This window comes from Oryctolagus cuniculus, chromosome 7 (assembly GCF_051225735.1).
Source record: "Oryctolagus cuniculus isolate XC-2025 breed Fujian yellow rabbit chromosome 7, ASM5122573v1, whole genome shotgun sequence".
Lineage (NCBI taxonomy): Eukaryota > Metazoa > Chordata > Mammalia > Lagomorpha > Leporidae > Oryctolagus > Oryctolagus cuniculus.
The window spans coordinates 28,982,696-29,271,053 of NC_142873.1; the positions used below are offsets into that span (position 1 = coordinate 28,982,696).

At 40.6% G+C, this 288,358-nt stretch overlaps 1 protein-coding gene and 2 long non-coding RNA genes across 5 annotated transcripts; 1 reads left to right on the forward strand and 2 right to left on the reverse strand.

The window, feature by feature from the left end:
* Window positions 1-26,441: 26,441 nt before the first annotated feature.
* LOC138850501 (uncharacterized) lies at window positions 26,442-31,255 on the reverse strand. The gene is made up of 4 exons (XR_011390315.2): window positions 31,126-31,255; window positions 30,781-30,925; window positions 29,809-29,962; window positions 26,442-27,855 (listed from the first exon to the last, which is right to left on the reverse strand). It is a non-coding gene; the product is annotated as an uncharacterized LOC138850501 (long non-coding RNA).
* Window positions 31,256-34,455: 3,200 nt separating this feature from the next.
* On the forward strand, window positions 34,456-185,895 carry PRRX1 (paired related homeobox 1). 3 transcript variants are annotated; one of them, XM_008264097.5, is made up of 5 exons: window positions 34,456-35,964; window positions 98,768-98,943; window positions 103,582-103,763; window positions 107,860-107,931; window positions 114,944-118,238. In XM_008264097.5, exons 1-4 carry the CDS (start codon window positions 35,724-35,726, stop codon window positions 107,912-107,914), a joined length of 654 nt encoding a protein of 217 aa, XP_008262319.1. In that variant the 5' UTR covers window positions 34,456-35,723; the 3' UTR covers window positions 107,915-107,931; window positions 114,944-118,238. The 3 variants fall into 3 exon arrangements, with proteins under 3 accessions (XP_008262319.1, XP_089192876.1, NP_001306509.1); XM_089336750.1 differs by lacking the exons at window positions 107,860-107,931; window positions 114,944-118,238 and adding an exon at window positions 185,672-185,895 and having other exon boundaries at window positions 35,092-35,964; NM_001319580.1 differs by lacking the exon at window positions 107,860-107,931 and having other exon boundaries at window positions 35,724-35,964; window positions 114,944-115,082.
* LOC149125386 (uncharacterized) lies at window positions 108,219-110,844 on the reverse strand. Its single transcript, XR_016210414.1, has 2 exons — window positions 109,231-110,844; window positions 108,219-109,180 (listed from the first exon to the last, which is right to left on the reverse strand). It is a non-coding gene; the product is annotated as an uncharacterized LOC149125386 (long non-coding RNA).
* Window positions 185,896-288,358: the final 102,463 nt, after the last annotated feature.

Consider the following 288,358-nt stretch of genomic DNA (forward strand, 5'->3'; position numbering starts at 1 on the left):
CAAATATTGATAGAACCAAGATTCAAATCCAAACCTGGCCTGGCTTCAGAGTGCTACTCCCTAAATTGGTTGTCCTTATACTAGTTGTTCTTCACCCCTGTATTCATATTCCTGTTGTCATTGATTCTCGTTGCTCAGAGAAATAGTCAAGAGAAAAAGGCATTGAGAATCCAGGGAGGTCTGATTAGGATCACAATGATTGGCATTGGTAGATTAGCAAGATAGGGTCAACTAGGAGTGGACAGATAATTAAATCTGGAAGTCAAAAGAGCTAAGTTTCATTACTAACTTACTGTGTAACCTAAAGCCAGTACTAATCCCTACCTCTTCCTCAAGAATAAAAATATATCCTCTATAAAATAATAAATTATTCATCTGAAGTTTGGGAAACACTATCATCAATTATCTGAAATCTCTACTAATTAAAACTTTTATTTAGCTTTATAATAAATTACATATTTGGATAGTATATTTTTCTTCATACTTATGATCAACATTAACATTCTCAGAATAAATACCAATTCAAAAATATTGTTGACATCCAAGGGAGACCAATCTGGGACTTACAAAGTTTCTAGAGGTCAATGAAAGTGACTCAACTTAGAATTAAAGCTTTATATAGGAAACATTTTCAGGATGTTCACCACTGATAATCAAATTCCTTAAGTCATTGTGATAAGTAGTTCCATTCTTACGTGTGTTCTACATATTACAGTATTCTCTTTAAGCACTAATAAGTTATCGACATATGAACATAAGTAATCTTTGCTTTTCTTTTTTCCAAAGAAACTTTTTATTTAAGAAATACAAACTTCATATATTTCATAATTACAACTTTAGGAACGTGGTGATTCTTCCCACCATATCTGGCCTCTCACCCATTCTCCCACCCCTCTCCCTCCTCCCTTTCCTATTCCCATTCTTATTTTTTACTAACCAATCTAATTTAAATATTCCTACATTGGTACTTATTCTTTTTTTCTGTTCTGGTGAGTTGTGATTCTCTGTATTTACCTGTGATCAATTTGGAAGGCAATGGTTTTCTGTGTGACTTCAATTTTCTGACAGATACAAGAAGAGTTGTTAATTTTCCATTTGTTTAGCTGTTTTTTTTCTTGTTTTGAGGGTGGGAATGACTATTTCCAGGTTCCTTACATGCTAGGACAGAGAGCTGAAGTCTAGTTTATGAAATGAAAAATTATACATACATCCTTATTGCAGTTGACGAATTGTCTTCTATGATAGTAGTGATAACTTATCTGTCCATTTGTGTCCAGAAGACATTGTTTTGAAGAGCTGAAGAAATAATATTGTAATGTTATCTATAACTTTGTGCTTTACTTCAGTTCCACTGTGTTAAATGAGTATTTTAATTTAGCAGAACCTTGTAGTTATTGTCAAGTCATAACATAGATTTTAAGGTCAGTAGCTCTTTAACAACCTAAAAAGAGTTTGGTAAAGCAAATGTGTTGGGCTGAATTTTTGTAATGCATAATGAAGCAGTTCAAGCATGTTTGCCCTTTGTGAGGAAAACAGTGTGGAAGAAATTGAGTGGTCCCTGGAAAGCTGACATCTTTTCCTCAAAAACTGTTTTCAAATTGGCATATCGTGCATCCACTGATTACAATGCAGACAAAAGCACGCAGGTTTCTGGAGGACAATTCCATTTGCAATCTATTTTTGCTCTTCTTACCACAAAACCTGGTATTTCATAGAATGGAGAATTTTCCATTGGGTCACAACGTTGTTGATGCTGTAACTAGGATGTCGGTGATATACAAGCTACATGTGCGTTCTAGAAAGCAAGATGTCAACAAGGCATTGGGACGCTCCGGAGGCTTCAGACCCTAATCTTGGGAGGTTTTTCTTGTGTTGTTTTCAGAAGATAAAGATAGTTGTTGATAAATTTTTACCAGGTTCTTCTTCCAGAAAGATAATGAAGAAACTGTGAGTCAACTCTGCATGAGACCTCACTGCAGGGTATTAGTTTTGGTTGTGACTAAATGTGTATGAAGGTATAACTGGTTTCAGAACATCTGTGCCTTAAATGTGTGCCTGGAATAAAATTTTGTGGTATTAATTTACCCTTTTCTCCTATTTTGTACCTTCTCTTCTTCATATCCAAGGTTCCAGGCCTACTCTTATGACCTCAGGAAAGGGGATACAGCACAGAGAAGGAAGAAAACATGAACCAAAGTCATACTTCCTGCTATTTACTTAAAGTCTAAGCCTTAGAGAATTGGTCAGTTGTACAGTTTTCTTTGGTAGAATGAAATAATTTTGGGAGCACTGACAAAATGGAAAATGATTTTCATTGGATTGAGCTAGTAAAGTGAAAGAATAGAGAGAGATTTGTGAGCCCCTGGAGCAGAAGAGACTTACCGCCTGATTCGACGGACACCACTGGAAATGTGCTGGGACCTCCAAGAGGAAATGACTGCACAGTGCTCAGGCAGGGAGCATCACAGGGATTCTCATCAAGAAAGTGTTCTGAGTTCCAAATATGCACAGAATCTGTAGGAATCTGTGGGTACTGAAGCGGTCATGTAGGCAGCAGATAATTCAATAGGGATCAATGTGACACAAAGATAAAAGATGCTCTCCCCTCCGTCCCCCACATCTTTACCCTAAGATCTAAGGACCGTGGTATAACCAGGATGGAGAAGTCCAGGCAGCCCCAATGCTTATATTTTCTCCCTGGGAGTCAGGAGAGGGTCTTGAAAACTGAATTAAATTGATTTGGCAGGAATCTTGCAACATTTCTTTTCAATCTTAATGTTTTAGACATTTTCACACTTTTGTTAGATAAATATCTGCTTCTTCAAAACAAGGGATACACATCTAGCATTCAAATGATTTTGCAGAAATGTTTTTCTAAGTCTCTCTTCATAGAATTTTCTATGTTCAGAAAAATAATAGACGTGAAACCCAGAAGTATTCAACAAAATTGACTTTATTGCTGCAAAAACTATTTTGTATTAAACCAAATCTAATTTAACTCCGTATAGAACTACAAGAACTCAAAAGGAATAAAAATAAACAATAGAATGATAATAAGCAAGGATCCCAGAAAGGTCAAATACTCCATTTTTGAATGATTTTATGATCCCCTAATTATGAATATGTCACAATTTGGCCTTGTTTTATATTGTTACTGCAGCATTTCTTCTGCCTGCCCAATTGGTTCTGCCCTCTTCAAACACTATTGACCCAAACATTATAGTTGCTATGGTCATCACATAAAATGCAATTAAGAATATTTTGGTTCAGGAACTATTCCAAGTTTCTGATCTTTCTGGGCACTTTGAATCCTGTCCCAATTTGGTTCTCTTAAATCCCCAGGCTCCCTTGCCTTTGGATCTTGTCTTTCTCAATTGTAGTCTACCCAACCTCAGATTATCTTAATTGTTTTGAGTTGGATTCTATCTTCCTTTACTCCCCACCCCCCCTCAAAAAGGATAGATATGTTGGAGTCATACCCAACATATCTAAGAATATGACCTTATTTGGAGAAAGGAGTAGAGTTCCTACAGAAATAATCAAATTAAAATGACTAGTGTCTAATATGACTGGAAGCTTTATAAAAAGGGAAATTTGGTCACAGAGACACACAGAGGGAAGAGGATGCAAAGCGACACAGGAAGAGGATACCCTCCTATAAGCTAAGGAGACAAGTGTTAAACCAACAGATCCTTCTCTCACAGCACTCAGAGGGAAGTAACCCTGCTCACACCTCAATCACCTCGATTCTAGCCTCTAGAGATGGCAAACAGCAAATTTCTGTTGCCTAAGCCACCTAGTTAGTGGTACTATGTTACTGCAGCCTTACCAACTTAGTACCCTGATTCTTACCTGACATCACCTTAGGATGCTCTTCATGATAATTGACCCCTGGTTTCAGGCACGGAAACCAAAAGCACAATGCCCTCACCCTGTGAAACACAGCAGCAAATCAGTCTTTTATCCCTCACTTTTCAGGAGGAAGAAACTGATAGCCACTCCCACTTTGGACTTCAAAAGCATTTTTATACCTATTTACCAGTAACAATTATAACTAATCTCTTCCAAAACAATAGTTTATGACTGAGCTTACTAGTAGATTTTATTAACAGTATGGCTCACCATATCATCCATTTATGTAAATAAAATCTTGTATGAGAAACATCTGAAGTTAGTGTTCTTATGATTGGGTAATATCAATCAAAATTACAAATGTAGTGATATTCCACAATCGAGCATTTCTACATGAATTTGAAGGTTAATTCAAGGTTGAAGTATCTGAGAAATAGCCTAAAAGTCAGACTTAACTGATAGGTGGATCAAGATAAGGATCATTCTTTAAATACATTCAAAAGATCTTTTTTTATCTAAAGGCAGAATTACATAGAGAGAGAGAGAGACAGAGACAGACAGAGAAATGTTTCATCTGCTGATGTACTCCTCAGAAGACAGTGGCTGGGGCCAGACTAAGCCAAAACCAGAAGCCAGGAACTCCATGCTTCTCCCACGTGGGTGGCGGAGTCCCAAATGCTTGGTCCATCTTCCACTGTTTTCCATTAACATTAGCAGGAAGCTAGATTGGAAGTGGAGCTGCCAGCACTTGAACCAGCTCTCATATGGGATGCAAGCAGTGGATGCATTACACTTGTCTCAAGATATGGATCTTCCTGAAACAGTCTATTCTTCTTCTTAGTGAGCAACCCGAAACATCAAATATTTTCTGTTGTATCTTTTGGGCTCCTTGGAATTTATTATATTTAGAACAAGGAGTTCCAGTTCAAGATAGATCTTGTCTACACCATACAGCAATGACATTTGCCTTTGTGAATCTGTAAAGATTAAGGATAATGATGCTGATAGGAATCAAGTCAATAAGGCATCCATCAGGCATGTCTTTTGAAGAAAGCTGACATCGTAGGTAAGACAGTCTTTGCACTGTATATATTATAATAGGCTGATTTAAGATCTTGTCAGTGTCATTTTATTTTTTAATTGACAAGTAGAAGTTACATTGTCTTTCTGTGCCTCCTCCTCAAGTTCTATCCATGCTATATAAATGACAAGATTTCCTTCTTTCTTAAGGCCAAATAATATTCCAGTGGGCAAGTGCCACATTATCTTTATCCATTCATTTGTTGATGAACTCTTAGGTTGATTCTATATCGTGCCTCTTGTGAATAAATGCTACAATGACTGTGGGAGCGCGGGTATTTTTTGGACATACTGATTTCATGTCTGTCAGATTTATACCCAACAGCAGGATTGCTGGGTCATCTTTAATCTTTAAATTTTAGAAAGATTTATTTACTTATTTACTTACTTATTTTAAGGGTAGCATTAGAGAGAGAGAGAGAGAGAGAGAGAGAGAGAGAGAGAGAGATGGAAGGAAGGAAGGAAAGGAGGGAGGGAGGGAGATCTTTAATCAGTTAGTTCACACTCCACATGGCCACAGTGGTTGGAACTGGGCCAGGCTGAAGCTAGGAGACTGGAATTCCATTCAGGTCTCCCATGGGGGTGGCAGAGGCCCTAGCACTTGGGCCATCTTCCATTGCTTTCCCAGGGCATTAGCAGGGATCTGGATCACAAGTGGAGCAGCTGGGACTCAGTGGTGCCCATATAGAATACCATCATTGTAGGGAGCATCTTAACCCACCGTGCCATAATGCTGGCCCCTATTTTTAATTTCTTGAGGAACCGCCACATTATTTACCATAATTACTACGCTAATTTGTGCTGTCATCAACTGTGTAGAGTTCCCTTTTCTCAGCCTCACTGGGATAGGTCAGTTTCCAAAAATTCGTTCCCATGAAGGCCAAGAGTGACTCCAGTTTAGAGGTGATGAACAGAGATTGTTGGTCATTTTTTTTAACTGAAACATAAATAATTAAATTTGAATTAGTAATATGAAAACTCAGAAGCCTTAAATACCCAGAATAAATAAACACTGTGCACCTGCTTCTGTAATCCTTATGTAAGTGAGGGAAGAGCTGTGGTTTAGAATGTTTTGTGGTTTCTTTGGCCTCTATTTGCCCCAAGGAAAACAAATACACAGACAGCTGTTATAGCACTTGTTTTCTGCTCCAGGAAAGGGCAAGTGTGGAATAGAAATCTCGGGTGCCTCAGACATTGCCTAAGAACTAAGAAGTGACAAACACAGCAGGTCTCTCTTAGTTCCCAGTGAGGAGGCAGTAATTTATTATAAAAGCATCTCTGCACCTGCAGTGATGGCTGTTTCATGCTCATCTGTGCACCAGAGGCTGTCCTTGCATAACCGTGAGAGTATAAAGCCAAGGAAGTAACATCACTACCGTGGGCCTGGAGAAAGCAAGCATGATGATCCCAAATCAAGCGAGGAAGCTTTCCAATCCCCCTGGGATGGGCCATTTTCCCCAAAGCTTGGTTCCTTGATGGCCTTGATGGCCAAGAGTCCCTGCAGTTCAGAAGCATTGAGCAGAGATTAAGTCAGTGCCTGTTTTAAAAATGAAATATAAACTAAAGATTCACGGATGCCAAAATCAGAACCGATATAAATCTTTTCAAAGGGCCAAACAGAAGAAATACAATAGAGGGGCTGGTGCTGTGGCATAGCTGGTAAAGCCACTGCCTTTAGTGCTGGCATCCTATATGCAAACCAGTTTGGGTTCTTGCTGCTCTGCATCACATCCAGCTCCCTGTTGGTGTGCCTGGGAAAGCAGTAGAAGACGACCCGAGTCCTTGGTCCCCCTGCATCGACATGGGAGACTCAGATGTGGCTCCTGGCTCCTGGCTTCGGATCAGCCCAGCTCGAGCCTTGTAGCCATTTGGGGAGTGAACCAGTGGATGGAAGATCTGCTTTCTCCCTCCCTCTCTGTAACTCTGTCTTCCAAATAAATAAATAAATCTTAAAAACACAAAGAGCTGCTTAAAAAATTCACAACAGAATACTTGCCTGAAGTTGGAAATATAAGTGAATTTAACCTTTATGTGACTGTCATTTCTTACTGTTTTATTGATGATATTGAAGAAGAATTGGGTGATATATACAGAATATTCCTTTGACCATTATTTTAAACAAGTCTCATTGATAAATAGAGATGAGGTGTGCTTTGAAATTTCCTCTAGAAGCTTCTTGTGTTTTCTTCCTACTATTAATTAAATAATCTTATGATCATTTTTAAAATTATTTTAATTATACATATGTATGGAGTAGAGTATGATATTCGATATATGTTTTCAATTAGAGATAATCAAATCAGATCATTAGCATTTCTATCTCTTTAAACATTAAAAAATTGATCAACCCTCAACAATTGGGGCACATTGTGACTCTCAACAAATGTGTACCCATCAAATGAAAGCAATCCATCTTTCTCCCCACTATCACTTCATGCTTGGAAACTTCAAGTTGCTCTCCTCTGCCTATTCATAAAATATACAATAGGTTTTGGGAACTGTAATCACTTGTGACTTTTAATATGAAGTAAAAATACCATGAATCATTTATATTTACTCATTTAAGGAACCAACCAAAGGCCATCATATGTTTGGATCAATACTTGGAATATGGAGATGAATAACTATCCCAACAGGTATAAGTAGTCATGTGGACTACTAAAAGCAATAGAATGAGAACTATGATTCAGAAAGGTGCAAAGTTCAAGTGGTCAGGTGTGCCAGACTTTCTAGAGGAAGTAGTAGTTGAGTCAAGTTAAAAATTTGAGTCATGTTAAAAATACAGAGCTCTGAAGTTGAGTCAAGTTAAAAATGTCCTTTTCTGGCCAGCACCATGGCTCACTTGGCTAATCCTCTACCTGCAGCACTGGCACCTTGGGTTCTAGTCCCAGTTGGGGTGCCGCGTACTAGTCCCGGTTGCTCCTCTTCCAGTCCAGCTCTCTGCTGTGGCCTGGGAGGGCAGTGGAGGATGGTCCAAGTGCTTGGGTCCCTGTACCTGCATGGGAGACCAGAAGGAAGTGCCTGGCTCCTGGTTTTGGATCGGCGCAGCACCAGCCGTAACAGCCATTAGGGGAGTGAACCCATGGAAGGAAGACCTTTCTCTCTGTCTCTGTCTCTCACTGTCTATGACTTTCTCTCTGGCTCCCTTTCTCACTGTCTAACTCTGCCTGGCAAAAAAAAAAAAATTAATTAATTTTTAAAAAATGTCCTTTTCACACATTGAGGAAAAGGGCAAATGCTGCAGAGGGAGGAAAGTGAAGCAGAGGCTGAAACGCCCGGCTGCACTCATAGAGCCGAAGTCAGCTCTTTAGAATAAGGGTGCATCCATACATTAATGTATTAAGCATGTTTCTTAGAACAGTGAACCAGAGGCACACCGTGGTGCAGAAAGATAAGCTGCCCCTTGCAGTGCCACTGTCCTACAGTGGAGTGGCTGGTTCCTATTCAGCTCCCGGCTCCTGCTTCTGAGAAGGCAGCGGATGATGGCCCATATTCTTGGGCTTCTGCAACTAATGTGGGAGACATAGATGGAGTTCCAGACTCCTGGCTTAGGCCTTGCCAAGTCTTGGCCATTTTGGGAGTGAACCAGTGGGTGATAAATTTCTTTCTCACCATCTCTCCCTCTCTCTGTGTCTGTCTTTCAAATAAACAAAATAAAATCTTAGAAAATTAGTGAGCCAATAGGTAAGATATAGAATCAACCCAGATGCCCATCAACTATCAACTGGTTAAAGAAATTATGCTATATATACACAATGGAGTACTACTCAGTTGTGAAAAAAATTAGTGAACAAGATATGTTTAGTTCATACCACATAAAACCACTTTAACAGTGATATAAGCAGATTTTCTTAAGTATTAATCAAGTAATGCAATTATGAAATAGTGTGAAGGAAAAATAAAAGTGGAGGCTGAGATAACTAATCAATCCAAAAGGGATTGATCCCAGTGGAAATAACAGGCCATCAAAGAAGGAGGTACTTTTCTCTGAAAAGAGGAGAGAACTTCCACTTTGATATGGCCTTGTCTAAATAAGGTCGGAGTTTGTGAACTCAAGAAGCTTCCATTGCCTTGGCATCTCATGACAAGAGCCTCGAGTAATTACTGACATCATAAATAAGAGTGTCAATTGTTAAATCAACAACGGGAGTCACTGTGCACTTACTCCCCATTTAGGATCTTTGTCCTTAATGTGTTGTACTATGTGAATTAATGGTAAAAACTACTACTCAAACAGTACTCTATACTTTGTGTGTCTGTGTGGATGCAATCTGTTGAAATCTTTACTTAGTATATACTAAGTCGAACTTCTATACATAAAAACAATTGAAAATGAATATTGATGAAGAGTGGGATGGGAGAGAGAGTGGGAGATGGGGTGGTTGTGGATGGGAGGGATGTTATGAGGGGAAAAGCCGCTATAATCCAAAAGTTGTACTTTGGAAATTTATATTTATTTAAAAAAAGTTTTAAAAAAGAGACTAAACCAGAATTTATTTAATTCCTTTCCTAATTAACACTTCTGCTTTCTGATGTTTCAGTCTTCAGGTGTTATTTTGCAAACATGTGTCTTTTGTTGGTATCATACTGCTGGATTTTTCCTTTGAATTTTGTGTGACCAATTCTGACTTTCAATAAATGAGTTTAATCTGTATATAATACTGTGAGTGCTGGGCCGGCGCCGTGGCTCAATAGGCTAATCCTCCACCTTGCGGCGCCGGCACACCGGGTTCTAGTCCCGGTTGGGGCACCGGATTCTGTCCCGGTTGCCCCTCTTCCAGGCCAGCTCTCTGCTATGGCCAGGGAGTGCAGTGGAGGATGGCCCAGGTGCTTGGGCCCTGCACCCCATGGGAGACCAGGAAAAGCACCTGGATCCTGGCTCCTGCCATCGGATCAGCGCGGTGCGCCGGCTGCAGCGGCGGCCATTGGAGGGTGAACCAACGGCAAAGGAAGACCTTTCTCTCTCTGTCTCTCTCTCTCACTGTCCACTCTGCCTGTCAAAAAAAAAAAAAAAAAAATACTGTGAGTGCTGATATATTTGGTTTTGTGTTCTGTATTTGTCATGTTTCTCTATATTTTCTTTTTTTCTGTTTTCCATTGACTTTTTAAATTTTCTTAATTCTTTAACTCTAGTTTCTGATTACTTTTAGATATGCTCATAAAAAATTATAAGCATTACAAATGGACAAACTGCCTTGAAGGAGTGTTGTTGAATACACGAATAGGAAATTTTTAAACAATAAATGATAAATAACAAAAATAGAAGATAAAGAAAAAAGGAATTAAATAAATATATTCAAAGTATTAATAAAAAGGTTATACAAAAAATTAAAAATATTACGAATCAATCAATAGAACAGTTGAAGTCAAATAACTCAACAGGTAGTTGAAAATACAGACTAGATGCTGCTGAAGACAGACAAAAACATTGAAAAATAGTTCTGAGACTGTAATGCAAAATACAACACAAAGAAACAGATAGAATATATGTCAGAGAAGTTACGAGACATCATGGGTGCAATCACCAATTCCAATATATGTTTAAAAAATTTTCAGCAAATGGGGCACAGAGTGAATGCAGGAAACATAATTATGTTAGAAAAATAGCTAAGAATTGAAAGGGACATGAGAAAGAATAAAATCTTGAATATGCATATAAAGCATGTCCACACTAATTCAAATAATAGGGAAATTAAGAAAACTTAAAAAAAAGAAAAAAATTAGAGAAATGAACCAGAGAAAGAGAAAGAGAGAGAGAGAGAGAGAGAGAGAGGGAGAGAAGAATTCAGAAAAGGTTAATTTTCATGAAATTTCTTTGGGAACTCCTTTCTGACTAAAAATTCCTTTTCCTTGGTTTTTGATTTGTCAGCTTAGCCTGCCAATTACCAGAGGCCTATCATAACTTTGCAAGTATTTTTAAATTCTAGTTTAATTATGATTAGGCTCATATATTTTCACAAGTTGCAACTTTTAGCTGGGGCCAGCATTGTGGTGTAGTGAATTAAACTGCTAACTGTGACACCAGCATCCCATATGGGCACTGGTTCAAGTCCTAGCTGCTCCTCTTCCAACCCAGCTCCCTGCTAATGGCCTGGGAAAGCAGTAGAGAGCGACCCAAGTACTTGGACCCCTGCCGCTCAGGTAGGAGACCCAGATGAAGCTCCTGGTTCTTGGCTTCAGCCTGGTCCAGCCTTGGCAATTGCAACCATTTGAGGAATGAACCAGTGGATGAAAGATGTCTCTCTCTCTCTCTTTCTCTCTCTCTCTGTCTCTCTCTCTCTCTCTCTGTCTCTCCCTCTCTGTCTGTAACTCTGCCTTTTGAAAATAAATAAATAAATCTTAAAAAGAAAACACCTTTAGCTACCCACTAATTGTAGTTTATTGTTCATACTTTATTTTTAAAAACAATTTCTAACTTTAATAATTTATTGTCAGATGGGGCCTTTTTTATTTGGATTTTCTCTTGCTTTCTTTTTGCCAGAAACTATAGTAATAAATGGCATCTGACTGTGTTATTCACAATTAGTTTAACTTTTTCTTTGGTCCAACAATCACAGAGCCAATTTTAATATATGTTTAAAATAAAAACGTAGTGGTCATCTGTAAACACAGTGCTACTCATTAAAACACCCTTGCTTGCCTTTGTATTGAAGGGATCCGGAAGTTTGCGTGCTCTGTAGTGCAGGGTGTGAGCGGGGCTAAGCAAGGCAATTGAGTTGAGCCATTAGACCCATAGAAGATTGCTGTGGTGAGTGGTAAAGAGACTTAGGCAATGGCGGGAAGCTGAACTCGGGTGACTAAGACTGAGAGAAACGTGCAATATTGGATGGAATAGAAATAGAGCTGAGTGAGCTAGTGAAGACCAATGGGGCCTAACTCAGCTAAGTGAAAACACAAAACAAACACACCTCCATCCGTTCTCATGAAAATGAGCCTAGGTATTGGTCCCAGGGCATACCTTGTCTCAGAAGACAGGCAATGCAGCACAGCACTTTGAGCATGGATCATATATTCAACAAAGGACTCATATCCAACCCCCCCCCCACACACACACATACAAATTAAGAGTGGGAATGTGAGAGGGAGGAGGAGGAAGATTGGAGCGGGGCGGGAGGGAGGGTGGGGGAGGGAAGTGTCACTATTTTCCTAAATCTGTAAATTTGAAATACATGAAACTTGTTTAAAATAATTTATTTTTTTTTAACTTTTATTTAATGAATATAAATTTCCAAAGTACGACTTATGGATTACAATGGCTTCCCCCCCATACCGTCCCTCCCACCCACAACCCTCCCCTTTCCCACTCCCTCTCCCCTTCCATTCACATCAAGATTCATTTTCAACTATCTTAATATACAGAAGATCATCTTAGTATACCTTAAGTAAGGATTTCAACAGTTTGCTCCCACACAGAAACATAAAGTGAAAAATAATAAATGATTTTTTTTAAATGATGATGAAATCAGATCAGACCTATTGTCATGTTTAATCCCAGTGAGAGTCAAGTTGGGAATTGATAATTTCTTTTTTTTTTTTTTTACAGAAGATCAGTTTAGTATGCATTAAGTAAAGATTTCAACAGTTTGCATCCCCATAGAAACACAAAGTGAAATACATTGTTTGAGTACTCGTTATAGCATTAAATCTCAATGCACAGCACATTAAGGACAGAGATCCTACATGAGGAGTAAGTGCACAGTGACTCCTGTTGTTGACTTTACCAATTGACACTCCTGTTTATGGCATCAGTAATCTCCCTATGCTCCAGTCATGAGTTTCCAAGGCTATGGAAGCCCTCTGAGTTCTCCGACTCTTATCTTGTTTAGACAAGGTCATAGTCAAAGTGGAGGTTCTCTCCTCCCTTCAGAGAAAGGTACCTCCTTCTTTGATGACCTGTTTTTTCCACTGGGATCTCACTCACAGAGATCTTTTGCCAGAGTGTCTTGGCTTTCCATGCCTGAAATACTCTCATGGGCTTTTCAGCCAGATCCGAATGCCTTTAGGGCTGATTCTGAGGCCAGAGTGCTATTTAGGGCATCTGCCATTCTATGAGTCTGCTGAGTATCTCACTTCCCATGTTGGATCACTCTCCCCTTTATTTATTCTATCGGTTAGTGTTAGCAGGTACTAGACTTGTTTATGTGCTCCCTTTGACTCTTAGTCCTTTCATTATGATCAATTGTGAACTGAAATTGATCACTTGGAATAGTGAGATGGCATTGGTACATGCCACCTTGATGGGATTGAATTGGAATCCCCTGGTATGTTTCTAACTCTACCATCTGGGGCAAGTCAGCTTGAGCATGTCCCAAATTATACATCTCTTCCCTCTCTTATTCCCACTCTTATGTTTAACAGGGATCACATTTCAGTTAATTTTCAACACTTAAGAATAACTGTGTATTAATTACAGAATTAAACCAGTCATATTAAGTAGAACAGACAAAAAAACTACTAAGAGGGATAATGTATTAAGTTGTTCATTAACAGTCAGGGCTATGCTGATCAAGTCACCGTTTCCCATAGTGTCCATTTCACTTCAGGAGGTTTCCTTTTTGGTGTTCAGTCAGTTGTCACTGATCAGGGAGAACATATGGTATTTGTCCCTTTGGGACTGGCTTATTTCACTCAGCATGATGTGTTCCAGATTCCTCCATTTTGTTGCAAATGACTGGATTTCGTTGTTTCTTACTGCGGTATAGTATTCTAAAGAGTACATGTCCCATAATTTCTTTATCCAGTCTACCGTTGATGGGCATTTAGGTTGGTTCCAGGTCTTAGCTATTGTGAATTGAGCTGCAATAAACATTAGGGTGCAGACCACTTTTTTGTTTGCCAATTTAAATTCCTTTGTGTAAATTCCAAGGAGTGGGATGGCTGGGTCGAACGGTAGGGTTATCTTCAGGTTTCTGAGGAATCTCCAGACTGACTTCCATAGTGGCTTGACCAGTTTGCATTCCCACCAACAGTGGGTTAGTGTCCCTTTTTCTCCACATCCTCGCCAGCATCTGTTGTTGGTAGATTTCTGCATGTGAGCCATTCTAACCGGGGTGAGGTGAAACCTCATTGTGGTTTTGATTTGCATTTCCCTGATTGCTAATGACCTTGAACATTTTTTCATGTGCCTGTTGGCCATTTGGATTTCCTCTTTTGAAAAATGTCTATTGAGGTCCTTGGCCCATCTCTTAAGTGGGTTGTTGGTTTTGTTTTTGTGGAGTTTCTTGATCTCTTTGTAGATTCTGGTTATTAACCCTTTATCTGTTGCATAGTTTGCAAATATTTTTTCCCATTCTGTCGGTTGTCTCTTCACTCTCCTGACTGTTTCTTTTGCAGTACAGAAACTTCTCAATTTGATGCAATCCCAATAGTTGATTTTGGCTTTGACTGCCTGTGCCTCCCGGGTCTTTTCCAGAAATTCTTTGCCTGTGCCAATATCTTGAAGGGTTTCTCCAATGTTCTCTAATAACTTGATGGTGTCAGGTCGTAGATTTAGGTCTTTAATCCATGTTGAGTGGATTTTTGTGTAAGGTGTAAGGTAGGGGTCTTGCTTCATGCTTCTGCACGTGGAAATCCAGTTTTCCCAGCACCATTTATTGAATAGACTGTCCTTGCTCCAGGAATTAGTTTTAGATCCTTGATCAAATATAAGTTGGCTGTAGATGTTTGGGTTGATTTCTGGTGTTTCAATTCTGTTCCATTGGTCTATCCATCTGTTTCTGTACCAGTACCATGCTGTTTTGATTACAACTGCCCTGTAGTATGTCCTGAAATCTGGTATTGTGATGCCACCGGCTTTGTTTTTGTTGTACAAGATTGCTTTAGCTATTCGAGATCTCTTGTGCCTCCATATGAATTTCAGCACCATTTTTTCCAGATCTGAGAAGAATGTCTTTGGTATCTTGATTGGGATTGCATTGAATCTATAAATTGCTTTTGGGAGAATGGACATTTTGATGATGTTGATTCTTCCAATCCATGAGCATGGAAGATTTTTCCATTTCTTGGTATCCTCTTCTATTTCTTTCTTTAAGGTTTTGTAATTTTCATCGCAGAGATCTTTAACGTCCTTGGTTAAGTTTATTCCAAGGTATTTGATTGTTTTTGTAGCTATTGTGAATGGGATTGATCTTAGAAGTTCTTCCTCAGCCATTGCATTGTCTGTGTATACAAAGGCTGTTGATTTTTGTGCATTGATTTTATACCCTGCTACTTTGCCAAACTCTTCTATGAGTTCCAATAGTCTCTTAGTAGAGTTCTTTGGGTCCCCTAAATAAAGAATCATGTCATCTGCAAAGAGGGATAGTTTGAGTTCTTCCTTCCCAATTTGTATCCCTTTAATTTCTTTTTCTTGCCTAATAGCTCTGGCTAGAACCTCCAGAACTATATTGAATAGCAGTGGTGAGAGTGGACATCCCTGTCTGGTACCAGATCTCAGTGGAAATGCTTCCAACTTTTCCCCATTCAATAGGATGTTGGCTGTGGGTTTTTCATAGATGGCTTTGATTGTATTGAGGAATGTTCCTTCCAAACCCATTTTGCTTAGAGTTTTCATCATGAAAGGGTGTTGTATTTTATCAAATGCTTTCTCTGTGTCTATTGAGATAATCATATGGTTTTTCTTCTGCAGTCTGTTTTTTTGACAGGCAGAGTGGACAGTGAGAGAGAGAGAGAGAGAAAGGTCTTCCTTTTGCCGTTGGTTCACCATCCAAGCACTTGGACCATCCTCCACTGCACTCCCTGGCCACAGCAGAGAGCTGGCCTGGAAGAGGGGCAACCGGAACAGAATCCGGCGCCCTAACCAGGACTAGAACCTTGTGTGCCAGCGCTGCAAGGTGGAGGATTAGCCTAGTGAGCCGCGGCGCCGGCCTACCATAATTTCTTTATCCAGTCTTCAGTTGATGGACATCTGGGTTGATTCCATATCTTAGCTATTGTGAATTCAGCTGTAATAAACACAGAGGTACAGTTAACTCTTTCACATGCTGATTTCTTTTGGTTTGGGTAAATTCCCAGGTTTGGGATGGCTGGGTAAGTCTACATTCAGATTTCTGAGTTATGTCCTTACTGTCTTCCACAGTGGCAGCACTAGCCTACATTCCCACATCCTTTTTCCCCACATCCTCGCCAGCATTTGTAGGATGACATTCTTTTTTTTTTTTTTTTTTTTTTTTTTTGACAGGCAGAGTGGACAGTGAGAGAGAGAGAGACAGAGAGAAAGGTCTTCCTTTTGCTGTTGGTTCACCCCCCCAATGGCCGCTGCGGCCGGCGCATCACACTGATCCGATGGCAGGAGCCAGGTGCTTCTCCTGGTCTCCCATGGGGTGCAGGGCCCAAGCACTTGGGCCATCCTCCACTGCACTCCCTGGCCACAGCAGAGAGCTGGCCTGGAAGAGGGGCAACCGGGACAGAATCCGGCGCCCCGACCGGGACTAGAACCCGGTGTGCCGGCGCCACAAGGCAGAGGATTAGCCTAGTGAGCCGCGGCACCGGCCCGACATTCATTTTTGAAATTAAGCTTTTCTTAATGTGGCCCTGCTGGATAAAGCTCTAGGAGAACACATCAATTGTAGAAATTGACAAAGAAATTATCTTTTTCAAAAATGTATTTGAGAAATACAGTGGTATTTACACAATTTTACAAATACTAGTTTGCTTTTCTCCCCTCTTTGTCAGAGACTATACTGTAGGTAAATCTAATTTTTTAATTCTCAGGGTCAGTAGGCCCTCAGCACATGTTGGATGAGTGAATGAATGTGTATCTAATACAGAAATGCCTACATAGTTGTTTTAAAATTGCGTATTTTGGGGCTGGTGCTATGGCGTAGTGGGTAAAGCCATCGTCTGCAGTGCTGGCATCCCACATGGGTGCCGGTTCGAGTCCTGGCTGCTCCACTTCCAATCCAGTGCTCTGCTGCTGCCTGGGAAAGCAGGGGAAGATGGCCCAACTCCGTGGGCCCCTGCATTCGTGTGGAAACCCAGAGGAAGGTCCTGGCTCCTGGCGTTGGATTGGTGCAGTGTCAGCCTTTGCGGCCAATTGGAGAGTGACCCCGGGAATGGAAGACCTCTCTATCTCTGCCTCTCCCTCTCTCTCTGTGTAACTCTTACTTCCAAATACATAAATAAATCTTTTTTAAAATTGCGTATTTTGTTACTTAAGCTTTGAAATAAACAGACAGGAAATGTGCAATGAAGACAGAAATCTTGCTGAGAAGTGACATTTTGGGTAAAGAGGTAAATAGCGATAAACTGCAAATACAGGAAAATCCAGCCTTCCAGGAGCTATGGTGTTGAATTCCATTTGACCCTTAATCTCAGTGCCATTACGAGCAGCAATATAGTCAATAAAGAAGGATGGACTCTTCGTTTCATGTGCAGTCGGGCTCTGTACTTACACTTTGTATTTGACCTTTAATAAAGCTCCCTTTGTTCCCGGACATGAGTACACAGGTTCAGAGTTTTCATGAGCCCTCTTGGTACAGCAGGGTGCAGTAGCCGAAATTCTTCTTCAACTTTTGTTAAGTACAGATTATTTTTCAGTTGAAGCTCTTATCTCCAGAAAGAACATATTTCACCAGCATAACCCAAAGGCAGAGTGCTAACAAGTCTTCCTTTCTGTCCAAGAACAGAATCAACAGAATCCTGCTTCCTGGCAGCTGGTGACAGTATGTATCCCCAAAGTGCCATGAGAAGATCAAGCATCTTTCAAAGGAGAGTGGGCACAAAGGTGAAAGGAGAACAGAATGCTTTCTCTGACTTAGAGAACACCTAGGCACACATTTTGTAATTATTTTTCCAAAGAAAAACAGCAAGTCTGAGTGAGGATTATACAACCTCCCTCTTTCCTCCATCCTCAGAAGGACTCATATTAAAAATTTCTAAAACACTCAATCCCCTATTTGGGGATATGGGTCTTTTGTTGAGATCAGCTGTCTCTTCCTCCTAATGATAGCTCTAGTGTTACGATTGCCAGCATAATACAAAGTGACTTAAGAGGATCAAATGAGGGTAAAGAAAAAGCTAACGGAAAGGAAACAGATTCACAAGGCTAAACTTATTATAAAACAACATTCATGGTTTCTATGAAATGGGCATTTCTTTACTTCAATAATGAATATCAACGTGATACATCATATACATGGCAAGGTAGCTGAGAAGTCATGTCTGATCGTCAGAACAAGATTCTAATCACGGCAAGGCTTCCCCTTACAACACACACACCCCTGAGGAAATTCCTTAAGCTTGATTTCCTTATCCATAAAAAGAAATAGTAAAACCTACTTTACGGGGTTATTGTGAAGATTGAATGATGTCATGGATATAAAACACTTAGCACACTGACAGTAAATACCCATCACATGATGGCAACTCTTACTATTACTATAGGTCCTTGGTAATGAAATTGAGGTCAGTATAATTCAAATTGTAGATCTGGTAGAAAACTTTCATGGCCTTATGTATTTCACACATGTGTATGTGCAAAGCTACATACCTAGAGTATAATTTCACTGAACGTAAAAAAAGCATCATTAACCTCCTGCTAAGTATTAGAAAGCAACTTGTGAAATATTTGTTGCTTGCTAGAATGATTAATATTCTGTTTCAGGAATTTTATTCACCTGCTTCTACTTACCCTTATAGAAGTACTCTGTGGTAGGGAAATGGCAAGAATGGGCCCTCCAGAACCTATGATATCTTTGAGAAATGTAATATGAGATGTTTTCAGCTTGGGAAAAAGAATGTGGGGGGAATCAACTTTTTCTTTTTTAAATAAAGTATGTGTGTATATATACATATACTGTACTCTTTCTATATGGCATTTTCCCATCAATGTTATCTTTGTGAAATTTATCCATGCTGCTGCACATAGAAGATACTACTCAATTATATAAATATACCACATTTTAAAAATCTGTTAGTACTGATACTGAATATTTGAATCATTTGCAACTTGGGTCTGCTACAAATAATACTAATAGGATATATATTTAGTATCATTTCTTTAGATGCATTTCTGTTTGACATTAATGCAGGGATAGAAAGAGTGGGTCCTAGCATATATTTCATTGTAGCAGATTGCCATTTTCCAAAGTTGCATCAATTTGTTTTCCACACAACAGTATACAAGAGTTCAAATTTACCAGAAGTGTATGAAGGTTCCAATGTATGAGAACGTTGTTCTCATTGTTCTAAATCTCTGACAACACTCTCTTTTTCATTAATCATTTTGGTGATTGTACGGTGCTTTTTAAAAAAATGATTTATTGGCCGGCGCCCCGGCTCACTAGGCTAATCCTCTGCCTTGTGGCGCCGGCACACCGGATTCTAGTCCCGGTCGGGGCGCCGGATTCTGTCCCGGTTGCCCCTCTTCCAGGCCAGCTCTCTGCTGTGGCCAGGGAGTGCAGTGGAGGATGGCCCAAGTGCTTGGGCCCTGCACCCCATGGGAGACCAGGAGAAGTACCTGGCTCCTGCCATCAGATCAGAGCAGTGTGCCAGCTGCAGTGCACTGGCTGCGGCAGCCACTGGAGGGTGAACCAATGGCAAAGGAAGACCTTTCTCTGTCTCTCTCTCTCACTGTCCACTCTGCCTGTCAAAAAAAAATTTATTTATTTATTTGAAAATCAGAGTTACAGAGAGAGAAGAAGATCGATCCACTGGTTCACTCCCCGGGTGGCTGCAATCAGGAGCCAGGAGCTTTGCTGGCCCCATAAGATGCTATTTTAGTATGGCTTTGGACTACCTAGGTTATTATGTCATTATCATATTAAAAAGAGCTTTCATTTCTTCCTTGCCAGTGTGTTCAATTTTATATTTATCTTCTTATTGCATTTCCTAAGGCCTTCAAACAATGTTGTTTACAAAAAATATTCGAAGGCATCCTTGTATTAGGGGGAAAACTGGGTATTTTATAAACAAGTATTATTTCTTTTTGATGAGTTTTCCAAAGATGCTATGTATCAGACTGAGAAAACTGCTTGCTATCTCATTTGTTGTTTATTTTTTATAAATATGGAACTTAATCAAATATGTTTACTTCATCATTTCAGATAGAAATACAATTTTGAGATAAATGTATTCTATTAAATGATGAATCACATTGATCGACTTTTTATTTTTTATATTTAACTAATTTTAATATAAAGAAAATAGACAATGTAGTTCATAGATACAATTCTAAGAATATAATGATACTTTCTTCCCTCTCTTTTCTCTCTCCCATCCCTCCCCTGTCTTTCTTTCCTTTTTCCTTGTTGAATTCTTTATTTAGTGGAGCATTTAAGCCTTTCACTATAATGTAAATTAGAAATACGTGATTTTAAAAATTTTCAAAAAAGAAAAAGAAAGAATGATCTTTTAATACTAAACCAGCCTCTCATTCCTGGAATAAATTCAATTTAGTTGTGGAACACTATGCTTTTTATGTATCTCTTGAATGAACTTATTAAATATTTGTATAGACATTTCATATGTTTACTTATTAAGGTTTACCTATAATTGTCCTTTGTTGTGATTTCCTTTCCTTATAATGTCCTAGGTTGGCTTTGTTGTGAGGATTATGCTGGCCTCATGAAACAGGTTGAGAAATGCAACCTTTTTCTTCATTCTTCACAAAAGTTTTTAAAATATTACTGCAATTTCTTCTTTAAATATTTTGAAAAATTAATTTTTCTGCCATCTGAGCCTGCAGGTCTCTGTATGAGAAGGATTACAAATCCAATTTCTATAAAAGAGGTAAAATTATTCATATTTTATAGTTATTCTGTTAATTTTGGTGAGTTGTGGTTGTCCTAGAAATCTTTTTCTTCTGAATTCAAAATTATTGCCATAAATATGTTCATAATACTCTTAAAATTTACTTAGTCTCTGCAGGTCATATGGATATCCTTTTTTACCTCAATACTGGTGATTTGTTTTTAATTTCTCTCAAAATTTCTAAGAATTTATTGATTCACTCTTTCAAAAGTATTATTTTGGGGGTCGGCATTGTGGCATAGAAGGTAAAGCTGCTGTCTACGGTGCAGGCATCCCATGTTGGCACTGGTTCGAGTCCCCCAGCTGCTCCACTTCTGATCCAGTTCCTGCTGATGTGTCTGGGAAAGCAGCAGAAGATGGCCCCAGTGCCTGGACCCCTGCACCCATGTGGGAGACCCCGAGGAAGCTCCAGGCTGCCAAGTTTGTCCTGGCCCAGTCCTGTCCATTGTAGCCATTTGGGGAGTGAAAGTATGAGTGTGAGTGTGTGTGTGTGTGTATATATAATATATATAGTATATATATACAATAACATATATACAATAATATATATGTATATATACAATATTATGTATTGTATATATATACAATATATATATACACACTCTTTCTGTATGGCATGTTCCCATCAATGTTATCTCTGTAACTGCCTTTCAAATAAACAAAGTAAATCTTTTTTAAAAATATTATTTTTATCTTTGTGGATTTTCTGTATTACACTACTTGTTTTCTATTTTGTTAATTTCAACTCTCATCTTTATTATTTCCTTTTGTCTATTTTCTTAGTGCTTAATATGCAATTTTTATGAGTTTTTTTGAGGTACATATTTGGATTACAGATTTTTATTTCTTTTGTTCCCACAAAATCTTGACTGTAAAATTCCCACTAAACATTCCTTTAACTGCATTATTTATTTTAGGTAGGTAGGGTTTTCATTGCTGTTAAGTACAAAACGTTCCTAATTTCCATTTTAATTTCTTTTTGCCCAATGCTTTATTAAATTGAAAGCTTTACTTTCAAACATTCAGTAATCTTCTGGTGGTATCTTTACTGATTTATAGCTTAGCTCCACTTGAATTCTAGCTTGATCATTTAGTTGACTAGTTTCAATGCTTTGAATAATTTTGAGACTTGTTTAAAGGCTCAGTGCATAGACATTGCCATTTTGTTTAATGTTACATATGTGCTGGGAAAAAATACATTATCTGTCATTATTGACTCCATGAATCATGAAGTGTTATTTGAGACAGCCTCTGTTTTTAATAATTTGCTTTTTTTTTTTTCTGTTATGGAGAGAGAGAGATTAAATCTCCTCTATGACTATTGTTTCAAGCATTTCTCCTCCTGATTTATTCAATTTCTGGTACTTATTTTTAGAAGGCACACTGATAGATCCTTAACACATCTAGATTGTTGTGTCTTCCTCCAGTGTTGATTTTATTTGTTGTCATAAAACATTCTTCTTATTTGTATTTTTTTTTCTTTGAGAAGTAGAGTTACAGACATAGAGAAGGAGAGATAGAAAGGTCTTCAATCCATTAAATCACTCCCCAAATGGCTGCAACAGCCAATGCCAGGAGCCAGGAGCCAGGAGCTTCTTCCAGGTTTCTCCTGTGTGTGCAGCGGCCCAAGCACTTGGGCCATCTTCTTCCCAGGCCAGGAGCAGAGAACTGGATCAGAACTGGAGCAGCCGGGACATGAACCGGCACCCATATGGGATGCCTGTGCTATAGACGGAGGTTTAGCCTATTATACCACAGCGCCAGCCCCGAAATATTTTTCTTCATCTCTAAAAATTCTTGCTTTGACACTTACCAATGCCAGTAACCTTTTTGCTAATACTTGTATAAAATGACTTTGTTGCTTATTTGCTTTCAATTTCTCTTTATCTTTTTTTTTTTTTTTTTTTTTTTTTTGGACAGGCAGAGTTAGACAATGAGAGAGAGAGAGACAGAGAGAAAGGTTTCTCTTTTTCCGATGGTTCACCCCCCAAGTGGCCGCTACGGCTGGCGCGTTGAGGCTGGTGTGCTGCTCCGATCCGAAGTCAGGAGCCAGGTGCTTCCTCCAGGTCTCCCATGCGGGTGCAGGGCCCAAGCACTTGGGCCATCCTCCACTGCACTCCCAGGCCACAGCAGAGAGCTGGACTGGAAGAGGAGCAACTGGGACAGAATCCGGTGCCCCGACCAGGACTAGAACCCCGGGCGCCGGCGCCGCAGGCAAAGAATTAGCCTAGTGAGCCACGGCGCCAGCTATCTTTTTTTTTTTTTTTTAGGAGTGTCTCTTGCAGCATCCCATATGAGCATGATATTTGTGTTTTAATTAGTGTATTTAGACATTTTATTTTCAAATAATTTGGGGCTGGAATTGTGGCACAGCAAGTAAAGCAACCATCTGCTATGCCATCATTCCATGTGAGTGCCGGTTTGTATCTCTGCTGCTCCCTTCTGTTCCAGATCCCTGCTAATGGCCTAGGTTAAGCAGCAGAAGGTAATCCAAATGTCTGGGCCCCTGCCACCCACATGGGAGGCCTATAAGAAGTTCCTGGCTACTGGATTCAGCCTGGCCCAGCCCTGGCTGGTGTGGCCATCTGAGGAGTGAACCAGCAGATGAAGGTGCTCTCTCTCTTTTTCTCTCTGTGTCTCTCCCTCTCTCTGTCTCTGTAACTCCGACTTTCAAATAAATCTTAAAAAAAAAAAATTAGTGGTGTACTTGAATGTGTCTGTCTTCTTACTGCATCTATTAATCCTGTGTCTTCCATATTGCCTTTTTTTCTTCAGCAAGTAGTTTACCAAAAAGTGTTGCATTTTCCTTTTACTACAGTTAATTATGTACATATTCGCTTTCCTCTAAATACCAATCCTAGTTATTACAATATGCATTTGTCACAGATTAGAATTCATCATAAACTAGTACTTTAAACTACTCAGTGACATAAGGACCCTGTAACACTTTGATTTGCCTCTCACTCGCCACTTATTTGAGTTGCACTTTTCCTTATATATCTCGTAAGAAAATGTCATTATTGTCTGATAGTCAATATTTATTCATACTGACCAGCATATTTTCTATTCATTTTATACTTTATCCCTTACTGTATTTCAATGTTTCCATGCAAGATCATTTAGAAACTGCCTTTAGTGCAAGTTTTTGCTGGCAGCAAATTAGCTGTGTGTCTTTGTCTGGAGCTATTTTTTTTTTTTTTTTTGACAGGCAGAGTGGACAGTGAGAGAGAGACAGAGAGAAAGGTCTTCCTTTGCCGTTGGTTCACCCTCCAATGGCCCCCACGACCGGCGCGCTGTGGCAGCACACTGCGCTGATCCGAAAGCAGGAGCCAGGTGCTTCTCCTGGTCTCCCATGGGGTGCAGGGCCCAAGCACTTGGGCCATCCTCCACTGCACTCCCTGGCCACAGCAGAGAGCTGGCCTGGAAGAGGGGCAACCGGGACAGAATCCGCCGCCCCAACTGGGACTAGAACCCGGTGTGCCGGCGCCGCAAGGCAGAGGATTAGCCTAGTGAGCCGCGGCGCCGGCCTTGGAGCTATCTTTATTTTCTTTCACAAAGGTCTTTTCCCGAGGTGTAGAACTTCAGGAGGGCAGTTGCTTCTTTTCAGCATCTGAGAATTATCCTGTGTCTGGCCTTCACTGTTTCTGCAGAGCCATCGGCCTTAGCCTTCTTTTTTACTGCATGTAAGGCAACATTTCTCTAACTATTTTTAGTATGTTCCTTGTTCTTTCTATTTATTTTCTCCTCAGTAATCTTACTATTGCGTGTAGGTATCATTTTCTTTGTGTATATTGAGGTTTTTTTTTTTTTAATAGAGCTTCTAGAATCAGTGACTGGTGCCTTTCTTTCTTGGACAAATTTCAATCCAATCCACTTTATTTAAAGTTGTCCATGTCCCCTTTCTTCTTCTTTGCTATTCAAATTACATGCGTGTCAGACTTACATGTGTACGTGTTGTCTTACATACTTCTACTGCTCTTTTCCATTCTTTTTTTTGCTCTCAATCTGGGTGTTCTTCTCTGGCCTATTTTCCAATTTATTCTCTTTTAAGTTGTGCCAAGGAGCTGGCATAGTGGTCCAATGGGAAAAGCCACTGCCTGTGACACCAGCATCCTGTATAGGTGCTGATTCGTGTCCCAGCTGCCCCATGTCTGGTCCAGCTCCCTGCTAATGGCCTGGGGGAAAGCAGCAGAAGATGGCCCAAGGGTCTGGACCCATGCTACTTATATACAAGAACCGGGATGAAGCTCCTGGTTCCTGGCTCTGTCATTGCAGCCATATGGGGAGTGAGTCAGTGGATAAAAGATCTCCTCTCTCTCTCTTTCTCTCTCTCTCTCCTTCTCTCTGTAACTCTTTTAAATAAGTAAACAAAGTCTTTTTTTTTTTAAAAAAAAGGTTATGTCAAATATCCAGTTACTACAATCTATTATGTTTTTCAGTTTTAGAAATTCCATTTATTCTTTTTTAAAAAAAGATTTTATTTATTTATTGAGAGGGAAAGTTACAGACAGAGAGAGGGAGAGTCAGAGAGAGAGGTCTTTCATCTGCTGGTTCACTCCCCAGATGGCTCAATGGCCAAAGCTGGGCCTATCCGAAGCCAGGAGCCAGAAGCTTCTTCCAGGTCTCCCAGATGGGTGCTGGGGCCCAAGCACTAGGGCCATCTTCTACTGCTTTCCCAGGCAGAGAGCTAGATTGGAAGAGGAACAGCGAGGATGTGAACCAGTGCCTATATTGGGATGCCGATACTGCCAGCAGAAGCTTAGCTATGCCATAGCGCAGGCCCCCATTTGATTCTTATAGTTTTAGTTTTCTGGTGAAATTTTCATCTTACCATTTATTATTTTATTTATGTTAATTATAATTATTACTAGATCTGCATCTATTTCCAAAATCTGAGCCATCTATTATGTTGATTATCATTTTTCTTGGTCTTGTTTCTTAATATGCTTTTTTTTTTTATCAAATGCTGGACATTTTTAGAAAATTATAATGATTCTGGATGCCACATTCCTCCAGAGAGGTTTCAACCTATCTTGAAGAACAAGAGAGGCAGATCAGCTCCAGTCACCCTGGGACAGAACGTGGCATCTGTGAGGCTCAGCACACGTATCATTTATGTTGTTAGAGCACAGTGTTCTAGGTCTCCTAACAGACCTTGGACTGCTTCTGTTGGATTCTCCTCCTTGGTAAGGCATACACTTCCATTTTAGTCTCCCTGGAGAAAGTCACAAAATATTCTGATTGGCTTTCTATTCACATTACGCTCTGCGTCTTAGCCTTCTGCCTTGTGCAGCTTCATTTGCAAGTACCCAGAGGAGAAAACTGGTGTGACCGTTGATTTTATTTGTCTCAGTTTCCCTTCTCTATAAAATTTCAGCAGTCCAAACTCCAATTTCTCTTCCTCTAATGCCAAGCGATTGCACGAATATCTGCAGGATTCTTTTTTTTTTTTCCTTAACAATTATTTTCTCAATCTCTAACTGCAGACCGAAGTCCTGCTGCTAATCCAAAGATGGAGGGGTGCATGAAGAGACTGTTTTACTTCAGAGTGTCCTTCTCTAGGATCTGATTGCTCAATTCCTGGCTGCACTGGCAGCACACTGACATTTGAAGCAAAGAGGATATAAATACACCAGGTTTTCTAGTTACTCTTAGAGGGAGCATGGCTGTTCTGTTACAAGCTATATCATAGCCCAAAGTGAAAATTCCAAATTAACTTTCATTGAGTATGTGCAATGAAGGCTTACTTCAAACATTAATGGAAAATAGAATTTAAAAATAAGTTTATTTTGGTCAAAACATTTAAATTCATGAATAGTTTCTTCTTTTTCACTTCAGAAATCACATGTTTTATTGTCAGAAAATGAGATAGGTTGCTTTGTTCACAAAGAGGGGTAGAACTACAAGAACAAATTTTGCAGAGAATGTGCTAGATACATGAATGAGTGAGTTACAATTTTACTAGATTTCAACCACTAAAGCCTGGTTACTAGGAGTAGGCATTTGTCCTGGTGGATAAGCACTACTTGGGATGTTCACAAACCACCTCAGAGTGCCAGGGTTCAAATCATGACTCTGCTCCCAGTTATAGCTTCTTGCCCATTCCGACACTGGAGGCTGTAGCAATAGCCCAAATAATTGTACCATGTTCCTCATGTGGGAGCTGTGGGTTGAGTTTCTGGTTCTTGACTTAAACTTGGCCCAAGCTCCGGCTACTGTGGGCCTTCGAGGGTATGAAATAGCAGATGAGAGATCTCTCCCCCTTCCTCCCTCTGGAACTTTTTGATAATACACATTTTTCGTGAACTTTTTGGAGACGTCATTTGTTTGCTAGATACTAAGGTAGGTAGGTCCTTACCTGTTATCTTGCATTTTTTTTTTCAGAAGTCTTTGTGCTCCTAAAGCTCAGAAGCACTAAGGATCCTGCTCAAAGCTGTTCCCAAAGACAGAGCCAAGCAATCAGCTCCCAAGGCCTCTAAAGCTGCTGCTCCTTCCATCATACTACACTCGTGGAGAGACGCCATAGACTAACTGGTAATGGTTAAAGATTAATGGTGAACTCCTAATGTGTGTCATTTGGCCCAAAATAGAACATACATTTTTAAATTTTTATATCTGAGATCTTGTGTATTAATTTTTAATGGAGACCAAGACATCAAACATGAATGAATATTAGATCACTAAGCCCTTCCAAGTTTGAAGGAAATAATTCAGACTTTTGACCTCAAACAGTAGAAGCTGCTCAAAAGAACAGGGCAGGAGAGAGGAAAAGACTGAAGGGTGAGAGGCAAAAGGAGGTTTTGTTTTATTTTTGTTTCTCACTGTGTGTGTCCAGGGGAGGTGGTTCTGGTGCTTTAAACGCGGAGCTGGATACCAGGTTCACTAAAGGCAAAGGTATGTGTTATATAAAAAAGTGAATTCTGACTTCAACTGTAGAAGCATCAAGCTTGTAATCCGAAAAGTGTTGAAATAATACATTTCTTCAGACTTTAAAAAGTCAGGTTTTCCAGTTTTACTGTGTCGATCCTTTTTTTCTTATGTGTAGTGTTGAAAGGCTAGACAAGAATGGCAGGAACAGTTGACAAGTGGAGGTAGTGACAACCACAACCGATCTTCCATACAGTTGTGTCTTTGACACTGAGTCATTTCTCTACACATTATTTCAGAGCAGTCCTGTGAGAGGGACAAGGAAAAAATGCCTCTGAAATTTTGTTACCAAGAATCACCATTTTCTGTGGAGCAAAACTTGAAATCAGGCAGATCTGGTTATGTTTTACAAGATAAGAATAGAAAAGAAAGAAAGGCAAAAGTACAAATCTAACCTAAGAAGTGTAACTAGACAATAAAAGTTGCACCCAGTTTGGTTGTATACTTATGAACGAGCACTGGTAAGAAGAGTGGAGAACTGGGAGAAGGGAGGAGGGATGCCTGTTTAGAAAATTAGAGATTTATGGAAGGATTCGGGGAGGAAAGCAGGTGGAGAAGTGAGCTGTGCTTCATTCCAGATTTATGGACACAGCAAGCCAAGGAGAGTTATCCAAAGTGGCACACCCACAGTGTATGCTATAAATAAGTACTGAAGTCAGCTGACAGATCTTACAGGTTTCCAATCAACCAGACTGATCCAGGCCCAAAGCATTTTGTACCTATCTTGTAAAATTCCACCTCACTTCTACCTGGCCTAGAAACAGAGCCCCAGGGTCCAAAAGCTGAGAAGCCTGCAGAGGCACCAAGCCAGCCTGGGACCTCAACTCACGAAGTCTTATGCAAAAGCCAAGAATCCAATGAGCATGCAGGTTCTCAAATTCTCACAGTGAGACAGAAACATTCCACTGGCCACGAGCTTCTCCTGCAAAAGGTTGGGAAGTCAGCAATGATTTCCTTGAGTGCAATGTGTGCTGCCGCTTTCCTAGAGCCATTCGCTCTTTGAATCATATGAGTCACATGCATATGTCCATCATAAAGGATTTTTCTAACACAAGGGATAGCAAGAATTGAGCCGCCCATTCGTCTGTTCAGCCCAAAAGAATCTGTAACCTGGGCTGAGTGAGCACAAGAGCGAGACCAGAGGAAGGGAAGCAGCACTTGCTGAACATTGACCATAGTTAGGGACTTTCCCTCTATTTTCATTCATGGTCTTTCCACAGCTGTGTATGGTACACATGAAACTACCCCGCTGAATACGGCCTGGGTTCTCCAGGCCAGAGAGGGCGAGGCACCTGCATATTCATATATCCCCGAAAGACATCCGACAGGCACCATGACTACTAATTGTTGCCCTGTTTATACAGTATGAAGACACTATAACACTACACCCACACGCTCACCTCCTCTGTATGACTGTATCTTCAGTTCTGATGCTACAAGCACTTTCTGATGATGCTGTGAAAGGATCAGTGCTGGCTAGGTTAAAACAGGTGGACCTGAGTGATAAGCTGAGTAAGCCGCAGGTGACATCAGAGGAAGAAAAGAATCAAGGGGAGAAGAGGTTGAGTTCAGTTTGAGATTGAGACATGTTGAATTTCTTCAACTAACATGCATGTCCAATAAAGAGATAAGATATTTTTTACTTGGTGTTTACTACATGGTAAGCACCATGCTAAGCAGATTGTATATATTCTCATTTAAATCTCACTGCTACGTGGTAGATATAATCAGTCTTGCTTGAAGGATGAATAAACCAAGTCTTAGAGAGGGAAACGGCCCAATTAGTCCTAGGTAACAGTGAGGAGGTGGCCAAGCTTGAGACTGAGGTTTTAGATTCATTGACACATAGATGGTAGTTAATCCATAAATATGTATGAGATTTGCTAAGAACAACCAATGTATTGTGAAGGACAGTGAGGATAAAGGGCACGACTCTTGCAAACATCGGTGTTTAAGGAGTGAGCAAGGGAACAGTCTACAAAGACAAAAAGAAGTGGTCAGCAAAATAGAGAAGCAGAAGATATTTCAAAAAGGAAGTGGTCAGGGCTGGCGCTGTGGTGGAGCGGGTAAGTCGCTGCCTGCAGTGCCAGCATCCCATATGGGCGCCAGTTGAGTCCTGGCTGCTCTACTTCCGATCCAGCTCTCTGCTATGGCCTGGGAAAGCAGTGGAAGATGGCCCAAGCCCTTGGGCCCCTGTACCTGTGTGGGAGACCTAAAGGAAGCTCCTGGCTCCTGGCTTCCGATCTGGGCAGCTCCAGCTGTTGCAGTCATCTGGGGGAGTGAACTAGCAAATGGAAGACCTCTCTCTCTCTGCCTCTGCCGCTCTGTAACTCCGCCTTTCAAATAAATAAATCTTTAAAAAAAAAAAAAAAGGAAAGTGGTCAACATTCTCAAATATAGCAGAGACAGTAAAATAAGGCCTAGAAGTATATACTGTATTGCTCACACACAGGTAGCTAAGGCTGTCTCCATGATGTTGACGTGCAAAGCAGTTCCAAGCCACCTGCACTAGGTTCCAGCTGAATGTGTTGGGCCCCCCAGTCTGTAGCAGAGTGGGCCCCTTACCATCTCACTACTTGGAAATGTGTTTTTAGCCCTACTTCATTTGATTATTGCAACAAAATGGAGTTAGGGGTGGGTGGAAAGCATTCACCCATGCACAGAAGGAATGTACCCAAAATGCCACTTATGATTACAAGAACCAGAGCTGGAAGGGCAAAGGAGAGTTTCTTTCAGATCTGGCACAAAGTCTCCTTCTGAAAAACATTAAAATAGGAGAACCCTGCAGAACCCATCTTGCATTTCACTCTTTTCCTCTATTTCATTGCTAATGAATATGTACTAGGTTGTCAACTATGAGCAGGAAAGCAATTCTGCTGCCACAGCATGATGTCTGCACGGGGTGATATTGTCTTCTTTATGTGTCACGGAGCATGTGACCTGTCACATGCGATTACCATGTCTGCTTATTAGCATGTCAGGGAGTGCAGCTCCTGGCTTTCTAATTCAGAAGGGAAACTGCTCAGGATGGGGGACATTCTGCTAGCCAGATGAGGCAGAGTTCTGCCAGCTTCCCGTGCCAGGGAAATCCTGGATAGTAATCAATACCAAAGCTAACTATGAATAGGACCACCCAAGGGCACGTGGCTGGGAACCAAGCCCCCTTCTTACCTTGGTCTGATGTCTTGGCAACTTTCCTTGTTAGTTCCAGTTTTGCTCCCACTTACTTGGGGAGGAATCCAAAAACAGGAGTTATCCCAGAGGGTGTGGGGCAGAAAGAATGATTGGAAAGCCACTCTCAGATGAGGGAAAGGTCCTGAGGAAAGAGAGTTCTGGTTAGCTACATCATCCAGGGCTTCAGACTTTAATAAACATTGATTGATGGATGGAAGGCAAGCACAGCCAAGAGAGGGCCTACACATGTTCAGAAGATTTTGAGTTTGAAATGCTCTCTTTCCAATGCTCCCCAAAAGGAAGTCACATGGAGAAAACAAAATAAGAGATTAAGGAACTTACAGGGGCAGCATCAGGCCATTCCGCTCTGGGGCCTTCTGAGTTCCCAGGCCAGGCCTGCCGCCTGCCTGGGAGGTGAGCGTGCGCTCTCAGCCACAGCTTCTCCTAGCCTCCTCCCAGACATCTTTCGGCCAGATGGCCGGTCTCAAATCCTGCGGGCGCTTGGCCATCCCGATTCCCCCAACCTGAGGGAGAGAACTCAGGCCCACCGGCGTCCCCCTGGTGCTCCCCTGTAGCCGGGCCTGTGACCCTAGGCGCTCTGGGAAGGAGTTCCCCGGCCAGACGCGGGGCGCCCGGGGCAAAGTATCAGCGCTGGCTCGGAGGGTGGGGTGGCCCGAGCGCCTGCTTGGCCGGCCGGCGTTTTGTCGTTGAAGGCATAAAGGCGCTCTCTGCCCTGTCTCGAATTTCCCTGTGGGGTTATCCTACCGTTTTCATTACAATCCGAGGATGGCAAAAAATTACAAATGTTGTGTATAAACATAATCAAGTGTGGATCTAATCCACTTGTGTTAATAGATAAAAAGGGCGAGGTACAGAAACCTAAACATATCCCTCGAAATCTTCCACTAAAAGAAAGGACAGAAAAGAAAAGAGAAGAGAAGAGAAGAGAAGAGAAGAGAAGAGAAGAGAAGAGAAGAGAAGAGAAGAGAAGAGAAGAGAAGAGAAGAGAAGAGAAGAGAAGAGAAGAGAAGAGAAGAGAAGAGAAGAGAAGAAGGAAAGAAAGAAAAGGAAAGGAAAAGACAGGATTTTGCCGCAGGGTGTTTGTCTCCAACATTTGCATCCCAGGGGACTTCCCACCACGTCCCCGCCGCCCACCCGGACGCCAGCGGCCCACCCGGCCTCTCGGCTTCCTGCGGTGATGTCAGGCTGGGAAGACGCCCGCGGTCCTTGCAGCTGAGGCCTGCGAGATGCCCCGAGAAGCAGCAGCCTCTCCGGGGGAGCGAGGAGTCCCCCGCCGGATTCGGAAACTGCTGGGGGCCCTGCCGCCTGCCTTGTTCTGCACCGGGAGCTGCAACGCGGTCACCCCGAGTTTCAGCTCGGAAGACTCCAAGGACACTGTGCGCCCCCCACGGTCTTCCAAAGTCATCCCCTGTGCTCGGGCGAGGTTCCGCGGCCTCAGACCCCAGCGCGCTCCCAAGGCGGCCCTGGCTGTACCAGCCCGGGGCTGTTGGCCCAGAGGTGAACTCTCAGTCCAAGAGACATTCTGGGAAGATAGTGCACGTGGAGATTTATGTGTTAGATAGAAACCTATTGGGCCGGCAAATGATTAGCAAGTGTGTCCGGTGTTTGCGTGTAGAAGCGATGAGCATCCCAGTCGGTGAGCGGACGGCTCGTTGATGTTAACGTGAATGACAAGTCGGGGGGTTCCAAGAAGTGCCCGACCCGACTGGGAGCAGAGCGGACCGAAACCACGGGGGGGAGGTGGGCTCTTTCAGGTGCCATTCCTGACCTCTCTGCCCTGTCACTCAACCTCGGTCACCAAGCAAGGCGACAGCACGTGGGGCAAGGCAACTTTCCGGCGAGGGCGGTGCCCCCTCCACCCCCTCCCCAGGCGACCGAAGTCTCCGCGTCCTGTCTGGAGCAGGCCAGCAGCCTCAGATGCCTTACTCACACCTTAGTCACCGGTCGGGGTTAGGGCCGCTAAAACGCAGCTGTGTCTGTGAGGGTGGAGAGCGCGAGGCACGGAGGGAGAGCCGAGCAGCTGCTCGGGTTTAGGGGGGAAAGTTTCGGGGCAGCAGATCCGCTGCGGCGCGGAAGGGAAGGGAGAAGCGGCTCCCCAGCCCTTGCAAGCAAACCCGTGCGGAGCCTGGCACGGGAGAGGGGGAGTGGGGAGAGGACTTGAAGTCCAGTCCAGTCCGGCGACCCCCGGCACGTGCGCCGGGCAGCGCTCCGCTCGGACCTTCGAAGGCGGCGCCGATGGCAACCCAGGCGGAAGGCGCCCCTCCACGCCACGCGCTCCCAGTGCGCGCGGGCCCACCCGCGCGCGCGCCGCCCCCACGCGCCTCGCGCTCGCCCTGGCTCAGACGCGGACAGATGTTTACGGCTTAGAGCCGGGACCGCTGGGGAGACGGAGCAACCCGCGCGGCCGGCGGCGCTGTGCTGGCGGGGCTCTAGGGCTCCCGGTAGGGGTGCGAGCGGCCCGTGGGGAGGGCGAGGGGGTGGAGAGAGGAGGGGGGAGTGGGTGGACTAATGATGAAAAAGTCTCCTCCATCCCGGCTCCTTAATTAAATGCATGGAAAGAACCGAGGCGAGCACATCTGGTTTCAATCTGCAGCCCTTTGATGGCATCAAATGTTCTTTTCCCAGATCGGGGCTGGAAGTTCTGGGCTAACTGTGGCCGTTTGGAGCCCAGAAAGCATTAACGCACACTCAGACCCTTCTTTCTCTCCAGGGCAGCCTCTCGGCTATAGGAGGGAATAATAATAATAATAAAGTCTAACAATCTGGGGAGCGAGTGTGTGTGTGTGTGTGTGTGTGTGAACATAAAACGCCACAAATAAGCACTTAATATTTTACTTGTCATATAGTAACTCACTTCTAATGAGACTATTAAAGCTGTTACCAAATTCCAACAGGTCATGAAAAAACCGCTCAGCACCTCTCTGTCCTCTGTCAAGTTAGTGCTCAGCAGATGGACGACAGCACTATCCGTAGCTTTAAATGGGTGGGTGGAGGGCTCCCTGCCCCCGCCTGTCTCCCCGCGACCGCCCGCACCCCGGCTGGACCCAGACACGCGCCGTGAGCCCATCCCCGCCGCTGCCCCTGGGCGGCCGGACCCCCGGGCTCGGCGTCGTCGCTGGGGAGAGCGACCTTGGCCACACCAAGGAGGTTACGAAATTGGCTGGGGTAAGGGGACGATTAGGATTCACTCCTGGTGTCCTTTCCACCCGCTTAATCATATGTAAATTTCCTACTGCCGCAGCCCGGGGATTCCTCGCGTCAGGGAAAGCCTGGATCGATTCTGCGTCCTCTGGATCTCCCCAGCGCGCCTTTAGCAGGCGGCAGAACCGTGGGAGAGGAGGCTGCCACGAGGCTCGCCCTGGCCATTTTATCGCATTATTTAATAGGCTGGCTCTCCGGAGCCCAACGTAGCCTTCGTGCGCCTAGTTTCTCGCCGCTGCACTCCCCTCCAAAAACTGTGAGAGCAGCAGGAGACCTTAAGGGGAGGAGAGAGCGGGAGGAAAGGGAGAAGCAAATTTGATTGTGATAGTGGTGGATTTTTTCCAACAAGTTTCCCCGCAGCTGTTATCAAAACATGCAAATGAGATTTTCCAACAGGATCTTAAACAAATCTGGAGGAGTTAATGCCGAAGCAAAATAATCAGCCCGTTTGAAGTGACTGTGGGTTTCAGTTAGTCCTCTCTGCCGGCGATACTCTTGCAGGGAAATGATAATTAGACCTTGACTTTAAAATCCGAAGGGGCTCTCCGCTCTCCTCCCTCCCTCTGCCTTCCCTCCTCCCTCGCTCCCTCCCTCTGCCTTTCTCTCCTGCTCTGATGTTGGCAAAGGGGGTTTTCTTAATCAGACTGCTTTTTGGTCGGAGGGAAAGGAGGAAGAAGGAGATTGTGGTGGAGAAAGGGGGTCTGTGAAACGTCAGGCTCGGCACAAAGGCTTTGCCACGTAATTACAGGCTCCTATTAAGTCGAGATCTGCCCTCCCAGGGGTCTCCAATTTTCTTGTATTCCCTACAAAGCCTCCTCTGCATGCCAGTTTGTGCCTTTTGAAGTGCCAGAGAGCTTCTTGATCCAACTGAGAAGGGAAAAGGAGCCCGGCTAGAAGAGGGGGCGCGGAGCAGGGAAAGGGGGGAGCCGCCGCCACCCTCCCTCGGACGCCTGAAGCCCTCGTTTTTTTATTTTTAATTTTTTTTTTTGCTCCTTACGAAAAGTAAAGTGAGAATCCTGCTCTCTAATACATCTGCAAGACATCACCCTCTCCTCCTGAAACTTTAGTCACTCCTGAGAATCCACAGGAGTGCAGAGAGGGGAACACGTTTTCTTGAAGATGTTTTAAAGCTGGAACAAGCCTTCTGTTGGTGCTTGAACTCTTGCCTGGGAATAACTTCTTTAACCTCTTTTTTTTTTCTTAAAAAAAAAAAAGAAAAGAAACAACCCCACTTTGATTCTTCTCTCCCACCCCTTCTCTCTCTTCTGTTTGCCTGACTCCCCCCACCGGCTGGCCTCCCCTTTCTTCTCTCCCTCTCATTATTATTTTTAGTGCGTGCGTGTGGACGCTTTTGGAGAGCTGGAAGGGATTTTTTTTCCTCTCACTGACTTGAACATAGGGTGGTTTTTTACTTTTATTTTTTGGTGTGGATTATCTCTTTGGACCGCGCCGGACTTGGCCTCGGGAAGCCAACCGAGGCTGCCCAAGGCTGCTCTGCTCTGCAGAAGGGGGTCCCCCGCCCTCTTTTCCACTTTTTTTTTTTTTTTTTGGCCTTCCTCTCCTTCCCTCCCTCTTCCTCTCTCTCCTCTCTCTCTCTGTCTCTCTCTCCACTCCCCCCTCTTCCATCCCCACTCGGCTCCTCTCCCCCCTCGCGCCCACAGCGTTTGGTGTTGATTCGAGCGGGAAGAGGGGGGTGGGTGGGATTGGAGGGGGAGACCATGACCTCCAGCTACGGGCACGTTCTGGAGCGGCAGCCGGCGCTGGGCGGCCGCTTGGACAGCCCCGGCAACCTCGACACCCTGCAGGCGAAAAAGAACTTCTCCGTCAGTCACCTGCTAGACCTGGAGGAAGCCGGGGACATGGTGGCGGCACAGGCGGACGAGAGCGTGGGCGAGGCGGGCCGGAGCCTGCTGGAATCGCCGGGACTCACCAGCGGCAGCGACACCCCACAGCAGGACAGTGAGTGAGGGGCGCATGCCCGCGGGGTGTGTGCCCGGAACAGAGGGCGGGGGCCCGGGTAGGGGCTGCGGGAGCCCTCAGGACCCCGAGGAGAAACTGGGCGGCGGGGGGCGAACCGGGAGAGGTGCTGGCAGTCCCCGGAGGAAGTGCCTGTTGCACGTCAGGGGAAAAGAGATGAGAAAAAAAGGGCTCGGCCGAGGGCTTGGCGGAGGTGGATGTCGGGGAGAGGCTCAGAGGCCGGGGGGCGCTCCGAAGCCCAGCAGTGCGTGGCACAGACGCTGCGCTCCGCCGTCTGCTGCCTTAACGGACCCGGCTGTGCCTTGGTCTCGGGCGAGTGCGGCTGACGGCTTGTCCCGCTGGAGGGGCTGGGGAAAGGAGGGTTCTGCCGCCGCCAACTCGGAAGCCAGCGGGTTAAAGATGCTCAGTCGGCGGGGAAGGGCTTCCCGGTCCCTGGTAGTCCAAAGCGGGCTCGCGGGGAGGGCACCGCGCAGGGGGAGCGGGACCCGCGCTGCTCGGGCTGCGCGCCCTGGCACTCGAGGGAGGCCGGGCTCGCTGGGGAGGCCGCGCGCAACTCCCAGCCCCAGCCGCGGGAGCTGCTCTCTGCCCCCTGCTGTCGCCTCCACCTGCAAAAGGCTTGGAGGCAGATTCGAAAGCTCTATTGACTGGGGACAAATTCCGCAGACGTAGGGGGACTGGCCCTTCAGTGTTCAAACGCGAGATCCTATTGCGCACTTTCCCGTGCAGGAGAGAAGTGTCCGGGGGAGCACTGGCTTCAAGGCGGTGGAGTTTCACATTGGAAGAGTTTTTGCTGTTGGTTGCTAATCTCCAGAAAAGTGCACTCTACATGGGGTAGTTCATCTACCCCATGAAAATCTCGCCTCGGGCCTTGAAAACGCGACTGCAGGTGTCCGTAGTAGATCTGCCACCTCCCTTATCACAGGTGACAGGGGCCAGACGCATGTAGATAACTCCCTCCTCTCCTCGACGTTGCAAGAGGCCGAACCTCCAGAAGTTCTAAAACGAGGGCCAATGCTTTCCATGTCTTTACTTACCCGTCGCTGTTTTGTCTTCTAATTTGGAACCCGTGGACCCAGGGGACCCAACACTATTCAGATTCTCACAAGACAATACCCATCTCAGACTCTCAGAAAACAAACATGCGAACGCGACGGGACTCAGAAACAGCTGGAAGACTGGGCCTGGGCACAGTGTGGGGGGCCCGGCAAGCCAGCTAAAGCTGGACGCTGGAGAGCCCCTGGCATGCGGGGCGCAAGCCCCCCGCCCTGCTTCCTTAAATCGAGGCCTATGTCCACTTTGGTGTTCGGTGCACTTACACATACAGAGGGCGAAACAGGCTGTCCGAGGAGATCTGGCCTTGACCTTTCCCTAGAGTCTGTGTGCAAACTCTGAGGAATCCAGTCAGTGACCCCAGGTCCTAGGTAAGGCTCACAGGCACAGACATTGAGCTGCTACCGCTGCACACGCCAGCAGTATGAGTTAAGTGTTCGGATAAACATTTTAGGTCGAACAAAATGCATCGCGAAATGCCATTTCTTTTCTTTTTTTTTTTTTTTTTAACGTTTTACTGTGGAAAACACAAAACATCCAAAACGTGCAGAGGCTAGTATTGCAAACCTCAGTTTCACCAAGTCTGCACATTTTGCCATTCCTGGTTATCCTTTACTCATTATTAATCCCAATATTTATCACTATTCAGAGAACTGGAGACACAGCCCACAACAGAGAACAGTACTGCGGGAGAAATTGCTGTGAGGAAGACCAGGCTAGGCAGGAGAATGGATACCGTGTTGTTTTTTTCCTAGGAGGCTAGAAAAACCAGGGTGAAGGCCCAGGGCCTCAGCAACCCCAGGCGGTCGGCCCAGGCCAGCCGCGGTGGGCATCGGATACTGGAGGTATGCGGACAGGGCCAGTTGTTTGGCACCAAGTGAATGCCACAAACAGAGAACTCAGGATTTGTGGTTTGTCATGGCCTTATAGTGGGTACAGAGCAGACAGGACCCAGGAAGCCGGCTGGGCAGTGCCTCTGAGCAGATTTGAGAAAGCGCACAGTGCTTGGGAGGCTGTCGGGGGCTGGTGAATCGCATCTGGAGGCTTGAGGCCTGGCGCCGCCTTGGCTGTGAGGCTGTGCCACTCACGGGCGTCCAATGGGGCACTCATAGATGCTCTCCATGAGCTGGGATTCCTGTGTCCCAGGAGAAGGGACCAAGACTCTGGGAACCCAGCGGAGGATACACCAAACCACATCTGAGTTGTCAGTGCAGAGGCCTTGTACAGAGAGAGACGCGATAAGAAACTGAGCCTCAAAGGCCAACCAGGGAGCAGACGAACTGCAGAAAGATGTCACTAGACAGCTTCGGGAGGAGACGGCCAAGACAGAGAGAAATAATGGGGACGAAGCGACCAGCTCCTGGGACTGGGGAAAGTGTCCAGGAAATTGTTGCGAATGCGCACACTCACCCAACCATCCATGCACACCCATGCTAGGCCTCACTTCCCAGGGATGGCCAGGAGGCCCATTCGTCTAACAAGTAGTTTGTTGCTTTTAGAAGCAGCGTTTTCTCCATCTCTTCCCACCCTTGGGCAGGAGAAACCTGGGTCTGATGAACCCCGTGAGAGCAGCCATCCAGGAGACTGTCCTCCCTAACTCTTGGGCTTTCACCGAGGTGTGGAGGAAGCTGTTGTGTGCTACTGGGCAGGCAAGATCCCTGGAGGCTGTAGGTCCTCCAGCCTGTGGTGGGCACCGAGGCTCCGCACGCAGCGAATCAGGAAAGAGGGGAGTCTTGTGGCAGAGGAAGGCTAGAGCAGGGATCCTGGCTGCAAGAGATTGACGGGTGGAGTAGGAATCCCAGCTCCTTGCAGCTCTCTGTAAATCTGGGAACTATAACATCTTCAAGAGATGGGGAACATTGCAAAGATGCCTTTAACTCTGCTAGCCACGTAGAACCTCAGTATCCTTGCCCTTTCCAGCTTTAGTAGGAAGTAGCAAAACAGACTCCAGGTGCACCTTGTGTAATTCTTAATTTTGCAAAATGTTCATTACAGCGGGCAGGAGAGGGGCTGAGTGTAGCAGAGAGGAGCTAGCTTGTCCCAGATGAGCGAATCCCGCTGATCCTCCTCACTCTCCTATCCTGCTTCCCTTCCTTGGTTGATATTCACCCCCACTTTTCTCTCTCTTGTCTGTCTTCTTTCTCCTTTTACTAATTGTCCCACACCAGTGAATTTCTCAAACTGCTGGCTTCAACTATCTTAGGAGTTAAAGGAGATGGTTCTTGAACACTGTGAGGATCCAGCAGTGTTGGCGGTGGATAGAGGGAGTCTGGGAGGGGATAGGGGAGTAAGTCATAAAAAGAGGCAGACCAGCTCCTAGGAGGACAGTGCATCCCTCTGTCATTTCTTAATCTGAACTTCTGCAAACTCTTAAAAAAAAAAAAAGCCCGCCTTCCACATTCCCAACCTCTAAATTAGTGAAACCAGATTGTCCTTATTAGACCTTTTGTTGGAAACACATGTAGTCATAAAAAGGTAGACGGAAAGTCAATTAGACACGCGCGCGCGCACGAACACCCTACAAGCTGGTGCTAAGCGGGCACCCGGCGCAGCTGGGCCCTGGGCAGCCGCGGGAAGCGAAGGCAGAACAGCGGCGCGGGAAATCGATTTGTCACAAAGCGAGAGGTGTATGCCGGCTGCGAGGGGCTCGCCCGCCCTTTCCACCAGCCGCATTCTCGCTGGCGCAGCTCTGTCCACTTCTCTTCGCCAGAGAAACGCCCGGGAGAGCGCCTTTTCTAGGGCGCTCCCCCGTTGGAATTCGCATCTGAGTGATATCAATCCCCCTAGAGTCTCAGCGTTTGCAAAAGCGGAGGCGCCAGAAATTTTCTTACGCGGCACCACCCTGGGACTCAAGCCCGCGCTGGCAGTCAGAACTCGAATTTGGGCCTCAATGATCTAGATTCAGGAGGGGAGCCAATATGATATATTGTTTTGGTGGTAGCCTGGAGATTTGTCTCTTTGTGGAGGCCGGAAGGTTGAAATCCAGCATCAAGAGTGGTCCGTGAGTTCCCAGAGAATAAGTGGTGAATCCCTGTTTCTTTTGCAAGCGGGGGTTGGGTGGCCTCTCTTAAAAATTTGGAGGCATTGACAGTCCAGCGACCTGCCCGCTGTACGGTGAAAGGCGACTTAGGATTTGAAGTGTTTGGGAGGGAGGTGGACACGTACCTTTCCAGGCTCCAGGATGCCAGTGCTCCCTGGGGCTCCAGACCCCCCAGTTCTGGAAGATAGTGGGTCACTGACACCACCGTGCATTTCCCAGGCGTCTCCCTCACTATTGACGCGGCGCAGCTCTGCGTTTTGGATCCGCAACCTTGCCCAGATGCGCTCAGGTCACAGCGCTCGGCCGTCGGGTCGGCGGCGCTCATACCGCTCCTTGTAGTTCGTCATTTTATATTTCACCACACGAGAGAAAATATCATCTCCAACAAGGTGTCAGTTCTCTTATGCTCCCTGCGGAAAAAAACTCGTTTAGAAGCAGCGATGCCTTCCCATTCCGCCGACGCGGATCGGCGCGGATCCGAGCTTCGGACGCCACTCCCCGTTTTTAGCTACCTCCAGGACCTTTTCCGCCGAATGACAGCAGTATATTTTCAACCACGAGGGTAGCTGAGCTTGATTTTTTATTTTAAAAAGTGTGCTTCTTTTACAATTCCCCTCCTATACTCTGTTTACCTGCTCCCCGCATCTGCCGGTCAGGCCACCAACGCAGAGCCCTAGCTCCTGGAGAACCTTCCTCCATGGCAGTAGCGTTAGGGCCACCGGTACCCGGTTGTTGCAAAAGTTTGTGCCAGAAGTGCCTATTTTCAACTGCTCCAGGAATGTGCATTAAAAAAAAAAAAAACTTAAAAATGATAGAGAAAGAACTTTTTGAAATCAGGAGTATGTTTGTAGAGGAGATAAGGCTTGCTTTGTACTTACTTTTCTTGCAGGCGATGGAAAAGTATTCTGTTTTTTTGTTTTGTTTTGTTTTGTTTTTGTAAAGCGTATCCCTCATCCCAAGAAGAAATACGCCGCAGGGCCTCAGCATCCTCTATCCTAGTAAGTTTAATCGACAGGACCTTCGGAATCTTCCTTGGAGCTAGAGAGAGACATTTACAAGAAGTTTGGATGAGGGGCCATTTGGCTGCCATACATTTACAGAACTACCTGTGTGCATACTGTAGTGACCCAACTGGGTGCTCTGTTGGTGGGTTCTGTGTTTTACTTTGGTGCTGGCTGGATCGCTACTCCCCTCATTCTGGCATCCCTTAACTTCTTTTCCCAACAAGATAAAGAGAAAGGATATGTTAACAGCATCGTTATGTATCTACAAGAATTTGGATGCTCGGTGCACGCAGGCTAACCAACACTTCACTAAAAACTGACAATCGCAAACTGTAGTAATATCGACAAACTGCCACCACCCCCTTCTCTCTAAGTACCGTTTCTTATTAAATCAGTAAATGCGGAGATGCGGAGATGCGTGGTGGAGAAGGCAGAGGAGGATCGGTCATTGGTGTTTGGGGTCCGCAAGTTTGTTTTTCGGTGTGGAAGTTCTTGAGGAAGACATCTCTATCAGGGTCTGAGTACTGGTAGACTTGTGGCATCCTCATCTGGCTGCCTTAGTGCGGCAGTCTTAAGAAAGTAGTCACAAAGATAATTATGAGTGATCGATTTTAGGCTTAAGAGTTAAAAAAAATGCTGTATTTCACTTGCGCTGGAACCACTTTACCTAATGAAAAAATATCTAAGAATTTGATTAGAGCGGTGACAGCCTCTTTAGGGTAGGGATGGGACAAAAGATAGAAATGATGGTTGATTAAGGAAATGGATGGACGAAAGTAAAGAACTGAAGTCAGAGCAAACTAATCACATTCATGAGTAACTTCTCAGAAGAGTCAAGGGGCAAACAACTCTGCTGTCCCTCATCTGAGTTCTCAAATACAAGAGTAAGATCTGAGTTATGATCAGATTACATTCTCTGAGTACCGGTGTCTTAGCCCTTCTGCATTATCAAGTCGTAAGGAAACCCTAATTCCCAAGAATTTGGGAGCTTGTTTTGATCACTGTTGGTTCCATCAGATTTCAGCCCAAAAGAAGAATAAATTTGAAATGTGCGTATTTGAATCCTCCGGATCCGTATTATGAAACGGACAAGGACAGGTCCACCTTCTCCTATTTTGTTTGTGTTTGTGCTGATATTTGCAAATGAGTGAATACAGCGAATCTGATGCAGGAATGAAGCTCGCAATGGGGGTCGAATAGCAGGGTTTTGTCTTGTTTTGTTTTAAATATCACCTTCGTTGAAAGGAGCCAGGGTGGCGGTAGGATAGGTCGAGGAAGAATTAACTCACTGAGCAATTTTAACCTTCAACATACTGTTCACAGTATCCTTGGCGTTCACGGTCTCCGTTTCGGCCCGGATAAAGACGCCAATACCCCCAGTCCACCTCCACCCTTTGGGCGGAACGCCACTGCGGCGGCGCAGTTTACCGTGGGGTGGAATGCGCCAGCGAGGTTAGCCACAGGGACTCTTCCGTGCCCTCCCGGGACAAAACAGCCCTTCAGTCTGGGGTTGGGGCCTGCCCTGCCTTTAGAAACTCTTAGACTGGGGCAGGAGAGAGACTGACGATGTCTTTACACAAGTAGCAAAACACGGAGCCTATCAGTAGCATGAAGACACTTCAGGAACTATGTGAACAAAGGCTGCACATAAGTGTTTTAAGAGAAACGTGGTGGGCCCTAGGTCCTCTCCTCCTTTGAAATGAGGGTGGTTAGGAGTCGGGTGAGCAGCCAGGGGCGGGAGGGAGTGGAACCAGAGACCTAAAGTCAGTGGTTAAGGTGGAGGTTGGAGATGCTAGAACTGGTGCCTAGGTTCTGTAGGGGAAGGAGACAGTTTGCCCAGTGGAGGTGCATATGATTTTTTTTTCTACAAAGGAACTGGAGGATTTGAAGAGAGAGGGACAGATTTGACAGAGATCCAGCTGGTGTTAGTGAAACGCAGTGAATTGGCACAGAAGTGCCCATAGTACCTGGTCAGAGAACCTGGGGCCCTGAAGTTAGGCCCTGGGGTTGGGGTCACCCTCTGTCTATAGGGAGAACAGTAACCTCTCTAAGATTTGTGTGCCTGCAATGTGGAAACCCCAAATCACATCCAATCCCCAGGTCTGACTCCTGGGCTTCACAGAGTCTCCCTTTAGGGTAGGAGTCTCAAGAGACTACAGGACACAGAAAGATAGCTTCTTAACCTCCTGTGTGCTTTTTCGGATTGTCTGCTTCCCCTCCTCTCTGACACTGGGGTCCAACATGACAAGTCAACACTAGCAGCAACAAACTGGCTGAATGAATAATTGGTCCTCTTAGCACAGGTGGTGGTTAATGTACACCTTCCAAGATAACCTGAGCTGGGTGTTTACTAGAAACAGAAGCATGAAGCCAGAACTGTGGGGGAAATTGCTTTCCCACAAGTGTTGGAGAATAACAACATTCACCCCTTTCACATAATTTCTCATCATCAGTCATGTCATGATATTTTAAAGAACCTCATGGTCCTGGAAGGTGGTGTGGTTATAAATAAGTATCAAAACAAACGGTACTCTTCAGTGCTCCAAATATAGATTGAGGAGGCCAGGTCTCTTCAAAGAGCATTCACATATACAATTTGAAGGCCAAGGGGCACAACTCAATCAGAATTTGAGCCAGGGTGTGCTAAGTTGAATCAGTTTAACTATGGGTAAAGTGTCATACCTAGCTAGCACTTCAGGTAAATGCAGAAAACTGTGTTTTCTAGTTTCCAGGTTCCTTCCTTCCATCTTTCCTTCTTTCCTTTTTAAAGATTTATTTATTTGAAAGGCAAAGGTATAAATAGGAGAGAGAGAGACAGAGACAGACAGAGAGAAAGATATTGATCTTCCATCTGCTGGTTCACTCCCTAAATGGCCCCGGTGGCCAGATGTGGGCTGATCTGAAGCGGGGAGCTTTTGTCACATCTCCCATGTGGGTGGCTGCAGCCCAAGTACCTGCGCCATCTTCTGCTGCTTTCCCAGACACATCGCCAGGGAGCTGGATCAGAAGTGCAGCAGCCAGGATTCTTACTGGTGCCCATATTGGATGCCAGCGTCACAGGTTGCGCGGCTTTACCCACTACACCACAATGCTGGCCTGGTCCCGTTTCCATGAATTTTCTGCACAGATTCAGTGCTAATGTGCAAAGGGCTTGGTATGATCAGCTTAGACCTGGTGGGTGAGGAGGGGATCAGTGTCCCAGCCTCCAGTCTTTGTATCCTATCCAGTTTCTCCTTTGCACCACTTTGGCCCCCACTGTCTGTCCAAGATCTGAGTGGTACAGAGGAAACTTGGACCTACAGGCCACACAGGCTCCCTAAATGCTGTTTTTAGAATCCACTATAAAACAGAGGACTGATAAGCTTAATATTTGTAAGGTACCAGTATCTACATGTCTTTTTCCTCTTTGCCAATTCATTTCTTAATAGTCCGGTTAGACACTTTTTAGGGAATGTGGTTATCTTTCTATTTCTTTTTCAAATAACTCATAAACATATGGCATTGAAAGTTCTAGTGGAAATATGTGTTGAATCCAATTCTTTTTACCTGCAGATTTTCATTTATCACTATTAATCCAGATTGGGAAGTAACATTAAATCATTGTGAATATTGTTACTTCCCTAAATACTGGTCAGGATTACAGCAGTCATATACTACTAGGACGGCTGCCAAGCTGCTGCCTGTGTGTGGTTAATGTGTATTAAGGGGTGGAATGAGCACCCTGTGTTCAGCTGAAGGCCTTTCTTATCTAGCATAGTAGTAGACACTTGGCCATATCTTTCCCACTTTATACTTTGCCTAGGACTCATCTGTTAGGCCCAGGATTTCAGTAACCCTCTGTACACCAGTGACTCCCAGTACATAGCTTCAGGATTCTCCATTGTTGACACTGCAGATCCATATTTGCAGTCACCTCTTTGGCATTTCCATTTGAATACCACAAGAGTACTTCAATGTCAACAATAATAAAAAGATGTAGCTTGTGAGCTCCTTTCACTCAAGATGATCCTCTTGGGATTTTCCTTGTTCTTCTATATGACAACATGTAGGTACAGAGCTCAGACATTTCAGACTTGTCTGACTTTCTTTCCTTTGTGACTCTGTCTAATCAATCTCCATTTCTCTGCAGGTTATCTTCTAAAATCAGTTGAATGTATTGCAATCTGCCAGTTCTCACCTGAAATGCCCTGCTGCTCTTCTAACCCATGAATCCCTGTTTGTCTTCCTCTGCCTTTGGTAATAGATCCTCAGAAGTCTGGCATTTGTTGAATGACTGAATAAAAAATACTAATTCTTCCTACAAACATGTTGTTTAAAAATCAAAGCTCTTCCCTTTTCTTAGATCTGCAAATCACTTTTCATTCATTTATCCATTAAGATGGAATTGTTTACCCTGCTTTTTTTTTTTTTTTTTTTTTTTTTTTTTTTTTTTTTTTTTTTTTTAATCACACTGTATAGTTCTATCCGTGCTCCAGCAGTTTGGCTGAGCACACATACAAGTTCAAGTGGGAACTGTTTTCCTACCATTCCCTCTGTGCTAGCTAGAATGGTGTATTTCTGTAAATGCCCTGGCCTTGTTTCTGTTTCTCTGACTTATTAGCTAAAATATCCTCGCTTTGTGCCTCTTTTTGCAAGCCTACCTGTGCTAGCTTCCAGGGTTCTGATGCCATCACACCTCTGATACTTAATTCCATAACACAAAAATCCCTTTCCTCCCTGCTTACTCTAAAAGCAACCAGTGCCTCCCTAATCCTGGGTACTTTCTAAACATTTTATGACCACTAAATGACGTTGAGAATTTTTTTAAGATAAGAGACTTTTGGTGGGGAGGGTGTATTCTACAGTGTGGCATAGCTGTGGTGAACTAATTAAATAGATTGATTTGTGTTTGTGTAATGTGGCTCTACTGATTTTGTGATTTCTAGCTGCTTGTAAATTTTTACATTATAAGAGTAATTCCATTAGGTTTGTAATATATACATAATTTTTAAAAATGCATTATTTTACATTAAAAATTCAAATGATAAAGTAAAAACACCCATGGTTCACCACCATGGGACACATACGGTTAATATTTTGGTGTTAAAATATTTTCTTTTTATTTATTTTTGCACCACTTTGGATTACATTTTATTAACCTTCTTGATTGCTGAACTTTCTTTAATCAAGGGAGGAATTTCTCATTTCATTTTCAAAGATCGGGTTTCCCCCCAGTGAAGAAATTACATAAACATTAGCCCACTTGCTCTCATCAAAAAAATTAAACAAACAAACATGCAAACAACACAAGCTCCCAGAGGAGGATGAGAGCTGTGGCCTTACGGATAATTCTCAACTTTCTCAAGTTCCGGCGGATCCATTTCTAGCAGCAAGTTCTTCCCAGCAGTTTCTTTTTCTTCTCTGCCTGCTCTAGCTGGGAACCCTCCACAGACATGAGCACGTGTCCTCTTTTGAGGTTGGACTAGCCTGCATGATACCTAAGGGACCTTCCTAGACCACGTTTAGAGAACCACTGCTCTCAAAGTCAGTTTTTATCTGGTTTGGTGAGGAAGACCTCACAGGACGAATGGGGGAGAAAATATTGAAGGAGACTGGGCATTTTGTATTATTATTGATCCCTTGATCTTGAATTTTTCTTTATTAAATGTCTTAAGTCTCAGACATATTTATGTAGAAAAAGGAGGAAAGCATCATTTATTTCTCTATACTTTGTAGGATGATGAGCAGGTAGGATAGTCACATATTCCAAGATATGGCAGTGTGTTTTGTCAAAGGAAAAAGCACTGATTAAAAAAAAAAAAAAAAACAGGAAAGAGAATGCATTTATCCATCCATGGAATCTAGTCTCAGAGCTCTTACTGAAAGTGATAATTACAGGAAAAATATAAATTATTATGATGATGTTTATTTAAAAATCAGTCATTCTCTGGCAAGCTGATATTAAAATACTTGCCTAATGAATATAAATATTTTATTTAGGGAAGTATTAATGAGTGATATAAAACCATATAGAACAAACTTTTTAAATGATGGATTAGTGATATCTTCATAATCTTTCTCGTCAGAAAGGGAGACGGGAGAGCGTAACTGCTGTTTTGCGGAACTGGAAAGCACGCTTGCTCAGTAATAGTTTCTGCAGTTCCCCACGTTGCCTGCCGCTCAGGGAGTAGAGAGAGAGAACCACCCAGAGAGCTCCCTGCCTATAACCAGATGTGCTGCCCGGCAGCTCTAATCCTCAAGATTGGGGGAAGACCACAGGATGAATCCTCAACACATTTAAGAAATAAAATATAATTTCGTTCATTAATCATAGAACTGAAATCTGCAGTTTTGCTAGACATATTTCAAAGACTGACTCCCTTCTGACAACAGAAACAGAAAATCCTATCTCTGCACGTTTGGTACAGTCTGTTCTTAACTTCCCTCGGGGAAGGGGACTTTTCCCAGCGTGATTGTTTTTACTCAATAGACGGACCGCTACTTAAATTGTATCTTAGCATTCACTTTTCTTAGTTAGTGAGAAGAACTGGTTTCTGACTGTTTAGGATTTTTTTTTTATTTAGTTTTATTCAGGGCTTCTTGAGCAGTTAGGAAATTCAACCTGTATTCTGTTAGGCTTTGAAGTATTATCATTTTAACTGAATTAATATATCAAAGTTTTGGCTTATTTAATTATTTTCCCCAATCATAAACTGATAACTTATCTTGTCATAAGTGGTAAAATCATTAATATACAAAAGATAAATTATGAAACTACTTCCCAAACATTAAGAACATATGCGCATTATTTTATAAAGCTAATTCTAAGTAGGTGTCTCGGGCATAATTATTTCCATTTTACAGTAAGAGAATTGAAGAATTTTAGCAGGCCACTATGAAGTGAATTGACTCTTGCTCTTCTGATGCTTTTTTAATTTTTTGATCATATTCCTCTATTTTATTGTCAGCCAAATTCTTTTACATGCATTGTTATCTAGTGAAACATTACTAGGAGTATGTGTGCTACTTAATAAGACATTGCTATACTGTACCAATCTTTTTAAATTTCTCTGATCCATATTCTTCATTGTAAGTAGATATTGGCTTCTGTACCTATTTATTTATGGGAATGTAGTAGGCTAACAGAGATTGTAAATTTGAAAATATTTGGGAGATACAGGGCTACAGGAACAGGCATTATTATAAGGGATCAAATGGAAAAGTTTCTAAATTAAATTATCAGGTAAAGATCAGAAAATAAGACTACATTTCAATAAGCTTATATTAAGCCTTCAAAAAGTGAGGAAGCTTTAATTTAGATTTAGAGACATTAGGAGTTTCCTTGTGTTTTACTCTGGATTCAGAGAATCCTATATTAAATTATGGTCCCACCATTTACTTGCTCATTGAATTTAGACAAATTCCTGAATCCCAATTTTCTCATCTATAGACCTGACATATTAATATCTATCACACAGGATCATAGCTTAATGAGATAATGTTAGTGAAGTGCCCGGTACCTACTACCCCTCCTACTGAAGGCATTCAAATATATGCTTACTCTCTTCCCATTATCCACTTCCACTACAAGCATCATTTATTCCAGAGTTGGATATGTATTCCATAGGATTGGTTAATCAATGTCCTAGTCCATTTAATGTCCATGAAATTAGAAATATTCTTATACTCCAAAAGTCACATTTTTTTCTTTGACTATTATTATTTTTTTAAGATTTATTTATTTATTTGAGAGTCATAGTTACAGACAGAGAGAAGAGAGAGGGAGAAAGGTCTTCCATCCACTGGTTCACTCCCCAAATGGCCACAATAGCTGGAGTCAGGCCAATCTGAAGCCAGCAGCCAGGAGCTTCCTCCAGGTTTCCTATGTGGGTGCAGGGCTGCAAGCACTTGGACCATCTTCTGCTGCTTTCCCAGGCCATGGCAGGAAGCTGGGTCAGAAGAGGAGCAGTCTGGACTTGAACTGTTGTCCATATGGGATGCCTGCACCACAGGTGGATGCTTAACTTACTATGCCACAGCGCCAGCCTGAAAGTCACATCCTTATGACATGTTATTTAGTGAGTGATCAAATAGGTATTCATCTTTTATTTAAGTTAGAAACTGATGCCTCCTGACTTTTAGTGACACTCATGAGGCCCAACCATGAGTACCTGGCAGACAGGAGTTTGGCTCAGAAGTTCCTGATTAGACCATCCCGTTGGAGAGCCCCTTCATCTTTCCAGCACAGAATAGTCACATAGGTCTTTCAACCATTCCCACTTGTGGACTTTATGGAAACTGAACAAGACAACTTAGCTTCTAAATTTTATGACGATTATGTGATATGTGCTTAGGATACAAGGTGTCAAGACACAAGGTATCTGTATCTCAGACTTGACATAGTAAGTTTCTAGGAGATCAACCATGTTCGTTTCTCTGTGATATTAATAGTTCTGACATAACAATACTTTGACTACTCCACTGAAATTGCCCTGGGGTTCACTTAACATTTTGTACCTAAATAATATTCACCATGTTAACTATAATCATACAAAAGATTACCACTCTTTTCCTACTTAGATGTCCTAACCAGGTGAGTAAAATAAACATTTGTTATTAGTTTGATGGGTGGCTTGTTTTAATATGCATCCATTTGAAATTTGAAAAGCCTGGAAGACGTACAGACTATATTTCTATATCATGGAGCGTTCAGGACTCTTTATATTTTGCCAAGCCATCAAACAATTAAGTCTCTCTGGCACTCTTAGCTAATAGATTAGCATGACTAACAGTTGTGGTACAGGAGAAGAAAACCAGTTACCACGGGTATATTTGGGCAACATTTAATTGCAAGGCTATTATGCTAGTGGTCTAGGGAAAGAAGCAGCTCACCATGCGCCTTACTTAAGAGAGAGGCAGCTCACCTCCTGAAGGTGCTCAGGGATGTTAGGCGAAGATTAGCAATTGTGACATAAGGAAAAGTGCTTGTGTGTGTTTGCTACAAATGTTTTCTATGCTTTATCCTATGCTGTAGGGTTTCTAATTGGGGATTTAGATAACTCTGGGTTATTGTTCTTCTTTAGAGAGTATGGAGCCCTTCTTCCTCCGGGGAAGCTTTCCTTTGGCCATTGTTGTCATCATTTTTTTTTTAAAGATTTATTTATTTTACTTGAAAGTCACAGTTGCATATACAGAGAGAAGGAGAGGCAGAGAGAGAGAGAGGGGGGCAGAGGGGGGTCTTCCATCTGCTGGTTCACTCCCCAGCTGTGCCGATCCGAAGCCAGGGGCCGGGAGCTTCTTCTGGGTCTCCCACATGGGTGTAGGGGCCCAAGGACTTGGGCCATCTTCTACTGCTTTCCCAGGCCATAGCAGAGAGCTGGATCAGAATTGGAGCAGCCGGGTCTTGAACTGGCACCCATATGGGATGCCGGCACTGCAGGCGGTGGCTTTACCCGCTATGCCACAGTGCCAGTCCTGTCACTTTTTTCTTTGATATCCCTCCCATATGCAGTTCATTTATGATGATTTAAAGAAAAAATTCATAAAGAGAGAAAAGATCATCTGATTCTTTCTATAATGTGCTTTCACTCTGATCCTTTGTACCTTCACTGTGTTGCCAGGTTCATTTGTATCAAAATAAACTGAGATGTCTTAAAAATATAGATCCAGGGCCCGCCCACACCTTGTGAATCGGAATCCACAAAACATTGCATTTCAATATCCCAGGTGATTTTTGTAGACTGTACAGCCTGATAGTAACTGATATGGAATATAGGTCCTATATTTCCTTGTGATATCCAGTGGCTCTTGTGTGTTCCATTGTTTTTTTAACTCTTCCTAAGTGTCAGTCTTATCTCCTCCATCAGATACAGACAACTTCGAAAACAAAGGCACAGATGTGGGTGTTTTACATTTTAGAGCACTTATCAGGGTACTTTTCATATCATAGGCAGCTTAATAAGCAGTTACTGAATAAATGAATCTTTGAACAAACAAGAAAGAAATAGGAATACATACAGCACTCACTAGGCTCTATGCTGAACTCTGCATAAAACCAAGAAAAACAATAGGATGCAGCTGTTGGGTGCTATGTATAAAGATTCTAAGATTAATTTTAGATGATCCTTAGCAGTTATTCTAGAAATAAATTATCTATCAAAGAAGTGGCGATCAATCATACGGTAAAAGTATTTGCAATTTAGGTTTAAGAATAAGTAAATTTTCAGTTGATAGTATGCACATTTAGGAAGTTAAGTTACATGATTTCTCGTCTGCTTTTCATACAAAGCAGTTCCTTACCTTCAGAAGGCTGATAAAACTCATTGTTCCCAATATTTTGAGAGTGTGTTAATTTATATTCTGTGGGTATGGTATGATAAAGCTAAGTTTTAATTTATCATTTTTCTCAGAAACTGACTTTTAAGAAGGCTATATTTGAAATTCAAATATAACTTTTCCAAATATACCCTGTTTATTTTTAAAAATTTTTTAAAGATTTATTTTATTTATTTGAAAATCAGAGTTACAGAGAGAGGTAGAGCCAGAGAGAGAGGGAGAGAGGTCTTCCATCCGCTGGTTCACTCTCTAAATGAATGCAATGGCCAGAGCTGAGCTGATCCAAGTCTAGGAGCCAGGAGCTTCCTCTGGGTCTCCCATGCAGGTGCAGGGGCCCAAAGACCTGGACCATCTTCTACTGCTTTCCCAGGCCATAGCAGAGAGCTAGATGGGAAGTGGAGCAGCCAGGTCTCGAACCTGTGCCCATGTGGGAAGCCGGTGCTACAGGCCATGGCTTTAACCCGCTGTACCACAGCACCGGCCCCCAAGTACACCCTGTTTAAAGATAATTAAATTTATTCTATTAATTGGGTCCCAGGATTGGCAATACTAAAGTTATATTTTAAAAATCCTCTTTTCAGGTATGTCCCAGGACTCTTGTCCTACATGAATTTTCTATGAAATATCAGGGGTTGTTCTTTCCTAATGAAGTACATGTAGTCACAGATTGCCATCCAAAGGCTGTTCTTGTTGGTCTGTCTGAAGTGACAGACCATTGAACTAATTAAAAAGGACTACAGTTAGAAAAGCAGCATGAGTGTGATTCTAGAAAGCTCAGAGGAGAACAAGAAAGCAGGGCCCTTGCAGAGATGAGAAGGGGTAAAAATCAAAGGTGAGGGTCTTTCTGGAGGCACATCTATAGCAGAGACCACTACTGAGTTCCAGGCGGCTAAGCCCATCTGGGATCCTTTGGTGACATGAACTTTGCTCTAGTGGTTTATGACATCACTGGAACCCCCTTGGTGGAATTACAACTTCATAATTCACAGTTAGCTCTTGTTTGTTTTATATTTAATCATTTGTGGAACACACTGGCAGCCTACCCAGGGGAACCATGTGGTTATGCTCCTGCAAATCTTGTTGTTGCATAATTAAGTACGTCAGAAGTAATTCACGAAGTGTCATAACATCCCATATTTCAGGCCTTGCAGATGCTGGTCTTGGTTGTGCCTGTCCTGAAAGCTATCCTGGCTGGCTCACCTACTCAACGAGTTTTCCCCTGGGGGAAACAGTTACCAAAGACAGTTGGACTTCCTGGTTTAAATACAGTTTTCTGAGTGGCAAGCACAATGCTTTCATAGAAAGATAATTTCCCATGTGAGATTGGCTTCTACAGTGAAACTGTAAAACATGGTTCTATTCGTATTAACACATGGTTTTGTAAAATGTAAGCAAGAGGGCTTTGCATTTGTCTCCGTATTCTGTGTTTGGCCCTGAAGCTCAGGAATGATTGGTCTCTCAGTGGTAGAAAGGAGTTAAAGAAAAGAAATCAAGATATACCGAACACCCAACCTGGACCCAAGTACATTTCTGGGTGTTTTTTACTAGTTAACATTGCTTAATGTTTTCAGTCATGATGAGTGGAAGGTGTTGTCACTCCAATTTACAAATAGGGCTTTGAGACTCAGAACTAGCTTAGTAACTTGTGCTAAGCCTCGAAGTCAATTACCAATAAAGCTACAACCTTCTGGCACACTGTAATTCCTTATCCTCTCAGCCTTCAATCCTGGCGAACTGGAGGGAGGTAGTTGAGTTGAATGACTTTATGGTGGCATTAATTCAGTGCAATACAGAGTTACTGAAACTGCGGTATCAGACGGTGTATTGGGGTTACCAATTTCAGAATGCAAATAATCCTTCAGAAGATGATTTATTTGCAAAGAAAACCCCCTGATAGCACTGGAGACTTTGATGTCAGCTCAGCAGACAAATTGAGGTTAATTACAGGGCTCAGTAGCCTTCAACAAAAAGGGCAGACAGTCCTAGAGGAGAAACTGGGGTGAGCCACAGAGATTTCCTGCGGGAGGGGAGTTGATTTTGACTATGGCTCTCCTCAGCAATTTGGTCTTCACCAGGCCACCCAGCCCCTGTGAGTTCTAATCTTACCAAATGAGAATCCTAGAAATACCTCTTGAAAGTCTAATAACGATTGAACCAGGCATGTAGAGATCTACCTTACCTCACAGATAGGACCAGACTCCCAATTTGCACCAGGTCTAATACCAGATTATAAAACATTGGGACAAAAAAGGAAGGGGCAGGCGAAAAATACCTGGTGATTTTCTTATTATGAATATAAATTTATTTTTTTCAAGTCAAGTCTATGATTTCATTTGAAAGAGTCAGGCATTCATTTCTAATTTTGCTGTTTGAAACTAGAAATTAATTTGCGTAATGCACTAGTCTATTAAATTCCAAGGAAGCCACTAAAGATTCCTAAGTGTGTGATATAGCAAAACCGTGGTGTCCATGGGAACAGCTAGAGGGTTGCCTCCTGGAGGGAAGTGGCTCTGTGGCTCAGTGGTGAGAAAGAAAGGATAGCCCTCCCTTTCCTACTGGTATAGGACCAATGCTGGGGAAAATGTAGAACTGGATGTATCAGTCTCTGGGCAGACTTCTCCAACGCTCTGTCGCCCTCCAGCTCCATTGTGTGAATGAGGCACTTGTGTGTGCTCTCGCCTCACCCTTTACTATGTGGTCACTTTGCATGGTTTTCTTAAGAGTGCCAGTGGGGTTTTGGTGCATTGATCATTCTGCTCCTTCCTGTAGTCTAGAAATCCCTGTGAGGAAAAAATCACCTATAACAGTAACTGAATGGGAAATAGCAGATTATCATCTGGGCAAATAATCAATAAACCTTGGCTACCTTATGTCCTCGTTTTCTGATTCGCTGATACAACAAAGCTGGAGGCCTGGATTCCAGTCTGTTTGTAGGAGAAGCCCATTCCACCTTTATCCCCTTCTTTCTCTCACTTACTTTTTCATATGTTCGGCAAATGTCTAGTGTGTGCCAGACACTACAGTAGGTTCTGGGTATATAGCAGTGAACAAAACAGATCAATTGCCTTTTCACATAAATCTTACATACTCATTGGAAACAAGTAATAAACAAGTGAATGAACAAACACCTAGACAAATAATTCAATTTATTATTAATAACATATTCTATAAAGAGAATGCAGCAGGCTTATGTGAGCAGGAGGTGATTGAAAAGGCGTTTCCACTTGGAGAGCAAAGTCAAGAATGTTCCGGGCAGAGGAATGAGTAACAAGTGCAAAGGCAGGAGCAAGCTTAGTGTGACCAGAAGGGTCAGTGTAACTGGATGGTGACCATGGCAGAGTGAGAGATGAAGTTTGAGAGGGAGATGGGGACCAGATGACAGGGACTCATCGGTCACAGGCTTATATTCTAGGTGTGGTGGCAATGGAAAACCATTTGAAAGATTTAAACTGAGGGGTTCTGTGATGTAATTTATGTCGTTAAAAGAACAGCTTGACTGCTGTAGGGGGAAGCTGGAACAAGGGGCAGTTAGGAGGTCATTGCTGCAGGCCAGGTGAGGGAGGATGTTAAAATGGCCACAGGATGTGGAGTGGAGTGGAGTGGTGGCGGTGAGCTCCTCCTGTGCTCACTCAGGGGCGCAGGAAGCTGTGGGGAGCCAGCCGAGTTTACTGGATGAAAAAGGAAAAGAGTGACATTGCCAATGAGTCTGTGCAGCCTGGCATGCAGGACTGACCCCAGGTCCTTATTTTACTTGGCCTCTTCTTTTCTCTCTATCTGTACCCAGGTTTTTTTTTTTTTTTTTCCTCAAACTTTGAGCCTTTACATGGGGGGCTCCCTTGAAGCAGAGGAGAGGGAGTGGTTACGTGCAGCGGGGTGTGAAATCGGAGCAATTTTTTCTTGAGTGCGCTGTTTGAAAAGTTAGGGCCTATAATTCAGGTACTGCCTGTAATTTTCCCAGAAAGGACGGGTTCTGTTTTAAATGCTTCCCAAGGCAGCCTCTTTGTAATTTAGCAAAACATCAGAAGGTAGCGTTGCTAAGGACTACAATTCAGATCTGTGAAGATTTGTGTAGCTGAAATCAGGAGTTCTTTCAGTTTCCTAGGTCAGAGTCCCTCCTCTTTAATGTTCTGTTTATGAATGGAGCCGAAGGTCGGAAATCAGGTGCTCCTTGTCTCCAAACAATGAAAGAGCAATGATCATTCAGATGAGCTGAAATCAGGACGTTTTTACATCCCAGTTATTTGGTAAATAAACATTTCTCATGCTCGGTTCCACACCAAGCCCTTGGGAGGACTTGGAAGACCCCTATGACATGACCTGGTCCCAAAAGAGCCGCTCATCCGGTTGGTGACTGGAGCTGATCGTGTGCCTCACATAGCTCATGCTCAGGGTAATTTACCAAGCCCAATTCCCAGGTCACTGCTCCTCCACACCTGCTCCTCCTCCCATCTCCTTCACTCAGGAGTATCCCGGGCTCCTAGATGGCTGCAGCTCCAAGTCTCAGCAGCAGACCTAGTTCCCTTGCCCACTCTCATTCCATGTTTGTGTTTCTCAGCTTTTTTGCCAGGGAAGACATTTTTTTCCTCACAGGGGCTCCTTCCCTTGTAGGTCCTCACAGGTGGACATCTCTGTGACTGTGTAGAGATCCCAGACAGGGAACTTCAAGCCTGTAAGAAACCACTAGTTGGAAAACTACCAGAAGGGACTATTGATACAGATAGATCTCAATTTGAAAGGAGATTTTGAACCCCGGATAGCTAAGCATTCAGTGGCTTGTGGCACCGGGAAGGAGAGTTGAGAGATGGTTCACTGTGTCGTCATCTTGGACCTCAGCATTCTGAGCTTCCAACACATCTCATGGCTGTTTAAAATAATCTGGCAAATGAGGAGTTATAGTTACCGTACACCTATCATTGTGTGATTGATTAAGCAGTCCATGCAGTGAAGTTATTATTTGAAAAGAATAGCTGAACTTCCTGTAAACGGAACCCTGGAGCAAGATGACAGTCATCCGACTTCCAAGTTATCATTAAGAACCTCTCGGTTTAGGCCGGCGCCGCGGCTCAATAGGCTAATCCTCTGCCTTGCGGCGCCAGCACACCGGGTTCTAGTCCCGGTCGGGGTGCCGGATTCTGTCCCGGTTGCCCCTCTTCCAGGCCAGCTCTCTGCTGTGGCCAGGGAGTGCAGTGGAGGATGGCTTACGGGCTTGAGCCCTGCACCCCATTGAGACCAGGAGAAGCACCTGGCTCCTGTCTTTGGATCAGCGTGGTGCGCTGGCCGCGGCGGCCATTGGAGGGTGAACCAACGGCAAAGGAAGACCTTTCTCTCTGTCTCTCTCTCTCACTGTCCACTCTGCCTGTCAAAAAAAAAAAAAAAAAAAAAAGAAGAACCTCTCGGTTTATTAGTTTCTTAGCATAGGAAGTTCAACCAGTATTTTTCCCCAGGCTAAAATAGTGACTTTAGCCGGGCTTACTTCAAGTTATTTGAAGTTTATCTCTTCTTTGGAGTTTTCCACTGATCTCTTCATGAATGATCTGAGAAAGGAAGCAGAGGAAATGGGTAAGAATAAGCCAGTTTACACCAGTGGTGGTGGAAGCCACCATTCTCAGGCATCTCCTGATTCAGGGGGACACAAAGGACAGCATGTGTGTGTGTGTGTGTCGGGGGGGTCAGGCCCGCACATGGGAAGTTGGTCAGAGTCCAGTCGACTCAGGCTAGGAAGTCCCGTCACAGGGAGGTTCAAGTCTGGATTCCCAGTGACTAGGGAACAACTCCGCAGGCCTCAGAAGGCTGACCCAGAGCCAGGGGATTCGTCCGCCAGTCTGCAAGATGCACTTAGAGGGAAGATGGTTTGGAAATAAAAGTGCTTTCATCCGAGCTTGAGATTTTAACAAGTATTTGTTTTGAAAGCTTGAGACGAAGAATTTGTAATCTGGAGGTAGAAAATCTAGCTCTGCACCCTGCCTCTGTTGCAGCCTGTGCTTCTCTCAGCCTCTATACCCATCTGCTAAATGGAAATGAGAATGCCTACTTGATCTTCTCTAATGGGGTGCTGAAAGGGCACAATGCATGTGGCTTGAGGTCTGATAAGCACCACTATTAAGTTCCACGTAATGAGGGAATAGCAAACCGTAGAGATTCAGAGGGTGGATTTTTCATTATCTAGCAGAGATGTGCCAAGAAATGCTTTGGGAGGAGGGACTATTTGAATGGGACTTAAGTATAATAAAACTTTTTTTTAATAAGTCAGATTATTGTGAATTTTTAAGAAGAATATAAACAGCAAGCAAGTAAATTCAATTGGGCATGTGCCTGTTCAACCCTTCATGAACCCTTCCAAGGCTGAAGGTGAGGCCTGTGGAGTTCCTTGGCAGTAACTGACATTGCTGGAGTTACAAATATAGACCCTCTGCCTCTGAGACTGTCAGTCCAGCACCTTTCACTAGCATGAAACTCACTTAAAATGATTTGAAACAACATTGCTTTCTAAAACAAACAAACAGAAAAAGACGGGTAGATTTTTAATTAAGGGTACAAAGAAAGAAGTTTCTGTTTCAGTTTTTTTTTTTTTTTTTTTTTTTTAATACAAAGTCTGGTGAGTGGATGAGTAGAGAATGACAGGTTGGAAAAATGCTGGCCTAGACAACCAAAAGCCTAAGAGAACACAAGTGGGCAGTTCTGTGTTTTGTAATCCAACTTTTCTTTAAAAGGAGCAATGGTGGCCCAGGAGAGCGGGCAAAGCGAAGGGGAGGAAGAGAAATGGGGAAGAGAATTTCTCGTTCAAATAATCCCTTGGTTTTCAGCAAGGTCAAAAGTCTGAGGGGTCTGTAGCGCCTTGGGGAGTGGGACAAGTTAAATGTGACTAGCCAAGGTCAGCAACTTCTGACCCTGAGTCCAGTTCTAGCCCTAGGGGGTAGCTGTTTGATGAGAACAGAGGAGGAGATGGCAGGAGTGGGTGACATTTCACATTGGCAGGAGACAGGCGGCTGCAGCAGCTGTGCAGTCAGTTCCATGAGGGACATTTGCAGCCACCTCTTAATTGCCTGCACATGCATTTCCCACTTCATGGATTCTTTTATAATCTGCAGTTGACACCTCCTTCTGACTTGCACACTTTAGACTTTCTTCATTTCATTTTCAGAGTCTATATTTTGAGAGTTCCGCTATCATTTGGAAACCAAGCCTAGGCAAAATTGGCTAGAAACGTAACCTCCTTTGTAAATGAAATTATATTTTCCAAGCACAAACAATTGAAAGGTTTCTTGGCAATCTTTTGTTTTGGGCACTGGAACTAACATTTGTTGAGTGCTCTGTAAATGGCTATGCCTTGCTTCTCTCTGTTAGAATAACAAGAATTGACCAGACACTTCTCTCTCCTCCCCCAAGTCATTTAAACATTCTTACTAATAGTCGCCTTTGTTTTCAGACTACTATGAGGTTAAACAAAACCATCATTAGTTATTCTTTTAAAAAAGGTCACCTTGACCATTTAGGATTTGTTTTTTAACAAGTCAGAATATTGTAAGTAAAGAGCAATTTAAACACTAAACAGGCACATCAGTAGGCTGACTTGGCCTATGATGCTGGCACCCCATTGGGAAAGGCCTGTTCAAGTCTCTGCTACTCTGCTTCCAATCCAGCTCCTTGCTAATATGCCTGGGAAGGCAGTGGATGATGGTCCAAGTGCCTGGGCCCGGGCCAACCACGTGGGAGACCTGGATAGAGTTCTTGGCCTAGCCCTGGGCATTTATGGCCAACTAGGGAGTAGATCAGAAGATAGAAGTTTCTCTTTCTCTCTTTCTCTGTCTTTCCCTCTCTCCCTTCGCTGTGCATTTTGAATACATACATAAATAAATAAATCTTATAAAAAGAAAAATTCCATATGTGAAAGCTGCATTTTAAGCAGCGAGAAAAAGTTGGCGTCACACATTACAGCCTGTTGTAAATATATTTAGGGAGCAAATCTGCTGGCAGTCATTGTTGAAACTGACAAAGACTCTTAGTGGGCAAGCCTCCTTCTGTAGCCTTTTCAAGTCAGTCTCCCTGGATTTTCAAGGATGCCCCACAACTTCTGCGAATTTTGTTCACTCATTCCTGGATTAGCTCAAGTGGAAGAACTTTGCTGTGAGGGGCACAGGACATGGATGCAGAGTGAACATGGACGTGGCATGACATCCTTTTCCAATCACTTACTTATTCTGTGAAGTTACCCTCTGAGCCTGGCTTTCCTTTGCTCTTAAGATGAGGATTATAACACATTTTTATGGTGTTTTGTGAGTATTGAATGAGACAGTGTGTCAGGGTGGTGAGCACTGGGCTTGGCATGGAGCAGCTCTTTGACAAATGGAAGTTACCTTATAAGTGCTTGGTCATTATTTCACATTTGGACAGACATTGTGGAGTCCTTTATCACTCAGCCATAAAAGCTGTGTGAATATTTCCTTGAAATATTTGTCAACATCTGGAAACAATTTAGTCTGAGGACACTTTAGGTAACTAAAGGGACTCATTCTTAAAATGAATATATAGTCTCTGAAGACTCTAAGGTCAGAGAGCAAGTGACCAAATACCTCTTCTCAGTCCAGAAAGCTTTGTGGTGAGAGAAAGGGGGGAAAGAAAGGAGAGAGAAATAGATTCTGTTTAAAGCTGAGCACCAAAAATATTTTGACTGAGAAGCAATGTGTTGCTTACTCTGTAGTTTAGGAGTCAAAGCATCTAGGCTCATCATCTATCTCTGTTTTTTTACTTCTAAATTTATTGTCTTATTTCTTGAAAAGTTTTTTTTCATACTTGAAATATCCTAGATAAAATAAGTCCTGAAATTCCTATTGACTTTGAATTTAGAAAGCAATGTAAAATAAACTTAAGGAAGCACTAACACTCAAATGCAATGTGAGTCAGGAAAATGTAATTTTATGTAGAATTAATATACATCTGGAATTTTCTGGGGGCAGAATATTAAGTTATTTGATTTTTTTCTCTATTTCCTAAACATTACTTTTATTTAACAGATCCAATTAAAAAAAGTCATTGGATACTTTATATTTGCTTTTTAAAACTTTTTCCTTGTAAAGATATAATTAACTTAGGTATGTTTCAACAGCTTCCAAACTTTTAGTTTCCCTTGAATTCAATTTCAGATTCATACTCAGGATTAACTAGACTTTAGAAATTTATTTACCAGTAAAATTTTATTTAAAAAGTGGTAACCGTAATTTATTTAGCTAAGTAAGCAATTTAAATAAACTTCCTACCATCTGCTGACTACATCATTTCGTAAAAGAAAGGACATTTTAGCAGAAAAAGAATCCACTATTTTCAAAGTAAGTGAGCATTTTAACATGAAATATCTACTATGCTATACTATTTTTCTCCATTTTTGCTGGAGAATTTGAAGATTTTATCTGTTCAGAGAACTGTTTACTGGGAATCTCTGATTGATATGTTAATTTTTGCTTTCTATACCTTGGCTATATACTTACTAATTTCATTATTGAAACTCATTGTATGATTTTTGTAGTGGTTCTAATTCAAGTAAGATCCCTGTTATTCTGTGTCTGTGTATCTTCTGGTTGGCAGTTCTGTGACAGTAGAATTGCCATCAGTGTACATGAGCAGCTGTAGGCATTTATATCCAGATGGAAGCCAATCTAAGCTGAAGTTAGATATTCGGGAATTTTTACTCAGGAATTATTAATGTGAAGCTGTACTTAGTCCATCAGCATGTCTCTTTTCCTAATACAGTGCTCTGGTTCCTCATCTCAGATTCCCCAAATTCTTGGGAATGCTAATAGGGACTTTTTTGACCGTAATTTTGAGAGGTCTAATTAAAATGTGTATTTATATGCATTTACATGTCTATGTCTCTGTAGACACCCCTCAGTAAAACTTCAACATTTTCTGATTGGACTGATGTTAACTCAGCATGACTCTGCTCAGCCTTGTGTAGTTCTTGGTACACAGGGACTCGTTAAAGAACTGGGTGACTCAATGAATGAATGAGATTCCTGGCCGTCACAGGTCAAATGGTATCTATGACAATGGTATCTATGATGACAACCTTGAGTTTACTTCGTGCAAATGATAGGGTATTGTTTATTTAGCAGGAAAGGTTTTAAAACTGAATCTATGGGGGTAAGCAATCCATGGAGCTGAAATGATTGACACAAATCACGTTATTTTGTAAAGAAGTTATTAGAAACAAGGCTGTGCTTTAAAACAGATTTGTATGATCTTTCTGTTAGTGACCAGATGTCTATGCCAAGGAGAGCATGAGTTTTTTTCTTTAAACTTTGTATATGGTCCTGACATTTCTCATTAAAAAAAAAAAAAAAATCCTGTCTTGGGTAATTCTCTAGCTTTTGGGCACCAGGTGGCGGCATGGGGTGAGTTGCAGGGTGCACAGGGCTTGGATTATGTCATAGATAAAGGGAAAATGTGTGGAGATCTGAAGAGCACACTGGTCAGATTAAATTATGTGTGTGTATGTGTGTGTGTGTGTTTAATAGACAAATAAAGGAAACTGAAGATTTAGTTACATTTTTCTAAGAAGGACTAGGTTAGCATTTCTCATCTGGATGAAACACTTTTCTCACAAATCCCATATATCACTTGGAAAATTCAGGAACAATTGGTCATCTAGCTCCTGTTAGCCACACGGATTAACATTTCATTGTATATAAGGCCCTTACTCATCACCTCCTCCCTATTCATTCAGAATTTACTGTGTACTTGCAATGGCTCATCCACTATAGTAAGTACTAGAAATACTGCCTCAGGTAAGGTTTGTTCCCTGCCCCCAGAGTTCACAGTTTGGCAGAGACAGATCTGTGAATGCTGGTGAATCAGCCGCATGTGAGGGGTTCTAGGATGGAGTCAACATAATACGAAGGCCGGGTGTAGAAGGGTCACCAGTGTTGAAGCTGTCAGTGAGTAAAGAAAACCTTGACAGGAGATGTGCATAGTGGAAGATGAGCCTGTGTGCTTCACGCAGAATAGATTGGGAGAGGGAAATCGCTATGACCATCCACTTTGCCACCATGAAGAGTTCAAGTGTATGTAGTGGACATGAGAAAAGTCTGGCTCTTAGCATTTATCCGTAGTCGTAAGCTCAGTCAGTAGCGCTCATTGGTTAGTGTACAGATTTGAAAATGTAAGAAAATGCGTGTTTGTTAGGGCTCATCTTCCTCATCCCTCTGCGTATAGGAGAGTTTCTGTGAAAAGAGTAACTGCAATATAAACTGGGTGTTACGCATGCAAATGTGTGTATTGGGTCTGCATGGATTGAAAGTGAGCTTGGAGTATGTACAGAGAGGTCCTGGAAGTGTGACTCTGGGAGCAGTATGGATAGAATACAGTTTAGACGCTATTCAGAGAGACGCAAATTTCGGAAAATAAGAGACCAAGAGAATGAGGGTGTGAAATGGTCAGATAGAGAGCGTTAGGAGAGGCTCAATGCAGGCAGAAGGTTCTGGTGGTTTTCTCCATGCACACAAAAAGGGGCTAGAGAAAATAAAGTGACGAAACGGTGCTCGACAACTGGGGGATGGATGGATGATAGCACTGATTTGGGTTTTAGCTGGCTCTGGAGACAGCAGGGTGAGCCTTTCAAATGAGGACTGCACTTAGTTCACCACTGCTTATCCAGTGCAAATCACAGACCTGGAAAATTGTTGCTCAAAAAGTATTTGTTGAATGAATAAATGAAGTAAAAACAAATGGATTGGGAGGTGGCAAGTCAACAAAAATTGGAATACAATGTTTATTAGTCAACTTAGGGATGAAATATAAAGGGATTTTTTTGAGACTTTTGATGGATTTAATCAACCAAAGTTATATAGATAATAAGAACCAGTGACTGGTGTTTTAAGCCACCATTTGTGATGTTGGCATCCCATATCAGACTGCTGGTTCAAGTCCCAGCTGCTCAGCTTTGCACACAGTTCCCTGCTAATGTGCCTGGCAAGACAGTAGATGATGGCCCAAGTGCTTGGGCCCCTGCCACACATGTGGGAGAACTGGATGGAGCTCCTGGCTTTTTCCTGGCTCAACCCCAGTCAACCTTCGTGGCCATCTGGGGAATGAACTATGGGATGGAAGATTTCTGTGTCCGTTCCCCCTCCCCCACCATTCTGCTTTTAAATAAAATAAATAGTTAAAAACAACCACATTAAAATCAATAAGAATAACCATACTTTTAAAGACTTGCCATTCAAAATTCTGACTTTACAAATTTCATTCCTCTCTCTTCCTCCCTCTCCTTTTGCTCCTCTCCCTCCCTCTTTCCTTTTCCTTTTGTTTCCCCCTCCCCCTCCCTCCTTCCCTTCCTTCTTCCCTCCCTCCTTCCTTCCCTGCCTCCCTCTGTCCTTCCACCTCCTCTTCCTCTTATATATATATATTTAAATTTAATTTATTTGACAGAGTTAGGCAGTGAGAGAGAGAGACGGAGAGAAAGGTCTTCCTTCCGTTGGTTCACCCCCCGAAATGGCCCGCTACGGCCGGCGCTGCACCGATCCGAAGCCAGGAGCCAGGTGCTTCTGCCTGGTCTCCCACGCAGGTGCAGGCGCCCAAGCTCTTGGGCCATCCTCCACTGCCTTCCTGGGCCACAGCAGAGAGCTGGACTGGAAGAGGAGCAACCGGGACTAGAACCTGGCGCCCATATGGGATGCCTGCGCTGCAGGCAGAGGATTAACTAAGTGAGCCAGGGCGCCGGCCCCTTTGTTTTTCTTTAAGGTCTATTTTTATGTTTCCCTCAGTTGCTATCTTTCTTCCCTGCCTTCTTCCACCCACACCCTCCTCAGCACTTTTTCTTAGTCTTGTGTTGTTGTGACAAAGATAGCAATGAAAACAAGTAAAATAGGAGCATGGTTCCAAGGATTTGATGTAAGTATTAAAATGTTAACCCTGTACCCTAGGTGGCTAACGAAGTATCAGTGGCAAGATTTAGGGAACTGTGGCGCCTTCTGCTGGAATGGGGAGAAGCAGTGCTCACTATGTCTGCCTTATTATAATACATATAATACTTATTCAATAAATATTTAATATAATGCACAATTATTGTGTACTTGGTACTGTGCTAAGTACTCTGAGGGAGTACTTTACAAAACCCAAGAGTTTATGAATGGGTCTAGTATCTGGAATCTCGATATACACAGAAAGAAACCTTTTTTTAAGATTTATTTATTTATTTGAAAATCAGAGTTGGAGAGAGAAGGAGAGGCAGAGAGAGATAGAGACAGACAGAGAGAGAGAGAAAGAGAAAGAGGTCTTCCATCTGCTGTTTTACTCCCCAGTTGGCCGCAATGGCCGGAGCTGTGCTGATCTGAGGCCAGGAGCCAGGAGCTTCTTCCAGGTCTCCGACACGGGAGCAGGGGCCCAAGCACTTGGGCCATCTTCCACGGCTTTCCCAGGCCACAGCAGAGAGCTGGATCGGAAGTGGAGCAGCCGGGACTTGAACTGGTGCCCATATAGGATGCCGGCACTGCAGTCAGCAGCTTTACCTGCCACACCACAGTGCCAGCCCCAGAAATAAATCTTATATCAAAGGTCCATGGAGGTTTATAGTTCCAAGAAAGAATGTGCATTTATATTAACAATTATCCAAGATCAGAAAATCTTTCCCAGTACTGACAAAAATATTTATTGGATAAGAATTCAATTTCTCATTTTTCTATAATTTCAACATTTTTGATTAAATTCTTAACTTGAAGGTTTAGGAGGAGCTTTTCTTTTTAAGATAAGAGGTGGTAATTAACAATTGAAATGGATCCAATAGAGAACCCTCATGGAAATATGTGAAGGAAATCCTAAACTAATTAATCAATTAATTCTCTATACACACACACACACACACACACACACACCCCTCTTAACTTTCTCTTCAACTGAGATTTTTGGAATATTTATATCATCGAAAAGCATTCCTTGTGCAGAAAGCCTATGACCCAAAGCTACCTAGGGAAACATTTGTAGCTGGCCTAATACTACATATATTCCAGGCAATTTTGACAGTTTATTGCTTTTCATCATCAAGCGATCCTGGAGTTTTTTCTAAATAGCCCAGCATGTTAACACCAGCATCGTGACTCAGTTCCAATGCAACTTTCAATTTATTCCACTTAGGCTTGTCCTAGCATTCTTGCCCCTCTTTCTGTGACCTGTGCTCTTTGGGAGACCGCTGTGTGTGTCGTGAATATTTGCAGAGTTCTCAGGAGACAGAAGCTTTAGAAAAGGCAAACACCATGGTTTGGTATTTAAAGCCTAATCACAGGGCTTTACCTTAGAGGAATGAGGGTGAGAAGAGATGAATTAGCATTGATAAATGACTTGCAAAATAGAACATGCAGCAGAAAGGTTCTAAGTATGCCATAAAGAGTGGAGACAGCACGCAAATGTGATTAGGGAGGTGGGGTTAGAGGGCAAATGCTGTAACGAGGGTGCACCTTGGGTCAGTCTGACGCATTCTGCTGTGATGTAATTTCCTGCACATACCAATCTCAGAAGCAGGCTGGCAGGAAACAGGATATTTGATATGGCAGTCCTGCCTCACTTATGAAGGGAACCAGAAAACAATCACTGCTCACTTTCCAGTTGGGCTGGGATTGCCCTCTTTCCATATCCCTGACCCCTCTCTAAACTCAACCATCACCCTCGTAAATAATTTGAAGGTATGTGTTGTTAGGTGAGGTTTGCTCAGCCAGGCTCTTAAAATGAAAAGTCTTAGAAATGAGAAGTTTGATAGTATGAATAGTATGATGTAAGGTGGATGGATACTGGGGTGGATGTGGCAATTTGTTACCTGCAGTGTCTTTGGAAATTGAATCAGAAGGATAGGAAACTCAGTTTTGGATGGGATTGAATTTACAAAGTGAGACAGAGGATCAAGGGAAATTCTCTGGGCAATCTAATCTGATCAGGGAGAAGGTGAGAGATGGTGGAAAGGTGATCAGTCTACAGAGCCTATAACTCAGGTGTGACTGTGCCTACAAAGTAAACTGGCTATGTGCAATAATTCTACTTTATTTACACCAATTGATCCTTAATTTCCATCTTCTTTACCTGTAAGAAGCAGGCATACTATTTTTTACCATGCAAAGATTCTTTGAAGCAGAGTCTGAGTATACTTTTTTTTAAAGATTTATTTATTTATTTATTTGAAAGTCAGAGTTACACAGAGAGAGGAGAAGCAGAGAGAGAGAGAGGTCTTCCATCCACTGGTTCACTCCCCAATTGGCCACAATGGCTGGAGCTGTGCCGACTTGAAGCCAGGAGCCAGGAGCTTCTTCCTGGTCTCCTGTGCGGGTGCAGGGGCCCAAGCACTTGGGCCATCCTCCACTGCCTTCCCAGGCCATAGCAGAGAGCTGGATCGGAAGTGCAGCAGCTGAGTCTCGATCCGGCGCCCATATGGGATGCCGGCACTTCAGGCCAGGGTGTTAACTCGTTGTGCCACAGCGCCAGCCCCGAGTCTGAGTATTCTACAATACCTGGCAGTTTTCTTGGAGAAAAGTGGCTGCCTTGAAAGACTTTATCACCAAATACTTCAGTTTCCAGGTGCAAGTGTGTCCAAACCCCAGGTGTAAATATATCCAAATTTCAGCACCATAAGGTTTCAGTTTCTCACCTGTGCTTGTTATAGGGCCTGCCAACACAGGAAACACAGCAGAAAGGTTGGATTAATTTTTAAAATGAATTTAGGAAAAAACAGGAACTTTGAATTCAGAGTTGAAAGAAAGCTTATAAGTGAACAAACCAAACCTATTCTAGGAGCTCAAATTCCTTCTCTGGTATTCCCACCAGAGAGAATCTACCCTTGCTTAAAGATTTTCACAGATAAGGAGTGTGTTGCCTCCCAGAGATGCTGTTTCCTCTGTAGGGTAGAAATTATTGTTAAAAAGTATGTATGAGTCTGTGTATGTGTGTGTGTATGCATAATCTGTGTGCTTTGCTTAGGAAAGGTAGAGAACCCATATAGATGCATTTTTTAAAATTCAAAAGCTAGAGAAATATGAGCTTATTGTAGGGAGAGTAAGATGAATCAAGATAGTCTTAAAATCTGGGAAATGTGCCCACACTATTTACCACTGTTTTAAGAAAGCGTATTTATGCTTTAGTACCAAGCACATCTTTTTATTGATTCTACTATTTTACAATGAAAGCCAAATTGTAAATAAAACTGCACTGACTTTCTTTTTTCCTTTTCCTGTAGAAACCAAAAGGCTTTCAGCCACTGGAGTCTAATGAGTAACAGCTGTGCTTGAAGTGTTCTTACAGATAAAAATCAAAAGTACGATAACATCTAAGGATTTTTTTTTTGTCCTTAAAATAACAGTCAACTTAGGAATTAAGAGGAGGTTATAGGCATTGATTCTTCCAGTTTGTTTTTCAGCCTCTTGATGTAGTGAGTTAGGAGAGTGGCAGAGTCTGACAGTACATTGGGATAGATGCTGCAGTGATCTAACCTTGCAGTTGCAAGAACTTGTGATGGTGGGAAGGGTTGGTCTTTGGAGGCCTGATTTGCAAAACGTCTGCTATTACTATGACTAAATGTAATCGCTGTGCTCTGTTGACTGTTAGAACTAGAAGGCAAAGTTCTTATTTACAAAATGAGGAAACAGAAGTGATTTGCACAAGATAGGCCACCTAGCTGCAGGCCTGGGACTGAAACTTGAACCTTTATTTCCTCCAGTGACTTTTCCATAGCTGCATTGTAGTTGTGGCCACTCAAATTAAGATGCTATGCAAGTATAAATACTACATGCCTACATATTTAATCAGTCATGGGTTTTGTTTATTCTTTTAGCAACAATGTTAAGGTCCATATCTGATGCTAGTATAATCTATTCACAATCACCTGATGGAGGGAGTAGGTACCTTTGGGTAGAAAGGTCACTATTTGTTAACACTTTGAGGTGTGATGATATTTAACAGCTCTTGTTTCCACTGTTGAGGATCAGTGCTTTTTGTTCTTTTTTCTTTCTTCATTCTATTTGTTGAACTCTTTTCTTAGTGTAGGGATAATCTTATGAGTAAAAAGTTAACTGAAAAATAGATCTTTGTAAAGAATAAAAATGAGAATAGGAGAGGGAGGAGGAAGGTGGGAACATGGGTGGGAGCATGAGTGGGAAGGCAGGTAGAGTGGAAAGAATCACTAGGTTCCTAAATCTGCATATATGAAATACATGAAATTTTTAAAATAATAATAATAAATTATTTAAATAAATTTTTTATTTTAAAATTAAATTTTAAATTTTTTAATTTATTATTATATTAAATAAATTATTTAAAAATAATAAAATTTTTAAAAAAGAAAAAAGGTCATGCTTTTATTTTAAATTAAACAAAGTTTTTAACTGACACATAAAAATTGTACATATTTATTTCAGTACCATGTATGTTTTGATACGTGTGTACATTGTATAATATTCAATCAGGGTAAACATATGTATCTCTTCAAAATTTATCATTTCTTTATGGTGAAAACATTCCAAATCCTTTTTCTCTGGCTTTTTCTTTTTCTATCTTTTGAAAGGTCATTTTTGTGTGTGTGGTGGGGAGATTATACAAGATCCTCAGGCACATTTAGATTAGAAAAATTTCCCTCTCCAGAAACAGGATCTAAAGCCTTGAGTTTCTTTTTTTAATTTCAAAATAAAAGCTGTACTTTTTTGCTTTTTCCAGTTTTTGCTTTTGTACAAGAATCCATTGTTCTTATAACTCATAAACAATGGGATCAATATTGGCTGTCTTCCTCCACAGTTCTGCAAGTCCACAAGTTCAGGCTATAGTCCCCAACATCATTTTCTGATAAATACATTACCACATTTTGATCTAAATATAGATACATCATATAATACCCATCTCAAGGAAAAGTCAAATTTTAATATGCAAATGTTTATTTATATAATACAGAAGTGGAAAAACTACAATAGGCACAGATGCCCTATACAATGACTGGCTGTGTGAAAGAGTCCTTACAAGGTTTTAGCTATCTGTGCACTTGTGTCCACCTCATCCCTTACACTGACTGTGGCTACTGACAGTCTGGGAATTGAAAGGTGCAGCCCTCAAGAAATTGTTAAATCACTAAAAAACAAAGCAAAGCAAAGCAAAAAAAAATTAGGCTCTACTGTACAAGGAAAACACTCACAAAGGTTTAATTTCAAATTTCATATCAGTAGGAAACCTATTAAAATAATTTTCTGTATATACATATGGGTATATGTATATGTTGAATTACTCATATGTCTCACATCATCAATATATGGCAAGCAGAGACATTTTGGTAAGTTACTTTTCCCATTAAACAACTACTATGTCAAAATTTAAAAATATTTTCTTAAATCATTAAAATAATTCACTATCATTTCAACAGCTTATACTGGTTTTTAAAAATTTTAACTCTTCATTACTAAATTCCCTGATCCCTATATAAATGAAAACCCAGTGTTCCTTATTACTCAGAAACTCACAGATAAAATCACATTTACTTCAAAATTCTACCAACTGGATAAACTTTATTTCGTGACTTATCAGAGAAATAGCTCTGAGTGTGTGCACCTAAATTGTTCTCACTATAATAAACAGGTGAGGAACATATCCTAAAATAGACAGGGGTAATAGTACGCTATGGCACATATAATACATGATGAATAAGTGTCTGATATAAACATTTCAGAGACACCTGAAAATGGTTTGTTCAGAAACAAACCATTGATTTGTCACCCTAATATAAATTAATATGTATCTATTTATGTACATAACATACATATAAAACAAAATTGTCTAGTGTTGACTAGCTATTTATGAGTGAGAAAATGGTTACAAACTGATTAATTAGCTTAAATTTGTACTTGACATTTCAATCTTTTTGGGATACAAACAGAAAGTCACTGCATTTACAGGCTCCATGGAGTCAGATACTCAAGCACACACTTACAAGAAAACCCTCCTCCACCTGACAGGCACTGTACAGCAAGAAGACGTGCTCTGATGCAGTTCCCACTCCATAAGCAGAACAGACAGCACTTGGCTTACTTTTAAAATAGCTTCGTGAAAGAAATATATCACATAAAGAAATGCATGTTTGCTAGAAGTCTTAAAATGCCATCAAAATGACATTCAAAGCTGCTCCCTGAGAAGAGCCTACTGAATGTCATTCCTGATTGGAAATGCCTGGTGAACAGTTCAGAACCGTGTCTGGCCAAGTCTGCATGGCGACCCGGACAGATTCCACCGCCACCTGCCGTGATCCCAGCTCACAGTCAGTCTTCTCTGTTTTGGCTGATGAGGACGACTCTCCTTTAAAACAGCAACACGCCTTACAATTATCTGTAGTTAACAGTTCCCCAGTAACCACTAGTATTCGGAAATTGAAATGCATTGATCGTTTGGAAAAGATTTCTTGCAAAAATATATAAATAAATGTAACTCCATATTCTATAAATATACTTAATGTTAATGGACCAGACCACCAAGGACAGGCTGCTCTATTTCAGAAGTGTGTGTCAGATTTATTAGAAATTGAAAAAGAAAAATTTCTGAGGGACTCAGCTGCCTTCATTAGTTGGCTTTAAAATGTGTAATAAAAATGGGAGGCAGTATCTTCTCATAAACACATGGAATCAATATGGGAAAGTAACCTGTACAACAGACAAGGTTAGAGGACACCAAGGTGTACCAGAGTAGTCACCAGAGTGTATCTTCCAGTACAAAAAGGGATGAACTCCATACACCCAGTTATAGTATATTTTAATTAAAGATGCAGCTCCGTCTTACTTCTGGCAAGAATTAATTGGTAATGGCGCTGCTTCTCGAGTTTCTTTTCATGTGACTGTATAAACTCCCAGTCAATTATATTTCCTATTGATTCAAACTCCTCCAGTCAACATAAAATCTATAGGAAGTCTCAGTGTGTTTTGTCTTACACATTTCTTTGTGTGATAACTATGAACTTGCCTCTTTTCCTTCTACTGTCCTCACCCCTCTCTTTTCTTTTGCTTTTTTAAAAAAGATTTATTCATTAAATTTGAGAGTCAGAGAAGGAGAGACACACACACAGAGAGAGAGAGAGAGAGAGGTCTTCCATCTGCTAGTTCACTCCCCAAATGGCCGCAATGTCTGGAGTTTCTTCTGGGTCTCCCATGTGGGTGCAGGGTCCATCTTCCACTGCTTTCCCAAGCCATTAGCAGAGAGCTGGATTGGAAGTGGAGCATCTAGGATCTGAACTGGCACACATATGGGATGCTGGCACTGCAGGCAGATGCTTAATCTATTACGCCTTAGCGCCAGCCACCCTTTCCCCCCTTTTCTTTTTACTTCTTGTCCTGGGTATACTGTTTTTTTCCTCTGTTCCTGGAGTCTTTGCTGGAACATCATTTGGAGTCGCAGCCCATGAGTAGAGCTACTTAGCATGATTCTTCAGGGATCATCTAGGTGTCCAGTGTGGAGAAATGCAGCGTGAGCTTGCTTGTCTCTGGAATTTGGCACTTCAGTTTCCTCTGTCTGTAGTCGTGGGCATGTCCCAACACCAGCACAGAAAGAGACAGAGATCCACACCTGCCCAAGTCACTCATTCAAGATTCAAGGTAGGCTGGGGCAGAAGAGAGAGTGACGCATGGAAAGTCCCAGGGCTATATATATATGTATACACACACACACACACACACACACACACGTGGCAGTAAGACATGCTTGTTTGTGACACAGAAAGTGGGTGTCGTCCCCACACTGCAGGAGCAGCAGTACATGGATCACTGGCGATGACCAGCAGGGCCATGTCTGCATTACACAACAGAGGTAACCCTGAATCCAAATATCCTGTTTTGTGTCTTATACTGCCTATCCCCTGTGAGACGTTCTCAGAGAGGAATGTGCCACATGTTCCAACAGTTATGAAAAGATAACATTAGGTGCAGCTGGTGGTCCAGAAAGGATGTGGTTAAGATTTGTCAGGCCATTTGAAGTGCTTTATAAGCAAAAATACCTCACCCAATGTCTCTCACAAATTCAATTTTCCAGTTAAAAAGGGGCAAAGAACACATTTTGCCATTTGTGCTGAGATTAGTATCCCTTTATTTACATGCAAATTACTTTTAAAGCTAGGAAAACCTATAAAAGTTTAAGTGTTCCACACCAGGGGCTTACACTAAGAGTCTTTGTCAAATAAAATGAATTCTCTCAGATCTGCGTTGAGCTACCTTCTTTGCCTCTAAGCACAGCCTCTCTTAGAGGAAGGAAACAGTAAAGTTCTCACAGAGAGAGAACGTTTACCACTCAGTAAAAAGCCTTGGGCCTCTGTATGAAAGCTTTAATTTAGCCCGGCTCACTCCTCCGTGAGTTAATTTAGAGCGCCAATAAAAGGAGATTATTTTTGGACTGCGAATCTGCCTGGCACGTTCTTTGAACTTAATAGAGCTAAGTAAAGCTATCCAAACTCTTGTGATTTGGGGGGAGGAGGTCATCCACACGCGATGCCCAGTGATAGCTTTTATGAACCTAAGCAGATCAAATGTGAAGGAGCATTCTCTAATCTGGAGAGATTAGCGGCCTCAGACATGAACAGAACCACTTCTGACACACATGTTCACTGGGAACGAAAGTGAGCCTGCGTGTGAGGGTGCCCGAGCGTGCGTGTGCGCCTGCGCATCGGCCTGGCACGCAGCCCTGCGCAAAGGACAACACGGTCGGGAGACGGCGCCTAGTCGGCTGTCTTGGTGTTGGCTGTGGGGCTCCACTCATTGCTGTTGGATGAACCACGTAGTCTCTCTGAACCTGTTATTTTGCTCTGAAAGTGGGAACCATGGTCTCCACTGAAAGGTTTGACCGTTATGTGTGTAAAATTTTACACATTTCTGATTATCTTAGAAGTGCATGTTTTAGCTTTGGTAGTTTTCCTTGTATTGACCTTTCCTATTATTTTCCTTATCGCAATTGTAAGAAAATCTCATCATAGGAAACCAGAGGAGAGTGTAGAAAGGAAGACAAGGGGGAAATAGGCATCGTTGCTTCACTCAGAGGTGAACACTTAACATTTTGATTAATTTCCTTCTGGATTTTTTATATAGTTAAGAATGTACCATACCTGTAACTGGGATTATTAAATATTTCAGTAAAACTGGGATTATTATACATCTGTGACACTCATCCCCCTTCCCCATCTTCATCTTCATCTTTATTAACATCATTTCCCAGGTCATCATCATTTATAGAAGACTCTATGCCAAATCATATGGAAAGGGTTTACATCTATTACTTTATTTTACTTCACTTCACTTCTGAGGTATTAATGTTTGTATACTAAGAGAAATATAACCAATAAAAACAAAAATATTGAGCAGAATATTAATATGTAAGCCTTATGACTTTAGTATTCTTCCTTTTTTAACTATTTAAAAATGTCTTTAAATCTATTTGAGAGGCAGACACACATTCACACACACAAAGAGGGGGGAGAGAGAGAGGGAGAAAAGGAGGGAAAGAGCGAGGAGCTTCCCACCCACTTGTTCATTTCTCAAATACCCCACAAAAGCCTGAGCTGGGCCAGGCCCACATGAATGTGGGCATCCAAATACTTGAATCACCACTGTTGCCTCCCAGGCCCACACATGTAGGAAGCTAGAGTCCGGAGCTAGAGATGGGAACTCAGCCATGCATGACTCCAGTGTGGTTCCTGGGCATCTTAACTGCTAGGCAAATGCCTGCCACAGTATTCTTTCATATAATTAAAAACCTCTATAAATGTGACTTTTAAATATCACTCATGCCACCTTCCCATCATCGTCTTTACCTTTATTGACATCATAACCAAGGTCAGCGTCTTCATTTGCTGAATACTGTGTGCCAAACTATGTGTAAGGGGTTTACATATATTATTTTACTTCATTCTCATGCATTATTAATGTTTACATAGTGAGACAGATACAGCCAATAAAAGCAAAAATATTGACAAGCATCTTAATCTGTAAGTCTTGTACCTCTGAGAGCAACTTAAGGAATGTTAACTGGCATCACGTGACATTAACACTGATAATAACTTCATACTTCTTTTAGTTAAAGCTAAATAAGGATGCATACATACATACATTTCTTGAGAAACCATTATATAACTATACAGCCACATGAAAAAGAAACAATTTTTTTTTTTTTTAATTTAAAGACCGGAGAACAAAGCATCTCTTTGTTTTCCTGTTCCTATGGAATGAAATCATTTAAAGGTGGGTTAGTGCTTCAGTGCAAGGTACAGAGCTTCTTCCAAGAATACATAGGCACCATTCAGGGTGGGGGAAGTTGTTTTAGAATCACAGTAGAGGCCTTCTGCTTATTAAAATCCAGTGTTTTTTCTTTCTGACCATTTGGCCTCTTGAGGCAGCTGAGGAGAATAACACCATATTATTTCTCTAGTCTTCAGAAATCAAACTTGTAATTTCCATTTTCATCAACAGAACACATTCAGAGCGGAATTGGAGTAAAACCGCTGCTAACTTGGTTTGGCCCAGGAGTCTTCAGACTGTTGCACAACCATCACCTCCTCCTACTGAGAGCTTGCCGGTCCACCAGCCTCCACTGGAGGAGGTGAAGGGAGACAGAGTTCTAGAGAGGGAAGAATCAGCTTGTGCAGGGGGAGGCGTGGGTGAGGGGGTCTCTGGAGAAGGGGGCCCTGGCTATGGCCTTTCCAGTCCTCCATCAGCAAGGCCCGTTGACTGCCAAGGCCGTTGTTATCCTGTGTGCGGCGTTCATGGTCTGTAATCCTTTGTCAGAGTAATTGACGGTGAAGTCTGCACTTTTGCAGCTAATGATAAATAGGGCTTTTAAAGGTTGTAATTTCTTGCTTAACCAATGCCAGTTGCAAATACTTTGTGCTGAGGAATAATTCCTCTCTGCCAAATAAAATACAGTGGACGTCTGTGGTGTGTTTTTCAGCTTATTGTTAGTCACAGCTTGCCTGACAGAGCACTTTCTATGTAGGAGATAAATGCTCAGGCCTCCCGACTGCCAATTTCAGTACAGAAAGGACTTTTCTTGTGGAAAAGGCATTTCTGTTTCTCCAGCAAACATTAAGGTTTTTATTTTTTATTTTCATTCTTTTACAAGGTTTGGTTCCTTGAAATGAAGATTCTTTGGGTTTTTAAATATGTCTGCCTTCTTTCTCTGTTCTATTCAGGAGCCCTGGTTTGCACATGGCTCCCTCAGATAAATGACAAGAAGGTAAGACTCTAGTCAGTCCCAGGAAACTGTATTAGAGAGAAGAGGTTCCCTAGGAGTCTGCCCGCCTTGAGACTGGAGGAGAAGCCATAGTATAAGGGGCTGGAGAATGGCAAAGAAGAGAGAAAAAGGTACCCGTTGGCTCAAGAGGACACAGGCTTGCTTAGGCCTAAATGGAGATTACTGCCTTTAAAAATACAGCAAAACAACACCAAAATAATGTTGACAAATACCAGTATACCTCAAAGTACAAATGGATGGGTTTTTAGGGTTTCTATACATATGCATATAATCATATATTGAAGTACAAGTGGAGTTAGCAACTCAAAAATACCTCTGGTCAACTTTGTAAACTAAATGAAATCCATATCTGATTTTATGATTTTGGAAGTGATTTTTAGAAATGAATCAGTTTGCTTAGAGCCCAGGAGGTTCAGTAGGTCTCAGCTGCAGTGCTGGGGATAGAGCCTTTGATGAATCGGGTTGCTGCAGGCTGCTAAGTGAGGGCTGCCTGAATCTTTAGGTTGTATATTCAGACCCTTTGGGAAGTCCTTCAGAGCCCCCTGATGCTTTAAAAAGAAAACACCCCCTTATGTCCTGAATTCTTTGCTTCCTTAGTGACTTAATATGTTTCATAGACAGAGAAATATGATCGAGAGAGTAAAAAACAGGAAACGGTAGAAAAATGGCAGAGAGATGGTGGAGATTCAGGAATCAGTGAGGCCTTGAACATCTTGACCACTGAAAGAAGGAGAGTGAACATGTCGAGCATCTATGTTTAATGCTTAGCCAAAACTAAGCTCCATGCAATTACCAGGATACTATCTGAAAGGCAAAACTGCATCTGTCACCTAGTTCCCTGCTGAAAATCCATTACTGCCCTCTTTGCACTAAAGAGTGAGATCTCAAGGCCTTGCACATCTGGTCGTGCTTTGCCTACAGCACTTCATCTTTCTGGTCTTTTCAAAGCTCCCAAATACTTGAATAAAATAACACAAGAGAATCGTGATCACGGCACTTAGCAGCACTGCATTCTTGAGAAGTCTACTCTCTGAACTTAGGACAATGACGCTTTTCCTTCTAAGGCTGCTGTGAGGAATAAATGAAGTAAAAATCCACCATTGAGAATGTGTTATACTCTCTTTTCTCACCTTGTTCTGTCCATTGCACATATTCATTTTCCACTGATCAAAATGTACACTTTTCCTGCAAAATGTGATGCAATCAATTCTTCATTTTCTTTCGTTCTTTTCTGCTGTCTCATCTGTCAAGGTATAGTTGGTCCCTCCATTGTGCCAGAACTTTACAGTATATATATCCCATTATTTAAATGAGCTCACTTTTTGAGGTTACTTGCTCACAAATCTGTTTTTTCACTAATCTGTGAGTTCTGTGTGGAGGGTAGGGACTTTTCATACTCACCAGCTGGTGATTAATCAATAAATATATGTTACATATAATAGTAAAGAATTAAGATAGGAAATCTGGATTGTGCTTAATCATTGCAACTTAATTTAAATTCCATGGTTTAAAGGCTCATATAAGCCTTGGGCAGAAACTTAGATTGATTTGTGGGTATCTGATCATTCCATCTCTACTCAGGCCAAATGCTTTTCTTGTTTTGCTCAAGAATTATAAACTCAGAAGTTATAAAATTTCCTTCCTAAAAACTACTAAGAAGTGGAAGATTTATTTGTTTATTTGAAAAGCAGAGTTTCAGAGAGAGGGAGGAGAGACAGACAGATCTTCCATTCATTGGTTCATTCCATAGATGGTTGCAACAGCCAGGGCAGGGCCAGGCCAAAGCCAAGAGCTTTTTCTGGGTCTCCCACATAGGTAGTAGGAGCCCAAGCTCTTGGGCCATCTTTTGTTGCTTTTCCCAGGCCATTAGGAGGGAACTGGATTGAAAGTGGAACAGCTAGGCAGGCACTGCGGCTCAATAGGCTAATCCTCTGCCTGCGGCGCAGGCACACCAGGTTCTAGTCCCGGTCGGGGCGCCGGATTCTGTCCCGGTTGCCCCTCTTCCAGGCCAGCTCTCTGCTGTGGCCTGGGAGTGCAGTGGAGGATGGCCCAAGTGCTTGGGCCCTGCACCCGCATGGGAGATCAGGAGAAGCACCTGGCTTCTGGCTTCAGATCAGCGCAGCAGCCACTGGGGGATGAACCAACGGAAAAAAGGAAGACCTTTCTCTCTGTCTTTTTCTCTCTCTGTCCACTCTGCCTGTCAAAAAAAAAAAAAAAAAGTGGAACAGCTAGAACACAATCTGGCACCCATGTCACAAGTGGCAACTTTACCCGCTACACCAAATGCTAGCCCCATGGAAGAACTTTTAAGAAGTATATTAAGAAGTGGGTTTGTCAGAGACCTCCACATGGAGTTGGCAGTACAGTTCGAGAGGTGTGTGTGTGAGGGAAAAGCAGATCCTTACATTTGTTACCAAATATAATTTCCATCAGAAAAGGGCTAAAAAGAAAACACCAGCGTAGTTTCTTGAGAGCACCCAACCAGTTCCTTAGATTGAGGCTTTTGCTCATGTTCAGGTAAGAAGAGATCAAGCTTTGATTTGTTTCCTTGTGTTTTCCTTTGCTGTATCATAAGAACATCCTCTGAAGAATAAACACTCAAATTTACAATTTTATTTTTATTGTCCTTAGGGAAGAGACAGTATAATATGTCTCTCCCATAAATGGAAATACTAGACTATTTCACACAACTGGGGATTCCAGAAAGCTGAGGTTGTGGCAGTTCAATGATTTATGATGTTGCTTGTAATGGATGGGTACTAGATCTGTGCAATTATCTTGTTCCCACTGGCCTTGTGCATAATCAGATTTATGCTCCCATGATTTTGAGGATTTTTAACTAGTTTATCAGGAGAAGCATAAAAATATCTTGCAGGCTGGAACTTCAGTTCTCAAAACCAAATCAGATACTCAGAATCATCTCCATGAAGAAAACACCTCTTAAGAAAAATCTATCACTTCACCATCACTTCAAAAAGTTGATCTATTTATCTACTTCAATTTTTGGGTTAAAATTATTTCCAATATAATCTACGAAATTCATATTCACATTTTAACTTCTTAGTAGTTTTTAGGAAGACAATTTTATAACCTCTAAATTCTTTCAGGATCATTGATTCTATGAATGTCAAATAAAGCATTTCAGAACTTGGGCTCTGTAGCCAAACCACTGGGCATCAGTTTTGTGCCCTTGGCCAGGCTGTTCAACTTTATAAGCCTTGATTTATTCATTTGCAATGTATAAATAAGAATATGATCTGTTATGGTAATGAAATACTAAATAATCCATGTAAAGAACTTAACAGTAATTCTTAGCAAATAAGTACTTACTACTTGTTTGTTGCTAAGAAATATTTACAGAAAACTTCCTTGGGAAATTATATTCATCCAATATCATGTTAGATTCTGATAGTATGTCAGAAAAATATGATATATTATCATTGCCTTCACAGAGTTATAATATGCATGTTGTTTTTAGAAAAATCATCTTATTTGGACCTTGTGGCAACCGATGGAGATATTTAAAAATTTTTTTCCTCATTTGATAGTTAAGGAACTGGAGTTCAGGTAGAATGAGTATTTTCTTAAAGGAGCTGATTGAAAGCTAGACCTAGCTTTCAGGGTCCTGTGTTCTAGCTGATGTCATTTCCAGTCCACATCATTGCTTACCTCTGAGTTCCGGCTTGGACTATCATACATAGAAAACCATATGAATGTATATGAAGATGTGCAAAATGGTGTGAATCACTTGCTAACTCAGAATTAACAAAAGCAGGTAATGTGGCTTAGAGCAGCTGAGAAAAGCAAATTAAAATTTATTGGAAGGTAAAAATAATGCTGTGGCTCACTAGGCTAATCCTCCACCTGCAGCGCCAGCATCCCATATGGGCGCTGGGTTCTAGTCCTGGTTGCCCCTCTTCCAGTCCAGCTCTCTTCTGTGGCCCGGGAGGTCAGTGGAGGATGGCCTAAGTGCTTGGGCACTGCACCTGCATGGGAGACCAGGAGGAAGCACCTGGCTCCTGGTTTCGGATAGGCGCAGCGCGCCGGCCGTGGCAGCCATTTGGGGAGTGAACCAACGGAAGGAAGACCTTTCTCTCTGTCTCTCTCTCTCCTGCCTGTCAAAAAAAAAAAAAAAAAAAAAAATGAACTTACCCCAACCATTTTTTTAAAAAAAGATTTATTTATTCCTTATTTGAAAGAGTTACAAAAGGAGATGGGGAGACAGAGAGAGAAGAAGAGAGAGAAGGAGATGCAATTTGTTATTTACTCTAAAAATGGCTACAATGGCCAGGTGCCAGGCAGGGCAAAACCAGGAGCCTGAAACTCCACTCAAGCCTCCCACATGGGTGACAGCAGTCCAAGCATTTGGGCCATCTTCCACTGCTTTCCCAGGTGCATTAGCAAAGATGCTGGTTCCGCAGAGGGTGGCTTAACCCACTGTACCGCAATGCCAGTTCCCACTTTGTATTCTGAAATACTACTAAAAATTGGTTTCTCCTGTTTATTAATTTAGATAAATGTGTATTTGCCTAGTTTTGCTAAAATATATTTAAATTATTAATACATATTTTGTTAAAATTATTAATACATTTTTGTAAAAAATTATCTAAAGTACCCTCTTATTATATCATAAAGATATTAGGAATATAAATGAATGATAATATGTGATTTATGGTTCCTGGAAGAAAGGTTCCATATAAATACAAGCTCTCAACTCAGAAATTATGGGCACAATTACATTGTCTCTCATGGAATTTTGTTCTTTTAAAGTGGGAAACATAGATATCTAGTTCTTTTTCTGAGGTTCAAAAATCTGTAGCTTGTGGTTAACTTTTGGCTTGAGACCACAAAAAACACACTCTGAATATTCATCATATTCATAGGTGAAGTAGAGTGCACACAATGTAATTGATTTATAGGCCATTGGTCACTATAGTCATTTTGTAGGGCTGTGTGCAAACTTGCTTTCTCAGCGGTACTGTGTTCTGAAAGGAACCTTGAGAAGAAAGGTATACTGTAGAAAGCCAGTGACACACATCTTCCTGTTTCCTGTTCTTAGCCCTCACAAACGATGATCTTGGAGCAACTTGCCTTCATGATAGTCTTTGTTGAAATAAATAAAACGGTGAGCAGATTTTCCCTGATAGAGATGTACATAGTGTGTAATACACCATATCCCAAACTTTTCCTCATCTTCAATACTAGCCCTCCAAACTAAGTCTGGGGAAAAGCTTGTTTTTCTGGATCCTCTTCTTTTGGAAGAGACATCAGCTTGGAATCTAAGTAACAGGCCTTGATTCTGTTGTTACTGGATGCTTTGTGCCATTATTTTTCCAGCCATGTCAAGAAACTGCTTTTCTGTAGGGACCCATAAAATTTACCTAGTGATTTTAGTCCTGATTTTGAAACATACACTACAAATGGCTCCAATGGAGTGCATGATGCTTGAGTTCTAGTGGGAGGTCTCAGTGTATCAACTCTCAGAGTTTAAAGGAAAAATATCCTTAGTGATTTACCGTTATTGTGCCCCACTCCTTTTTTTTTTTCTTATTTTGCCACTTCCCCTCCTTCTCCATGTTTGCATTATGCAGCAATTTAAGAGACCATTGATATTGTACTCAGTTGCGCCAACCAGAACAACTTGGCAATTGACTTCACTTGGAACATTACATGCTCTGCCTGGTTTATTTAAATTTCAAACATCTGAAATATCTATTTAAAATGTACTCTTTTTGTTTACAGCTAAGTCCAGTTGGCAGTGGTATCATATGAGCCATTGTCTGGGAGCTCCTAACAGAAACCAATATGTCAAAGTGAGTTACCAGATATAGTTAATAGTGGGCTAGGTAATGATGATAGGTCTCAGCAGGGTTAGTGGGCTATGCAGAGAACCCAAACAAGTATATCTTTCACATTGAACAGGTTGGTCCTTTCCCCTGTGAGTAAGTGGGTCTGCTTCCACTTCTTATATTTGTAATACTGTTGTTCCTTGTTCAGCTGAGATTCTCTGAATCCTTCCTTCCTTCCTTCTTTCCTCCCTTCCTCCCTCCCTCCCTCCCTCCCTCCCTCCTTCCTTCCTTCCTTTCTTCCCCTCTCTCCCTGTCCTCTCTTTTTCTCTTTAGCCATAGACGTCTTATAAGAAATTATCTCCTACACTTTTAAATATTAGATTTGAAAATTCTAGAACTTTATAAAATAGTTTTTATCTTTGCTCTCCACTCAAATGTTTGAATGCCTGCTAAAGGCAAATATTCTTTAAAAGTTATGTGAAAGAAAAGAACCATCCATGCCATGTTGAATAACCCTGATGCCCATGAAGATCATTGCTGATATTCTTTAAACCATCAGAGACATTGCATATTTGACTGTGTGTGTGTGTGTGTGTGTCCCTGGAATAACACAATATCTGGTTTCTAAACCTGAAAATAATTAGTAAATAAATATGCTATTCTTTCCCAAATACCATCTTGAGGGAGGGCACAGATTTATCTATTGTTCAATTGCTTGAAGAGAATTTTGTACTTTTATTTTATTTTTTAAAAGATATTTATTTTTATTTATCTGAAAGACCAAAGAGAGAGAGAGATACACACACACAGATCTTTCAGCTATTGATTCATTCCCCAGATGCCCACAACATCCAGGACTGGGCCAGGCTGATGCTAGAAGCCAGGAACTTCAGCCAGTCTCTCAGTAGTGTGACAGGGACCCAAGTACTGAACCGTCATCTACTACCTCCCAGGATACATTAGCAGAAAGCTGGATAAAAAGTCAAATAACCTGGACTCAATCTGGCGATTTGATATGGAATGTGGATATCCCAAGTGCAGCGTAATTCACTGCACGACAGCAACCTCCCTCTCCCACCAATGTGGAATCTGTGTTTTAAAATCAGAAGGTGTCACTAAATGCTACCTAATATCATGCCATGTTTATACTACAACAGAAAAAGAAATCTAGATTGACAGAGCTATGTGCTTAAGATCGCATGACATTTTAGGGCCTGGGGCAGGGTGAGAACTCAGGTTGTCTGATTTGTGATCTACTGGAGTTTATTCACCCTGCCCTGTTATATAAAATTGTCTTTCTCATAAATTCCTGTGAGAAATTTTTTGCCACTATTGGATGGCTGAAAATGTGGGAAAGGGTATAAATCACTATGGTGTAAATCTTGTCTGGTGCTATGACTAACTAGAGATAAGACTTGCTATTTAAGAAAATGGACTCTCACACATCATGAAGCTAACTATACTGATATCATTTATGACAACCAAGGCTTCGTGACCAAAAAAGCTCAGTGGCACTCAATATTAAGAAGACCTGGACTGTTGCTAAAATTAGATGTATCCAGGAAAGAAAATCAAATAATCCTCTGAGACAAAGAGATTTCCCCTTAAACTAATGAGTTTGTAATAAATGAAGAAGTTTAATGATGTTATCAATGTTATGAGCTCTACTGCTAGAACATAACCAAAGAGAACACAGTGAAGGAGCCCAGCAGCAATCTTCAGGACACTGGAGGATGCTAAGAAAGGAAAGAGTCCCATCTATTTATTTTACTAATTGAGAGGTAGAAAGAACTTCCACCCTAGCTTCACTCTCACAGTCCTGCAACAGCCAGGACTGGGCTGCGGCCAAAGCCAGGAGCTGGGAACACAATACAGATCTTCCATGTGAGAGACAAGACTCCAAATACTTGAACCGTCATCATTGCTTTCAACAGTTTGTGTTGGCAGGAAGCTGGAGTCTGGAGCCAGAGCCTAGAACCAAACTTCGGCACTCCAATATGGGATGCAGGCATCCTGATAGGCTAAGCACCTGCTACAGATTTCCATTTAAACAGCTCTTTCTTTGGCTAGATTAAAAAATGCACCTTCTAATACTCTAGTTTTGTCCTAATTAGTCACTACACACACACAGTTCTTCAATTTATGGTAAGCACTGGGTTTATAATATCTGATTTTCCAAAATTCCTCTCCAGTTTACTCACTTGCTTAGTATGTTTTCTGTAAAAGTCTCCAGAGTCCATAAAATGTTGAGGTTTATTCCTAAGATAGTTATTGCAAAGGTTGCTGACTTCTGAGTAAGTTAACCTCATCATTAAAACCTCACCAGATGGATGGGACTAAACAACTAGAAGCCATCAAACTCCAGGCAATACTCCAGACAACGCCCTGAGGAAATCCACGTTGTACTGAGGACTGAACCCTCAGAAGGTTGCTCTGCTGCTGTCCCTCAATGATGGCACTTTTCATCATGAAGCAGCCTGTGTGGCCATCACCCCCATTTCCATACACAGATAGGGTCCATTGTTCTAGGGGAGGGAACTTGGGCATGCAGTTGGGCTAATAGGCAGTTAGGTGAGTCCCAGGTGGAATGGGGATACGGGAAATCTCTTTAAGAGGGTGCAAAACATTTGCTTCTCCCCAAAAGCTACTTTGAGTGTGACAAAAGTGCTGACTTCCACTCCTGAGTTTCCAGTTTTAGCACAAGAATAGCAAGGAAGCAGTAGTGATTCTACCCTTCTGAGTTTTGGGCTTTCATGAGAATAGGAAGAAGAAGTTACCAAGCACACCTTTCTGATGACTTTTTATTTTACCACAAGCAAGCTAGACAGGACAGACAGGTTGACAAATCTGGTCTTTTGATGGTTTTTGTCCCCACTCTCTAAATTTGCTGCTGTTCTGTTTTTTTCTCCCTAAAATTGTGCTTAAGAGACTCGACCGGCACAGTTTCTCGGATCTGCCTCTCGGAGCCCCTCTCCTGGCTGCTTCAGGAGGAGGTTTCTGACTGACTTTGCTCACTGAAAAACAAATAGCAAAACAAAATAAAAAAAAAAAACATGCACTTTTCATAGGAATTGCCGAGGGGTAAAGAATAAATAAGAAAGCTGGAAAAATGAAATTTCTGTCAATGGTTGAGGAGTGGTTATGGAGAAGAATTAAACATGAACCTACCCCAATTTGTCCTTATTCCTGGCTCAACATATTAACATCAAAGTCCTTTCTTAAATGTGTATCTAAAGTTAGAAAAATTTTAAAATAGGGGAAACCTTAAGAAGACCTAAGAATACATGGAAGGAAGAATGCTTTTACTTGGCAATGAAAGCACATTAGAAATAGAGAGCAAGGAAGAGAATAATTCAGTTGGTAACTAAACTGTCACTGTTCTTGTCCTCAACTATCTTCCTTTTCTTGCTATTGTTTCCCTCTTAATCAATAAAACCTTTTATTAGGTCTTTATTACATCCTGGCTTCTTCTAGTTACGAGCTGTGCACTATGAATGCCTGCCAACTTTCAGATGATGGAGATTTAGAAGTGGCAGCCATGTCATGAGTCACAGTGACACATAAATTACTCACAGGTTTCCAATCCAGGCAGACAGAATCATCCATTAGCAAGGACTTCTTTAGGGCTGTTCAACAACAGGGGACATGATTCATTGGAATAAGATTATTCCACATGGATTTTAGGTATTTTGCTCAAATTTAACTTTTTTTTTCTCATGTGACCTTAGTGCATCAGCTTCCTTGTTGGTTAAAGCAGTCACATATCCCTGGAGAGGAAATCACCATATAATTAAGGTTTAGGTGTGGCTGACAGGCAGGAATGTTTCTGTATGTTGGGGAATGAATTCTCCAGGTTTTTGTCTAAGCTCCTTTGCCAGTGAAAGGGAATGATGCAGTGCTGGAAATGACTGACTAGAAGAAAATACCACCTAAAATTAAACATATAATTTTTTGGAACATAGAGACAACCCAGTACCAAACTGTGTCTTCTGAGACCTCCTTTGTCTTTGTTGGAAGAAATGTGGTCAGTAATTCCATTTGAGTCATCATTATCAAAGTTAAACATTTGTTGTTGGCTACTAACAGTTATGGGTCTCTGTTCTACATACTTTGTTCACTTGCCTTCAAGGCTTACATCCTACCTGCGGATAATAACTGATATAGCTGGATAATTACTGTTGAAAACCCATATAGAGAAAAACCCACAAAAGACCTGGATACACCTGATCCAGGAATTTACATGCTGTACATAGAATGCAGTAAGAGTGCGTCACAGAAAAATTTGTGTACCAAGACATCTAGAAACTGATTTTTGAAAGAACTCTCCATTCAGTGGATGAGTATAAGTTGACTAGTATATGCAGAAAAGACATTTTCACCAAGCACAGGTTAACATATTCATTTACTTATTCTTGAAAAGTGCTTGGGCCGGCGCTGTGGCTCACTTGGTTAATCCTCTGCCGGTGGCACGCTGGCATCCCATATGGGCTCCAGGTTCTAGTCCCGGCTGCTCCTCTTCTAGGCCAGCTCTCTGCTGTGGCCTGGGAAGGCAGTGGAGGATGGCCCAAGAGCTTGAGCCCCTGCACCCACATGGGAGACCAGGAGGAGGCACCTGGCTCCTGGCTTCAGATCAGTGCAGCGCGCTTGCCGTGGCGGCCATTTGGGGAGTGAACCAATGGAGGGAAGACCTTTCTCTCTGTCTGTCTCTCTCTCACTGTCTATAACTCTGTCAAATAAAAAAAAAAAAGTGCTTAAAATGTGCCAGAAACTAATACCAGATTAGTTTACTGGAAGATCATAATTAACAAATCAGACAAGGTGCTGCCTTCATGAAGCTACATTTGAGGCTGAGACTGTTAATATAAATAACTACAGTTTGTCACAAGTGTTATAAAGAGATGGCTAAGATGCTGGATGTAGAGTAATGAGGAAAAGATTAACCTGGTTGTTGATCAGGGCAGATCTTTGCAAAGACCTTCTGTGACAAGGTACAAGGGTACAAATGAAAGACAAGGAGACCGGTTTTGTCAATCAACAATACACGTAGAGTGGAATGAATGGAGCAACGAGTAATAGTGCAGCTGTGAAGGGGATGCTGAATAAGACAGCAAGAGACTCGTGCTGTTTTCTGACCTGACACCCACTTTGGTATTTCTGTCCTCATCCTCATCCCATTGCTGGCTTGATAGTTTGATAGCTTTCCTCCATTGTTACTTCACTTCCCAAGCACTTTGACATCCTTGTCCAAATCAATTAAAAAATCACTTGAGAACCACTACATGTAATATTTCTCTGTATTCAGAGTCCTTCTTGGTCTTGCATGTCGTAATGCTTAATAGATGTGTGTCCAAATAAATGAATAAGGTGATAGCGACAGGGTGTGTAGGGTGAAGACTAAAAATCGTCATTTTTATGGGCACCCAATTAAGGATTAGCCTAAAGTGTTTGATACAGGCAGTGTTTACAGCTGGTCTAATGCCACTGAATGCCTGGTTAGTAGGTCAAGGGTGGTAGTGAAAAAGAAAAGAATTGTGATAGCTTTTTTATTTCTCTTTAATAAAATTAGAGGTTAGAATAATCATCTTTTTAAAAGATTTATTTATTTATTTGAAAGAGTTACATAGAGGGAGGAGAGGTGGGGCGGGAGGGGGGGTTCTTCTATCTGCTGGTTCACTCCCCAGATGGTCGCAATGGCTGGAGCTGCACCAATCCAAAGCCAGGAGCCAGGAGCTTCTTCTGGGTCTCCCACACGGGTGCAAGGGCCCAAGGACTTGGGCCATCTTCTACTGGTTTTCCAGGCCATAGCAGAGAGCTGGGTCAGAAGAGGAGCAGCTGTGATTCTAACCGGCGCCCATATGGGATGTCGGCACTGCAGGCAGCAGCTTTACCCGCTATGCCATGACAATGGCCCCATAGAGTAACCATCTTTTATAAACTTTTTAAGTTATTTCTCTGGATTGTAGTTATAGCTAAACAGTTTCAATTAAAACGCAGATTCACTTGGATTTCAGTCTGTAGTTTTCTTTACAGAGTGTTTTGGGCATGGAGGAATATGTCAATCACCTAAGCTTTCCTTGGGCATGGTAATTACAGTAAAGTCCTCATCCAATATATAATCCAGCCAAAGCATTGCTTAAAACAAAAAACAAAAAACACTTCCTCTACTACCACTGAAAGAAACTAATTCAGCCACCAACTTAAACAAACAAATACTGAAAGTCCTCTGTTGGACTGGGTACTAGAAATGTAAAAACAATCCTTATAACTCTGCAATGCTGGATTTCTGAGAGCTGTTGAACCTATAATTATGCTGGTTAGGACACTGAGAGCCAACATCACAGACTTGGTCTAAATTCCTTGAGTTAGAATCTATAGCTCCTGACTCCCAGTCCAAAACTATTTCTACAATTGCTCCATAAAACCTAATTATAAGCTTTAAAGCAACACTTAAGGAAATGTATATGACTAATTCTTATAATTTGAGTCATTTAAAACCATGTGTATCATTTGCACCCTAAAGCTGTTGTCATGGACTGAATGCATCACCCCAAAATTCTTATGTATAAGCTGTAACATCCAATGAGGTACTGTTGGAAGGCAAGGTCTTTGGGAAGTAATTAGGTTTAGATGAGGTCATCAGAGTGAGGTTCCCATGATGAGATTAGTGACCTTATAAGAAGAGACCAGGGAACCAGCATTGTGGTACAGTAGTTAGGTTCCCCATTAGGTCACCAACATACTGTACTGGATTGTCAATTCAAGTTCCAGCTTCTGATTCAGCTCTGTACCAATGCACCTGGGAAGACAGCAGAAGATGGTCCAAGTCCTTGGGCTCCTTAGGTGATTGACATATCATCCATGTGGGATACCAGGATGGTGTTCTTGGCTCCTGGGTTCAGCCTGGCCCAGCTGTCACTGCTGTGGTGTGTTGGATATTACAGTAGATGGAAATTAATCTCCTTTCTATTCCCCTCCCTCCCTCCCTCTATATGTCATTCTGTCTTTCAAATAAGTTAATTTACAAAAGAAAGAGAAACTAGAGAGCTTGTCCTCTGTCTGCCATATGTGGACATAGCAAGAAGGCAGCTGTCTGTAAGTCATGAGACCTCATAAGGCACAAAATAGGCTAGAACCCAGATCCGGAGGCTTCCTAGCCTCTGCGTGGACAATCTTATGACAACCTGGAGTTGACTAAGAGAACAGCCCATTTTGCAGATAAGATAATTGAAACCCAGAGGTGTTACAGAGTGGTATTTTCCCTGCAAGCTTTAAGCCGCTATTTGCACATTGGTTTTTCTACTCTTTTTTTTTTTTTTTTTTTTTGACAGGCAGAGTGGACAGTGAGAGAGAGAGAGAGAGACAGAGAGAAAGGTCTTCCTTTTGCTGTTGGTTCACCCTCCAATGGCCGCTGCGGCCGGTGCACCGCGCTGATCCGATGGCAGGAGCCAGGTACTTCTCCTGGTCTCCCATGGGGTGCAGGGCCCAAGCACTTGGGCCATCCTCCACTGCACTCCTGGGCCACAGCAGAGAGCTGGCCTGGAAGAGGGGCAACCGGGACAGAATCCGGCGCCCCGACTGGGACTAGAACCCGGTGTGCCGGCGCTGCAAGGCGGAGGATTAGCCTAGTGAGCCGCGGCGCTGGCCGGTTTTTCTACTCTTTAAAGGGAATTTTAATTTAATTGTCGTTCAGCTAGATAGTATTTACAAGATCCAGGTTTCTCATGCAAAACCTGTTTCTGTCTTGAGATCAGTTTGGTGTCCAAGACCAGAATGACAACAGAGAGGGACTTTCATTTCCTCTTCAGACTTCTCATTTGCTGTACACAATGTTACAGAACCACCCTTGGCTCCACCTCATGCTGGGATGCAAACTATTCTCTGTTCCCTGTGACTTTCTCTGCCCCATGGCATCCTGATTTTTCACACTAAAAAGTGATCAGCAAATATAAGTTATGCTTCTGCTCTCAAGAGTTCAAAAGCCTCATTGTTGCCTTTTCATCCAAGCAGAGGAGCCGGGTCCCATTACTGCTCTCCCTCCAAGAGCTGGGCTTGCTGGTTAATCACATACATCTCCTTCACTACTGTTTGCTTCCGGTAGTGACTTTAAAGCTTGCATTTACCAGATTTTTCGCTTTAGAACACAAACAGTTATAACAACAACAACAACAAAAAGCAATTAGAAGAAATGACATGTGGTTGTTGCCTCACACGAAGATGCCAATTTCCACTGTACTGTCGTGATTGATGCTGTGCCTTGTACAAAGTGACAACAGTTTTACTACAGAGAGAAAACATCCCTCTTGAAGCGGCAAGAGCATCCACCTTGTCCAGAGCTCCACTGGTAATCCCAGTCAAATAGCCAGCAGTTTCAAAGGGACCACACACCCGGAGAACTGTAAAGTTAGGAAGATTTGAAATCTCAATCGGAATGCTCTCCTTTCCCAGAACTTTGTCTTCCTTGGCTTCTTTTTCTTGTTTTGGAATTTCCCAAAGTGTTAAGACTTTTTTTTTTAAGTCACTGAATAAATATTGAGTAATGCCACCAAACTTTTGTGAGTTTTAGACATGTGGCAACAAAATTAGTTAACCCAAATTGAATGGGCTGGGAAATAATTGAGTTTTCCTAGCCTGTCTTTAGCCCTTAGCCTTCACCCTTTTTCCCATGTTTTATTTTTTAAATAGATTTCTAGCAAGACTACTTGGTGTAGGTGCTAATGACTTACTTGTCAGAGTGATAAAACTTGCTAACTTTCTGAATGTTTCTTCTAAAAAATTTGAATATAGAAAGGCTTATTAGAAAGCCAGAAATTGACAGTAGGGAGAAAAGTGTCCCAAAAGGAGCTTTAGAGACAAACAGCTGAAAATGATTTCTTTGTGAAATATTGAAATTTTTATTGAAATTGAAATATTGAAAAATTTGAAAGGTTTTGTTCATTTTCGCAGCTTCCTCATTCTTGGTTATGCTCTCGATTCCTGACTAACAATACCCACATATTTGAAGGACTTTTTCACCTTCTCTATCTTTCTGTGAGAGAAGTCTTACTTAATACCAACAAATGCGAGCAGAAGGAAAAGGGAAGCAGCAATGCTTGTGACAGTTCTATTTCTAGGGAGGATGGCAGCAGCAGTGACAGCAGTGTAGTCCACCACCCCTCAGATCCCTGCTGCCTGCCAGCCAGTGTGCTTATTATGTGTCATACACTCTCGAGTGACCCTAGAAGTGCATAGTCTTACTCCAATTCTATTATTTTATTTTAAATATTTATTTATTTATTTGAAAGGCAGAGTTACTGAGAGACAGAGAGAGAGAGAGAGAGAGAGAGAGAGAGAAAGCGAACACGAGCGCTTCCATCTGCTGGTTCACTTCCCAAATGGCCACAATGGATCGGGCTGGGTCAGGCCAAAGCCAGGAGCCAGGAGCTTCCACCAGGTCTCTCATGTGGGTGCAGGGGCCCAAGGACTTGGGCCATCTTCTACTGCTTTCTCAGGCCATAGCAGAGAGCTGGATCAGAAGTGGAGCAGCCGGGACTCAAACTGGAGCCCATATGGGATGCTGGCTCTGCCGGTGATGGCTTTACCTGCTACGCCACAGCACCAGCCCCCTACTCTATTGTTTTGAAAGCAGAAACTGAGGGAAGTGAAGCACTTGCCTAAGTCTGCCCAGCTAATAAGGAGTGGGCTATGTGAGAGAACCACAGATTATTCAGATTCCTAAACTGGTTTATCTCCTACACTATTCCAATTTGCTACCTTTCCATTTTAAGTTAGCTGAGTCTAATATAGAGATTATTTGCCACTTTTTTTTTGGCATCCTGCAATGAATTGAAGCAAGAGTAAATCAGTGATTTATCCACAGAGAAACTGACAATAGCTAACATTCCTGAAGCTAGAAGTTCTTGTCGTTAACCAAAGAGAAGATATTCTGTTCAATATCTTAGCTCTTGAAATAGGGATTCTGGGGCCGGCGCCGTGGCTCACTAGGCTAATCCTCTGCCTGCAGCGCCGGCATCCCATATGGGTGCCAGGTTCTAGTCCCGGTTGCTCCTCTTCCAATCTAGCTCTCTCCTGTGGCCTGGGAAGGCAGTGGAGGATAGCCCAAGTGCTTGGGCGCCTGAACCCGCATGGGAGACCGGAAGGGGGCGCCTGGCTCCTGGCTTCGGATCGGCACAGCGCCGGCCGTGTCGGCCATTTGGGGGGCTGAACCAAGGGAAGGAAGACCTTTCTCTTTGTCTCTCTCTTTCACTGTCTAACTCTGCCTGTAAAAAAAAGAAAGAAAGAAAGAAAGAAAGAAAGAAAGAAAGAAAGAAAGAAAGAAAGAAAGAAAGAAAGAAAGAAAGAAAGAAAAGAAAAGAAAAGAAAAGAAATAGGGATTCTGATGTGTGACTATTTCATACCTAACTCTTAGTTCGTATTCCCTGAGCATCAATAGAGCTTCAATTAAATACAAACACAACCCTTGTACTCTGGAGTTTGAATTGGAAGTAGACTCATAGGCACCTGGAAAATGCTAGCATGAGAGAAATTATGAACATTGCCCCAGAAGAAAGCCAGAGCTCCAATATGGGACTGCATGGGAAGGTTTACTTTGTGTTGGATTTCCTTAGAGATTCTGATCTGGAATCTTTTAAGAAGAATGTCTTAAGAGAATTAAAACAGATAAGATGATATGTGTTAACATGTTCGGATCTGTAGAAATGTATTTACCCTAGACAGGTAAAAGGAAATATGTGAGGTAAAGAAGACAGAAGTAGTACAAATACATTGCAGAATCTCATATTCTTTAGTGTTTTCTGTTTCAAAGGAGGATTGACTATACTGAGAGAGCTGAACTTGGAGCTATGTCTGTTTTGAACTATTGTAGCTTTACACAGAGCCATTGATTCATCTTTTGACCACACTTTTTTAAGAGAGCATTTTATTCTCCAAAGAACATATGCTCTTTGACTGATACGTGACTAACAAAAAGCCCAGTCTATGCCAAATTCACAGCAATGTGTGCACACACACAAACACACAAACGTACACACATCTAACATCATCATACAAAGTTCAGGGTTTGGTTGTCATGTGATAATGCCTCCTAAAGTGAACAAGAGCTGCACCAGTGAGTGTTTGTATTGGCAGAAACCTGGTCACTCTTGACAGTTGCTGGGATTCAATGGTGAGAGACCTTTGAAGGCCTATACTGCTATGAAGTTGTGGGTGTGCTGCTGCTAAACGTGGTTTTGGTTATTGTGATGTGCTAAGCCTTGTGTGTATTGCAGCAGTCTTCCCAGTTAAGTCACCCGTGTGCCATTTATCAAGGCACTTATTAAAAGTATGGTGTCCTAATTTCAGTTAAAGCTAAGTGTAACCAAAGAAACGCAAATGAATGCCACAGCTGTCTTTCACTGCTTTTCATAGGCCTTGCAATAAAAGCTAAACAGTTTTTAGTGGCTTTTGCAATTATACTTCCTTTCAATTTTCCAAAGGTTACAGGGCCTGAACCACACAAATCCCATTAAAGTAAGTAGCTGTTGTGCAATATAAGTTCCTTTGAAAACATTCTTCAATGCCCATAAAATGATCAGCGGGCTGCACTTTAGATCCGCTCGCCTGCCATGTTTTCAACCAGAAGGCAGATGACAAGCTTTGATGTGGTGGTTGGTTTCTGCTACTGAAGCTGGCGTTTTATCTTCTTGCATCAGATTTCTCCCAAATTGATGTGACTCAGGCCTAGGAAACACATTTTTATTCAGATTTTATTCCTAAAATATGTTTTTACTGTGCCTTTAAATTACATCTGGCTGACCATTGATTTGGAATCTTGGAGGTTCCTCCCACAGGATGTAGAGCCAAAGAGAGTCAGGAACCCTTGGAGTTAATGGAAACTGTATGGAGAGTGCAAGGCTTTTGTGAGTGGGGGGTTGCACATACTTGCCTGGTCCTCACACTCGTGGACAGCACTTCATGCCTTCTTCTCTGCCCTCTCTCCCATGCACCTTCGACAGTCATGTGAGGAAGCCTGAATGAATTTTATGCTGGAGCCAAAGGCAGCACATTTGCTCTGCCTAACTTGTCTCTGAGTGCACACAAAGCTTCACACTCTTTGAGATATGATTCCTAGTGTTTGAATTTTGATCCACTGGAAACTTTTTTTAGCATCTCTTTCTTGTATGTATTCCTGTTTGCTTGAATTTTTCACTTATTCTTGAGCTGCTTTTCTAGTAAATGATAAAATTGAAGAACTAATTATTGCCTTTACAAATGAATCCATGGGAAGAAGTCTTTCCCATCTCTGAATATCTCCTCTAGCTGAAAAATAAACACTGCAAAATAAATTTTTTAATACTCTGCAGGTAGAATTATCCAAAGATAATGTGAATCTAAGTATTTGCTATATGCTGCAAGAAAGAATTATTGGAATTCAGAAATCACTCATCACTTTAAAACTTTGGATTAATTGCTAAATTCTAATATTATGTGACCACACCAACTCTTTCAACCTTTTATGTCATTTAATTTATTAAGGGACTCTATCTCTTTTCTTTAGGAATACCTGAATGCATTAAGGTGACAAAATATGGGTATACAAAGAATTGGATCATCATTTTGAAAAAAAGTATATATTAATACACAAGATCTATCTAGGAATTTAGCAAATGGAGAAATCAATATGGATTGGAGCTATCAGTCCTGTTTTATAGAGGACATGAGATGTGAAATTTTTTAGGAATCAGAGTTCTTACTCTGTATTGAAATGAAGTGTTGGGGCCAGTGTTCTGGTGTAGTGGGTAAAGTCACTGTGTGCAATGCTGGAATCCCATATTGGCACCAGTTTGTGCCCTGGCTGCTCCACTTCCGATCCAGCCCCTCCTGCTAATGGGCTGCGAAAAGCAGCAGAAGATGGCCCAACTGGTTGGGCACCAGAAACCACATGGGAGATCTGGAAGAAGCTCCTGGCTCCTGGCTTCTGCCTGACTCAGTCCCGGCCATTGCAGGCATCTGTGGAGTATACCAGCAGATGGAAGATCTCTGTCTCTCCCTGTCACTTTCTGTGACTCTGAATTTCAAATAAATAAGTATATAAGTAACTCTTTTAGAAAGTTAAATAAAATGTGTCATGGAGAGACGATGCAAGGTGAGGTATGCTACTGTGCTAAAGTAACCCTGTGTCTATTTAATTGATGAAACAAGGACTTATGGAAGTCATTGAAAAAAATGCAAGAATCTCTGGATCAAAATAGTTATTCAGTATGAGAAAATTTTAATTTTTTGATGGCTTATTTGGTAGGAAATATAGCATGTGATACACATTGCCTCTCTTTTTGCTTAGACTTTGTTTCTTAAAGGTAATGTGGAAAAAATCTGTCTTTCCCATGAATACTTTCTCTGGGTAGTGGTTTCTACTTTCATTTCTGATTTCTTGTTGTTTCTCTCCTGCACAGCGTAAATATTGTCATTTGAACTTACGAGTGGAATGGAGTTAGGGGTCTTGGTTTCTAGCTCTGGTTGGGAGTCTCAGACTTACATTGTGATTTTGGACAAGTCACATTTTTTTTTTTTATGTCTCATTTACTTCATCCGTAAAATAAGATGGTTGGATCAGATAATTTCTCAGCTTTGATTTCTGTCAATATTTTATGATTCATGATTCCAGTCGAGACCACACATTGTCCCTCAGGTCATTTGGCCCATTTTATTAGAAGAATGGAAATAACTACATATTTGGAATTTACCCAGATACCAATACAATTCTGAAACCCAGGAGCATCTTGGATTTGAAATACAATTTTGCCACAAACACAGTTATGTTTACTATGGCTACTCTGCAGCTTGGTGAATCTTAACCACTTCAGAATACCAAGGAATAAGACGCACTGTAATTTGCAATTGGACATCAGTATCTTTGAACATCCATAAAACTTTGGACAGCATGTGTTTCAAAATTAGCTTTCATTGTGTATCACTTTTGACAAGAAAGATGATCCTCCCGGAATGATAAAAGCACACTGCTTTCTGTGGGCTGTATTCACCCAGAGTCCAGAATCTGATCACTGTGTTTATCACAGGTCCTTCAGATGCCCTGCATATGTAAGCCTCTCCCGTGTTTACATTTCTCATGCTGCTGAAGATAATGTGCTGGACCCTGTTCTTCTGTATTCTTGGGGGAACACAGGGAGCTCATAGTTTGTGATTAGTGAGTAAAGACAGACGAAGCATGCGGCTGCTGCTTGAGCTGTCTCTGTTGCCCACCCATTGTCTCTGTCTATTAGACTTGCACTTTGAAGGACATTTGCCAGACGCAGGCTCTCTGCACCCCCTGTTATTTGTGTCTTTTCTCACCTTCAGCATGGTCTGAGCTGATGTTTTCATTTGTTAAAAACAACAAGAACTTCACTGGGAAACTTTTGCTGGAATCTTTTCAGGTCATCATAGCTATTTATTCCCTGTCATAAAGTATAATTCTCCATTTCCCCTACTCCCACGTCAGGGGAGTTAGTGGTTTACGGTGGACAGGCAGTGGAATTTGAGTGAACAGTGGAAGATTTCAAAGAACTACTGAGAGATTATGTAGCAGGTTGTAGTACTAAGAACAAAACATAAAATACTCTTGGTCTGGATCAGACTTTGGCAGTACAAGAAGAACTAGGCTTGTAAAATAGTATAAGGGATTTAGAATTTGTGGCTGTACCTGAGAAAGTGTTTTGAGGGAAGATAACAAATCATGGGATTGGCTTAGTAAGGAAATTCCTTAAATGGTTAAAAGTAATAGCCTTGAGTATGTCCAGTTGGTTTCAGTTTGGCAAAGTTTGGATTTTTCTTTTGTAGATTTTGATTTAGCAGGGGCATGAAATTCAGGTTCTGGTGCTGTCACACAGGTCTGCATGACCCAGAGAGACCTGAAAGGCCAGACACATGCAGAGGTCTTTCAAAAGTTTGTAGGAAAATGGGGTGAAAAGAGATCATTTTCCATGAATTTTTGAAGCTATTTTGTAGAACTGTAGACAGAAGTCCTAGGAGAAATAAGAGGAAGACTTCTAAACATTTAAATGGAGGGAGGATGTAGACGGAAGATGGTTGCTACAAAGCATTTGGTCCTAGGTGTTTTAAATCTAGTGTTGATATTATTGTAAACTACTTTTTTGAAATAGCTGAATAGTGGTGTAATCAGTGATGTTGGGTGAAGTATTCAAGGCCTTGATAGATCTCAGAAATTATGACTGAATTGGTCTCATTCTCAACAAGCAACTGATCTAGCATTCTTACTGAGCATGTCACAAAAATGCCATCAAAGCAGGGCTCCTCACTGATGCACTGCAAATGTGATAAACCAAAGAGGTGATTGACTGAGCAACATGAGCAGAGAGGATGGGTGTGAGCATTTTCTTGGCTGGAGGAATCTGGTTGAGATCAGCTAATTTTTTTTCTACAGAAAATTTTCTAAGGACAAGAGAAGTTTCATGTTTACTCTGAAAACAAACTCAACAAACCCTTACTATATCTAGGTGTTTTAATTATTGAGAGGAAACGCACAGTCTCCATTCTAAGCTTCAAGGACATTCCTGGTAAGGTCACATTGACAACAAAGAAAGGGTCTCTGGGCTAAAATACTTAGAGTCTTTGATTATCATTGGGATATCTGGGTTAGGAGCTCCTAGATTTGAACTATACTTTCTATCCTCACACAAACACCCTCAATTTATTATGGGAATAATATTGTAGGAAAGGTGGGTGTCATTATTCTTAGGATATAATAATTTGTGCTAGTAGTTTTGTTGAGTGTGCTGTGTGTTTATAAACAGAGATGATCAAGAGACTCTCGTGTTAGGAAGAAGGCTGAGAGCTACTTTCTGTTGAATGTGGCCCATACAGTCATCTTCCCTACCCTCACTCCAACTCCTCATAATTTTCTTTGGGTTGATTCTTTTTGGGGAGAAACTATTGGAAGTAGAAGTCCAGTTCCTTATCCTAGCGTGAGACTTGGCAAGTTGGTGCTGTAAATTTCTGAGAGCTACACAGACTGCTTTAGACTCAGGCTGATGGTTTGGTGGTGATGTTAGGATAGTTGATATTCTGCTAAGTTTCACATGTCCATCACTGTTGCCTGGGGCTGGGGGAAGGTGGTAGGACAGGAGCATACAACTCTCTGACAGCTTTGGCAAGCTGGATGATTAAGATGTCAGGACATCTTTGGGGGTAACTCAGAGAAAATCAAGGAGGATTCCTAACAGATGAAACCTTGGTGCTGTGATTCTTCCACAGTTCCTAAGACCTCAGGGCCCTAGACTCAACTGTGGGTGACACTATTTAAAGGTTCATTTGGTGCTGTTGCCCTTCCTTCAGTCCTCATAGGTTGACCCCTAAGCTAATGTGAGTTTGGGTTGATGGTGGTACAACACAAGCTGTAGTCTAGTCTGGGACCCATGCAGCTTGCCCTAGCGATGGCACAGAGACTTTGGTGAATGCTACAAGAAGGTGACTGCATGGTGGGGCTGGCACTGTGGCACAGTGGGTTAATGCCCTGGCCTGAAGCACAGGCATCCCCTATAGGTACTGGTTCAAGACCCTGCTGCTCCACTTCCCATCTGGCTCTCTGCTATGGCCTGGGAAAGCAGTAGAAGATGGCTCAAGTCCTTGGACTCCTGTACCTGTGTGGGAGACCTGGAAGAAGTTCCTGGCTTCTGGCTTTGGATCGGTGCAGCTCTGGCTGTTGCAGCTAATTGGGGAGTGAACCAGCGGATCGAAGTCCTCTCTCTCTCTCTCTCTCTGCCTCTCCTCTCTCTGTGTAACTCTGACTTTTGAATAAATAAATAAATCTTAAAAAAAAGAAAGTGAATGCATGGTAAAACCAAAATCCCCTCTAATTTGCTTTGAATATATTTGCTGCTTTATTACTTTACATTCATATTTATGTGTCTATGTTGGGAAGACAGAAGTAGGAGGTTTCTGGTCTGCTTGATTATGAAAATACATGAATGAACATCACTGAAACCAATAAGTTATGAAACAATCTACTCTTCTTCCATCTTTAGAGAAGAGGGTCCATGAGCAGGAGTGAAATTTTCCTTTGGCCCTCTTTGACAAAATAGACTTCAAGGAACATGCAAATAATGTTTATCTGACAGTTCAAATCTGACCCCAGATGCAGAAGCAATAATCAAGTGCCAGAAATGCTGGGGGGACAACACATGGAGTTTTTGGCATATAAACTCATAAGCACCAATGTCCTTGTTTGCAAATGGAAAGTGGCAAAGTTGCATTTGTCTACAATAGTTTAATAGGGATGTGAGTAAGTGAAGCAATATCTCACTGTAGATATACCATAAAATGTGTTAACTGGAACCTCTAAAGTGAGGTTGGATCCTTATCAATTTCTTCTATTCCAGATGATCAGCTGAACTCAGAGGAAAAGAAGAAGAGAAAGCAGCGGAGGAACAGGACAACTTTCAACAGCAGCCAGCTGCAGGCTTTGGAGCGTGTCTTTGAGCGGACACACTACCCTGATGCTTTTGTGCGAGAAGACCTTGCCCGCAGGGTGAACCTCACCGAGGCCAGAGTGCAGGTAACTCAGATTGTGGGAGGTTGGCATCAAGTGTTCCCCTCCTTAGAGGAATGTCTCAGAAGGCTATTTAAAAAAACACCAATTGTAGGTTTTAGACTACAGCTGGTACTAGTAAGGGTTACAAAGAGGCAGCCCAAGGACAGAATCCACTTTCTAGCAGTGTTTCCTTGTGCAGCATAATATTTTTAAAACTCAACTTGAATGACTTTAGATAGGACAAAATATTCCTGACTACCGTTCATCTCATTCACATTGTTTCTGACTCTTCCAGATTCATATTATAGGCATTGTCCATCTGAGCATTTACATCTGCACTGCCACCTTCAACTTGAACTCTGGGGTGGCCAAGCAGATTAGCTCCCTTTTTCTCACCTTGGATTTCCTTTCTAGCATTTGGAAGTGTATAAACCTTTGAGAAACTTGTTGTAAGTACACATTATCACGAACACTTGTGGGAGTAGGAAATGGATACATAGGAACTGAATATGTTTAAATAGTAGATGATTTTATTTATCCTCACAATGTTGGTTAACAAGGGCTAGGGCACATTAGGACAGGACAAAGAGAGAATAATGATCCTTGCTAATATTAATGCCATGACATGTCAACTAAACACTAGATTTCTGGAAAATAATACAAACCTTGATTAGTAGTAGTAATAATAATATAAATCACTAATGCTACTTGAGCCCTATGTGCCAAGTAATGTTATTTAGATAATCAATCCATTTAATCCTCACATCAGTCCAATGGTATGCATTGTGTTCTTCATCTTGCAAATGAGGAAACTGAGGCACAGAGAAATTCAAGTGTTTTGTGCAATGTCACACAAACAGGAAGTACTGAAAGAGTATTTGAACAAAAATACACAGATCTAGAGTTCATGCTTTTAATCTCTACAGTAGACTTTGTAAAAACAAGAGTCTCATAACTAAATTCTTCTTTAAACAGTGCTTTGCTATCTCTGTTGAAAGATTTTATTGTTTTCCATATTGCCTGTTAACAAGCTGCTGTTCTGATAAGGAGGTTGAGTCAAATTTGTTTTGTCTTCCTGAAGAAATTATTATTTATATACCCATGCTCTGTCTGAGTTGGCGGGGTTTCCTTCTGCAAGTGATAACCCTCTACCTGATAGAAACTGGAGCTAGACCCCAAGGGTCTTGACTAGGGTAGGGACCCTATCTGTGCCCTGAAACAGTTTACTGATGTTGGGAGTTGAAGCAGAGGTCCTGAAGTTCTCTTCAGCCTCAAGAGGAGGTGGGAAGGAGTTTTCCCTGTGGGAGGAACAGAGACTTCCCCCAAAAGTGTTCTCCAAGAGACAAAAATAAAACCCTCAATGACAAAAGAAAGAAGTCGTCTGGGCCTCGTGGGACTGCTGAGTCTAGGTTAGGAGGAATACGAGCAAGGGCAGTTCCCCAGGGCTCAGTGGAGAGTGCTCCATGGGGTAAAACTCAGTTCTGGTTTCTCCACCCTGCACTGAATGCAGAACTGGGAAGTCTGTCTTCCCACACCCTCCTCCCCGGTGGTGCTCTTCACAGCTCTCTAACCACACTCTGCCATCCCTTTTAAACTCCCCATGTCTCTTATGCCCCGATCTCAACTTGCAGTGGCGTAATGCATGATTTTAACCCAGTAAGCTACAGCACTTTAAGGAACCACATTTGCTGTGGTTATATAAATTTTAAATAAGGAAAACTGAATAGGACAGTGGTGAAAATTGAAAGTTAAATGCCAAAAGGCCGTTTATGGGTTGGGAGACTATCACAACAGGCATATGCCTTCTTCCTCCTTTCCCATGCCATCATGGTCTAGCAACTTTCAGAAAAGTGAACATTTCACCAGCAAACAGGTGAGATTCTCCCTCCATGACTTTGTTCTTTCTTCACAAAGCCTTATTCTTCCCCAAGAACAGATTCCCTTCTGGGCTTTTTCATACTTATGGCTTTCGTGTAGCATGCTATGCAAGTTGCAGATGAACCAACTCCCCCCGCTGGATGGAGGCTACATTTTATTAACCTCTTCAAAATTAATTTTTACTCCTCCAACATTTATCAATCACCTTTTGTACTCCTGGGCATGTATTTTGTTTGTGGGGGGATAAAAAGGATGCTTGCCATCTCCCTGAGGATGTTATGGACTTGGGTAGAGAAGACAGTTGTGCAAACCATACTGTTATAATATTGGAAGATGATTTGTACATTGGAAGAATGTATGAGAATTTGTGACAGAGTGTAGGAAGCATGATCCAAACTGCCTGGGGAAAACAAGGGAGGATACACATTTATTAAGCACCCACTGTGGACCAAATCTTTTAACTATTTGGGAGATGGGTATTATTATCTCTAATTGACTGAGGGATGAAGGAGCAGATCAATAAGTGAAGTAGCCAGTATTTTTATCCAACTCTGTTATACCTTTAAGTCAATCATGTTCTGCACAGAGGTGATGTTAGAGTTGAATCTTAAAGTGTATATGGTCTTTGGCCCTTGGAGAGAGAAGGGGAGAGTGTCATGGGCAAAAGGAACTCCTGGTGTGAATATACACAGGAAATAGCTTGACACATTTGGGAGTCTTCAGGTAGTCTTGAGCCTAGGTTAGGAGATGGAATGATAGAGGGCCAGTGCACGGGGTTGGAGCTAATTCCTGAACAGTGTTCTCTCTGTGGTAAGAAATTTTGGTTTTATTCTCTGAGGAATGAGGAAACCTCAGAAGGTAAGTCAGGGCACTGATGCGACTATATCCACATTTAAAAATTTATTTATTTGGAAGTCAGAGTTACAAACAGAGAGAAGGAGAGGCAGAGAGAGAGCGAGAGAGCGAGAGAGCGAGAGAGAAGTCTTCCATCTGCTGGTTCACTCCCCAGTTGGCCGCAATGGCCAGAGTGAGCCCATCTGAAGTCTGGAGCCAGGAGCGTCTTCCGGGTCTCCCACGTGAGTGCAGGGGCCCAAGGACTTGGGCCATCTTCTACTGCTTTCCCGGTCCATAGCAGAGAGCTGGATGGGAAGTGGAGCAGCCGGGACTTGAACTAGTGCCCATATGGGATGCCAGCATTGCAGGCAGTGGCCTTACCATCTCCACCACAGCACCAGCTCCGATTATATCCACATTTAAAATGACAACTCCAACAGCAATGTGGAGGGCACATTGGAAACTGAAGAGCTCTGTGTATAAGAAACCAGGGAAGAACTTTGCCAATTTCCACCAGGCCCTTTATGCTGCACCACCCCACAGGGCACCCATCATGTGCTGCTTCATGTGAATGCTGCTTCCTAGGTCCCTGCAGGCATCTCTACTATAGAATTCTCCCACACTTTGTCATACATTTTCCTAGTTGCAGCTAAAATACTTGTTTTGCATTTTTTCAGATGTGTGTGTCTTCCTTTAGTAGATCGTGTGCTGCTTAAAAGCAGAGATTCAATCTTTCTGACCTCTCTCTTGCCAGCTTTTAGTTTTGGGCCTGGACTACAGCAGGCACTTTGTAAAGCTTTTTTTGAATGAGTAAATAAATGGATATAATTCCTCCACAGACTGGAAGAGTTGATCATGAGTTGGTGTCCTTAAGTTCAAAACCTCAGCTTTATTTGTGTGCACATCAGCAGATTAACCAATCTCATTGAAACTGTCCCCTCAACTCTGAAATAGAAGTAATAAAATCTTCTATGTGGCATTGTTGTGATAACTAGAAGTCGTGTATGTGGTGTGCCTGTGTCAGTTTATGTCCCTTGTGGCATTTAATAATGACAGATATAGTAATACTGGCAGTAGTAGATACTGTCAGTGCTGTCCGATTCCCTGGTACATACAGCATGCAGCTCAGTCAGCTTCCAGCCTTTAGGATCTGCATTGCTCTGCTAGAAGTTTCTTTCTATAACTCCAAGAGATGGCCCTGCTTGTGTTTAGCATTTCCAGAAGTGTTGGAGTGTTAATACCCATGATTGGGAGAGGCCAGGGTACAACTACCCAGCACTCTCACCCTGAGGAGAGAAGACTCAGAATCATATATACTGCATCAGTCTTAGTGTTTGTAGTTCCTGCAGGATTGAGCCAACAGAGAGGCAACTGTTTCATAGCATACACTTTAGCAGTTGCATTTTCTTCTAAATTATTTCCTTAACCCTTACTGGTGTTTCTTGCATTTCCCAAATAAAACAGTTTCTTTTTAAATCTTATTGGATGGTCTACTTTTGGGGAAATGCAGAATTTTATTTAGATATCTGCTCAGTGTTATAAAAGCACATGAAGTGTTCATGTTTTGAAGAATTTTGAAAGAGCTTTTAGAAGTCATTGTATCTGTGGTGGAAGTCTGATGAGATTTCTTTTTTCATGATTACAATTACAGGAGGGCTTATAACCTGTATTTTGCTGTCCCATGGTTTACTCACAGATGCCATCTTAAGGTCTTGATTGCTGGAAGTATTTCATGGTGCAATTATAATAGTTTAACTCTTCTAGCTCTAGAGCATGACCCACGGAGGAAGCAATATGGTGTTTCTACTTTCTAGGAAGAATTCCAAACCATTTTATATCTTCCATGGAAAGACATTAAATAGTAAAAAACAACCAGAATCACATTTATGTAACCACTTCTTTTTTTCTTCTCCTTCCTCGTGCCCTTATCTCCTCCCAATGATCTTCCAGGTGTGGTTTCAGAACCGAAGAGCCAAGTTCCGCAGGAATGAGAGAGCCATGCTGGCCAATAAAAATGCTTCCCTCCTCAAATCCTACTCAGGAGATGTGACTGCTGTGGAGCAGCCCATCGTACCTCGTCCTGCTCCAAGGCCCACCGACTATCTCTCCTGGGGGACAGCTTCTCCGTACAGGTGAATGACTGGCCCACTCTCCCTTGCTCCACTTCCACATGTTTCTCAGCGGTCAGTCTTGTTCAAAGCTGTTTGTGCAGCTGGCTGACATTTCTTACTGGGTTGACCTCTTCAGAGACATTCAACTTGCTGACATCCCCAATTTTTCACAGCAGATTACTAGTTGCCCCAGGAGCAGGGTTTGGGGCAGAAGAGAGAGGGGCAGGCCATCAGCAATCTCCTCTCGGACTCAGGAACTCTTGCAAAGGTTTCAAAGATGGGGAAGAATCTAAAAGAAAAGATCATTAAGCTATACCCAGTGTCCCTCTTGCAACCTTTCTGGAACAAAACTTTATTCCACTTCCAAATTTAAGATAGATTTGTTTTATTATGTTCATGTAGGGATACTTGTAAGGCTCCAAGTATAGTGCCGAAAGCAGTTCACAGTAAAAATGATTTCAGGTGAAAAGAAAAGAAGGATGGAAACATGGAAAGGAGGAAGGGAAGGAGGGAGAGAGACAGAGAGAAAAAAAGAAGTAATTCGCAAGTTCATTCTGGCTGCTTTCATGGCCACAGCTCTTTGCCCGTAGCTTGGGATTTCTTGATTCCAAATGTCTTCTTTTTCTATTGTGAATTCTTTTCTTCTTGATGAAAGTTTTCTTTGGAGATCATTGTGTATGTGTGTGTATGTGTGTGTGTGCATATGTGCACGCTCATGCATGTACATGTGCTCATGTATGCATGTGTGTGGGGGCGTGTTTCTTTTAAATAAAATCAGAATGTATAAAACACACCGAACTTTTATATTAACAAGGTGAAAAGGTTGGAACAAAGTTAACAGAGTACTACTTCAATCTCACAGAGAGGCTTTTAACCTCTGTTTATTATGCTGTCCAGAAAATATAGGTTAAGATTAGAAAGGAAGCAGAGAAACAAGTGCCTGATACATTGTGATCAGTCTAGAGTGCCTTTCTTTGAACTTGAACCTGAGCACTCTTAGAAACCATGCCAGAGCTATATGTTCTCTCTGGCTGATTTTTGTATTCACAAATGCATTCATTATGCTTTGGTTGACCTTTTCACTGTTTAGATTAACTAAGGAGAGGTTTGTAACTAGTTATAGGTGACTGTGTCTCAACCAAAGCTGAATTCCTGATGGGAAATGGCACATTTGTGAAATGCAAATACTTCTCAAAGGTTGATAGTATATCTAATGTTCTTTCTGTTCCAAATCATTTCTTTGAGACAAACTCTAAAAATGCCTTTGGGGATTTTTTTTTTTTTATTCCCTAGGGTGGAATTAACTTGAATTTCTTTTGTCTTAGTACACAGAGACACCATGTATAGGAAAATCCTATTCTGGGCTTCCATTCATCTTAGATATGGTATCTTACTGATTTTGAAAGATCAGATAGATCTGTGCATTGTGTTTAAAATTTAAACTCCTCTCCCATTAAGACTTACTAAAGCCATATTTTGAAGAACATTGTTAAGTCACATATTCTTTGATAGTTTAAATAGCTGGGAGGTTGCTTTGTTTCTTTTATAAATTTTGGTCATCCATACAGTCAGCAAAGGGCTTGCGAAATAGATGAGTAGCTCAAAGCCTCATGTTTTAAGATGTCTGGTTGGAGTTTTATCATGACCAGGAAATAGTGCTCCTTTTTCTACATGGGTCCTTGTTAGGAAATTTTCACACTAGCTATAAAGAGTCCAGATGGCTGCCATGTGGTCTTTACCAGTGAGAGACTGAGCAGAGCACACTGCTTGAATGGAAATGAAATTCTTCCCAAGTTAATCAGGTTATCAGGTTAGATTACCTGAACCTCAGCTTAAGCCTCAGTGTCTACATCATGTATTTTGTATATGGACATCTAACTGAAGCTAGCAATTTAAGTGTGCCTTTTTTGGGAAGTACTCTATTTTAATGGAAAAAGAATATATAGGAATACTAGATGCATTTTCAAAAACACCCATAATTCTATCATCTTGTTATAACTAGTTTGTTTACTTTTGTGGTTAGAGTTCAATATTTTACATAAGTGTAGTTTTAGTGTACATATTGTTTTGTATTCTGCTCTTTTCACTTAAAATCATATAACCTAGTACCTTTGACTCATTTCATGGTATGCTTTTTATATCATTGCTCTCTTAGATACAGAGATTGTAAAAACTAATTAAAACACTATCTTAGACTCTGATTGTTCATATTCTGTATGAAGAATAAATTAATCTCCAAATATAAGCAGAAATATGATGGTCTAACGCAATAATTTAATCAAAAATATTTTTGGACTTAGTGTTGACTGAAGTGTTTATATTTTGGTTAATTTCTAAAAGTGATAAAAAGTGATACTGTTACTTGGAGACTTTTCTGCTATGTTTAGGATCAAAATACATCATGATTTTTGGTAGGAAATATAAATATCGTTAAGGAAATGTAAGAGAAAACAAATCATGAAAAGCAAGGAGACAATAGACCTTTGTACTATGGAAACCCACTCACTATTCGTGTTGTACTGTTGTGTGAAGTTAGTTATTTCACATGTGACATTCATTAAAAGGCATTTGTCTTGGTTAATCCTCGGATCACTCTTGTGTGATAGCTCTGCCCCGTTCCAGTTCCAAAGAAGAGGACACTGATCACTTGCCCAAGTTTAAGGCTTCAGGAGGCAGAGTTAGACCTTGTGTTTGTGATCCTTGCTTCTCTCCAACATGTTAGGACACATGATTGTATATTTTTATTAAAAGCAAACATTGCATTGTAATGGAAGTAGAAAAAGTGTAAGACTTGAAAAGGATCTGAGGCTCTCTTTGTGACTGAAGGTCTGTCTCAGATCAATGGTGTGTGCCTCAGCTGAGGTCCAAAATTTAGGGTGTCCGGGCATCCCATTTGGGTGACCCATACTTGGGTAGTTGAAGGACAGTGAGCAGAGGGCAGTCTGCTGACTTCACAGCTCTCTCTTGAAAGGAGAAAGGGGGACGCTTGGGCTCAAAAGCAGTTATTTGCATATGGTTAGAATTATGGGTGGGACAGAGCCCATACATTTTTTCTGGATGTCTTTATATCCAGAGTTGTGACTGTACTATTTATATCTATACTGGGACATTTTTGAAAGTGAAAGGGAAGTGATATTAATTATTATGCTAGTATAACAGGTATAAACCAAGATTGTCCCTAGCAAACTGGATCATGTGGTTCACTGTAATTATAGCACATTGTGGCCTCCTTCATTCCCTCCTTGACCATGTTAGAGATGATGATGTTAGGTAGGCAACTGACTCACCAGAGGGAGCAAAGCATTCCCTAACATGGACACTACTTCCTTCTTTTAAAAAATATTTACATTTATTTGAAAGGTAGAATGACAGAAAGGAAGAAAGAGAGAGAGAGATAAATAAAGAGGTCTTCCATTTGCTGGTGCATTCCCCAAATGCCTGCAACAGCTGAGTCTGGACCAGATCAGTCAGGAGTCAGGAACTCCACTGGGTCTCCCACATAAGTGGAAGGAACCCAAGTATATTGGCCATCATTTGCTGCCTCCCAGGAACATTAACAGGAAGCTGAATCAGAAGCAGAGGCAGGACTTGACCCAGGCATCCCAATATAGGATGCAAGCTCCCTAAGCAGCATCTGAACTCACTGGGCCACAATGCCCACCTCTACAGGTGTCTTTTTTATCTTCCTTTGTCCTGTTGAAGGAAGCTTGTTTTGGACACAAACCCACAGGTTAGCACAGAACTATTTTCCTGGGGCAAACTGTGAATCACTAATCTTGTAATGTTTTGCCTCTTGGGTAGCACTTATCAAGTGTTGCATTGTTGATTGTTCTTGGACATGAAGTAGCCAAGAAATCTTTCTCAGAATCCCCTTTTCCTATGAGAGGCAGATAGCAAATGGCCTGGCTCTGCAGTGTTGGTCTGGAGTGCCACTTTCAGAGGGAGGGCTGGACTTCAAAGAAAGCTAGTGGCAAGAGAAAGAGAGACCACCATCCTTGTCTGCATCGCCCCTCCCCCAACCTCCTCCTCCCCACCTCATTTGATCGCGGTCATGGTGCTGCCTGACTTCTGCTGAACGCATTTGGCTCATTTCTCCCTTTCACGCTTTCAAAAATAGATCCTCGTCCCTCCCAAGATGTTGTTTACACGAGGGGCTTCATAACGGATTCTAACGGAAGACACTGAAAAGGTAAACTTGTCAGAGGGAAAAGGGTGGCTGCTGGGGGTAGGGTTTAAGTGGGAATTAAGTGTGTTTAAGAAAGTGGGGGTTGCAGTTCTAGAAATGTAAGCAGTGAGGTCCTTGAGTGGGGAATCCTACTGGAAACCAGAGCTGCAAGAAAGTGTGTCCATAAAATTAGGGGCAGTGTGTTACGCTGGAGTGGGACTCATCCAAGATTGTTGCATATGGGAGTCGCTTGCAGTTGTTGTCACCCAGCAGATTCCGATTCACTAGGCCTAGGGTGGGCTGGGATTCTGCATCTAACTTGCTCCCTGATAATACTGATGCTGTCGATGTTCGGCAGCAGTGTACACTTTGAGTAGTGAGGTTTTAGATGACTGTAGGATATGGGATAGGTCAGAGGAAACTCTGTTCTTGTCCTGTGTCCTGATGGTCTTCAGACCAGTGGGATCATTGAGCAAGCAGTAGCTTGCAGATGTGTCACAGGGATCTTCGGAAGGAAAGCAATATGTATTTAAAAAATTCTTTCAACAACGGGAAGGATGCAAGAGGTTTTATATTTAAGAATATTTCTAGAGAGTAAAGCTAAACATTGCAGAGAATTGCTGAACATGTAATGCAAACTGAAGGTTTACTGGTAGTATGTGGTCCAGGTGTGTCCACAGTAAGAACTCGATATACTTTAAAAGCCATGATCTGAATTTCAAAAACAGAAGTTATATATGATTGTTTAAATCACACAAGATCACTTCCAAAGAACTTATGGAACCCCACTTTAAAAGCAAATTCTTCTAGGAAAAATGTTTTTGAATTCCCTTAGATGAAGCAAGTATACCTCTATGTTCTTGCCCTGACAAACAAACCAAGAGATGGTTTCCAAGATCCATGCATCACAGACTCTCCAAACCACAAGCTCTACAGCACTGACAATCTCCTGAGCTGGTGAAACCCCAGGATTTCGGGAAATCTCACAGACTTCTTGGGCTGACAGATTTGCCTTTGGGGTGAAATGTTAAAGAGCTTTCATCATTTGTTCAAAAAGGCCAAGTAGAAATCAAAGTTAGGACTAAAAATTAAGTCAAGTGGCATTTTATTTTCCCCCAAGCCATCCCCCATTGTTTTGTGATTCGCAGGACTTACACTGTGGGTGATTAGAGAGCAGAGGACAGATGTCTGTAAGTTTCTTAACTTGAAAATTATACCATGAATAGTATTTTCTACACTTTGGTGTTTGGCAGTCATTTTTCCTCATGAAAACCTTTCAGGGTAGGTTGAGTTGATCAAAAATGATTTGTCTGCCCTGAAAACTACTCTAATTCTGCTGGTGATTAGCATTGTGCTGTCTGTGGTTAGGCGGCATCTGCTAGGAATCTCCAAATAAGGCGATGGAAAAATTTCAAACTTGCTTCATTCCAAGCTCTGTGGAAGTCCCAGAGCAGACTTTGCTGAGTCAATCAATGGGATATAAACATTTCATTTTCATCTCTAATTTCTCAATGCATTTTGTTTGGCAATGTAGTTTCTTGGTCACGGATACAAAACAACTTTACTGAAAAACTAGATACAAATGGTGCTTTAATCAACTCCTGTGAACCCAATCCTAGGACTCAGCTCATGCCAGCACCCTGCTTACAGGAATAAATGGTTCTTATTCAGAAAGCAAGAGCCACAGGCAGAATCTCTGGTTGTTGATAAGCAGACTCTTGGTTGCTATCATGTGTTTAATCTATATGGATCACTTGGTTTCAATCATGCCTTTTTAACCCGGGAATCTTAACACTATATAGAAAGAAGTGGTCATTTTACAGGGTCTGAACAGCCTTGTAATTTGATTGAAAATACCTAATTACCCTCATTGGTTTTCGCCTTGTGAGAAAACATTTCAAGTTTCTCCTTTTCCTGAAACAGAGCTGTAGAAGTTTCCATGACATGGAAAACAGGTGGTCATGAGCAGTCTTTCAGATTGGCAGCCGTTCAAGGCTCTCTTGCATCTGTTGTCACTTTAGTAAGAAAGTCCTCTGCATCTTATTGCTAATGCCATTTTTAAAGCATGACTAAGCTACTCTTGGAGTACTCACTCATTAATTCTGCCTTTTTTGACCTGTAGCAAGTCTTGCTTGTCACTGGTATGTCGGAAGATTGTTCAGTGCTTGTCTGTGTGGCACATTCAGCTAAGTTGAAAAACTATACCATGTCAAACTGCTGAAAGAAAAAAGTGCTTGCAATCCTTAGTTTATGCACAACTGTCCCTGGAATCCTCATTTGTAGGATTATATATTCTAAATGTTTCTTAGGAGGCAGTGAATTAAGATGATCTCTATTCTTTTATCCTGTATCTTGTGGCTGTGAAATTCTGGAATAAGATCAATTTTGGAAAGTTTATAGCTATTGTAAATATTTATAAAGTAAACATATTATCACTTACTGTGCTCCTAGGGAATTGAAGAATTCATTCGTTAAGATTAACTGCCTTATTTATTCTCACATTCCACTTCATTAAGGGCTTTGTCACAGACTCACTAATACAATGGTGTTCCTACAACAGCCCCCACCTTATAACTGGACAAAAGAACTGTTCTCTACTACAGAAACACAGGCTGCATATAAGTGAAAAATGTTCTGCAGAATATCCAAACTCCTGAGCAATGTAGGATTCTAATTCCAGTGATTTGTTTTGAGTCAGAAAAGTGATCAATATTTATCTCATTTGGGATGTTATTGTCGGGAGTGTATTAGAGAGACAAACAACATTTTCAAAGAATGTGTTACCATTATAAGTCCTCAGGTTAGACTAGCAGATGATAAAGTCAGAAACTTATGATGTAATTATGGCAGAAATGAACAAATCACTACTCTAGTAGACATTTGTGGAAAACAATCCCAGCATCTTCAATAAATTAAAACAATCCTCAAAAAAAAAAAAAAAAAAAAAAAAAAAAGGCCGGCGCCATGGCTCAATAGGCTAATCCTCTGCCTGGTGGCACCGGCACACCGGGTTCTAGTCCTGGTCGGGGCGCCAGATTCTGTCCCGGTTGCCCCTCTTCCAGGCCAGCTCTCTGCTGTGGCCAGGGAGTGCAGTGGAGGATGGCCCAAGTGCTTGGGCCCTGCACCCCATGGGAGACCAGAAGAAGCACCTGGCTCCTGGCTTCGGATCAGCATGGTGCGCTGGCTGCAGCGCGCCGGCCGTGGCGGCCATTGGAGGGTGAACCAACGGCAAAAGGAAGACCTTTCTCTCTGTCGCTCTCTCTCTCTCACTGTCCACTCTGCCTGTAAAAAAAAAAAAAAAAAAAAATCCTCCAAGATCTCAATTCTCATTGTCTGCTAAAGAAATCAGACACATTTTAATTAGTGGGAAAAATGGTTAATTTCTATTAAATAGGACTCTCCCTGTCCAGCATCTTGAAAGACAGAAAACACATTCCTCAGAAAATTAGTCCAAGTACTTAAGTGCTGTGCTCCTTGGTAACCTACAATATGCCATCAGGTAATTTTTTTGTGTGTGTTCTGTTTATGAAGTTTTAGACTTCTGTTTTCAGAAGTCATTCATTTTTTAAAAAAAGAATTTATTTATTTATTTGAGAGGTAGAGCTACAGGCAGTGAGAAGGAGAGAGAGAGAAAGAGAAAGGTCTTCCATCTGCTGGTTCACTTCCCAAATGGCTGCAACGGCCGGAGCTGGGCTGATCCGAAGCCTGGAGCCAGGAGTGTCTTCCGGGTCTCCCACATTAGTGCAGGGGCCCAAGAACTTGGGCCATCTTCCACTGCTTTCCCAGGCCACAGCAGAGAGCTGGATTGGAAGTGGAGCAGCCAGGCCTCGAACTGGCACCCATGTGGGATTACCAGCACTGCAGTTGAAAGATTAACCTACTGTGCCACGGCGCCGGCCTCAGAAGTCATTCATTTTATTCTAAGTTTTTAACACATAAAACAGATACTTAGAATTTCAGCTTCTTTCCTATGTCTTTAAGTTGACACTTTACATGTAGCATTTTTAGGACTTGTTTCACAGAAACCTGTTTGGGAGAGGATGATTTGGTTAATATGTTAGTATATAACTTAGGTACCTATCCCAAATTCAGCTGTCTTTTTTTTTTTTTTTTTTTTTTGACAGGCAAAGTTAGACAGTGAGAGAGAGAGAGAGAGAGAGACAGAGACAGAGAGAAAGGTCTTGCTTCCGTTGGTTCACCCCCCAAATGGCCGCTATGGCCGGCGCGCTGCCGTGCCGATCCAAAGCCAGGAGCCAGGTGCTTCCTCCTGGTCTCCCCTGTGGGTGCAGGGCCCAAGCACTTGGGCCATCCTCCACTGCCTTCCTGGGCCACAGCAGAGAGCTGGACTGGAAGAAGAGCAACCTGGAAAGAATCCGGCGCCCTGACTGGGACTAGAACCCGGGGTACCAGTGCCGCAGGCAGAGGATTAGCCTAGTGAGCTGCAGTGCCGGCCTCAGCTGTCTTTTAAAACAATAGATATTTGGTTTATCATAGAAATTTCCTAAGCATAGATTTTTACATTTTGTGCTCTGGTAGGATATTGAATGGAAATATGCGTTTTATTTAGGAACTAAATTATGATAAGCATTTGGGCTTTGAAAACAAAGGACATTTCTTTGTACACGTAAACGAATTTGTTCCCTTGTTCTGGGTTGTTCTGGTCATATATCCGACTCCTAAGTTAAATGTACCCTAACTGTGGACAAATGCTGAAGTTATAGTCTATTGTATAAACTGTGCTAACATTTGTTCACTTTCTACTATGAAGAGGTATTTTTAAAAAGATATATTTTTATTTATTTGAAAGACAGAGTTACTGAGTGAGAGGGAGAGACTCAGAGAGACATTTTCTATCCACTAGTGCACTCCCCAAGTGGTCACAATGGTCAGGGCTGGTCCAGGCTGACTAGGAGCCTGCACCTCCTGCTGGATCTCCTTGATGGTGGCAGGGGTCCAAGGACTTCGGCCATCTGCTGCTGCTTTCCCAGGCACATTAGCTGGGAGCTGGGTCTTAAATGGAGCAGCCAGGCTTGAATTGGAGGGTGATGCTGGCATAGCAGGCAGCAGCTTAATCTGCTGTGCGACAATGCCAGCCCTATGAATAAATAGTTTTGATGGAACCAAGAATATGAAATCATTCACCCCTCTTTTGTCATGTCCTCTTGACTTTGTCCTTTCTATTAAGATATCATAATTAGTGGAAGGATTAATTTTTTAAGAATCAAAGCATATTCATCAGAGTTTTAAAGAAATTATTACTCAAACAGGATGATAGAGATCAGTACCATTGAGCTGGAATCAATTTAACCACACTATATATAGTTAGTTCTCAGTTACTTGTCTATTTGTTTAATACTTCATGAATACAAATTTGTGCTGGGTATGGTGGCAGCTCTTCTTGCTGATACAATTGTGAACAAGGCAGATGTGGAACTTATAGTTGAGCACACTGAGATGTACTAAACAGATTATTAAGTAAAATTGAATTAGGTGCTAAAATCAAATATACACGGTACTAAAAAAGAACTGAAGCTTGTCTGGATGATGATTGTTTACTCAGAAATGATGAATAAGGGTGAATCAGGAAAAAATGAAATAGAGGAAAGTATGATCCTTTTATTTTTAACTTCTGAGTCTTTCTCCTTCTATGAGAACACACATACACATGCACACATCACTCACCCACACACGTATAACACTGCTATAAAGGTTTAAACTGAAGATACATATTTCTGGAAGGACTGAGTGATCTGGGACTAATCACATTTCTCTAAGTTAATTTTCCTGGGTCAATTGCTAGTAATTGAGTTAAAATAGGTTTTATGAGCCTTGACTATATGGTGTTCCAAATAAGCACCAGTGATATATTCTATCTATTTGTAGAGTAGCTTTAGTTTTCTCTTTCTGATCTTGTCACTTGATCCCCAGAAACACAAACTCCTGTGTGGCTGACAAAAGTCCATTGGAATGCAGACAACAGAAGAGCACATGTCATTCCATTTATAATTCTATCGTGGTCCAGCCCTCAATTGGAAGGGAATTTGCTAATCTTAGAAACAACTAGAAACATTTTCATTTAAATTGAATGCTTTTTTAACTGTTTAGTATAAAAGATAATTTGCATCTAAGTCTACAAAACCATTTCTTTAAAAGAGATACATAGATGCAATAAACAGAAACCCACCAATGACAAATTTCTGCCCAATTTTCTGGTGTTCCTAGGTCTTAATTATAATCTCTGATAATGAAAAACAACTTCAGGTGTTTCTTAGCCATTAAGGACAGTGAAAACAGTTAGGTCAGAAATGCTTAAACTGGAGCCATTGAAAATTTATCTATGAGACTGAAATATTTCCAAAATAACCGACCCAAGGGTAGTGTGTGTTACTCAAGTGCTTTTGAGGAGAGGGTACAAAATCAAGACAATTGGGATAGAAACCTTTTGACTCGGCAGTGCTTGGTACTAGCAACCAGTGAAGCAAGAATGGCAGAGACACTATCTTGGGTTGCTTAACCTATTCTCCAAGCACACTGTTCTTTATGGTATTTGTTCGTTAAAATCTATGAGAAGATCAGCTGCCTAGAATGAAGAACAAAATTCTCTTTAGTTTGTTTTTAAATGCCTGCTTCTCTTCTCACTGCCCCCACAGGCTGGCCATGTGGGCAGGAAGAAAGATTAAGTAATGTTTTAATTAGTCAGCTGATTAAACACCTGCCATTCAACTTGAGCAACTTTCTCCTCTCACCCCAGAAATAAATCATTACTCACTGTATCCAACACAGCAAATCTCTCTTTCTCTCTCCCCTTGTCTCAGTCTCCTCTGCTTTACCCTGCCCTTCAAAACATGGCCACCCTTCTCCAAATGCCTTAGATTAATGGAAAGCTGGGGCTGTAAGGGACCACAGAGGTCATCTAGTTCAACCCACCCTCCCTTGCCTGCCCCCATCGTGAGAGTATATCCATCTGGGGCATGGACATGCAGCTTCGTGAAACTAATGCCTGTTATTCTCCCTGCTCTCTCCTTTGTCCCTACAGCGCCATGGCTACTTATTCTGCCACATGTGCCAACAATAGCCCTGCACAGGGCATCAACATGGCCAACAGCATTGCCAACCTGAGACTGAAGGCCAAGGAATATAGTTTACAGAGGAACCAGGTGCCAACAGTCAACTGAGGAATAAAAATTAATTAAACAGGCCTAAGAAGAAATCAAAAACCATAAGACACCTATCCTGCTCTGTCATTTCTTCATCTGCTGGAAAAAAAAAAGTAAAAACAAATAAAAAACAGAACTAAATATTGGGACCATGGCAGAGAAAAGCAGGAGAGGAGCAAAATGAAAATTAGTTAACAAATGTTCCTCCTCCCTCTGGGATACCACCACCACTTGTTTCTGTGTGTGTTTATTTTGTTTTTCTTTCTATTCATGCTTTGCTTAATATATTCTGAGCTTCTTCAGTTAGACTCAGCCCACCCACTCCCATGATTGTATGAAGTTTAAAAAAAAAAAAGTCTACAGCAGCCAAAGAAACCATATGTATCTGACTGCAGAATCGTTGCCTGCAGTCTTCTTCACCTGTTTGAACCTCAGTGCCTTATTCTGTCATCTTCCCAGTTCTTTGGAAGCTCTAAGAGCTTTTGCAAAGCCTAAGTTTTTCTGAAATATCTTTGCCAGGCACGATTCCCTTTCTCATTGTCTCCATATCTGTTGGTCATGGGAAGGTTTTTCCATCAGTTACTGGGGAAAAGGAAATTGTGTATAACATCTGGTCATAGGCCTGTCTGATCCAATGTGATTGGGTGTGTCTGGTTAGCTCTAGATCTAAGCTCTAGATTTAAGCTCTAAGCTATAGATTCTAATTGTCACCATCAACACTACTCCTCACCCTTATTCGAACAGCCATCTTAAGTTAAAGATAATTCCAGTGTTTGAATAACTTGCTGTCACTGGCTATCTGAGAGAAGAAATATTTTTCACTTGACAGAGGAAGAGAAATTTCTCTAGGAAAACAAAAACTGATTTGAGAAAGGCATGGCCTACATATCTTCAGTGCCTTAAGGATAGCCAGATGCACACTTATATATATACTGTATATATTTATATATTTTATATATATATATAAAATATTGCAAGCATGAGTTTGCAGTTTCTCAAACACTACAAAGAGCAAAGTTCACACCATCACTACTGTCCTCATCTCTGCATTGATGAGACATTGATTAGGGATTTTTCTTCTTTTCTTTTTCTACACAAACTTCTTCTTAAGACCACCGAGCAACTGATAGGACAGTTCTTTGACAATATCCCATTTTCATATTAGGGCTTTAAATGAATTAGAACTTATGTGAGGCTCTGAAAGTGTCCTTAAACTTAGAGACTGTGCTCTGGTGGAACGCTGACATATTCTGATCTACCCTGGGAATTACACTTGGAAGGAAAGCCATGTGGTCATCTGTCCTTCCTCCAATCAGCAGTAGTATGAAAGAGACATATTTAAGTACAATACTTAAAGAATTGTCGAGATTCCAAAAATGTCAAAGGAGATCATGGGTTATTTTTACCTTTGAATATTTTGAAATAAAGTTTAGCCTCTAGGGCTGGGAACCAGGACTGATCTTCCTTTATCTCTTTCTGTTTGTTCCCAGCCATGCTTTTGCAACGTGCCAGGTGGATTTGACCAAACCACATTACCATGCTGTGCCTCAGTTTGCCTGTTTGTAAAATGGGTTTTTAAACAGTACTTACCTACCTCACAGGGGTGTTGTGAGGCTCTGCTCACTTGTTCCTTCATTCTTTCCTGTATTCTCTGTATGTCCAGCACTTTGCAGCCGTGGGAGGAAAGGAATGATAAAACTGTATCATGTTAATGGAATTAAATGAGTCCTGGAAGCCTTGTCTTCTAGCAAGGAAATGCTACCTTGCTACACATACTTATAACCTTGTATTTGGGAATGAGAAATGATTTTATATTTTCACATCTCTCAAAATCACATCATTTGACCAAAGAATAATTTAAGACACACAGAATACACATATTTTTAACTTCTCTTCTCATCTTGGCCAGCTTGGTTGTAATAATTTTAGTCAGCACTGATGAAAAGCCTTTAGATTGATTTTGGTGAGTTATGCCCACTTTTGTACTATGAGTGACAGGCAAGAAAAGTTGTGTTTAAGATGCACTTTCAGCACACATCTGTATTTCCCTTGGCATATCTGATTGAGCTAAGGTGATGCATTCTTAAGTCTAACAACCACCAATCTGAAAATGTATATCAAGTATTGACTTGTTGCTTCTTTAATAAGAAGGAAAACCATAATATGCATTTTGCTTTCACCAACTGATTTCCTCTTCTTTTAGTCCACTATTAAAATATTTCTTACTGAATTGTTCATAGAGTCTGGCTGAACAACTCGCATTACTTGCTTCACTATAAGAGTCCCTTGACTCATTCTTTTATCCAATAAGTTGCTGTGGATCATCAAGTTTCAAAAGAACAGCATATCCTAACAGAAGGAAACTTTCTTTGATTCTGAAGGAGTGCAATCCAAGAAATGGGTAAACTTTGGGCGTTTGGAGTATGGGATAAACAGCTGAAAGCTTTGGGTTATTTTCAGAGAACAGAAATTACACATGAAAAGATTTTGCCAAGAAGGGGGCACTCTTACAAGGTGGGTAGCGAGAAGTAGGGTCTTCATCTGGGTATCCATTTACCATGGCATACAGAAAAGCCTGAATTCATGCACCCAAATGGTAGGTAAACTGGATAGGTTCATCCAATGCCTTGGGCAAGAGCCATCTGAGAATCTCATCCACTAACTAGGGCTGATCATCCATAAGGATGCTCCTTACTGGTGAGCCAGCACCACAGGCATCAATTAATAAGCACTTGATCAAGAAATATATATGTAGTAAATGCACTCTTCAGTTTTATTCACTTATTGTCGATTTTTTTAAAGTGTGAGTTTGATATGTGATATGGAGGAGTAGCCTCTGGCTCTCAAGCCTGTTGTCAGAGAGGGCCTCAGGGCCACAAACTTCAAGGCATATTCTTGGTTCCTGACCATCACATCTAGATACAGATGAGTACATTTGAACTGTGTCTTCTCTGTCCCCAGTCCCTCCTCAAACATGATGCTGATCTGTAGTGTACTTGGCAGGTTAAATTAAACCAGAAGAAGTGACCTAACCAAAAAAGGGAATGGCATTTAGGGTTTAAAGATCTCATAAGAAATGTAATATGTAAATTATATCTTGCTTTATGATGTAAAATATACATTGTTTGCGCTAGAATAGAAATAATTTCTTTTCAATAAAATGAAAGAAGGATACATTTGGATCTGCTTTTTCTTTGGCCTTTGAACTTCAGAAACATCTGTTATTATCTGAGGTTGCATTCAGAAGAATGAAGGTAAGAAGAGTTCTTAAACGAGAGAATTGCTTTTTATCTGACAGTGATCCTAATTTCTATAAAAAAAAAGACAGTTTATTGTTCCTTACAAATAAAGACAATTGTCAGAAATAAACAGGGGACATGTATTGGTAAAGTGGGTAAATCTACAGTGGAGCTTTTATAGTTTAGCTCATTTTCCCCCTCATCTTTAGCATTGTTAATATCAGATAACATATGAAAAAAGATTACCTGTGAAACACAGGCTTTTATTTTGAAATAAAGAAGTAACAAAATAAAATTTCTTACCCATAGTATGTGTGGCAATGATGAGAGTAGAGGAAAACAAATTGTGAGATGCAGATTCCATTTTCACACCAACTAAAATTCGGTTTGAAAGCCAAGTCTAACATGAGCAAATGTATACAACAGTTGAAGACAATCAGTTAATGCATCGAATGGATAGAGCAGCCAGGAGTCCAGAAGAGAAAGAAAACTCACCATGAGTTAGAATGGGAGGAAGGTTGGGCTGAGATTTGAGTAGGATTAGCAAGGATTTGGCCAGGCGAAGAGGAGGAATGACCATTCAAACACAAGAGGAGAGGAGCAGGGGTAGTGCTAGGAATGCAGGAATGAGGAATTTGGATTCAGGGAGCAATGGCAAGGTGGGCCTGGGGGAATGGAAAATCTCTTATCTTTTTTTAAAAAATTATTTAGTTTTCATGTTTCAGAGACAGAGAGAGGAGAGAGAGAGAGAGAGAGAGAGAGAGAGAAAGAGGTATCTTTCTTCATCTACTGGTTGGTTCATTCGTCAAATGCCTGCAAGAGTTAAGTCTTTGCCAGGCTGTAACCAGGTCTTTGGAAATCACGTAGTGTTTCCCATGAGAGTGACAGGGACCCAAGTACTTGAGCCATCACCTGCTGTCTCCCATTGTGCAAATTAGCAGGAAGCCGGATTCAGAAGCAGAGCCGAACTCAAAAAGGTTCTCCAATATGGGATGCTCATAGGCATTCTAAATGGAATCTTAACTGAAATTGGACATGTCTCCCTAAAATTTATATAAAAATGTGGCCCTTTAAAGTTCCCCAGAAGCGCCATCCGGGATGCCACATATGCTACCAGGATTTGGGGTGCCATACGAATTCACCATGTGCTTATTACTAAACCCCCAATATTAATAAGCCCGAGAGCATTCTTGCCTAATATTTAGAGAAGAATTCTAAATACCGGCACAGATAAACGAGGCAGCATGGTACCTTTTAGGCCTTTATTTAGTAAGAAAGATGCATAGAAGAGTGAGAGCTTTATTTAAGAGAGAGGTAAATATTGGTTCATACTGAGCACCAGGAACCAGCCACGTGGAGGAGTGTCTAGGCCAGGAAGCCTAGGGCCTTGAAGTTCCCTCGAAATGGTTTCGCGGGTGCCACATGTGCTACTGGAATTTGGGGTGCCTTACAATTTCACCATGGGCTTATTACTAAATTCCCAATATTAATAAGCCCGAGAGGGTTCTTGCCTAATATTTAGAGAAGAATTCTAAATACCGGCACAGATAAACGAGGCAGCATGGTACATTTTAAGCTTTTATTTGGTGCGAGAGGCATCTAGGAAAGTGAGGGTTTAGTTCAGGTAGGAGAGAGGGGAAAGTCTGGAAACTGGAGTAGCGTCCACACCACTCAGAGAGCAGGCCAGAGCCACGTGCAGTAAGCACCTCGAGCTGCTATCCACCGCTTATCACCAGCAGCACAGCAGAGGTAGAGAGCCTTTTGCGACACTCCCTGCCTTTTTATGTATTTTCCACAGGGGAGTGGCTTGTGGGCAGGTGGGCACTCAGGTATGGTCAGGAGAGCCTGATGTCACATGGGGGTGTGGTGGGGTATCAGGTAGGGTGTAAGGTCACACAGAGGCATGACGAAGGTATCAGGTAGGGCATGAAGTCACACAGGGGCGTGGTGAAGGCGTGGTCTTCCAGCTCACAAATCTAACCAATTTTAGCCTGTATGCCTGCCTGCTTCATGCCTACTTCATTAACCACTGCAGCAAATGCCTGTCTAGAAGTCTATTTTTCAGCAGAGTGGAAGAAAATACTGGAAACTGCAGTTAAGCCTCAACCTTACAGTGTATTTCACTTCAAAGAAGTTTGGACTTTTCTCAGGCCATGGATATCCATGGAAAAAGATAATCAAAATGGTGTTTTGGTAGGATTGTTCTGGTAAGAAGAAAGGTAAACTAGTGAAGAAGAGGAACTAGAAGCAGATAAGATAGATTTTGCTGCAGGAGGAAACAAAAAACCAAATAATGAATAAAAAATTTCTTGCAAGAGAAGAATCAATAGGACTTCATAACAAGAAAAAGAGAATGGAGTCCAAGATAATACTGGTTTGAAACCTGGTGACTAGGAAAATGAAACACTGGAAAAACTGACAAAGACAGAAATAGCAGAGACCCAGGTACAGAAGATAATGGCAGTTTTAGATGTATTATTGAACTGAAAACCCAAATATCAGCACATTGTAAGTCAAGACATGAAAGTAAGACTTGGTACAAATGTTAAGGATGGAGATAAACCTTAAGATTAATCTTTTAAAAAAATAAAGATTTATTATTATTTATTTGAAAGGCAGAGTTACAGAGAGAGAGAGAGAGAGAGAGAGAGAGGGAGGGTAAGAAAGAGATCTTCCATTCACCGGTTCACTCCCCAAATGGCCGCAATGGCCAGGGCTGGGCCAAGCAGAAGCCGGGAGAGAGAAGCTTCATCTGAGTATCCCACATGGGTGCAGGAACCTAAGTTGGGCCATCTTCCACTGGTTTCCTAGACACATTAGCAGGGAATTGAATCAGAAGTGAAGCAGCTAGGACTTAAATTGCCACCCATATGCTTTGCTGGTACCACAGGCAGTGGCCCAACCTGTTACACAGCAATGGCTGCCCAAGATTAACCTTTTAAGAAGATGGCACTTTGAAGAGAATGAGCAAGTTCTTGCAGGTGAGAGACTGTTCATTGTAACTCAAATATTTCTGATAAATGGTTTGAGAAGTAGCTCCAGTCTAGGGAGGAAGATTGGACTCTAAAGAGCATCCACAGTTAAGTAGATGGCTATGTAAGTCACTTTCAAAGGATGTAAGGTGTGAGTGTTGAGGTGCAACACATTAAGCTGTTGCCTGATACACCACCACATCCCATATCAGCATGCCAGTTACAGTTGAAGTTTGTGGTTTTCAATCTAGCTTCCTGCTATTACACTCTGGAAGGCAGCAGGTGATGGCTTGAGTGCTTGAGCTCTTGCCACCCATGTGGGAAAACTGGATGGAGTTCTGGTCTCCAGGCTTCAGCCTGATCCAGCCCTGGCATTTGGAGAGTGAAACAATAGATGGGAGACCTCTCTCCCTCTCTTTCTTTCTCTCTCTCTCTCTCTCTCTCTCTTTCTCATACAGGCAGATGAAAAGAAATAATTAAAAAGATGAGGCGGCAGGGACAGGTATTTAGACTAGCAATTAGACCTCATGTCCGATATCAGACAGCCAGGGCTTAATAACAGCTTTCAGCTTCTGGCTCAATCTTCCCACTGGTGCAGACCCTGGGAGGTAGCAGTGATGGCTTAAGTAATTTTATTTCTGCTACATATGCAGGAGACCTGGATTGACTTCCGAGCTCCCAGCTTCAGCCTTAGCCCAGCCCTAGCTATCATGGAGATTTGTAGAGTGAACCCATAGATGAGAGTTCCTTCTCTCTCTCTCTCTCTCCCACCCTCGTAAGTAAATAAATAATAAAGGATTTTTATTTAAAAAGAAGCTATTTGAGAAATAGAAAAAGAATTGGGTTTGTTTATTATCCTGGAATTAAGAAAAAATGTTGAAGAGAGAAGGGAAAGCTTAAGAGACTCAAATGCTAGTGTAGACCAGGTACTTGGGAATAGAAGAAAGTTCATTGGATTAATGACTTCCAAGAATGTAGTTTACCAGAGTGCTGGAGAAAGTAGGTTGATTTAGCAAGTTGAAATAAGAATAGTGCTTTTTAAAAAATGGAAGTAATGCTCATAGACTATTTTCTTCACATTACAAGTTTGTTAATAAGGATTCTTCCTGTTACAGGTAGCAGAAACTTACCAAACTAGTTAAAACTGCAGAGAGGCCTGTATGAAGAATATCTCACCCAGTCTAGAGAAGTTCTGCTCCATTCAGAGCAGCACCAAGGATCCTAGACCCTGTGATGAAGCCCATACCTTGGCCTAATCAGTTTGGGCTATAACAAGGGACTGACTACAAGCAGGGTGGTTAAACAACAGACGTTTATTTCTCACAGTTCTGGAGACTGGGAAGCCCCAGATCAGGGGGGCCAGCAGATTGAGTGTCTGTGGAGGGATTTGTCCCTGGGGCTGCCATCTACTAGGTGTAGCTTCACTCAGCAGAGAGTACACTTTAGTCTCTTTACATTCCTATAAGGAGCTAATGTCATCATGGAGGCTCCACTCCCATGACGTTATCTCAGCTTACCTCCCCAAAACCAAGAGTGTAGGTTTAGGCAAAAGGGGGACATGGGAACAGGGGCAGAGAATCTGAAAGTTTGCTTGCTTGAGTTTGTGTTTCGGAGGATGTTCCAGCCAAGCTTATTTCCCAACATGGTTCTCAGAGGGTCCAGGCTACCACAAACCAGGATAGCAGCAGGAAACTAGTCTGAGTTGGAGATTAAACATGCAATATATGAGGATGCAGGTTGTCTGAGAAAGAAAGATCCTGCTATTTCCCCTTTTCTACGTCCTGCACAGTCTCCTAACCCTAGCTGTGAAAACCTGGCAAACTGCTTCTCAGGTAGTCAAGTTCATTAGGGAAACATGCCTTCTTACTATCTCCTTTACTTTTCACAAGTAAATAAAGCTTTTCTCTGAGCAGCTGTCACTGAGGCTGATTATTTTGTGACACTCTAAAGGAATAAACCTCTAATGTACATTAACCCTTCGCAGAACCATGTCTTGGGGGGTCGGTTTCAACATATGAGTTTTGGGGGGACACAAACAAGATGTCACAACCTTACACTGGGTAAAACCTGTATACCCTTCCTTGAGCCACATTGATGGTCTTCAGACTATGCCCCTGCCCTAGGCAGGGTATGCAGGGCCCCCTGAAGGTGCCATCATGGAGCCTGCACCCTCAATTCAAGATCACTTTCTAGGGATATGAAATTCAGAATTCCCTGACCAAATAAACCCAAGTCCATTTTTTAGGACTGCATAGTCTTCTTAATATTGAGTGGTGGCCACTCGGACTTACCCTTAATGGTAGAGCTAGAAACGGGCCAGGGGATTCCAATTCAAACCCAACAAAGTGGCATGTTCCAATGCCATCTTACTAGTCAAAGTGATCAGTTTAAGTTCATAATTGATCATAAGGATAGGATTAAGTGTCAAAGGGATCACATAAACAAGACTAGTGTCTAGTAATAATAACTGGTAGAATTAAAAAGGAGAGAACAATTCAACATGGGAAGCGGGATACACAGCAGACTCATAGAATGTCAGATGTCCTAAATAACACTCTGGCCTCAGAATCAGCCCTTAAGGCATTTGGATCTGCCTAAAAAGCCCATGAGAGTTTCTCAGGCATGGGAAGCCAAGACATGGTGGCAAAAAAATGACCTAAATGAAAGATCTCTGTGAGTGAGATCCCAGTGAAAAGAACAGATCATCAAAGAAGGAGGTACCTTTCTCTTAAGGGAGGAAAGAACTTCCACTTTGACTATGGCCTTGTCTAAATAAGATCGGAGTTTGTGAACTCAAGAGGCTTCCATAGCCTTGGCAACTCATGACAAGAGCCTCGGGTGATTACTGATGTCATAAATAAGAGTGCCAATTGTTAAATCAACAACGGGAGTCACTGTGCACCTACTCCCCATGTAGGATCTCTGTCCTTAATGTGTTGTACTATGTGAATTAACGGTAAAACTACTGCTCAAACAGTACTCTATACTTTGTGTGTGTATGTGGGTGAAATCTGTTGAAATCTTTACTTAGTATATACTAAATTGATCTGTATATAAAGATAATTGAAAATGAATCTTGCTGAAGCATGAGATGGGAGAGGGAGTGGGAAATGGGAGGGTTGCAGGTGGGAGGGAGGTTATGGGGGGGGAGCCTCAATAACCCAAACGTTGTACTTCGGAAATTTTATTTATTAAATAAAAGTTGAAAAAAAATATTGAGTGGTGGGCAATGTTTATGGGGGTGGGGTGTGCAGATGGATTTCAGACATGCATGCCACAGTTGCTGCACATGTATATACAAGCTTGTTTTTGGTGCAGGGTGGGTCTGGGTGAGAAGAGAAATGAGCAAACCACAGGCAGGAAGCTGGGGTCCAATCTTCCTCACATTACCCTGTTCTGGAAAGGAACTCCAAGTGGTCTGGGAATTCCAACAGCAAAACTGGCTTTCCAGGTCAGTATGAAGACTATTTGTTAAAGTCGGACAGTAGAACCATAATTTGTTTAGCAGTTGTTATCTTGATTTGTAACACAGATATTTAGGCATAAATATGAAGACTTCAATTTTCACTTTTTTCCAGGCTTGACAAGACCGCAACACTAAAGGATTTTTTTCTATGTCTTTTGCCACTTTTTAAAAAAAATCTCTTATGTTCATTCTTTCCAATATGTCAGTTTTTGAGCAGGTAGAAAATATGTTTAGTGACACATTTTAGACTCATATTTAGACTCATATTCTTGCAAGGGTCAATGGATCATTCATGCTCATCCTACACAGAATAGTCCAGGAGAAAAATTCTAATTCACCTGCCTTGGGGCATGTGTTTTTTTCCGCAGTGGCACTGAGGACAGGGAGGTGGAGTCCTGTGATTTGGCCAGACTACATTATGTGGGATGTCTTCAGTGACAAATATACCAGCACTACATGGAAATGGCTTTGGAATAGTAGCAGCCTCCCATTAGAAGGGAAAATCCCATTTCCAGAAGGGAAGGAATAATAGACTGAAAAACACAACATGGATCCAACACACACACTAATTTCTTCTAATTCATAATGCAATTGCCTAATATGGTGCCAAAAACTCCCTAAAGCACAAGACAAAAATATTTTGAGACAAGTATATTTTCCAATCACATCTGTAAATGGTTTCTAAATATCCTGTAATGTTTAACTAAATTATTATTATGTTAACCATCCCTTATGGCTGTGAAGAGAGGCTAATAACAATAACATCCCTATGTATGGAAAAGCAAAGGGGAAATTATATATAGTGTTCATTCATCTGTGGCATATGACACCAGGCATGTTGAGGACTCACTTCCTTGAAAACACTGTGAGTTCTTTGGCCAATTGAACTGACTGCCCCCTGCTATGCATACGTCAACCATTGCTCTCCATAGTCAGGCCTGGAGGAGGGCTCCCCAGAGAACTGCCCTGCTCTAGCATCCCAGTGGATGAGTGACATACACATCCTTTAAGACCTGGCTTGAATGCCTTTGATTCAATTACCAGAGACTCCAGGACAAGGAACTTATGCCAGAAATCTGGCTGAGTCGTAACTCCTGAATCTGAAGCTATCCCAGCACCATTTTTTTCTTGATTTGCTTGCCTCTAGGTCCTGTTCAACTCCTTCATTGTAATATCCTGCCTTTGGACAGAATGACTCAAGAGTTTTGGGTAGAGCTAACATGTCACGGTCCTCAGAGTATCCCAGCAGGTTGTGATTTTCAATGGATGGGATGGGAGAAGGGGTTGCTGTGTTAGACACACCTGTGGGCAATGGGAATGGTAGGAGAAGTTGGGGGAGAGGCTGAGAAAGAAGGCTTTCAGACGTTTCTCTGGTCTATCTTAAGCCTCAGTACTTTCCACTGTGTTTCATACTTCCTGCTTTTACTTGAAAAGAAGAAAATACTTTTTCAATTTGGCACATTCTAATCCATGATCTGGCCCTCAGAAGCTGAGAGACCCAGTTTAGGTTGTAATCCTCTGGGCTCTCCAAACTACCACAAATCACCTGGTTCTAGATTTGAAAGCATATAATTAGTAACATTCCATTTTGACCTATCAATTTCTAAATTTCAGTTCAAGTACTTTTCAGTTGCAACTCAAATTAAGTTTGGATTGTTTAGTAAAAAGAATTTATTAGATGGATGGGGTGGTGGTCACAGAATGAAAGGAAGGACTACAGGAACCAGGGTAGCTCTAAGAGCTTTGGTTCTAGAACTGAGACTTGAGGTCATTTCTGTAGGCAAGTTTTCTACATGTTGTAGGGAAAGTGGCTTCTGAAACATGCAGACTTATATTAATTCAGCTTTAGAAGATGGATCTTAGAAACAAACAATAAAATAAACAATAAAATCCTAAAAGATTCTATTGCCATGACTTTGTTTGTGCATACCCACAACTCAATCCTTATGCACTGGGGGTAGAGGAGTTCTGAGTAGCTAGACCAGGGTTGTCTGCCTCTATCAAATACCACTTGAGTACCAGTGTAAGTCCTCTTGCCTTCACCTGCAGCCCAGTCACTAGCACAGAACCTGGTTCTCAGGATATTTCTACCAACCTTGAAAATATAATCCCGACTGAACCCAGAGATAAATGCTCCCCACTTTCATCTATGGGCATAGAATCATTGTGCATCAGTACTTGTAGCAGTGGTAGCTCCTTGAGAATCAGAATGTTTTCCTATATATACTCCAGGCCCCTTGTTTCTGCTCTAGGGAATTATTTTCCAAATAAAATTCCTGCATGTCAGCCATTAGATCCAACTTTGCTTTTTTTGGGGCCCAGGCTAAGATAAAGACCCTGTTCTCTTTTGCCAGGGGCATTCCTACAAAAACAATTTGGATAGAGAAGTGGGGATCCATTGGAGGGAATAAAATGCAGGCAGACGTAAACAGCACAGATCCACCAGGGAAAAGAAGAAGAGAGAGTGCACTTTTGACTGTAAATTTCTTCTCAGCTCAATTTGTGTTAACTCTTTCTTCTTACTAATATTGGCAAATGTTTCCTGCAAATAATTCCATCAAAATCATGCCAACTTCTTCTCTTTTTCTTGTGGAAGACAGAACGAGCATTTCAGCAAATTCCATTTAGTCTTTCTGGCACACAGGTAGATTTGTTAGCATCTCTTGTGTGATCTTGTGATTAATTTTTAGCCAATGGAATGAGCGGAAGTAGTCTTTGAAACCTATATCCTGACCCAGACCTCTTATTTACACTCCTTCTTGGTGTTTCTTCCATCTGGATGACTGAGATGACAGGTCTATGACTAACAAGAGGGCCATATTTGGGATATGATAAAGCAGCAGTTGACTTGGGACCCAGAAGAGTGACAGCATGAAGACAAGCTGCAACTCTCACTGATGAGAGACCATGCTGGAGTGGTATACAACAGAAGCAGGAAGTTCTACTCTACTGAACCATTGCATGTCAAAATCTATTTGTTACTGGAGCTCAGCCCAACTCGACACACCCTTTTTCCTTCCTTCCTTCCTTCCATTTTCTCCCTCCATTCTTTACTTTCTCCCACTCTTCCTCCATCCCTCCCTCTCTTCCTTTCTTCTTTCTTTCCCTCCTTTCTTCCTTCCTCTTCTCCTTCCTTCCTTCCTTCCTTCCTTCCTTCCTTCCTTCCTTCCTTCCTTCCTTCTTTCCTTTTTTTCTTCAGTACTACCAGCATTTCAAAATTCCCATTGTAACTCATAGATTTCCAACTTTGAAGGACCAGGAGAAATTATTCTGTCATATTTGAAATTTAAATATGATTATATTGTTGTTGTACTTTTCCCTTTGGGTTGTAACTTAATAAAGTAATTGAATGTTATATTAAATAATAGTAAATGAACAAGCTAAATATGTAGTAAATAAATACACTCAATTACACTTTCAAGAAATTAATACCTGACACTATGGAGTATTCCTAAGAGGAAGACAGCCAGGTCATTTGCAATTTAAAATTTCTGAAAATTAAAGTCAAATATTTATTTATTTAGTGTCATCCTATTCAACAGAGATAAATAATAAGGCTGGTGATCCTATAATGCTAGAGAAATGCAAAATGTGCACAGGAAGACACAGACAGAAGTGTTCACTGCAGCATGGTTTGCAGTAATAAAATATTGCAAACAAATGGAATGTCCATCAATGGGAAAATAAGCAAGCTGTGATATGTTTGTACAAAGGAATACTGTTCAGAATAGGAAATGAATGAGCTACAGCTACATATATCCTCTTGGACACTTCTCATAAACAGAACTTTGTAGGAAAGGACATGTTGCAGAAAGATGCACGATACATCACAGAAAGTGAACCAATGCACCCTATTATTACACATTGTAAACATGGATGTATATAACAAAAATACAAAAGATGAGTAAGAATGAGAAATAATTTCAGAAAAATTCTGAATTTTTTCAGAAACAATTTCAGGAAAAGCAACGTTTAAGTAAGGAGGCAAGGGAAAAGAAAATAAAAAGCAAATATGATAAAATATTAAAATTTGACAAAAGTTGGGTGGTAAGTACAGCATACTCATGATACTAATCTTTATACTTTTCTATGCTTTTTATAGTTCAAAATTTGTGAAGTATAGGAAAAAGGATGCACATGTATACTTTACATCCATATGGAGAGATGCAAAATGGGATGGATATATTTGTGCAAAGCTCTAACCAAGTGGGAAGCAGGGATATTATACACTTTTTCTTTTAGCTCTTATTCTTAATTTTAATTATTTTTCCATTTGATTTATTTTTTAAAGATATATTTATTCATTTGAAAGGCAAAATTACAGAGAGGCAGAGGCAGAGAGAGACGGAGGTCTTCCATCTGCTGGGTCACTCCCCAGATGGCTGCAATGGCTGGAGCAGAGCCAATCCAAAGCCAGGAGACAAGAACTTCTTCTGGGTCTCCCATGGGGATGCAGGGGCCCAAAAACTTGGGACATCTTCTTCTGCTTTCCCAGACCATAACAAAGGGCTGGATCAGGAGTGGAGCAGCTGGAACTCAAATCAGCGCCCATATGGGATGCTGGCACTGTATGCAGCAGCTTTACCTGCTACACCACAGTGTCCACCCCAGGAATACTATACACTTTTATTTCTTTTTTTTTTTTTTTTTTTTTTTTTTGACAGGCAGAGTGGACAGTGAGAGAGAGAGACAGAGAGAGAAAGGTCTTCCTTTTGCCGTTGGTTCACCCTCCAATGGCCGCCGCTGCAGCCGGCGCACCGTGCTGATCCGATGGCAGGAGCCAGGATCCAGGTGCTTTTCCTGGTCTCCCATGGGGTGCAGGGCCCAAGCACCTGGGCCATCCTCCACTGCACTCCCTGGCCATAGCAGAGAGCTGGCCTGGAAGAGGGGCAACCGGGACAGAATCCGGCGCCCCGACCGGGACTAGAACCCGGTGTGCCGGCGCCGCAAGGCAGAGGATTAGCCTATTGAGCCACGGCGCCGGCCGGATACTATACACTTTTAAGAAGACAAAAAGAAATCCTGCTTGCCACTCAATTAACCCCGCCAAGCTTTTAGGCATAGAAGATTTAGTGTTTCTGAATTTTTGTTTTTGAACAAACTATCTCCTTCAGTAGAGATTTGATTTGGCCTCCACTGCACAGTTTTCAGGAGTATCCAATTATCTCTGCTTCTAGAGAGGCAGGGACTGAACCAATGCCTTGAAATATTATTAGCTATTTTCCCAATTGGAATTTGTTAAGGCAATAGGCATAGCCTGATGCAGGAATGGAGGCAGATGAGAAGTAATTGTGTAGGGTGTGGAAGTCCTGGTGCAGAGTAGCAAACAAGAACGGGAACTACCAAGGGGGAATTTCAGTGGATAACATGATGTAATGGGAAAAAAATTGTGGACCTTGGTTCCAGTCCCTGCTTAGTTCCTAATTTTTGTATCATCTCAGGCAAGCTGCTTACCCCTGAGTCCTTCTTTTGTAAGATGATAGCTACAATATACATTGGTAGGGGATTAAATGAGACAGCATACGTGCGTGATTCACACTCTGCCTCTATCACATGCTAGGTTCCCCTTTTCTTCTGTAGCACTAAGTGATGGCTCAGGTACAGCAGCAAGTGTCCTGGGCTATTGATCAGGAATCCAGGCTGTTTGTCTGGCTTCACAGCAGAAGAAATGCAAAGACAAGGGAGCTATGGCAGCAAGCAGAGGAAGAAAACTGCAGAGAGGAAAAGAGAGAGTGTATGGAATGTGTGTAATGGCCATAGTCTTCCCAGAAGTATATACAGGGTGTTTTCCTGGTTGCTTAGCTACTCTTAACTTTCAGGATTTGATTCTCTCTCTCTGTCTCTCTGTCTCTCTTGGCCTTCAGACCAAAGCTGGCACTCAGAAGTTTAGAAGCCTCTTTTCCCAACCTAATGGGAATTCTACAGAACAGTAACACAAGAGACTTCTAAACAATTTATTTTTCCTCTTTAGTAGCAACATAGTCTGTCCCAAGGCAATAGAATACAGAGGGCATTTGAAGACAAATCATTGGAAGTTTTCCTGTTCCAATTCCCTCTCCTTGCTGTTTCTTGTCTGTGCAGTGCCCCTTGTGTTCAGGGATGGAATGTGAGAAACTGGTCAGTTGTGGAGAGCAGTCCTTACTGCTTGCATATTTAACCCTTCCCTTCCTGACTGCAGGTGAGTTGCCAAGGGTCTCCTTGTAGTTAAAGATTTTCCTGGCAGTGAGGAAAAAAAGCAATCACTATAGAGGCATATGGAGTGAGTTTGGAATTGGCCTCCGTTGAGTCTCAGAAAATCAATATTTCAATATCTGGGTTGGCTCCTTAAGCCCCTGCAGTCTGTACCATGAGGTACCTAACTCAGCCCCTGTGCCCTCAGGAAAAAAATGCATTGTCTCCCAAAACTCAGTCCAACACCAAGTAAATTGCTAATGGTCAGATGGCATTAAAAATTTCTGCAAAATAAGCTGCAGACAGAAGATGCATAAAATACTAGGACATAACTTTGAAGATAAAAGCATGAGAAAATAAACATCAGATGAATACTAGGTGAAAGGAATCTGGCCATTTATATTAATGACAGATAATATAGACTTTAAGGCAAAGACCACGACCAAATATTAGGAAGATCACTGTATAAAGTAAAAAAAAAAAAAAAAAGAATTCAACATGAAGCTGTATACATTTAATTTTATATTAAATTCTTTTGTTTATTTATTTGAAAGAGAGAGAGGGAGAAGGAGAGAATCTTCTATCTCCCTTTGTTGCTTCATATCCCAAATGCTTTCAATGACTGGAGTTAGGCCAGGTCAAAGTCAGGAGGTGGGAACTCAATCCAGGTCTCCCATGTGGATGGCAGGGCCCCAACTACTTCAGCCATCACCTGCTGCTTCCCAGGACACACACAAGCAGGACGCTAGAACTGGAAGCAGAACTGGAGCTTGAACTCAGATAGTCTGCTACGGGGTGTGAGTGTCTTAACCGCTACAAACATTTGTCTCTATAGCAATCTTAAATGACACCTAAAAACTCTTTGTAAAGTAGCCTTCAAATAGGCAAGATTGCAAAAGTAAATTTATAAGGCCGGCGCCGTGGCTCACTAGGCTAATCCTCTGCCTTGCGGCACCGGCACACCGGGTTCTAGTCCCGGTCGGGGCACCGGATTCTGTCCTGGTTGCCCCTCTTCCAGGCCAGCTCTCTGCTGTGGCCAGGGAGTGCAGTGGAGGATGGCCCAAGTACTTGGGCCCTGCACCCCATGGGAGACCAGGAGAAGCACCTGGCTCCTGCCATCGGATCAGCGCGGTGCGCCGGCCGCGGCTGCCAATGGAGGGTGAACCAATGGCAAAGGAAGACCTTTCTCTCTCTCTCTCTCTCTCTCTCTCTCTCTCTCTCACTGCCTAACTCTGCCTGTCAAAAAAAAGTAAAAGTAAAAAAAAAAAAAGTAAATTTATAGATCTATAATCATGGTGGGAAATTTTCACATACCTCTATCAGTAAATGATGAAGAGGATTAAAAATTAGAAAGCTTATAGGACTTTAACAAGATAATCAACAGCTTAAATTTTATAAATGTTGATTTTATATATATATATATATATGACAGGCAGAGTTAGACAATGAGAGAGAGAGAGACAGAGAGAAAGGTCACCCCCTAAATGGCCTCCCTGGCCAGCACGCTGAAGATAATTAATGATAATGTAATTTTTTTTCTTTTCTTTTTTTTCTTTCTTTTTTTTTTTTTTTTGACAGGCAGAGTGGACAGTGAGAGAGAGAGAGACAGAGAGAAAGGTCTTCCTTTGCCGTTGGTTCACCCTCCAATGGCCACCGCGGCCGGTGTGCTGCGGCCGGCGCACTGCGCTGATCCGATGGCAGGAGCCAGGTGCTTCTCCTGGTCCCAAGCACTTGGGCCATCTTCCACTGCCTTCCTGGGCCACAGCTGAGAGCTGGCCTGGAAGAGGAGCAACCGGGACAGAATCTGGCGCCCCAACCGGGACTAGAACTCGGGGTGCCAGTGCCGCAGGCGGAGGATTAGCCTAGTGAGCTGCGGCGCCAGCGATAATATATTTTAAAAACTTTTAGAATTCATACAGAGCATTGTTTTTTTTTTATTTAATGAATGCATTTTTACACAGATACAACTTTAGGAATAATAGTGGTTCTTTCTCACATGTCCCTCACCCCATTCCCATACCACCTCCCATTCCCTCTCCCATCTCCTTCTTCATTATGATCATTTTTAGTATGACTTTATATATAGAGGACCAACTCTATGCTAATCATAGATTTCAACAACTTGCCCCCACACCCACACACAACATATAGAGTACAGTTTGGGGAGAGAATTTACAGTTGATTCTTATATTAGAGCCCTGTTGTAATTGCAAATCAATTCATAATAATATCATTAACATTAACAAAAGAAACATAATGGAGAAGACATCATGGGCCATGTTTGAAAAGTTATAGGCAGCAGAAGGGATTTACAGCAGAGGGAAGCTGAGAAGAAAGAAGTGAAATAAGAGGCATTATAAGCACATGTATAGAGAACAGGCCCTGCAGTCTGTCTAAGGCCTTGGTGGCCTGGCTTGCTGAGATTTTAGAGCAACTGATCCTTATCCAATCCCACTCTATTGAGTCATGCATGAAATTAGACTGGGCTCATGCTGGCTACAGCATCTGAAGAAGTTGCCTACATGTAGTGAACTAACTGAACCCAGTCATCATATAGCGTTTTGGGATGGTTTTTAAAAACATGATGTAAAGTGTATATTATGAAAAAATTATGTATGAAGTTAAATGTTCACACCAAAATAAACTCACTATTACTGTAACATATCAGAACATACTTTCAGTCACTATGGAAGATAAGACATTAGTTTAAAAAAAGCCACTATCAAAGCAACACAAATTGTTCTAAAAATTGACTCAAGAACAAACATCAAATTTGTGATGAAGCTGGGGTGAAAGAACTGTGAAATCACTGTTACTTTATGAAAAAGTGTATGTAGGCAACGCCCTAAAGAAATCAGAAGTTTACAAATGAATAACTCATTCTAAGAAATAATGAGGTAATGTTGAAAATGGAGCCAGCAGTGGCAGATCATTCATGTTAATTATGAAGAAAGAGTTCTTGTTTATGTCCTAATTGAAGAGGCTCACAACAGCCAACACCACAGACACCTCAACTAAGTCAGGTTACATAATTCCCACAGAGAAATTAAAGTGGAATTTTCTTTTTGGTTGATGGATGCCAAAACTGTTGCAACCAGAACACTACAGACAAGAGCAGAGCTTTCAATGGAAGTATTAAGCAAGTATGATCAAAATCCTGCAGCATTTCTTTAAAGAACTGAAGCAGAAATTGAAACATGGCTTAACCAATACAATCCTGAAGACAAAACAATCAAAGCAATGGCTATCAAGAGGTGGAAATGGTCAAGTCAAAGCAAAGGCAGACCCATCCGGAGCAGACGTCAGGGCAACAATATTTGGGAATCTCAAGGTAATTTTCTTGTTGACTTTCTGGAGGGCCAAAGAATAACATCGGCTTATTAGGAAAGTGTTTTGAGAAACTGAGCCAAGGCTTTAGCAGAGAAATTCCTGGGAAGCTTCTGCCAGAGTTCTTTTCCATATGCCAATGTTCCTGCTCATTCTTCACATCCACAAGGGCAATTTTATAAGAATTTCAATGGAAAATCATTAGGCATACACTTTACAGTGTTGATTTGGCTCCTTCTGACTTATTTTTTGTTTTCTAATCTTTTTTTTTTTTTTTTTTTGACAGGCAGAGTTAGACAGTGAGAGAGAGAGAGAGAGAGAGAAAGGTCTTCCTTTTTCTGCTGGTTCACCCCAACAGTGGCCGCTAGGGCCAGCGTGCTGCAATGATCCGAAGCCAGGAGCCAGGTGCTTCCTCCTGGTCTCCCATGCATGTGCAGGGCCCAAGCACTTGGGCCATCCTCCACTGCCTTCCCGGGCCACAGCAGAGAGCTGGACTAGAAGAGGAGCAACCGGGACAGAATCTGGCTCCTCAACCGGGACTAGAACCCGGGGTGCTGGCGCTGCAGGCGGAGGATTAGCCTAGTGAGCTGCGGTAGAGCGCTGGCCATTGTTTTCTAATCTTAATAAACCTTTAAATGAAACACATTTTTCTTCAGTTAATAACGTAAAAACAGACTGCACTGACATGGTTACATTCTCAGAAGCCTTAGTTCTTTACGGACAGACTAAATGACAAGTACAAATATTTAGAAAATGTCTTGAATTTGTTGGAGCTTTTGTTGAGATGCTAGGTTTATGTTTTTACTTTTATCTTTTAATTCCCTTTCACATTAATATTTTGAAATCACTTTTTCAGTAGGTCACATGACCTCAAGACAATATTCACAGCAGTCTATGCTCAGGTCTGCATGGGACTTACTAAGGATACAGCAGCTGGGCTCCCTGAAGGTTGATGTAACCATTACTCTCTTAGACATTCTCATTTACAACTGTGCTGGGTCCTAGGGTGTGGAAACTGGCCCTTCCATTGGTTCTGGAAAATGTACTGTGCATCCTGAAAGAACTCACACATTGAAGGATCCTTTAGAAAAAGGAATCTAGTTCAATTTACTGAAGCAATATTTGTGTTTGGTCTTTTGTTCAATCCAAGTGCCCTACTAAAATTTGTTGTCATGTTGGACTTTTCCTTCCCAGAAAACCATTGAGGGGATGCTTTTTGAGGGGGAAAAATGGATTATATGAGGACAAAGGATAGGATGTGCTTATTAAGCTTTAAATCAATAGAATTACTAAACTGATACATTCAGAGGTTCTAAAGAAATTATTCATCTTAATTTTTGGAAGCTCTTAAAAAATGAGGAAATTTTATCTTCTCCCTGGTAGCTTTAGTCTCAGGTTGATAGTTGGAAAGTTGAAATTTTTCAGTAGAAATTTTGGGTAATTTTCCCATTTCTCAACTGAAAAACATAGAGAAATATGTAGTAGATGACAGTACAGTACAATTGGTAGGAATTTCAATTAACTGGGTAAGCAGGGCTTTTTGTAGGTCCACATTTGCTCAATATTTTAATCTATTTTCTATTACTTGTATAAAGGTAAAATATTCTTATACTTATCAAAATTTCAGGTAGCCTAAGCCTTGAAAGAATAGCTAATATAGTCGAATCATAGGATTTATTCCAAGGTGATCCTCATTTCAAATACACATTAGATAATGAGTTAGCAAACTGCTAATTCCAGAATAAACAAAACTTATCTGAAACAACTTACTTTACTAATCAGATATCTAGTACACATCCACTACCATGGCTTAAAATGAAATATATATACAATACCAGCTCTTGGTAAGGATATGAAGTAATTAGAAATCTTATACATTGCTAGCAGGAATGAAAAATTATACTGTCACTTAGAGAGCAGCTTTTTATTTTCTTACCTACCTAAAAACACAGCTAGCATTGGACAAAGAATTCTGCTCCAAACTATTTATGGAAGAGAAATGTGAACATTTGTTCATATAAAGACTTTTACAAAACTATTTATAGTAATTTCATTCATCATAACCCCAAATGCTTAATTGCCCAGACAGGTTGATGAGTAAACCTACTTGTTTTCTGTGCATAAAAAGACATGGTGGTTGACAGTGAGAAGGAAAAATTTACTGATTTATGCAGCTATATGAATAAGTCTCAAAAGCATGTCAAGTACAAGGAAACAAAAAGAGTTCATATGTTTGATTTCATTATATCAGACTCTAGACAAGATAAATATAATCTGGTAAGGACACAGAGAAGTTCAGAGGTTTGCCTGAGGCTGGGGTGGCAAGACTGACTGTTAAAGTCATAGAGATGTTTGTGAGGTGTTAACATTTTTCTCTATTTTGACTAGGACACTGATTAAATGACCAGATATTTTTGTTAAACTTTGTCAATCTGTGATTATAAAATATGTATTTTTTTGTGGGGAGCAACTTGGACTAGACTGTTACTGGAATTAAGACTTATTCTATGCATCTGCTCTCCCACAATATGGCGCTGGGAGAGGAGGAAATAGCTTCTACACAGCTGCCTCCAGTTCAACCAATAAACAGCAGGACCTGCTCCTGATTGGAGGAGAGCAGCGTACTCGGCGTGTGGGTAGCAGAGTTGGGATTGGTGGAAGAGGACTATAAAGGAGGAGAGAGACAACATGCACCAGGAACATCTATCTGAAGGAACACCTGTGTAGCCCCCGAGAGAGCCGGCCGGCGGTGTGCCGCTCCCCCGTGGAAGTGGGGAAAGTGGCAGGGGGAACCGCCCTTCCACGGAGGTGGAAGGATTGTAGCCAACCCGGGAAGAACCAGCAGCAAACCCGGGGAGGGCCGAGCAGACAAAAGAACAATGCAGGGTCCTGTGTCGTTCCTCCGCGAAGAGGGGGAGCGACATTTTTTGTGTGTAAATTATGCCTTAATATAGCTTTAAAATTGTATTATTGTAGAACTCTAAGAAAAATAGGAAACAAACCAATAAAACATGCAGTAGTAAAAACAGAAGCTGTATTAATGTTCTTGTGATAAAGGCTTTTAGTTGTTAGAAGTGGGAGCAAGAAACAGAAGTTGAAAAATGACTGGAAGGGTTGGCACTGTGGCATAGCAGGTAAAGCCACCACCTGCAGTGCCAGTATCCCATATGGGCACCAATTTCAGTCTTGGCTGCTGCACTTTTGAGTAGAAGATGGCCCAAGTCCTTGGGCCCCTGTACTCACATGGGAGACCTAGAAGAAGCTCCTGGCTCCTGGTTTTGGATCAGCACAGCTCTGGCCATTGTGGCCATCTGGGGAGTGAACCAGTGGATGGAAGACCCCCTCTCTTTCTCTGCCTCTGCCTCTCTGTAACTCTACCTTTCAAATAAATAAATCTTAAAAAAAGCAAAATGACTTGAGCTGAAGAGTAATGAACAAACTCTTGATATATGTCAATGAATGTAATTAAGTGGACATTAATACCAAAACCACATTTCTACCATAAATTCAGAGAATGTCAGATATTCATATTACCCTTGAGGCCTAAAGGATATTGATTAGGGTCTACAATAACAATACTAATAATTATGGAGTTAATTATCATATTTGATAATTGATATAATAATTTGATAATTGTCACATGATAATACTTGTATGTTTTAGTAAATAATATACTTATATGTCCACATTAAGATTTCCTGAAGTATATGCATGGTTTCTTATTAGAAGATAACAATGCTGGCACAAAATAACAACTGAATATGTTTTTCTCATGTGAGATAATATGCTTACATTTCACATGCCTGTGAATTATTCTGTCAAGTAAGGTCTTACTCTTTATCACAAGAATTTAAAAATTTTTAAAAAGACATCATGTCATGGAATATGAAATTCAGAAGATAATTTAGATAAAATCACAGACTGATCTCTATTGACTATGTTAAAATTTTCTCTGCTGAGCGCCAAATAAGAATTATATATTGGTTCTCCTCAATTTGAACAATCAAAAGAGACTTCAACGTTTTACTCTAACTTTGAAATGCACACCTGTATGGGGATAATTTTAAGGATTCATTTTATACTGCATTTATAAATTTTCAGTGTCTTTGCGGGATAGCACCAACATGAAACAGAAGCCAGCTTCTGGTATGCTGTGGACATTGCCGACTCTAGGTTTTCTTTGAGTTTCTAAATCTTCTTATGGCAAAGTACAAATAAAAAATGAAAAAAAAAAAAAGAAAAAAAACCAACATACTGTGCTTGTTGGGCAGTTCATATGGATTTTAGAATAAAGCCATTGGTGGTGATGATGTTTCCTAATTATGCTTGAGAACCTGATGTACAGTTTCAAGAATGGCCTTAGGTTATGCTGCCTAGCTTGAATTCTAAAAATTGTCCAATTGCTAAACCAAACATACTCCAGGTTTGCCAAGGAAAATAATCTATTTTCCTGCTTCCTCTGCTCCATCAGGGTACAAAACATAAAATAAGCCAAAATTCCTCCACAGTGGGCTTGCAATCTTAGGGAGACCATTATTTTCTATGCAGAAAGTTAAATGTTTTTTCCAGAACCAATTTTCTTGCTGACCACATTGAGCATTGAGAAATCAGTGGGAGTCTTTTTGGAAAAGATTGAATTGATGGAGGAATTTGGCATGAGAAAACAGGAAGTGGGTTTCTATTTGCTGTATAAGGCCAAGCGAGAATGGGACTTCTAGACCACATTGTGAAAGGTGTATGAATAATCTCTGGAGACACTAACTGTTCCTTTTTGGTGCTTATGTAAACCAAAGCAAGGTTTCTCCATTACTCCTCATTGGGGACAAATCTAGGCTCATGCTGATGGGTTTTTCTGCATTTTCTCTCTTTTCAAGGAAGAGGAGGATCAACTTGGGAAAGACCAATTCAACACTTTTAAGAAGTCTTTGGACCAAACATATTTCATCCATTAGGGTAATGTTTTCCTCAGGCTTGTCCAGGAATAAATCCCAACCCTCACCCCTTAAGATCCCAAAGACACAGCTGATTTGTTTTCAGTTGGGGCAATGAACTGTTTAAATGGGAAACACATGTCCACTTGGTCTGGCAAGGACATGCTAGGAAGCTTCTTGTTTATGAGGCCCCCACTCAGCAATAATCTGACAGCCACAGAAAGACTAAACAAGCAAGTAGCAATTAACTCCTAAATAAGAATTCTTCCCAGGAAGATAGTGCGTTTAATTTCCATGTAGACACTCATTACCTAATACGACTTGAAAACACTCTTTATTTTAAAAAGGAGGAAGTGCTGTTAAAAACCTTATATTTTATTTAAAAACCTTTTCTTTATTTGGAACACAAACCATTTGATCTAACTGCACTGTTCAAATGCTCATTCCCCACTACTGTTCCATGTCTTAGGTACTGTGGCCATGTAGGCTTTTTTTTTTTTTTTTGTTTTTGTTTTTTTTTTTTGACACACAGAGTTAGAGAGAGAGACAGAGAGAAAGGTCTTCCTTCCATTGGTTCACACCCTAAATGGCTGCTACAGCCAGCGCGCTGCGCGGATCTGAAGCCAGGAGCCAGGTGCTTCTTCCTGGTCTCTCATGCGGGTGCAGGGCCCAAGCACTTGGGCCATCCTCTGCTGCCCTCCACAGCAGAGAGCTGGACTGAAAGAGGAGAACCGGGAGTAGAACCCAGGGTGCCGGTGCCACAGGTGGAGGATTATTCTAGTGAGCTGTGGCGCCGGCTGCATGTATGCTTTTTTTAAAAAAAAATTAATTATTATTTGAAAGGCAGAGTTACTGGGGATATGGTGGAGAGGGAAAGAGATTCCATCAGCTGGTTCACTCAAGTGGCTACAGTGGCCAGGAATGGGCCAGGCTGAAGCCAGGAGCCTGGAACTTGGTCTGAGTCACCCAGTCTGAGTGGCAGGGGCCCAAGCACTTGGGTCATCTTCCATTGATTTTCCAGGCACATTAGCAGGGAGCTGGTGTGGCCCGGGAGTGCAGCGGAGGATGGCCCAAGTGTTTGGGCCCTGTACCCCATGGGAGACTGGGAGAAGCACCTGGCTCCTGCCTTCGGATCGGCATGGTGCGCCGGCCACAGCACGCTGGCTGCGGCTGCCATTGGAGGGTGAACCAACTGTCTCTCTCTCTTACTGTCCACTCTGTCTGTCAAAAAAAAAAAAAAAAAAGCACTCAGTGGGATGCCAATGTTGCAGGTGATGGCTTGTTAAATAATATGAATGTCACATTATTTACATACTACCCAAAAATGTTTTGAATACTAGTTATAGTTAGAACTAATAGAACTATTGGTTTCTAGTTCTTTGTAGTATAACCAAAAGGTACATATTATTTATTGGTAGTAAATATTGATCTTAAGTATAATTCATTAAATAAATATTTTAATATATATAGTAATGAATAAAGACCATATGAAGGTTATTGGAAATACTTTATGAATAACAAATTCCAAAAGTAATTTGGAATTCCTAAGAATTCTCAGAAATCTTGATTTCTTGCTTCCTAAATCTCTAAGATTAACACATTTCAGATTTTGGAGGACTGGTTTTAGGTGAATTTAGGAAGCAATGTCTTGCTAGATGGAACACTCGGTCCTTATATTAAGTGATCAAGGAAAGAATGGTGAAAATACTTTGAACTTGGTAATCTGAAGAACTAGAAATAAGCCCTCCTTCAGATATTTGACTTTGGGGTGGCCTCGGGCCAGCCAGTTTGCCTCCTTACACTAAATTACAATATGCAAATACTAATACCTACTGGATGATTGATAGGATAAGGTCAAACTGGTTAGAAATTACACTTTGTGCCCTTTTAGGCACTCTAGATAAATAATGGGCATAATTTCAGGCTAATTTTCTCAAGTAATCATTGTTAAATTTTGTATGCCTATGTTTAAATTTTGGAAAAGCAATTACTGGAGTTAATAATATTACTTACTAAAATTTTAATCATATGCAATAATTAATAAAGATTGTAAAGCATGTTAGAAAAACTTCAAGGATAAAACTGGTAGATTGGTAGAAATGGCATTCCAGTTCCAATACTCTGTCCATTGTAAAGTATCTTCCCTGTGTACAAAATAGAATCAAGAAGTGATGTGGTGAATACTTGATGGAGTTCGAGTTCCCTTAGGTATTAATGATTATCTCCAGCTAGATTCTGTGTTCAGTGAGCTTTCTTTGCTCAACAACAAAATGGAAAAATACAAAAAAAGAATATCATCCAGAACAGAAAATCAACATCAAATGTAGCCCAAGAATTCTACCAAATAGTTAAGGTCACTAGGACACCCTAGCCATACAATTTTTCCAGTATTTTCAAACTTCAGTCGTGTAAGCACCATTTTATAGTAACATCTGCTTACCACTTGTACTCTTATTTACTTAATATTTTTCTTTAATTTGGCCCATTTTTAAACTGAGCTTTGTCCCAAACAATAATAAACATGAAATTATTGATTGATGTGCAAATTATATTTCCCTAAACCACATTTACATAGCAATTACATATATCATAACACATTGGTATATAACCATAACACTAAACAAATGTCCATCTGTGTGCCATCTAAAATCATCTCAGCATCACTGGTCCACACTTTGGGAAGACTTGGGCCATTTTCACTGACTTTACCAATGCAGCCTGAAGGAAAATCTCTTGTCTTAAAGGGAAGATAATGGGGCCTTGCACTCAGAAAGGTCTTGCACCTGGTTTAAGGCTGTGCTGTCACCTTGTTGAAATTCCAAGCAGTTTTTGAACACGAGGCCCTGTTTCTATTTTTTACCACATCTTGAAAACTATATAGGCAATCCTGAAGGAATAAAGAAATTAAAGTGTTGGCATCAGAACATGGCTCAGTTGTGATGCCAAAATTTGTTTTTCATTAACAATTCCTTTACAATGAATCATTAAATAAATATAAAGAAATTATCAGTATAATTTTATTTTTAAAAAGGTTTATTTGTTTTGAGAGTCAGAGTTAGAGAGAGACAGGGAAAGACAGACAGAGAGAGAGAGAGGATCTTCCATCCACTGGTTCACTTTCCACATGGTCACACCAGCCAGGGCAGGGCCCGGCCAAAGCCAGGACCCAGGAGCTTCATGCAGGTCTCTCACATTGGTGGCAAGGGCCCAGGCACTTGTGCCATCTTCCGCTGCTCTTCCTAATCCATTAGCAGGGAGCTAGATGGGAAATGGAGCAGCCAGGACCTGAACTGGTGCCCTTATGTGATGTTGGCATTGCAGGCCACGGCTTTACCCGCTGTGTCACAACACCGGCCCCAAAAAACCATCACTTTTAAACTGTGCAGGACATCCATGAAGCTAAAAAAAATTACATATTTGTTATCTGATGCTAGACCTTGTAGTCAAGTTAGGGAGGGGATATGACTAATATTCATTGGACAATTAAATATTCTAGAGTTGAGAGCAAAGTTGTATATTATCAGTTTAGAAGAGAAAGACATCATTGAGGGCAGAAACAATTGGAGCGTAGGTAAAATGGAGAGATTTGAGATACTCAACAGTGCACACATGTATTTTTACTAATGTCTCCCTGAAACCTGTCTTGTAAAGCCTTTCAGTGTCTAGTCCCAACCTCTCTCTCCAGCTTTCTTCCAGCCCCATCTCCCCAAACACAGAGCTGTGCTTAACATTAACAAAATGCATCAATGGAAGCTTAAAGACCAGATTTTTAGGTATTTAAAAGTTAGGAAGGGGCTGGCGCTGTGGCATGATGGGTGAAGCCGCCGTCTGCAGTGCTGGCATCTCATAAGGACACCAGTTCAAGACCTGGCTGCTTCACTTCCAATCCAGCTCTCTGCTATGGCCTGGGAAAGCAGTCGATTATGACCTGAGTGCTTGGGCCCCTGCATCTGTATGGGAGACCGGGAAGAAGCTCCTGGCTCCTGGCTTCAGATCGGCCCAGCTCTGGCCATTGTGGCCATTTGGGGAATGAACCAAAGGGTGGAAGCTCTCTCTCTCTCTCTCTCTCTCTCTGCCTCTCTGTAAGTCTGCCTTTCAAATCAATAAATTAACCTTTTAAAAAAAGTTAAGAAGAAATGTAACAAAGTGCGAAAAAAAATACCACCAAAAACCCAGTGTGTCCTTTGTGGATTGATCCTATCTTTATAACCATCTGGAAGGTTAGGATCCAATTTACAATTGTTTTGACTGTTGGCAGTGTGTGTATGTGTGTGTGTTGGGGTGAGGATAGCTGGTTCCTCATCCACCAGCCTTTCGGCTGCTCTCCTTCTCTTCCTACAGCCAGCTCTGGCCTGCCATGCAAGGGAGCTCCTGCATACTACATAGTCTCCAGCTCACACGTCCAAGCTGGTACACACTTGCACGGATTGCTGCCCAGCCCAGTAAACGAGTGTCTGCATCAGCAGCAGCATCCCCTTTAGCAGCATAGATTTTGGGAAAAGTTCACAGCAGGGCTTAAGTGGGTGTAAGGGTTGTGTGGGTAGGGAACTCTGGATCCCACAACCTCAAATGTAGTCAGCAAAGAGTGGTGGTGGTGGCAGAGGTTGGCTCTAATGACCTGGTTTCTCTTGCCCAGACTTCTTTTGTTTAGTATTTATTTATTTATTTTGAAAGTCAGAGTTCCAGAGAGAAAGGGAGATCTGGAGAGAGATGGATCTCCCCTCCGCTGATTCACTCCCCATCTGGCTGCAACGGCCAGGGCTGGACAGGCCTAAGTCAGGAGCCAGGAGCTTCATCCAGGTCTCCTACGTGACTGGCAGGGACTCAAACACTTGGGCCATCTTCTGCAGCTTTGCCCACACCATTAGCTGGAAGCTGGATCAAAGTGGAGCAGCAGGGACATGAACCAGCGCCAACATGAGATGGCAGCATCACAGGTAGCGTCTTTACCTGTTGCACCACAACACCAGCCCTGTCCATAGACAGGAAGGAGTGCAGTGGAGGAGGGCTGAAGTTTGGCCTTCTGACTCACAGAACCTAGGACAGGTATTCCCAGTGTACCCTATGTTTTTCCTTCTTGCAATTTCTCCTTGTCCCTGAAGAGTTTTATTTTGGACATATCTTCGTCTTTACATGTTACTCCCTCTGTATTTCTTTTTCACTTAGATTACACTCAGTCATCCAGATGCTTGGTGTCATGTGGATAAGCCTCCAGATGATTGACTGAATTTTTCAGTTTTCATCAGAATGATTGGCATCGAGTGTATATGGCCTTGTGTTGTAATCCCTTGTACCCTTACCACTGTGGATTCAAAATGTTACTATTACAGGCCAGATTGCTTAGCAAGTTATTAATGGGATGCAGGATTCTTCATCATACACTACAAATGTGAAAGCTGACAAATTCAATGCCAAAGGTGACTTCAATTCATCAGTCCTCATTGTCATTATCAACTAGTATTTATTAGGTATTCACATGTGCAAAGCATATTTTCAAATGACAGACATCATAACAAAAATTAGCTGATGAGTTTTTGTTTTTAAGTTATGCAATCGACTTTTCCACCCCCTACCAATCTCTTTTATAAGAATTCTGCCTACAGAGAGTTCAAAGTATATACTATGTATCGATAATTATAATCTCATGCACTTCATGGAAGTCTTCTGTTTTCCCGATTTCCCATCCTTTGTTTTGCCCTGTCTTTCAGGATTCCACTTATTGGGTTATAATATTCTGCCACTTGACTTGGGTAGCCAAGGTACAGTCAAAACCATTTTCTGAGAATCCAAATTCCATGCTCCTCCTTGCCTCTAACACTTGATGATTTAAGGAAAATCATTTAACAGCTCAGAGGCTCAGTTTCTTGATTTTTAATTAGTGATATCTGCCCTACAGAGTTGTTCTAAGGATTAATGAAGTAACATATGAGAAACTCCTAAATAAAACAAACATGCTAGGGATTATTACTGTTTGCTTTAAGTGTTTACTTTCATTTGGTGTGGAAGAGTCCCCCTTTTTTTAAGGATTTATTTATTTGTTTGAAAGTCAGAGTTACAGAGAGAAAGGAGATACAATGAGTGAGTGAGTGTGTGTGTGTGAGAGAGAGAGAGCAAAGGGGGGGGAGAGAGAGAGAGAGAGAGAGAGAGATTGATTGAGGGAGAGAGAATCTTTATCTGCTGGTTCACTCCCAAAAAGGCCACAATAGCAAGAGCTGGGTTGGTCTGAAGCCAGGAGCCAAGGACTTCTTCCGGGTCTCCAACATGGGTCTCCAACATGGGTCCAAGGATTTGGACCATCTTCTGCTGCTTTCCCAGTGCCATCAGCAGGGAGCTGGATCCAAAGCAGAGCAGCTGGGACTTGAACATCCCATATGGGATGCCGGCACTGCAGGTGGCAGCTTTACCTGCTATGCCACAGCACTGGCCCTTCTTCTACCAGTCTTAGGTGATGTCTTAGGTATCATCCTTTATGGTATCCAGATGTAATAGCAAAACAGTGAAAAATCAATACAAGCTTAATAAACATCAAGGATGATGATTTTGATGGGGGAATTATAATCTTTTAAGCACAGAAGGCAAATTCAGAGCTTGAAAGTTTCCAGCAGTGTCCAAGGAGATTCCAGGACATCAGATGCGAATTCCAAAGCTCTGCATGCCACCATGGACTGCCCTGTCCTCCCCAGTTAAAGCTCTCCCTGTGGGTTATAAAGTGAGACCCAGCTTTTCGTGTGCTTTTATGTGGCTCTCATGATGGAAGGGCTGAAAAGCATCAAAGAACTGGCTCAGGCTGGTGGGTCCAAGTGGTGCCTCCCTGAGCTCAGGCCAAAGAATCTCTCTGGACAGAGGCCTCTGGGCCAATCCCTGCTGTTCCCTGCAGTGCTTTGGTAAAAGATGAGTGGCCAACGATTATAGAATTGTTCCTATTGCCTGAAGCAATGGCATGAGCAAATGTGCTCCCATGGACTTTTTATTTATTTAATTTAATTTAATTTTATTTTTTAACAAAACATCTTTGGCCAAGCATTTCCCTCAGGTTCTGGAGAAATTTACAACCTAAACAAATAAAAAGGCTCTCTTCGAGGGGACAATATGACCACCTATTATGGAATTGACAGAGTAAGATTTCAGGAAGATACTTTGATGAGAACTACTCCAGGAGAAGGCCAGATTGCTTAGAGGCGGTTATTTTAATTGCACAACAATACCACATGGTGGCTCCAGGAAGAACTGCATTGAGAGTCTAACCTGTCTAAAACGAGTTCAAGGCCTTTTCCCAAGGTATTATGTGAATGTCATAAAACACACACTGTGAAAGATGGAGATTTTTGCTGAATATCAGAATTAGTTTTTTAAATGTTTCAAAGAGGCATTTTGGAGGGTATGTGTGCAGTTCAGTGGTTAAGTCAGCACTTGCATCCCATATCTGAAAACTTGGTTGGAGTCCCAGCTACTTTGCTTCCAATTAAGCTTCCTGGTTATGGGCACCCAAGAGGCAGCAGTTGATGGATCAAGTACCAGGGTTCTGCCCACCTGTGTGGGAGACCCAGATTGAGTTCATAGCTCCTGGCTTTGGTCTTGCATACCCTGGCTATTGTGAGCATTTAGAGATTGAAACAGCAGATAGAAGATCTCTCTCTTGTCTCTCTGTGTCACCGTGCCTTTTAATGAAAATACATTAATTTTTATTAACAGAAAGACAACAGATTTCATAGCTACAGTTCTAAGAAGATAACCGTACTTTCCCTCCCTCAGTGTCCTCCTTGCTTTATTCCATTTTTTTCTATGATTTTTCAAAAATTTAAGTCCAGTATACACAGGCTCAATGTACCATTATTCATAATATTTAACATGTAAGAAACAAAAGTAATACCGCAAATCTGTAGGAGTATAAACAAGGGCTAAAAACAGCAATCAAATCTCAAGATGTCCACTTCACTCTTTTACATTTTTTATTCTATATTAACTACTACAGATCAGAGAAAACATGTGGTATTTACTTTTGTGGGACTGGCTTATTTTTACTAAGCATAATGGTTTCTATTTGCATGCATTTTGTTACAAAAGACAGGATTTCATTCTTTTTTATGGTTGAGTAGTATTCCATAGTGTTTATGCCACATTTTCTTTATCCAGTCATTGGTTGGTGGACATTTTCGTTGATTGCATATCTTAGCTATTGTGAACTGAGCTAAAATAAACATGGGGGTACAAATAACTCTTTCATATGCTGATTTAATTCATTTGCTAAATTCGTAGGAGTAGGATGGCTGGATCATGTGGTATCTATGCATTCAGATGTTCGAGGACTCTCCATACTGTCTTCCACAATGGTTGCACTATTTTGCATATTAGGATACCCTTTCCCCCCACGTCCTCAGTGGTATTTATTATTTTTTTGATTTTTGGATGATAGCCATTCTAACTGGGTGACATGAAGCCTCATTGTGGTTTTTATTAACATTTCATTGTCATTTTATTTGTTTCTAGGAAATTTTTGACTTTCCTTCTGATTTCTGCTATGACTCACTGTTCATTCAGGAGCATGTTGTTTAGATTCCATTTGTTTTTGTACTTTCTACAGTTTCTTAAGTTGTTAATTTCCAGTTCATTCTATTGTGGTCAGCATTGCAAACATTCAAAAGTTGGAGCAGCACCTGATTTGAAAATTCAAACCAAAATAGCTACTTCAAAGAGTCATTAGAATGAAGACAAGCTCATGGGTAAGCAGACAGTTGTACATGGCAGATTTTTAATAAGTATTTGTTATTGCATGAAGATATAACTGTAAAACATTTTCTTGTAGTTTTCATTTGAAAACATGGGAATGCAGGTGTTTTCAAAACCTGCAACATAGACAGAAGTATTAAAATAAAATTCTCTCTTTTTATATTAACTCTTTGGCTCTTTCTTTTGATCTTTTCCCTTATCCGTTCTTGAGGAAGAACTTCCTTGTATTGTGCTTATATAATTTTTCTTGCCTGTCTCTTTAACATCTACTACATGATATCATCACCTTGCTCATAGCATTATGAATTGTGAAATAGTCCCAATCTTTTGCCTTTTTTCCATTTTATTAATAAACATCTCAAATTAACTTTCTTCTCCTATTTTCTCACTATGTACTCTTAAAACTGGCTTACCAACCATTATGTTACAGAAACTAAATATACTCTTGATTCTTCAAAGACTATAATCATCCAATTTTAAGGACATATAAAATAATATTTTTAGTTTATTTTTTGTGAAACATTTTATGTTACAAGTCCTGAGCCACAGTTTTTAGTTTCATGATATGAAGTGAGTCTCTCTAAAACTCTTTGGACATAATTTACTTATACATGCACACACACACACAAACACACATTTCATAAGATTTTGAGAATAAAATGAGATGGATCACAGGTGCTAGAGTTCCTAGAAGATTGTGAAGTGTTGAACTCATATTAAGAATTATTTCTTGGGACTGGCACTGTGGCATAGCCAGTAAAGTAACTGCCTATGGTGCTGGCATTTTCACATGGGAAGCAGTTTGAGACCTGGCTGCTCCACTTCCAATCCAGTTCTCTGCTAATGTGCCTGGGAAAGCAGTGGAAGATGGATCAAGTTCTTGGGCCTGTGCACATACCTGGGAGCCTCGGAAGAAGCTCCTGGTTCCTGGCTTCATATTGGCCCATCTCCAGCTATTTTTTTTAGAGTAATTGTGTATTAATTACAGAGTTCAACCAATAGTTTTAAGTAGAACATAAAATGCAACTTTTGTATTGTTGTGGCTTCCCCCCCAACCCCCCTCCCTCCCGTGGCCCTCCCCTCTCCCACTCCCTCTCCCATCCCGCCCTTTATTATGTTTCATTTTCAATTACCTTCATATACTGAAGATCAACTTAGTATATACTAAGCAGGGATTTCAACAGGCTGCACTCACACAACCGAACCAGGTATAGGGTATTGTTCGACTAGTAGTGTTGTTTTTGAGTTTCATAGTTAAACACATTAAGGACAGAGATCCTACATGGGAAGCATGTACCCAGTGACTACTGTGGTTGATTTAACAATTGGCACTCTTATTTATGATGTCAGCAGTCACCCGAGACTCTTGCTATGAGCTGTCTAGGCTATGGAAGCTCCTTGAGTTCACCAACTCTGAACTTGTTCAGTCAAGGCCATATCACAGTGGAGGTTCCTTCCTCCCTTCAGAGAAAGGCGCCTCTTTCCTTGATGGCCTGTTCCTTCTGCTGTGGTCTTGTTCACCAGGATCTTTCATTTAGATTGTTTTTTGCCACCGTGTCATGGCTTTCCATGCCTATGAGACTCTCATGGACCTTTTAGTCAGATCCGAATGTCCCAAGGGTTGATTCTGAGGCAGGAGTGCTGTTTTGGGCATTTGCCATTCTATGCATCTCCAGCTATTGCAGCCATTTGGGAATGAACCAGTGGATGAAAGATCTCTCTCTCTCTCTGCCTCTCTCAGTCTCTCTCTTTCTCTGTAACTCTACTTTTTAAATAAATAAATCTTTAAAAAAAAGAATTCTGCTTATATTGCTTCTATCATGGACACAATATTAATTAGAAAAACCCTCCTCTGAAGACCTCACTCTGTACTATTCGAGGATGATCTGTGGAAGATAATTTAAAAATTGACAGATAACTGCCAAAAGTCCCAAGATAAAACATTTTTGGAAAGTGTAGGATGGAGTGAGCATGTTGGGGTGGACAAAGATTAATGACTCGATTACTCTTTGTAGAAGTGTTAAGGAATGATATAGATATGAGACTAGACCATTATATAGAATGTAAGTGGTAGATAAGAGCAACGGCATTAAGGAAATTCCAAGCATTTAGCCCTGTAGGATATATATGGTACAGTAGACAGAGAAGACACTGGAAATTATCCATGAGCTGTGTTGTTCTGGAAATATATTCCATTATTAATTGTTCTCATTTCATACCCATAAAGCTCTAGAATCGCTATACAGGTAATTGTGTGTAGGCATTTTCTTAGTGTTTCCTGCTACATTTTAATAATAATTTATTTTTCTTCCATTTTAAATGTTTTTACTTATCTATTTGCCACAAAAGTTTGTGTAGAATTGATATTTCTTACTTACTTTTAAAGACTTTTTATTTATTTATTTGAGAGGTAGAGAGTGAGAGGGAGAGACAGAGAGAAAGGTCTTTCATCCCTTGGTTCACTCCCCAAATGGCTGCAATAGCTAGAACTAGACAAATCAGAAACTAAGAGCCAAGAACTTCCTCCAGGTCTCCCACGTGGGTGCAGGGGCCCAAGCACTTGTGCCATCTTCCACTGCTTTTCCAGGCCATAGCAGAGAGCTGGATTGGAGCAGCTGGGACATAAACTGGTGCCTGTATGGGATGCTGGTACTACAGGCAGAGACTTAGCCTACTATACCACAGCACCAGCCCCCTTTTCTTCCAATTTCTTGCAAGAGAATTTTACTGGGGGGAAATTTTGCTTCTTCCTTGCCCCAGAAAACTTTTAGCAATCTCTGGAGGAGACATTTTTGGTAGCCACAATTGGTAAACTACCAATGGTGTCTGATAGATGAGTTGAGATGTTATACATCTTACACTGCACAAGCAGCCAGCACCACACAACTATCACCCAGCCTCAAATGTCAATCATATGGGAGTTGAAAAACTCTGTTTTAGGAGAATCTCCTTTAACTCCACTCCTGCGAGGGGCACTCTGGCCATGATTTGATTGAATTATGGAACTGCCACAGTTTATTAGCTCATACGTCAATACCCTCCACAAGACTACTTTGCATTTTATTTTTTCTGATGGCTTGTGTGGTTTCTGCTTCCAGAAAGACTCTTTTGAGTTTTTGATTGAAATAGGGGGAGGCTGGAGGCAGAGTTTGAACAAGTGTTCTACATGAAGCTTTAGTAAGACGCTGTGTTAGAGGTGTTGGTGATAAATGGGAGCCATGAAAACACGGCAGTTTCATTGCTAAGGTAATTTAACCATCATCAAACTCTGCTTATGGAAATCCAAACTACCTAAGATTTCTGAAAACTTTTTTGCAAGAGGTGGGACGGAGGGTTGGACTGATATTCTAGTGATTACATCTGCTTTTGTTCAAACTGTCTATATTTTACACCACACTGACCCAGACATTAAACAAAGCATCCTCCCTCTGAGGGAATCTGTTCCCACAGAGCATGCATGTAGATTAGTGTTTGGGGGTAACCAGGAGACAGAGGAGGGCTTTATACTGCACAAATGGAAACTGTGTTTAATTATATGTTAGGCTTTCCCATTCCTAGAATGTCTGTCTCTCCCAGAAACTTCCACTGGTTCTTAGCTTCACATAAACTCCAGCCTGGCATTAACTCCTCATTTATGCTGCCATTTTCTCTCCTCCCCTTGTCATGGAGAAATGGTCTTATGCAGAGGAATTTAGCCACCTGTCTGTCCTGGAAACACCCATGCCTTTAAAGTCTTGCCTTCAAATCTGGGTTATCATAATATTTACCTAAATGAAGTAACTTGTTAGTAAGATAGAAATCTGGTGCCAGCTATTAAGATAGTAGATTATATAGCAAGGTACAGACTCGGATGGAGTAGAAAAGCATTCTATCCACCTTAGAACATAGACAGCTCTGCTAACTTGATGATAGTCAAACAGTACCATGGACAGCAGGGACAGCAGCTGAGGGTCTTGTCCCTTGGCTTTGTAAGAAGGTATCCACTAAGGATTTCCTGGGTTTGACTTTATACCTTGTCCACCTCTTGATATCTTGGGAATGAGGGGAAAGTCAGTTAATCTAAGGATTGATAGTGGTGGCTAGGGCTTAGACACTTGTGTTATCATTGGTCACTGAGTATGAAAGTCCCAGTAGAATTCTTGGCCCTTTAAATGCTTTTGCTGCTATTTCTTTGCCCCCAGTTTCCACAAGATTCCATGAGGAACTCTACATCCTAGCAGATTCTAATGAGCCAGGTCAAGAAGGTGAGGGGATTGAGAGGATCATATTCCCAGAGACTCCTTCCTTCTGCCCCCTTTCCTAGCAGCTCTCAAACTAGATACTAGCTGCTGCACTTCCTCCCTGAGACAGGAAATGTGTGGTGACCGAGTGGTCTGTGTTCCTACTGCTAGCAGGGTGGTGGGGTGGGCTGAAAACCATGCACTCTGGAATTTGTTGTATTTTCTCTCAGTAAAGCTTTTTTTTTTCCTGAAAAAAAAAAAAAAAAAAGAAGGTATCCACTGAGGTGGGCAGTGGGGACCATTGAAGATAGAAGTAGCAGATGTGTGATGGTGGCCATGGTGGGGAGACTGATTTATGAGCATATCTGTCAATTTTTGGAAAGTTTCAGGCATAACTGAAAGAAGGTGTGAAAGCGATCGGTTCTTGTAAGCAGGTAAGTGAAAAATGAAGGGAAGTAGCACATCCCTCTATCATGTATTGCAAATGAGACCTGAGGAGGTTCTTGTTGTGCAGGATAGAAATGACTAGATGTCCCATGCCAGGGAAGCAGAGAAATGAGTGAATATTCCTGTCAGGCTCAGAATCAAGGCGTAAATAAATTCACGTGTTTGTTCAATGCACGTCAATACATAAATAAATGCCTATCTGCTGGATTGAAGCCTTGGATCATAGCCAATGGAAATGTTTAGGAATTTAAGAGATAAAACACTTTTAATTACTTTAACAATATTTCTATCTTGGAAATGTATTATTTATCTATGAATCTATTAACAATATATAAAAGATACTCTGTTAATTAAAACAGCATTGAAGCATCAATTTTTAAAAAATATTTATACATTTATTTGCAAGTCAGAGTTACAGAGAGAGAGAAAGAGAGACAAAGAGAGAGAGATTCTGTCAGCTGGTTCACTCCACAAATGGCTGCAACTGGGGCTAGGCCAGGCTGAAGTCAGGAGCCAGAAGCTTCTTCTGAGTCTCCCATGTGAGTATAGGGGCCCAACAATTTGAGCCATCCTCTGCTGCTTTCCCAAGTGAATTAGCAGGGAGCTGGATAGGAAGTGGAGAAGCCAGGACTCTAACAGGTGCCTGCCCATATGGGATGCCAGCACTGCAGGCAATGGCTTAACTCACTGTGCCACATCACCAGCCCCTGAAATATTAATATAATAACAGTTTTGAAATTTATTTATTCATTTAGGAGGCAAAGACACATACAGAGAAACACAGATAGATTGAGAGAGAGAAAAAGTTCTGACCTGAGCAGATGGAATGATGGAGTTGCCATTATCAGAGTTACGTGTTCTATGAGAGGAACTGGTTTGGGAAGATCATCAAACAGGATCAGGCGTTCAATTTGGCACAGATTGAATTTGGGTACAGAGGCTGAAGATTTTAGAACTTATAAGATTAAGAGCAAGGAGCTATTCTGAAAATCCTAAAAAAGAAAATGACCTGATCAAACACAATTAATGGAGTGATCTCACTGACACTGAATAGAGATAACGTTATAATCAATTGCTGATTATCTCTCGTCTCTTGCTTTCCCACTACCTTAAAACATAGATTGAGTTCTCTCAATTCCTCTACCTTAATACTGCCATTGTCTACATTACAATGTTCCCTGATAGATGTGCTATCATTTTTGGACCTTCCACTTCCAGATCCTTCTCCTTGCTGTGAATCACATATTGCTCCGGGATTCCAGAATGTAGCGGGATGTTTCTGTACCTATGCTTTTCCCACAGCCTCCAGTGCTGTCCCTCACAATAGAATCAAACAATAATGATGAAGTTGCTAACATTATTTGGTTACATATGGCACATGCTCATTAAAGTCTTTGCCAAACTTCATCTATTTTCTTTTTTTAAAATTTATATATTTATTTCAAAGTCGGGGCTGGGGAGAGAGAGAGAGAGAGAGCGAGAGCGAGAATCTCCCATCTGTTGATTCACTCCCCAAATGGGCTCAACTAGTTGGATAGGACCAGGCTGAAGCCAGGAGCCAGAAGCTTCTTCCAGGTGTCCAAGATGGGTGCAGGGGCCCAAGCAATTGGGCCATTTTCTGCCACTTTCCCAGGCCATTAGCAGGGAGCTGGATTGGAAGTAGGACAGCTGGAACTTGAACTGGTGCTCATATGGGATACTAACATTGCAAGTGATGGCATAACTTGCTATGCCAAAATGCCTCTTCCATCTGTTTTCTTGCAGTGATCTTCTGTGCCTTATATATTTATGTAAATATAATTCTTATTTAAGCAATTATTAAGACTATTTGGTTTGTGTCCCAGCTGCTCGACTTCCAATCCAGCTCTCTGCTATGGCCTGGGAAAACGATAGAAGATGGGCTGAGTCCTTGGGCCCCTGCACCTGTGTGGGAGACCCAGAAGAGGCTCTTGGCTTCTGGCTTTGGATTGGTGCAGCTCTGGTCATTGCGGCCAATTGGGGAGTTAACCAGTAGATGGAAGACCTCACTCTTTCTCTGCCCCTCCTTCTCTCTCTGTGTAACTCTGACTTTCAAATAAATAAATTAATTAAAAAATATTAATTGGTTGTATACTTGTTGCACTAGACTGTAAGCTCTTTTAGGGTTGGGATTATGTCTTTTATCTTAGTAGATAACTATGATCCTCATAGCAGCCAATATGATATTTTCTAAGCTTGATATATTTCTAATGCTGAATGAATGATTGGAAGAACAATGCACAGTTTCCTGTGCATAGGGCATCATGCTGAATACTTTGTCAAAGTTTTTGAAGATATTTATTTATTTATTTGAAAGGCAGAGTTAAGAAGGAGAGAGATCAATATTCCATCTTCTAGTTCACTTCCCAAATGGCCACAATGACTAAGCCAGACCAAAGTCAGGAGTCAACAACTTCCTCTGGGTCTCCTGTGTAGGCAACAGGGGACCAAGCACTAGGGCATCTTATACTACTTTCATGTGTACACCAGAGGGAGCTGGAATAGAAGTGGAACAGCTGGGATATGAACTGGCACTCATATGGAATGCAAACACTATGCCACAATACTGGCTCCTGTCAAAATTATCTGTTTTAAAGTATGGACAAAGGGTTGATTGTTGTGGCAAAGCAGGTTTAGACATTGCTTGAGTTGCCTGCATCCCGTATTGGAGTACCTGGTTTGAGTTCTGGTTCTCTGCTTCTGACCCAGCTTCCCACTAATGCACCTTGGAGGCAACAGATGATGGCTCAAGTGTTTAGTTTCCTGCCATGTAAGTTGGAGACCTGGATGGAACTTTGGGCCCCTGGTTCAGCCTGGCCCAGCCCCAGCCCAGCTCTTACAGATATTTGGGGAGTGAACCAGGAGGTGGTTTCTCTCTGTTTCTCCTCTCTCTGTGTCATTCTGCCTTTCAAATGAATAAAATGAATAAACCTTTTTTTAAAAAAGTACATGCTCATTAAAACTTGATCCATTTAAGTGTTCCTATTTCAAAGAGTTTCCTCACGGAACTGGAAACTGCTTGCAGAGTAACAGCAAATGGAATTTGACATGTCAGCTAAGTAAAATGGGGCAGCTGTGGAGAGAAGCAAAGAGAACTGGACTAGGATCAGGAGCTCTGATTTCCAGGACCAGCTTGTGTGCTGGCTTTGTTAGTTCAGCCACCTTGAAATATATCTGAACATCAGTGTCCTTATTGGCAAAATGAGGTATTTAGATTATGTGATCCCTAAGGTCTCTTCCAATGCTAACACTTCATGATTTTAGAATGCTATGAAGTCATCAGAGTTGCTGTCAAATTCAAAATCAAGTCTTGCCAAGGAGAGCCACTTGTGAATTGCTGGATGGCTAATAACATTGACTGGACAATATAACTGTTCACAAGAGAATAACAAATTGTAATTCTCTTTTCTTCTTGTCCAAGGCAAGATGATTGGTTCTGCAAATCATGCACTGTTCTTATCTCAAAGCCCCAGACAAGTTTTATGCTCCTGCTCTTGTTTTGGGGACATTAGTAAATGTACATCTTCTTCAATCTAGATGGAAAATGTGACATACTCAGATTGAACTCCAACTAATGCACAGGCAATCACTTCTGCACCATGAGAAACAGAAAAAAGTCCTGTACAATCTCAACCAAATTGGAATTGATATTCGTTGCAGAGCCTGGAGACTTGCCTCTTGGCAGAAGTAGATTTTTCCCAGTTGGTTGCAAAAGTCTAATGATATAAAATAACAGCTGGTCTTGTAATTCCTAATAGACTGCATCTGCCTCTGATATTTGAGAATGCCCACGACAAAATTCCCAGTAGGAATCTCACCAAGACTCAGTAGATAGATTCTTTTTTTTTTTTTTAAATCATCCTTTGTCTTATATATACCTTTGTACCCATGAGTGAAGAATCCAAGATTAACAATGTAGAAACACAGAGAAAACAAGAGTAAGCTTTTATTTGCCAGGGCAAAAAATAAATGTCTCACAAATCAGCTTGTTAGTCCATGACTGATTGTGATTTTTTCCATTGACATAAAAGAAGCTGCATGGCATAATGGAAAAACCATGGGCTTTGGAGGCAGGTGGTTCCAGGCTTAACTAGTCACTCCTCATTTTACCAGCTAAGTGGCTTGTCACTTGATATCTTCCAGTATGTTTGTTTATCTGTAAAAGAAAAACATTTCTCATTCCACAGAGTTGTAAAGATGTAGGCACAGTGGGTAAAACACATAGATACTTTACCTGTGCTTTGATGATAGAAGACCTGTGCTTGGGCTATGTTCGTGAGGACTGCTGTGTTAAACAATTTAAAGGTGTTACCTTAAATTTAAGGATACAATTCTTAGTCCTCCATACAGAAATCTGAGCACCACTGTTCTGCAGTATCAACTGCAGACAAAGCATTTGTTGTCCAGTGCTTCTTTTTTATTTATTTTTTATTTTTTTATTTTTTTTGCCAGGCAGAGTTAGTGAGATAGAGTGACAGAGAGAGTTGTAGACATGTGAGAGAGAGGATCAGAGAGAAAGGTCTTCCTTCCATTGGTTCACTCCCCTAATGGCCGCTATGGCAGGCACTGCACCGATCCGAAGTCAGGAGCCAAGTACTTCCTCCCGGTCTCCTATGCGGGTGCAGGGACCCAAGTAATTGGGCCATCATCCACTGCCCTCCTGGGCCACAGCAGAGAGCTGGACTGGAAGAGGAGCAAGTAGGATTAGTACCTGGTGCCCCAACTGGGATTAGAATCTGGGGTGCCGGCGCCGCAGGCGGAGGATTAGCCAAGTGAGCCACGGTGCAGGCCATCCAGTGCTTTTTAGGAAGGAAACTCCACAGGGTGGGCGTCATGGGTGTGCTTTCTAGGCAGTTGCAAAAGGCCCTGTGCTTAGAAGAACTTCATGCCTGGTTTAATGCTCTGCTGTCAACGCCTTGAAAGTCTTAATAATTTTTGAACCTGGGCCCTGTGCTTTCATTTTGCCCTGTGCCCTGAAAATTACGTAGTTGGTTCTGAGATTTAGGGAGGAAATTTGGTGCTATATGCATGCTTGCTCAAATTTATGGTGAAAAAAATGCACACACATGTAGACATTATTCTAACTTATATTAAGAAAAGGTACTGTCACTTGTACTTTTGATTTCAGAGGGTAAAATTAATTCTGAGTTGGTTGTTCAGATTGTAAATGAACAGATTTCACATTTAAATATTTAAACAATAAAGACTGGGAGACAAAGTAAAGGACAGCTAGAGCATACTGATAGAAATACGCTCAAACCAGACCACCAGTTGGGCATTTGGTGCAATGGATAAGATGCTACTTGGGATATCTGCATGCCATACCTTAGTGCCCAAGTTCAAGGCTTCTCTCTGCATCTGATTCCAGTTTCTTGCTACTGTACATTCTGGGAGACAGTGGGTGACGACCCATATAGCTGGTCCCTGTCACCCACATCAGTGATTCAGATTGCGTTACAGGCTCCTTACTTTGGTCTTGCCTAGTCCTGGTATTACAGAATGTTAGGGCATGAACCAGCAGATAAAAGTTGTCTTTCTTCTCTCTGCCTTTCAATTAAGTTAAAACAAATGAATAAGAAAACAAAACACGAAGGCAACTAGGAGTCAATGAAGCTCAGTTGTTAAGAGTGTTCTGCAGCTAGCTTACCTGAGTTCAAATCCATGCTCTGCTTATTGACACTGTAAATTGGGGGAAGTTAATAAACTTAGTATGGCTCAACTTATCATCTACAAAATGGAATACTAGCAATCACATTGGGTTATGTGAAGATTTAATAGTGAACTACATGTGAAACTCAGACCACTGATTGACATAAAATGAATGCTCAATGTGTATAGCCTGGTTACTATTATCTATGAACTAGAACATTGAATAAAGTTGGACTTTCACTTGGAAATAATATACTCTTGTGACTTAAGGGGATTTGAAATCCTTTCAGTCAAAAAATAGCTGAACTTTATTGATACATTTTATCCAAATGAGAATACTGTTTATACTTTAAAAAATTTCTACAAAGATAATTATTAGAATTGCCAGTTACTAATTTTAAGTACTGGGCATAAACATGTAAGTGTAAGTCTTTCATTTGTGCTTGTATGCATTAACTAATTTACTCTCACAGTTGTTCATCTTTATATACAGGGTCTATACTGGGTACCTGTGATAAGTTGATGAAGATGCTTCTACTTTCAAATAGCTCACATACAAGAAGATACATACCTCTAGTCATGAAATCACAGTTACAATTTCAAGGTGTGAGAAAAAATAATTACAAGATATATTGGAGCCAAAAGGAAATGTCCCTATCTCATTCTGAAGCAGGAGGGAAGAAGAAGAAATGTACAAGATAAGATCTAAAAGGTCAGCAGGAGTCAACTAAATGAAAAGGGAGGGGTGATATGAATAAAGTTCTGGAGCTGTTTATAAAGGTTGCACAAGGTTCCGTGTGACTGGAATGTAGAGCACGACAGGGAAGGATAGTGTGATAGAAGACTGAATCAGTGGTGATGTGACCTTGTAAATCATATTGAGGAGTCTAGACCTTAGTCTGAGGACACACTGAGTCATTGCATTCTAAGAAGTCGAAAGACACGATTAAGTTGGAGTTGGAAAGTTTACTCTGACTTTAATATGAATAATTGATTGAAAAAGGGAAATTATTATAAGCAAACAATAGAAGGCTGTGAAATAACCCAGATGAAAGATGGTAAATACTTGAAGAAAGGCAGCAACAAAAGTATTTGTAACAGGTGGACAGGGACAACATACACCAAGGAGAGAGACTCAATCATCAGGACATTGAGGAAGAGAGGGGGAAGAAGCACTGTGTTTCAGGCTTGCATAATTGTATAGCTGATGATAAATCAATGATGTAAGCCCTGAAAAAGAGTGTTAGGATTAAGAAGAGTGCAGGGAGGCGGAGCCAAGATGGCGGAATAGTGAGGGCGCGCACCGATAGTCCGGGAAAATTTGGTTTAATAAAAGGGGAGTTACGGTAGCCTCAGAAAAAAGAACCAGGAAAATATTGCAGACAAAACTCTTCTGGATCCAGTGGGCGTGAATCGGAGGACCTACTGGGAGAACAAGGTCGCCCACCGCGCGCGAAAGCCGAACCGCAGGACCGAGCCGCGGGACTGAGTCGCGGAAGCCGAGCCGCGGGACTGAGCTGCGCAAGCTGCAGGGTCTGCGCGCAAGTGCTCGAAGGGGAGTGCAACAGCGGGGAGACTTGGGAAGTCCAGGGCTCCGAGTCCACACATCGGCGCTGGAAGGGGAGCAGACCTGCGTGGAGAGCGTGGGAGCCCACAGTTCGGGACATCAGCGGCAGACTCAACACACCAGCGCTGGAACGCGAGGTGAGCCGAACCTCAATAACCCGAGACACCGGCAGGCAAGCGGAGAGAGGAGACTAGAGGGAACGACCCCCGGGGCGGGGGGGACTTCACCAAGCTAACTGGAAGAGAGAGAGAGGGAAAAAAAAAAAAGGTGACTGGTATGGACACGGGTTTCTCTCTCTCCGCTCACCTCTCAAGGGCGAGCAAGACAAAGAGCAGGCGCCATCTTGGACATACGTCATAAGCAGAGCGACCTCAGGTCTGCACCGGCCCTGAGCCTAGCAGTAAAACCTGACTCTGGGTGGGGCGAATTAACAGGAGATTAGGACTTAGTAAATTTATGGTGCTACTGAACTGAGACTGTGAAAAAAGAGACGGGGTGGGGGGGAGAGAACTCACGGAATTCACGTGAGCACTCTCCAGAGACGCTACAATTCCGTAACTTTGGCAACCCAGTGGGAGACTGAAGGAGAATTTGAGCCCACTCTAAGGGCCGAACAGATTCCCTGTGTGGTCCTTGGGAAAGAGCTTCTGATCTCTGGCTCCTGTGGGTATATCATTTGCCTGCTAACTACCTCCAACTTTGTTCAGCTGTGCAGAATAACTTCCCTGTTGAATCAAAAAAAAGAGAGAGAGAGAGAGAGAGAGAGAGGTTTACCACGCCTAACCTGGGAGTGTCACCTTTGGCACACCAAACAGAGCTCTCAGGCCACACCCATCTCAAGCCCTAAGGCTCCATCAAAAACAGATAGTCCACTTAATCTAGAGTCATAGTATAACAAGAAAAAGCACCACAGTGAAGAAACCAAATATCTCCAATATGACAAATAACAAACGCAAAAACCAAGGTAATAAAAACAAGGAAGTCACCATGAAGCCCTCAAATGAAAAAGACACCCCAATTCAAGATTATGAGGATGATGACATAGAAGAAATGCAAGAAGCAGATCTCAAAAAATTGATAAGAACATTAAGAAGTTCTCAAAAACAAATTCTTGAACTACAGAAATCCTTAATGGACAAGATAGAAAATCTCTCTCGTGAAAATGAAATATTAAGGAGGAATCAAAATGAAACGAAACAACTAGTACAACAGGAAACTGGGATAGTGACTGAAGTGAAGAATTCAATAGATCAAATGAAAAACACAATAGAGAGCCTTACAAACAGAATGGGAGAAGCAGAAGAGAGAATTTCGGACTTAGAAGACAGAGAACAGGAAAGGATACAGTCAGACCAAAGAAAAGAAGAGGAAATTAGAAATCTAAAACATATTGTCGGGAATCTTCAGGATACTATTAAAAAACCCAACATTCGGGTTCTAGGAGTTCCTGAAGGCATGGAGAGGGAGAAAGGATTAGAAGGCCTTTTTAGTGAGATATTAGCAGAAAATTTCCCAGGTTTGGAGAAGGACAGAGAAATCCTAGTACAGGAAGCTCACAGAACCCCTAATAAACACGACCAAAAGAGACCCTCACCACGGCACGTTGTAATTAAACTCTCCACAGTGAAACATAAAGAAAAGATCCTAAAATGTGCAAGAGAGAAACGTCAGATTACTCTCAGAGGATCTCCAATCAGACTCACAGCTGACTTCTCATCAGAAACTCTACAAGCTAGGAGGGAATGGCAAGATATAGCCCAGGTACTAAGAGAGAACAACTGCCAGCCAGGAATATTATATCCTGCAAAGCTATCATTTGTGAATGAAGGTGAAATAAAGACTTTTCATAACAAACAGAAATTGAAAGAATTTGTTGCCACTCGTCCAGCCCTACAAAAGATGCTTAAAGATGTGTTACACACAGAAACAAAGAAACACGGTCATCAATATGAAAGAAGGTAAAGGAAGGAAACCAAGGAAGGAAAGCTCACAGCAAAAGATCACAGGGAATTCAAAGCATATATTAGAACTTATCTTTGGCAAATGGCAGGGCAAAGTTACCACTTATCATTAGTCACATTGAACGTGAATGGCCTGAACTGTCCAGTTAAAAGACACCGATTGGCTGATTGGCTCAAGGAACAAAACCCATCTATTTGCTGCTTACAAGAAACACATCTTTCCAACAAAGATCCATACAGACTGAAAGTGAAAGGCTGGAAAAAGATATACCATGCCAACAGAAATGAAAAAAGAGCAGGCGTAGCCATCTTAATATCAGACACCATAAACTTTACCACAAAAACCATTAAGAGAGACAAAGAGGGACACTACATAATGATTAAGGGATCAATTCAACAGGAAGATATAACAATTATCAATGTATATGCACCTAACTACAGGGCACCGGTTTATCTAAAAGATTTGTTAACGGACTTAAAGGGAGACTTAGACCCCAATACAATAGTACTGGGGGACTTCAATACTCCACTCTCAGAAATAGACAGATCAATAGGACAGAAGATCAACAAGGATACAGTAGATTTAAACGACACTATAGCCCAAATGGATCTAACAGATATATACAGAACTTTCAATCCTACATCTAAAGATTATACATTCTTCTCAGCAGTACATGGAACCTTCTCTAGGATTGACCACATACTAGGCCATAAAGCAAGTCTCAGCAAATTCAAAAGAATTAGAATCATACCATGCAGCTTCTCAGACCATAAAGGAATGAAGTTGGAAATGAACAACTCAGGAATCCCTAGAGCATACGCAAACACATGGAGATTGAACAACATGCTCCTGAATGAACAATGGGTCATAGAAGAAATCAAAAGAGAAATCAAAAACTTTCTGGAAGTAAATGAGGATAACAGCACAACATACCAAAACTTATGGGACGCAGCAAAAGCAGTGTTAAGAGGAAAGTTTATATCAATAGGTGCCTACATCAAGAAATTGGAAAGGCACCAAATAGATGAGCTTTCTATTCACCTCAAGGATCTAGAAAACCTACAGCAAACCAGACCCAAATCTAGTAGGAGAAGAGAAATAATTAAAATCAGAGAAGAAATCAACAGGATTGAATCAAGAAAAACATTACAAAAAATCAGCCAAACGAGGAGCTGGTTTTTTGAAAAAATAAACAAAATTGACACCCCATTGGCCCAACTAACTAAAAAAAGAAGAGAAAAGACCCAAATCAATAAAATCAGAGATGAAAAAGGAAATGTAACAACAGACACCACAGAAATAAAAAGAATCATCAGAAATTACTACAAGGACTTGTATGCCAGCAAACAGGGAAACCTATCAGAAATGGATAGATTCCTGGACACATGCAACCTACCTAAATTGAACCAGGAAGACATCGAAAACCTAAACAGACCCATAACTGAGACAGAAATTGAAACAGTAATAAAGGCCCTCCCAACAAAGAAAAGCCCAGGACCAGATGGATTCACTGCTGAATTCTACCAGACATTTAAAGAAGAACTAACTCCAATTCTTCTCAAACTATTCAGAACAATTGAAGAAGAGGGAATCCTCCCAAATTCTTTCTATGAAGCCAGCATCACCTTAATTCCTAAGCCGGGAAAAGATGCAGCACTGAAAGAGAATTACAGACCAATATCCCTGATGAACATAGATGCAAAAATCCTCAATAAAATTCTCGCCAATAGAATGCAACAACACATCAGAAAGATCATCCACCCAGACCAAGTGGGATTTATCCCTGGTATGCAGGGATGGTTTAATGTGCGCAAGACAATCAATGTGATACACCACATTAACAGACTGCAGAAGAAAAACCATATGATTCTCTCAATAGATGCCGAGAAAGCATTTGATAAAATACAACACCCGTTCATGATGAAAACTCTAAGCAAACTGGGTTTGGAAGGAACATTCCTCAATACAATCAAAGCAATCTATGAAAAACCCACAGCCAACATCCTATTGAATGGGGAAAAGTTGGAAGCATTTCCACTGAGATCTGGGACCAGACAGGGATGTCCACTCTCACCACTGCTATTCAATATAGTTCTGGAGGTTCTAGCCAGAGCTATTAGGCAAGAAAAAGAAATTAAAGGGATACAAATTGGGAAGGAAGAACTCAAACTATCCCTCTTTGCAGATGACATGATTCTTTATTTAGGGGACCCAAAGAACTCTACCAAGAGACTATTGGAACTCATAGAAGAGTTTGGCAAAGTAGCAGGGTATAAAATCAATGCACAAAAATCAACAGCCTTTGTATACACAGACAATGCCATGGCTGAGGAAGAAATTCTAAGATCAATCCCATTCACAATAGCTACAAAAACAATCAAATACCTTGGAATAAACTTAACCAAGGACGTTAAAGATCTCTACGATGAAAATTACAAAACCTTAAAGAAAGAAATAGAAGAGGATACCAAGAAATGGAAAAATCTTCCATGCTCATGGATTGGAAGAATCAATATCATCAAAATGTCCATTCTCCCAAAAGCAATTTATAGATTCAATGCAATACCAATCAAGATACCGAAGACCTTCTTCTCAGATCTGGAAAAATTGGTGCTGAAATTTATATGGAGGCACAAGAGACCTCGAATAGCTAAAGCAATCTTGTACAACAAAAACAAAGCCGGAGGCATCACAATACCAGATTTCAGGACATACTACAGGGCAGTTGTAATCAAAACAGCATGGTACTGGTACAGAAACAGAAGGATAGACCAATGGAACAGAATTGAAATACCAGAAATCAACCCAAACATCTACAGCCAACTTATATTTGATCAAGGATCTAAAACTAATTCCTTGAGCAAGGACAGTCTATTCAATAAATGGTGCTGGGAAAATTGGATTTCCACGTGCAGAATCATGAAGCAAGACCCCTACCTTACACCTTACACAAAAATCCACTCAACATGGATTAAAGACCTAAATCTACGACCTGACACCATCAAGTTACTAGAGAACATTGGAGAAACCCTTCAAGATATTGGCACAGGCAAAGAGTTTCTGGAAAAGACCCGGGAGGCACAGGCAGTCAAAGCCAAAATTAACTATTGGGATTGCATCAAATTGAGAAGTTTCTGTACTGCAAAAGAAACAGTCAGGAGAGTGAAGAGACAACCGTCAGAATGGGAAAAAATATTTGCAAACTATGCAACAGATAAAGGGTTAATAACCAGAATCTACAAAGAGATCAAGAAACTCCACAAAAACAAAACCAACAACCCAATTAAGAGATGGGCCAAGGACCTCAATAGACATTTTTCAAAAGAGGAAATCCAAATGGCCAACAGGCACATGAAAAAATGTTCAAGGTCATTAGCAATCAGAGAAATGCAAATCAAAACCACAATGAGGTTCCACCTCACCCCGGTTAGAATGGCTCACATTCAGAAATCTACCAACAACAGATGCTGGCGAGGATGTGGGGAAAAAGGGACACTAACCCACTGTTGGTGGGAATGCAAACTGGTCAAGCCACTATGGAAGTCAGTCTGGAGATTCCTCAGAAACCTGAAGATAACCCTACCGTTCGACCCAGCCATCCCACTCCTTGGAATTTACCCAAAGGAATTTAAATTGGCAAACAAAAAAGCGGTCTGCAGCCTAATGTTTATTGCAGCACAATTCACAATAGCTAAGACCTGGAACCAACCTAAATGCCCATCAACGGTAGACTGGATAAAGAAATTATGGGATATGTACTCTTTAGAATACTATACTGCAGTAAGAAACAACGAAATCCAGTCATTTGCAACAAAATGGAGGAATCTGGAACACATCATGCTGAGTGAAATAAGCCAGTCCCAAAGGGACAAATACCATATGTTCTCCCTGATCGGTGACAACTGACTGAACACCAAAAAGGAAACTTGTTGAAGTGAAAGGGACACTATGGGAAACGGTGACTTGATCAGCATAGCCCTGACTGTTAATGAACAACTCAATACATTATCCCTCTTAGTAGTTTTTTTTGTCTGTTCTACTTAATATGACTGATTCAATTCTGTAATTAATACACAGTTATTCTTAAGTGTTGAAATTTAACTGAAATGTGATCCCTGTTAAACATAAGAGTAGGAATAAGAGAGGGAAGAGATATATAATTTGGGACATGCTCAAGCTGACTTGCCCCAAATGGTAGAGTTAGAAACATACCAGGGGACTCCAATTTAATCCCATCAAGGTGGCATGTACCAATGCCATCTCACTAGTCCAAGTGATCAATTTCAGTTCGCAATTGATCATAATGAAAGGACTAAGAGTCAAAGGGAGCACATAAGCAAGTCTAGTACCTGCTAACACTAACCGATAGAATAAATAAAGGGGAGAGTGATCCAACATGGGAAGTGAGATACTCAGCAGACTCATAGAATGGCAGATGCCCTAAATAGCACTCTGGCCTCAGAATCAGCCCTAAAGGCATTCAGATCTGGCTGAAAAGCCCATGAGAGTATTTCAGGCATGGAAAGCCAAGACACTCTGGCAAAAGATCTCTGTGAGTGAGATCTCAGTGGAAAGAACAGGTCTTCAAAGAAGGAGGTACCTTTCTCTGAAGGGAGGAGAGAACCTCCACTTTGACTATGACCTTGTCTAAACAAGATAAGAGTCGGAGAACTCAGAGGGCTTCCATAGCCTTGGAAACTCATGACTGGAGCATAGGGAGATTACTGATGCCATAGACAGGAGTGTCAATTGGTAAAGTCAACAACAGGAGTCACTGTGCACTTACTCCTCATGTAGGATCTCTGTCCTTAATGTGCTGTGCATTGAGACTTAATGCTATAACGAGTACTCAAATAATATATTTCACTTTGTGTTTCTATGGGGGTGCAAACTGTTGAAATCTTTACTTAATGCATACTAAACTGATCCTCTGTAAAAAAAAAAAAAAAAAAAAAAAAAAAAGAAAAGAAAAGAAAAGAAAAGAAACTATCAACTCCCAACTTGACTCTCACTGGGATTAAACATGACAATAGGTCTGATCTGATTTCATCATCATTAAAAAAAAATCATCTATTATTTTTCACTTTATGTTTCTGTGTGGGAGCAAACTGTTGAAATCCTTACTTAATGTATACTAAGCTGATCTTCTGTATATTAAGATAATCGAAAATGAATCTTGATGTGAATGGAAGGGGAGAGGGAGTGGGAAAGGGGAGGGTTGTGGGTGGGAGGGACGGTATGGGGGGGAAGCCATAGTAATCCATTATTCGTACTTTGGAAACGTATATTCATTAAATAAAAGTTAAAAAAAAAAAAAAGAAGAGTGCAGGATTAGAGTTTAGTTTGGGACATTATGAGTTTGAGGTAGCTTTGGAATGTAAAATAGGAAAAGGTTTTATAGGTAGGTATATAATTTGAGGTCTTGGCAAAAGATTTTGGTTTAGGAAAACATTTTGAGAATCATTAGGCTCAAGATGAAAAGTGAAGTTACAAAAGGAACAGAGCTCAGTGTAGTGAGAAGAGGTGAGAATTTTTGACAGGACCTTGCATCAGATAAAATAAGATAGAAGAAAAAGGATTCCAAAGACCAAGAAGCAGCAAGGAGGAAGCAGAAAAACCAGGAGAGTATTGTGTCAAACAGTCTAAGCAAAGAAAATGTTTCAGGAAATGGGGAATAGACAAAATTATCTAAATGTACAGGCACATCAAGGAGATTAAGCACTGAGACATTGCCCACTAAAGTTGGAAACAAGGGCACTGCTGATGTTGGAATAGAACTCCAGTTACATATCATTAAAATAATACTTGAGAAGAGGAAAGTGGGAAGAATTCCTGTAGATAATGGTGGCTGCCTAAACTCAAACGTATCCTACAAAGAAAAAATGGTAATCAAATGAGAGGGAAATAAAATCACCCACAACCCAAGCCTACCATATAATAAGGAAATAGAGACGATAGAAAGTCTAATTAACATATAAGTGGATAAATAAACAGTCAAGATTAATGGAGTAGGTGCCATAGCTCACCATGGAGCTGAGAGTGGATAGGTGATTGAGCAGAAGAGAAACCAGGATAGGGCGCTCTTTTCATTGGTGGATCAAAGTTAATTAACTAACATCACTGCAGAAGGAGAGGGAGTCACTTGGAGGGGGAGATAATAAAAACAAATCAGAAGATATGGTGACTCAAAGCCTTGGGTACTTAGATGTCAAAAGGAAAGAACTTGGAAAGTGAGCAAGAACAGGCTTTGGGAGAGAGGAAGACTGTTGGAGAGCTGGAGCTTTATCTGGAGGCTAAATGATGCAGGGAAAGCAGCAAGAATATAAAGCTAAGGGGTTTTATGAAAGCATATTCCTATTTATTTTCAATGTATCTTTTTTGTTCTTTGTTTTCTTTTTTGATTAATTAAATTTTTAAAAGATTTATTTATTTATTTGAAAGGCAGAGTTACAGAGAGGCAGAGGCAGAGAGAGAGAGAGACAGAGAGAGAGAAATGTCTTCCATTCACTGGTTCATTCCCCAGAAGGCCACAACAGCCGGAGCTGCACCTATCTGATGCCAGGAGTCAGGAGCTTCTTCTGGGTCTCCTATGTGGGTGCAGAGGCTCAAGGACTTGGGCCATCTTCCGCTGCTTACAGGCCATAGCAAAGAGCTCGACTGGAAGTGGAGTAGGTGCAACACGAACAGGTGCCTATATGGCATACTGGCACTGCCGGCGGTGACTTTACCTGCTATGCCATAGCACCAGCTCTCTGATTAATTTAATTTTAAATTGATTTAATCTCCACTGTTAGCTTATTATTTATTTCTTATTTTAGCAATTATCATAGGGTTTATGGTGCATATGTTTAACGTATGACAGCCAATCGTAAAGTGACATTAGATCAATTCATATGAACTGTAACAACCGTACAATAGTATACTTCTCTTTCTTTCTTGTCACAATTGTAATACATTTTACTTTTACAGATGTTATAAAGCCCACAGTATATTGATATTACTATTTTATTTTATCATTTTTCTTTGAAAGTCAGAGCTATACAGAGAGAAGGAGAGGCAGAGAGAGGGAGAGAGAGTGAGAGAGAAAGAGAGATCTTCTATCTGTTGGTTCACTCCCCAAATGTACACAACCGCTGGAGCTGCGCCAATCCAGAGCCAGGAGGCAGGAGCTTCTTCAGGTCTCCCACATGGGTGTAGGGGTTCAAGGACTTGGGCATCTTCTACTGCTTTCCCAGGCCACAGCAGAGAGCTGGATCAGAAGTGCAGCAGCCAAGACTCAAATTGGCACCCATATGGGATGCCGGCACTGCAGGCAGGGGCTTTACCCCCTACACCACCATGCCGGCCCCCAATATTTCTATTTTAAATTTTTGTTGAAAATTAAAACTATCATTGAAAGAGATTTAAATAATAAGAAAAGATTCATCTAGATTTATCAATACAGCTACAATTTCTGTTGATCTTTATTCCTTCTTCGATCTGGTGCCATTTTCTTTCTGCCTGAAGGAACTTCTTTAATGTTTTTGAGGTGGATCTGCTGGTGATGCATTTTTTTAATCTGTGTGTATGAGAATCGCTTTCTTTTTGAAGAAATATTCTTCATTTGTGAGGGTCAGTTTTACTACATATAAAATTTTAGGTTGAAAATCCTTTTCTTTCAATACATTAAAGATGTTGTTCCACCGCCTTCTCACTTGCATTGTGTCTGATGAGAAATCTGTAATAATTTTTACCTTTGAATCAATATTTGTCATGTGTCTTTGTTCTGTGTTTGCTTTTCTTTTTTTGACAGGCAGAGTGGATAGTTAGAGAGAGAGAGACAAAGAAAGGTCTTCCTTTTGCTGTTTTCACCCTCCAGTGGCCGCCGCAGCCAGCGCGCTGAGGCTGGTGCGCTGTGCTGATCCGATGGCAGGAGCCAGGTGCTTCTCCTGGTCTCCCATGCAGGTGCAGGGCCCAAGCACTTGGGCCATCCTCCACTGCACTCCCAGGCTGTAGCAGAGAGCTGGCCTGGAAAAGGGGCAACCAGGACAGAATCTGGTGCCCCAACCGGGACTAGAACCCGGTGTGCCGGCGCCACAAGGCAGAGGATTAGCCTACTGAGCTGCGGCGCCGGCCTGTGTTTGCTTTTATACTTTCCTTTCCTTCACTGGTTTTGAGCAACTGGAATATGATTTGTACTGATATAATTTTTTTTGACAGGCAGAGTGGACAGTGAGAGAGAGAGAGAGAGAAAGGTCTTCCTTTTTCCGTTGGTTCACCCCCCAATGGCCACCGCACAGGGGCGCACCACGCTGATCCAAAGCCAGGAGCCAGGTGCTTCTGCTGGTCTCCCATGCTGGTGCAGGGGCCATCCTCCACTGCACTTCCGGGCCACAGCAGAGAGCTGAACTGGAAGAGGAGCAACCGGGACAGAATCCAGTGCCCCAACCAGGACTAGAACCCAGGGTGCCTGTGCCGTAGGCAGAGGATTAGCCTATTGAGCCATGGTGCCGGCCTGTATTGATATAATTCTCATCATGGCTCTTTTGGTAGGTTTTTAAGTTTTGAATTGAATTTTGAGATCCTAAGATCTGTAGATTTCTTTAGTGTTAACCAAATTTGGGAAAATTTTGGCCAGTATTTCTTCAAACTCTTGTTTTATGGCCCTTCCTCATTTTAGGATTCCAACTGTACAAATACAAGACCACTTAAAATAATCTCACAGTGCACTAATAGCCTTTTCTTTAAAATTATTTTTCCTCTGTATTTGATTTTGGAGAACTTTGTTATTATGTCCTCAAGTTCACTATTTTTCTGTGTAGGAGGGTACTTTTTAAAGATTTATTTATTTATTTGAAAGTCAGAGATACACAGAGAGAGGGGAGGGAGAGAGGAAGAGAGGGAGAGTTGGAGAGAGGGAGAGAGAGAATCTTCCATCCGATGGTCTGCTCCCCAATTGGCTGCGATGGCTGGAGCTGTGCTGATTCGAAGCCAGGAACAAGGAGCTTATTCTGGGTCTCCACGTGGGTACAGGGGCCCAAGACTTGGGCCGTCTTCTACTGCTTTCCCAGGCCACAGCAGAGATCTGGATCAGAAGTGGGGCAGCCAAGTCTTGAACCGGCACCCATATGGGATGCCGGCGCTTCAGGCCAGGGTATTAATCTGCTGTGCCACAGCGCCAACCCCAGGAGGATACTTGGGTACATTTAAAAGTGAGTGGAAAAGTGGAAATGAATGGTAATGTGCAGCTCTCATGAATTGTTGAAGACTCCTCATATTTTTCATTTCAGATAATGTGGTTTTAATTTCTGGGAGTTTAATTTTTGTCTATATTATAGCTTCCCAATGTACACCTAACTTATTGGATAAATAGAATGCAGTTACAGGACTTGTATTAATGTCTTTTATTGTTTTAATATGTATCTATTCTGGGTCATTTTTTGGTTGATTGAAGTCTCTCCTCATTAGCAGTCATAAGTCTTATTTTCTTGTTCTTTCTGCATATCTTGAAGGGTCTTAAAATGTTATTTATTGATAGATTCCATACTTTGTGAATTTTAACCTATTGGATGTTAGATTTTTTGGGTTCCTAAAAATAGTTTAGAAGTTCATTCCAGAGTGCACTTACCTTTACAGGGAAATAGTTTGAGATTTGGGGTATTGTTTATCAGATTTGTTAGATGTTTATCTAGGACTAATTCTCCACTACTGATGTAAATCCCTCTGAGTACCTTACTCAGCGATTCATGAATTAGGAGGCTTTCCTGTCCGCCTAGTGGAAGCAGGCACTGTTTCTAGCCTTGTGTGTGCACCAGAGTCAGCTGCTGTTATCTCTAGTCCCTTGGTGGGCCCCTGCAGCTTCAGGAGTTACCTTCCATCCTTGCCCTCGTCGTATACTCGAGAGCAATGATTTCCCTTCTGTGCAGTCCTTTCTTTTCCAGTTGTCTAACCCAGAGATTCCTGCTCTCTCTCTGGGTTTTAGCTTCTCCTCAACTCAGGGAGTGTGCTGTGCTCTGCTTGGGCTCCCACTGGAAACTCTCTGAGAGAATAAAGCTGGATAATCACAGTTTTTGTCTTGCTGGTTTTCTGTCTCTCAGGGAGCACTCTCATTTGTTGTCGTTCATATGCAGTGTCTTAAAAATGGTTACATGTAGATCATTCAATATATTTTTTGGTTGTTTTAAGAAAAAGACTAAATGCAGTCCCAGTTAGTTTACTTTTGGCCAAAAAGAAAAGTCTAGAACTCATAATTACTACTTAAAAATTTATTTATTTGAAATTCAGAGCTACAGAAAGAGAGAGAGAAATCTTCCATCCACTGGTTCTTTCCCCAGATGGCCACAATGGCCCCAGCTGGGTCAGGCTGAAGCCAGGAGGCAAGAGCTTCTTCCAGGTCTCCCACATGGGTAACAGGGGTCCAGGCACTTGAGCCATCCTCCACTGATTCTCCCAGGCCACCAGCAGGGAGCTGGATTGGAAGTGGAGGATCAGGAACAAAAAATGGTGCCCAAATAGGAGGCCAGGTTTGCAGGTGGTGGCTTTATCAATTATGCTACAACACTGGCCCCCAGTAATTGTTTCTAAAATATATTTTGCAACTGTATAATGAAGTTATTGAGTGTTGTAATTATTCTTAAATGTACTGAAACTATTAGATGAAATGTTAATGAGGAATAATATAGTCATATTCATATGAGGATAGTTTTCTTTCTAATTGAAAGGACAAAAAGCATTACTATGGGGGCCAGTGCCATGGCTTAGCGGTGCTAGCATCCCATATGGGCACTGGTTCAAGTCTCAGCTGCTCTACTTCTGATTCAGCTCTTTGCTACAGTCTGATAAAACAGTAGAAGATAATCCAAGTCCTTGAGACCCTGCACTCACCTGGGAAATCTGGAAGAAGCTCCTGGCTCCTGGCTTAGGATTGGCCCAACTCTGGGCCATTGTAGCCATTTTGGGGAGTGAACCAGAGGAAAATCAATCTCTCTCTCTCTCTCTCTCCCCCTCTTCACCTCTCTGTACCACTGCCTGTCAAATAAATAAATAAATCTTTAAAAGAGAAGCATTACTATGGAAAGAACCAACTTGATATTGTTTTTTAAAAGGGAGAGCTCTCTTTCTTTTTATTTTATTTTACTAATTTTATTTTATTATATTTATTTGAAAGTCGGAGTTACACATGGAGAGAAGGAGAGGCAGAGGGAGAGAGGTCTCCCATCCACTGGTTCACGCCCCAATCGGCCATAATAGCCAGAGCTGTGCTGATCAGGAGCCAGGGGCTTCTGGGTCTTCCATGCAGGTGCTTCTGGGTCTTCCATGCAGGGCCATCTTCTACTGCTTTCCCAGGCCACAGTAGAGAGCTGGATCCAAAGTGGAGCAGCAGGGACTCGAACCAGAGCCCATACGGGATGCTGGCACCGCAGGCTGCGGCTTTACCCACTACATCACAGTGTCGGCCCCCAACTCTCGATATTTTAATCAGTGCTTAAACTTGGCATCACCAATAAGATGACAATTTGATTTTATGTGCTACCTAATTTGATATAATATGAAGTGAAGCGTATTCTCTATAAAGTATTATTATTCAATGTGTTTAACTTGAAACTAGTTATTCCTTAAAGCCAAACTTCTAGAATACAGGAGATAAAAGAAACAAGATAAATCACATCCAGATGGAAATAATCAGTCAAATAAATTCAGATTGTAGGAGTTCTACATGATGACTGGTCCAGTCTCTACAAAATTTCAACATCATTAAAAAACAAGAAGATTCAGGACTGTTCTCAATTAAGAGAAACTAAAGAGATATAATAATAAAATACAATGGGTAAATTCTGATTGAGTTTTTTGCTCAGAGAAAAATTAAGATATTTTGTGGACAGCTGAGAGATATTTAAATGTGGATTGGCATTATGTTATATTAAGAGTTTATTTTTAATTTTCCCTGGGGCAAGAATAATATTGTGGTAACCTAAGAAAATCTTCTCATTCTTAAGAAATGTAAGGATATCTTTAGTTTCAGGAATATCATGATGGTCTGGAAATTACTTTGAAATAGCAGAATGTTAATAGTTATTCTATCCAGATCTTTGATATCTGGGATGTATTTTTATCATTATTTCAACTTTTCTGTGTATAAAAATTTTTAGTGACAATGTTTGATGGAAGAGAGAATATCTTTTGCTAAATACTCTAATACTTAGAAAATTATGACAAGAAATGGTGGCAAAAATTTAGCCATAAGACTATTTCTGATGAATACGTAAGTATAATAATTATAGATAAATGAACTCTCTATACTCAAAAGTGAACGATTTATCTCAACGGGTTTTCTTTTTTTTTTTTTTTTTTTTTTTTTGGCAGATTGATTAGTTGTTATGTAGAAGAGCAAAGAGAAAAGAATACACAATTCATTCATAAAAAGGAAGAAAAGGCAAGAAGTAGGTGGCACAGAAAATGTGTCCAGTAATTATTAAATGAATGAGGTAACCCATAATTTAGATGGAGTATGTAGAAAGTGAAATATAGTATGTAGAAAATGAAGTGTAGTATTTTTTCCATTGACAGATAGGAAAGGGAAGTTAACAGGTACAGCTATTGGTGAATTTGCTTGGCTTTTTGACTCTTACTTTCAGACTTCAGAAATAGTCCTTAAGTCAGGGGAAACCTAGCCACTCACTGTGGCCAAAAGCCAAACACAAACTCCTCAGACTCAGGGAATGGAAAACAGTGTGTCAATATACAAATATTCTAAAGGCAAGTAGAAAGAGGTCTAGTTAAGAAAATTTTCTAATAGTATCATTTGCTTCTTGTTGACATTATTGTAGCTTTTCTAAAGTTCCACATCAATATACTTCCTTGAAAGATACCGACCCTAGGAAATTAAAAATAGCATGGTTAGCAAAAGCCAGCTACAAAAGGACGCTAGCTCTGAAACTAAACTATCTGGGTTCATCTCTTGGCACCACCATACTTTGTGCAAGTTATTTAGTTTCTGAAACTTCAACATCCATGTCTATAAATAAGGATCATTAGTTCGGGTTCTTTGATGGCTAGTTATAGAAATGGACTCTGACTATCATGAGAAGAGGAATTTCTTAGGAGAACAAGAGCAAATCCATGAATCAAAGGGAAAATTGCAAACTTTCTTCAAAGAACAGACAGTAGGGTAGTTATAGACATTTGTGAAGCAGAAAAGGATGGATGGGTTTTCTTGTATCTTGGCTCTGTGTTGCATAATGTTCACAAGGTTTTGCTTCTTGTTATTGTTCTCAAGATTCACTTTCTAGAAAGTTTGTATTTGAATAGCCTAATTTGGATCCTTTGATTATCTTTTAGTTAGTGGAGCACAGAGCATCTTGATGGGAGAGCGTTGTCAGAAAAAGGATAGAGGGTAGTGGTTACATGAAAAAATAGTGAATATACACATGCTCCATGCATTTGGCTATCCAAATAGCCACATGTTTATCCCTACATATAAACTTGCCGTAATGCTTTAGCCTAACACAATGTAAATATTCCACAGTGAAAATACATGCATTTTCTCTCCAAAGAATGAATAATCCCAAAATCTATCCACCTCGAAGTCCAGAAATTTTGAGTAACATATGCTCTAACTCTGTTGTCAAAATTTTCAGGAATCGTCAACCTATGGATTAAGAAAGATCACCCAACAAAAAACTACTCATGACTTTATGTTATTAGCAATGTAGTCACATTATTACTGACCTTATGTCCCCAGAGATTTCCCAATGGACATATACGAAAAATGAGAAGCAGAGTAGCCACTTGCTGTATCCAAAGGAGTCAATGATGAAGCAATTACACCAAGGTCTGAATCCAGGTTTTTCCGACTCTAAAGCCTTCTCTTGCCTTTCTGTCACTGGAATGTTAGAAAAACATGATCTAAACCCCTTCCTTTGAGAATTTTAACAGGAGTCAAAGATTTCAGGCATGAAAATAGAGCTCTGAGAGGAAGTTTTAAGCCATGGAAAACAGAGGTGGGAAGTTTAGAGTTGTAGAAATATGAGTAGGTAATGAGAGATTCATTTATTTAACAGAGAGGAGAATGAATAAGGCATTCCAATTTCTTTTCTTTTTTTTTTAAGGGAAAGAGTTTATTCGGCAAACCCGACAGCCTGGAGGGAAGGGGCAAAGAAGGAAAAGAAGGAGAAGGAGAGTGTAAGAGTGAGGTGGAGACAGAGACAGAGGTCAGGAGACAGAGAGAAAGAGAGAAAGAGGAGAGAGAGAGAGGAGAATGCAAGTGCCACGTGTTCAGGAACAGGCCCTTTTAAAACTTAGGCATGCCTATTTCTATAGCTACTTCCCGGTAATGCTTTATATTCAATAATCTTTGTGCCTATAGCTCATTGGCAACGGTTATTTCTGCAATCATCTTTGTGTAAATAGGTAGTTTGTTAGATTAGTTTATTACAAAAGGCTTTGATTCATATACATCAGTGGGTCATAGATATCTGATTATGCAGCTACTTTACTTTTCTAATGATTTATTTTGGAAGTCACAGTGGCAGAGAGAGAGGGAAGACAGGCAGGGGAATTTTTCCATCTGCTGACTCATGCCCTAAAATGCCTGCAATAGCCAGGGCTAAGCCAGTGGCCAGGGGCCAGGAACTCCTGGTTCCCCCACATTGTTTTCAGGGGTCCAAACACATAAGCCATTATCTGCTGCCTCTCTTAGAGTCAGAAACATGGAAAAACTAGGGCTTGGACTGGCACTCCAATAAGGGATGCTGGTGTCTCAAGCAGTGTCATAACCAGCTGCATTGCAATGCCTATCCCTGCTAATTTTTAAATATTTATATCTATAAAAATTAAGATATAATTCAATTAGAGGATAGAATGGACTATTCATGAAGAAAAGTTAGATTTCTCAGTTTATGTCAAACAGCAAAACAAGTTCTGAATTCATTAAAAAATTGATGCTTTTAAATATAGGAACCATCAGGAAAAAACCTGGGGAAAAAACAGAATAAATATATGGGAATGGAAAAAATCTTGTAAATCATAAAGGCTGCTTAGGAGATAGGAATGCTCAGGCTTTGCCCAAGATTTTGTAATCTGGAGTTGGTGGTAACAGATATTCAGAAGGTAGCGCTGCACGCCATGTCCAAAAACACTGAATTCTCTTTAAATCCTTCTAAGAGCATGTTCCCCACCCCCCTACTTCTTTATACCCAAAGAACAGGGCCAGACTTTTTATCCTGTTAAGATTTATTCCCAATTTAAATCTTGGAAACTGCACACAGGCATAATTATTTTGGTCAATCAGGAGAAAGCTTATTCTGTTTCAAAACAAGTCATGCAAGGAAAGATTTAAGGAATTTCATTTTAGCCTGAAGATGTGAAATTTAAACTTCCACTAAAGGATGCTTGAGGGAAATGTTTAGAGAAAGTCATGGTGTTGGCTAAACTCTTTCTGAGTGACTTATTCTGATGTCAGGTATGTGGTAAGGGTTAGTGAGAGCCTCACATTTGGCACAATCTACGTTCTCACAGTCTCAAATAACAAGTTAGTCATATGTGGATTTTATTTTCCTTGAAGTGTTTAGATTACATTCCACTGTTGGCTTGGTAGCTATTATTCAACTTATACTTTTAAAATTTATCTGCTGGTAATCACAAAAGGCCAAAGAGAATATTTTTTCTTTATTTTTAAGTTTTGGGTCAGAATATTTAGAAATAGATGAGTTCCAAGAGAAACAAAGCAAAGATCTAACGAATACAGTCATCGCAGAATTAAAATCCTGCATAATTTCTGACTGTAATTTTGGAATTAGTGATCATATGGTGTTAAACAGTGTCAGAGCTTCTGCCAAGCAAAGCAAAACTTAGAGATACTGTCACAATGGAGAGTTTGCCAATCAATTGAATGAGTGCCAAGCAATAAGACATGAGATTTAAGTGGGAAAAGTTAATAGAATCCCAAGAATACTGGTGAATTGCTAAGCTCTGCCAGTTGCCTGTCCCAATCAGTATTGTTTAGCGTTACTTGAAGATAAAGTTTAACTTGGCTGCATCTATGGGTGCAGCCTGAAATTAGGTTAAAGAAGCAAATCAAAGTACATCAATTGCATTGCTCAGGGAATGTTTCTTTTTTTTTTTTTTTTGACAGGCAGAGTTAGACAGTGAGAGAGACAGAGAGAAAGGTTTTCCTTCCATTGGTTCACCCGCCAAATGGCCGCTATGGCCGGTGAGTTGCGCCGATCTGAAACCAGGAGCCAGGTGCTTCCTCCTGGTCTCCCACGTGGGTGCAGGGCCCAAGCACTTGGGCCATCCTCTACTGCCTTCCCGGGCCACAGCAGAGAGCTGGACTGGAAGAAGAACAAATGGGACAGAACCGGCACCCCAACTGGGATTAGAACCTGGGGTGCTGGTGTCACAGGTGGAGGATTAGCCTAGTGAGCCTCAGCGCTGGCCAGGGAATGTTTCAAATGTTTCAAAGCTACAGATATAAATAGATGGGAATACCACTGGAAAAAAAAAAGCACAAAAGAATTGAAAAGAATGTAAATGGGTATGCTAAAAGACTTTTATTCTCTAAAACAACACAGTATAGAAGATTTCCCTTTCATACTGTTATCCAGGAAAAGGTTAGGTTATGAAAATCATCCATGGGTTATAGTAAGTAGAAAATTAAAGTGACACTTCATATATCAATAAGAGGATTGCTGTTTTTATTTTTAAATAGAGGACTTCCAATTAGGATTGTACTGAGATGTTTAAATGTTGGAATTGGGTCCCCCAGTGCAGTAGAGATACTGGTGACTGATGGAGAATTAAAGGAAAAATGTGAATGATTTGAATAATGAGAGGTTCAACTCTTCCTGATTAAACCAGCATAATTCAGGAGGCATGTGTGTATGTTTTAAAGTTTCCCATGTCTATGAAGGAGAAAAATTTAGAATAATTTAGTGCTTTTAGGGCAATAAATTCAAGCTAATTATTAGGATAAATTTTCTGACAGTGTTATTTGCTTTATATGAAGACAAAGTCCTCCTAGAGGGTAGATTTGGGGAGAGTTAAACCAAATACCAATTGGATGAAACACATTTTAAAATAGGGTAAGAGTTGTGTCTAATGCACCATCTGATGGCAGAGGTGTGACTATGGAAACTTGATTTATTGTTAGACCGATTTTCACAGCAACCCTTGGACATTAGCAAGTTTATGAGCAAGTGAAGTCATGGACAGCATCCTCTCTGCTGAGGCCACATCTGCAGTGAGGGGAGAAACGGGACTTTTTTCCTGCATTGTGGGGCAGACCTCAGGAGAAGCATGAGTCAGGGATGAATGGGGATGAATGCTGAAGGGATCCGCAGGGAGACAATGGCTCATTGGAGGTCTAAGGCTTTTGGTTGCTTATGATTTGTGGTGGTATTTTGTTGGCCACTCCCACTCATTACCTGGGGATGGTATTTGTCTTTTTATTAGTGTCTTATTTTTAGATATTTGCCAGATGGTATTTCTAAGTATCAGGAAACAGAATTTTGAGAATTTTTTGGACTTCTTTATGCCTAGTGGTAGTTGGAAAGAGTCTAAGCTCAAATTGCTCAGGGTTTGTATCCTCTCTTGTAGCATCTTTGGCTTTTTCTTGATGCCTTATGTGAGATAATTTTAGGTTACCAATATTGCCTGTCTCCATGTGATATTTTTATGGCCTTTTCCTAGGATCTTTAGGAGGGCAGACTTCATTTCTTTTCTATATTGTCCAAGCTCACAATTCTCTAGAATTATCTAGCTCATTCTCTAGCTCATTATTCTCTAGAATAATCTCATATGAGTCTTCATTAATGGCTGCCTTCTGAAACTGCATCAGCCATGCAAATTGGATAAAAAATAGCCCAAGTTTGCAACAATATTCAGAGTGAAAATTAGCCATAAAAGAGCAAAAATGCTTTGGGGAAATAAGGAAATGGAAAACATAATCTTCTTATAGGGTAATATGAGGAAAGAGTTGTGCTAATATTATTTGTTCATAAATGCAAATCTCTGGTCTAGAAAATGCAGAGCCTGTAAAGATGAATGAAACACAAGACTAGGCATTAAAGAACTGAACATCTCATGGAAAGAGGAATGGACAAATGGCATTCTTCACGTAAGCTGGGAAGTTATTAAGATCCTATTGTCTCAGACTATGGTAAGTGAATGCCTAGGCAGCAAATGCTAGGCAACATTTTCAAGGTCAACAGGCACTACTAGCTCACACAACAGTAGCCCTCATCAATCAGAAAAAGGAGACTGTAGCTTTAAGCAAAAATTAAAATTCTTTATTAAATGAATGAAAGTGTTCTTAAAGAAATGTAATTTTCTCCTCTTGTCCCTTTATACATTTCACTTTTCTGATTTTATCATCCAATCAGAATGAATCTTTTCTATTTTTTTTGGTTTTTATTAGTTTCAGTCTTGCAATGTCCACAGACTCCTGGGAATGTGCATTTCATCACCAACTCTTGTTAATTCCCAAACAATTTATCATCATCCCTGAGATGGTACTCCCTATGCCCCAATTTCATGGCTCTTACCTTCACAGATTCTTTCAGGTATCACATCCCTTAAATAATCTTTGCTTTTCGTCTCTCTTGTATGGATCTGGCTGCCAATAAATGTTAATTACCCATTTATTAAAAAAATCATTCTTCATCCATTTACTATCAACTTTCCTTTTGACCACCGTAATCATCTTCCCATCTGTACATAGGTAACTCACTGTATATACATCAGTAATCTTTTAAAAGTGTTACTAATATCAGCATTGCTCAATACCCAGTGTCTTCCCATAACACTTAGAATAATTCACTTTAGCTTATAAGAACCTAGATGATAAAGACCTTGAATAATTGTCCCCTCTCAAACCCAGGCTGAAATCTGATGGCTACTGTAAAACTGTTAAGAAGTTGGATCTTTGGGAGATGATTAGGTCGTGGGGGCTCTGTTCTCATGAGTACGTTAATGCCTTTATCAAGGGAGTGGCTTCTTTTTCAATCCCCAGCTGGGTTCCTTGTGAAAAGCTGAGGTCATTCTCCTCCTTTCTCCCCTTCTTCCTCTTTGTCCCTCCACTAAGTGCACCTTTCGTCATGAGATACAACCACAAGATCCTCCTCAGATGTCTGCCCCTTGATGTTGGACTTTCCAGCCTCAAGAACCATGAGAAACAAATTGCTGTCCTTTATAAATAACACAGCTTACCATATTCTGTGATCACAGCACAAACGCACTGAGGCATCCTGCAGTGTCTCTAACTTCTCCTCGTGTTACTTTTTGCTCACTGAACGCTAGCTCTCTTTCTGTTCTACTACCAAACAGAACATGTTCCCTTTTGGGTCCTTTACAAATAGATTTAGAATCTATTTGTAATGCTTGTCCAGATATTTTATTTTATTTATTTATTTTTTGACAGGCAGAGTGGACAGTGAGAGAGAGAGAGAGACAAAGAGAAAGGTCTTCCTTTTCCATTGGTTCACCCCCCAATGGCCGCTGCACAGCGGCGCACCGCGCTGATCTGAAGCCAGGAGCCAGGTGCTTCTCCTGGTCTCCCATGCAGGTGCAGGGCCCAAGGAGCTGGGCCATCCTCCACTGCCCTCCTGGGCCACAGCAGAAAGCTGGACTGGAAGATGAGCAACTGGGACAGAATCTGGCACCCCAACCGGGACTAGAACCCGGGGTGCTGGCGTAGCAGGCGGAGGATTAGCCTACTGAGCCGTGGCGCCGGCCTTGTCCAGATATTTTCTTGGCAGGTTTCTTCTGTCTTTCAGGTCTCTCCTGAAGTGTCTTTCAGTTTCTCAGAGAAGTCTTCCCTGAACATCCATCTCCCCTCAGCTTTTTTTTTTTTTTTTACATAATAATGGTCTTTCATAGCTTTTATCATTATCTGATATATTCTCTATTCTTATAACTTTTTCTAGTATTTGACACTTATCTCTCATCTACCCATTGCATTTGTTATCATTATATTTATTAGAAAAACTATTTTCATTTTTTTAGTTTCAGTTTTGTGTGAAACTCATCATTAATAGACTCCCAGGAATATGTATTTCATTACCACTTCTGTCATAATATGTCCCAAGTAGAAATGAACAGTATCCCTCATAGTATCTTTGTGTGACTATGTATTTATATATATTATGTATCTGTATCTGTGTATCATCTATCTATCTATCTTTTTTCCTATAACCTATATATCTAATTATCTATGTACCTGATATTATGTGCATAATACATATTCATATACATACATGCACATATACATATATATATATATCTTTAGGGCCTTCTAAAACACTGGGAGCAAACATCTACATAGAGTGACTGTAAAATTTTATTTATTATTTTATTTGAAAGACAGAGAAACAGAATGCTCCTATCTGCTGATTTATATCCCAAATGTCTGCAACAGTGTGGCTGGGTCATATTATAGTCAGGTGCTGGGAATTCAATTTGGTACTCCCGTATGGGTGGCAGGGACCCAACCATTCAGGCTTTCACCTGCTGTCTCCCAGGGTATACATTAGCAAGGAGTTGGAATTGGGAGTGGAGCTGAGACTCAAATCTAGGCAGTCTAATATGTGTTGCATGCAACCCAAGCAGCACCTTAACCAGCGCACCAAATGCCCACCTCTATATGAGCAACTGTAACACTACCCAATGGAAATACAGAAATTTATATGATAAAATGGTGTCACTGGAAATGTATCTGTTACCCATATGGTCTTTTTAACCGATTCATAAGCTGATACAATCAACTCTTTTCTTCCACACCTACTATTCTTTTGGGTTTTCATCATTTCTCTTTGGAAGCATAACATCATAGGTGAGTTTTCACACAGGCTGTTGGATAATCGTTCTGTTCTTTCAAATTCAACATGAAAATTGGATGAGATCATTCTGTATTTTTTTTAAAGATTTATGTTTTTATTTGAAAGGCAGAGGCAGAGACAGGGAGGGGGGAGGGAGAGAGAGAGAGAGAGAGAGAGAGAGAGAGAGAGAGTCTTCCATATGCTGGTTCACTCCCAAGATGGCTGCAATGGCAGGAGCTATGTTGATCCAAAGCCAGGAGCTAGGAGCTTCGTCCAGATCTTCCATGCAGGTGCAAGAGTCCAAGCACCTAGGCCATCTTCTACTGTTTTCCCGGGCCATAGCAGAGAGGGGGATCCGAAGTGGAGCAGCCTGGTCTTGAACTGGTGTCCATATGAGATGCCGGCACTGTCAGTTCACCTGCTATGCCACAGCGCCAGCCCCCAATCTGTGTTATTTTCATGTATTACTTTCATTGTTTGTGAAACTGAGTTGCTTATTATTACTTTGTGTGTTTCAGTCCTGTTTTAAATAGTCAATTAGTGTTCAAAGTTAGAGTTATGTAAGTTCTTCATATTGCTCAATACAGAATAAGCACCTCATAAATTCTCTTCAGGTTGGTTTTTCAACATTATCTCCCTAAAATTATTATGGTCTGTAAATATGATGATCTGGAAATGTGGTATTTTGTTTCTTAATCTGTTGTTTTTCTTCAAAAAAAGAAAAAATGTGCCTTGGGAAAACCTGTATTTATAGCTTTTACCAAAGAAGCATAAACAACTGATTACAAGTGAAAAGGCCAATGGTTTCATTTTACTTCCCAGCAGTCAGCAGAATGAAGATGCTAATTATGAGTTTAAAAATGATCCTTTGAAAGTATACCTCAAATTAAATTTTTGCTTTATGTGTTTTGTTGAAGTAAAGATGCTGAAATTCAACCTCCACCATTTTCAATACACTCTGAATATCATAAATCCTACCCAGACTCTAATTCATTTCTTTACATCTCATTTCCTGAACTGTGCTCTGCAGTGCAATGTGGTGCAATCCTGACTGCCAGTTTCAGAACTGGCCTAATTGCAAATGATGGAGGCCATTTGAACTGTGGAAACTTATGACCCATGATAAGATGGTCTTATTCATAAATAAGATATGCTGAATATGATTTACCTAATATTCTCAGATATACACTTACCATATTACCTAATATCTTCAAAATAAAAGTAATTCATGAGTCAATAACCACCATGACCATTTACTGAGGAAGTGTTACATTTGAGGAACAGGACTAAAACCTGTGCATGCAAACTCCTTCCCTAGCAAATCTATGGGGGTAGTTCTTATGACCTGTATTTTGCATATGGGACATTGAGGCTTAGAAAGTTAAAGAAATGTATCCAAGTGAATGGTAGAGGTAGAATTCAGATAGAGTTGTTTGTGGCTACAATGTCTCTGGCTATATTAGTCCTATTTGTATTTCTACAACAAAATACCTGAGGCTGGGAACTCTGTGAAGAAATGAAGTCTACTTAGCTTGGAGTTCTGGAAGCCAAAAACCAATGATTGGTGGCTCCATGTGTTTGGCATCTGGTAAAGTTCCTCTGGCTGTATAACAGCATGGTGATGACATCATGATGGGAATGTGTGTGACAGGGGATGACACATGGTGAGACTGGGAGGCAGAATGAGCAGAGACCAGTCCCGCTTTTTATAACAACTAGCTTTCTCCAGGAGACAAGTGTTTAATGCTTTCTGAGAATGACGCCCTCAACCACCTAACCACCTTCCACAAGGCACCTCCTCTTAAAGGTTTCCCCACCTCCCAGTGTCATCATGCGGGGTCCAAGCTTTCTGCACAGGAGCCCTGTGGCACACTCAACTCATGTTCAGATCACATCACTGGCCTTCATTCTTTGCTGTGTCATGTTACACTGATCTCCAGTCCAGTTCACTGACATGGTATTCAAATTCTGCTACACTTTTCTATAATTAGCAAACAGAAGGAACTTGAATAATTGGCTGACTCCATTGACAGCAGGAGGCAGGCTGGCAGAAGTCTTTGTTTATGGTTTGGGGGAAAGAGAAATAGTGTTTGGAATCATGAGATCTGGATTTGAATCCTAGGTCTAGGGGTCCTGAATAATCTGCTTATTGGGTCTGACTTTGCTCTTCCTGCCTGCAAACTCCATTGTATTAATATTCTCTACTCCGAGATGCTTTAATCATTACCTTAAATTAAGTTGTAATGAGTCTTAAGTGGATGTCCAAACTCTTGGGAAGGCTCTGCTACAGATCTTGCATGGCTGTTTTGGGGTCTTTCTGAACACTGGTGAAATGGTGAGATGATCACAGCGTGTCTTTTTGCAAAGAAATAAGGAATCCCATGAATAAAACTCATCTGCAGGGAAGAAAGAGCCAAAGTGAATAAATCTGGCCAAGTAGTAAGAATTCAATTATCAGAAAGGAGGAAAAATTATAAACAGAATTTCGAGTCCATCAACAGAAATTGTCTTGCAACCTGGTCTCCACTGAACTTAAGACCAAATCCTAAGTAAAGCAAAAAACTAAAAACAAAACAACCACCACCACAACAAAGCTGTTTATGAAACATTTTGCAGAACTTTACTACAGAGGGAAATCACTTTGGGATTACTCTGATAGAGAAAAGCACTGCCTTACTTTGCCTCAGGCCATCTCAGTTCTAGAAGCATGGGACTTGCAGGAATTTGTGACAAAAAACTGGGACATACCCTTGGCACCAGAAGGAAATTTAGCACTTTGCAGAAGAGTGGCAGTCTCAGAAGATCTGGACGTCCTTCAGTGTCTGGCAGATGTAACTGCGCCAAATGACGTCCAATTGTGCTGGATCACAAGCACATTTGTTACATTGCCTGGGGGAGGACTAAGGTTCTAAGAAAGCAGAATATAGCAAAAGCCAGTGGAATTCTGTTATTCTTGTTCAACACACATTGGAGACAACTATGGGGTTAGAGAATAATTAATTAGAAAATGTATTTTGTGGGGCTAGAGCTGTGGTGCAGCAGGCTAAAGCCCCGGCCTAAAGTGCCAGCATCCCATATGGGCGCCCGTTTGAGTCCCGGTTGCTCCTCTTTCCATCCAGCTCTCTGCTATGGCCTGGGAAAGCAGTAGAAGATGGCCCAAGTCCTTGGGCCCCTGCACCTACGTGGGAGACCTGGAAGAAGCTCCTGGTTCCTGGTTTTGGATCAGCACAGCTCCAGCTGTTGCAGCCATCTGGGGAGTGAACCATCAGATGAAGACCTCTCTGGCTGTCTCTACCTCTGTCTGTAATGGTCTTACAAATAAATAAAATAAATCTTAAAAAAATGTATTTTGTTTTATAAGTTGATTTCACTTACTTTGGATATATTCCCAGGATATAGCTGGGTTATATGGTAGATCCATTTTTAGTTTTTTGAGGAATCTCCATACTGTTTTCCATTATGGTTGTACCAATTTGCATTTCCAGTGATATTGTATTAGAATATCCTTTTCTCCATAACCTCAATAGGATTTGTAATTTTTCCTTTTGGATAGTAGCCATTCTAACTAGAGTGAGTTTATACCTCATTGTGGTTTTTATTTGCATTTCCCAGATGGCTAGTGATAGTGAGCATTTTTTTCATGTACCTATTCACTATTGGTATTTCTTCCATTGAAAAAAATCTGTTCATACCCTTTGACCATTTCTTAACTGCAATGTTTGTTTTGTTGTTAAGTTTCAGAACTCCAGGGAATGTCATTGTCATATAGCAGGTTAATCTGTTGCCTGTGATGCTGGCATCCCATATGGGCATTGGTTTGAGTGCCAGCTGCTCTACTTCTGATCCAGCATTCTGCTAATGTGCATGGGAAAGCAATGGAGGATGGCCCAAGGCTTGAACTTCTGCACCCAAGTGGAAGTCAAAGAAGAAGCTCCTGGCTCCTGGCTTTAGCCTGGCCCAGTCCCAGCCATTGTGACTGGGGAGTAAACTTCTCTCTTTGAGGAGGAAGACCTCCCTCCCTCCCTCTCCCCCTCCCCCTTCCTCCCTCTCTGTAACTCTGTCTTTCCAATAAATAAATAAACCTTTTTAAACAAAGTTTCTGTGCCTCTATATTTATAGCAGCCTAACTCACTATAACAAAGATATAGAACACGTCTAGATGCCCATCAACTAATGATTAATAAAAAAGATGTGGCAATATATAAAACTGAAATTTGCAATGAATGAATGGAACTGGAGATCATTATGCTAAGTGAAATAAGCCAGATTCAGGAAGACAAATATCACATGTTTTCTCTTATTTGTGGAAATTAATATAGAGAGTATAAAAAGTGTGTGGCTGTCATATTACTTGTTACATGGTTATAAATATTGCTTCACTGAATTATACCATTTTCACATTAATGTGCCCTTCCTTCCCCATGTTATGATCATTGTCATGAATTCCTCATTTTTTTATATTAAAGAAAAATAGGATTTATGTGTATGCATATAATACCTATTTATAAAGTGAATGTGGAAAAATGTTAAAATTGTGAAACCTTAAAACTAAAGAATAAAATTTATTAAAAAAGAAATTCAAAAAGAAAAAAGAAAATGTGTTCTGTAAAATATTGGTCTATTTGTGCCCACTCTTTACTACCCAGTCTGCCACTAGCAAGTCTCAGTGGACCTTTATGTTCCAGAATGCAGGTCAAAAGCCACATCAGAACTATACTGAAGAGTGTTAAAATGTCATCTTCAATAAATTAAAATTATCGCTCTCAAGCACATGAATATGTCTAAGATTTTATTCAGTTAATTAATTATAAGGGGACAAGATGATGCATTAGTGTTATTGGCTGAGTTGTATCCCTCCAAAATTTGTAAGAGATCTAACCCCCAGAGCCTCAAAATGTGACTTAGTTTGAGTATCAAGTCTTCAAAGATGTAATCAAACTAAAGTCTCTAGAGTGGGCCCTAATCCATTCTGACAGCTGTCCTTATGGCACAAGAAAATTGAGACACACAGAGGTGCCAGTAAAGATTGTGTGAGGACAAAATGAGAAGGTGCCACTCTGTAAGCCAAGAAGAGAGGCTGCAGGAGAAATCAAACATGCTGTTGACATTTTGATCTTGAACTTCTAGCTGCATGACTGAGAAATGAGTTTCTCTTACTTAAAACACCCAGCTTGTAGCATGTTAGTATGATAGCAATAGCAAACTAATATACACCACTAGTTCAAAGGGTATTTCAGAACCTGGAAACTTACAGGTAACCTAATAAAGGCATGTTATAATAAGATTCTTGGTCAGATACAAAGATTGTTATGTCCTTTAGGGGAATGATGCATAACTTTTGGGATATCTTTTCTATGAGGCAAAATTACCTCCATATCTACCAAACAAAAATCTATCAGTTAAAACATAACTTCACTAAAATGGAAACTTGAACCCATAGTAAATAATAATTCAAAGAAAGTGCATTCCTTAGATCATCACTGGGGACAGGCAGGGGCTAAAACTCTGTATTGCAAATGATGATCAGAGATACAGGTATGTTAAAAGGTACAGTCAATTGACATCAATGTCTAATTTTCTCCACATTGTCCAAGAGAATTAGTACAATTGCAATAAAACTTTCAACAGAACTTTTGGTAGAACTCGACCAATTCATTTTAAAACTTATAAGAAAATGAAAAGGATTTAGAAGAATCAAAATAATTTTGAAAAAGAGCAATAAAGTTGGAGGGATCACATCACCCCAAAGTGAAGAGTTAATAAAAGCTGAAGTTCTATCATCAGAGTTATAGACAAAAGATCATGATGGAATAAGGAATACAGAAAGAGACCCATCTCATTTTGGCCTGTTGATTTTTGACAAAGGCACAATGGCAATTCAATGAAAGAGAGGGAATATAAAAAAAAGAAAATGTTTGTATCCTGGGATTAAGCAAAGGATTCTTAGACATTATATCATACATCATACATATGATTCATTAAAGAAAAACTGATAACTTAGGCTTTGTCAAACTTCAGAATATGTTCGGAAAAACACATCTTAAAGCAATGAAAAGGTAAACTACAGAATGGAAGAAAATATCTTCAAATCACATATTTGACAAAGGAATTGGATCCTGAATATACAAAGGATTTTCAAAACACAACAGACCACAAACAATGCAATTTAAAAATGAGCAAAATGAATGGACAATTCACCAAAGTATCCTTTGATAGCAAATAAACTTATTACATAATGTTTAATATCCATAGCCACTGGACAGTAAAGTGAATTATCTCTATACAGCTGGCAATTATGCAGAGCAAGGATGAGTTGCTGTTGGGAATGCAAAAATGGTGCAACCACTCTGGAAAACAATTGAGCATTTGCTGTAAAGTTAAGCAAACACATACCACATGACCCAGCAATACCACTCCTAAATATTTACTTTAGAGAAATGAAAACATATGTTCTCACAAAATCTTATACTGAAGTGTTTGTAGCAGCTCTATTTCACAGTTGCCAAAGAGCTGGAACAAACTCAAATTTCCTTTAATAGTAAAACAAATAAACTGAGATACATCTATGGAATGGTGTACTACTCAGCAATGAAAGACTGATAGATTAATTAGATGAACTGCAAAGACATTTTGTTGATGGAAAGAAGTCCGTCTCAAAATTTTACATGCTGAATGATTCTTTTAAAATCCCATTTATTAATAGACAAAACTATCATGATGAACAGATCAGTGTTTGCTGGAGGGTGTAGAAACTGTGAGAGGGAGACTGAAAAAAGATAGTGTCCTCATTGTGGTGGTGGTTATAAGGATCCATACTTGTGTTAATTCACAGGAGTGAAAGGAAAGAAAAAGTCAATTTTACTGCGCATTAATAAAAAATTCCTAGGGTCAGCACCCTCCTAGGCTCTCTGTGTCACAAATGCTATCCCAGTTCTTGCTTTCTGTTATCTATTGCCATCCTTTCTGTTTGTTTGTTTGTTTCGACAGGCAGAGTTAGACAGAGAGAGAGAGAGAGAGAGAGAGAGAGAGAAACGTCTTCCTTTTCCATTGGTTCACCCTCCAAATGGCCGCTATGGCCAGCACGCTTCGCCGATCTGAAGCCAGGAGCCAGGTGCTTCCTCCTGGTCTCCCATGTGGGTGCAGGGCCCAAGCACTTGGGCCATCCTCCACTGCCTTCCTGGGCCACAGCAGAGAGCTGGACTGGAAGAGGAGCAACCAGGACAGAACCGGCGCCCCAACCAGGACTAGAACCCGGTGTGCCAGCGCTGCAGGTGGAGGATTAGCCAAGTGAGCCGCGGCACCAGCCTATTGCCATCCTTTTTGACAAGGATCGCCACCCACTTCCTCTACCTACTCCACAACATTCCCCAAATTGTTCTCTGTCTGATTGAAATTGTTCCCAAAAGGCACCCATGATCCCTCTTCTACCCATGAGGACATCCCTAGCAATTTGTCTCATAATTCCTGCCATGTCTTCAATCCTATAACTCTTCCTATTTCCTTCCTGGCACATATTCCAGCACTTAGATTATTCAGTAAATGTTTCAGGTGCATGTGTTGGTCTGTCATGACCAAAATGCTTTTTCTTTTAAAAAGCATGCAGATAGGGAAAAAACTCCAGACTTGCTGGAGCCAGTGTAATCAAAATGTTATGTCAAAAAAAGAGCCAATATTATTTCTATGAGTGTGAGATTTTTGAGAGGGTAGTTTAGGACAAAACAGCGTGAACTTGGAATTCCCATTATCTATAAAATTATTCATCACAAACCTTCATTGAGGAATACACACGCATATGCACACACACACACACACCTGCACTGAATTTATAATAACCACTATCCATTCAGAATGACTAGTTGTGATCATACAGAGGTCATTGTCTTATTGCAGACTGAATGTATTCATAAAATACTATTTTCATATTTTTTTACCCAATCCTCAAGAAGTTTTCTCTGGCTTCTTTTCTAACTTAATTATCTGCATGGTGTTTGATCATCTATATTTTTGCAATCAAGTTCTTGAAGGGGCCATGGCATTTTGACATTGGTAAATTTGCAAATGTTTTTACTCCAAACATTCTATCTTTAGCCAGATTTGTCTCTGTGGATTTCACTGCTGGGGGCCCTCATTCCACATCCATTCAATAATTACTGATTGGGCATTTACCACGCGCCAGGTAGATATTGTGAGCAAAGCAGCAAGTGAGACAGTGATCAGCCCTGCATTCCCAGAGTCCACAAACCGGTAAGTCTAAGCAGAAAAATGAGCCCATACTTCTAGGACCTATGTATATGACACATCAGTTCTGGGTGCACATAGGAATACCTCACTCAATGAGGGTCTGGGGGCATCTCTTGGAGGGAATGAGACTTGCTGAGTTTTCAGAATCAATAATGGTTGGACCATGGAAGGTGGGAAGGACTCAATAGAGGGAAAATACTTGTGATAACATCACATCAAATAGTTTGCATTTCTGGAACATTAGTAAGTTGACATCTTAGAAGTGTGGTCTCCTCTTCCTGCACAACCTTCTGTTGCTTGTCTGAAACATAGCACTCTTTCTTTTCTGTGAATTTGGCTGAGTGTGTTGCCTGTGTCTCTCTAGTGGTGCTCCTAAGACAGCTGTGAAAGCATACTTTTCATGTGAGTTAGGATCACAGGTCCTGGAGTAAGAGACCCCTTGGCCTCATCTATCAAGTATGAATCATAACGCCTATTTCACAGGATTCTTTCAACAGTTAAGTAAGCAAATAAATACAACAGTACACTTAGAATAGTGCACGAGATATTATAAAGCATAGATGTAAATACTGATCATTACTAAGAAGTTTGTGTGTCCCATTTTCTCAATTAAATGGGAATACCTGGAAGGCAGAATTAAGTTCTTATTTTAAAAAAGCTCAAGATCTACACATAAAATTTCATTTAACTTCTTCAAATAAAATTTACTGCTTTAAATGTGCAGATTGGGGCTCTTAGATGTTAACTTAATTATGTATGGGTCCCTGTCAGTAAATGGGAGAAATAATCCCATATCCCTCGCACTGTGAGGATTCAGCTGCTTCCCTAACACAATGAAATAGAAAAAGTAAGCTCGTCACTTGGGGAGTGATTTAGTTGCAAACAACAGAATCAGAAGCATAACTGACTGATTCTAGTTACTGTGAAAGACCCAAGAAACAGTTTAAGCATAAGCTAAGTGGGGAAGAAAAGGAAACAAACAGAAATATTAAAAGTCTAGGAGAAGATTCTAATGAGGGTTAAGAAAATAAGACTGGCTGTAGTTTATACCTCAGAATGAGAAACAAATCAGAGAATCAATATCTAGCAACGTTGTAGATCTTGATTTATGGTTTATAACAGAAACAATAGGGCTAGTTACAAGACGAGCTTGGAGGGGCCAAGGGAAGCAACTCTGGAGTACTGTGTTAGAGAGTTATTCTAAAAGGAATTAAGCGTTCCAGTTCCTCTACATTCACCCCCCCCCCAATCTCCCAAAATTAAAAAACCTGTTCAGACCTCAGATGTTCAAGCGAAATCATAAATTTCCTACTGGGTCATGTGAGCACTGAGCAATTTCACATTCCTTTAATGCAGGAGTGTGTGCAATGGGGTGACCATCCTCTGGCTGGGCCCATGGCTTCAAGGGCAGAAACATAGAGAACCGGGAGGGACAGCACTCACCTCGCTTCCCTGCCTCTCCTGAGGGTGTGTTCTCAGCCCACAGCCTAGGAGGAGCTGCCTGTGGAGGCCCAAGGCTTGGCCTGCTCCACCTGGCCGGACTCACAGCCACTCTCGGACCTGCCCTGGCCACGTGGCCACTGTGAGACTTGTGGCCAGCCTTGTGGGCAGCACTGCCTGTCTGCAGGAATAAACACAGGCCACTGCAGGTTAAAACAAAAGACAGAAAGAGAATAAAAGCCTTCTGGCTTGCCAGCATGGCGAAATTCCATATTACAGAAGAGTAAAGTTTTTGTCCAGACATTGACAGTGAGCTGTATCTGTGTCTGTTAGGAGCTATAATTGAGGTTTTCTGCATGTGAGCTGGGAAATATTAAAATATTAAAATCATTTTGATCACAATTTAGTGAGGACTTAATATCGAGCATTATTCTATGTGAATTTATTGAATCCTCACACCAATCTAAGAAGTGAGTAAAAGGAGTGCCTCCATTACACAGATAAGGAAACCGAGGCTGGGGAGTTCAGATAATGTACACAGGCTCACAGGCAAATGAAGCTGGAATTTGAACTCTGGTCTATGGAATACCTTGGCGATTGGCTGCTTTCTGTGTCAGATAAAAGAATGTTGAACCTAGGCCTGTGCCGCGGCTCACTAGGCTAATCCTCCGCCTTGCAGCGCCAGCACACCGGGTTCTAGTCCCGGTCGGGGTGCCGGATTCTGTCCCGGTTGCCCCTCTTCCAGGCCAGCTCTCTGCTGTGGCCAGGGAGTGCAGTGGAGGATGGCCCAAGTGCTTGGGCCCTGCACCCACATGGGAGACCAGGAGAGGCACCTGGCTCCTGCCATCGGATCAGCGCAGTGCGCCGGCTGTAGCGGCCATTTGGGGGCTGAACCAACGGCAAAAGGAAGACCTTTCTCTCTGTCTCTCTCTCACTGTCAAAAAAAAAAAAAAAAAAAAAAAAAGAATGTTGAACCTAAGTCCTTGAAGTAGCATGTGCTGTTCACAGTGGCAGGGAGCCTGAAGGAAGGGCTATTGGGCAGTATAGTGATGTCAGCAAGGCCTAGGACTTGCCCGCCATCTGCTCTGCCCTGTGCATGGGTGACATCTCATGTTCAGGAGCATTGCTGCAGCGATTTCAGGCATCTCAAGAAGTCATGATCACATTTGTTTCAGTACAGGGGGAAAATGTCCTCTGTTAATCTCTTTCTTTCTTTCTTCCTTCCTTTCTTTCTTTCTTCCTTGCTTCCTTCCTTCCTTCCTTCCTTCCGACAGGCGGAGTTAGACAGTGAGAGAAACAGAGAGAAAGGTCTTCCTTTTGCCGTTGGTTCACTCCCCAAAGGGCTGCTACTGCCAGCACGCTGCGCCGATCCGAAGGCAGGAGCCAGGTGCTTCTCCTGGTCTCCCATGCATGTGCAGGGCCCAAGCACTTGGGCCATCTTCCACTGCACTCCTGGGCCACAGCAGAGAGCTGGCCTGGAAGAGGGGCAACCGGGACAGAATCCAGTGCCCCAACTGGGACTAGAACCTGGTGTGCCGGCGCCGCAAGGTGGAGGATTAGCCTAGTGAGCCGTGGCACCAGCCCTTTTTCTTTCTTTTTTTTAAGCTTTTATTTAATGAATGCAAATCTCATAATTACAACTTTAGGAATATAGTGGTTTCCCCCATACCCACCCTCCCACCTCCACTCCTTCTCCCATCCCTTCTTCATTAAGATTCATGTTTAATTAACTTTATATACAGAAGACCAATTCTATATTAAGTAGAGGTTTCAACAGTTTGCATCCACACATACACACATGATCTAAAAAGTACTGTTTGAGAGCAAGTTTTGTAGCTAATTCTCACAGTACAACTCATTAAGTACAGAGGTCCTACATGGGGAGTAAGTGCACAGTGACTTCTGTTTTTAATTTAACAATTAATACCTTTATTTATGATATCAGTGGTGTTGATCTTTTTCTATCAGTGAGAACATCTTCCCAGACTCCAGTAGGCATCTCTGCTATGTATGCCGTTAACTAGCATGAAGTCATGTATCTATGCCTAAATCCAATCAACTTTGAAGATTATGGAATTGCTATGGTTCGCTGAGATCATCATAAGTCATTCTCAGAGGCTATTAAAAGGACCACTGTTGCTAAGCATGCAAAAAGAAGTGGGCTCATTGGGAGAGAAGTGCAGGTGACAGGTGCTGGCAAAGCAAGAACTGTGTCTGACGTAGGTACCACAGCCAATTTCTTGTCATAGGAGCAATTTGGTTCTAATGTAACTGGTGGGAATGGAAGTTAGAGGAAGAGAGGACTGGAGAGGAGAGGGGAGGAGAGGGAAGGCAAAAATATGGAGCATTTGCTATGTACATTATGTTAGCACCTTTTAGGCACCTTACCACATGCCTTTCATATGGTTCTTACTTTTATATTTATTTTCTGGAAGCTCTATTAAAGTCTAAACTCATATAGCCATGAAATAGCAGGGATGAATTTAATCCAAATAGATTTATTAAAAGATATGTTCTTGGGGCTGGCACCGTGGCGCAGTAGGTTAATCCTCCGCCTGTGGCACTGGCATCCCATATGGGCGCCGCTTCTAGTCCCAGATGCTTTTCTTCCAATCCAGCTGTTTGCTATGGCCTGGGAAAGCAGTAGAAGATGGCCCAAGTCCTTGGACCTCTGCATCCTCGTGGGAGACCCGGAAGAAGCTCCTGACTCCTGGCTTTGGATCGGCGCAGCTCCGGCTGTTGCGGCCATTTGGGGAATGAACCAACGGAAGGAAGATCTTTCTCTCTTGTCTCTCCCTTTCACTGTCTGTAATTCTACCTCTTAAATAAATAAATTAAATCATTTTTTAAAAAAAGAAGGGGCCAGCACTGTGGAGCAGCGGGTTAATGCCCTGGCCTGAAGCTCTGGAATCCCATATGGGCGCTGGTTCTAGTCCAGGCTGCTCCTTTTCTGATCCAGCTCTCTGCTATGGCCTGGGATGGCAGTGGAAGATGGCCCAAGTCCTTGGACCCCTGCACCCATGTGGGAGACCTGGAAGAAGCTCCTGGTTCCTGGCTTCGGATTGGCGCAGCTCCAGCTGTTGCGGCCATCTGGAGAGTGAACCAGTGGATGGAAGACCTCTCTCTTTCTCTGCCTCTCCTCCTCTCTGTGTAACTCTGACTTTCAAGTAAATAAATAAATCTTTAAAAAGAAAAGAAAGAAGATATATTCTATAGTTCTTAGGGGGAAATTGATTAGAAGTTATTCATCTTAGGTACAAGTATAGGAGTACTTCAGTAAATTTGTGCAAAAACTTTTTTTGAAATCAATGCATAGCTTTTTCATAATGTACATTTTCGGTGACTTTTTTTGAAGACTTCACTTATGAGGAGATCAATATCAAAGGAAAGCTTCCATCTTCTGGAAAACTTGTCTAATGTATCTTTGCACCTCCCACCCACTCAACAAATACCCAAATTAAGCAAAGTTATTCATTCATTAGCGGTGTGCAGAACCGACTATGCACCTGTGTGTGTTTCTACATGGTGGTATTGTGAAACCCGGGAGGAGGGAGCTTTGCTTTCCACTGGGTACTTACTCCCATATACCAGAGGCTACAGCACTCATAAGCCCCACTGTGGGAAACCGGGGCGGGGGGGAAGAAATGAGAAACAGAAAAAAGCACAGGCAAGTATGAGACAATGAACTCCAAGAGGGGCTTCTAATATTTCATTGTTATTGAAAATTACACTTCATAAAAAGTCTTGCTCATTTAAAGTTAGAAGAGTGACAGAAAAATGGCTTTCATACTTAGGTCTGCTAAATGTATGATAAATCAAAAAAGATGGAACAAGGAGAAACTTCAAGGAAAACAAAGCAGAAAATCAGTGTGTAGTATAAATAACACTTCATTAGTGCTATAGTGCCTTCCAGAACAGTCTAGAAAATTCCACAGAGTAATCATGGTATGTCGCACAGAAGAGAATAATTTACTATCGTGAGGCGTTTGTAATCCCTCCAATGAAAAGGGGAATGTATGCACATGACTCTTTAATGATAATAGACATGCAGGCATAAATCCCTAAATGATGAGATGTGAATTTATTTCATAAATTCAAATTTCTGTCGGGGAAGAAAAAGCCAGGGTGTCTGGCTTGATTGGGGCATTGACCTAGTCTGTGACTGATCTGCTGAGAACTACAGACTTGGGGTGTGTGATATTTATTCTAGACACTGGGAGAGGCCTCGCTTAGGGGGTGGAGCATCATGGTTTAGTCTCTCTCTCTCATCAGGCACACATCAACACTATAAACAGACAAGTTTTAGTTAGCAGGAGTCAATGCCAAAGTCATGGCAGCCCGCCGCACCATCCCCAAACACCCTTAGCAATAACTCAAGTGTTTTCTATCAAGAAAGATTTTTTCCTGTACTAAGTTTTAGACATTTCAGCTCAGTGTGGGTCCGAAGCAAAAATACAGATAGAAAAATTAATAATTTGACACTCCAACTCTCTCTCAGCATAGTTTCTTCTCTTCATTCTATTTAATATCCTAAATTCTCCTCAACAAAATCTTCTCTGGAGCAAAGAAAACTTATTAACACAAAAGTGCAAATGAAAGACAATAGTTTAAGTGTTACTTCTTCCATGGGAAGTTTTTGTTTTAACATGATTTAAATCCTTAAGCAAAGCAAAATTTAGATTTTTCAATAGGATGCTCTCTGGACAAGGGTACCTGGATATTGGATGGCAAGTAGGGGATTCCATTTGCTGGACTGGACATTATGGAGTGATTCTTAGAATGCAGCCAGGGAGCTGAGGTATAGACCGGAGGGAACAAAGCAGTGCATCTATCTAAAGGGGGAGAAATGTAAATGTGAAGAATCAAGATTCCAGGAAGAAGAGGCCCAGGCTAGAAGAAACAGGATGAGACTATGGTCCTAGGGCCACTGGTTTGGGGGTGTGGGAAGATGTGGAAAGGCAATGAACAACACAGAAAATGCCAGAAATCTGATGGAAATCTGCTGTAACCCTGGACTGGGTTAAATCAGGGGTTGTCAGTTGGTGGGAGAGGCAGCATGGCATATGACCAGTAGCAGTGGTCCATGAACAGCCCTAAGATCTGGAGAACTCTGGCCTCTTGTTGAAAATGTTGTAGAAGGGAAAGACTTGATGCTTTCTTTAAATCATCTAAGTGATGTGTCATCCTAAAATGGTTAAGTGCAGCAAGTTAAGTAAATGGGCCTTTGTGGGTGTGGTGTGGTCCAGCCTGCTGCCCAGCCTCTCATTCCATCTTCTTTGAGCACCTGCACCGAGACTGGTAATGCATTCTCCTTCCCTTGTGCCAGATACTTGCACCAAAGGGGGAAAATTGGTCTTAGCTGACTGTTTCCAGTACAGAACAGCATCACTCTCTCTCTCTGGAGGCCCATGGGACCAATGTACCCTCCTGCTGTCACATTCTGGAGGTGGAGGTTGTCGCTGAAGCCCCGTATCTCTTCTTTGCTGGCAACCACCAAGTCAGCCACAGTTTCTTAGCTTTTAGATCTTAGATGTGAACCAGATGCAGGTCCTTTCTGCAAACTCAGTTCCAAAGAAATAATGCCCTTTTCCTAGGTTTATGGTCAGGAAGAGGGTGGGAATGAAACATATGGTAAACTAAAAGCCCTTTCCAAAAATCTCTCTTTGGGGACTGGTGCTTCAGTGGCTTAGGCAGCTGCCTGCATTGCTGGCATCTCATATCGGAGTACCCATTAGAGTCATGGCTGCTCCGATTCCTATCTAGCCCCCTGCTAATGTGTCTGAGAAAGAAGCAGAAGATGGCCCAAGTACTTGAACCCCTGTCACCCACTTAGGAGGCCCACATGGAGTTATAGGCTCTTGGTTTCAGACCTGGCTGTCACAGCCATTTGGGAAGTAAACCAGTGGATGGAGGATCTTTCTCTCCCTATCTTTTTCTCTGTCACTCTGCCTTTTATAAGCAGAATAAATCCTAAGAAAAAAGTGTTTTTAAAATTTTATACTACCTAGGCACTTTAACTTCAAATACCTCAGGCTCTCAAGTGATTGGGTAGACTGTCCCAAAGCCTGTAATCAACTTTGCAAACCCCATGTGGACAATCTTACCTTGGAAAGTGGGGGAAGTTGGAGTGTATTTTCCTGAAGCCTTGGGTAAAACTAAGACTGAAATAGTTCAGTTTTGACCACCTGTTATGGATGGGTGTGTTTGCGAGGAGGGAGGGGACCCCAGAGCTAACTCCAGCTCCCACTGGAGACCAGCACCAGCTGTCCTGGCACAGTGCATTTTGAAGAAATTGGTCTTGGAAGAGCCACGGCTCCTTCTGCTTCTTTTAGAAGTAGGCAAACACTTGCTTTACATTTGAAGCAGAGGTTTTTCTGGTCTGAGTTCTCCCGTTTCATATTGGAAAACCTGTTCTTCAGGGCATGTACTATTTTCCCTAGGGGGTGCTGAAAGTGACATATCACTGTTGATGGTGTGTCCGGGGCAGGGATAGGATGGATGGAGGTGAGGAGGGGTTCCCAAATGCCTTGATGTAAAAAATAGGAAACTATTCTCATTTGGAAAGTAGCAAGTTAACCAGCAGCAGCAGAAACAAGGACAGCCTGTTATGCTAGAGACTGGCTGAGGCCTCTGTGACCAGAGGACTGGCCATCTACTGCCATTTAGTATTCCAGTCTGCAGCAGTAATGGCTCGTGGCCAGGCTCAACATCGCTGGAGAAGCCCAGGGGGTTTTCTTAAAAGTCTCAAACTGTTTATGTTCTTTGTAAAACAGAATTAAATACAAGGATATCTCATTTATCCAGCCCCATGCAGAACAGGCTTTTGCTCAGAAATGCATTTTTCAGTTCATATGTAGGTCTGTGCTATGATTTAATAAAGTTTGTGAAAGCTGTGTATGGGGTTTGCTTTTGTCTTCTTTATTTCACCCTAATCCTAATCACAATCCATAGAGTAGGGCATGGGGGAGCTTTATTAACCCTACTTGGACACTAAAGCCTCTACAACCTAGGCAGCAGCAGAACTGGCATGCGCCCTCCCACTACCCCTGCATGGTTTCAGGTCTTCAGAGCTCAGACATAGCTCAGAGGCTTCTCAATACATTGACTATAGGATGGTTTGTGAAATCCTGCTTTCATTCATTATGAATCAAAGGTCCAGTCAGAACTGAATTAAGGTCATTAAGGGTTTTAAGCATCTTTCAAAGTGCCATACACTATTGGTGCTGGGATATGAACAGAGATGTCGAATTTAAGGCAAGTACAGGAAGAAAGCAGTAGGGTGGCTGGGATGCCACGGGGCTGTGGCTGGAGGCTGGGAGCAGGTGATAACCAAGGGGGCCAAGTAGAAAGGAAAGACAGAAATGGGGACTGCATGGGCAGGCCATAAATCCTCTGAAAAGGGTGGCCAGAGAAGAATTGGGTCCTTAGCAAGACAAAGCTAGAGCTGGGTGAAACAGATTATGTGGACTGCCACCTATTGCCTCCACATTAGCCCTTTCTGCATATATCCAATCATCCTGTCCAGTTCTGTCTTAAAGAGGCTAGTTCCAGTGTCCTTGGGGTTTTAAGAGAGTAGTAACAGAAGAAAGGGCATGATTCTCAATTTCTCCTACATTTTCCCAGGAATTTCTTATTTCCTATGACTCTATTACTATGTTTTACCAGCTTTTGCAAAGATGAATCTGTTATCCTACCAGAAATTTTTGGAACACGCCTTCTACTTTAACATATTTTTATTGCTTCCTTAGGAAGCATGTAAATCCTACTCTGTTAAATTTCTAAGTTGAAGCTTGGATTATCCAATGCCCCTGTGGGAACTGGAGAGCAGAGACTTTTACCAACAGGAGGAAAGGTGGTACTGCATCAGACTTCAAAATCAACAGCACTTCCCTAAGACAAGCACCTTAGAGGGAGTAGGAGCACTCTTTAACCACCAAAGATGATCCCTTTTCTCTATCCCTGATGCATCGCCCCCACTGATGTTGAGATACATTTCTGAGAGACTCTCACTCCTCTGCCTGGCTTTGTCTTCACCTCTGCCTTCTTGTGGCTGTAGGATCCATTCTTCAAGTCACTTGGCTCAGTCAGCTCCAGAGATTTTTCACACTTGTTCTGGGTTCCTGGCCCCTCCCAGCAGTGACTTCATATTGATGACAGTGATGTGATTCTGGAAGCCTGTGGTTGCTGTTTCTGAGTCTCAGTCTACACCAGAACCTTACGCTTCATTCATACCATCCCCACATTATATCCACAGGAAATGCAGCAGCTGCCCAGGTCACACTAGAGCACCTGCCCAGGATTCCTTTTGGAGAACCTCTCTAGTTTTGTCAGGTATTTTCTGCAGCTTCTTCTTATTCTTTCTCTTGTCAGTGGGGTTCCTCCCCTGAAACAAATGCCATGGCTTGGGCCTGGGTAGCCATGCACCAAGCTCCTTGTCACTGCTTGCAGGACACTCAAGCCTTTGAGGGCCATTTGTGTCAGGATTCCCCGGAGCTGGATCCTCTTCACCCACAGGATCTCTGCCTCGTCATGTTGGGGCCCTGAGGCTACTTTTGACCTAAAATAGACTGAACACCACAAGAAAGCTTACCTCCCCTGTTTTAGCCATGATAAATCCATACTTATAGTCCCTCCTCTGGCACACTGTCATCTGTCTACTGCTACCCTGGGCCCTTCTCCTCTTACTGTGTTACTTATGATTCTTGATAGGAAATCAATCTTTTGGTTATTCAAACGCATTCTCAAGTTTCTTCCTGAAAAGTACAAGGATTTTCAAGAAGACATAGAAGAGTGTCACCATAGTGTTAATTGACATCAGATTTTCTTTTCCCAGTAGAAAAATATAGGCAGCATGAGAATATAGTAAGAAACTTGGGTCTGTTGGGTGTTGTTGCGGGAGGAGGGAAATCCGTAAGAGGAAAAGCTGTAAGTGCAGATGAAGTTTGCTCAATGCTGACAACACTTCCATGAGGCAGGTAAGTTTGTGGCTAACAAGTGCATAAAACCAGAAAAGTCTTTTTTGTCAGCTGACTTAGTTCTAGAAATTCTAAAGGGAGACTTTCATAAAGCACAATTAATCGCTCCAAATTCAGCTCTCCTGAAATACTTTCCAAAAAAAGTTTCTGAAATAGTTAAATAATTAGAAGTATACCTGTATGACACCTTTTATACAAAGCTGGATAAATGCTTCCATACCCAGCACTGTAAACTAGTTTAGAAGAGAGACCATTTCACAAAGTTTGCAGCTTGAGAACCCTTGAACTGAATCAGTCAGCTTTCCTGATGATTTAATGGGACTTGTTTTCTGGTTCTCTTATATACTTGCAGTTTGTTTTTCCCCACTTCTTCCCTGGGTTCATTTTTGAGCTTGCTGATCATTTTTAAATCCCCTTATAGCACCTAGTTCTATGATTTCAACATGGTAGGTGCTGAATAGTGTTTGTTAAGTTGAATTTAAGTCAACATCACCACATATGGACCCATTTTTACCTATAATTCTAGGGCAAGATTGACTTTTTGTTTTTTGTTGTTGTTGTTGTTGTTGTTGTTGTGTGATGAAAGCAAGTTGGCAGGAGCTAGAAATTTTTCATTCCCTGGAATCACTTTTATTGTTTATTTACTATTTGTAGTACATTCATGTTTCCAGGAACTTAAGTAACTAGAATGTAGTTTTCTACTTAAATTCAATCCCTCTGTTTAGGAATCTTCTATCTATCAGAGAGAGTTTGGCAAAATACAGAAACTGGTAAGAAAAAAAAAATGACTGCAACTATTCTTGGGGTAGAAGAGAACAGAGAAGAGAAATATTTATTGAATCCCTTCATGTTTAACATACCCATAACTGTTTCCAGAACCAGTTCCAACTAATTCTGTGTCTTGCACCATTTTATTTTGGGCTTAATGAAGTTCAGGACCACAGAAGGGGGAACTGGTTTGGCCAAACATTTCAGACTATTCTTTTCTCTTCTCTCTTATCCCCTCTTTTTCTTAAATGGTTTGGGTCTTGGCAAAACCAAAAAGTGTTTTTCTCTAGTGCTTTTAATTTTTTTGTCTTTAATTTTTAACTAAGTGTGCATTTCAAAGGAAATATAACCCAGCTGTTTCTTATTTTTTTGCACTCAACAAAATGGTACTTTGTAAAAGCCATTCAATGTCCAAGAAGCCTTGAGCCCCCTTAAGAAAAAAAAACACCCTTTTTTCCCCTTTGAACCAAGAATATAATCTTTGCCAAAAAGGAAGAGTTAGAACTAAGAAAGACTGAGATTTTGTTTAATTTAAAGTTAGAACTTATAAATGAGGAAATGATTGCAACATTGACAGGATGTAGGTATTTCCAGGTAACTGAAATTTAACTCTTTTATTTATGAGCCCTGACCACATCCAACAGTGGTACTTCTATATTCTCTTCCCTAAGGAGTTCTTAGAAGGGAAAATTGTGAATATGTGTATGTGGATTTGGAGGAATGGGGACAATGGTTAGGAGGGAGTAGCAGGAACAAAAGTGATCTGACATTCATAACTGCATTGAACAAAATCCAGGATGATCCCTGTTTATTTGGGGTTTCAATATTTCATAAAAGTGAAAACGAAATTTGCTCTGATTATTTACAAATAGTTTGCTAAGTAGTTGTAACTTGCAACAGAAAGTACAGATTGATGTTTAATTTACTTAAGGTATAGGACATTTTCAAATTTTGGAAAAAACCACTTGCTATTCAGCAGTTCATACTTTAAGGCCAAACTTTAATGCATTCACTAAACAGTTTGTTGAAGTTCCTTCATTTGACAACATTTTGATGTCCTAGTTAAAAGTTACTAATTGAAAATTAAAAAGAAATGATTTTTTGTAAAGACATTTTGTAATTCAGGGTTATCAGCAGTCGGGGATAAACATTCTCCATTCCCATTGCTCTGAATTAAATCTTTTGGCAGTTGAAAAGAGATGTATAGTAAGTATTCTATAGATTTTTCTATGAGGAAGAGATAAATTGTTCACATGATAAAAGTGGACATTACTAAAAATTACATTGTTGCTCTTGGAAATTCTGCTAAGACACAGTATTTTCTGCTGACATAATATAAGTCCACTTCAAAGTCATTCTACTTTCTGGTATAAGACTACTTTGCATTTGCTGTTTCTTAGATGCCCTTGGCATTAGGCTAGTAATATTTTATATGTTTCTTTTTTTAAAAAAATTATTTATTTATTTAAAAGGCAGAGTTACAGAGTGGCAGCAAGAGAGAGAAAAAATCTTCCATCTGCTGATTCACTCCCCACATGGCCGCAAAGGCCAGAATTGGGCCGAAGCCAAGAGCCAGGAGTTTCTTCCAGGTCTCCCACGCGGGTGTAGGGGTCTAAAGACTTAGGCCATCGTATGCTGCTTTCCCAGGCAAAATAGCAGTGAACTGGAAGAAATAGAGCAGCAGGTACTCCAACTGGCGCTGCAGGTGGCAGCTTTACCTGCTATGCCACAGTACCAGTCCCTGTATCTGTTTCCTATTTATAAAATTTTATTATAAATAAAATTCAGTCGACAGCTTCCTATGTGCCAGGTCCTATCAGGATTCTAGAGAATCAAAAGTAATAAGTTATTCTCATTGGTCACCTCACAGGGCCCTAGCTACCGGGTGGCAGTGGGGGTGGACAAGGGGCTGAGCACCATGGAAAGGGGAATGCAAGTTGGGAGGGCAGAGAAGAGTTCGGTCTCTGACTCATCAGAGCTCCTGTTCAGGTGAAAAGTAGCTCTTTAGGGCATGTAGTTTGCCAAGTCAACAGTGCTGAGAAAAAGAGTTCATTCCTTTGGGTTGCTACAGCCCACACTCAGTCTGTCAGCTTAGAGAGAGTGGCAAGGGCTGGCTTTCAAGCCTCATTTATCCCAACTGCTGAACTAGCACAACTCACGTCTGAGGACTACATTGGCTGAGTTGTAAGACAAGGAGACTTTTGGAAAAAAAATCCTTGTCTGATGAAGAACTTTAAGAGCTCTGTTGTGGGTTTTATGATATAACGCCTCAACTTAATTTATTTTACAAAAGCTTCAGGAAAGTTTCAATGTTCTTTCTATGTTCAATGATGCTTTTAGAGATAGGGCTTCTTTTCCTATGGGAGATATTAAGTAGTGAAATCGGAACCAAAATTGATTGCCAGTTTCAAAGGAGGGGTAGATATCTGGATACAGATGCACCTCGGTCACCGTCCTGCCTTGGACTAGCTCACTCTCAGTGGTGGGGGATGGGAAACTTACAGAGACAATTTGAACACAATCTGGGAAAATTGACATCCTCCATATGCAGAAAGGATACTCTCTCGGAGAGTAGATGCCAGGTCTCAGCTGTGTTCTGGCCAAAACCTAGCAAAGTTCCAGGTATGTGGTAAGTAACCACTTGGAGAAATGAATTGAAAAAACATTGCAACTCTGGATCTATTTATTCATCCTTTTTTCTCACCTTCAAAAATTTTGCTTAAAGCATATCAATTATAGTTTTATTTCCTTTCTCAGATCCAAAGGAAATGAAATATTTTGGAAAAAAAACTACTGGGCATTTGAAGCATTTTTTGAAACCATGTGTGTTTTCACTTCCTATTTCCTTATTGCTTAAAAACAAGTACCTGAACGAAATGTAAGCTCAGTAATTTGTGCAGATCTCTCTTAAGCCAGAAATAGAAAGTATTAAACATCTTGGAGCTTTGTGCTGTGAGAAATGTGGACTAGTCTGGGCACTAGTTTCACAGTAATGAATGTGTGGCACATGGAAAATAAAAACTCACACACACAAGAAAATAGACCTCTGACAACACGAATTCATTATTCTGCCAGTCCAGGGCATACACTCCCAGAAAGGCTTTCAACAAATATAGTGAATGGCAGAATCTATTAGAAAGGCACCAGGATTCGTGGGCCCACATGAGGGAAGGGCAAATGGGTGAGACTGGTGGGGGCTAAAGAGAAGGATCCAGAAAATATAAAGTCCCCTGGCTAGAATATATTACTGAAAAGATGGAAAGGCTAGACAGTACCTTCATCCAAAGAATCTTTCTAGAATGTCCTCATTATAATTAATATTCTGCGGGTCTCTAAGACTTCTTTCTTTTCCTCTTGGAGTTCTGTTTCAACGTCTGGTGCCCTTGGTTTTTCCGAGCCTATTCATCATTGTTAACAACTGTTTTTAACCAGTGACAGCACCTTGATAAAGCAAATCCGTATGAATGCAGGAATTAGGTCCCTCTAGCTAGAGAAGAGGATGCTAAGAGGAAAGATGGGAGGACATCAGAGTAAATTTTGTGACTGTTTCACAAATTTGTTCAATGACTGCCTTAACCTACAAAATGGCACCATCCTCATGACTTAACACTTGGTTATCAAGGCTTGAACTCCAGGTAGATGCTTGGCCTCAAGGTTAAGTTGCCTGTGTCTTACATCAGAGTTCCTGGGTTCAAATCCTTTCTCTGGCTCATGACTCCAGCTTCCTGTTAATGCAGATCTGGGAGGCAGCAATGATGACTCAAGTAGTTGGATCCCTGCCACCTACCTGGGAGACCTGGATTGAGTTCCCAGTTCCCAGCTTCAATCTGTCCAAGCACCAGTTGTTACGGGTATTTCAGGGAGAGACCCATCAGTTGGGAGCACTTCTGTCTATCTATCCCTCTTTCCTTGTTTTTCTGCCTCTTAAATATATTTTACGATTTTTTTTGCTTCCATGCTTGGAAAAACGGAAGAAAATTCACATATCTGCCAAAATGAGTTTTTTTTTTTTCTTATGTATTGCTCATAGCAACTCAGGGCCATTATGTCATTATTGACATTTGGGTATTCCTGGAGTCAAATATTCTCAAAATAACCTCCTGAGTTAGATAATATTGTAACAGTTAATAAATGAAACAACTGGGGCACAGATTAAGCAAGGGATCAAGGTTGCAGAGCCAGACTAACAGCGCAGACAGAATGCACAACTTATGGTCTGAACCTGTGAGGGCTTCTTATGCATCTGCATCTCTTGGCCACCATCCACTATTGATAATGGTATCCTTGGTATCCAAGGGACCTCTTTCTGACTTGTGGTCAGCGTCAGCACAAATTGGAGACAAGCATCCAATGACCTTTGAATGAGACAATCCACAAGCAGGTGCGCAAAACTTGGCATTGAACAATCCTTCAGTAAGGCCAATTAGTGATGGGAAAATTGGAGAATCTTGTCTGGGGTTGAGTTCCTATTATAGAAATTTCTATTGGGAACCAGTGATTGAAAACATTTTGCATAGAACACAGAGCTAGCTGAGCCTTTAAATTTTTTCCAATGAAAAAGCTGTCAAGGAACTATGTAAGGGCATGAATATTGCCATCTTTTCTCCATCCCCAATAGAAAGGGGTCCAGGGACAGGACACAGAATGTCTTGGCAGTCTCTCATAACTATGCCCTTCACTGGGGTGTAAATCATTCTCCATTTGCAGTTCAGGAATAAATCGTCCCAAAACCATGGGGCTCACTAAATGTTATTGTGTTATTGAGACATAAATCCCATGTCAGCTCGATGAAATGTCCACGGCCATTGCATTAAACAACCCAAGGCAGCTACTTAACGATTTCCAAACATTTGATTATTAAAGTTCAGACAAGAGATTTAAGAGGAAAGCTATGCTAAAACAGACTTTAAACAGCCGTTTCTCACATTTATTCCGTTAGCAATTGCCATTGTGACTGCCCCAACTCAACTCCATCTTAGAAGGGCCTAGAATGGACAACATTATTTATAGGGGAGAGTTAGGCCAGAATTTGGGGAGCTACCCCTGACCTTTGCAAGGTTTCAATACATAAAGCATAGTCTTGATGCCCCTCTCTGTCATTTCTATTTTAACCTGTCTCAAGGGCACATTCTATAACATGGAAAATGAGGACTCATTTTGCCCAGTAGATTCCAGTCAGCCTTTATAGTCCAACATATATCAATTAAATATTGTGCCTTACATCTGAATAGATCCTTAGAATTTCTCTACACATTTGATCTATGTTCTCTTCCCCTCTCTCTGCTACTTCATAGAGATATAAGAATGATATTTTTTCTTTCTTCCATTACTTTTCCTTAGGAATTTTGCTTTACTGAAAATTACCTCTTATTGCTCTTTATTTGTAATGTTTATATTTTTACATGTTTCTTTGCTTTAGCATTCAGATGATTTTAAGGGCTCCACATATTTAAATAAACAAATAAACCTTTGTCAAATCCAACATCCTCAACTGCTTATATTTGCTCTTCTTTCACTGCTAAACTCTGAAAGCATCTTTCTCACTCACTTTGTCCACTCTTCACCTCCTACTCAATCCTTAAGCCATGCCAGTCTGCTTCTATTCCTTCCATCACTTTAAAACTCATCTTCCCAAGGTCAACTTCTAGGTTACAAGTCTTGTTACAAGTAACAGAAAACCCGATTCAAACTGTGTTCAATTATAAAAGGGATTTTTGCCTCAATAAGTTGGAAGACCAGTGGTAGAACAGTGTTCAGATACCATTCAATCCAATAGTGACAAATGTGCATTTCTACACCATTGTGCCAGGTGGCTGCAGTCAATCTAGATCACATGATTACACACAATGTTATTCGAAAAATGAAAAGCTATCCCTTCTTATGGGTCTTTTGGAAACACAAAATGTTGTCCTAGAATTTCCCAGAGAGCTTCTTTTAGCATCTTCTTATTGTGAATTAATGTGTCATGTGACCCATACTTGAAACAATCCTTAAGACCAGGAAACCATCATGCAAATGTCCCCCTTATTATTCAAACCCTGGCCTAATGCCTTCAATGCAGACTTTATCAGTCTTAAATTTCTCTTCTCAGCTTACAGTTCCTCTGTCTGTACTTTAATTATTAAAAGTTAATTCCCTTGGCCAGCGCTGTGGCTCAATAGGCTAATCCTCCACCTTGCAGTGCTGGCACACCGGGTTCTAGTCCCGGTCGGGGCGCCGAATTCTGTCCCAGTTGCCCCTCTTCCAGGCCAGCTCTCTGCTGTGGCCAGGGAGTGCAGTGGAGGATGGCCCAGGTCCTTGGGCCCTGCACCTGCATGGGAGACCAGGAGAAGCACCTGGCTCCTGCCATCGGATCAGCATGGTGCGCCGGCCGCAGCGCACTAGCTGCGGCGGCCATTGGAGGGTGAATCAATGGCAGAGGAAGACCTTTCTCTCTGTCTCTCTCTCTCACTGTCCACTCTGCCTGTCAAAAAAAAAAAAAGTTAATTCCCTGTTCAGGATTAACACAAAAATAAGAAAGTGGCCCAAGGGTAAACCTGGCCTGCAAGAGCTTGAATCACAAGTGCTATTCAATTGTCACCTCTATAGTTAGTGTGCTATCGCTAGACGTTATCCTAATATACTTCACAGAAACTCCAAGCTCTGATCAAACGAAACAATACCCAATCTACCTGTAGATTCAAGACAGACCAGAGCCCACTTTGCTGTCACAGAAAAGAACATGTCAGGCTCCTATCACTGACCATCAAAGGAAGGCTATGAGCACTGTGGACCAATGGGTGACCTACACATGAGCTGATAATACACTACACAACTCTAACTTTATAAGATTCATCATCTTTAATTCCTTGAGGCAGCTGCTCAACTCTTTGCTCTGTGCATGCAAAGTAAGGTACTTTCTTCTACCACCCTGATGTCAATAATTGGCTTACTGCTCTTTGGGTGAGCAGATCCAGGTGTCTGGGCTTCCATAAGATTTAAAGACATTGGAATATCTCTTATAACATATAGGTTTGTCTTAAGGGCTAGATTTGGCACCTTAGGCAACATTTGGCATTGTCTGGAATAATTTTTGATGGTTATAACTGAAGTTGGGTACTAATGGCATCTAGTGGGTAAAGGTGAGGGATTCTGCTAAACATTCTACAGTGTACAGGTTATTCCTGTACAACAAAGAGTTATCTGGCCCAAAATATTAATGGAGTCATCATCTTTCTCTGTCATCCTGCACATTCCATAAATCACCAAACCTCTGTCGGTATTAACTGCCAAACCCCTTTTTAGGTAATCCATCTCTCTGCCTTCTTACTGCCACTTTTCTAGTTCAAATTATTATCATTTTTTCATTTGCAGCATTTTTAAAACTGGGGTGTTCAATGTTACCACCATCCATTGTATCATATATAAGCTGAATTTGGCTACCTATGTCAGAAATCCAAAGTAAATAAGATAGCAATTTCTTCTTTCTCATATAAAAGAAATTTGAAGTTAGGTGGATCAGGGGTTAGAACTTGGTAAGGACCAGATTTCCCTTCATCTTCCCTTCATGCTGTGGTCTGCATGTGTTTTCCCCCAAAACTTCTTTAATTGAGAGCTTGGATATTCATTGGTGGGACCTACTGAGAGGTGTTTGGATCATTGGGCAAATGCCCTTTAGCTCTTCTTCTGGTACCCCAGTTTTGCTTTGACTTTCTGTTTCTACAGTGATCTCTCCCTCTTGTACATGCTGCCATTGTGATGCCCTCTGCCATCGCATGATGCATCCAGAGTACTCTCCCAAGAGCATCAACACACAGCTTGGACCTCCAGTCTCCAAAATTTTGAGTTAAATAAACCTCTTTTCTTTATAAAGTGCCAAACCTCAGGTGTTTCATTATCGCAACGGAAAACAGATTAATTCACCTTAATATTTTCAGCATGTAGACTTCTACATGGCCCAGAACATTTGACTAATCTCTGGTAATCATTACCATGTTTCACCTTGTACAATGAGAGAAAAAGCAAAGTGGTTCCAATTCTTAGAAATTAAGTATACTCATTTATTGGACAATATTTACTCATGTTTTCTCACATAACAATGAAAGGCTGGTAAATGTGCACTTTATTTCAAGTGGCCATGGATTTAGATAAAAATTGGGATTTCTGTTATTAAAACACCACTAGACAACCAGTGGCCTCTGCTTCAGAATCAGAGTTGCCATGCTGAAAGAGTGAAGAGCAGCTGGTTCACTCCTCATGATAGTCAGAAACAACTTTGAACTCCCTGATAACAAGGATTAAAAGTCTCATCACTCTGATTGGCAGTTACTTCTCTGGTCTTGTCTCTAATCACTCCCTTAAACTAATGCTGCCTTCTCAAATGCAGTTATCTTGGACTTGCGCAGATTCTGGAACTTCTCTCTGTCTCCTTTGGCTCTTTTCTCCACATGATTACTCTTTCTTCCCCTACTTACTTATATTCCTTGTTTCTCTCTTCCAGGCTCATCAAAATTGAGTGAGAGCCTCTCTTCTGTTCTTCCACAGCTCAAACATTCCCCTGAGTTTTAAAATATATTTTCACGGCCAGTTTTCTTGTGTCTTCCTTCAAGGCTGTGCTGCTTTATGGCAGAGGGTGTAACAAAATACACAGCAAAATGTATTAGCTAACTCTTGAATGAATAAATGCATCAGATCATTTGACCTTCAGAAATATTCTCTGAGGTAAGGAGCATTATTTATTTTGACAAACAAACTAAGAAATGTTAAGGAAATTAATGTGTGCTCAAGGCCATACTAAGTGACAGAGCTGGGGGTTGGGTCCCAACATCTCATATGGTTTTCACTTCTTAATATTATAGTTCTCTTCCTCCCTTCTGTAATGTAGGCTTTGTGTATTCATGTCCTCATTTTGCAGTAGTTCTCACACAGAGATCTTGAATCTTTCAATTCACTTAAGTTTTATGAATCTTTGAATCAGTTGCTCTCCATTATTTTTCAAACATATACTGTAAGTATCTCCTTAGGTATATCTTTCTCAAAAGTATACAAATACAAAACCCAAAGAGCATCATTGATTGTGTATCTAGGGATCAATCACCATATGGCCCAAATAAAAAATATCATTACTTTTTAAAATTTATTTTTATTTATTTGAAAGACAGAGTTATAGAGAGAGGGAGAGACAGAGAGAAAGGTCTTCCATCTGCTGGTTCACTTCCCAGATGGCCACAACAGCTGGAGTTGTGCCAATCTGAAGCCGGGAGTCAGGAGCTTCCTCTGGGTCTCTCACACAGATTCAGGGGCCCAAGGACCTAGGCCATCTTCTACTGCTTTCTCAGGCCATACCAGAGAGTTGGATCAGAAGTGCAGCAGCTGGGGCATGAACTGGCGTCCATATGGGATGCTGGTGCTTCAGGCCAGGGCTTTAACTCACTGCACTAGCCCCAAAATATCATTACTTTTTTTCAGGTATTTGATAACCACATATGTTGAAGGAGGCTAAGATTCCATAACCCACAAAAGAATCTTCATTAGACTAAGCAGAAACAATAATCCTATTCTCCTAAGAGCTCATGTGGGAATGGCTGTATGAAGACATCTGGCCAGTAATTGAAAGGAAGTCTACTGCAGGGTAGGTTTATTTTCAAAGAGGGACATAATGAGGAGTTGTGTCATTAATGACTCCACAATTTCATCAACATGATTGATCCCTACATTGGCAATCAGTGGCGGTCTTTGGGTTTTGTATTTGCTTTAAATACTTTGATTTAAAAGTGAGCCCCTATGCTGAGGATGGCAAAGGAGAAATATATCTCCATGCTAAATCAGTCAACTCAGAACTCCCCTACCTTAGGGTTTTGTTATTGTTGCGCTGTGAAGGACTAAGTATTTCTTAATATTTAAGCCAATTATATATTTGTATTTTCTGCTTCCAGCAACGAAAAGTATTATAAATGGAACACCAACCCTAAAATGTATAGAGAAATTAATCAAAATGAATTGTAAAATGATTCTTTTGTAGCACAATAATATTACTAAACAGTTTTCTTTCTTAAATTTGGGATGAAAATAGCAGTATTCTCTTTCACTAATTGCTTTACAATATTGCTGGTATTTAGAGTATACTGAATTATCCATAAATTGTATGAACCTGAATACGGCTACAAGGAAACATGTACCACTCTGCTATTAACTCTGAGTATGACCTTTCCCAGGATTTTCCATCCTGAGACCTTAGTTTTCTGCTGTCTAGCCTTTGATAGAAAGGTACAATAAATAAACACTCTCTATAAATGCCTCTGGCTTGAAAGTGTTTAAGACTTTTGAGGATCACTCTTTGGGTCACTGTCTTTTGTAAGACACATACATTGCTTTAAAATAAGAACCTGATGTGAAAATGGGCTTTCACACCCCATTTCCCATCAGAACTCTAACTCATGTTTGTAGCCAGCTTCACATCTTCCTCTGGGGACTATGAAACACACTGTCTTTGAAAGTGGTGTTGGCTTGTGGAAGGGAAGCCTATTGGTCATGTTTTCAGGTGTAAGTCCTGAATTATGTATTTAAAATAAAATACATCTCTCTCCTCTTGGGAAGTGTGCATAACCTGACATCTGAACCTGGAATGACCTGAAGGTTTTATTTGGCTAACGAATGACATACATTTGTATGATTTTTTAACATCTCCCTTACATTTGACACTAGGAAGAAATTACCTAAATAGCTACAATATTTTAGGTCAGAGCTCTAATGATAGCCTGAGTATCAGTCAAGCTAACATCTTCATTCCATAAGAACTACTTCTGGAATGCAAGCTGATGAAGCCAGTGGAGGAAATGCCAATGAAAATCTCTAGAGTTTCTGATGTGGGTCACAGAGGAAAAATTACTCTGTGCTGTAGTGAGGAGGGGAAAGGAGACACACTGGATTTGTTATACTATCTAACTCAATTTTAATAAAGTTTATAGTGGAGGCATAGGACAATGATATGAGAAGGAGGAATACAGGAAGGGGAAGTTTTCTTTTAAGTGGTTAGAGATGTGAATTTAATTTCTAGGACTCTATTTAGTAATCATATGTGTGTATCAGGATATAGGTAGGTTTATGTAACAAAAGGATCCAAAATATCAGTGCTAGGGCTGGCGCTGTGGCATAGCAGGGAAAGCCACCGCCTGCAGTGCCGACATCCCATATGGCACTGGTTCGAGTCCTGGCTGCTCCACTTCCAGTCCAGCTCTCTGCTATGGCCTAAGAAAGCAGTAGAAGAAGCCTGAGTCCTTGGGCCCCTGCACTCATCTGGGAGACTCGGATAAAGCTCCTCCTGGCTCCTGGCTTCAGATCAGTGCAACTCTGGCCATTGCGCCTATCTGGGGAGTGAACCAGTGGATGGAAGACTTCTCTTCTCTTCTCTCTCTCTCTCTCTCTGCCTCTCCTCTCTCTGTGTAACTCTGACTTTCAAATAAATAAATAAATAAATAATCTTTAAAAAGTCAGTGCCTTAAACAAATTATAACATAGTTTATCTAACTTGCAAAATTATGGGTGAGTTTATTTGGGTGGTTAATTTCAGATAGATGGTCCAATGCTGTTACAATGGATCTACCAAAACCAGGGACCCAGTGTCCTTTTCCAAACAATCTTGCCACTCTCAACACTTTTTTTCTCTAACTCGTGGCTGAGGACGGCTGCTTTAACTTACACCATCCTCATTGCTTTCTAGACAGTGGAAGAGAGAACAGTGAAATGTGGGCATGTCCCCACCATTTAAGGGCATGGCAAGGAAGTGGTACTAATCATTTCTAGTCACATCCCTCTAGCCAGCGTATCATGTGATTTTCCTTAGTTGAAAGGCAATCTCAAAGGTACAGCCTTAGCTAGATGGCAGTGTGTCAGCTAAATACATTGATATAGAAGAGGGAATAGATACAGGAGACAGCTATTTATCTATGTCACAATGATGTAGGCAAATTACCTAAATGTCATCATTATTTTTTCCATATGTAAAATGAGAATGACAACAGTACCAAACAGCATCAACCAGATTGTACTCAGAAGTTAGTCACATGGGCGGCGCTGCGGCTCACTAGGCTAATCCTCCACTTTGCGGCGCCGGCACACCGGGTTCTAGTCCCGGTCGGGGTGCCGGATTCTGTCTTGGTTGCCCTTCTTCCAGGCCAGCTCTCTGCTGTGGCCCGGGAGTGCAGTGGAGGATGGCCTAAGTGCTTGGGCCCTGCACCCCATGGGAGACCAGGAAAAGCACCTGGCTCCTGCCATTGGATCAGCGTGGTGCACCGGCTGCAGTGCGCCGGCCGCGGCAGCCATTGGAGGGTGAACCAACGGCAAAGGAAGACCTTTCTCTCTGTCTCTCTCTCTCACTGTCCACTCTGCCTGTCCAAAAAAAAAAAAAAAAAGTTAGTCACAAAGAATCTGACAAAAGTGTGATTATCAAACAAAGTTTCTCAACTGTTGATATTTTGAAACAAGTAAGTCTTTCTTGTAAACATTGTGGTGTGTTCAGTAGCATCTCTAGCCTCTGCCCACTAAATTTCATTAGTATCATCCCAACCAGTTACAAAATAAATCTCTCAGGATGCTGCCAAATGTCCTCTTAGGGGAAAATAGCCCCTTGTTGGAAACCACTGTCATAGAGGAAATGATTTTTGTTTTGTTTTGGGGGCTTCCTTCCCCCATACACTCACCCTTAACATGAACTCTAAATGAAAGAGATCCAGAGAGTGTAGGTCCCTGATAGATGATTTTAGGGAAGCAGTCTCCCTCGATTTTCCTGCTCCATCTTTCTTGAATCTGGCTTCATCATTCATAAGTGTACTTCTGTACATTCATGGAAATTGGAATTAAAAGATAAGCTTATTTTGGTGCAACAATTTTGGAAATCCATGCATAGTTTTTTTTTTAAAGATTTTATTTGTTTATTTGAGAGGTAGAGTTACAGACAGTGAGAGAGAGAGACAGAGAGAAAGGTCTTCCTTCTGTTGGTTCACTCTCCAAATGGCCGCAACAACCGGAGCTGCACCAATCTGAAGCCAGGACCCAGGAGCTTCTTCCTGGTCTCCCATGTGGGTGCAGGGGCCCAAGGACTTGGGCTATCTTCTACTGCTTTCCCAGGCCATAGCAGAGAGCTGGACTGGAAGAGGAGCAGCCAGGACTAGAACTGGTGCCCATATGGTATGCGGGCACTGCAGATGGAGGATTAACCTACTATGCCACAGTGCCAGCCCTGCATAGTTTTTGATGAAGCACTTTTCCATGAACTTTAACTTGTTGTTCATCAAGGTTCTTAAGTCCGTCTGGTTTCCTACTCTGGAGAATTGGTACAGATCTATTCAAGTGCTCACGAGAGCAGGAAAACTGTTACCTTTCAACTCCTGTCACTTAGTTCATTTCTTTGCATTACATTTCCTGGCATATTTGTACAGTGCCAAAAGCAGTGACCCATGTATGACATTTGTGGGTCTGTCTTCATCAGCACTATTGGTACAAAGGATAGAGGCACTCTTGTGGTTATTAAAGGAGATTGGGGAGCTCACAGAATCTCCAGGAGGGCTGGAAAGCCAAACTAGGAGCATAGCAGCCAAGCCAGGATCCATGCCCAACCACACTGTGGGGCTCTCTAGCAAACACTACTGCTGCCACTTGTCAACACCATCACCACAGCCTTACCCATAAGGATGAGGCAGGATCCCAGAAGTTCTTGTATGGTTAGCTCCAAAGAGGCAAATACCACCAACTGTTTATCCACCAAGGAGCTTGGTTTGCCGTGCACACACTTTCTCATGTTACTCACCATCATGGTTAATTTTATTAGTCAACTTGACTGAGCCACAGGGTGCCCAGATATTTGGTCAAACAATATTCTGAGGGTGTTTCCGGGTGAGATTAATATTTCCATCAGTAGACTGAATAAAGACTGCCTTCCTGGAAGTGAATGGACCTTATCCAATCTAGTGAATATCTGAATAGTACAAAAAGCTGACTGTCATGGGAGTCATAGGGAACTCACACTATCTGACAGCTGGGGCATGACCTAGATGCTCTTTCCTGCCTTCATACTTGAACTGAAATATTGGCTCTTCCTGGATCTCTAGCCAGCTGCCATTTAGACTAGAGCCATCCCATCAGCTTTCCTTGGTCTCCAGTTTGCTATCTGTGGACACTGAATGTGTCAGCCTCCATAATTATGTGAACCAATTCCTTACAATACATTTTTCTCTCTTTCTGTCTTTTTTCATAATATGCCCTTTTCATTAATTTTTTGAAAACACCAGTTATGCATGGACTTCAATTTTTTTGTACCAAAATAGATTTACCTTTCAATTCCAATTTCCACAAACTTTTTGAAGTATTGTCGTAGTTTTTACAAACTATATGTGTGGTGCAATTTTCATGAAATGTATTTTTAATCTGTCTAAACAGTTTTGGGCTCATTTTGACATTATATTTTACTTTTATATTTTTCTCACTAGGTGATATTTTTTTTAGTATCTAGTGATATTGCCTAGTGTGCGTCCAGTTGGTTACTTCTAACTGCTACATGTTTTGCATTTAATACATTTTTACTAACCAATACCCTGGCATTGATATCCAGAGTGTCTCTAACTTCTCATTGCCAAGTACCCATCATGAATGAACAGTATTGAAGATCTTCAGCATGTCCTCTTACTGACTGGAGTGAGAAATGTTTAGCAAATATGACTAGTCAGAATTGTTCAATGGCTCTTGGTGATTTGCATATATAGAATCAACCTGCTGTCTAGAATGGCTGCAATGATGATTTTGTCGTGTTACGGCAATACATAACATAGTATTTTTTTTTTTTTTTTTGGCCAGGCAGAGTTAGACAGTGAGAGAGAGAGAGACAGAGAGAGAGTTACAGACAGTGAGAGAGAGACAGAGAGAAAGGTCTTCTTTCCATTGGTTCACTCCTCTAATAGCCGCTACCGCCAGCGCTGCGCCGATCTGAAGCCAGGAGCCGGGTACTTCCTCCCAGTCTCCCATGGGGTGCAGGGACCCAAGCACTTGGGCCATCCTCCACTGCCCTCCCGGGCCACAGCAGAGAACTGGACTGGAAGAGGAGCAACTGGGACTAGAACCCTGTGCCCCAACCGGGACTAGATCCCGGGGTGCCAGCGTTGCAGGTGGAGGATTAGCCAAGTGAGCTAAGGCACCAGCCTACATAGTTTTCCAACCCCCCATCTTTTTTGGGAGGGTCATCTATTCTAGCCCTCTTTCTCTCATTAGTCATACTTAGTGAGCAACTCCTTTGTATGCTTGTTGGTCTTTTGGGTTCACTTTCTTCCAAGTTCGTTTTCATGTTTTTGGTGCTTTTAATCTTCTGGTTAATTATTAATTATTATTCAAACAGGGATGAGTGTTCAATAGAATGGTTAAGGTGCCATTTGGGATGACTGCATCCCACATCAGAATGTCTGGGTTTTGAGTTCCAGTTGCACTCTTATTACAGGCAAATGATATTTCGAGTACTTGGTCCTGCCACCTACATGACAGACCCATGTTGTGTTTCCAGCTCCTGGTTTTGAGCTGACCCTGCCCTGGCTGTAATGGGCATTTGCAGAGTGAACCAACAGATGGTAGATCTCTATCTCTGTATGTCTGTCTATCTGTCTCTCCTTCTCTCTACTTTCTAAATAAATTTTTAAATGTTTTAAAGTGTTTATAAATGAATTTCTAATAGATTATAAATAAATACATGTCGGTTTTTGGCATTATATATACAGTTTCCTATGATGACATCCATTGATAAGATTTGCCAGGAGTCTTTCACTGAATGGGAAACCTTAATTTTTATATAATTTTATATACATGTGTGTGTGTGTGTGTAAAAAGAGAAAAATAAGACAGAAAAATAGCATTCTTTATATACTTCATAAAAGTTTAGTTTAAGAAATACTTCCAAGGGGAGAACATTGTGGCATAGAAGATTAAGCTGCTGTATCCTATAAGGGCACTCCTTTGAGTCCTGGCTACTCCCAATCCTGATCCAGGCTAATGCACCTGGGAAAGCAGTGAAAGATGGCTGAAGTTTTCAGGCCCTGCCACCCACGTGGGAGATCCTGATGAAAATTCTGGGCCTGGAATCATCCTCACCCAGTCGTGACCACTTCAACCATTTGGGAAGTGAATCAGCTTCTGGAAGATCATCTATCTTCCTATCTCTACCACTTTATCTATAAATCCACCTTTCAAATACACAAACCTTTAAAAAAAATGGGAATGGGGGAAATAGATGTTATACATATATATAGTATAAAGAAATAATGCCACATACTATTCACTCACATCTTCCCATTAACTATTTAGATTTATTATTCATTTTAACCTCATTCATTGTTGATCTTTGTATATTACCTAATGTGAGAATTCAGTTTTATTTTTTCTCCATATTCTGATCCAGCTTCCTAACACCCTCTGTTAAAGAATTTATTGTCCAATCATGGATTTCTGATGGCCCTTTCACTGTTTATTAATTTGCTAATTACAAATGGCTTTGCTCTGTTCTATTGTCTATTTCATCTTATACCAAGGTGATACTTTTAATTAATCTAGTTTTGTAGTGTGTCACAACGTGTCATAGGACAGTCATACCATTTTATTCACTCATTTCCAAGCTGACATAGCTATTCATGGACTTTGTGCCCGCCATTGAATTTAAAAAGAGTTAAATGTAAAATATATAGAACAAAAATTGCAATTTTAACTGAAATTGAATTTAATTAATAGATAATTTGGGAAATAGCTAACATTTCTATGATGTAAAATTCTTCCATTCAAGTGCTTATAGTTCCTTTCAACTTATTTAGATTATCTTTCTGATTATTTATTAAAATGTCCAATTTTTTTTTCCACAAAGTATCACATATTGTTGGGTTATTTCTAGACATTGCATATATTTTCCTTACTGTTGTGAATGCTACCTTACTTATTCTTTATAATTTGTTCTAGTCAGTTATTGTTGCTATGAATAAATGCCACTGACTTTTGTAGGTCTATCTTTACTTTGATGATTATTTATTTATTTATTTTTATTTTTTGACAGGCAGAGTGGATAGTGTGAGAGAGAGACAGAGAGAAAGGTCTTCCTTTGCCATTGGTTCACCCTCCAATGGCCACCGCGGCTGGCGCGCTGCAGCCGGCGCACCACGCTGATCCGATGGCAGGAGCCAGGTGCTTCTCCTGGTCTCCCATGGGGTGCAGGGCCCAAGCACTTGGGCCATCCTCCACTGCACTCCCTGGCCACAGCAGAGAGCTGGCCTGGAAGAGGGGCAACCGGGACAGAATCCGGCGCCCCGACCTGGACTAGAACCTGGTGTGCCGGCGCCGCAAGGCGGAGGATTAGCCTAGTGAGCCGCGGCGCCTACTTTGATGATTTTGCTGAATTCTCTCATTAGTGGTAAGAGTTGTAATTGTCATGCTAGCAATCATACCATCTGCAAGAACTGATGATTTCTTGCTCTTTCTTTCCAATCTGTATGCCATTTAATCTTTATTTTCTTGACCAAGACTTCTACTTCCATGTTAAATAATTCTTTTTTTTTTTTTTTTTTTTTTTTTTTTGACAGGCAGAGTGGACAGTGAGAGAGACAGAGAGAAAGGTCTTCCTTTGCCATTGGTTCACCCTCCAATGGCCGCCGCAGCCGGCACGCTGCGGCCGGCGCACCACGCTGATCCGATGGCAGGAGCCAGGTGCTTTTCCTGGTCTCCCATGGGGTGCAGGGCCCAAGCACCTGGGCCATCCTCCACTGCACTCCCTGGCCACAGCAGAGAGCTGGCCTGGAAGAGGGGCAACCAGGACAGAATCCGGCGCCCTGACCGGGACTAGAACCCGGTGTGCCGGCGCCGCTAGGCAGAGGATTAGCCTAGTGAGCCGCGGCGCCGGCTATGTTAAATAATTCTAAGGTGACTCATATTATTTTGTTCTAGATCTCAAAAAATTGGATTATTTTTTGTGAATTTTAAAATTCCAGTATTAAGCTGGGAAGATTCTTGTTAGAAGTATGTTAATTTTACCATCAATGATATGCAAATCAAAACCACAATGAGATATCATTTCACCCCTACCAGAATGGTTATTATCCAAAAAACAGAAAGCAGTAAATGCTGGTGAAAATGTGGAGAAAGGAGAACTCTTACACACTATTGGTAGGAAGGCCAATTAGTACAGCCACTGTGGAAAACAGTATGGAGATTTCTTTAAAAACTAGAAATAGATTTGCCATATGATTCAGCAATCCCAGTGTGGGTATATAGCCAAAAGAAATGACCACATTGAGTCAAAGTGATATCTGCACCAGCAGGTTTACAGTGACATTGTTCGCTTTAGCCAAAATAAAGAATCAGCCAAAGTGTCCATCACCAGATGAACGGATAAAGAAAATGTGGTGTGTGTGTGTGTGTGTGTATATATATATATCTCCAATGGAATATTATCCAGCTATAAAATTGAATGAAATTCTACCATTTCCATCAAAACAGATGCAGCTCAAGGACTTCATATTGAGTGAAACAAACCAGACACAGACAGATATATTTCCTTTTCTCCCTTATATTTGAGAGCCAAAATTAAAATACAATAAAAATAAAAAAAAAGAGAATGAAATGCCTGTGTGTATCAGTATTATTGTAAATATAGTTTTGTCAAATTTTGTTTTATATCTATGTCAAATGAATGGTTAGGAGTGATATACTACTATAATTTTAATGATCTGTAAATATTTTACATTTTACTGTATGTGAATGAAATGGACATCTTTTCACTTGATTACTGTTTACAAACCTTGTCTATATTCCTGCTGAAATATGTTCTTTTTGCTTTTTATTTTTGAACTCTTTATTTAATAGATTATTAAGTCTTTGACTATAATGTAAGTTTAAAATGTTACCGCAAAACATTAAAAAAAGAAAGGAGACAGAAAGAAAGAAAAGGGAGGAAGGAAGGCAGGAAGGCAGGAAGGAAGGAAAGGACAAAGAGGGGAGAAGGAAAGTTGGGTGGGACGGAGACTGGGTAGCATCATAATCTTCTTAGAATTATATCTAAGAATTATGCTGAATATATTCTCTTTTTATTATCACATTAATATGACAATTGATGAGAACTGTGTTAAAGTAATTATCATGCATCTTCTGTGACATTGAAAATCTAACATATTAATACATTCATTTAAATAAATTATGAAAAATGAAAAGCATGCTAATTTTAAAATTTTAAATATGTACTGCTTTGAGATCACCAAAGATTTCTTATTTTATTGATGGATTTTTATGATGAATATACAACTTCTCAAAATGTAAAAAATCCTTCATTGATCACATTTATTATTTTAAAAATATATTGTAAAATTTGATTTTCTTTTTATTTGACAGGTAGAGTTATAGACAATGAGAGAGAGAGAGAGACGGAGAGAAAGGTCTTCCTTCCGTTGGTTCACACCCCAAATGGCCACTACGGCCGGCATGCTGCGCTGATCTGAAACCAGTAGCCAGGCGCTTCCTCCCAGTCTCCCATGCGGGTGCAGGGGCCCAAGGACCTGGGCCATCCTCCACTGCCCTCCTGAGCCACAGCAGAGAGCTGGACTGGAAGAGGAGCAACTGGGACTAGAACCTGGTGCCTATATGGGATGCCGGCGCTGCAGGCAGAGGATTAACCAAATGAGCCATGGTGCCAGCCCATAAAATTTGATTGGTAACAACACATTCAGAATGTTGGCATCCATGTTCCAAAGAGATTGGTTGTGATACTCTTTGAAAAGTGTCCTTTTTATTGTTAGAAACAAGATTACAATAGTTTCAAAAATGGTCTGGTCATCATTTTTTCTTTTTTTTTTTCTATTTGGTGGAAGAACATGAATAAGATAATATATGATTTTTTTGAAATCATGAAAAATCATATAAGCCTAGGTTTTTAAAAAAAATTTGATATTTTGATTAATATATTTAATATATATATACACACATAAGTATTTATAGAATATTATTTAGCTCCATTTCACTTAGCTTTTTTTTTAAAGGTTTATTTATTTTACTTGAAAGTCAGAGTTACACACAGAGAGGTGAGGTCTTCCATCCAATGGTTCACTCCCAAATTGGTCACAATGACTGGAACTGCACCAATCCGAAGCCAGGAGCCAGGAGCTTCTTCCGGGTCTCCCATGTGGGTGCAGGGGCCCAAGGACTTGAGCCATCTTCTATTGCTATCCCAGGCCAAAGCAAAGGGCTGGATTGGAAGTGGAGCAGCCGGTTCTCGAACCGGTACCCATATGGGATGCCAGCGCTTCAGGCCAGGGCGTTAACCCGCTGCGCCACAGCCCTGGCCCCCTCACTTAGCTTTTAAAACTTATTAGCAGGAAGATATTTAAAATAGTCACAGTTATATAGATATGATTTCTACTATGCTTACATTTATTCCAAGTTTCTCTCCACAGTTTGTTTATTGGTATTTTGTAACTTGGCTCGTGATTAGTCCTATGAGATTCATCTGTCTTGTAATTCTTTCTCAGATTTAGGTTTGGATGACCAAACATATCATTTTTCTATTCTAATTATATTTACTTAATCCTTACTCCCAAGTACCTGGGCCTCTGCCACTCAAGGGGGAGACTTGGATAAAGCTCCTCTCCTGTTTCCTGGCTTTGGGTTGGCCCAGCCCTGGCCATTGCAGCAATTTAGGGAGTGAACCAGCAGATAGAAGCTTCTCCCTCTCTGTCTTCTCTCTTTCTCTCTCTCTCACCATCCTTCCCTCCTTTCCTCCCCCCTTGTAACCCTGACTTTCAAATAAAACATTTTCTTTAAAAAAAAGGAGTCCAAGTTAAAAATAAAATGAAGTACTGAAATACTGAAACCTTTGCCCTTGAGATCAAGAATGAGACAAGCAAGTTCACTGCTGTTCATTGTATTACCATTGTACCTGAAGTCTATCCCTGATAGAGTAAGCAAAACAGAAAAAATAAGATAAAAATATTGAAGAGAGAGAGGAAGAGAGAGAGAGAGAGAACATCTGGTATTTCAACATCATGTGATGTTGTTCATGGAAAAAAAGTTACAACAGTTGATCTCATAAAACTAAAACATGCTTTTAGGAATTCAACATCAGAAGAAAATCCAGTTTTTTTTCATTTGAACTTTTATGAGTCACAGGAATTAGAAAATGAGATTAAAATATGATAATATTAATAACATGAAAATGCCTACATAGGAATCTAATAAAATTTATGTTATGTCTACTCTAAAACTTTAGATTAATTACTGAGATGAATTAAAAGAGGTTCAAATGAGAATAATTATTTTATATATCAACCCATTGAGCCAGCCAAAAAAAGAATCTGTTGTGGAACTTAGGAGACAGATTCCCTTTCAGGGAATAATAGTTGACAGGGTCATGAAGGAGGATTCTAGAGAGCTGGTCTGTTAAAAAATTTTTTTGATAATAGACGTGCTCACTTTGAAGAAAATCATCCAGCTGTGCATCTAAACACCTGCTATTTGTTTACCTCTCTTTCCATACATATGCTTACACAAATCTAGAATACGCACATTTTTTAAAAAAGTATTGTTCTACTCAATTATCTGTCCAGGTACACAGAGAATGTTTATACCATATATTGAATAAAGAAAAAATAATATTTTTGGGTAGATTTTTAATTTATTTTTATAAGTGTTCATTCTTTTTTTCTTCTCAAAGAAACATTTTGTTTAAGGAATACAAACTTCATGTATTTCATAATTAAAACTTTAGGAACACAGTAATTCTTCCCATCGTATCTTCCCTCCCACCCACACTCCCACACCCCTTCCTTCTCCCTCTCCTATTCCCAGCCTTATTTTTTACTAAGATCTATTTTCAATTAACTCTATACACAGAAGATTATACTAAATAAATAAACAAATTTTATGGAAAAAAACTGCTTCTTAACAGTTGAGACAAGGGCTGTTCAAAGTCATTGCATCTCAAAGTTAATTTCACTTCTTTTTATTTTTAAGCAATCTTTTTATTTTGAGAGACTTAATTAACTTTAAAGAAGAACCCAAGAATGATACATCTTTTCCTTGTACTTAGACGTAACTATAACTTATGAGATGTAAGAATATCCTCCACTTAATACACTAACATGAAGTAAATCTTTGAGAACAAGTTTTACTATTAACTCTCATAATACAACTCTTTTAGGACAGAGGTCCTGCATGGGAAGTTAGTGCACAGTGACTTCTATTGCTAATTTAACAATTAATACTCTTATATATGACATCAGTGTTCATGCGAGGCTCTTGACTTGAGCTGCCTAGGCTATGGAAGCCTTTTGAAACCACAAACTCCTTCAGTATTTAGACAAGGCCATAAGCAAAGTGGAAGTTCTCTCCTCCTTTCAGAAAAAAGTACATCTTTCTTTGATGACCACTTCTTTCCACTGGGGTCTCTCCCACAGAGGTCCTTCATGTAGGATATTTTTTGCCACAGTCTTGGCTTTCCATGCCTGAAATGCTCTGGTGGGCTTTTCAGCCAGACAAGAATGATGTAAGAGCTGATTCTGAGGTCAGAGTGCTACTTAAAATTAATGTCATTTTATGAGTTCACTATCTTGACTGCTTCCCATGTTGAAGCATTCACTAGAAAAAAGGAGTTTTGAAAATTATATTTTTGAACATGGAAGATATGGTATTTTAAAGTAAACGTACATTTAACATTAAAGAAGAAAATATTTGCTTTTACAATAATAATGTAGATAAAAATTTTGACCTAACACAACACTGTGGTCAATTCAGTGTTCTTAATAAATTAATAAACCTATGGATTATAAGTGAAATTGAATTGGCTGCTGTACAAATGAAATTTGTGAAACATGTACAGTTATGAGCTGGAATACACATTACTAACATCGAAGAGCCAATTCTAAATATTCAAGAATTTTTGGAGCAGATTTTTAAACATCACTATGATTAAAGATTAAATTGTATGAAGTTATAATTCAATAAATTATCTCAAGATTAAAACAAGGATTATAAATACTTAAAACCATCCATTCATAATTGTTTTAATATGGTTATGATTTACTATTTTGCTACATGTACATGTGTAATTAGAGTAACAACTATAAAATTTGTGACTAATCAGATGTTAAAAATTAAAAAAAAACATTTCATATTGTCAGTGTGTATTTCGCCTTTCCTACCCATCACCAAAACAAACTGTAGAAGTATTTGAACCCCTGAAATATTTCACAAATAGAAGTTTTCTATAACAGTATTGGAGTTTTGAGGAAAAAAAAGTCCTCTAACTTCTTGTTCCATCTCCATGAAAATATCTCCAAAAATATCAATAATGAGAACCAAAAATGATAGCATTTGGGCTTTTATAGGATTGAAGTTGTTGAAAACAATGTTTGCAAATTGTAATGTATCCCTCCAAAATCAAAGATGGAAGCTCTCCAAAAGTTCATAGCTATGACTCAATTGGTTTATAAGATTTAATTTTGAAACTCCGTAATTGTATTCTGGAAATCTTTTTGCTGAAACTTTTTGGATGGAGCTCCTATTTTTGGTAAAATGAATTCTTAATCATAAAAATAATTTTGACACAGTGAATGATTTTTTAGCATTTAAGCTTAACAAAAAATTCTGTTAACTTACTTCGAATTCAGGGAGAATAAGTTACACCTCAGAAAAACTGAAAAATAAGAAGAAAAATGAGAGTTAAGATATTTCCCCAGATTTTTAGTGGATTGTAAGAAAATACACCCTGGGGGCCGGCGTTGTGGCTCACTTGGTTAATCCTCTGCCTGCGACACCTGCACCCCATGTGGGTGCTGGGCTCTAGTCCTGGTTGCTCCTCTTTCAGTCCAGCTCTCTACTGTGGCCCAGGAGTGCAGTGGAGGATGGCCCAGGCCCTTGGGCCCTGCACCCTCATGGGAGACCGGCAGGAAGCACCTGGCTCCTGGTTTCGGATTGGCGCAACTTGCCGGCTGTAGCAGCCATTTGGGGGGGTGAATCAATGGAATGAAGACCTTTCTCTCTGTCTCTTTCTCTCACTGTCTAACTCTGCCTGTCAAATAAAAAAAAATTAAAAAAAAAAAATACACCCTGGTTGTAATGACAATGTGAAAAATAAAACGGAAAGAAACATTTTAAAAAATTCAAAGGAATCATGGCTAAATGAAACTTATTTGATGCTTATTTTGTAAAATTATTTGTTGAAAAGGATCCTGTTTGGAGGTAAAAAGATAGCACTGGTCAGATCATCTGGGCTATGACAGACACTCGTCAGTTCCATAAAGTTGGAATCTAGAGTATTCTCTGGTGAGCAGAATTTACTTCAATACACCAGAAATATCAGGACTCATGGGAATTAACAATCTTTCCAATTAAGAATAGCGCAGAGCTGAGTTAACTGAAAATATCATCACTTTCAAATTTATTAGTCATAAAATAAAAATATATGTTGTAGGCGATTTTATGAAAAACCTAAATATGACCTTCTAGAAAATATGATATATTACAGAAAAATAGCAATATTACAGACATACATGAATAAGAAATTGATTAAGGAATGCAAATATACAATAGTAATAGCTATTCCCCACTTGTCAGCTTTTAATTCAGAAAATCAGCTTAAAATTATATTTTAGCATTTGTTGATGTTATTTTATTAGCATTTACTTTTGAACATATTTTAATTGTTCTATTTTTATCTTCATCAAAGAATAAAACCCAATTTATTGTCACAAATCATCTAGCATGATCTCTTCTCACTCAAATCCACCCTGGTTTAGGAACTCACTTATGTGCCCAAGATTGTTATTAGAAACCCTGATTCTGTATTTCTGCTCTAACATCTGTAACAAATGATTATTATCCCCAGGATCAGCCCTTGATGTCTGTTGCTGCTCCAACTGTCATATTTTCACTTCAGGCAGGAAACAGGTAAAGGAGGAAAAAGCCAAAAGAGGAATATGCATGCTCCCTATACATACAGCCTTCGGAGATTTCCCAGCATTCTCAGCATACATTTTAGATTATGAATCATTGACCACCCAGTGTCCAGGGAGGCTAGAAAATAGTGGCTCAAGAGTGCCTTTTAAAATAAAACTAGGGGTTTGGTCCTAAAAGGAGCTCCCTTCTCCATCAATGATACTTCTTTAAAAAAAATTATTAATATAAATTAAAAACATTTTAACTTTCCTTCATGTTTATTAATTTCTTATCTACCATGAACCAATATTTTAATAAAATCCATAAAAATAAATTATTGGGAAAATAAAATTTTAAAAGTGTTAATATTTTATTAGTTTAGTAGACATATATTACTGTCCAATAAATTACATTGCAATATGGATGACATAATAATAATTCATAAAATTGTGGATAACTGTCACTGAACATGTGTGTGCCGGTGACTAATACTGTACACTTGTAATGTTTGATCATTTGTAATTACAGTTAAATAGTAACTTATGATTAAAATAGCCCTTCTGATTTACTGCTGTTTCTAGACTTTGACAGAATACTTGCATATATGAACACTTTTAATGTGACAAAAGAGCATGCTTTCTTGTGTTAACTTATCTAATAGAGGTTGGACCCATGACAATATTATTCCCATGAGCTAACAAGCATCCAAGTTATTTTTCTGTTTTGGTTTTATATCACTCAGAGAGGAGAGACCAGACCCACAAACCTTGTTGACAGAAATGGAAGAAGATATGTTAAGGCAATTTCAGCAAGCTCCAGATACTTATTTTTAACTCTTTTTCAAAATGAAGAAAGTATTGCTGTTTTTAAAAATTCAATCCATCAGTACCTAGTTACAACAATGTATCCTAAAATTTCCAGTTACGTTTTAAATTATCTTCCAGAGAAAGCTTGAAATCTCAGATTGCTGAATTTCCTAACATGTATCTTCTTTCATTGGAAAATAAAATCTAAAATTCTATCAAAGATACTAGATGGGTCATACTTTACAGATAAGCAGTATCAGTATCACTTATTTCGCTAGAAATTGTCATGTGATTGTTTATGTGTTATAATACATTGTAGAAGCTCTGTTCTTTCAAACTTCCATTTATCATTTTTTTACTCTTCAGTTTTATGTATCATTGAAAAACTCATTCCATGCTTTGCTTGCACAGAGAATATTTGGTCTATTAAATGAGATTTTTTTTCTTTTTTTTTTTTAATTTATTTACATATTTGTATATTTATTTATTTGTAAGGCACAGAGAGCAAAAGAGAGAAGTATCCTCCACTGGTTCACTCCCTGTTTGCCCACAACAACCAGAACAGGCCAGATTGAAGCAGGATCTAGGAACCAGGAAATTCATCCAAGTCTACATATTGGTGGCAGAGGCCCAAGCACTTGGGTCCTCTTCTGTCTTCTTCCATTTGCATTAGCAAGGAGCTAGATGGAAAGCAGAGCATCCAGGACTGAGATGAGATGCTGGAATTGCTAGCGATGGTTTAATACACCACAATGCAGGACCATGGTTTTTCAATTCACATTTGTAAGAAAAAGAAACAGTTGACATCTTTTTATTTGATTACCATTTATAGCATTTGCCTATATTCCTGCTGAACTATGGTGTTTTTACTTGTTAAACTCTTTATTTAGTGGCTAATTAAGCCTTTGATTATGATGTAAATTTAAAATATGTTATCTTAAACAATTAAAATACATAAATTCGCAGACTGGCTGAATGGATTAAGGAACAAATCCCATCTATTTGCTGCTTACAAGAAACACATCTTCCCAACAAAGATGCATGCAGCCTGAAAGTGAAAGGTTGGAAAAAGATTCCATGCCAACAGAAAACAAAAAAAGCAGATGTATCCATATTAATATCAGGCAAAATAAACTTTACCACAAAAACTGTTAAGAGAGACAAAGAGGGGCACTATATAATGATTAAGGGATCAATTCAACAGGAAGATACAATGATCATCAATATATATGCACCTAATTACAGGGCACTGGTTTATTAAAAGATTTGTTAAGGGACTTTAAGGGAGACTTAGACTCCAATACAATAGTACTGGGTGACTTCAATATTCCACTCTCAGAAACAGACAGATCAACAGGACAGAAGATCAACAAGGAGACAGCAGATTTCAATGACACTATAGCTCAAATGGATCTAACAGATATCTACAGAACTTTTCATCCTACACATAAAGAATTTACATTCTTCTCAGCAGTACATGGAACCTACTCTAGGATTGACCACATACTAGGCCATAAAGCAAGTCTCAGCAAATTCAAAAGAATTAGAATCATACGGTGTAGCTTCTCAGACCATAGAGGAATGAAGTTGGAAATTAGCAACTCAGGAATCCCTAGAGCATATGTAAACACATGGAGATTGAACAACATGCTCCTGAATGAACAATGGGCCATAGAAGAAATCAAAAAAGAAGTCAAAAACTTTCTGGAAGTAAATGAGGATAACAACACAACATATCAAAACTAATGGGATAAGGCAAAAGCAGTGTTAAGAGGAAAGTTTATAGCAATAGGTGCTTACATCAAGAAATTGGAAAGGCACCAAATAAATGAGCTTTAAACACCTCTCAAGAATCTAGAAAAACTACAGCAAACCAGACCCAAAACTAGTAGGAGAAGAGAAATAATTAAAATCAGAGAAGAAATCAACAGGATTGAATCCAAAAAAAAAAATTACAAAAAATCAGCCAACTGAAGAGCTGGTTTTTTGAAAAAATGAATAAAATTGACACACCATTAGCCCAACTAACTAAAAAAAGAAGAGAAAATACCCAAATTAATAAAATCAGAGATGAAAAAGGGAAAGTAACAACAGACACCACAGAAATAAAAAGAATCATCAGAAATTACTACAAAGAGTTGTATGCCAGCAAACAGGGAAACCTATCAGAAATGGATAGATTCCTGGACCCATGCAATCTACCTAAATTGAACCATGAAGACATAAAAAACCTAAACAGACCAATAACTGAGACAGAAATTGAATCAGTAATAAAGTCCCCCCGACACACACACACAAAGAAAAGCCCAGGACCAGATGGATTCACTGCTGAATTCTACCAGACATTTAAAGAAGAACTAACTCCAATTCTTCTCAAACTATTCAGAACAATCGAAGAAGAGGGAATCCTCCCAAATTCTTTCTATGAAGCCAGCATCACCTTACTCCCTAAGCCAGAGAAAGATGCAGCATTGAAAGAAAATTACAGACCAATATCCCTGATGAACATAGATGCAAAAATCCTCAGTAAAATTCTCGCCAATAGAATGCAACAACACATCAGAAAGATCATCCACCCAGACCAAGTGGGATTTATCCCTGGTATGCAGGGATGGTTCAATGTTCACAAAACAATCAACGTGATACACCACATTAACAGACTGCAGAAGAAAAACCATATGATTATCTCAATAGACACAGAGAAAGCATTTGATAAAATACAACACCCATTCATGATGAAAACTCTAAGCAAATTGGGTATAGAAGGAACATTCCTCAATACAATCAAAGCAATTTATGAAAAACCCACGGCCAGCATCCTATTGAGTGGGGAAAAGTTGGAAGCATTTCCACTGAGATCTGGTACCAGACAGGGATGCCCACTCTCACCACTGCTATTCAATATATTCTGGAAGTCTTAGCCAGAGCCATCAGACAAGTAAAAGAAATTAAAGGGATACAAATTGGGAAGGAAGAAGTCAAACTATCCCTCTTTGTAGATGATATGATTCTTTATTTAGGGGATCCAAAGAACTCTGCTAAGAGACTATTGGAACTCATAGAAGAGTTTGGCAAAGTAGCAGGATATAAAATCAATGCACAAAAATCAACAGCCTTTGTATACACAGGCAATGCCACAGCTGAGAAAGAACTTCTTAGATCAATCATATTCACAATAGCCAGAAAAACAAATACCTTGGAGTAAACTTAAACAAGAACGTTAAAGATCTCTACGATGAAAATTACAAAACCTTAAAGAAAGAAATAGAAGAGGGTACCAAAAAATGGAAAAATCTTCCTTGCTGATGGATTGGAAGAATCAACATCATCAAAATGTCCATTCTCCCAAAAGCAATTTATAGATTCAATGCAATACCAATCAAGATACCGAAGACATTCTTCTCAGATCTGGAAAAAATGATGCTGAAATTCATATGGAGGCACAGGAGACCTCAAATAGCTAAAGCAATGTTGTACAACAAAAACAAACCAGAGGCATCACAATACCAGATTTCAGGACATACTACAGGGCATTTATAATCAAAGCAGCATGGTACTGGTACAGAAACATATGGATAGACCAATGGAACAGAATAGAAACACCAGAAATCAATCCAAACATCTATAGCCAACTGGTAGTTGATCAAGGATCTAAAACCAATTCCCGGAGCAAGGACAGTCTTTTCAATAAATGGTGCTGGGAAAACTGGATTTCCACATGCAGAAGCATGAAGTAAGACCCCTACCTTACACCTTACACAAAAATCCACTCGACATGGATTAAAGATCTAAATCTATGACCAGACACCATCAAATTATTAGAGAACATCGGAGAAACCCTGCAAGATATAGGCACCAGCAAAGACTTCTTGGAAAATACCCCAGAGGCACAGGCAGTCAAAGCCAAAATTAACAATTGGGATTGCATCAAATTGAGAAGTTTCTGTACTGCTAAAGAAACAGTCAGGAAAGTGAAGAGGCAACCGACAGAATGGGAAAAATATTTGCAAACTATGCAACTGATAAAGGATTAATCAATCTACAAAGAGATCAAGAAACTCCACAACAACAAAACAAACAACCCTCTTAAGAGATGGGCCACTTAAGGCATTCGGATATGGCTGAAAAGCCCATGAGAGTATTTTAGGCATGGAAAGCCAAGACACCCTGGAAAAAAAAAAAAAGACCTAAATGGAAGATCCCTGCGAGTGACATCCCAGTGGAAAGAACGGGAGCATCAAAGAAGGAGGTACCTTTCTCTGAAGGGCGGAGAGAACTTCCACTTTGACTATGACCCTGTTGGACTAAGATCGAAGTCGGCGAACTCAGAAGGCTTCTATAGACTTGGCAACTCATGACTAGAGCCTAGGGAGATTACTGACGCCATAAACAAGAGTGTCAATTGTTAAGTCAACAACAGGAGTCACTGTGTACTTACTTCTCATGTGGGATCTCATGTGGGAGCTGTCTTTATGTGTTGTCCAAAGTGAAGTAATGCTATAACTAGTACTGAAACAGTATTTTACACTTTGTGTTTCTGTGTGAGTGCAAACTGATGAAATCTTTACTTAATACATACTAAATTGATCTTCTGTATATAAAGATAATTGAAAATGAATCTTGATGTGAATGGAATGGGAGAGGGAGTGGGAGATGGGAGGGGTGTGAGTGGGAGGGAAAATAAAAAAATACACAATTAAAAAAATACTGTTGGATCATTTTGCTGAAAAAAATATTAAGTAAATTAGGATTTAAAAAGTTAAAAAAAAAGAGATGGGCCAAGGACCAAGGACTTCAATAGACATTTTTCAAAGAGGAAATCCAAATGGCCAACAGACATATGAAAAATGTTCAGGATCACTAGCAATCAGGGAAATGCAAATCAAAACCACAATGAGGTTTCACCTCACCCCGGTGAGAATGGCTCACATTTAGAATTCTACCAACAACAGGTGCTGGAGAGGATGTGGGGAAAAAGGGACACTAACCCACTGTTGGTGAGAATGCAAACTGGTTAAGCCACTATGGAAGTCAGTCTGGAGATTCCTCAGAAACGTGAATATAACCCTACCATACAACCCAGCCATCCCACTCCTTGGAATTTACCCAAAGGAAATTAAATTGGAAAACAAAAAACCTGTCTGCACCTTAATGTTTATTGCAGCTCAATTCACAATAGCTAAGACCTGGAACCAACCCAAATGCCCATCAACAGTACACTGGATAAAGAAATTATGGGATATGTACTTTATAGAATACTATACAGCAGTAAAAAAACAATGAAATCTGGTCATTTGCAACAAAATGGAGGAATCTGGAAAACATCATGTTGAGTGAATTAAGCCAGTTTCAAGGGGAAAATATGATATGTTCTCCCTGATCAGTGACAACTAATTGAGCACCAAAAAGGAAACCTGTTGAAGTGAAATGGACACTATGAGAAACAGTGACTTGATCAGTCCTTGTCCTCACTGTTGATGAACAACTTAATATTTTATACCTTTTAGCATTTTATTTTTGTTCTGCTTAATACCATTGGTTGAACTCTTTAATTAACACACAATTATGCTCAAGTGTTTAAATTTAGCTGAAAAGTGATCCCTGTTAAATATAAGAGTGGGAATAAGAGAGGGAGGAGTTGTACAGTTTGGGACCTGCTCAATTGGACTTGCCCCAAATGGTAGAGGTAAAAACGTGCCGGGGGATTCCAATTCAATCGCATCAAGGTGGCATGTACTAATGCCATCTCACTAGTCCAAGTGATCAATTTCAGTTCACAATTGATCATAATTATAGGATTAAGAATCAAAAGGATAACATAAACAAGACTAGTGTATGCTAATACTAACTTATAGAATTAAAAAGGAGAGAATGATCCAACATGGGAAGTGGGATACACAGCAGACCCATAGAATGGCAGATGTCCTAAACAGCACTCTGGCCTCAGAATCAGCCCTTAAGGCATCAGATCTGGCTAAAAATCCTATGAGAGTATTTTAGGCATGGAAATCCAAGATAATCTGGAAAAAAAAAAAAACCACCTAAATGGAAGATCTCTGCAAGTGAGATCCCAGTGGAAAGAATGGGCCATCAAAGAAGGAGGTACCTTTCTCTGAAGGGCAGAGAGAACTTCCACTTTGACTATGATCTTGTCTAAATAATATTGGAGTTAGCGAATTCAAAAGGCTTCCATAGACTTGGCAACTAATGACAAGAGCCTAGGGTGATTACTGACAACATAAACAAGAGTGTCAATTGTTAAATCAACAACAAGGGTCACTGTGCACTTACTCCCCATTTAAGATCTCTGTCCTTAATGTGTTGTACAATGTGAATTAATGCTATAACTAGTACTCAAACAGTACTTTACACTTTGTGTTTCTGTGTGGGTGCAAACTGTTGAAATCTTTACTTAATGTATACTAAATTGATCTTCTGTATATAAAGCTAATTATAAATGAATATTGATGTGAATGGAATGGGAGAGGGAGTGGGAGATGGGAGGGTTGTGGGTAGTTGGGAAGTTATGGGGGGCAGAAAAGCCACTGTAATCCAAAAGCTGTACTTTGGAAATTTATATTTATTAAATAAAAGTTAAAAAATTCATAAATTAAAATTAAATTAAATTAATTTAAATAGATAAATATTTTTAAGAAAAATCCCAAAACAGAATACAGAGAGTGGGAGAGACAAGGAGAGAGAGGAAGAGAGAGATATTTTACATCCCCTGCTTCATTTCCCAAATGGCAATAAAGTGGAGGCTGGGCCAGGCTGAAGCCAGGCGTATGGAACCACATCCAGGTCTCTCATAGGGCCCAAGCATTGGGGTCATTTGCTGCTATCCTCCCAGGTTCATTATCAAGAAGCTCGAACAAAAGAGGGACAGCTGGGACTTGACCTGGTACTCCTATGGGCTGCAGGCATCACAGGCAGAGCTTATCTCACTGTGCCACAGTGCCAGTACCCCGAGAAATTGGTTTTCATCTTGCAAAAATCACTAAGAGGCTCTTTCTTAGCTCAAATAGTTCCAAGAGGACATTCCCTGTTGATAGCTATTGTATTTCTGCATGCAATAACAAAGTTTCAGATCTGCTTCCATATTATGATAATAATGAAGATGTTCTTGAATTTAACACATGAATCTTAAAGCATTTCACAATTCTGGCTATCTCACACATCACATTGTTTAGTTCAGCTGACACTTTTTTCATAGCAAGATTTTCTTGATGAACGAACTAGTGTGTTGGTTTACATTCTGGTACAAGCTCCATAATCTTAAGTATACTCGAGAATGTTTTGGTCATTGTGGCTGAACCATAAGAATATTTTACTACACAAAACTCAAGTTCTAAACCACATATTAAAGAATGCAAGTCTTCATAGTCTTATGTGATTCTTTGTTAGTTGGGATTATTAGCAGTGAAGCTGAAAGTAAAAATCATTCCCTAATAACATCATGATTAAATTGTACATCTATGAACGTAATTGCCATGTAGTATCTTTGATGCAATTGAAGTAGGCAGGCATACAGGCTGAAATTGATTAGATTTGTGAGCTGGAAGACCACGCCTTTGCCACACCCCTGTGTGACCTCACACCCTACCTTATACCTTCACCATGCCCCTGTATGACCTTATCTCCCTACCTGGCCACACCTGGGTGCCCACCAGCAAATCAGGTTAATTAATCACTCCCCTTTGGAAGTGGGTTAAAAGCGGGGTCACAGTGTGGCTCCCCTGCTCTTCAGCCCCGGCCTCTTGCTGTAGTCCTGCGCCTCCAGGGCATGTGGCTTTCTGGCCATGCGCCCTCGGCTTCTGGCCCTAGATGCTCCTCCACGTGGCTGATTCCTGGTGCTTGGTGTATGAACCCATATTTACCTCTCTCTCTTAAATAAAGCTCTCTGCCTCTGTGGTGCTGCCGGTGATAAGCGGTGGATAGTAGCTCAAGGTGCTTGCTGCACGTGGCTTTTGGCCTGCTCTCTGCTTGCTATGGATGCTACCCTAGTTTCCAGACTTTCCCTTCTCTCCTACCTGAACTAAACCCTCACTTTCCTAGATACCTCTTGCACTAAATAAACGCATAAAACGTATCATGCTGCCTCGTTTATCTGTGCCTGTATGTAGAATTCTTCTTTAAATATTAGGCAAGAACCCTCTTGGGCTTACTAATATTGGGGATTTATTAGTGAGCAGATGGTGAAATCATATGGCACCCTAAATTCTGGTAGCATATGTGGCACCCCAGATAGCACTTCTGGGGAACTTTAAAGGGCGACAGTATGTGTAAATTTGGGGGGTTATGTCTGATTTCACAATGAAAAACTATTTGCTAGCTTTATTTGTTCAAAAATTAGTCTTTTGTACCTACATTTGGCCCTGAACACATTGACCTATACTACCGTTGAAAACTTGTTCTTGGCATCCCTCTTTGGTTACAGATTCACCTTAAATTTCTACAAAGCCATCTTCAATACATTCAAATGATCATATACTGTGGTTGAAATAGGTTATTGCAAAGATATACTGGCTGATAAAGAATAAAGTCATTTGGGACAAGCATTTGTCCTAGTGGTTAACATGCCCGCATCCCATATCCAAACACCTGGATTTGAAGCTCAGCTCCAGTTGGAAGGCAGCATTGAAGACTCAAGTGGTTGGATTCTTGATACCCACATGGGAAACGGGATTGAATTCTCAACTCTACTTTAACTTACAGCTTGGGGCCATTGTGGGCATTTGGGAAATGAACCAGCAAATGGTAGCTTGTTATGTCTGTATTTCTGCTTCTCTCTCTCTCCCCCTCTCCTCTTGTCTCTCTCTCCTCTCTCTCGTTGACTCTTAAATAAAAACTGAAACCATCATAGTGACATTAAAAAGACACAGAAATCAATGGAACAGAATAGAGATACTATAACTAAACCCATGCATCTACAGCCAATTGATTTTTGATGAAAGTGCTAAGAAAAAGCACCAGAGAAAGGACAGTCTTTTCAATCAATGTTGCTAGAAAATTGAATACCATATGCAGAAGAATGAAATTAAACCTCCACCTCTCATCATGCACACAAATCAGCTCAAAATGGATTAAAGATCTAAATGTATAACTTCAGACTATGAAACTACTTGAAGAAAGCATAAGGGGAAACATTTCAGGGTAATGGAATGGCAAAAACATTTTGAGTCAGAATCTAAAAGCACAGGAAACAAAAGCAAAATAGACAAATGGGTTTTCATAAAACTAAAGGGTATCTGCAAAGCAAAGTAAACAATCAAAAGAGTGAAAAGACAACCTACAGAATGGAGAATGTATTTGCAAGCTATGCATCTGACAATGGGTTAATATCCAGAACATATAAAAACTCAAACAAGAAAACAAATAATCCATATTAAAAATAGATGTCTTCACTGATTCATACTCCTTGTGTAATAATATAACCTTCTTTTCTCATTTTGAGTTTATCATGAACCCCGCATTATGTGATATTAATATATCCATCTCTGCTTTTAAAATATAAGCAGTAGATTTAAAGAGACATTTCTAAAAAGTAGAGATATAGATGGCCAACAGGTACAAGATAAATGCTCAACATCACTAACCATCAGGGAAAAGCAAATCATAACCACAGTAAGATATCACCTCACTTCAGTTAGATTAGCTATTATCAAAAAGACTAAAGATAACAAGTGTTGACAAAGATGTGGAGAAAAGAGAATCTTTGCACACTGTGGAAATGTAAACTAGTGTGCCCATATGAAAAACAGTAAGGAGATTCCTCAGAAATAAAAACGGAGCTACTGTGTGGAAATGAAATCACTGTCAAAGAGACTTTTGCACTTCTATGTTTATTGCAGCATTTTCTATAATAACCAAGAAATGGAAACAACCTAAATATCCACCAACTGATCAAAGGATAAAGAAAATATGGTACATATACACAATAGACTGTTATTTCATGATAAAAATGATTTTTATCATTGAGAATAGCATGCATGGAACTGGAGACCCTTATGTTAAGTGAAATAACCCAAGTACACAAAGACAAGTGCCACATGATCTCACTCTTATGTAGAACCTAAAGCAGTCGAATCTAAATCTTGTACATTAAGACTATATTGGTGGTTACCAGAGTTTGGGGAAAGTAGGAAGGAAGGAAGGGTTGGGAAAGGTTAATTCATGGCTATTAAGATACAGTTAGACAGGAGTAAGAAGTTCTGGTGTATTATTGCATAGTAGGATAACAATAGACAATGACAATACATTGTATATGTTTCTAAAATAAAATCTAGATAAAAAGGATTTTGAATATTTTCACTGTAAAGAAATGATAAATGAGATTTATCTCTTTATTTTGATTGAACATTACATAATATATATCAAAACATCACATTTTATATATTTATATGTACATATCAAGTATGTATAATTTCATTTATCATTGATTAAAATTTTCAAAATTATTAATAATAACAGAATGAAAACATCAAAGATCTATCTAGATGAATTTTTGTCTATTTTAGTTACATGATATGTCACTTTACAGGGAAGCTTATGTAATTTGTGCAATGTTATGGTATTTATATGTATCCATATGTATTTATATACATGTATGTATAGTACTAGAACATAATTTAGTATTAGTTCTTTATAAAATTTGTTTGATTTTTAAATTAGTTCTTTAAATTTTATAAGTTAATGATACTTATACTCTGATGGCTTCACTGCTTTGTCAATCAATGCATATCTCCAACAACATACTTTAACCTCAAAGATGGCTACAAAATAGAAAGCAATATATGAGGAATATTAAGTCAAACAAATACAGCTCTGTACACTTTCTATTATTTAAAATGACTTCAATTTTCATCACTTATTTTATTACCTTTGCCACATTTTGTAGAAATGTGTGATTTCTTTACAAAATTCTGTGACATTTGTTGAATAATCTGCACGTGAGCATTAAAAATAAATAGAAATTTTTACTCTCCCAATTTACGTAATACTGTTAAACTAAATTGAAAAATGGGCTTGATTTAAATTTAACAGCATAGAAATTACAGATTATAAAAACATATGCTTTGATATTCTCAGATTTCACACACTTTAATTGACAGCTGACAAACCAACCTTGAAATGTTACAGGTTACAGCATGATCCCACAGTACACGAAGGGCTAACATCATGCATTTGTGTGTGGTGTCTCTGCACAAAGTCCCATACTTAGAACTATACCTTGCTTAGTTTAACATCTTGCTGTTGCCACATTGAAATTCTAAATTTTGAACAAGAGACTGACATTTCCATTTTCTGTTGAGCTCCCAAAATTATGAAACCAGTGTATGCTAGCACAAAGAATGTAACTCAAAACATGTGCAACTCACCTTATAAATTTAATCAAATTGACTTTGCTCTGTTCACAGAGACCAGGTGCTCAACTGGTTACCTGCTTGGCTATCAGAGCAATGTCAAATTGCTATACAAGTTTTCAAATGCTTATTCTCTATTTCTGGGCTTATCTCATCACAATCTAATAATAACCAGTCATGGATTGGCTAACAGACAGACTTCTTTGTAGCTCTTTCTTAGTCATTAAATCAGTGACCAGCAAAATGAAGGAATGAGTCAATCCATTTGGATTTTGGGAGCAGGGGTCTCCTGAAATAGCAAGAAAAGATGAATCTTCTATTTATGGATATTCCTGCTATGTTTGCCACATATTGACCAAGAAATATGGTGGATTTTTCATGATATCATTCGGTCAAGGAAGGAGTGTGATGATCTCAACTTACAATGGGATGAAACACAGGAAAAGTAAGAAATAGCAGACAGATTTTACAGCGACTTGGATTCCACCTCAGTCTTTTCCAGCAGGAGTCAGATACTCTCATCTTATACTTTCTATCACCAAGAGCAGCAGAGTTAAGGGCAAATGAGAAGTAGGCCTTGCCCAGCCTCCATAGCTATGGACGAAAACCTGAAATCCAACCAAATTGCCCTGACCTGGGGGTAAGTGTCATGCCTCTGAACATGAGTGAGTATAAATTAAGAGTTTAACTAGTGTAGGCTTCACAGCAGTGGCGAAAAGAGCTCCCCAATGATGACATCTCACAGGAGAGGAAACAGATCTTATCACACAGTCATTTAAACGTCATCTAAGGGAAGAAACACAAGGAGCACTTTTGTTACTCAGCTGCCTGGTGTTTGCATTGCTCACGGGAGCCTGAAGAGGTTAAGTGGCTTGTCAGAGGTCACAAACTAATGAGGTGCAGAACTGGGCCGAGCTGGGCTCTGGGTCTAGAGTAGGGCCCCATACTTTCTCATTCTGTTAAGAAGGGAATAGTCTCTATCGTCTTTAGATAAAGATGCACAACTCTACATCAATCCTAAAACACAGATTCTGTGCAATTTGTACCAACAAAAGGTGGGAAACTATGAATTGAAACAAATTGTATCAGTATTTTAGAAAAGAGATATTCTAAAACATAGTTCTCCAAGTTTAGCCTGCGTTGAAATCACCAAGGGAGATTCCCTAAGACACAGAATTCAATGTTCCATCTTCAGATCATGTTACTCAGCAGGTAGGCTTGACAATCTGCATTTCTTTTTTTTAAATTTTATTTTTCAAGCACTTTATTTTACTGAATCTGGTGGAAAATATTTATAAAATATATCTGAAGCCAAAAACTCAGCTGGGGAGGGGGAGAAGCATCATGTTCCCAAAAACCTGTATATATTAAATGTATGAAGTTGTATTCTTTAAACAAAATAAAAACATAAAATTAAAAAAATCCAGTGGAGACAAAAAGTTCAGTAAAAAACTGGGATAAAGTACTGTTTGAGTACTAGTTATAGCATTAATTCACATAGTCCAGCACATTAAGGACAGAGATCCTACATGGGGAGTAAGTGCACTCCTGTTGTTGATTTAACAATTGACGCTCTTATTGATGACATCAGTAATCACCCAAGGCTCTTGTCATGAGCTGCCAAGGCTATGGAAGCCTCTTGAGTTCACAAACTCCAATCTTATTTAGACAAGGCCATAGTCAAAGTGGAAGTTCTCTCCTCCCTTCAGAGAAGTTCTCTCCTCCCTTCTTTGATGGCCCATTCTGTGTGGGTGCAAACTGTTGAAATCTTTACTTAGTATATACTAAATTGATCTTCTGTATATAAAGATAATTGAAAATGAATCTTGATGAAGAATGGGATGGGAGAGGGAGTGGGAAGTGGGATGGTTGCAGGTGGGAGGGTGGTTATGGGGGGGGAACCACTATAATCCAAAAGCTGTACTTTTGAAATTTATATTTATTAAATAAAAGTTAAAAAGGATTTAAAAAAGCTGGTTTAAGGAAGCTGAACATTTCCTTAGTTTTGAAAAACTTCCAGTGCAGGTGACTGACCAAAGATAATGTCACTTCTAACACGTCATACCAGGTAATGCTGGCATCATGGGTTAGAGACCATAATTTGGGAACCTGAAATTCCAGTCTTTTAATGAGACCAAAGGTTGATACTGGTCTTTAGAAAAGCAAAGATTCTCTACTTAGAAGCTCATTTAAATATTGTGAAGTAGCTACTATTCTCTTATGGCTAAGAGAGATTGCCAGGTGGAGGGAGGGAGGGAGGAATGAAGGGAGGGAGGGAGGATGGAGGGAGCGAGGGAGTGAGGGAGTGAGGGAAGAGAAAAGGGAACTAAACACTACAAATGGGCAACATGGGCAGCAATATAAAGGACTCTGTTTGGAGCCATGTGGTCCATTTGAAGGTTGAAAACCACCTTGGATGGCCCTCCCAGGAAAGGGGAATAATTTAGGCCCCTCCAACTGTGCACTGATTTCCCAATTCTCACTATGCTACTCCCTATTCTTCAGCAGATTGTTGATCCATAAAAAATGATAGATATGCAGAAAGAAACTAGCACAGGGACTATGCATAGACAAGGCTATGATTCTTGTTCAATAAAAGGACAAAAAGAACATGAACAAAAAAGCAGGTGGAGCTCATTCATCATGAAATTAATTATTCCTACATACACTGTTTCTTCTTGTAAGTCAACAAAATAGAAATAACTGAAAAATGAATCAAAGAGGAGAAAATAACTTATGAAAAGTAGTACTGGTAGAGTCCCAGAAAGAAATAAAAGCAAAAAGGAAAGTCATCATCGAAGCTTAGGTCTCGTTGGACTGAGAAAATCTATTGGGACATCAAGAGGAGAATTTTGGAAAGCTGAAAAAATAAGATGGGAAAAAAGTGAAGATAGGAAAACAGTTACAGAGATGAAACAGAACAGAGAAAAGAATAAACAAAAAGTTGCAGGCCTGTAATAAAAGGACCTCTTTAAAAAACATTTTCTGGCTGGCGCCACAGCTCAATAGGCTAAACCTCTGCCTGTGGTGCCGGCACACGGGGTTCTAGTCCCGGTCGGGGCGCCAGATTCTGTCCCGGTTGCTCCTCTTCCTGTCCAGTTCTCTGCTGTGGCCTGGGAGTGCAGTGGAGGATGGCCCAGGTCCTTGGGCCCTGCACCCGCATGGGAGACCAGGAGGAAGCACCTGGCTCCTGGCTTCAGATAAGTGTGGTGTGCTGGCTGTAGTGGCCATTTTGGGGGTGAACCAACAGAAAAGAAGACCTTTCTGTCTCTCTCTCTCTCTCTCTCTCTCACTGTCTACTCTGCCTGTCCAAAAAAAGAAAAAACAAACAAACAAAAACAACAACAAGAAAAAGAACACATTTTCCCATAAAGCAGAACCTGAGACAAGGATAATGTTCAGGTAGTGATTTTGGGGAGTGAGACCAGAAAATAGGTGAGGAGGGTTGGGAAGAGTAAAGGAGGGAGGAGGATTTGACATGGAGCACTGCTGTGGACCCTCTGAGCCACTGAGTAGGATGTGAGATCAAGGAGAAAGGAGGCAGTGCCTGTTCCTCTTGTGTCTCCCTTGTCAAGGGTACCTTCTTGCACAAGACTAATTCTCTTGTACTTCCAAAGCTGTACATGGGAAGGTCCTGAGAGGCTGCCACCAGGAATCCTGAGTACCTACAGCAGAGAAATCCCAGATGTAAGCAATGGATTTGGGTGTTGTCTGAGGTGAGATAAGGTCAGGTCACAGTCTACCAAGTCAGTTACTGCAGAAGAGACTGGAGTGAAAGGTGGTCTGGGAGGCTGGGTGGAACAAGGCGGGTTGGGCATAAAGGCAAGCATCTTAGTAAAGCTTTGGAGCTTGAAGGAGAAATAAAGTATGTCTAATCACCTAGGTTGTCAGCAAAAAAGCCATGTAACTCACTTATAAAGGGGAAAACTGAAGCTGGCGTCAGACTTGATCACTGTTGTAGTCGCTACTGGAAGAGAGTGCAAGAAAAGCTGAAAAAGCCTCGGGTGATGAAGGTGAGACGAAAATATCTCATTGCTGGACAGAGACGCCATCCAGTTCCAGGGATACATGCTCCGAGTCTACCAAGAGCCAGAGGAGGCAGTCCCGATTAGTGCATCTCAAAATACACTCCTTCCCAAAATCTAGCCAAAAAAGATGTCAGGAATGGAGAAGCTGTGATACAGGACCTGGTAGAAATTAGTGACTTGATTTAAACAACTGTGAAACTGAAACCAGAGACTAAGATGTAAATGGCTTAAATTTTGACATTGCAAAAATAGCATGATTAGCAAAAATCTTGAATGAATTATTTTCCTCACAAATCATAGTAGAATCATTAGATATTACCTCACATTAAATTATACAGTTTTAAAGTGTGCTATACCAATTTCACAGTGTTTCTCACAAACTGTGCCTGAGTTTTAGAGATCTGTTGAAGCATTAGTAGTAACTCTTTTTTTATTTTTTATTTTATTTTATTTTATTTTGACAGGCAGAGTGGACAGTGAGAGAGAGAGACAGACAGAAAGGTCTTCCTTTGCCGTTGGTTCACCCTCCAATGGCCGCCACGGCCGGTGTACTGTGGCTGGCGCACCATGCTGATCCGATGGCAGGAGCCAGGTACTTCTCCTGGTCTCCCATGGGGTGCAGGGCCCAAGCACTTGGGCCATCCACCACTGCCTTCCCGGGCCACAGCAGAGAGCTGGCCTGGAAGAGGGGCAACCGGGACAGAATCCGGTGCCCTGACCAGGACTAGAACCCGGTGTGCCTGTGCTACAAGGCAGAGGATTAGCCTAGTGAGCCACGGCGCTGGCCAGTAGTAACTCTTGTTACAGAAAAAAAAAAAAAAAAAGAACTGAAGTTCATATTTCTCAGTTTTACCTTGATTTCTTTTGTCTCCTGTTACATCCATATGTAAGCAAATTTAATGCCATAGGCTGGGTGGAACATCATGTAAAATACTCTACAGAGCATTTATGAAGCTTCTTTTTTTAAAACACAAATCATTTTCATTTTATTTGAAAGGCAAGTAGAGGGACAGAGATCATCCCACTGGATCACTCTCCAAATGCCTAGAGCAGCTGGGCTGGAGCAGGCCAGGAACTCAATCCAGGTCTCCACTGTGGGTGGCAGGGACCCAACTACCTATGCCATCCCCTGCTGCTTTCCAAGGTGCACATTAGCTGGAAGGTGGAATCGGAGGCAGAGGAGCTGGGACTCAAGCCAACGCTCCAACAAGGAGTACAAGCACTTCAAGAATTGCCCTGCTTGGTGCATCACTCACTGCCAGTTTGGGTACTTCAGACCTGGCTGCTGTGGCAGAACCTAACTCTCTAGGCAGAGGGTGTTGTCACCCCCATTCCCACATACGATCTCCTTTTGTAAGGGATTTCCTTCTGCATTGCCTTTTCCTGAAGCTCCACCTGTAGTTGGGAGGACTTTGGGGGGGATTTGCTGTTCACTAAATATTTTCTGATTTGCTTTGAATCACTTGTTCTGGTTATCTTTGGAAATTTTTCAACAGTATTCTGGTGGAAAAGAAAAAATTTAAATATGCATTTATAGAGGAGATGACCCAACCTTTGATGTTTGATTTTGTATTTGTTTTCTATTTTTCTCAGAATTTATTGCAACAAATGTACAAAAGGCATTCTCTTCTGAAGAATAAGAATTTGAAATATTAGTGAAAGAAGAAGGGAAAAGAAAAAAGCTGCCTTGTATATGGGGTGTCACAAAAGCTAGAAAAGGGGAAGGGTACTTGGCACAGCAAAAGCTTCAAAGAAAGCGTAGAAAATCATTTAGAATAAATGATCGTACAGCTAGCCACTGTTGTCCAACATGTGCCCCCGTTTTCAAGGGCATGTATTCTGTGGGTGAGGAGGGTTTGGGGAAGTGTTTTCTAAACAGTTCTCAGTGGTCTCTGCATTCTTTGTACCAGAGGGGCTGCATGATGATGTGAAATATCATTTTGGAGTGTAAATTTATTTTGAAAGTCAGAGAGAGAAAGAAAGAGAGAGAGAGAGAGAGAGAGAGAGATATTCCATCTGCTGGTTCACTCTCCAAGTGGCTGCAACATCTGCATCTGGGCCAGGATGAAGCCAGGAGTCAGGAACTGCATTCAGGTCTCCCATGTGGATGGTAGGGGCTCACTCACTTGGGACATCTTCCCCTGCTTTCCCAAGCACATTAGCAGGGTGTTGGATTGGAAGCAGAGCAGCCAGGACTTGAATGGACACACTGATATGGGATGCTGATATTGCAAGCTGAAGCTTAATCCACTCTGCCACAACACCAGCCCCCTGGAGTATAGATCACATAGTAAAAATACTTTGGAGTAGGAAGTGATTTCTATTACTGCATAAATATGTGCAGATATTAATACTTGAATAAATCTTTATATGTGTAAAATTAACTTCATCTTGTATAAGCTACCTGAGAAAAAAGCAGGAGGATAGATGAGAAGCATTAATGTGGGAATGCAATAATATCCAGTGAGGGAGATAAATAGATAAAGTAATTAATTATAAACTATCATTCAAATTTCTCTGTCTGTACCCTTTAGGTAGGTTCTTTTGAAGGCTTATAATGTCTCATTTATACCACAAATAAATAAATAATTAAATCAACTGAGGTTTGGGTGGGGGGAGTCCCAAAGTGGACCACAAATACTGGTAACAATCTAATTGCATAACAATTGAATAACCAAACCACACAGAAAGAGTTGAGGAGGAAAACAACCAACCTGAGTTACTTTGGAAAGGGAGTTTACCAAAGAGACAGAGCTCCATTCTCGATGGTTTTACCTCTGATAACTCCACTTCACAATGGTACAGCAGCAATTCACATTGAGGAAGCCACCATACGCTTCTGTTTTTGAGCCTGAGCCTTCATTCGGACCAGTGATAGGCAGGACTATCTTCTCATGATGCTGGACAGCAACATTCAGAAATAAATGGTACTCAACAGTGTGCTGTGTTGCTGAGCTGTGATGTTTGGTAGGGCAGGTGTATCAAAAATATTTTCAACTTACCACATTTTCTTTTTTTTTTTGAAGATTTATTTATTTATTTGAAAGTCAGAGTTACATAGAGAGAGAAGGATAGGCAGGGAGAAAGAGAGAGAGAGGTCTTCCATGGGCTTGTTCACTCCCCAAATGGCTGCAATGGCCGTAGCTGAGCTGATCCGAAGCCAGGAGCCAGGAACTTCCTCCAGGTTTCCCATGTGCGTGCAGGGGCCCAAGGACTTGGACCATCTTCTACTGCTTTCCCAGGCCATAGCAGAAAGCTGGATCAGAAGTGGAGCAACCAGGACTTGAACCGGTGCCCACATGGGATGCTGGCACTGCAGACGGCGGTTTTACTCGCTCCTCCACAGTGCAGGTCCCTCAACTTACCATATTTTCAACTTACGATGGATTTAGCAAGAAATAGTTCTACTGTAAATCAAGGAATGTAGCACTCACATGTTGTGGTTAATAAATTTGTTTTGTATAAGGGTATCAATTAGTAGTTCTGAAATTATTTTATGTATTTTTGAGGGCTGAAAAAATGTTTAGATACATATGATATATCCAATATATATATTGGATAAGGTGAGCTAGATTTCTACTTGTCAGAGACATGTTTCATTTTTATTTGAATGTTGGCTATGAGTGTGATCAGAGGACCAAAAACTCTTTTATAAAGAGCCTGTGACATTATACTAGAATTGAAGGAATCAGTATAAACTCATAGCCTTTAATATGTGATAGATGATAGATTAGATTAGGTAGCTATCCATATATGTGCTTGTATACCTATGTGTATACTCATATTTCCTCATTCTGTCAGCTGAGAAAGCCTAGAAACAGTGCCACTTAGTAGAATGAGTGTAATTAGCACCAATGCTTTGGTTTCTAAATGACACTGTCCAGTATAAGGAACAAGAGCTCCTTGGAGAAATGGATGATTTCAGGGCTGGAGCATGGAGTATTCTGTCACGCCTGGGATTAAGGAAGTGTTCCAAAGTAGTAGAGGTATACTAAAAAGATATAGGGGCTAAGCCAAAGGAACTCTGAATGGTTAAGGTGTGGCAATTTGTTAAGGGAGAAAGGAACATGGGAAGGAAGGGGAGAAGGACTTGGGGAAAGAGAAAGAAGGAGGAAAAGGATGGAGGGAGAGAAAAGGGTAAAGAGAAGAGGGAAAGGGACATAGAAAGAATCAAGATTATAGAAACTGCCATTTGTCAAACACCACAGTAATTACTATTGCAAACAGGAATTAAAGATCTTAAAATTAGTAGACAAACATATGACAAAAATCAGGATACTTGTATTTTCTCAAAGTATCTCCCCATAAGATACTAACCCATTACAAAAAAGAAAAATGGTTACTTAACAGTTTAGAAACTTTGGAAGTCATCATCTTTTTTAAACAATTTTTTTATTTATATAAGGTGAACAAATTTCATTTATTTCATAAATACAGATTTAGGAACATAGTGATACTTAATCACAACATCAAAGTTATTATCATTAGTAATAAAACCTATCTGTGTCATATATTTCTGAAGTCAGAGGCTAAACTTTAGGAGTGGCACAGACAGCAAAGTATAGGAAGGCTATGACTTTGTAGCCTACAGACTGGAAAGTTAAGTGGGCTGTATAGTCAGAGCATAAGGCAGGAAAACCACTTTTACCCTGGCCTTTCTGAATCCTTTGTGCCCGGGGATTCAGCCCACAGCCCTAAGGACTTAGGTTAAATAAGGTCTCCAGGCTTCAGCCAACAGAGAGGCAAGGAGGTGAAGAATGAATAGAAAGTGACAGGGCCCCAGAAAGCCAAAGCACAGGTCCCAGGTCTCCTACAGCTAACTGTGGGGCTTTCCACAAGTCATGCAATCTCTCCAGGCTGCAGTTTCTTGATTGCACCATAAAGATTTTAAGCCAGATGACCTCAAGTGTCTCTTTCACTCCTAAAACTCTAAGATGTTCACTTGAAATTTTTGACTGGATACCATTCATCTCTTACATAAATAAACTTTCAATTTCATGAAAGTTAAAAGCAGAATGTCTATTAAGATGTGGTGAAACTATTTAGAGGAGGTAATTTTTCCCCATAGGACATTTTCATATAATGTTGAAAACATGTATCAAAAAGGAATGTAGAAACTGGCCATACAATGATGAATTCTTTTTTTTTATAGCTCATTTATAGGTGCACAAGAGAAATACAAGGTAGAGAGAGAGACAACTATAGAGTACTATTTCTGTCTGAATACCTCCAACCTCCAAGGTGATACCAGGTGGCCTCTACTTTATCTTTCCTCTGATATGAAGCAGGAGCCTTAAACACATCCCTATGTATAGTGCAGAGCCATTGACATCTTCAAAGACCTTTGTCCACTACACCACCTTACTTTCTCATGTGAATGATATGGACACACTGAATTATAATTTGTTTATAATTTTAAATTCTATATTACGTCATTCAATAAGAACGTTAATAAACAGAGGGTGGTTTATCCATATAATGAACTATTACAAATTGCAATAACAATGTGCAATAAATGATGAATCTTTAAAGAATATTGGGGCTGGTGCTTTGGCTTAGCAGGTAAAGCCACTACCTGCAGTGGCGGTATCCCCTATGGGCACCGGTTCAAGTCCCAGCTGTTCCACTTATGATCCAGCTCTCTGCTATGGCCTGGGAAAGCAGTAGAAGATGGCCCAAGTCCTGAGACCACTGTACCCGCATAGGAGACCCAGAACCCCCAGCTCCTGGCTTCAGATTGGCCCAGCTCCAGATGTTGTGGTCATTTGGGGGAGTTAACCAAAGGATGGAAGACTTATCTCTCTTTCTCTCTGCTTCTGCCTCTCTGTAACTCTGCCTTTCAAATAAATAAATAAATCTTTAAAAAAAATTGAGTGGGGCCAGCATTGTGGCCTAGAAGGTTAAGCCTCTGCCTGAGATGCCGGCATCCCATATGGGTGCTAGTTCCAGACTCGAATTCCAATCCAGATTTTGTTTTGGCCTGAGAAAGGCAGCAGAAGATGGCCCAAGTGTTTGGGCTCCTGCCACCCACATGAAGACCTGAATGGAGCTCTTGGCTCCTGGCTTCGACTTCGTCCAGCCCTGTCTGTTGCAGCACTCTGGGTAGTGCACCAGAGATTGGAAGATCTCTATATCGCCCTCTCTCACTGTAACTCTGAGTTTCAAATAAACAAATAAATCTTTAAGAAATTTATGGAAATGTGGGAAGAATTCTACAGTATATACACCCATACTCATCAGTCACTTTGATTCACATTTTACTTTTTTATTTATCATATATGTATCCATTTCTCTAACATTTAAATTTACAAATCAATTTGTAAAAATTTGATAATTTTACAATGTTGAGTTCTCCAAACCACAAGTAGAAAAAAATACAAAAAAAAGAGAATAGATTTTTTTCATGCTGCAATGGAATCCTAGGATACTTCTATGAGTTACCAATTTTTTAAGTATATTCCTGAAAAATAGATCTGAGATTATCAGATTACTCAAAAACAGATCAACTATCTCTGTATTACAAGTGTAGCACATTTTATGCTTTCAGATACCCTTTCTGATTCCTGAAATTTCCCTCATCTATTGGTCAGTCTTTTGAGTTCATCAATTCTCAAACTAAAGCTATGCATACATTGTCATGTGTGTGGTGCTGTGGTCAAGTCGCCATATCAGAATGCTTCATTAAACTCCTGCCTATTCCGCTTTCCAGCCAACTTCCATCCAGCTTTCCACCCAACACCCTGGGAGGCAGCAGATTACGGCTTAGCTAGATGGGTTCCTGCCACCCACGTAGGTGACCTGGTGTGAGGTCCAGGCCTCTGGCTTCAGCCTAGCCCAGCTAAGGCTGTTGCAGGTGTTTGGGGAGTAAACCAGTGGACAGAAAATCTTTTCCTGTCTCTCTGCCTTTCTGTTAAAGCATTAATTAATTAGTTAATTAATTCATACTTGTAGAAGAAAGAATACATTGAGCCACTATTGGTATTAACATATTGAGTCACTATTGCTATTACCTTTGCATAAACTAAAATGAACAGCTACTAAATACAAGTTACAAAAGGAGCTGCCCAGGTAAGATTTGACTTGGGAGGATACAGGTTAGAAGGCTGAATCTAGTGATGATGATTCAAAAAGGACAGCAAAATGCATTAAAGGGCTGGGTATATCATTATGTGGAGCTGGTCCTATATTCTGGAAGGGCCATCTGCAAATATGTATACAAGATATTTACACTTGCAGCTTGGAGTCCCAGGATAGTCAAATAAGGCTCTTACTTCTTTTGTAATTATTAAAAAATCTGGACTCCCCCTAAATGCTAAGCTGTGATTTTTTTAGACATTTGGGGGTGCCCAGAGGTTGCAGTCCATCTGGCAATTTCCTGTTCTGTATGTTGTGTCATTTTGATTCTCTGTTGAAGGACTGTGGGGACTTGGAATGGGCATCCTCAAGAGGTTCAGGGAGTTTTCTGCCAGTACAATCAACGACAGCTCTTTCCTAGCTTGTTTCCAAAATTATACGCACTGTTGTTCCAAAATTAATATTTTTGAATATTCAATGCCTCCCTGAGGGAGAGCGAAGGGCCTCCCCACCTTTGTTTCCCTGCAAAACAAGTCAAAATGAAATCTTTGCTGATGCAACTCTTGGCTTCCTCTTGTCCAGCTGTGCTTCATCCTTGTGGCTTTCCCGTTTGGAAATCCCAAAATAGTCACAGAGGCTTGCCTCCAAGCTGGAGTTGACCTGGCCTGTCTGGCTGCCTTCCAAAGGGATTTTTATGAAAATATTAATTTTTGCTCTTCAGAGATTTTTTTAATTAGAACCCATGCAGAGCTGTGTCCTTCCTCTCACCCATTCCTTCAAAATTCTAAAATCTCTCCTTACCTCATCAAGGACACATGCTTCCTTCTCTGGGCCTAATGACAGTTTCTGAGAGGAATTTGTGGAAGCAGAAAGGCATTGCTCCTTCATCGGGAGAGTAGGGAGACGTTTGAGGTAATGACAAGAAAATATTTGAAAACCTGAAAAGAACTGTCCATCCATCAATAACCCACTGGCTTCACTGGGAACTAAGTTGCACTTTCCTTTTCACAGACACAAAAAAGCACTACTGTTGACAAAGCCAGTCTACTATCAGTGCCTTAATAGTTTGGCCAAAAGGGACTTCATTCCCAAGTATTCTGTCAGAATACTGTAGCTGTATTACGGATTGCTCAAGCAAATCCTCCATTATGCGGAGTCGCGTGAAACCAGAATGGTTAAGCACTCTGTAGTATGTTCCCAGTCCCTGTCACAATACTTGACCTGAGGAGGCACCCAAGGAATTTTGAAGGAATGAGTGAATTAGATCTATAGTCAAAAAATCAGAGACATGGCCCATCCTTATGGCTCATTCAGTGTTACAAGGAGACATTTTGCTCTTCTGAACTTCTTTTTCATCTGGAAAAAATTGAGGAAAAATATTCCTGCGTGCCTTCAGGAGTCATTTGAGGTTTAAATGGAATAAGGATAGGTGAATGTGAAAATGATTTATTAATTATTAATTATTAATAGCTCTGCAAATATTGGTTGTCAGTGGATAAGTACAGGGCAATGGGTAAATACCCTTTCTTTTTATTTGTTAATCACCACAGGAAGGTCAGTGCTCAAGAAAGGCAGGATGCTCCAGCACTGGTCCTAGTCCCTATTTATTGGTTTTCAAGCTTTGATATGTCATCTGTTTGATATTATTTCCTTGTCTGTGCTTTGAGGAGACTCTAGGCTCTTGTAAATTAACATATGTACTGTAACTACTTTAGAAACTGTCACAGAAGGATGTCAAACAGTGTTGTGAAAAAGCTGGCCTTTGAAATTTGGGAGATGTAAGTACAAAGCTCTGCTGTACCATGAAATAGCTAGGTAATCTTGGACAAATTACTTCTATTTTTTAAAAAAGATTTATTTGTTTACTTTGAAGGCAGAGTTACGGGGCTGGGGGAGATGAGGAGAGAGACAGAAAGACAGGTCTTCCATCTTCTGGTTAATTCCCCAAAATGTCCACAATGACTGGTGCTGAGCCAGTCCAAAGCCAGGAGTGAGAAACTTCTCTTGGCTTCCCATGTCAGATACAGGGCCCCAAGCACTTGCGCTATCTTCTACTGCCCTCCCAGATGCAGTATCAGGGAGCTGGACTGGAAGTGGAAAATCTAGGAATAAATCCAGTATTGATATAGGATGCCAACATCACACATGGTAGCTTTACCTGCTACACCACAGCACTGGTCCTAGTTAATTGTATTTTTAAAACTTTAGGTTTTTTAATCTGTAAAATAGGAATAATATTGATAACAACAGTGTATGACTATTGTGATCATTGCATGAAATAATGGACACAAAGTGCTAAGCACCTGGTGAGCAAGGTAGTTACCCATTTTCCCTTCCTTGAAAACTATAGGCTCCCATCCTCCAAGCATTGACTTCTCTTGGCAGGATGTTTGAGTCTCAAATGCTCTCTAGACAATGGAAAAGAAAGATGAAACCTTACGTTTCCAGAAGAGCCCTCCTCACTAGCCCCCATGAGCTGTTTCACCTGATGCCAGCTACATTGTTCCCCTTTGGATCAAAAGCTAACATCTGAAATTATTAATGGCTCTCTCAATCTGAACACCATGTTAGTAAGCAACCTTCTCTTGTAGAATCCAAGCCCTTGTAAGTGATCCCTTCCTGATGCTGGTTGGGTATTTTCAGGGAGCCACCAGAATGCATAGCCAGGTGAATGGGGAACATTGCTTGTGGTGACTGGTAAACCTTCCTGCAGTTTCCGTTTCTGTACATGAGACTGGAAGCTCTCATGGACCCAGCTGCTTTCACGGTCTTGGCATCTTCCTCTGCTAATTGCGAATCTGACATTCATTAATGTTTAAGTTTTTTTTTTTTTTCAGTGATTTTTATCAATTGTATTAAGGGACATCAATTTCCCAAATTGTTTGATTTAGATTACTTGTAACAGGTTGGCCTTGGTGGACAAAGTTTAAATTACACTAGCTTGGCATCTATAATGCAACATTCCATGTATCTATTTATTTTGTAATTCACTGCTTAAGAAAAGTATCACTCAACCAATGTGGTAGCATAGCGAGTAAAGCTGCTGCCTGCCACAATGGCATTCCATATGTGCCCCAGTTCAAGTCCTGGCTGCTCTTCTTTTGATCCAGCTCCCTGTTAATGGCCTGGGAAAGCAGTGGAAGATGGCCCAGGTACTTGGACTCCTCCTCTCATCTGGGAGATTTGGAAGAAGCTCCTGGCTCCTGGCTTCGGATGGCCCAGCTACAACCATTGCAATCATTAGGGGAATGAATCAGTAGATAGAAGATCTCTCTCTCTCTCTCACTGCCTTTCAAATAAATAAATAAATAAATATCTTTTAAAAAATAAAAGTTTCACTGGGATTTTACCTATCAGTTTCTAGAATATAAAATATTGGTAAATCACAAAGCGAGACGAGCCCAGATTCTTATAATGAGGGTTTTATATTAGTCCAGGGAAGACTATGAATGCATTGTATGATAGTAATAAGAACAGCAATGATTGTCATAACCGTATTTATTAAGTGTATGTCATGTGTACTACACGATTTGAATAAAATCCCTTGAAGTGGTGGCCAGTCAAGTTATTTACCCCCAAATGTTTCCTATGGACTCCAGAAATATTTTGGAAATATATTTCAAAGTGTCTGATAATTGTACTTTTAATCTAGACTAGATCAATCAACAGGAATGCAGACAGATGATAAGAAGACAACCACACATAAGTAGGAAGGATCCCAATGACAATTTTGCAAGTTAATGAAAGTTTTAATAAAGATTCTCAATTTTAGCACAAATGCCGAACTTTTGTAGCATTGCCAGCCAATCACACCATATTCTAGTACTCTTTACTATCAATAACTATACTCTTTTGGAATCTCAATCTCAAATATCCAGATTCTGACTTAAATTCTCACTCTTTTCCTGTAGTACCACAGTCAATAATATCAATATGTTCCTGTAATTTACTTGTCTTACAAACTTATTGATCTCCCCTTCTCCTCCTCCTTTATGCAAATTCAGTTCCCTGGTCTATCATTATAAAGATTCCCTTTCACACACTCTCATAGCCAATGCCCATCTTGCTTCACCATACTTACAGGGCAAATCAATAACCTTGATCATATGTATCTTCTTCACCAGAACCTTGCTGCTGAATGGGGCTGGAGAGAGAATCAAAAGCCACACTGACTTACCTCTGTGTCAGTGTTTATTCTCTGCCTCACTGCTGTCTATGTGATGACATGCTCCAGCCTTCAGTTGTTGAATCTCTTTTGTTTTATACACTCACTCATCCAGAGACCTCATCCTTTCTCAAGGTTTTAAATGCATTTATATGACAATAATACCTACATTTTTACTCCCAACTGACATCCTGGACTCAAATTTCTATCATATCTTGCTTGCATTATTCAATAGCCTTATGAACCTTTGCTCAGCTTTTCCCCTCTGGTTCCATAGACTATACTCACCACAGCAGCTAGAGTGGATCCTTTAAAAAGTTAGATGATGTCACTCCTCTCTCCAAAATCTTCCAATGCTTTCCCATATTCCTCAAAATAAAATACAAATGGCAGCATATGTATGATAAATTTCTGGTACATAAAACATAACTAATCAATATTTGTTGAATGCATTAATTAATGAATTAGTATTCAATCTTATTTTTTAAAAAGATTTTTATTTATTTATTTGAGAGGTAGAGCTATAGGCAGTGAGAAGGAGAGAGAGAGAGAGAGAGAGAGAGAGAGAGAGAGAGAGAAAGGTCTTCCTTCCGTTGGTTCACTCCCCAGATGGCCGCAATGGCCGGAGCTACACTGATCCAAAGCCAGGAGCCAAGTGACTCCTCCTGGTCTCCCACGCAGGTACAGGGGCCCAAGCACTTGGGCCATCTTCTACTGCTTTCCCAGGCCACAGCAGAGAGTTGGATTGGAAGAGGAGCAGCCGGGACTAGAACCGGCACCCATATGGGATGCCAGCACCGCAGGCAGAGGATTAACCTACTGTGCCACAGCGCCGGCCCTAGTATTCAATCTTAGAAGACTGGGCAAAATGTAAGGTTTTGACCCTTTCAATAAATAGAGATGGGTGACAGGTTGGGCAGCAAGTTATCTTCCTCTTCATACTTCTACCTTCTCATTACTTTAAAATATTTGTTTATTTATTTATTTATTTAAAAGCCAGAGAGAGAGAGATAGAGAGAGAGAGAGAGAGAATGAGCACGCACTCCCATCTGCTGGTTCATTCCTCAAATGCCCACAAAAGTAGGGCTGAGCAAGTCTAAGCCAGGAATGAGGAACTCAATCCAGGTCTACAACATGGGTGGCAAAGACCTAAGTACTTGAGCCACCATTTGCTGCCTTCCAGAATTTGTATTAGCAGGGAACTAGAACTGCGAGCAGAGTCAAGACTTGATCCCAGGCACCCTAGTATGTGATGCAGGCACCCCAAAGGGTGTCTTCCCCAGGCTCAATTCATTCCCCGGCTTATTTTCAAATGCACAGCTGGTCAAGAAGCCAGAGGGTTTATTGTACCTCTGATTCAGTTTCCTTTCCATTTCCTCTGGATAAGTCCCACTAATTTGTTATTGGAAACCTGGGACAACAAGTCTGGAGAGGCAGAAATACAGACTCATTGTGATGTAGCCGCTGCTAAGACACAAAGGTGCCACCATGAATACTGATTATTTATTCTGGTAATATAGGTACAAGGACTGTATTAGCTTATATTTGGACTCCTGGTAAGAAATAGAAAGAACTAGCAAGGGACCCAATTCGATTTTTTTCTCCCTATATGGAAGACACTCACCTGAGACCAAGCTTACTTTGGAAGCTAAATCCAAGAGCCCTAGGTGACACCTCTATTTATTCCCATCCAGTAATAGCACACTTTTCTAATGAATATGATGTGCATTTTACTTAATATACTTTCTGCTAACACAATCATCTATAATGTGAAAATTTACTTTCCCCCAACATTACACACACACACACACACACATCATCATCATCATCATCTGTTAAAGATCAAACTTAGAGATGAATGTGGCTGAAGAGGGAAAAGACGTGCTGATTTTGGCCAAGGGAAGATAGCAGAAGAAAAGTGGGGAAAGTACATTCCCAGGTGTAAAGTTGGAGAGAAGTTTGCAGTGCAAATTCTACAGAAAGAAGAGGGATGCCATGGAGCAGCACTGAAAACACAAATGCTGGGCTGGCACTGTGGCATAGCGGGTAAAGCCACCGCCTGTGGCGCCGGCATCCCGTATGGGCACCGGTTCAAATCTTGGCTGCTCCACTTCCAATCCAGCTCTCTGCTGTGGCTGGGGAAAGCAGTAGAAGATGGCCCAAGTCTTTGGGCCTTTGCACCCATGTGGGAGATCCGGAAGAAGCTCCTGGATCCTGGCTTCAGATCATCTCTGGCTGTTGTGGCCAACTGGGGAGTGAACCAACGGATGGAAGAACTTTCTCTCTTTCTGCCTCTTCTTCTCTCTCTGTGTAACTCTGACTTTCAAATAAATAAACAAATATTTTTTAAAAAAGATAGTGCAAGTGCATAGCATCCAGTGCAGCACAACCTGCAACTCCCACAGCCAGGGGCTGGAGGACGTGACAGCTTCTGAGAACCAAGTGAGAGCAGCCTCTATCACTGGTGATATCACCAGAAGGAGAACCTTAACCTTGAAGACCATAATGACTTTGAGTATGTCTGGAGACTAAGAATGAGGCAAAGTTCCCACCTAACTCAATAAAGGAAAAGCACATGATTTTTCTCCCCATCTCCCCACAAGGTTTCCACATGACTTGAGGGGAGAAGATGCCATCTTGACACCAGTAGAGGCTGTGGTGGCTTTCAAGTGTGCAAGGCCAGGGGATTTTACCAGAGGGAAAGTCTACATTACCCACTGACTTTGAGTCTGGCTGAGAGAGTTGACAGTAGTCTGGGCACTCACTTAGGACTGTGAGGTATTCCCATCCTCTCGACCTAGTTCTGAGTCTCAAACTGTCAAGAGCAATCACAGGTAGCTTGGTTCTAGGAATGCCTCTGCTCTGTCTGTGGATATGGAAGGCTTCCCTGGCTGAGACCAGATCTGTACCCTGTGACTACAGGAGCCTCATGCACTGTGACTTTTGGAATTCTGTGGCTATCTGACAGGGTGTGGGGTATAGCTGGACTTCTCGGCACTCACTGTGTCTGGCATCAGAGGGTCAGAACTCCCTGACTACCTGGAGTGAGTCAATGTAGATGGTTCTGGAGTCACACTGAGGACTGCACAGATCCTTTGTGTGGTTCATGCTCCAGCATTGGTGGGGATTGTTCCCACTGTGAGCTAACCCCAGGTACTGATCACCTTGGAAGAGAGGAGGTGAAGTTGTAATTCCACCAACAGGTGTGATCATATTCTCCCTCCTGCTGACAATAGAAGAGATCTACCATGTCCAACTTGTGGGTCTCCCTAGATTCTTGCCCCACCCTTGAGCACTGACCAGAGCTCCCTGACTCCACATAGCACATACCTCTGAATATTCAATGAAGGAGCAGACATTCCACTAAGCCACAGAGGTATAGTACAAAGATGAAATCCATCATAAGAGAAAACCAAGTGTTTCTACAGATGCCTAAAAATAAATGCAGACATAAATGAAACAAGAACAAGGAAAATAACATAACTCCCAAAAAGGAACACAGCAACACATCAATATTAGAATGTGAAGATGAAGAGATTGATGAAATATCTGAAAATTAATTCAAAGGAATGATCACAAAATTACTCAAAAATACAGAGATAAGTTCATGAGATACAGAAATCATACATGATTTGAAAAAAAATTTTGCTATAGATCGAGATATTGAATAGAAATCAAACTAAATATTAGAAACAAAGAATTCAATATGTGAAATAGAAAATGCAGTGGAAAGCCTCAACAACAGACTTGGTGAGGCAGAAGAAAGAATACTTAAGCCAGAAAACACATCCTTATAAATATCTTTGACAAAAAAAGAAAAATTAGAAAAACTGAAAAATAGTGTGTTCAAGATTTATGGGATACTTTCAAATGATAAAACATATGTGCCTTAGGACCTTCTGAAGATGAGGAAAGAGAGACTGCATTTGAAGGTCTATTCAGGGAAATAATAGCAGACACCTTCCTTAATTTGGAGAAATAAAGGGACATCCAAGTACAGGCAGCACACAGAACTCCAAATAGATCAGAAGAGAGATTTTCACCACAACATATTATAGTCAAACTTTCAATAATAAATAGAAATAACATAAATAGAAGATGCTAAAGTGTGCACAAGAGAAACACCAGTTTACCTTCAGAGGTTTCCAAATTGGACTAACAGTTAATTCCTCATCAGAAACTCTACAGGATAGGAGATAATGGAGAGAAACAGCCCAAGTCTTAGCAGAAAGAAACTGTCAATCCAGAATACTGTCCCCAGCAAAGCTCCCATTAATATACGAAGGTTAAATAAAAACCTTCCATAACAAATAGAAATTGGAAGAATTTTTCAACACTTATCTAGCCTCCACAAATGATTCTTAAAGATTTACCACACACAGAAACAGAGAATGCTAGGCATCATTACAAAAGAATGTGAAGGCCAAAAATCTCCTAGTAAAAGAACAAAGGAAATCTAAAACAAAGAATAGGAGTATTTATGGAAAAAAGGATATGACCAAATCATTACTTATAAATAATAACCTTGAATGTAAATGGCATAAATTATGCAATTTAAAGATACAGATAGGCTGAATGGATTAAAAAACAAGACCCATCTATTTATTGCCTATAAGAAACACATCTCACCAATAAAGATACATGCAGACTGAAAGTGAAAGGGTGGAAAAAATATTCCATGCTAATAGAAAGCAAAAATGAGCAAGTGCAGCCATCCTAGTATCAGACAAAATAGACTTTAACACAAAAATTGTTAAAAGAGACAAAGAAGGGCATTATATAAGGATTAAAGGATCAATTCAACAGGAATAGCACTTGGCTATTTAAAACAAATGTTAATGAATCTAAAAAGCGACATAGACCCAATAACAATAGTAATGGGGGACTTCAACACTCCACCTTCATCAATGCACAGGTGAACTGAAAGAAGTGGATAGATTCCTGGATACATACAATCTACCAAAGTTGAGTCATGAAGACATAGAAAATCTAAACAGAACAATAACCAAGATGTAGATTGAATCCATAATAAAGTCCCATATAACAATGAAAAGCCCAGGACCAGATGCTTCTTTGATGAATTCTACCAGAGTTTTAAAGAAGAACTAATTCCAATTCTTCTTCTCAAACTTTTTAAAACAATTAAATAAATGAAAAGGGAGGGCATCCTCACAAACTCCATCTTGAGGCAATCATCACTTTAATTCACAAACCAGAAATAGATAGAACAAATAAAAAGAACTAGTGACCAATATGCCTAATGAACATAGATGCAAAAATCCTCAACAAAACATAAGTTAATCCAATATAACAACACATCAGAAAGGTCATTCACCTAGACCAAGTGGGATTTATCCCTGGTGTGCAAGGATGATTTAACATTCACAAATCAATAAATGTGATATCACATTAACAAACTGAAGAAAAAACCATATGATTATCTCAATATATGTAGAGGAAGCATTTGATATGATACAACATCTTAAAAGCCTTAAGCAAACTGCATATAGACAGAACATTTCTCCACAAAATTGTGGCAATATATGACAAACTCACAGCCAGCATCATTTTGAATGGGGAAAAGCTGGAAGCATTTCCACTAAGATCTGGAAGAGGACAAGGATGCTCAATTTCACCATTGCTATTCAATATAGTTCTGAAAGTTTTAGCCAGAGCCAGTAAAGAAGAAAACGAAATCAAAGGGATCAAATTGGAAAACAAGAAGTCAAAGTATCCCTATTTGCTTATATAAAGGAGCCAGAAAGAGTCAAATAAGAGACTTTTGGAACTCATAAGAGAGTTTTGTAAAGTTTCAAGTGTAAAACCAACACAGCAAATCTATGGCTATTGTATATAAAGACAACACCAAGGCTGAGAAAGAACTTGCTAGATCAGTACCACTCACAATAGCTACAAAGATTTTTAAATGCCCTGGAATAATTTAGCTAAGGAGATAAAAGTCCTCTACAATGAAAATTATAAAAAATTAAAGAAAGAAATAGAAAAAGACACATAAAATTGGAAAAATCGTCTATGGTAGTGAATTGGAAGAACTAATACCAACAAAATATCTACTACTGTAAGCAATATACAAATCCAATGCAATCCTAATCAAAATATCAACAACATTCTTCTCAGATCTTGAAAAAACAGTGCTAAAATTCATATGGAAATGTAAGAGAACTTGAATAGTTAAAGCAATCTGATACAACAAAAACAAAGCCAGAGGCATCACAATATCAGATTTCAAGACATACTATAGGGTAATTACAATCAAAGCAGATGGGTACTGGCAAAAACTAGACATGTAGAACAAATTGGAAACCCCAGAAATCAGTCCACACATATAAAACCAACCAATCCTTGACAAAGGAGCTAAAATCAATCCCTGAGGAAAGGACAGTTTTTTTCAGCAAATGATTCTGGGAAATCATTTGAAATATGAAGTAAGACCCCTAACTTACACTTACACAAAAATCAACTCAAGACAGACCAAAGATGTAAATCTATAACCTGATACCATCAAATTACTAGAGGAAAACTTTGGGGATATTCTGCACAACATTGGCATAAGCAAAGACTTCTTGGAAAAAAACTCAGAAGCACAAGCAATCTAAGCCAAAATAGACAAATGAGATTATATCAAAGTGAGAATCTTTGCACTGCAAAGGAAACACTCAACAAAGTGAAGAGACAGTTGATTGAATGGGAGAATGTATTTGCATACTATGCAACTAATAAATGATTAATACCTAGGATCTATAAAGAACTCAAGAAACTAAACATCAAAACAAACAATCCAGTTAAGAAATGGGCAAAGGACTTGAACAGGCATTTTTCAAAAGAGGAAATTCAAATAACCACAGACACATGAAAAAATGCTCAGGATCACTAGCCTTCAGGGAAATGCAAATCAAAACCACAATGAGGTTTCATCTCACCCCAGTTAGAATGGCTCTCATACAGAAAACAAGGCTACAAAAAATGCTGGTAAGGATGTGGAGAAATAGGTATCCTAATTTTGCACTGTTGATAGATATGTAAACTAGTGCAGTCATTGTGGAAGACAGTCTAGAGATGCCTCAGAAGTCTGAAAATAGATCTACCATATGACCCAGCCACCCCACTCCTGGTAATTTAACTAAATGAAATAAAATCAGCGTATGAAACAGTTATTTGTACCCCCATATTTATTGTAGGTCAATTCACAATAGCTAAGATACAGAATAAACAATGATGCCCACCAACCAACGACTGGAAAAAGAAAATGAGGTATCTATACACTATGGAACACCATAAAAAACCATAAAAAAGAATGAAATCCTGTCTTTTGCAGAAAAATGCATACAAACAGGAACCATTATGGTTAATGAAATAAACCAGTCTCACATAAAAAAAATACCATATATATATATATAGTAGTTAATATTGAATAATTAAAATGTATAGCAACAAATAGATATCTTGAGATTTGATTGCTGCTTTAAGCCCTTGTGTATACTTCTATAGATCTGTGGTATTTCTAGTTTCTTACTTCTTGAATATTATGATTATTCATACATTATGCCAGTGATTATAGAGTGTACTGGGCTTATATTTTTGCAAAAATTAAAGAAAAAGAAAGGAAGAAAGGAGGAGGATTGAAGGAGAGAAAGCATGGTTATATTCTTAGTGCTGTACCTATGAAGTACATAAAATGTTCTCTTTATATTAATAAAAATTTAAAAAGTTAGTTTATTTCCATGTATATTTGAAAGGCTAAGTGACACAGGGAGACAGAGGAGAGCTGATTTTCAATTTGCTGATTCATTCCCCAGATGCTCAGAACAGCCAGCGTAGGCAAGGACAGAGCCAAGAGCTACAAACTCAGTCTGAGTCTCCCACATGGTTGGAGTGAACCAAAGTCTTGATCCATCACCTCCTGCCTCCTAGGTACCCATAACCAGGAAGTTTAATTGGAAGTAAATAGCTGGGACTCCAATTAAGTTCTCAGATATGGGATACAGGAGTTACAAGTGCTGACTTAACCACTGAACTGCCCACATAAAATGTCTCTTTGAAACATTTAAGAAACTAATTCTGATATTCAGCAAAATCTCCATCTTTCACAGTGCGTGTTTTATGACATTCACACAATGCCTTGGGAAAAGGCCTTGAACTAGTTTTAGACAGGTTAGACTCTCAATGCAGTTCTTCCTGGAGCCACCATGTGGTATTGTTGTGCAATTGGAATAACCACCTCTAAGCAACCTGGCCTTCTCCTGGACTAGTCCTCATCAAAGTATCTTCCTGAAATCTTACTCTGTCTATTCCATAATAGGTGGTCATATTGTCCCCTCAAAAAGAGCCTTTTTATTTGTTTAGGTTGTGAATTTCTTTAGAACCTGAAGAAAATGCTTGGCCAAATATGTTTTGTTAAAAACAAAGGCCCATGAGGGCACATTTTCTCATGATAATGCAGTGCATATACACTATGGAATACTACTCAGCCATAAAAAGAATGAAATCTTGCATTTTGCAACAAAATGGATGCAACAGGAAATCAGCATACTTAGTGAGATAAACCAATCTCAAAAAGACAAATATCATATGTTTTCCCTGATTTGCGGTATCTAATATTGTACAGACGATGTAATGTATATGATGAAACATGCATTTTGAGATTTGATATTTGTTTCCGCCCTTGTGTCTATTGTTGAGGAACAGTGTTTCCTCTTCTAACTATTTGTTGAATTCTGTATTTGGTGTAGGGTTAATCTTATGAGTATAAAATAAACTGAAAATATGTCACTGTAAAAATTAAAAAAAGGAAGTGGTGGTGACAGAGTAGGCGGGAAAGAGGGTAGGTTGGGAAGTATCACTATGCTCATAAATCTGTATATATGAAATACATAAAATTTGTCCACCTTATGTGAATAAAAAATTGGAAAAAATAATGACCAAACTTATTTCCAAACTTTTCTACTCGTGTGGTAGGTTATTATCTCTGTTTCCTAGGTTGAGGCGGGGATGCTTACACTTTGATTGGCAAGCAACAGTGTCTTTAATGAGCAGATTTTTGTGCAAGAGTAGGATTTCGCTTCAATCCTTCAAACCATCATTATATACCCTGCTTCTCACCTGTCCATATGCAGAAAGAAAAAAGATGATCAATACATTATTTTTTATCTTTGTTTTAATGCTACATTATTTGGATAAAGAAATTCTGGCATATATTATTGCACAATGGAATATTACTCACTTATAAAAAGAATAATACACAAAATTATGCAATTGAAGATCCTTATGCTAAGTTAAATAAACAAGACCCCAAAAGACAGCTATCATATTTTCTCTTATTTGTAACAGTTAATAAATAGAGAGAATATAAAATTTGTGTGGATATCATATCATTTGGCATATAGTTATAAATATTTCTTCCCTGAACTATGGCATGTGAAAGAAAATATATTCTTTTTTTCTTTTTTTTTATTTTTATATAAAGCTTTTATTTAATAAATATAAATTTTTTAAGTACAACTTTTGGACTATAGTGGTTCTCCCCCCATACCCGACTTCCCACCCCAAACCATCCCACCTTCTACTCCCTCTCCTATCCCATTCTTCATTAAGACTCATTATTAATTATCTTTACATACAGAAGATCAACTCTATACTAAGTAAAGATTTCAACTCTATGCTAAGTAAAGTTTGCACCCACACAAACACACAAAGTATAAAGTACTGCTTGAAGACTAGCTTAGGAAATATATTCTTTAAAAATTTTTATTAATATCAAGAGAACAGATTTCATGTATTTCCTGGATACAATTCATTTTTTTAGGATTTATTTATTTTATTTGAAAGAGTTACAAAGAGGCTGAGGTAAAGAGAGAGAGAGAGACAGAGAGAAAGAGAGACAAAGAGAAAGAGGTCTTCCATCCACTGGTTCACCCCCCAGATGGCTGCAATAACCAGAGCTGCACCTGTCTGAAGCCAGAAACCAGAAGATTCTTCCGGATCTCCCATGTGGGTGCAGGGGCCTAAGGACTTGGGCCATCTTCCACTGCTTTCCCTGGCCATAGCAGAAAGCTGGATAGGAAGTGGAGCAGCTGGGACTCGAACTGGCACTCATATGGAATGCTGGGATTGCAAGCAGCAGCTTTACCTGGTATGCCACAGCACTGGCCCCTCATGAATACAATTCTAAAATAAGCATGCATTTCTTGCTCCCCCCTCCCTTAATCCCTTCTTTTTTCTTCCTCTCTTTTTTCTTTATTTTCTGCAATAACACATTTTCAATTTGCCTTATCATCACAGTCTTAATACACCACTAAACAATATGTTCAACAAATAAAATGTAGAAAGACCACTGTTCCACTGGAATATAGACAAGGAGTATAAAGAATGATCAAATCATAAGATGTCAGTTTCTTTCTTACACATTTTTTTGGTATTCTTTCCACAACAAAATTGGAAGGATGAATTGGGAGGACTCTGAAGGTTCTAGTAATTATTTTATTTGCTCCCTTCCAGCAGCAAATTGAGTAAAGATGGATGCCAGGAAAGAAATAGTTGTTCTCAGAAAGTAGATTTGTTTCAAATGATTAGAAGGTCATCAGGAAATTTTTGAAATTACATTGTTAAACTTTTTTTTACATCAGGGAAACAAATTTCATGTATTTCATGTATACATTTTTTAAGAGCATAATGATACTTCCAACTCTACCTTCCCACTCTCCTTCTCCTTCATTTCTTACTTTTCATTTAGTTTTTACAACATACTTCCAATATACTTTATAATAACAAGCTTAACCCTTCACCAAATAAGGAATTCAACAAGTAGTAGGTAGAAAACTCACTGTTCCTCAATAATATATTCAAGGGTTAACAATAATCAAATCTTTTTTTTAACTTTTATTTAATGAATATAAATTTCCAAAGTACGGCTTATGGATTACAATGGCTTCCCCCCCATAATGTCCCTCCCACCTGCAACCCTCCCCTTTAACAATAATCAAATCTTAAAATATCAGTCTCACTCACATACATTTCCTTTTTTCTACTCTATATATTAGTTACCACAAACCAAGGAACATATGATACTTGTCTTTTTGGGGACTGGCTTATTTCAGTAAGCATAATGTTCTCTAGCTGCCTAAGACAGGATTTCATTCTTGTACAGCTGAGTAGTATTCCACCACTTTTTTTATCCAGGCACTAGTTGATGGACATCAGGATTAATTCGTATCTTAGCTATTGTGAGTTGAGTTGCCATAAACATGGGGTGCAGATAACTCTTTATGCTGACTTCATTTCCCTTGGGGAATTTCCCAGGAGTGGAATTGCTAGTCACATAGTAGATCTATTTGTAGATTGCTGAGGCACCTCCTTACTGTCTTCTGTATGGTTGTACTAGTTTATATTCCCACCAACATTGTATTAGGGTACCTTTTTCTCCACATCCTAGCCAGCATTTTACATTTTTTGATTTTTTGAATGATAGCCATTCTAATTGGGGTGAGGTAAAATCTCATTGTGATTTTTATTTGCATGTCCCTGATGGCTGGTGATCCTGAGCATCTTTTCATGTGTCGATTGGCCATTTGTATGTCATCCATTGAAAAATGTCTGTTGACATTTTTAGCTCATTTCTTAACTAGATTTTTGTTTGTTGTTGCTGCGTTTCTTCAGCTCTGTATATAACCTGGATATTGATCCTTTATCAGATATATAATTTGCAAATACTTTCTCCCATTCTGTCAGTTGCCTACTTGTTGAGTGTTTTTATTGCATGCAGAAGCCTCTTAGCTTGATGTATACTCATTTGTCTATTTTTGTCTTTATTGCCTGTGCTTCTGGGGTCTTCTCCAAGAAGTCTTGACCTATGTGCATGTCTTGCAATGTTTCCCCTATGTTTTCCTCCAGTAATTTGATGGTTTCAGATATTAAGTTTAGGTCTCTGACCCATTGTGCGTTTATTTTTGTATAGAATGTAAGATAGCGGTTTTGTTTCATACTTTGGCATGTAGAGATTCAATTTTCCCATCACCCTTTGTTGAAGAGACTGTCCTTTCTACAGGGAGTGATTTTAGTTGGTTGTAGATGTGCATAGCCCCATGCTACACAAATGGAATGAATGGAGTTAATGGTAGTCTACTGGAACAAACACAATGAAGCGAAATGAAACAATCCATATATCTATTGAGTAACTCACTGGGAAAATACAATTGTGCTCACCTTACCACCGTGGAGAGGAAAAGCCCAAATGGAATCCCAGTAAATTGGATCTCAGCAAGGAGGTAATAATCTATCAGAAGCCACCAGTCTCAGCCTGATATTGGACCCCCAGTAGACCCAATTACTTTTTCTGCCTCCAACTCTGAAAGGACTGTTGTGCCACCCATTGCTTTACCTGAACTAATTCCTAGCTCCAGTGGCAAACATGTCTCCTGTGGGTGCTCCATCATGACAGGTTACAGTGTGTGTGGTAAGGACTGAATAATATATAGCAAGGCTGTGAGAGAAAGAATAAGTTTCTGAGAAATCAACTGTACAAAGACAGTTAGCATAAGGAGTATACATGGAGTTCCTGAAATATGCCCAAAAGAATAATGAGTGATATGAGCGGTAGTAAGACAGACATTGCCCTTTTGTCATCCTCCCCATATGATATAGAATATCACATGGAATCATATTCTGATTGTGGTGAGCCTAGTAAAACTGTGATGGACAAGCAGATTTACCTTTCCAAAGACTTTCTCCTGAATGAACTTGTGAACTCTTTGGGATAGGTGCTGTTTGTCATCTGATTCCTAGCACTGTGAACTCAATTTCATCATCTGTGAAAGGCAGTTATAGGACTAATAATTTAATCATGGTTATAAATTATATATCTCAGAGCCTGACACATGACAAGATTAGCATAATTATGAAGTATAATTATTATTGTTGCAGTGGCTAACAGGAAAGTTGGTGGAAGCCATTTTTAGGCAACTCTTCCATTTCAGTCTCACAAAATATAGTGAGGGAAGCTAGATGGGGACTGGATTCCTACTAGTCCATTTAATTAAACAAGTCCCCTTAACCAATGACTTATGTTTCTAGGTTTGCATTCCATAATATTATAATGAAAAGATTGGTCTAAAATATCCAAGATTACTTTTAGGTCAAATTTACCCAATACTTTGTTTATAATAGAGGGCCAATTTCCCCTTAAACCTGGCCCTACTTAAATCAATAATTATGAGTTGTAATTTTTAGAGCTGGCTTATATTACAGAGGTTTTCTTTCTTTGTAATGTGGAGTTATTTATGAACTTGAGACTAAAAGAAAATGTAACAAGACAATGTAATCCTGTGCTAGTTTCTTAATATGGCCTAAATTGAAAAGCTCTATTTTCAATGAAATCCCCAATGACATTCAGCTTTCCATCTGGGCATAAGCATTTGGAGAAGGCAAATGAACCTATATATGAATATGTTCACCAACTTGGTAATATCACCTATTAAAGGCTGTGATTTTGTTCAATCTCTGAAAGCTGCCTTTCTGCTGTATAAGGTTATATCAATAAGTTCATTAAAGGTGACGTATTTTGCACTAACATGAGAGGTTAACAGTAGGGGAAGCTAAGTGTGGTTTATAGATTGTGACAGATATATGATGTTAACAATAGGGGAAACTGGGTGTGGAATAAATGGAAACTCTTAGCACTACCTGACAATTTTTTATATGGAAATTAAAAGTTTAAAAAAAGAGATGTATATTTTGGTGCAATAAAATTGAAATCCATGTAAACAAGGTATCCAAAATGCTCCTGGAAAATATGATTTTGATTTTTTTGCACCAAAATAAATGTATCAGTTCAATCCATCTTCCACAAACTTTATGAAGTACCACATATAATCCTCACATAAGAATAATTGGTAACAATGATTTTAAAAAATGCCTAGAATCAACAGAATTGCATCAAAGGTGAAATGAGCAGTTGAGAAACAACTCCTACAGGAGAAAATAAACCATATAGTAATAAAAGTGCTGAATGATGACTTCTGTCTAAATATCTGTATTTCTATTTAACTTACTTTTCTCTCCCATGTGAACAAATGTTCATTTAGTTTTAAGTTTGTGTAAGGCTCTCTGCTAGACACAATGAAGGCTACAAAGATGAATGAAACAGATAATCTACTCCTCAAGGAGCTAGCCATCTATTAGGGAACATACGGTAAACTTGTGAGTAATGATAGCACAACGCTCTAACAGAGCATCAAAGAACACTTGGTGCATGTTCAGCAATGAGGGATTCTTTCCACCAGGAAAGTTCTGGGGGAACTTCGTGAGACCTCTCAAGCAGTTATAAGTGGATGGGAAGGCATATCAGGATGGGAAGAGGGAAACAACCAGTTTCATTCATTTGGAATGTAAGACCAGGGGATTAGGAAGTACTTAGAAACAGGATTAAAATGTGAAGTTTAGACAACTATGGTGACCTTGGGTGACTGAGCAAAGAGCTTGAACTTTACTCTCTAAGCAACACAAAATCATTTAAAATATTTCAGTTGAAAGATTGCATTCTTATGATTAGATATTAGAAAGACAATTGTCAGGAAGGGCAAAAAGGAGACACAGGAAACAGAGTGTGGGTTAGAAGGATGTTGCAGCACACTACAAGAAAGTAACAAATGTCTGAACTAGAGTATTGATGGAAGACTTGGAGATAATGGAATGAGTACTTATGAGATGCAATGGCTTTACTCGCAAGATTAACTTCTCACTGGCCATGCAGGCTGAGGTAAGCAGGAGGAATCAGAGATACCTGGAAAGATGATAGTGCAATGATAATAAGGTGGGAAGAGAGGACAATTGCAGAGACTTATTGATTTGAGTTTGAGATATTGGAAATACCCAGAGAGGAGTCAGAAAACAGCTCAGAATGTATGACTGATGTTTTGGAATTTGAGTAGGGCTAGCAATAGATTTTGGAGTAGATGCTGTCATTGATGACACTAGACTTAACTGAATTATCAAGGGAGACATAGAAAGGAGAAAAATAATATAGTAGTACCTCTTATTTATGGCTTCCTTTTCCTTGTTTTCTTACTTGCAGTCAACTGCTATTGGAAAATATTAAATGTAAGATTCCTGAAAGGAGTAGTGTATAAGTTTTAAATTGCACACTATTCCGGGCATAATAATAAAATCTCCTGCTCCATTCTGCATAGGCATGAATCACCACTTTGTCCAGTGTATCATGCTGTATACACTTCCTTCGTGGTGGTCACTTCATAACCTATCAGTTATCCGATCAACCGTCTCAACATGGCAGTGCTTGTATTCATTCAACCTTTATTTTATTTAATAATTGCCTTAGAGGGCAACAGTACTGATGCTGGATGTTTGGTTGTGCCAAAGAGAAGTCATCAAGTGCTTCCCGCAAGTGAAAAGGTGAAAGTTCTTGACTTAATAAGTAAAGAAAAAAATCAGGGGCCGGCACCGTGGCTCACTTGGTTAATCCTCCGCCTACAGCACCAGCATCCCATATAGGCTCCGGGTTCTAGTCTCGGTTGCTCCTCTTTCAGTCCAGCTCTCTGCTGTGGCCCGGGAGGGCAGTGGAGGATGGCCCAAGTGCTTGGGCTCCTGCACCTGCATGGGAGACCAGGAAGAAGCACCTGGCTCCTGGCTTTGGATTGGCGCAGCACCGGCCATAGCGGCCATTTGGGGAGTGAACCAACGGAGGAAAGACCTTTCTCTCTGTCTCTCTCTCTCACTGTCTGTAACTCTACCTGTCAAATAAATTTAAAAAAAAAAAAGAGAGAGAGAAATCATTTGCTGAGTTCACTAATATCTGCTGTAAAAATGAAACGTCTACCTGTAAATTTTGAAGAACCAAAAAGAAATTCATGCTAATTTTGCTGCCACACTTCAACCTACAAAAGTTATAGCCACAGTGGATGAAAAGTACCTTATTAATATGGAAAAGACATTATCTTTGTGGTGGAAGGAAGAAACATGTTCCAACTGGCTGTAACATGTTGTTTCATAAAGCATCGAGACCATACCAAGACTTCAATAAAGGATTTCCTGAATCCAGTGGCACCAAGCCATTTACTACAGGTAAAGGAACAGTTTGGACTGAAAAATGTAAGAATTAATATGGAGGCTGCACCTGCTGATAAAGAAGCTGCTGCCACAATTCTGGCAGAACTGAATATATTCACTGTGGAGAAAGGGCAGCATTCAGTACAGGTCTTCCATGGCAATGAAACAGGCTCTTCTGGAAGAAGATGTCTAATTGAACCTACATTCATAAATGTGCAAAGGAGGCCTCAGGGCATAAAACACAGAAAAACATCTGATTACAGTGTCCTTCCGAAAGGTTTAAGCACCTTACATATCCTAAAATTAAAGCACTTTCTTTGCTTTGTAAATGGAGATTTGTACTGTACCATTATTGAACCTTTATTTGGTACCAAATTATATTGTAAAGATAGAGGCGCAGACCCCACAATTGAAAAATGAATAATGAAGGGCTGATTTTTCGTAACAAAAATAATTTTAAGCAAAATATCCTGATTCTGGCACCTAAAATCATCATGGCTGCATGATCTAGATTACTGAAGAATCTCCTCCTTCTTTTTTTTTTTAAAGGTTTATTTATTTATTTGAAATGCAGAGTTACAGAGAGGTAGACACACACACACACACACAGAGAGAGAGAGAGAGAGAGAGAGAGGTCTTCTATCCACTGGTTCACTCCCTAGATGGCCACACAGCTGGAGATGAGCTGAGCTGATCTGAAGCCAGGGGCCAGGAGCTTCTTCTGGGTCTCCCACGTGGGTGCAGGGGATCAAGGACTTTGGCTATCCTATACTGTTTTCCTAGGCTATAGCAGAGAGCAGGATTAGAAGTGGAGCAGGTATACTTGAATTGGTGCCCATATGGGATGCTGGCACTGCAGATGGAGGTTTTACCCACTACAGCACAGAGCTGGCCCCCTACTCCTTCTGACATATCCTCAGAAAGCTAATGATAACCAGGCCGGTGCCATGGCTCACTTGGCTAATCCTCCGCCTGCGGCGCTGGCACCTCAGGTTCTAGTCCCAGTTGGCGGCGGATTCTGTCCCGGTTGCTCCTCTTCCAGGCCAGCTCTCTGCTGTGGCCCAGGAAGGCAGTGGAGGATGGCCCAAGTGCTTGGGCCCTGCACCCCATGGGAGACCAGGAGAAGCACCTGGCTGCTGGCTTCGGATTGGCACAGCGCACCAGCTGTAGCAGCCATTCATCCGTTGGGTGAACCAACAGAAGGAAGACCTTTCTCCCTGTCTCTCTCTCTCACTGTCTAACTCTGCCTGTCTAAAAAAAAAAAAAAAATAGAAAGCTAATGATAACCTAATGATAGGTCATAATATCTACCTCATCCTCCTCACTGTATCTCATTGTATCATATCACATTATCAAAAGATGAGGGTAAGTGTAGCACAATAAGGATGAGTATTGCACAATAAGATATTTTGAGAGTAGTATCACATTCATCTAACTTCTATTACAATAAACTATAATCAGTGTCATATTTTATTATTAAGTTACTACTTTTATTATTTTACTGTGCCTGTTATAAATTAATAAACCTTATCATACATATATATTATAGTAAAAACACAATATATACAGAGTTTTTTACAATTCATGGTTTTAGTTATCCACTCAGGTTTTGCAAAGTAACTCCTGCACATAAGAGAAGACCACTACTTAGCACTGTATTTAGGGAGAAAAAGGAGAAAGAGAAACCTACAAGAAAGAGGAATGATACAGAGATAAAAGGGAGAACTTAAAAGCAAATAGTCGCAGGAGAACCAGAAGAACAAGTTAAGAATCGTGCAATAACAATAAACAACAGCACAGATGGGTTCAAGATGGTGAGGACTGATTATAGATACAACCAGGTAACAACATGGATTTAACAGAATTTTCTCTTGGTTGAAGACTGCAATAATTTTTTAAAAAAATTATTAGCGAGAAGGAAAGAGAAAACTGTCATCCTCTCATCCACTGGCTCACTCACCAAATGCCAGCAAGGGGCTGGGGCAGAAATCAGGAGCTGGGAACTCAGTCCACGTTTCTCACATGGGCGGCAGGAAACCAACTACTTAAAACATCACAGCTGTCTTCCAGGTTCTGCATTAGCGGGGTCAGAAGCAGAGATAGGCATTGAACTCATGCACTATGATATGGGATGTGGGTATGTTAATACACCTGCATTTAGCCTTGCAATAAATTTAATCAGTGAAAGATTACTGCATGCCAACTGGTTTTATTTTTTCTTCCTTCAAAATTTTATTATGAAAATGTTCATGTATACAAAAATGTTGAAAAATCTCATACCTTTACCACCAAACTTCTACCATTAACATTTTACTGTGTTGCTTTATTACATGTCTAATTACTTACTCATCCTTCATCAATCCACCAAATTGTCATAGGCAATTCTAGATAAACTACAACCTTATACTAACTCTAAATATACCAGCATGCACATGATTATTGTCATTACTTGTTTGCAGTTTTACTTTCTTTTCTAGTAGAATTTACAACCAACAAAATATGTAAAGCTGAAGTGAACACTTGGCGGTTGTTGACAAAAATATATACTCATGGAACTCAATTCCCTTCCGAGACATAAAATATTATCATTATCAAAGAATCCTCTTTCCCTTCCCAGTTAATCCTTGTCTTTATCTCCTCACAGAGGCAAACACCCATCTGATTATTATTAACTTATTTTTACTGCACAAAAATAGTTTTGAATTATCTAACACATTGTGTAAATGGAATGATACAGCATTTATTCTTTTTGTGTGTGTCTTTTGAACTTGTCATACTGGTGATAGCGTTAATTAGGCTACTGTTTGCTTTATTACTTTTTTCCTTTTTATTGCTGAGTAGCACTTCATTTTGTGGAAATATCACTGTAGTTTTCCATTTTCTTATTGATAGAGAAGTAGGCCACTTTCAGTTTTTAGCTATTAAGAGTAAAGTGGCTATAAACTTTTATGTACAAGTCTTTCGATGGACATATATTTTCATATCTTTTGGATAAATACCTTGGGATGAAATTTCTGGCTTTATGATATCATGTAATTTAATTTTAGCATGTATGTCAAATAGATAAGTATTGCTCTCATTTGCCTTCAGTACATTTTGCCTTCTAGGTATTATAGCAGAAAGCATGCTTGAATCAATCTTACTTATGGTACTTCATCAAAGCTATTTCTTATTCTCTCCCAAGTCAGTCTTGCTGTTGAGTGACAGTGAAAGAACCAGATAAAGGTATCTGTGCTAATGTTAGCTAATGCATGTTACCAACCCAGACAGCATATTCCGTAAGGTGATTAAAACATACATTTTATACTTTTAATGTTATTAGTCTTTAGTTGCATGGTGTGGTAATTATAGTAATTATAGTAATACTGGTAATTATAGTACTTATCACTTAGGAAAATTTCTTTAAAATTTTATTTGAGTTACACAGGTTTTATGTATTTCATAAAAACAGCTTAAGAACATAGTGATACTCCTCACCCTACCTCCCATCCTGTCCATGTCCCAACGCTTCTTCCTTCTCCTCCTCTTATTGCCACTGTTAATTTTTACAAAGTCTATTTTCACTTTACTTAGTGATTGTTAGGTTAACCGTATACTAAGTAAAGAGTTCAACAAACAGTATAAAGAAAAAAAAACCCGCTGTACTTTAATAAGAGAGAAGGGCTGTAAACAGTCGTTGCATCTCAAAATATCAATTTCACTCCAATATGAAGTGGACTCAAGAAACTCAACAGAAACAAAATAAATAACAAAATTTAGAAATGGGTGGTATAACTAAGCAAACATTTCCCAAAAGGAGGCATACAAATGGGTGACAGGAAAATGTAAGTCAAAACCACAATGAGATATCATCTTATTCTAATTACATCAGCTGTTTTAAAAAGAGAAAAGATAATAAGTCCTAAACAGATTGTGGAAGTAAAGAAGGGAACATTTGCACATTTTTTTTTTGACAGGTAGTGTTAGACAGTGAGAAAGAGAGACAGAGAGAAACGTCTTCCTTTTCCATTGGTTCATCTCCAAATGGCCACTGCACCGATCTGAAGCCAGGAGCTAGGTGTTTCCTCCTGGTCTCCCATGCGGGTGCAGGGCCCAAGCTCGTGGGCCATCCTCCACTGCACTCCCGGGCCACAGCAGAGAGCTGGCCTGGAAGAGGGGCAACCAGGACTAGAACCCAGAGCCCATATGGGATGCTGGTGCTGCAGGCGGAGGATTAACCAAGTGAGACATGGCGCCGGCCCCTGCCTATTTTTGATAGAAAGTCAAATTAGTGTAGCTATTGTGGAAACATATTGAATTTCATCAGAAGTCTAAAACTATAACTACTATAAGATCCGGTAATGTCCAAGGGAAATGATATCAGTCTGTTGAATAGATATCTGTAGGCCCATGTTTATTGCAGCACCATTCACATCCAAGAAATGGAACCTAATTAGGTATCCATCCATTGCTGAATGGATAAAGAAAATGCTTTACATGTATAGGGTGGAATACTATTCACACAAAATGATGAAATCCTGCCATTTGCAACATGATTAGAACTGGAAGTCATTATGTTAACTGAAACAAACCATGCACAAAAAGACAAATATCACATGATCTAAGTCATATGTGGAGACTAATAAAGTTGATCTAAGATTAAGAGTATAATGATGGCTACCAGAGGCTTGTAAGAGTGGGGGAAAGGAAGGATGGGGAAAGATTAATTAATGTGTAAGTGTTATGGTTACATAGCAGAAAGAAGTCATAGTGTTCTATTGCACAATAGAGTGACTACACATAATGATAACGTACTATGTGTTTTCCTAAATAAAAAATCGCGGCCAATGCTGCAGCTCAATAGGCTAATCCTCCGCCTGTGGTGCCGTCACACAGGGTTCTAGTCCCGGTCGGGGCGCCGGATTCTGTCCCAGTCGTTCCTCTTCCAGTCCAGCTCTCTGCTGTGGCCTGGGAAGGCAGTGGAGGATGGCCCAGGTCCTTGGGCCCTGCACCCGCATGGGAGACCAGGAGGAAGCACCTGGCTCCTGGCTTCGGATCAGCACAGTGCCGCAGGGTGCCGGCCACAGCGGCCATTGTGGGGTGAACCAATGGAAAAGGAGGACCTTTCTCTCTGTCTCTCTCTCTCACTGTCTAACTCTGCCTGTCAAAAAAAAAATCGCAAAATTACAAGAAAGGATTTTGAATGTTAAAGAAATGATAAGTGTTTAAGGAGATGGATAAGTTTACCCTGACTTGACATTAGACACGTACACAGATGTTGAAACATCACATGGAGTCCGATAAAAATGTATAATTTCAATGTGTCAATTAAACATTTAAAAATTTTATTAAGAAAGAATTTATGTTTTAAAGATATTCCTCTTGATAAATGTGATACACTATAGAAGAAGATTAAAGTGAATAACTGGCTGGGGGCAATTTCAGGAGTCAAGTGAGAGACTCAGAATAAGCCAATGGAGATTTTTTTTCAAAAGGGTTTGAGAGGTATTGAAGAAGCAAAATCAAAAGGTTAAGGAGATGACCAGCAATAGCTGCTAGTTTCTGGACTATTCAATGCCTACCACATAATCAATATTCAAATAGTAGTTGTTGAGGTAGCTGTTGTTGTGCTGTTATTATCATTATCAGTATTATTTATAGAACCCCCAATAAATGATCTGTGAGAAAATTAGGCACAGAGGAAAGAGAAAGGCTTTTTTTTAGCTTTTATTTAATGAATATAAATTTCCAAAGTACAGCTTATGGATTACAATGGCTTCCCCCCCATAACGTCCCTTTCCCACTCCCTCTCCCCTTCCATTCACATCAAGATTCATTTTCAATTCTCTATATATACAGAAGATCAGTTTAGCATACATTGAGTAAAGATTTCAACAGTTTGCACCCACATAGAAACACAAAGTGAAATATACTGTTTGAGTACTAGTTATAGCATTAAATCTTAATGTAAAACACACTAAGGACAGAGATCCTACATGAGGAGTAAGTGCACAGTGACTCCTATTGTTGACTTAACAAATTGACACTCTTGTTTATGGCATCAGTAATCACCCTAGGCTCTTGTCATGAGCAGCCAAGGCTATGGAAGCCCCCTGAGTTCACCGATTCTGATCATATTTAGACAAGGCCATGGTTAAAGTGGAAGTTCTCTCCTCCCTTCAGAGAAAGGTACTTCCTTCTTTGATGACCCGTTCTTTCCACTGGGATCTCACCCACGGAGATCTTTCATTTAGGTGTTTTTTTGTTTTTTTTTTTTTTTTTTTTCAGAGTGTCTTGGCTTTCCATGCCTGAAATACTCTCATGGGCTTTTCAGCCAGATCCGCCTGCCTTAAGGGCTTATTCTGAGGCCAGAGTGCTGTTTAGGACATCTGCCATTCTATGGGTCTGCTGTGTATCTCACTTCCCATGTTGGAACGTTGTCTCCCTTTTTGATTCTATCAGCTAGTATTTGCAGACACTATTCTTTTTTATGTGATCCCTTTGGTTCTTAGTCCTATCATTATGATCAATTGTGAACAGAAATTGATCACTGGGACTAGTGAGATGGCATTGGTACATGCCACCTTGATGGGATTGAATTGGAATCCCCTGGTATGTTTCTAGCTCTACCGTTTGAGGTAAGTCAGCTTGAGCATGTCCTGAATTGCACATCTCTTCCCTCTCTTATTCCCACTCTTATATTTAACAGTGATCACTTTTCAGTTAAGTTTCAACACTTAAGAAGAATTGTGTATTGATTACAGTATTCAACCAAAAGTATTAAGTAGAACAAACAAACAAACAAAATACTAAGAGGGATAACATATTATGTTGTTCATCAACAGTCAGGGCAAGGGCTGTTCAAGTCACCTTTTCTCATAGTGGTCATTTCACTTTAACAGGTTTTTTTTTTTTTTTTGGTGCTCAGTTGTCACCAATCAGGGAGAACATATGGTATTTGTCCCTTTGGGATTGGCTTATTTCACTCAGCATAATGTTTTCCAAATTCCTAACAGGGATCACTTTTCAGTTAAAATTTAAACACCTAAGAATAATTGTGTTAATTACAGAGTTCAACCAATGGTACTAGAACAAAAAAAATGCTAAAATGGATAAAGTATTACATTGTACATCAATAGTCAGTACAAAAGCTGATCAAGTCACTGTTTCTCACAGTGTCTATTTCACTTCAACAGATTTCTCCTTTGGTGCTCAGTTAGTTGTCGCCGATCAGGGAGAACATATGATATTTGTCCCTTTGGGACTGGCTTAATTCACTCAGCATGATGTTTTCCAAATTCCTCCATCTTGTTGTAAATGACCGGGTTTCAGAAATATCACATCAAAATCCTGGTTTTGCTGATAACTAGCTAAGTTTAAATTTAAAAAAATTGAAATTAGTTTTAAAAAGAGTCCAAGCTCACAAAGAATTGGCTGGTAGTTCACTGTCCAAGGAAAACTATAAACTCTGCTCTGTGCTACCAGCTATAGATATCTGCAGATTTCCAACCCAAGCAGGAAGCCAATAACAATTATAAAGCAGGTTCTCCCGTGCTTGTTTTCCCGAGGATCCTGCTTCTCATTACAATTCTGTCCCTATCCTCTGGGTACCCAGTGTTTATGTTAATATCTCCAAGTGCTTCATCCCAGGCAAAGCTAGCCAATGATGAAGTGCAACCTGCCTGCAGTGTTGCTCCTTTCTGGCATTCATAGAACATTCACTAGTCCTTAAAATCAAAACTGAATGAGATGGAAATATACACCATGGTGTGGCCAACTGCATAGATGCCCCACTGGTGTTGTTTGTGAGCGAGACTCAAGGAGAGCACTGGGTATCTGAAGAACAGAAGAGGCTTGCCTCACGGGGCACTTTGGGCTGCTGAGATAGCTGCAAGATAGATCCCTGGCTCAAAGCCTTTTGGAGAAGTAAATTATTTTAGACAAGAACAAGTGAGGAGAGATCTTCATGAATTTGTAGCTTCTTGAAAAAACAAAGTCTAGATCCAAATGGAAAATCAAGAACAGAAGCTTTAAAATATGAGAAATATTGATTCTCTCTCTCTCTCTCTCTCACACACACACAGACACACACACATACACAAAGTATTATAAATTGAATGCAAAAATTTCTTACAAGAGAAATATTTTAAGTCAATACATATACTTTAAGAGAGGTAGAATCAGCGAATTGAAGCAAATAAGCAGAGAGATATCAGGAAAAAGAGGGAGGGAAAGGAAGATAGAAAGGGGATGGGATGAAAGAATGAGGAGGAACAGGGTGGTGGGGAGTAGGGAGAAAGTTGAAAACATGGAGCCAAATGTATGAGGGAATACAGTGCGTTGTACATAATAATTGCTTAAGGATTTTTATTCAGAGTTAAAGCCATTGATTGGAAAGTTAGGCAATTACAGAATGATTATTATCTCAAGGAATTAATTTCTTGTTTTTTCTCTTGTACTGTGTGTGTAAAATGAAAATAGCCTTACTTTTTCTAATTATGCATCTATAAAAATATACTACTATACATTTAGAAAGTATAATTAAGAACATAAAATAATCTGTAATCCTATGTAAACAAAACTGTGATTAGAATTTTATTATGTAGTCTTCTTTATTTCAATTCCTAAGTGCGCAGATATATAAATGAATATTTTATTCTACAAAGTCATTGAAATTCATGATTTCCTTTTCGTCACTCAATAAGTTGTCAAAATCATTCTCCAAGTTGCTAACATTCATGACTGACTATGTAGTATTCTTTAATACAGACAGATATCATTTATTTAATAAATCCTCTATTCACAAACATTGGGTGACTGAGTTTCTAATTACTATCACTGGCATTTTGATGAGTATCCTTATACATACATCCTTGTATGAGTGTCTAATTGTTTCCTTAAGACAAACTCTGAGGTAGAATTGCAAGGCAGAACAGTAGACACTTTTTCAAAGGTTGTTTTTAGCACAAATTGCTCAGAGGTCTTCCAGAACTTTCCTAACATATCTCACGGACACTGTGCAAGAATGTTTGAAACCCCTCGCTTTGTTGACTTGAAGTACAAATCTTCCTTCTAAATTGTTTGATGGTGTTGTGGAAATGCATATTCAAATATCCCATTTCTCACATGCTCAAGCTGACTTGCCCCAAATGGTAGAGTTAGAAACATACCAGGGGATTCCAATTCAATCCCATCAAGGTGGCATGTACCAATGCCATCTCACTAGTCCAAGTGATCAATTTCAGTTCACAATTGATCATAATGAAAGGACTAAGAGTCAAAGGGAGCACATAAACAAGTCTAGTACCTGCTATACTAACCGATAGAATAAATAAAGGGGAGAGTGATCCAACATGGGAAGCGAGATACTCAGCAGACTCATAGAATGGCGGATGTCCTAAACAGCACTCTGGCCTCAGAATCAGCCCTTAAGGCATTCGGATCCGGCTGAAAAGCCCATGAGAGTATTTCAGGCATGGAAAGCCAAGACACTCTGGAAAAAAAAAAAAAAAACCCTAAATGAAATATCTCTGTGAATGAGATCCCAGTGGAAAGAACAGGTCTTCAAAGAAGGAGGTACCTTTCTCTGAAGGGAGGAGAGAACCTCCACTTTGACTACGACCTTGTCTAAACAAGATAAGAGTCGGTGAACTCAAAAGGCTTCCATAGCCTTGGAAACTCATGACTGGAGCATAGGGAGATTACTGATGCCATAAACAGGAGTGTCAATTTGTAAAGTCAACAACAGGAGTCACTGTGCACTTACTCCTCATGTAGGATATCTGTCCTTAATGTGCTGTACATTGAGACTTAATGCTATAACGAGTACTCAAACAGTATATTTCACTTTGTGTTTCTATGTGGGTGCAAACTGTTGAAATCTTTACTTAATGTATGCTAAACTGATCTTCTTTAAAAAAAAAAAAAGAAATTATCAGTTCCCAACTTGACTCTCACTGGGATTAAACATGACAATAGGTCTGATATGATTTCATCATTATTTAAAAAATCATGGATTATTTTTCACTTTATGTTTCTGTGTGGGACAAACTGATCTTCTGTATATAAAGAGAATCTAAAATGAATCTTGATGTGAATGGAAAGGGAGAAGGAGTGGGAAAGGGGAGGGTTGCGGGTGGGAGGGACGTTATGGGGGGGAAGCCATTGTAATCCATAAGCGGTACTTCATATTCATTAAATAAAAGTTAAAAAAAAAACAAATATCCCATTTCTCATCCTACATTGCCTCATGAATACATCATTTGTCTAGTAAGTATCTGAACAATTCTGGGGGAAACTCCTACTGGTAGGAAATTAAACTTGATTTGGGTTTAGGGTTGTTCCAGAGAACAGAGAAAACTGAAAAGCAACAGGTCAAAATTCTATATGTTTCATGCCCTGATGATTGTCTGTTGCATTACCTCTGATTAAAAAAAGTGAATTAATCAAATCTCTGGAGATGCTTAGCAAACATGTATAAGACACAGCATAAGCAATCTAGGAAGTCACAGCTTTTCTCCTCATGTGAGTCAAAGTTGTTTCTTTTTTACTTAGTGTGCTTTTTAAAAAAGAATAATTGTGAAGGCATTGACTCTTCACCCTCTGAAAATAAGTTTGAGAAGTATGGAAAACTTTTCTTTTTCAAACTCTGTTTTTAGATTTGAACAAACAGGTATTATTAATTTCAGACATAAAAACTACAGATTCTAGTGGTTTATTATAGGTATAATCTGCATTAAGGGAAAGCAGTAATATTTCTTCTTGTGTTTTAGCAGAAATTTAAACTGTATATTTACAACACTTAGTCACTTCCTTTAATAAATAGAATAGTGTAAGCCTCCATGTAAAGGGCCCAGATGCCTAATTAGAACTTCTGGAACTCAGCTGCACTGAGTTAATAAGTATTCATGGCAAGTATCAGCCAGAGTAGTCCATTCCTCAACAACGAGGAAAAGTGCTTGTCCTGTCATGAAATCAGCTGTCAAAGGGTCTTGGTCAACTTATAAATAAGATCATTATATTTTCATGTTCTTATTAATCTATACTGTGGTTGGAAATCTTACCATGCCAAAATTTCTCAATTTTTTGTTGCCTCCCCTTAATCTCCTTGGAATACACACACAAACACACACACACACACATAAACTAAGTTTATATGATTGCATTCAGCCAATTAAATGTTATATATTGTTGGAGTTTGTGTATTTTTGTTTGCTTTTTTAAGAATAGAAAATATTGACTATCTGAGTTTGTTGAGTGGGAGTTCTATGTATGTGTACGTGTATGTATTTACTCACTTTAAAAGAAAACATTAATTTCCCTATTTTAAAGGTTTTGTGGTATATTAGTGAGCCAAAATGCACCAGACTTCAGAAATGCCAATTATTCCCTTGGTTGCTCTTTCTGCAGCTGAAACCTTTTTCTTGAAGAAGCATAGAGTTGTAAATACATGTTTTTAACTTCTACTTAAGTTCCTGATGAAATGTACACAATTTCATGATATTCAGTAAATCACTAGAGTTCTGAACCTTAGCTGTTTGAAGTTAAATTATAAAGTCTGTGTTTCCACGAGTCTATGCTTATTTTCAAGGAGTTGAGAGATTGATACATTTGTATTTTGTAAGAAAAGGCAATTAAGCCCCTATAGATAATTGAAGTAACTTAAATATAAAAGTTAATGTCTATTTCAAAGTTCTAACATGAAATTAATCACCATAGAGTACACAGAGAGCATAAACACTTGATGAGTAACAAGCATCACCCATTACTTTGTGCTGCCTGGATTCAAATCCCAGTTCTGCCAAGACCTGGCTGCTGAAATTTCTCTATCTCAGTTTCCCCAGTATAAAATAAGGATAATAATAGGACCTACACCTAGGATTGTTCTGAAGTCACACAAATGCTTAGAATTGTGTCAAGCATACAGAAGGTTCTCACTATTGTTCATTTTAATTTTTAGTTATTAGTACTCCAAATAATAGCATCCTGCCTGGATTTTTACTAGTGGGTTACATTTGCTTATACATATACACATGTATACATTATGTAACACATATATGTTATGTAATAGTAGTGGAACATACATGTGTGTGTATGCATATATATTACATGTTATAATAGTGAAGTGACATATATTTGTGTAGCTTTATTATATATGTATTATATATGCTATGTACTAATAGTAGTGGAACATATATATGTGTGTATGTGTATAAATATGTATATGAGAATAAAATTAAGGTCTTATTTTTTTTTTGGTAGCTCTCTCCCTTTCTAACTTTGAATAATAAGAACAAAAGCATCCTATGTAAGGATGATTTAGTGAATTAATTTGTAAATTCAAGTGGCATGAATGATGATTAAATAGATCATTGACAGAAATGAAGAGAAAACAAAATTTTTTTTTCTTATTTCATGTCAAGGAATCAAAAGGGGGGAGTTAGATATATTCTATCATTTATTTACATCCTATAATGGAAATTACTCATCAGCCACATATGTCTTCTTGGAAACAAGCTGTTTTTGAAAAGAATATTAATACTTATCATGTGTGCATTATATATGAAAAATGGGTAGGACCCCAAACAAAATAAAGACAATACCACCCAAAACCAGTGGTGACTGGTGAGCTGCTCTGTTGATTCCAAAGTCATTTGTAACACAACACCGCCACCTGTTGGATAGAAGAAGCAAGTTGTTACAAATTTTGTTTGTTGCCCAATAACCTATTCAGCAATTTGATTTTAAGTATTTTGGAGACCAAAGAGAGAATCTCATTTTTGTTTTGTAGGTCTCTCCCTAACTTTTTAAAGCAAGTATTAAATGCAAATGTTGCATTGCAGCATGCAAATGATATGCACAGTGTTGATATGCACATTTTTTTGTGCAAATCCTTCAGAAGATTGTGTGTTTTGTATTGACATTGGCTTTGCTCTACTTCTCCTTCTGACTGAAAGCAAAAATACCAGTCTCACACTGTCACTTACCTAAGAGGTGACTTTTTGTTTATTTTTTATTGACACATAACAATTGTATGCATTTATGAAGCATGATATGGTGTTTTGGTATAGGCATGTGTTGTGAAATGACCCAATCAGGGTAGATTGCGTATCTATCACCTCAGACATTTATCCTTTCTTTCTAGTAGAACATCCACTCTCCTCTGTTTGAGACGAGTGTTTAGCCTAGTTGTGAACTCGCTGGTAAGAACGGCTGTGTTTCATAATGGAGTACATGGGTTTGTACCTGGCTCTGGTTCCTGACTTCCTTTTAGTGCAGACCCTGGAAGGCAGCATTGAGGGCTCAAATCAGGGGAGATCCGGATTGCATTCCAGCCTCCTGGTTTTGCCCCAGCCCGGCCTCAGCTGATCATTGTGGGACTTTGAAGAGTGAATAAGAAGTGGGAGTTCTCTCTTTGCCTTTCTCTGCATCTGAATTTCCCTGTCTCACAAATGAATAAATAATTTTTAAAAATCCCTTTTTCTTGTTATTTTGTAATATGCACTACGATATAGCAGAGGAGCTGGTTCTTCCATCTAACTGTGACTCTGTACCCTCTAATCAACCTCTCCCTACTCCCTCCCTTTCCTTCTGGCAGCCACAATTCTACTCTCTGCCTCTGTGAACTTCGTGTTTTCATACTCCACACATAAGCAAAGTCAGGAGATGTTTGTTTCTCAAAGAGCAGATTATACTTGTAATAAATCCCTGTTTGTGTGGCTTTTGCAGCTTTGCACATCCCTCTTATTGTCGTTGCTGCCTAGTCACAACTCCCTGACACACTGTCAGGAAAGAAAGATCAGCCTGCTACTATGACGATGAGATGATGTATGGATCGTAGACTCTGACCTGGGAAGTAAAAATGATTTCTTTATTTAGAAAAGAGTGTCTTCAGAGCTGGAAGTCTGGTGCACAGGATGGCACCTTACCACTACCTAACACATTTCTGTAAAAAGGAAGCACTCAAAGCTGATTTCTTTTTCCATTGCTAGCAAGCTAAAGATGGAGCTAACTTTGGCTGGGTTTCAGGCAGCAGAGAAAAATCTGGAATTGTTTGCTGGCAATGCCACATTTATTGACAGCTCAAATGGGTATAGCAGGTAGGCAATAACACTCAAATTATCAAGGAACAAAAAGGGTTTAAAAGAAACAGACACCTTGGCCGGCGCTGCGGCTCACTAGGCTAATCCTCCGCCTAGCGGCGCTGGCACACCGGGTTCTAGTCCTGGTCAGGGCGCCGGATTCTGTCCCGGTTGCCCCTCTTCCAGGCCAGCCCTCTGCTGTGGCCAGGGAGTGCAGTGGAGGATGGCCCAGGTGCTTGGGCCCTGCACCCCATGGGAGACCAGGAAAAGCACCTGGCTCCTGGCTCCTGCCATCGGATCAGCGCGGTGCGCCGGCCGCGGCGCACTGGCCACGGCGGCCATTGGAGGGTGAACCAACGGCAAAAGGAAGACCTTTCTCTCTGTCTCTCTCTCTCACTGTCCACTCTGCCTGTCAAAAAAAAAAAAAAAAAAAAAAAGAAAGAAAGAAAGAAAAAAGAAACAGACACCTCAAAAAAAAAAAAAAAAAAAAAAAAACAGAAGAAATATGAAGGAAGCAAGCATCTCTTGTTTTACCAAGGAGAGATATTTTTCCTAGGACTTCTTTGGATTTCTTTCCGGGTTACAAATATCATCCTACCAGATAAACACACACACACACACAAACACAAACACACAGATTCAGAATAGCAGATGCCAGTGTGTGTATATATAAAAGCAATTAAAATATAAGGTAATGGGCATTGTGAGTGGCAAGAGAGATTTGGGAGCTAATAGGTCATCAAAGTCCAATAGAAATAAACAGGGAAGGCTGGTATGAGGATGCTCACACTGGAAAGGTAAGGACAAGGAAAATCTGGGATCTGATCAGAAATAGAGAGTCGGAATGTGGAAGTCGTTAGTAGTACTCAATTTTTTCCTACTTTCCATTCTTCCAGGTATGTGATACAATTGCATATCCGTGCCTTGTTTGAAATTAGGCATGACTTTATGACTTATATGAGTAAATGCAAGGGGAAACAGCATGCATTACTTTTGGGCAGAATCTTTTTTTTTTTTTTTTTTGACAGGCAGAGTGGACAGTGAGAGAGAGACAGAGAGAAAGGTCTTCCTTTGCCGTTGGTTCACCCTCCAATGGCCGCCACAGCCGGCGCGCTGCGGCCAGCGCACCGCGCCTATCCGAAGGCAGGAGCCAGGTGCTTCTCCTGGTCTCCCATGGGGTGCAGGGCCCAAGCACTTGGGCCATCCTCCACTGCACTCCCTGGCCACAGCAGAGAGCTGGCCTGGAAGAGGGGCAACCGGGACAGAATCCGGCGCCCCGACCAGGACTAGAACCCGGTGTGCCTGTGCTGCAAGGCGGAGGATTAACCTAGTGAGCCACGGCGCCAGCTATGGGCAGAATCTTTTAAAGCAGCACAGGAGGCTAGCATTTGGCCTAGTGGTTAAGATGTAGATTGGGTTACTCATCCCATGTGTGCAGAGCCTGAGTTCAAGTCCTGGCTGCATTCCCAGCAAAAGCTCTGGGAAAGTAGCAGTTCCAGTACTTGGGCTACTGCTACCTACATGGGAGAGCGAGATAGAGTTCCTATCTTCTGGTTTTGGCCTGGCCCAGTCCTGATTTTGTGGACATTTAAGGGAGTGAACCACTTTCTCTCTCTTTCTCTCCCCCCCTTTCTAAAAAATAAAAAAATAAATAGATGTTTTTAAAAGTTGAGGAATTTGCCCTCTATCCTATTCCTGCATCAGCAATGTGGATTCAAATGTTGAGATGCAGCTTGTCTCAGATTAGTCTTTGGATGGCCAACATGATCAGATATATATATGGGATACACACTTTTTATTGTGGTAAGCCAAGGTTTTTTTTTTCTTACTAAAGCATAGTCCACCATGTCCTGAGTAACACACAATGTTCCCATGGGATTATATAAAATAAATGGCTAATAAAAGCAAAAATGGGAAGATAAGTCACAAAGAACCTAACAATATAAATTATTAGTTTTGGAGAAAGTAGGGAAAAGGGTTTAATTATTGAGTGATAGAAAATGTTTCACCTGTAATATGCAAAATACTTGTGTGTGTAAAAATATGTGTGTGTTTATGATTTAGACAGGTGTTTCTAGATCTTAGTCATCTTACATTGAATGTATTATCTCTGTATTTCACCCACTCCAACAGCAGTAGTAGCATCAACAAAACAGGCTGACTTCCTAGCTACCTCTTTTCTCTCTGTATTATAAATATTCTTTGTCATTCATGGAATAGGAATTAGCACCCACTCAATTCACCACTTCTACCTTGGTCTACATGGAAGCTCTTTATAGAGTAGCCAGAACAATTTTATTTAACCACAGTTGACCATGCCACTCTACTCCATGCCTTCTCTTGGAGTCACTTCCAAGGTCCTATAGGATCTGGCCCTCAGCCACCTGTGACTGCGTTTTCTCTCCCTCTCTCCTTAGCTTCTTCCTCAGATGTGTCCGGCACTCTCATGCCTGAGGGCCTTTGTAGTTACTATTCTCTGTGCAAATCTTTTCTTTCCTTAGGCACCGGTGTTGTCTGCTCCCTTACTTTCGGGGGTCAATGATCACTTCCTACACGTGGCTCTCCCTATCCTGCTCACCTGCTCTATTTTTTGCTATAGTATCAAGATGATGCCATTTGCTTGTGTATCCACCAGTAACCTGATGTCCTTGCTAGAATTTAAGCTCCATGAAGGCAATTCTTGTGTCTGTTTTGTTTTCTGTGTGAGTCCATCACCCAGAAGAGGACCTAAGATGTAGTCATTATTCAAAAACAAATTTAGATTATTCTCTCAGTGTGGAACTTCTCTGTTCCATAGTGCAGCTTATAATTCCCCTCCTGCATCTCTCAATTCATCATTTAATGTTCAGCATGCCGTCTGGGGTCAGGCCCAAGGTCATAGCCTGCTGTCAGATGGCCAACGCAGGACAGAAATGCAAGAGAGCTTACTGCTGAGGTTTGCAAGGGACAGCCATGGCAAAATCGGCACTGCCCTGGGAACAAAGAAACAGATATTTTGTTTTTAAGAATATGAGATTCTGTTCTTATATTATTGATGCTAAAATGTTTTTCAATTTTGAAATGATGATAGAGCTTGGCTACAAGTTTTCATTTTGTTGCTTTTTTATTTTCATTTTTATGGTCTTGACTTGGTAGGGTAGGAAGCTAAGAATCTTCAATAATTCCCAATTTTAAGATATCCTATTTTATAATATATGAAAATGAAGCCAAGAGAGGTTTTGTTTCATAGATCTACATTTTAGCAGAACTAAAATTCAAACTCATGACCCCCTCACATGCAGCAAGATCTTCCACCTCTTCACAAATTCCTTACTCTGAGAAGCCCTTTGGGACTAATCTCCTCACCCACCAGAGAGTGCTTTTTCTTCTGATATTAGCTCTCTAGACCATTTAGCACGCTGGGGCTCTGCTAGAGAACAAAGGCTTGTCTTTATCATTTTTCTGTCCTTACCTTTTCTGAAAACAAAAAAAGAGTCAAGATAAAATATTTCCATTTATTATCATGCCCCTAAGGATGAGTGTTACTTCCTTGAGTCAGAGTTGAGAGCAAGCACTTTTTACTGGTAAATGCACCAGAGAGGAGATTTTATTTTCTGTATCTAGAAATTTTACTAATTTACCTAAGTACTTCTTTGCTGTTTAAAGAAACAATTACATAGAAGTCATAAAATAAAATATAAAAGTCCCAGTACCCATTTTTTCCCCAGAGAAAACCATGATTATCAGTTTTGAACATATCTTTCTAGATTGTTTGCCATGCATTTACATACAGAAGTAAGTAGTGTTCTAGAAAGGGCAGATGAAAAATCTTGCACCTTAGTGAAAGAAAAGCCTAATAAATTTTCCTGTGTTTAAATATAAGGAGAGACAAATATATATCACTATGCTAACACGGGT

Bases quoted from the DNA above. Each gene is read 5' to 3' on its own strand.
- PRRX1 (XM_089336750.1), top strand. From the start codon at position 35,724: ATGACCTCCAGCTACGGGCACGTTCTGGAGCGGCAGCCGGCGCTGGGC. The intron at 98,944-103,581 runs GTAACTCAGATT...ATGATCTTCCAG, and splicing joins TCACCGAGGCCAGAGTGCAG to GTGTGGTTTCAGAACCGAAG. The intron at 103,764-185,671 runs GTGAATGACTGG...CTTTCCATCCAG, and splicing joins GGGACAGCTTCTCCGTACAG to CTCTCTGCTATGGCCTGGGA.